At 45.7% G+C, this 288,358-nt stretch overlaps 1 protein-coding gene across 4 annotated transcripts; it reads right to left on the reverse strand.

Annotated features, from left to right (window-relative positions):
* Positions 1-15,252: 15,252 nt before the first annotated feature.
* On the reverse strand, positions 15,253-232,414 carry Srgap3 (SLIT-ROBO Rho GTPase activating protein 3). Of its 4 annotated transcripts, XM_040738194.1 has the most exons (23): positions 231,555-232,414; positions 118,454-118,646; positions 106,843-107,005; positions 85,679-85,741; positions 72,578-72,763; positions 68,510-68,638; positions 66,981-67,202; positions 64,216-64,317; positions 62,554-62,751; positions 59,371-59,455; positions 55,317-55,344; positions 53,118-53,201; positions 47,095-47,125; positions 46,010-46,070; positions 43,876-43,953; positions 39,673-39,807; positions 36,672-36,777; positions 36,239-36,466; positions 32,695-32,774; positions 28,209-28,389; positions 26,865-27,014; positions 24,583-24,910; positions 15,253-20,484 (listed from the first exon to the last, which is right to left on the reverse strand). In XM_040738194.1, the coding sequence occupies exons 1-23, from the start codon at positions 231,619-231,621 to the stop codon at positions 20,071-20,073; spliced, it is 3,312 nt and encodes a 1,103-aa protein (XP_040594128.1). In that variant the 5' UTR covers positions 231,622-232,414; the 3' UTR covers positions 15,253-20,070. The 4 variants fall into 4 exon arrangements, with proteins under 4 accessions (XP_040594128.1, XP_005066217.1, XP_005066216.1 ...); XM_005066160.4 differs by lacking the exon at positions 53,118-53,201; XM_005066159.4 differs by lacking the exons at positions 47,095-47,125; positions 53,118-53,201 and adding an exon at positions 50,499-50,601.
* Between the last annotated feature and the right edge of the window lie 55,944 nt (positions 232,415-288,358).

The raw sequence follows: 288,358 nt of genomic DNA on the forward strand, positions 1-288,358 counted from the left end.
GTCAGGAACCAAATGAAGTCTTAAGCCTTGATAGATCTTTCAAAGTCTAGGCTCTTGTCTTCCCCACAGGTTGTACTGTCTTGTTATTGAGATCTGTCCTGCTCCTTGCAAACATCTAAAGTTACACTTCTGTCTCAACTCCGCTTTCTGTGAGAGATGGTGGCATCCACCAGAGCCACATGATCTAAATAGGAACTCTTGCTTTTTTAAGTCGGGGGACTGGGGGGGGGGACACGTCAAAAACAGTCTTATCCTCACTAAGCACGCGCTCTACCACTTACCTACCTACCTACACACACACACACACCTCTAAAATTTTAATTTAAAATTACTACTATTCTTCAGAAATAACCACTGTTAATACTGACAGTTCACAGATGTTTCCCATGCAGACTGACAAAGAGCTTCTCCTTGACCAAACTTAAGTTCGGCTCTTGAACCATCTCCTAGCCAATGTTCCTCATAAGGCCCAGTTTTGGCAAAGAGTAACTCAGTCAGTTTAGCAGGAACCTACATTCCTCATATCAAATCACTCCCGCTATGTGCTTGGTTCCTCATCCTCGTCCATCTCCTAGGTGATGCCTTCTCACCCTGACCTGTCTCCAGCAAGAATCCTCTTAGGCTGCTTTAACCAGAGCCCCATTCATCATCTAGATGTGGAATGGGACCAGCACATGACCAGCCTGACTGCTCAGCTCAGTATTCATCCTCTGCCTTCCTTGGGCCTCCTCTTCACTAAGTCTCAGGGGCCACAAGTTAGTCCGGCTGCCACCCAAGACAGAACCCTGCAGCTTGCTGTGTCACTGACACCCATGTTGCCCATGCATTCACTCGTGTAACATGTTTGTCTTGAAGGCTTACAATGGGCCAGACATGTGAGGTCTCCTGGGAAATAGGCAGAGGTTGTCATAAACACTTTACGAATGTGAAAACCGAGGCCCGACAGGTCAGGGCTCCGTTCTTTTGAGTTTTCTTCATCAAGGGACCTCTGCACTCTGAGCCAACAGATTTTTCTTAGCCTACACTCACATATGGATTGTGCAATGATGACATGAACAGCATTTAGACAATAGACTTTTATGTCTGTATTGCAGGTAAGTAGAAGCAGGGTTTGAACTCAGGCTGCCTGGCTTTTGAAAATATACCGACTACTACATCTTGTAAAAATCCAGTCAAAGCAGTTCTTCTCACTGACAGATATAAGAACAGAGTAACAGAACAGCAAAGTGATTCATCAACGTCACGTAATTTTGCCAGTGTCAACGCTCAGGCTTGATCCAGATTTTTAACTTAAACCCAAAGAGATTACCAGAGACACTTTATTGAGCAGACAAGCGCACACAGAGCAGCGTCAAGTCTGAGAATCCTAGACACTGGATAACAAGCCAGCACACAGAGAATAAGCGAGGTTTAAGTGCCTGGTGCATTTGTGCCATCCAACCAGAGAAGAGTGTTCAAATAAACTCTAGGTTGAGTTGAATGCTGTTGGATAGTTGTGGGTGCATCAGGAGCAGGTATCTGTGCAAAGGCAGGGCCATATGCTAAAACCAGTGTGCAGCAGTTATTCCTTTAGAGTCCTCGTTGGACACTGGGTAATTAAGCTGACAAATAGCTGGGGAATTAAAAAAAACGAGAAAAGAGGTAAGAATGGGGAAGGGAGGGAGGGAGATGGAGGAAGGAAGTGGGGAGGGGAGGGGTGAGGTGGCACTCCCTTCCCTGCAGAGCCTCAAGGCCAGGCCCTATGCCATTCATCTCTGAGGCCTTACTACCAGCCACTTGGTGAGATGGGATGAATCACCAGGGAGCTCACTTTCTTATGCTGTCTTTTCTTCCTGAGCTGAATGTTTCTCTCCTGTCCTCTTTAGCCGCAACCAGGAGCTAAACACTACTCCAGGTCACCTCTGGACCTGGGGAGGAAAGTTCAGGGTACAAGCAGGTTCCAGAAGGCCACCACGAGCTCCGAACCATCCACTGATGCCTCCAGCTTCCCTTTCCTTAAGCCTCAAGATCCATTCTTCTGTACCACGCTGCCATCTGCCTCTGAGAAGTCTGTCCTTCTTTTAGATCAATGAAGAGTTTGTTCTTCTTCATTAAGGAGCAAAAACAAAATGTTCTGAATTTACAAAGCAGACTAGAGTCAGCAGGATCTCCCTCAACACTTAGCACCAAGTGAAGAGCCAGGATAGAATAGCTCCATAAAAAACAGGTGCCCACTAAACTTGAATTTCAGATACACAGCAGATAACTTTGAAGTATAGTATTTCATAAACATTGCACACAACATACTTACACTTTTAAAAGCATTTCATGTTTATCTGAAGCTAATTTGTAACCTGTGTAACCTGGTCATCCTGTGCTTTTATTTGTCAAATCTGACGATTCTAATCAGAGCAAAGTCTTCCTAGCCAAGTGGGGGCCTGTCTTGGACTCACCCACTCACCCTTGATGTTTCATGGCCCTGGGCACCTGCCAAAAGCATCCTCGAATCTTGCATTCCTCTCTGCCCTCCATCCCCTCTCCTTCTAGGACCTGCTTCACTCTCTTAAAGGGCTAACCCTTCCTTCCTGTCTTCTTTCTCTCTCCCTTCCTTTCTTCCACTCTTGTTTTTATTGCTGTTTGTCTGTTTGTTTGCAGTACTAGTGATCAAACCCAAGGCCTTGAGTGAACTAGACAAGCACTTTACCACAGTGCTACATCCTCAGTCCCTCCACCCTCTCCCCCAACACACACACACACACACACACACACACACACACACACACACACACACACACACACACACACGCACACTTGAAGGTTTGGTTATTTTGCATCTGAGTGTCTGTCTGTGAACCACTTGAATGTCTGGTGTTTACAGAGGCTGAAAGAGGGCGCTGAACCCCATGGATCTGGAATTATAGACGGTTGTAAACTACCATAAAGATGCTGGAATTTGAATCTGGGTCCTCTGGAAGAGCAGTAAGTTCTCTTAACCACTGAGTCACCTTGTCTTGTTTTTAAGACAAGGTCTGGCTATGACACCCAGAGTATCTGCTTTTACTTCTCAAGTGCCAATGCTCCAAGCTGTTGGGCACTACAAGACCCAACCCCTCTATTCATTTTACTAAATGTTTCCAGCTCTGCCCCCCCTGCATCTTTGCCAGGGCATGAACTACAGAAGAGAACAAATCAGATGTGATCCCTAATCTTGAGGACCAGGGAATGAGAGTGGACAAGGATTACCAAAAAATAAAATAAAATAAAAAATAAAAAATAAAGTGAATGAACACGAATTTCCTAACATGGAAAATGGGTGTCAATACAATAAAAGCTGATGGTCCAATGGAAGATACCATGAATTAGATGACCTGAAAAGTCTCCTATAGAAGATAACACGTGCATAGTGACCCATTTTGGAAAAGACATAGCAGTCATATTAAAACCTAGGATGAGAAGTTCCTGGCCTTGGCAAGGTGCCTGGATTTCAGTGCATGCTCACTTGAGCAAATAGTTGAGCCTCTCTATGCCTCAGTTTTCTCTTTGTAAAATGAGTGGATCATAGAATTTGCTTGAATGGGACTTTTAAGATTTATGCTAATGAATTGCAATGGTATTTGGAATTCAAATGCAAATAGAACACAGAAAACATACATTATTTTATAATCTGAGTGATAGATATAACTAATTAACTACATTACTCCCTGCATTATTCTAAATTTTTGAAAATTTCCATCAAAATTACTAGTTACTGTCTGTCATTTTACAAGTGGCCACATGGGGGCAACAGAGTACTATGCAAGAGCAGTACTCAAACAGGCTGAAACAGATGGCCATTTATCCATAATTCATTTATATATTGTCTTTTCATTTAATTGATTTTAACGAGTTCTGAGTAAGTCCTGGGTCCTTTTTTGAACCTATAGAAGAAAAAGAATCAGGGCGTGGTGAGAACCACCTTTAATCCCATCCCTCAGGAAGCAGAAGCAGGCAGATCTCCAGGAGTTCAAGGCCAGCCACTGCTACATAATGAGACCCTGTCAAGAAAGCATAAAAAAGGAGAGGGGGGAAAAAGAAGGGAAAGAAGGATCCCCCTTCCTCATGCCTGCCTTCCTGAGGTCATGTGTGTAGTTTCTGGAAGACAGGAAGGGGGCTGTTACTAGGAGGTTTGGCCTGGATTTGCTCAAGTACTGGTGTAATAGAGATGTGGCCAGGCATTTTGGAGAGAAACAGATTATTCTGAGAAGCAGAGACAGCTGGTCACTTGTCCTGTGAGTGGACCTCCTGATGTCCAAGCATGGTTTCAGGAAAGTTACCCTGCCTCTCTGAACCTGGGGTTAAAAGTAGTTTGACTTTATAGCTTTCCTGCTGGGTGAGAACAAGACAGTCTGTGAGACTCTTTTAGAACAGTGCCTGCAGAATCTGGAGATATGGCCCAGGTTCAGTCCACAGCACCATGTGATGAGGTCTTACAACTCTCAGTAACTCCAGTCCCGGGTGATCTGATGCCCTTCTCTGGCCTCTGAGGGTACAAGACATTAACAAAATGCACTTACATACGTGCCGGCAATAAAATAAAAATTAACAAATAAATGAATAAAATTTTAAGTACCTGGTATTGTGGAGTCATCTTTTTGTATACTGTGAAGATGTGTCATCCTGATTGGTTTAATACAAAGCTTAACGACCAATAGCTAGGCAGGATTTCCAGGCACAGAGAATGCTGGGAAGAAGGGCGGAGTGGAAGGGAGACACCAGGGGTACAGAGCAAGCAGCATGGGCATTACAAATGAGAAGTAACCAAACCATGTAAAAGAATATAAATTAAAAGGTATGGGCTAATTTAAGTTCTAAGAGCTGGGTAGAAACAAGCCTGAGCTATAGGCTGAGCTTTCATAATCGATAGTAAATTTCCATGTGATTATTTGGGAGCCCGTTGGCAGGACAGAGAAAGACTCTACAGCCTGGCTCAGTTCTGTTGGTGGAGTGCCTATGCAGCATGCACAAAGCCCAGATCTTAAACTCTAGCACTATAACACTAGGCATGGCGGCACAAGCCTATAATCCCAGCACTCAGGAAGCAGAGGCAGGAGGATGAAAAGTTCATACCAGCATGGTGAGTCTAGATCCAATCTCAAACAAGGAACCAAACCAAACAAACAAACCCACCATCTTGGAGCAGTGTCTGACCAGATGTTGTTAGGATTCAGGCATTCTGCTGGCCTGCCTCCTGTCACCTGACAGGATGCATTCAAGCAGTACCTTGGCCAGCCCAGGATCCTATGGCTGCTACTATGCATGCAGGTGCAAAGAACCCTTTAAGAGAAATCTCCACCTACTTCCATTCTCTTTTCCGCTGTTCCTCTGAAGGGGCAGACAGGGCTTTTCCTGTCTCCTCTTCCTCTTCCTCCTCTTCCTCCTCTTCCTCCTCTTCCTCCTCCTTTTCCTCCTCCTCCTCCTCTTTCTCCTCCTCCTCTTTCTCCTCCTCCTCCTCTTTCTCTTCCTCCTCTTCCTCTTCCTCCTCTTCCTCCTCCTCCTCCTCCTTTCTCCTCTTCCTCTTCCTCCTCCTTCTCTCTCTCTCTCTCTCTCTCTCTCTCTCTCTCTCTCTCTCTCTCTCTCTCTTGTTCTCTCGCTCTTTCTCCCTCCCTTTCCCTTCTCACCCCTCTCCCTTCCATTTCTCCCAATAAAACTTCCTCCCATTTAAGCTCTGTCTGCCTGGTGTGTTTGTCCCTCGCCTGCCATCCTGCCATGGAATCCGCCAAGGTCCCCCACGTGCCTTATAACGGGTGTAGCTTCTTCCTGAGAAACATTTACATTTCTGAATGTCCCCACTTAGAGCTATGGAACAGAAGCAGGCCACAAAAGACCCCATGTCTTTAAGAGTGGGACCCTAGAATTAAGCCTCTTTAAAGGCATAATTGTAACTGTTGTATTCATTGAGGGTTTTCTCTGTGTCACCACTAACCTAATAACAAGCCTATAAGGGACTGTTGCCGTCCCTCCTTAAGGGATGAGGATTCTGGGAAATTAAAGTCCTTTCCTTGTTGGAGGTTATTCCTGAAGAGAGGCTAGGAGTATAAGAGCCAGAGATTGGGGATGATTGGAGCAAAACAGTCTTCTGGAGAGGATATGTCTACTGCTCTCAGGAATGCACTGCACACGATCAAGACGGTCAACCTTCCAGCATGGAGGGGCTTGGGCTTACTCCGGAGTGAGGAGCTGTAGACAGTTGACAGCGCTGACAGGAGGGACAGTCAGTCTTATTTATGGGTGTAGCCTCTGGTGGGTCAATCAGCCTCAGGGGATGGCCTCACCCATGAGTACAGCACAAGCTGTACTTGGCAGGTTCTTTTAAAAAGAGAGAGAGGGCAGGAAGCTGGAAGGGGATAGGGAAGTGGGGAATGGATCTGGGAAGAGTAGGGGGAGGATTGAGGGTATGAATACGATTAAAATACGCTGCATGCATGAAATTCTTAAAGAACAAAAATTCTGATTTTTTTTTAAGACTTCCTTAGCCGGGCGTTGGTGGCGCACGCCTTTAATCCCAGCACTCGGGAGGCAGAGGCAGTCGGATCTCTGAGTTCGAGGCCAGCCTGGTTGACCGAGCGAGTTCCAGGACAGGCTCCAAAATACAGAGAAACTCTGTTTCGAGAAAAAAAAAAAAAAAAACTTCCCTGTGGCTTCCCGGGAATCTGGGACCTAAATACAAGCGTACAAGCAGCCAGGGCTCAGAGAACCTCTCTGGTGACTACCCCACTGCTGCACCAGCATGGGCTGGGGTGTGCACCGCTGTGATGAGCAAGGATGCAGTAAAGAGATGAGCTGCTGGAGGGTGTGAAGGGGCCGGTCCTGCAAAACCAAAGCTGCAGGACCTCCATGACACAGGACAGCTGAGAGTAATCTTGGTGAGGGTCCAGTATTGACAGTGAAGCAGAAGCCACAGGCCTCAAACCAGAGCCAGGAAGATGGATAGAGAGAAACACAGGAAGGAAAGAAAGATTCTGAAGACTTTTGGGTTTGGGACCAGTGGAGAGAAGCTCTCTTGCTGGGTCTCCGGCCAAAAAGGAAGGTCAGCTGGTTGCTTTTCAGCTTCTCTGATGTAGCAGATTTTCACCCCGATATCTGACTCCTGAGTCTTTATTGGTAACTAGAACAATTTAGATAAAAACAACACAGTCCTTTGTCCCGCCAGGGCAAATATCCCTTCCCCTTCTCCCTTGGTCCTTTTCCCTCCTGGTTCATTCTCTGTCTCCTGTGTTTGTCTCTGATACCTTGTCCTTGGTCCCTCTGGGGCAAACAAGGCTCCTTTGTGTTGAGATCTTGGTCTTGGTGTGTCCTGTGCCAGCTCCAGTACTTTCAGTGAACCATTGACCTCCAGAGTGAGGAGTGTGAATCGGTCCCTTGGAGGGCAAGATACATCTACAGTCATCAGAAGATAACTTCCGTGTGTGTGTGTGTGTGTGTGTGTGTGTGTGTGTGTGTGTGTGTGTGTGGTAGGTATATGCTATTCTTGATTATTGGTTGTCAGTTGGTTAACTGTGTGAGACAGGGTCTCTCTCAGCAGTTTAGGCATGAATAGAGCACTGGCCTTGAGCTTGAGAGAATCCTCTCCCTCCCTCTGTCTCTCAAGTACTCAGATTTCAAGTGTGAGTTAGCACACCTGGATACTCCCTTCTTCATACTTCAGGTAAGAAACAGCTCTTCCTTTGTAATACAGGACCCAAGACTATATCAAAGCCTCATGCTACACCCAAATCCCGAGCAACATACCTTCCACTTCTGAAGATTAGCTGAGGTCTATAAGGTGGGTTTTTTGTTTGCTTGTTTGGTTGGTTGGTTTTGGTGTTTTGAGACAAGGTCACTATGTAGACCAGGCTGCCCTTGAACTTGAGACCTCCTGACACACCCAACCTTAGCAATATGTTTTTACTTTTAGTTTTTTTTTTCAATTTTGTATGTGTGAGTATTTTGCCTGTATGTATGGACATATACTACCTGCATTCCCGGGACCCACAGAGGTGAGAAGAAGGTGAGTGTCTGGAACTGAAGTTACAGGTGACTGTGAATCACCATGTGGATGCTCGGAACCAAACTCAGGTCCTCTTTGAGAGCAACAGGTGCTCTTAACTGCTGAGCCATCTCTCCAGCACCTACCAATAATGTTTTAACAACAATAAAGAGGATAAATACTCCGACTATAACCTTCCAAGGGCTTCTCACTCTCAGAATAATTTCACGATCCCTACCCTGGCTTGAAAGCCACGAGCACTCCCTTCCCCCCCCCCACTTCTAAGTCTGTTTCATATTTTTGCCTCTGCTCTAGGCTCTTTGGCTTTTTCCATTCTTCCCACACAGCAGGATTTTTCAACATTCACTTGCCTGTGCATCCCTCCAGTGGCCTCATCCATCTTAAGATTCCTCTTCTCTGGCCAGGCGGTAGTAGGGCACACCTTTTATCCAAGCACTCAGGAGGCAGAGGCAGGCCGATCTCTGGGAGTTCAAGGCCAGCCTGGTCTATAGTGAGAGTACCAGGACAGCTAGGGCTGTTTCACAGAGAAACCCTGTCTTGAAAAACCAAAGAAGAACAAGAGGAAGAGGGAAGAGGAAGAGGAGGAGGAGGAGGAGGAGGAGGAGGAGGAGGAGGAGGAGAAGAAGAAGAAGAAGAAGAAGAAGAAGAAGAAGAAGAAGAAGAAGAAGAAGAAGAAGAAGAAGAAGACTCCTCTTCTCAAAGTGGCAGTCTCAACCTCTCAGTTTAGAGCTGAACTCAGTATTTGCCCATTCTCTTACACCTTTGGTGTTTCTTGATGATGGTACCGTTTGATCTCCAGCAGTTGACCCAGTGGATAGGCATTTTGGTCCACTTTGCTCATTGCTGTGTTTCCCAACCCACAGCATACCTGGCACATGTGGTGGTTAATATTATCAACATGACAAGATCTTGAATCACCAGATGAACCTCTGGGTACACCTGTGAGGGATTACTTAGTCCATTAACTTGGGGCAGCACCATCCTATAGAGTTGGATCTTGGGACAATAAAAAGTTGACAACTTGCTGAGCATTACAGCTCATCACTGTCTACCCCCTGACTATGGAGGCAATGTGACTTCAAACTGTTGTCACCATGATTTCTCTGCCATGATTGACTATATCCTTCAACTGTGAGCTAAGATAAACCCTCAATAGACCTTTGTGGGGCATTGTATCACAGCAACAAGGAAGGAAAACTAACCTGGCATACAATGGGCTCTCAGGAAATATCTGTGAAACCTGTGATTGATAGTAACAACTACGACTCCATTCAAAAACAGCATTTGGTCCCTCACTGTGGACAGACACTCATTTCATCCCTCAGCATTTATTAAGCCTCTCCTATGTGCTGGGCACCAGATTTCTTGTTCAGGATATTTGTTGACCCTGTGTGAAGATGTGTCTGTGTTTTGTCTCACCTGCCTAAGGCACCTGATTGGTTTAATAAAGAGCTGAATGTTCAATAGCTAGGCAGGAGAAAATAAGTGGGACTTCTGGGCAGAGAGAGAACTCAGGGTTAGAATCTGGCATGGCAAGAGATGCCAGGATGCCAGTGAGACACTGAAAAAGTCAGACATACAGAAAAAAGCCACATAGATTAATAGAACACACAGTAATAGAAATAGGTTAATTTAAGATATAAGCCTAAGTTAAAAGCCAAGCATTCATAATTAATAATAAATCTCCATGCCATTATTTAGGGACTGGTGGTCCAAAAAAAAAGCCCAACAAGAAAGTCCTACTATGGAGCTGGAAAGATGGCTCAGTGGTTAAAAGCACTGGCTGCCCTTCTAGAGGACCTAAGTTCAATTCCCAGCACCCGCATGGCAGCTCACAGCTGTCTGTAACTCCAGTTCCAGCAGAGCTGGCATCCTCACACAGACATATATACAAGCAAAACATCAATGCACAGAAAAATAAATAAATTAAAAAATAAAGAAAGTCCTACTACAGATTTCTACCTGGAGACAGTGTGGAGAAAACAAACAAAACCCCAGACTCTCTAGAACTTAGCTTCTAGGTTGGAGGAAGCAACAATACAAACACAATAATTCTGATGGTAACTGTGAGAAAGAGAATAGAGTCTGTCACCTAGTGGTGACTGGGGAAGGGCCCTCTCTAGGCAAAGTAGTCAGCTGAGGCTATCTGAGTCAATTACTAGAGGCTGAAGGAAGGGGGAGGCAGGCAGAGAGCCTGGGAAAGAGTGTTCCAGACCAAGGACTGAGCCAGGACAGAGGCTGTCTGAGCTCAGAGGGACAAAGACTTACGTAGCCAAGGGAGTGAAGAATGGCTGGGAAATGCAGAGAGGTTGAAAAAAAAACAGGCTGTTTTGATTAGGGTTTCTATTGCAGTGATAAATGCCATAACCAAAAGCAACTTGGAGAGGAAATAGTTTATTTCATTTACACTCTCTGATCATCGCTGAGGGAAGTCAAGTCAGGAACTAATGGCAAGAACCTAGAGGCTGAACCTGATGCAGAGACCATGGAAGCATGCTGCTGACTAGCTTTCTCCCTGTGGCTTGCTCATCCTGCTTTATTACATCACCCAGGACCATCAATCAGCCCAGGAATAGAACTGCCCATATCAATCATTAATCAAGAAAATGCACCACAGGCTTGTCCACAGGTCAGTCTGGTGGGGGCATTTTCTCAATTGGGTCCCTCTTTCCAAATGAGACTATTGTGTGTCAAATTGACATAAAACTATCCAGCACATGTATCTTTGGTCCAAGAAGCAAAACTGGGAGTTGTGCCCTCGGCTACGTTCTGATTACATGACCCTGTTTGGTCCTCAGCATTGAGGGAGAAGGGCAAAGACTGGGTTACAGGGTGATGCTCTGAATCAGCCCCAACCCTGTGCTTCTTAGCAGTGGTCCTACTGCAGACCTCCCAACCTCTCCAGGCTGTTTATTCATTGACTGGATAGACAAGAGGACTAAAAGAACACATTAAGGCTCAGAATCTCAGCTATAACCATTGACTTCCTTTTTTTTTTCCTTTTCCATTTTAATTATTACTTAATTATTTATTGGGGTGTGGCTTGGTGCGCCACAGTGTATACCTAGATGTCAAAGGACAACTTTGGGGAGTCCTGATTTTCTTTTTCTGCCATGTGGGTCCTGTGGATCAAAATCAAGTAGTTGGGCTTGGATGCCAGCATCTTCATCTGATGAGCCATTGTGCTGGATCCCTTCTTGGTCCTCCCAATTACAAGATAACAGAAACTACTCAAGTTATACTGAGAAAAGGGGAGGGGGAAGCCTCTCAGTGATTTCATGGCAGTGGAGACACACAGGTTATTCTGATGTCAGGTCCATAGGACTTTGCTCTTGGAGGCTCTGGCCTCCTTCATGGCCTTCCTGCAACCAACCATTAGCTGTGTTCACTCCATCTCACCCTCATAACTTCAGTCTCCTGTTGTCCATAAGTACCGCTTCTCTCTACATCTGACCTTGTCAGTGTGGCCTTTTGTCTTTTGCTCCTCCCACTAACCAACCACCCAGCATTTTGCAACTTCTGCTCAAACTTCCTGGAAAAAAAAAGAGAGGCATCTATTGGCTCAAGGAACAGAGTTACTACTATCCAATTGACAAACTTCCTGTTGGGTCATCAGTGGCCATCTATGCCTCAGTCCATTGGAACCAGGAAGTTGATACCAAAAGTGTTTTCTGAAGTCATCAGGCATCAGGCTACTTCCGGCTACTTCCTTTAACAAGCATGGTGAGCAGAGCAGGGATGATTGACAGTCCCCCTGTGATTCTGCAGCCTCTGACCATACAGCAAGTAGGCACGCAGAGCAGGAAGAAATAATATCAGCTTCCCCAGCTCCTTGTCTTAGACATAGGAGACAGCTAGCCTGGGAAAGAAACTTCCTCCAGTTAGTGGCCAGTAAATGGTAGAATTTGAACTAAAGCTTTTCCCTTGAAGCTATTTTGACGCAGCCAGTCATTAGAAACCCAGCAGCTTGCTCTTCCTTTCCACAGAGCACAGAGATGAAGCAGGTGACAGTGTCACCAGGGCCTGTGGCCACAGGACTTGGGTGGTCTATGTGTGTGCTACAGATAGTCCTTTCCAAACTATTGTGTTGAGACACAGCCTCTTCTTAGCCACATGTATCCTAACAAAGGGAGGTTCCATGGGTTGTGACACTTGCCAAGGTCATTTATTGATGTCAATCAAAGGTGAGATCTACAGACCCCAGAGCCTTTGCATACATACTCATGACGGAAGCTTGCCAACACTGAAAGCAGGAGCTGTGTAAGACTGGAGTGGGAAAGCTCGGTGTGTGGAAGAGTGGTGAGGGGCGGGGAGCAAGGCCTTGTCAGGATGACCAGAGGCCTCATTTCTCCCTGCTCCGGGTAGCTTTTTGTTTGTTTGTTTTGGTCAACTTTTGTCAGCATATGCTGTTATTTGGGAAGAGGGAAGTCAACTGAGGTGGCCTATAAGCAAGTCTGTGAGGTATTTTTCTTTTCTTTCCTTTTTTCTTTTTGATTGGTGGGATCATCTGAAGTGGCCTGTAGGTAAGTCTGTGAAGCATTTTTTTTTTATTGGTGGTTGACGTAGGAGGGCCCAGGGCACTGTGGGAGATGTGGTCCCAGGTTATAGAAGAAGGTAGTTGTGCTAGGCCACTTCCTTCATCTGAACTAGAGACTTGGGTCTGAAACCTCTCCTGTCTTCAGCTTCCCCTCTCATTTTTCAACAATCTATCTAATGCAAACCCATATGGTCTGTGAGGAGCTAAAGTGGAAAAAGAGAGAGAACAGAAAGTGTTCTTATAATAGTAAAGACCAACAAGGTATAAATGCAGAGAATCAATCAAAATTACCCCTAATATCAGCATTTAAAGGAAATTAATAAAGGATTGATTTATTCCCCCAGAAGAAGCTGGAGCACACTTAACTCATTAAGTGGTTCTGAGAGCAACCCAGCCTCCCAACAATCGGGCACTTGGTGACCACAGAATCCTGGGAACTGTGTCCTACAGCAAGCAAGGTAGCAGAAACGACACTGTGGAGTCCTAGTTGTGAGTTTCAGTTTCCTCAGTTGTAAAGCAGGGAAACAGAACTTACCTCCATTAGTGCTTGTATGGTTGCAGGGAGGGAAGGCATGTGTGTTGCTTTGAAAGAAAATGACCCCAAAGGGAGTGGCACTATTACAAGGTGTGACCCTGTTGGAGGAGGTGTGTCACTGTGGAGGCCTTACATATGCTCAAGCCACATTCAGTGCCAGACTACTTCCTGTTATCTTATGATCAAGATGTAGCCAGCACCATGTCTGCCTGCACGCTGTCATGCTCCCCACCACAATAATGGACTGAACCTCTGAAACTGTAAGCAAAGTGCCCCAATTCTGTTTTCCTTTCTAAGAGTTGCCATGGTCATGGTGTCTCTTCACAGCAATAGAAACCCTAACCACGCCAGCATGTGAAACACTCTGCATAGAGCACAAACTTGATGGATGTCATCAGTGGTAAATGGAAAACTTTAGTGCATTTGATTGAGCATTTTGTAATGTATCAGTTAGTCTAACTACCACCCTAAAACTGAGTGGGGCTGAAAACCATTGCTGTTTCTTATTACTCTTGCGCCTACAGAATAAGGCAGCCCTCGGGATCTCCTGTGGGAGGCTATTCTATGCTGATAGAGGTGACAGTACCCTTGTATCTAGGGGACTGTCTACTCCTACTTACAGTTGTCTATTCCCACTCTTGAGTTACTTTAGGAGTGGGCCTGTGGCTCAGTTCTAAGCACGGAGAATCAGGCCCAAGATGTTTGTTCTCCTGAGGCTGAGGAGGTGCAGGTAGTAGAAGCTTTTAGCATCATTGAGTAGGCACCATATGAGACAGGCTGTGGTGGGCTAATGAGAGAAATAGCCCAAGAAGGTGCCCATTTCATCCTTGCCTCCTCTCAAACTTTAAGACAGCTCTAGTCTGCCGTGTCTAATGTGGTAGCCAATTCCCTCTTGCTTGGGGTCACTTAGGTTGGGGAGTTTGTCATTCATAAACCAAAAATTCTTAAACAGATCTGAGCAGGAAGCAAACAGTTCAGCTCCCGATCGTGTGTACTTGCAGCAAAGCAGCCGGACAACTAAAATTTGCCCTTTGTGCAAATTCTGTGTCTCAGAGTTAGAGGCACAGTTCTGCGAATTGTTGAGTCCGAGTTGATTGGGGTGATTGTTTTGTGCAATCTCAAGCTGTGAGCAGCTTGAGAGCTGGAGGGTAGAAACCGGGTCTCATCCATCTGTGTCCCTGACAGCTAACTTAGGGCCAGGCACATAAAAAGATACTCGACGGATGAAAGGCTTCTGATTTGGGGCTCCTGGATGAGCACCGTTGCTATGACAAGTAAACGGACTGTGGAATGCATTAGATGTGTTCCATAGCCAAAGAGTCTGGCTTAGCAAGAGGTCACCATAGAACGTGGGATATGCATGGGTATGGTAGGCTCTGGGAATGTGAAAAACACCCATTCTCTTTGGTTTGGAGACTGTTACATGAAGATCCACGGGCAGGGGCAGCTTCCAGCCCTGAAGTCTTCCTTGACTGCAGCAGGTGGCTACAAGACACTTTCTAAGAATCCTGGACCCAGTTTGGGGTCATGAATACATAGAGGCAGCACAGGGCTTGGTCAACAGATGGTTCAAATCTTTGCTCCCACATTTTCTATGCGAATCTTGGCTAGGCAAGCCAGTTAGCCTCCAGGAGCCTCTGCTTCACCTCTTGTAGGCCTGAGTCTGATAGCAACTACCTGCAATGGCTGTTTTGAAAATTAAATGAGAAATTTCCGGGGGGGGGAGGTGTAATCTAGTACTTTGGGACAGAAATCACTGGTTAATGGCACACATATATGCACAATCCACACCTATGCCTATCTTAAAGATCCAAGAGGCTGTTTTATGCTTAGACTACAAATGCTGAAATTTTGCATATGCCTTATACTAGACATCAGCGCTCTGTGGCTCCGGAAGTATGTCCTTAAATTTTTAGGATACTTGTTAGAATATCAAACAGCTCCTGCTTCCCTTGGTCTTAGTTATTCACTGCCCTGTCCTGTTTCTAGTCATATTCTTAACTCTCCACACGTGAAGCAGTCAACTTCTTGCAACTTTGGCTTTCAGCTAAAGTGTATTTTCAGGATGGCTGATGGAGGTAGCATACAAACAGAGTGGACTGAAGGGTAGGAATGCCACGCTGGGCCCTCTACCCACACTGGTCAAGTTACCCTTGCAAACAACCACAGAGTACGTTTGAGAAAAGAAGTTAAGCTGTTTTATTTCACAGGATAGCTCCACATCAAACCAGCAGGCACCATCAGAATACGCAACAGAGGATCCAATCAGACACTCTATAGGACGGGCATTTGGTCATAAGGTAGAGAAATGATACCCAGAAGAGGGCAACACAGCATCACATGGGGACAGGTAACCAGCAATTTCTTGGGGTGGTTTCAGTTTTTTTTCCTGTCACAATTTGAGGGGAGAAGAAAAGCAAAGAAAACAAAATAGACCAGCCACTCTGAAGCAATCAGAAGCAAACCTATTGCCAAACCATGTAAACAGTCACACTGCCTGGAATGAGGGCCTGGACAGCAGAGCTAGCCTCGACCCACTTCCATCTAGGGAAGGAAAGTGCACTCTGGCGGTTCCACTTCAAGGAACAGCTTTGTGATTTGCCTGGGACAGTTCACACAGAAAGGAGGTGTCAACAAGGGGCAGCAATGGCCGCTTGGCCAGTCCCAGATGATGGGACAATAGAATGCTGGCAGATCAACCTCAGAGAGGCCAGGAGGTCTCAGACTGACAGTGGAGTCCTTCTGGCAGTTTCCCTGGGCAGCTTTGAGTACGTGGAACTCTCCACTTGCAATCCAGCTCAGTGGAGAAGAGACCCCAGAGAACCGGGGAAGTTGACCTACACTGTCCGCATTAACACAGGAGAAAATCAGCTAAGCGACGTCTCAGCTCACCCCTTCCTGCTTTTCTCCCTGTCACTCCTTTCCCTTCCAGCCCAGTAGGACTCATTATCACAGCTAGAAGCACCAGCCCCCTCCACTCCTTTCTGGGTTTCTCAAGAGAACGAGGCCTTTGCTCTAGTGTGGAGCCATCTGGAAGATAAGAAGTTGGACATAGAGAGGCTTAAGAGGGAGGTCATTGTGTGAGTCCTCAGGGTTTTCCATCAATTGTTTCGAATGTATGTGCACTGGCCACTCAACGATGACCAGGTACCAGGTCACGAGATGTCCTCTGCATCCATGACTCCTGAATAAGAAAGGAATGCACCCAACAAGGCACTCCAGAAGGTGCCAAAGAAGGGAGCCCCGTGTACAGGTTTCTCTCCCACCAGCTCCCCCTCCTTGTGTACCACAAGTGTTTTAAGTGTTTATAAGGCAGATCTCTGAACTGCTGGTTCCAGCCAGTAGCCAATGGATGGCTCCATTTCCCTGTGTCTCTTCCCACTCCAATTTGATTTCTTCTCTAGACATAAACCTTTCTGTTCCTTGGGAATCCATTTCTCTCCTGACCCCTGGTTTAGTGACTTCAGAGAAAAGACTCTCTAGTCTTAACTCCCAAGCCCACAATTCCCTCCAGCTGTGTGCTCTGTCCGGGGTTCAAAAGGCGCTTCAAGGTGAAAAGTTAGCACTGAAAACAAGGAAAGACGACAGTTGTTCACAGGATCCACAGCTCAGAGCAGCTCGACGAGGAAAAGAGAAGGGAGGGCAGGGAGGGCGAGTGGGGTCGGAAGCACAGCTTGTTCTCAAATTGATCGGAGAAAGGTCTTTAGTGGCAGCTGGGCCACACAGTGCCCAGGAAACTAGACCAGGAATTAATGGTCTTTGGTCAGTTTTAATTAAATGAACATCTTGCTGGTTCATTCCTAAAACAGACTGAACACCGGTTATACATAAAGACAAAAGGCTTGATCTCGGATGAGTTGGAAGTTAAGAAATCATTCTGTGAAGCCAAAATAATTTTTTTAAATGCCCGTTATCAACTAACTGATCAGCACAGCTTTCAATAATGGTGATGAACATTGGTAGACACCACTTCCCCTCGTACGCTTGGCTATATTGAGGACTACTAACTATGTTACTACACCCCCCACCCCAATCACTGTACAATTAGGTTTCTGGTATTTGTTTTTACATTGATCTATCTACTAGGTGCAAAGATTTGGTGAGTGGCATTGGCTATAATAATGTAATTGTAGCCTTCTTTAAAAAAATTACAGTTTCACATTTTAACAGTTACTTTCCAGCATTTAACAAATACAGCGATATATAGTGGACTAAAAACAGGCAGGAGTTGGAAGGGAGATGCTCACACTCGATAGACACGGATGGGACTGAGTTGGGGCCTGGGGGTGGCTGAGACATGCAGGGGACCAGATGAAGTGTGAGTTGGGAATGGGGGTGGACAGTGTTTTTCCATTTGTTCTGCATCAAAGCTCAGATTGGGGGTTGGAGGGGTTGGGGACTCGACTGCCATCTGTGCATGCTCTTCCCTAAATGTGAACTCATCAGCCACTTGCCGATGGGGAAAAAATAGATGCTTAAGGAAAACAGCTGAGGCTCTGCTCTTGGGACATTTGGGGAGAGGCAGCAAGGAAAACTGAAATAAGTCAACGCAGAGACAGATCTGCATAGCCTAACTGGTGTTAGGTGTGTCAGGGAATGGATTTGTAAACTCAATTTTGCTTGTATCCAGTATTCAGGCAGCGGATGTTGCATTTTGCCTGGGAGGTAAGTAGAATTAAAAATCTGGGGATAGCTAGCCCTGGGATACAAAAGAGACATCTTATCTCCTGGGTGCATAGCAGAGATAGCAGACACTTGGAAATGAGGGCTTCCAGAACCTGACCTGATGTAGCCCACTAGGCCATCTGCCATATCTTGCACAGGTTCCAGCCCACTCCCCAGGCCTTACTCTCTTCAACTATAAAATGGAGATTTATGAGCTCAAAGACAGAGGGCCCATTATAGCAATGGTTGAGAGGGAAGAAGGCATGGTGGCTCGGCCTCTCCCTGACATTCTCATTTTGTGCCCATTCTTGATTCCACATTCTACCCAGCCCTGATCCTACAGGCAAAGCAGAAAGTGATCCTTCCCACACCCAAGTACCAGTGCCACACCAGGTTCCCTCCCTGGGAAGAGGGAAGTTTCCTTTTAATGGAGGACCAAAGAGATGGTGGAAGCAAGCCCAATGGGAAGAAAAGCCAAGGATGGCATTTCAAAGTGTCTGTAGGTAACAGGAGTGCTGTATCCAAGGGTCACACAGATCCTATCTGGTGGGAGCTGTTACTCAAATTCTGAGTTTTGTACCGTAAAACTCAGAGGCAGGCAGAGAGCCAGCCAGAAGGTGTGTGTGTGTGTGTGTGTGTGAGAGAGAGAGAGAGAGAGAGAGAGAGAGAGAGAGAGAGAGAGAGAGAGAGAGAGAGAGAGAGAGAGAGAGAGAGAGAGAGAACAGGGAGATTCTTTGTTTGGCATAAGGAGGGAGAGCAGAAATGGTCCCATCAGGATTAGATTTGCCCGTGACACATTGCCAGAAAATCTGGAAGTATCTGGAAAATGGAGACAGCAAAAGTGCAGGTAAAATGGAACCAAAGAGCCATGCGGAAGGCTTTCGTCCTATTGCGATCACGAGCTTCGTTTCTACCACCATGTTTTGTCTACATTAACTGCTTTAGAAGAAAGGGAGGAAGAGGGAGGGAGGGTGGGGAGCACTCCCACTTCCATAAAACCCTGCCCTGTGGTGTTTCCTAGCACAGCGCTCCTAGGACGGAGGTAAAGGGCTGCCTGGGCACTGGAGGCTCCGGTGGGGAAGCACAGTGTGCTGTGGCCTAATTTCAAAAGAAATGGTGTGACTCGACACCTCCTTGCCCATTTCCTTCCAAATCTGACATAGCATAATTAGTAGAAAAAGAAGAAAACCATTAAATATTGTGAAGATAAGAGAAGTAAACTTCTATAGTCACCACAGATTTGTCCCTACAGCATGTCTAGGGTGTGAAATATTCCATACTACTGTTTGGTTTTTGTAGGGTTTTTGTTCATTTTTCCCTAACCACAGGTAATGCTGTGCTATGATGGGGCATAGCATCTCACCACCCGGATTCTGTGCTATGATGGGGCATAGCATCTTACCACCCGGATTCTGTGCTATGGTGGGGCATAGCATCTCACCACCCGGATTCTGCATACAAACCCAAGGGTCTTCACACCAACCTCCTCTGTGCCTTTTAGGGTGCAGTTGACCTTTGGCCTCCGGGTGGCAGGGCAGGGTCTCTGGGGTGGATGAAGGGTTTTCTATGAAGGGTCCCCCACCTTTAGGAGCAGCCTGCTTGGGGGTACCGCCTGCCCCACCCTTCCTTGAGGGGCAGACTGTTCTGAAAGGCCACGACTTCTGGAGACAGCTGGAGACTGTTTCTGGTTTTGTGTCTCTGCAGGTTAGTGGTATATTGCTTCGTTCGCAGTTACTGTGGGGCCTCTAAGTTCTCCCAGATAAGTCCCTGCAAATCCCACCGAGTAACAGTGGGAGATGTTTGGTGGCATGGGTCTGAGGTAAATCTAAGTTTCATAAAAAGAAAAAAAGGAGCGTCTATATACAGTTAGCATGTGTGTATGTCCAGCTCTCTAGTATATGTATATAGATGCATAAATATATATACACACACACCTACAGACACATACGTACACATATGCGTATATATGCACGTATTTATATACACACACATATATACGTATGTAGAGAATATCGAGAGAATAATTTTCCAGTGACAATATTTGAGCTGGTAAGCATCTGCCTCAATGTTAGGAAACACTGTCCTTGGGACTGATCTTGCTCCAGCATTCCTCGGCATGTCTATTTGCCCACAAGAGGTCTGTGGCATTCACATGGCTGAGTAGGAGGTGTAGCTAACACCTGGGCCTCTGCTCTCCACAGACAGGCTGACCTTCTAGGATCTGCCTCCAAGGCCAGGAGATTCCTGGAAAGCAAGTGGAAGCCACCAAGGCCACCCTAGGCCATGGTGTGCAGCAGTAGGCCATGGCGGTATCACCGGTCCTGCAGGTCACATAGTGCCAGACTTGTCTGAGGAGCTATTGGGGAACATCTTCTCGGTAGGTGTCACAGCTGGGCTGCCCACGCCCGAGCTGCTGCTGCTGGAGGATCGGTGCTGGACCACGGGTCTGACTGGACGCATTGGGGGTGGACGCAGCTGGGCACCAGCCAAGCGAGCCGACAGGGCAGGCTTGAAAGTGGTCATCATCTCGGTGGATGAGCTGCTGCTGCGGCGCATGGCAGCGTCAGGGTCTCGGATGACAATGGTGTGCAGGGGGCTAGCAGGCTCCGAGCTGATAGGGCCTGGTGGATTCTTCAGGGGCTCCAGGGTGTCCAGCACCACATCTGGCGCCTGCTTGACTGTGTTCTGTCTCTCAAGTTCCCGCAACTCATGCAAAGCTGTGCTCATGGTCTTCTCGATGTCCTGGGAACAGAGAGGGCTCTGGTCAACACAGGGGCTTCAGAGCTGCTAACTAGTTCAAGGCCTTCCAGAGATGTTTCCTGGGAGCCCCATTTCCCAGAGGGAGACCAGACCCCGACGTTATTTTGTAACCAACACGGGAATCAACATGAGCATCCCCTGTTCCTGTCCTGTACAAGAAGTCACCATCATAAGGGTAGGTCACCTTGTGTCAGACAGCTATTCGTTCAAAAACTGACTATGCTCTTCCTTGCTATTGAACTGCATGTACCTCTCCAAGCCTGAGAATTCTCACTGCTAAGCTGCAGACACTTATAATACTTACCTCAGAGGGTTGATGAAGGCACACAATGATCATATCCATGCAAAGAGATTGGCATGGCACCTGCCACTCAAAAACAGTAGTAATGATCCCCATAACAATGGTACTTAATGTTGAGCACTGATCCAAAGCTTTTAATAAACTGAAGCTCAGACTAGTCAAATACCTTGCTCAGGGTCACACAGCTAAATAATAACACAGTCCAACCCAGGTGGTCTAGCTCCAGGGTCTCTGCCTAGCCATGGTTTTTGTTTTCTTAAAAGTCCTTCATTTTAGGGGTAGAGAGATGGGTTGGTGGTTAAAAGCACTGGCTAATTTTCCAAAGGACCCAGGTTCAATTCCCAGCACCCACACAGTGGCTTTATAAAAGGCTATACCTCCAGTCCCTGGGATCTGTCACCCTCGTCTGCCTCTGCAGGCACTGCACACATGTGGTACACGTATGCATGCAGGCAAAACACACATACATGAAATCAAATGGAAAACAATGTCCTTCATCTTAACACACACAGATATTGAGAGACTTCACACTCCATCCTATATAATCATGTAGCTATATGGCAGTTTCAAAAATTAAGAGAAAAACCAAAAAAAAAAAAAAGCAGGGCGTTGGTGGTGCATGCCTTTAATCCCAGCATTCAGGAGGCAGAGGCAGGTGGATCTCTGAGAATTCGAGACCAGCCTGGTCTACAGAGCAAGTTCCAGGACAGCCTCCAAAACAATATAGAGAAACCAAAAAAAAAAAAAAATAAGGGAAATCTTTACCCATAGAGAAATGACTAACTACAGAACATGTGGAATGCATCCTAGAGTGTCAGGAAGACCACTTTCCTCTCAGCATTATGATATAAAGGCTCATTTCTTGTTTTAAAAAGTGGGAAAAAATTAAATGGCACACAGGACATCATATCTGCAGGCTCATCAGAAAGAGGAATACCTCAGGAGACAGATGTGAGGCACATCAGGCCAGCCTGAGTTCCTTGTATCCCCAATCCAGGACAGGGCTGTGGCTGGAAGGTAGCACTGATCTGGAAGCTGGGGGAACTGGGCTAGCACCGGCCACTCTGAGCTGCATTGTATCCATCGGTTGAAAGCCCGCATTTGCTGTGAAGATGTGGCCAAAGGATGGACACGAAAACTATGCCACACAGTGGTCATCCAACTCCTCAGAGCACAGAAGACCTTGTTCATGGGCACTTTAAGGGGCTGCCTCCACGAGTATGAGTGGCTGCTCAGACTAAGCATATCCAGAACCCATGGAGGGTACAACAAGGAACCTGGCTTAAAACCTTCACTTGCAGGCACCATGCCCAATCTAAGCAACAGTGGCTCTAAGGGATGCTTGCTCTACAGCAGTATGAGGCCAGTTCTGGAAGAAATGCATGGCTCCTAGGGGACAGATGGGGCTGGAGCCTAGAGCTACTGTAGAGGCCTCTATCCATCCGAGCCTTCATCCTCTCCTTCCTGGATCTGCAGGCAGACTCCAGTACGCCCAGGGCATGTCCCCACACAGCCTCTTGCTCATCCCACTATCCCAGTCTATCCCATTTGCTTTCTATGCCCTGCTAATGACTAATACCAGCATTTATGCTCCCCCACCGTGTTTAACCCTTTGCCCACCATGCTGGCAGTTTTAAGAAGGGGCCTTCAGGAGAGTCTTTATCCAGAGGCTCAGTTACAGGTGACTCTGCAGGAAGGGCTCTTCTGTCTATTGTATACTCACAGGGTCACCAAAGCTTCCACCATTGTTCTGGGATTTAGTCTCCTATTGCCCCCCACTCACCCATTTGCTCCCATCCAAAGGGAGCTGAAGGTAAAAATGTCAATAGCTAAAATGTAATTTTCTCATCTCCCCCATCCCTGGTAGAGTGTGAATGGGAAAGACAGAAAGCTCAGAGAAAGGTGGGCTGAGGAGTTTAGGCTGCAGCCTTGCATTAGTCTGATGAGGGATGCGTAAGTCTGCCAGGTGAAGGTGCAGGGAGGCACTGGGGACTGGGACGCGGCTGGGAAGCTACTTGTTTCTCCCCTCCTCCCCAATGTGACAGTATTGCACATCTCCAAAACAGCCTCTTTACCTGGGCTTCAAATCTACTTTGTTGAAGACATTTGAAGACCAGAGGATCTAGGGTGACTCCATCTACTGTTTGGGGTTCTCCACACCACCTCCCCCCTTTGACTCCAACAAAGTCAAGGGCTCCTCAGAGACGAAGCTGAGCAAGTGGGTGGCTGTCCCGTGTCTTCTTGACTGCTTTTCCTGAGCTTCAGTTTCACTTCCATCCACGAAACTATCCACTTAGAGTGGGAGTGTATACTGATAACACACTTAGTATTGCTAAGTGTATTTCCTGAGTCAGGCTAACAAATGCTCCTCAGATAAAAACTCCAGAAGTCTGGAGATGGGATATACCCTGTTCTTGCTAAGATCCACAGTGCAAAGCAAACTATTTCAAGGTTCTAAAATGCCTGTAAATACGTCTTTCTACTTGGTCAGAGTGCCACAGCATAAATGATGCTCTGAGTTCACTGGCATCTCACAGTAGTCCAAGATGCATTAGGCACAGTGCCCCTGACTGTGTTTGCTTGCCCATGTAAAGGACCGAGAGCCAGCCTCAGGAAGCCCCTGCCTTGTTGTGATGGCACTCTTTAAGTATGAGGGTGATGGTTCTCAAGAGGAGAGCCTTCAAGGATGGAAGGTCAGATTGGCTGTCTCCTCTGCTTGGTCCATGCAAAGCACTAACCCCAAGGACTCCCTGGAAATGGACATAAGGATGTGAGGTAAAGGCCTTGTGTGGAGTTCCAACTGGCACTGCATTGCTTCTAGCCAGGGTATTCTGTGAGGATCTTCCCTTGAGTCTTGTAAGGACATGCAAAGAGGCTGATACAGTCACCTCATCCCCCTCCAAATGGTATTGGTAAAGGCCATCTGCACAGCAGATTCCCCCAGCCTATGGGATCTGCTCGGCCCTGTCTGCTATCATCTCTTAAATGAGAGACAACATTGAGGGAGGTGCATAATGGACCCTTGCCCAAAATGACAGCTAGTGTAATAACAAGGGAAACTTCTGGAAATATGATGTCAAAACCAGACACGACCAGTGATGCTATGTGGTTTGCAAACAAACTGGTTCTGTTCATCTGGCCAATGGGGGAAAAATCATCCAAACAGAAAACACTCTGGAAGAGCCTGGAATATTGTCCATTGTGCTTCAGCTGTCTAGTCCTGCCCTCCTTGGCCTGGGCCTTACCCTCCGGGGGAATTATTTCCAAACGATAGACTCTCAAAATGTGATATTAACTCCTTGCTTATCAAAGACACCCATCCCAGCTGCCATTTCGGGTTGGCAGTTCTCCTTAACTATAAACTCTTGTAGCATGGCCAAAGGACATCCAGTCTCCACTGTACGACACTGTGCATGGTGAGTGTCACATAACAGATGCCTAGGCAAGACTCATCAATAAATGAATAAGTAATGAATGAAAGATGGATGGAGGCATGCATTGGTGGATACATGGACTCAATCATAGCATCTTGTGTGGAGAGGACTGCCATTGCCTCATTCCCTTAATCACAGCTACCCCCTCTCCAGCCGGAACCCTGTGGGGTCTTCAAGTCTTTATAGGAGCTCTAGCTAGTGGCATAGAAAGGAAGTCAATTCACTGTCTTGTTGTCTGGCTCAGTCTCAAGTTCCACCAAGGCCACTGTGGTTGCCCACTCAGTAGTTCCCACCCCTGTCCCACTGGGTGTCTCACTGGCCTGACTGGCTTCGTGGGGCCCTTACTTCTGCCAGGGCCTCAGCCTCCAGGGACTTGTGGTCCCCTAGGCTGCTGTGCCGGGTGGAGCCGCAAGTTGACCTCATGGAGAGCCCTTCTGCCAGCGCCTTCTTGTCAGGATAGTTGATGCTGCCAGCGCTCCCGAATGTCGCCATCCTCCTCTTCTCAGGGCTCTCAATCCGTCCCCGGCTGAGGGGGATTTTGTGGGGACTGCTGGGACAGGCAGCAGCACGGGGTGGTGTGTCTATGCTGGGACCCAAGCCCCGGGGTGGGCTGTGTGTGTCGCCCCCGCTTCGGCGCCTGGGGATGGCCGCTCCGTCAGACCGTAGTCGCACTCTGCAAAGGAGCCAGGGGCAGGGAGCATGGGGCAGAAGTCAACCCTAGCCAGTCTCAGAATGGGCCAGCCAACCCCCATGTCATAACTGCTTGCTAATCTAGAGGAGCTAGCTAGCACAGTGAAGCCTCATTCAGTCAGACTGTACACTTTGGTAATGAAAGGGCCAGCTCAGACCCGTGACATTAAAGAGGCAAAGTAACTTGGCCCAGGGAGGAAAGCTTAAGAGTGGGAGCCAGGCTGGCTGCACTGCAAACCAAATTCTAAGTCAGGTCCTGGCAGGAAGATTCCAAACTGGAAATGCTGTGGCTAGCTGTGGTCATATATAGTCTGAAGCCATTCAGACTCCAGCTGGTTTGAAACACTAAGGCTTGATTTTACCAAAAGGCCACAGTAAGCACAGGAGGGGACCCCTGGGAATGAAACACCTGCTCACCATTGTCACCCACCAACCTCCCAAGAGCAGGCTTCTATACGGCGTTCCCAGATCTTGGAAAACAACTCATTGAAGAGTGAACACCTCTTCACCCTGTGTCTGTGGTACCTCCTCCACCTCCAGGGCTTTACTGGTACAAAAGCGCCTGAGCTGCTTATTAGTAGGACAAGTCTTTGACTCACGTCTGCCACAAGCTTTCCTGTATTCTCCCAAATCCATTCTGTGAATCCGCTACAATGATGGCCTATCCCTCATCTGCCCAAATTTGAAAGGTTTTGAGAACAACTTCAAGACTGCTGTGTCATATGGAGGTCACCCAAGGTACAGAGGCCTTCATGAGGGGAGGAAAGGCTGGATGCGGATGAGGGTAGGGAGGGATGGTGGCTGGGAATGGACCAAGTTCCATGGGATTGGTGGCGATTCAAACCCTTGCAAAGCTAAGCAAGCCTGTGGATGTCCCAACAGGATCAAAGCATAGGTGTTGGGGAGGAAAGAGGCTTTGAGAAAGAAAAGAAAAGGTTGAGAGAGGGAAAACGGGGAGGGGGAGGAGAGAGGCAGGAGATGGTATGGTCCTCCTAGGAGCTGGGGACCATGCCATTCTCATCCATGGACCTAGCCTTTGACTTCCCCTCCCCTGGATTCTATCATCTTGCTGTGTCCAAAGCTGAATTAAGTAGAAGTCACTAAATAGAGGCCTCAGGACCTCAAGTAACATACATTCTTAAGTATGCTCCCATTGTATGCTGCCATGGGCATCTCTTGCTCTTTCTGAAAAGATTGGGTTGATCACACGACCCTTCAGGCTACAATGGAGGGGGGAGGGGACAGACTTTGACATTCTAAGAGGACAAGGAGTTGGGGGTGAAGCAGAGCGAGACTGTTAGCTTTTTCTGTGTTCCTGTTCCCAGGATGACTTGCACAGCTCCTTGCTGGCATATGGGTCACGTGACACAGCCAGTCTCTGTGAAGAAACTGGTATATCTGCTCCCCACAAACAGGCGGGTGGAGTCGGGTATCAGCTTTCACAGAAGAAGGTGTGAACTCTCTGTTTAAGTGGTGTGTTCCAGGCATGGGGGGCTGTGGGAGCTTTACATCTAAAAACTGTTGTGTAACAACAGAAAGCTGGGAGGAGGTGCAGGAGCTGGGGAGAGAAAGAAAAGTACTTGCCAAGTTTTCTCTCGCGTGTTTGTGTCTCTATTATTACATTAAAATTTTAAGACAGTCTCACTATGTAGCCCAGTCTGGCCTATGATTATTTAAAATAAAAAGTTCTGCGATGCCAGCATATGTCTTCCTCTTCTCTAATAGAGCCCTACTCAAAGCTGAGTCTGTTCACACTGGAGTCCTTGGGTCACTCTGGCCAGCCCACCAAGACGTACTCAGGGTGCTCAGGGCTTGCAGAATCAAGGTGCTGTACGAATCTCCTCGTCCCCTCCTGCCCTCTTACTTTTCCCAGTTCATACACACACAAACTAACAAAGGGGGCACTAGCAGGACAAAAATGAACCCACATTTCCTACCGGCCCATCACCCCCCCAAAGCCGTAATCAGAGATGTGCTCTGTGGGGGACTGGAGGTCATTCTTGGAGGAGGCCTTGTCATCGAGCAGTGGCCCACTGCTGGCCTCACTGTCAGCCTTTTGGCTCAGGCTGTCGGAGAAGGCATCGTCCCTGGAGAGAAGAGAGACATGAATTGGAGATAGTCCCTGTCCTCTGGAGGAAGGCCCCGGGTGCCCAGAGCTCCTCCAAAGCTGTCTGCACACACCTATGGCCACCTGTACCAGCAGCCCAGTCTGAACACCTTCTCCCCACAAATGCCTACCACAGTGCTCCAATAGCCAGGCTTTCTTGTGGGTGGTTCCCTTGTATCCATCCCTGTTCCACTGCTTCTTTCCCCTTTTCTAGCTGTTCTCTCTCCTAGACCCTCTCAGTAATGGAGACAGGGTGGAGAAACGGGGGTTGGAGTCTGCAAGCTGAGCACAGGGTGCTGAGTGCTAAGTCTCCTAGCACAGGGTGCTGTATGCTGAGTTTCCTATGGTTCCATGAGAAGTGGTTCAGAGCCGAGCAAGCAGGGAAGAGCTACCCCCATCCGTTCCATCCCTATCTGGAGAGCGGGATACTTGTGAGGTGGCCCTCTATTACAGCATCCCCTTTCTCATATGCTTGGCCTTGGTCTTTGCTCAAGCTCCAACTTTCTCTCCTGCATCGTAACATAGGCTCAGGGTTCCCTTCCTGTGGAGCTCAGTGCTATGGCTGCTTCTAGGACAAGTCAGCTCTGCTGAGTCAATCCAAGCTGGAAGGGAATGAGAGCCCAGGAAAAAACCTCACACCAAGTGCTGACTTCTTGAACATTCTGAAAGGGCCAGCTATTGGGAGGTGTGGCAGTTTTAGCTTCTTAAATCATTAAAAATGACACCTGGTTAAATGAAACCAGGAAGTTGTGTTTCTCCATCCTCTGAGAAGGTCACATCTGCAGTGGAGGGTTACAGGCATTAAGGGGTGGTGAGCTGGTCACTGGCTACAGGGAAAGCTCAGGATAGTGGAGGGATATAAAAATCTATGGGATGCTAGTGACCATGGTGGATGGTGAGTGCCCTGATTGTGACTCATGGGTCTTGATGGTGGCCCTGGACTTAATACTATCTCTGAATGGTCTGAAGGATGAGCAATGTGCATATTTCTTCTGTGGATATTTCCACGTAAAGTTAGAAAAAAGAGCCCATTCTTAGAGATCATCAAGATTTGATACTGATCCCAGGAGAACAAATTGCCAGCATACAGCCCAGTATTCCCCTTCTACTGCCCATTGCAGACATCACTAATCTATTACCTCATTCTTCACAGAAGGCCCCAGTTCTCACTCACATGTCCTGTACAACTATGTACTGATGAGGGATGAGTCCATCCACACCATTGTGACGGCCCTCCCACCAGTCCTCTGAGGCACGGTGGTACAGGAGCAATGAGGCCCCTTTTTTGAAGGACAGCTCACGAGGGGACCGCCCCACATAGTCAAACTTGGCGATGGCCTCGATCTGCTCCACTTCTGAAAGAAAATCAGGAGAAGGAGCATCTATGAGGTCAGAGACGTGGTCCAAGACTTAGATAGCCTGGGCTTCAGTGAGGATGATGGGCAGCAGGTTTGATGAGCACATGTGGAATGGTGATTGGGACCCCAGCACTTTAATTTCAGACTCCTCCCCACTGCTTGATCTTAGGCAATCCATGTAACTTCTCAGAATGTCCAGTGAGTACCAGGCTCAGTAGTGTAGACATGGAATCTCAGCATTCTGAACCGTAGGGCAGGACAACTATGAATTGGTAATTAGGCTATAAAACAATAGCAATCTCTTAAAAATTAAATAAACCATGAAGTATAAAATGTCCACAGGGAGCTGGCATGCCAGACCCTCATTTTCCATTGCATGATTATTGAAGCCAGTTTGGCTAGGTGTGGCAATACATACCTATAATCCAAGTACTTGGGAGGTGGAGGCAGGATAACAGGAGTTTGAGGCTAGCCTGAGCTACATAACCATGTATCAAATGTGTATGTGTGCATTTGAAGAAATTTCTTTCCTTCTACACCTCAGCATACATTCTACACCCACTTTCCCATGAGCCCTTTTCTTTCTTGTCCAGTTACACGTAAGTATCACATAATGCCTGCAGGACTAGATTTCCATTTCTGTTCACTCACAACACTTTCAGGGGATCTTCAGCTTCCAAATGGTGAATGGAAATAAGGACACAGCCCAGCCAAAACTCATGGCTGCAGCTACAGCTTAGGTAGAAATTTAGAGTTGCAAATGATTGTGCTAAGAAAAATCCTAAATCAGTAACTGCCACCCTCACCTTAAAAAAAAAAGGAAGAGCAGGGCTGGAGAGATGGCTCAGTGGTTAAGAGGAGGCTTCTCTTCCAGAGGACCTGGGTTTGATTCCCAGCACCTACAAGTCAGCTCCGATTCCAAAGGCTCTAATGCTCTCTTCTGACCTCCAAGCACACTGCATGCACACAAGCATACATGCACCTCATACACATAAACTAAAACAAATGTAAATCATAAAAAGTTAAAGACATTAGAAGTGCAAGCTAAAGCTACAGCAAGTAGAGAGTGGGGAGTAATACAGATTAGGTAGAATTAAATGAGATAAAGACTAGGGAAACAGACGAGGTCCAAGCTGCTTCTTTGAAAAAGATCAATGAAATTAACAAATGTTTAGCTAAATAAACTAATAAGATAATAATCACATTAATAAGATGTAAAATCAGGAATGAAAGGGATACATTAATATGATTACTTTGAAGGAAAAGAGGTATCATAAAGAAATATTACCAACAATTACATGCCAACAAATTAGATAAGTTGGATGAAACAGGCACATTGCTTTAAAATGTAGACTACTGAAACAGATTTGAGAAATAGAATATCTGGGGCCAATGGGGTGGCTCAGCAGGACATGGTACTTGCCACCAAGCCCAACAATGTGTTCGATCCCTGAGTCCTGGATGGTAGAAGGAAGGAACCAACTCCTGCATGTTTTCCTCCAACCTCAGATGTACAAATCACAGTATAAGCACCCCTCCCACAATACACAAATCTAAAAAGCAAAAAGTAGAACATCTGGGGCCAGTAAGATGGCTTGTGGGTAAAAGTGCTTGTTGTGCAAGTCTAATGACCTCAGTTCTCTTATTAAGCCATATAGAAAAATAAAAAGCTGGATACAGTGGTCCACATCTATAATCCAGCACCCTTGTGGTGAGATGGGAAGAAGAGACAAGAGAATCACCCAGAAGCACACAGGCCAAATATCCTGCAGCATGCAGTGGCAGAAACAAGAGAAGCCCTATCACAACAAGATGAAGGAGAAAGCTGTCCTCTGACTTCTATGTGCATGCCACATCATGCATATACCTGCCAGTCATCATGCACATGTATACACTACAAAATAGGACATTCTGTAAAAAGAAATAGGAAACCTAAATGAGTCTCCAAGAATGTGAGCCGACCACCAAAGCACTACTCAGAAAAAAAAAAGCCCAGTCCCATAAGTTTTCCCTGTTGAATTCCAACAAACACAGTAATAATTACTCACCGAGTCTTCCAAAAAAAGCACAAGAGGAGGAAACATTTAGCAACACATTTCATGAGGCAAGTATTATCTAACACAAAACCTGGAATATATCACCAGAAAACTGCAGACTGACATCTTTTATGAATATAGATGAATTTTTTTCTCTACAAAATATTAGCAAACTGGATGTAGGGGTATGTAAAAGAAATTGTTGTCCATACCTGAGAAGAATTTATCCCAGGAATGTAAAACTTGTTTACTATCTAAAAATTCAACAAATCTTATCAGAAAAATAAAAAGAAAAAAAGGACCCAACCATCTCAACAGATGATGAAAAGCATTTGGCAAACATTAACATCTTTTCCAAACAAAACACTCCACCTCACTGCTGGGTGGGAGAGATGGCTTAGCCTTTAAGAGCACTTGCTGTACTCTCGTGAGGACTTGAGTTCAGATCCCAGTATCCATGGGACAAGTCAGGCATCAGGCACACTCTTGAGAACTCAACTCTGAGATAGGTGGAGACAGAGGTCCCTGAGGCTTACTTGGCTTCTAGGTCAGCAGAAAATATGTAAGTCCAGGTTCAGAATTTTACCTTAAAGAAATAGTCTTATGTGTGTGCCAGGCATGAGTACACATGCACAAATATGCATGGAAACACACTCTCACAGACACTTATGGAAAAAAAGAAAACAAAAACCTTGACAGCTAATATTGTATCTTTTAGTAAAATGCTGGCTGCTTTCTCTGTGTGGTGGTTTGAAATGAGAACGGCCTCCATAAGTTTGTATGTTTGAATATTTGGTCCCTAGTTAGTGGAACTGTTTGGGAAGAAATATGATGAGTGGCCTTGTTGGAGAAGGTGTATCACTAGGGGTTGGCTTTGGAGTCTAACTTTCTGACACTGTAAACCCCAAAATAAACTTTTTCTTTTATTAAGTTGCCTTGACCATGATGTCTTATCACAGTAATTTAAAGTAACTAAGACACCTCGAAAGAAAGAAGGCAAGGCAAGGGCCTTCATGAATATAGTCAAAACAACAAAAATAAAACTGGATAAATTGGACTCAATCAAAATTAAAACCTTTTGTGCATCAAAGGACAACATTTGGAAAGCAATAAGCAAGTCTCATAATAGAAGAAAACACTGGAAAATCATGTCTGAGATAAGAAACTTATATTTAGAATATGTAAACAGCCGTTACAACTCAATACTAAAAAGACAAATTTAAAATGGGCAACAGGCATAAAGGTAGAATATTTATTGCTGCGTTTCCAGGAGACAGAAGTTTAGTGTTGTCCCTCAGCACCCTGGGTCCTCAGGTATTGAAGGGCAGCTGTGCTGGTTGGAGAGCTGTGGGTCTGTGGGAACTGGCCCTGTGGCTGACTCCAATAGGCATGAGAGCCCCCTGTGAGATTTTTTACCTAGTCTCTGCCTACTATGACTTAGTAGGTAAGGAGGCCTGAGCCCATTTTACTCAGATTGTCATCTGTGTGGTCTGATTTCCATGGAAACCAGCATGACTCACTGTTCCTCATCTGGCAAGAGTAGAGGAATCAGCTAGATGGTCCCTTCCTCTAAAGACACAGACACACACACACACAGACACACACACAGACACACACAGACACACACAGACACACACACACACACACACACACACACACACACACACACACACACACACACTTCTGTTTCTCTCCATGCTCCTAATTATTGGAGCAATTCTCAGGTGCCCCTACACCAGAAATGTCCCTTTAATCTCACATTGTCAGTTGGTTCCTAAGGAGCTGCTTCCAATCTGTTGAGGTCTGCTGCGAGATCAATCAGGAACTCCCTGAGGACCTACCTCATTCATCACCAGGTCCCAGGTCCCAGGCCCCAGGTCCCAGCAAAGACCTGGTGTAGAGTAGATCCTTGAGCTGGGGCCAGGAGCAGTGGAGGGATGGGAATGCTTTCCTATTAGACACTTGTCTCTGAGGATTTGCACTGATCCAAGCAGGACACACAGAGGATGCCATGGGCAAGGAGTGGTATGCAGTAAACACACAGCACACACCAGGACCTTCTCTATGCTGGGACCTTGATACAAGGCATGTATTAAGGCTTTTCTGGGTCCCTCTCATGCTGAAGGGCAGCTGTGCTACTTGGAGAGCTGTGTGGCTATGGGGACTGGCCCTGTGGCTGGCTTGAGTAAGCATGAGAGCCCCTGTGAGGTTTTTTTGTTTTGTTTTTTGTTTGTTTGTTTTTAGCCTAGATGCTCCCCCTACTCACCTTCATCACTGGTGTGAGGCTCTGTGCCATTGTCATGATCAACTTCATCAATGGTCCCTGGCTCACTGTGTGGGCTGTCACTGCAATCAAACATAGGAAGAGGACTTGTTGGGGACTTTCCTGAATACTCCCTTAGTGACCCCTAGCTCTGGAATTGACTAGATTGTCAAAGGCTTGAGTATGTGGCCCACGTGTATTAGAAACATCACCCCCCAACACCATGGTGTTGGGAGGTTCAATCTAAGCACAGGTAACTAGGCCACAAGGGCTGTGTTGTCAGAAACGGATCAGTGTTGATCAAGGTTAGTTATTTGAGAGCAGACTTACTGTGCTAGCCCCACCCTTTGGGGCTATCTTGCTTGTTCTCACACGTTCTTTCCCTCTGCCTTCCACCATGGGTATACCTCATGTGGTATACCTCTTAGTTTTCAGAACCTTGAGCTACAGAGATGTCAGTTCATTATAGATGACACAGTCTCAAGTACAGTAGCAGATATGAGCTGAAATGATATGAGTTCAATGAGATTCAGATGGCAGAGGGAAACTGCAAGCATCTGGAGGCCAGGGGTGTGTGTGTGTGTGTGTGTGTGTGTGTGTGTGTGTGTGTGTGTGTGTGTGTGTGTGTGTGTGTGTTTCATCACAATACTAGGTTCTAATATACACCACTGTATTAAGTAGGGAGGATTCAATGACAAATCAAGTAGACCAGGTCCCTGACCTCACTGCTCACATTCTAGGGAGAGAAAACAGCCCAGGTAATGAGGCCAGTGCATAAAACAGTTGCAAGATGAAACAATGATTTATAAGAGAGAAACAGGCTGAGATAAGAGTAGCAGACAGGACCAACATGGAGTGATCTGGATAGTTTTTAAGAGGAGGTGACATTTATGATGTCATTAAAAAAATAGAGAGCTCTAGGCAGCTCAGCTGGCAGTGTCTAGAGTGTACAAAGGCCTGCCTTCTCTCCCTGGCACCACACAAACCTGGCCTGGCAGTGCATGTCTGTAATTCCAGCTCTCAGTGGGTAAATGCAGGAGGATGAGAGGCTCAAGTGAGCTTTGGCTATATAATGAGTTTGGGGCCAGTCTGGGCTCCACGAGACTGTTTTAAAAAGAACAAACTAGAAATAGAGACTACATTGGAAAATTCCCCGTTGCCACCAGGATTAGATCCAAATCAAGGCTGCCAGAACCCACCTCCAGCCGACCTGTGTAGCCTGGTACCTCAGCGCCCTCCTGTCACACACCCCACCTCAACAAGCTGAGCCTCTTTTCACTCTTTTCTAACGTTCTTGGCCCAGACCTCTGTGAACTGGCCCCAGTTTAAGCTGCTGGTTTGAATCTTTCTTTACCTCCTTGGGAAGCCTTTTCCGGTGGCTTGTGGTTGGCTCAGGGGCCCCTTCTGAAACAGTTTGCTTCAGTCCTCTTAACACTCCCCCCTCCTCACTGAAGCTAATCTTGCTCTGGCACCACCCCTGCCACCTGGAGACCTGGAGACCCAGTCCCCAGAGGACTGCGTGGTGGAGGTGGGGATTGGACTGTTGAATGAGTGGATTTTGTCCACTGTACTGAGACCCTCAGCTTCATCTCCCTTTTTAGTTTTGAAAATACCTTCAAAATGGCCATGTAATTGCTAATTTTCCAGTCTCATGGGATATGAAGAAAAGTATTAAGAGTTGAGGGTATATTGTAAATTTGTAATTTGGGTGTTTATCTTCTCTTTGTGCTGAAATTGTGCTTTCTAGCTAAGTAAGGGCCCTGTACGGTGTTAGGACAGGGAACTGTGACCAGATGCCACTGTGACCAGACACCCTTGTGGCCCTTCATGTCTATTTGGAGAAGAATTTGCAGAGACAGAGGAGCCTCTTTGAAGCAGTTGCCCAGTAAACCTAGAGAACAGAGGCAATTGAAGCATCAAGGCATACTATAACCAAAAGCCAAATTCCCACTGGGCATGGTAGATCAAGTCTATGATTCCAGCACTTACTGAGGTAGGATCAGACTGGGCTAAATGGTGAAACTCTGTTTCAAAACACCAGGCTGAAATGCCTAAGTTCCCTGCAGGCTTCTGGCAGAAGGACTTAAGTGTATTTCTGTGTTGACCTGGAGTGGGGACAATATGACAGCTAGAACATTTAACTAGTCTCAAGCAGTGTGCTTAATTTTCTCTTCTCTGCACCCCCCATTACTAAAAATGTAATTGGTAGAAAAGGCATACAAATTACACATTTGTGGGGTACCACGTGATCATTCAATATATGCACACATCGTGTGATGTTTAAATTGGAGTGAACATGTCCATTTCCTTAAATGCTTACTTTAAAAATATTTATCTTATTTTAAAAGTTAGTTGTATGTGGGGGGTGGCATGAGGGGATATGTGTATGTATGAGTGCAGGTGCCTGTGGAGGGCAGAAGAGGGCATCAGATCACCTGGAGCTGGAGTTACAGACAGCTGTGAGCTGCCTGGCACGTGCTGGGAACTGAGCCAGGATCCTCTGTAAAAGCAATGCATACTCTTAACTGCTGAGCCGTCACTCCAGCCCCAGTACTGATCTTTTTTATTTTGTTTTTGTGATAAGGATCCCATGCAGTAAGTATATGGCTAACCACTGAACTATACATCCCGAGTTTCTCTAACACTTTTTCCATGTGAAAACTTTCCTTCATTCTAGTTTCTGGAAACATCTAGTATGATGGCACTGCCTACAGTCACTCTTTCATTACAATTTAAACACACATCCATCTTCACTCTTCCAGGCTTAGCTTGGGGGAAGGTAGCCAGGCCTGGTTCCTAAAAATTCTTAACTAGTTCTCCTAATACAGGAGTCATAACAGCTGAGAGAGCTACCCAACTAATGCTCATTGACCTGAGGTGGGACATTCAAAGATATGAAGCTCTGGAAGAGAGAACTCCTGGGTGAGAGAGGTTGGTGACAGGGGTGTCACTTTCAGCTGTTGAGGTTCATGTGGGGATACCCTCTCCTCTGCTTCCTGAGATAGGCCTCACATCTGGCCAGCCACGACATTATGAGAGCTCCTCAGGCTCAAATGGAGCCCTGAAACAACGCCTGGAAACATCCTATTGGAACATCTGGAAAGAGAAGCTCTGTTTTGGTTGGGCTGCAGCAAACAGGTGATGAAGCCGGAGCTGCTTGCTGGCTGCCTTCTAACAGCCACCAAGAGAAAGGCTGCCTGAGGCCGAAGCCAGCGCAGAAGTAAGCAAAGCCAGGGTGGAGACCGCAGGGCCGGGCCCTGCTGACAACAGCTGAGCCGCTGGACCCAGCCACACCTGGAGACACAGCCTTCAATATTTCAGTTAAGTAAACTGCAAATGCACATTTGGAGTAGGCTATCTGGAGGTGAGTTTTATTCCTTATAACTTACACAATCTTGGCTGATGTATGTGTCACTCAGATGGGACTGCTGTCAAACTATGTATGATGCAGGGACCCTACTGTAATGAGAAAACTGGAAGGCTTCTGACTGCTCTTAACCATGTTAGGATGGTGCTAACAGTAACATCAAGAGGAAGGGTGCCTTACCAGTACTCTTCCCCTCCAGCCATGCATTTTTCGTACACAGGTCCCTCTAGCTCCCGCGGGCTGGGGAAGATGGCTTCATGGTGGATGATGATGGTTTTGATGACTTCATTGACATGCGCCTGGCAGGATACAGGGTCCTGCCCATCAGGGATGTGCATGAGGGTGGGCCCGAAGCAGATGGCCAAGTTGTAGGGATCCATCATGTTCTCATCACTGTACTGGGAAAGGCTAGGAGAGAGCAGGTATCCACCATTCACCCAAAAGGCAAATCCTCCCCCACAATGGTTTCTTTCTTTTTGGGGGGAAGGATGGACTCGACTCAAATGCAGGAAGGTTCTATAGTCCAATTTATGACAGTAGCATTCATAAGAGCCTTGGGACTCCCCTCCCAGAGGACGCCAGTCACAGAGGGCTTCCCAGCCCAGGTACTCACTGATTGAGGAAAGCAAAGAGGTATCTCATGACCACGATGACCACGCGGGGCAGGGTGATGAGGATCTGCTGGATTGGGTGCACCCTGTCAGCTGGGTTCTCCAGTTCTGTAAGGCACAGGGGGTTCAGGGTGTCTGTTACCCTGAGAGCAAGGCAGCAGACATCTCCAGGCCCCACCTCTCCCTTCAGCTACAGGGACCAGTCAACATGGCTGTACTCCCAGTTGAGATTTGAGTGAGAGCCTGGCAAGAGCCAATCAGAATAAGACAGGTTGGTTGGGGGTTAGCATGTTCAGAACCTCTTGAAGCTGGTCTGGAGGACTGTGGAGAAACCTGCCTGGAACTTGACTAGCAGAAAATCTGGAGCAGCCAGGGACTTACTTCTAGGAAAGAGCATCCTGTCTGGGGATCAAAGGAGTGACACAAATCCCAGAGTGGACATGTGAAGTCCAAAATGGATAGGTCTAAAGTTTTCCAGTAGAGGAATTGACATAATTTGTTGTATGGACTCAGATAGTTTAAGTTTCTGTCACTGTCAACCTTGGAGTTCTGATGACACAGGCAAGGATGGTGGTTTAGTAAAATGACAGGCACCAGCCACAGCACAGGCCTGGCCCACGGCAGTCACTCAGAAAATAAAAGTGCAAACATTGGCTCCTCTTGAGTGACCTACTGACTAGATGGCTTGGCACATGCCCAGGATCTCATCTGGGATCTGTTCTCAGATGAACCCTAGAGAGTCAAATGCTGGTATTATGGCCTGGAAAGACACAGCAGTACCTATGGACTTGGCAACCTAGAACTATAAGAAGTGAGGTCCCGGTGCTGTGTACAGGGCTGACATGCCACATGTTGTCAGTGATGTTTTCCTCACAGAACCCCAGCTTCCTAAAGCCCTCGTTCTCCCAGCAGTCAATATGACGGAGCTACAGACACTCTTGCTTGCTTCCCCAGAGTCTGCAGATTGTCTAGAGCCAAGCTTCTCCATGAAGTGCTATGCCAAAGCTGGGGTTCTTGCTTCCTGACAAGGCATTGTGTGGGGGTGCACAGCAAATGGAAGTTCATTCTGGAATCAGAACCCACATGCCCTGACTGTGGAGGGCACACAAATAGATGTTGCCTGCCTTAAATTTCAATCCATCCCTCTAACTCACCTTCAAGACCTGGCTAGAGGAAGCCTCACCCAAGTCAGACCACAGTCAAGTTTTTATGCATAAACAAATTCCACTGTCCCTCTACAAATCCTCTGGGCCCTCCTGTCAATCACCTACGCCAGGTACCCCTCTATGACTACTAACTACATTGTAGTTCTTAATGACATTTTTTAAAATGATGTATTTATTATGCATACAGTGTTCTGCCTACATGCATGCCTGCAGGCCAGAAGAGGGCACTAGATCTCATTATAGATGGTTGTGAGCCACCACGTTGTTACTGGGAATTGAACTCAGGACTTCTGGAAGGCCAGGCGGTGGTGGGAATGCCTTTAATCCCAGCACTCGAGAGGCAGAGGCAGATGGATCTCTGTGAGTTCAAGACCAGCCTGGACAGCCTCCAAAGCCACAGAGAAACTCTGTCTCAAAAAACCAAATAAGTAAATAAAAGGACTCTGAAAGAACAACCAGTGCTCTTAACTTCTGAGTCATCTCTCCAGCCCTTAAAGATTATTTTTTAAAAAAGAACTTATATTACTCAGTTATGAGAAAAAAGGAGAAACTCTTGTTGCAATTAGGAGGTAACATACAAATATGTAACAGTTGGGATATGTTTTAAGATATGCTGAAGGCAAGGACAATGTCAGACCCTGTCTGCATTATATCCCTTTAGCATATATACGTTTGATAAATGTTACCTCATGAAATAGACATGGGTAGATACTAACAATTAATAATGAAAGGTAACAGTTATAGCAGTACACCAGATAAAGGTCACTTAAAACTTAGGCATTATTTCTAGGGTTTCCTGTTCAAAACCCCCACACTGCAGCCAACTGGGGGGTAAAAGCAACTCTGGAAATCAAAAGCACAGAGGGGGCTATTGTTCAATAAACACAAGGGGGCGCCACTAACAAACAGGCAGACTCTGTTTACAAAGGCTTCTGAAGATGGCCCTGGCCATTGTGTTTGGAGGGAGGTTTATGTGTTTAGGTTTCTCTGTAATATACCCATAACCCTGGACAGAACACAGGAGGCCCTCTCACCAGGTGACTCTGGCCAGACACTGTCACAGCCCATGCTGGGATTGTCCTCCTTATCCACTCATTGCCCTGTACAGGACCTGAATTATGGGGATTTGTTCTAATGATGCTGGCTAAGCCAGTGACATGGGGCCCAGACAGGATGGAGCCTTTGTGGTCTGGGATTTAGAGAGTGTCTTAGAGTTTGGCATAGATCTTAAAAGATGAGCAGGAAGGAAACACTGAGGAAGCTGATGGTAAGCATGCCCTTTCTTCTGTCCTACCCCTGGAACACACCCTGACTGCCAGTGTCCCCTCTGTTGGTCAAGTACTCTCATGGCTAGCAGTGTAAAGATAATCTCTCAGTCAGTTAACTATCACCATTTCTCTTGTCTGCTGACCTGATCCCCAAACCTTCCATGCATCCCTACCACCCAACAGACAAAGTTGTGGGGTCCTTCAAAGACATTCAGATCTACTTCTCTCGCTACATCGGACTGCACCAACCTCTTACACCAAGTGGTCCACTGTCCCCAACCCTTCCAGGCTTCCCTGTGTCCCCCTCTCTTGGCAGGCCTGCTCACATCCCTCCTCCAGGTCTATTCTGACCCCAGGTTCCCTATGCTTCTCCCCTTAGCTCTGTCGCACCTAGGGAGTGCACCATGTCTATTAGTCTGTTATGCCATCTATCAGCTGGGTCTTTAAGCTCTCTGAGGACCCTTTCTCTCACAGTTTCCCTCTCCTGTGCCAGACAGGATAAAGAGCCAGCCCGTCACTACCTACAAAGACCTGTGGAGCAATGGGCTTTCCATCTGGAAAATACTTACTAATAGTAGATATCAAATCTTGAAACCTTTCCTTAGGAAAGAGTGGGTTTTCCAGTCCTCGGAAATACAGTTTTAAAACACCAGCGACTGAATTGATATCTCGCTCATTTTGGTCGTCCACAAGGGGGTCTTCACCTGTGTGGAGATAAAGTTTTAGGCCGGTGAGGAAAGAGAATCTATCTCAGATATTAGAAGATAATTTGTTCTCAGATGGAATAGGAAACGACCTGGCCAGCCTGGATGGGAGAAAAAGAGGATGGGATGAGCCCGAGAACCTATGACCCTCAGTCTCCGCATGTTTTAAATTTCCTATTAGAAAATGTTCAAATCCTCCGAAAAGGGGTAAGCATCCAATCATGAATGTCCAACGCCCTTTACTCGCCCCTCTCCTAAGTCTTCTCTTTATTATATACACCGTGGCTCAAAGATTTGAGAACTTTTGACATCATAACACATTCTTCTCAAGAATCAATTCTCAGATAACAATGATAACTTTATCTAACCCAAGAAAGAGACAATCCCTCCAAAAATAACATTGCACACAGCCCACATTCAAAGTCCACCCACTACGTCTGCCATGGAATTTTGTTCTCAACATAATAAGCACTATTTTGAGTTCCCACAATTCATTTGGTAGTTGGCAGTTGTTCCATTTGTTTGTTTGTTTGTTTGTTTATTTGAGACATGGTCTCCGTGTATCCCTGGATGGCTGGAACTTGGGACAATCCTGCTTTGGCTCCCAAATGCTGAGGTTTCAGGCATGTGCTGGGATGCCTGGCTTGATGGCTGCTGCTTTGGTTTTATAAGTATAAAATAAACTTCAATTTTTTTTTGAGTGCTAAGTTTGTATTTGATGATGTAGTCCTTTCCGTCTTGTAGAAGACAGAACTGCCTCATATTCTGGCTTTCTCTCATTTTCCTCATGACTCAATTCAGGGTGACTGCTTTGGACAAGAATACAGAGATACATATGCCACATGTACCCTGCTACTGGTGACACAGAACACTGGGTTAAGGTGGTAACCTTTTTTTCTTCTTTAAACATCACAAAAGTATTTCCTTTTATGTTTTGTTTTGTTTTGAGACAGGGTTTCTCTGTGTAGCCCTAGCTGACCTGGAACTAGTTCTGTAGACCAGGCTGGTCTCGAACTCACAAAGATCCACCTGCCTCTGCCTCCTGAGTGCTGGAATTAAAGGCATGCACCACTACTTCCCAGAGGTATTTCCGTTTTGTAACAAACAGGAAACCTGTGAAGTGAGATTAGAAGTCCTGGCACTTTAAGCCTGCCTATGAGTCGCTGTGGTCAGCATGACACACCCCCATGGAGTCAGTCTCCAGTGATAGCTCTTGTCTTGTTACCCTAGGAGCTCACTGCTTCAGTTAGCCTGGCTGGCCTGTGAGCTCCAGATAGCCACTTGTCTGGGTTCCCCAACACTGGGGATTCAGAAACCTGCTACTGCTCCTGGCTTCTGCATGGATGCTGGGCATCTGAACTCGGGCCCCCAAAACCAGATTTAAAGTTTCTCAGAGAGAAGGCTCATTTTTACCCTTTCCTTCCCATCTTACGCATCACCATTTTCTTTAGTCTGACTTGTCTGCTGTGTCTCCTTCTACAGCAGACACATGTACAGTCATCCCTACTCACAAGTTGCACATCCATGGGTTCAACAAAAGCTAATGAAAATATTTTAAAGAAAAGATTGCCTCTGGGGGCTAGGGAGATGGATCACTGGGTGGCTTGCTGCACAGCATGAGCTCCTGACTTTGATCTGTAGCATCCATATAAAAAGACAGATGTGGTAGTGTGTGTGACCCAGCACTGAGGAGAGGCAGATAGGAGAATCCGTACAACTCATAGGCCAGTCAGTTTAGGCAATCGCCACACTAAAGAGATTGCCTGCACTGAACTCATGCAAGCTTTTTTTTTGGGTCTCTCTTCCCTAAACAATTTAACCACCACTTATATGATGTTTCCATTGTGTTGAGCATCGTGAGTCATCTGCAGAGGATGGGTGGACGTGCCCGCTGTGGGGGGGGCAATAAGAATGCCACATTTCTGAAATGCACTTGAGCACTGCTGTATTGTCTTCTAGGGTGCTTCTTGAGCCAGCACTCTAAAGATGGGAACAGCTGTCTGTGTTCTTTACTGACCCTTACTTCTTACACAGAATGGCATTCACTCCTACATAACCTTGTTCCTTAGCTTCAACAACAAATCCTGGAAATCTCTCCACATTACTTCCCAGAAGTCTTCTCTCTTTCTCATGGTGGTGAAGAACCATGTCACACAGGGAGACCACACTTCATTCACTTGGCCTCTTACAGGTCTACACTGAACTTAACTTTTAAAGTATAATTGTTTATTTAGTTATCTGTATGTCTATAACAGGGCACACACCCTGAGGTCAGAGGACACCTTGCAGAAGTCGATTCTCTCTTCCATAAGGGACCCAGCAGTCAAACTTAGAAACAAGTGCCTTTCTCTATTGAGCCATGTCACCAGCCCCACATTTGACTTCTTTCAGTCTTTTGCTGTGATAAACACAGCCATGGTGAATGCCCTGCATGTGTGCATTTGTATCTGTGAGGGCAGGTCTCCCTTATGTTCCTGAAAATGGGCACAGTTTCTCACCTATATTCAAAGCCCTCTCTCATTGGGGGTCGCATCTTTGTACTCCTGCTAGTGACATCCTCTTGAGGAAGCTGTCTTCTCCAGCTCTGCCCATGGCAGTCTTTTGAATTTTGTTAGTCGGATGGGGAAATAGGGCATTCAGAGGAGTGGCTCTCTGCAGTGGAACTGGGGCTGCTAAACTGGTAACAACTGGGAATTTTCCAGGGGAAGGTGAAAGGAAGCAGAGAGTTACATGGGGAGAGGAACCTAAACCTTAATTAGTGACTAATGTGGAAAGGCCCAGCCGATTGTGGGCGATGTGACCCCTGGTAGGTGGTCCTGGGTTGAATAAGAAATCAGGCTGAGCCAGGAGGACTCAGCAGGATTTCCATCTCCAGGTTCCTGCCCTGACTTCTCCCAGTGATGGAGTGTGACCTGAGAGCAGTAAGCCAAAATAAACCCTTTCCTCCTCAAGTTGCTTTTGGTTATAGTACTTTATCATAGCAATAAAAACCCTAACTAAGATAACAGGGTATGGGAAGCCCAGGCTCATGATAATCTACCTGAGACTGTCTCAAAACACAATGAAAGACAGGCTGGAGACACAACTTAGTTGATAAAGTTCTTGCCATATATAATAAGGACTTGAGTTTGATCCCCTAAATCCATCTGTGTAAAAAATAAAGTAAAAAAAGTACAAACAAAAATACAAAAAAACAAACAACAAAATCAACCAAACAAACAAACCAAAAACTGGTTGAGCTCTGGGCCAGTGAGAGATACCTTGACTCAAAAAACACAGCGGCAGCACCTGTGGGAGGACACCTTTGACCTCCACAAACAGTATGCGTTGCACATTCAAACACCACAGACACACACACATTCACAAGTGCATATGTATACCTATATATACACGTACACTCACACAATCATGTAACCACACACAGTTCATGGAAAGTCAGGCATGATAACTCACACCTGTAATCTCAGCAGTTGGAAAGTAGAGACAGGAGTATCAGCAAGAGTTTAAGGGTAGTCTAGACACTATTCCCAAAAATAAAATAAAGCAATAAAACATATCAAACACTAAAATGGGTAGGGCCAGAAGCTTTGGAATTTTAGAATTTTGGTGTCTTGGGGTAAGTTCAAATATCTACATAAAAATTCACCTGAATTGCACACACAGCCTGATGGTAATCTGACAAGGTATCATTTGTGTAGCTGCATCTGTCTCTTGAAGTATGGAGCTTTCCAGTAGTGTGTTACTTCAACACTCAAATGTTTGGATGTAGAACATGGGATTAGGAATGCTCAGCACGCAATAAAAGGGAAAGGGGGAAGAACTGGATGCTTAGAAGAAAACTTTAAAAAAATATCTTGGGGTTTGCCAATTTCTGTGATGTAAACACTCCCAATATGGCTGATTTCCAGGGACCATCACAGTGTTATAGAATACAAAGTTAAGAAGAGTATGAGCATACAGCTCTTGAAAGCCACTGGGCCAAGAGCCCCTGTGAACTACTGGCTCTGAGGCCTATGCTACCCCTGGCTTTTCCTTCCCACAAGCTTGAGATGGCCAGTCCACACTCACCTCTCTCAAAGGAATTCTTGATGTCATTGACTTCAACCTGAGACCCTGGAACTCTGAATATCCCCTGCTGCTGGAGTCCTACAAAAGAAATAACAAACAAGCAAACAGCAAGTGTAAATAACACGAGCCTAGAGTTCACCTGGCTATTGGATGTTTGGTGATTCTCTCCCATGCTTACCTCTTTCTCCTTCCATCTTTTATAGTAAGCATTCCTGGTGACAAGCTCCTAGCTGAAACCCCAAATGGGCCTTGACAATGGACTACAGCTGGACCAAATACTCAGACACATGCAGAGTCTCATGTCTGTGAACTTACTCCTGGGTCTAAAGGAAGATGCTATCAACTTTTCCTTCCCTCTCCCACTTGGGTAACTTCTTGCCTTAAGAAAATCTAAACTTCCAAGTACATCCTGGCCTGATTGGGGAAGTCAGAAAGTTCGAGGCATATCTCAGTGGCAAAGTGCTTTGTCTTGTGGACACTAGGCCCTGGGTTAGGTCCCCAGCACCAAAAATGATTAAATACAATAAGCTGGTTGGCTGGGCAGAATTGCTCATATTATAATCCCAGTATTTTCAAGGCTGAAATTGAGGCAGGAGGATTTTGCAGAGTTCAAGGTCAGCCGGGGCTACAGATGAAAGAGTGGGGACTCAATAGAGCCACACTATCCCCCCCAAAGAAAAACAAAACAAAAAAATTAGTTTCCATGAGACAATAGCAAAGTGGAACCCTTGACACCTTGTAGCTCTGAGGACCTAACACAATTGCAGAAATCAAAGGATCTGCCTCTTTCAAATGAAAATTATTATAGACACTGGGTACCTTTTCCTGTCTCAGTAGTTTTGGGTAGAACAATTCTTCATGCTACAGTTTCTTGTTTCCCTTAAAAGTAAGGGTTTGGTGGACATTTAGCATGGACATGCTATGTGCTTTGGTTGTTTTTTGTCCAGCCTTTTCCACTAGATGGCCAGGGGCTGACACAACAGCTTCTAAAACATCTTCATGTGTCATGTTCACTGTTAAATAAGGTATGCACCTGGATATTTGTGACGTGATGTGCCCAAGCTGACCTCCAACTTACTAGGTAGCCTAGGTCAGCCTCCAATTCTTGGTGACCCAATGCTGAGATGACAGGCATATACAACCATGAGTGTAGCTTGCTTAGCATTTCTACTACCCACAGTCTTCTCTCACTCTTCTGGGCCATTATCCCCAACCACCATACTGCCCTTCCTTCCACCTACCACTCCCCATCCTCCCCACCCCAGTTGCATGGCCGCTTTCCTTGGGGCTCTTCCCACTCTTTAGTCAAAGCCTGGCCCCAAAGTCACTATCTACCCTCCTTTTAATTAGTTTCATGGCGGTGTCACTATGAGAAATTATATTACAGTCTACTATATTCATGAGCTACTATATTTAGTGACTCAACTAACAGTTACATCTGTACTACACGTGTAGATTACTGTTTTACTATTCCCCAAACAATATGATTATTTCCATAGCATTTACATAGGATTTCATCCTATCTGTCTCTCTAGTGGATTACTGTCTATGGGAAGATTACATGGGTGATGTGTAAAAACCACAGCATTTACACAATGAATCTTGGAGTCTGCTGATCTGGAGGTCTGCAGTGATCCTAGATCTAATCCCTAGAGAAGCTAACGGGCGTCTACAATTCTTCTCCTGCTGTTGACTTCCTTGTTCTTCTGAGAATGTAGCCCTGCAGGAGTAATATGGTGATTGCCTCTATTGCTCCTGAATTCTTCACAGCCAAAAGTGAGCCTGTTACAGTTTGAGGTGACTGAGTAGTTAAACATGACCCCATTCCCTTTGTGGAGCTTACAGCCTATCAACCCGAGTGACTCTGAGTGAAGACAGAGCTGGAGTAGTCCTTCTGTCCATGCTATAGCTGCTCCCCCATGAACTGAAGTTCTGGGTCCCCCAAACAACCTTCTTTCTTTCACCCTGGGCACAGACATGCAGACTCCATGTCTTAGCTCTGAGTAACAGCCAGAGCTGGAGCAGAGCAAGGACAGGAAGTCTTTCAAGATGACTGAGAATATCACTTTCTCCCAGAAAAGTCCAGCACCTATTCCACAGTGAACTGAACACTTTGAGCTGAGATGGCGCTTACCATATAAATTGATGAAGCGGATACAGCTCTCCACTACAAGTGGTATAGCTTGTCCTGAATCCTTAAGAAAGAAAACAATGTGAGTTTTATCAGGTTTGGCATCCAACCATAGGCAAAAGACATCGCAAACATGATAACCCAGTCAAGCCAGGAGATTAGTACCACGTGATTAGTAGGAAAACAAGCAAGGAACTGCTAACTCTAGACTCCAGGAATAGTTAACAGCCTTCGGTTAAGTGCAGAAGAAGGCATAGCTAGGATGAATTCAAAGAAATGCTCTCTCTTCTTACCCAGCTGGCAAGGAACTGGGCTGAGCTTGATAGGCACACTGGGGGCAGGAGAGGTGGAAGCCAGTGTGTGGAGGTGGCTGGAGTCTGACCTTCAAGGATGACCTGCCTTCTCCCAACCCCACTTTGCCCAAACTCAGCATCTTTCCCCAGGACTTGGGGATGAAGAGATGGGATCAATGCCTCTCCCTATTACTGAGGTATCTCATGTCAGAACACATTGTGGGCGAAGAAGGTCTGGCCCTTACAAGCCCTGTGAGGTTCTAAGAAGGGAATGAATCTTATTCATAATGTCTCAATTTAAATACTCCGGTAAATATTTTGCTTAACAATAAGCATGGTACATGGGGACTTCTAAAAAATGCTAATATCAGACATTGGCCATCTGGTGACTAGTCTCAATTAAAAGGGCCGAATAGAATGTAATTTAAATAGTTGTACCTGGGATGGGAAAGGACATTCAATCATACTTTTCTAGATTAGTCTACAGTTCCTAGTGGTTGGGCAAGGGTCAATTTTCTTTCAGGATTCTGAAACTGGGTGACCTGTTGTTACTTCAGGTCATGTCATGAGTACCATTTACAAGACAAAACAAACCTTTCTTTTTAAGGCCATATTAAACCACTAGCCTCCCCAGAAGGCTAGTAACTTGGTGGGCTCTTGGGTTTGCCACACCCCCCACCTGCTGATGGAGAGGATAGGAAACAGGCCCACCAAGCAACAGGGAACAAGGACCCTGCTCGAGAAGGCATTGGATCTACTAGTTGCATGGGGCTTGTGGGCCTAGCTAGTAAATACCTGGTTCCTGGTTCGAGCATTTCTTCTTCCTCTGATAACAAAAAAAGAAACAGGCAGCAAAGCAGGAGAAAAAGAAAAGATTATGCAGGAGTAAGATCAGTTAGAGTGTGCAGATCCTTCAGAGTCCGTGAATGCCAAAACGCAATGGCAGCCAGCAATGGTCCTGGGGCATTTGCCCAATAGCCTGCCCATGGGGAGGGGCCTCAGCCTTGGGGCCTCCTAGGACTTCTGGAGCAGTCCCCAGCCAGCCTTCCAATAGGCTGCCTAGCCTCTTTCCCAGATATCAGTGATGGAAGGGCCTCTTTCATTCCTTGTTAATATGTAGGAAATGTGTATCAACAGCATTCCTGGATCTGTGTCTAGTTGCTCTTAAACATCAGGGATTCACCAGTGAGCAAGAGTACACTGAAGATCTACAAGGTTAGCCCATCTGCTCACAGAAGGGATCCTTCATGAATATTATAAGCTGCTCCTAGAATTAATCTCTGGAATCCTCATTCTTGGACAGATGCTCTACTTCACAAGATCTCCTTAGACAGGATCCCAGCAGGTAGTAACAGATTCCAGACTCTAAACATACCCAACACCTTGATAATCTTCTCTGTGTGGAAGCGTGGCTCTGCTCCCTTCCCAACCTCTTACTGTCACCCTGGCACTGAGACCCTCTAGGAACATAGAAGCTGGGAAAGATGATGATGAGGGAAAGAGTAAGTTGGAACAACTTTGTGACCTTGAGGGTGCACTGAAATTTTGTCCCCATGTTGAGAGAGCCTGCCTGATTTTTCTGATCACGTGGGCAGTGACTCAAGAGTCTAAGTGGTAACTGAGTCTCATTCTCACCCAAGTTCAGTGAAGAAGCCAAGATGACTAAGAGAAATGTGCCTCCCTGGGGCACAAAATGCCCAATCTGCCATCTCAACGATTGGGATCTGAGTTGCTATGATGTCAGTTAAGCCCACATGGATTCTTGAGCTCAGCAATAGCCTGGTCCAAGGAACTCTTGAGATGGCGTCCTAAAATTATTAACAGGCTTAAACAATGCCAGGAGTGTTCTAGATACATACATGGAGTAGCTCACTCTATGCTCTCCTAAACTCACAGGGCAGAAGATTGCTCTCATTTTATAATAATATAAATGGAGTCTCCTTAAGTTTGAGAGGAGAAAAACACCAAGTTTTTGGTTTCTTTATAAGAAGAGTCAGGGAGGTTCCTAAGTCTCAATCCACAAATACTTCTTTATAATAAACTTGGAGCTTCTCTCTTTGTCCTGCTGAGGCATCATAATCACAGCAACATAGTGGGATTGTTTGACCAAAAATCCTTTCCTAGGCCTGGATTTTCAAAGCTGGGGACTCTGTTGTAGATTCAGACATGTGAGAATTGGCATAGACTTCAGTTCTACTCTTGGCAGCTGAAGGAGTAACTACAGATGCTGTCTTTCATTCTCTGGACTCTGGAATCCTTTAGAATAAGTCTGTGTCATACAGAACTAATGTCCTCATGCTTGCATGACATGCTTTGTAATTATCATGTCATTACCTCAGCCCTGTGGAGGTTTTAATTCTGGTGGACCAAAGTATCCATTCTAACAAGAAGTTCTGGCACCAATGATAAAGGCTATGCAACAGGTTCTAACGAAGATTAGCCAAAATACCATTGGGGGCTTGGTGATGTAGCAGAATAGTAAGAAGGCTTCCCAAAGTAAGCACCTGAAGAGGCAAACAAACACTCATGGAGTTGAACAAGGTCTAAAGTGTTTGTCAGGTGTACAGTCAAGTTGCTTTATAGTCACACGAGGAAGATACTCAGTTCCCACTTTCAAATAGTGTCAAATGAGGGCCAGTTTCTTCCATGTATGCTAACTGATCTCCCGTTTCCCAAGATCAGAGAGACTCAGGGGGTCCCCATCTCAGATCTCATTGCATCTTTCACTCCTTCGGGGACTCTTGTCCTGCTCCTCCCTCATCCCTCCCCATCCTTCCAAGTCCCTGGCAAGGCCACCTGGGCCCCAGCTCACAGCTCTTCTTGCTCTGAATTGCAACAGCATGCTCCTGTAGGACTTCCCATGTGCCCCGCCCCCTGCACTCTTGGCCCCATGCTAGGCTCTGTAAAGATGGAACATGATCAGCCAGCTCCTTTGCAGCTCAGCTGGGACAAGGGTGAGTGAGAAGGAAGTACAGGAGAAGACAGAGGGGTGATGAAGAAACGAGGCACTCTTTGACATAGCCCCTGCCTGCCATGACCTACTGAGTGGCTCTCAACGAGTCACACAGTTCCTGAGGGACCTCTGACTTGGGGCCTTCAGTCCTATGAAGCATCCTAAGGCATCCCCCACTGTCCTTGCTTGGGGGAAATTGCTCTTTCTCTATCTCTAGCTCTTTTGTTTTGTTCTGAGGATTCAGTCTATAGAGGTGTCCTTTGACCTAGGATGGTCCTGCCTACCTGACCTATCCCCGAGGCTGGTCATCTGCATGTCTGTAGCCCTTCCCTGTACTCCAGGTCTGGTAGGAGCCTGCCAGAAGATAGAGAGCTGGACCATGGGACAGCCAAAACCATTACTGATGCCACAAGACTCTATCCTTCCCATGACCTATGCCAATCCTCTTTTCTGCAGGAATTGTCCTCATTGGCTGGTGGTGGGCTTTCAAATAACTGCTGAAGACCTCCCCTTCTCTTTCCACAAGAACACATCTTGATTCTAGCACCATCTTTGCCTTGTTCAGTTTGATTCTGGATGTCTTGATTTTATACACACTGGAGGTGGGGGACAGGAAAAATTAGCTTACTTAGCTAAAACACTTAAATTTTTAACTTAAGCTCAACGTCAAGGGTTAACCTGACATTTAGAAGGACTACTTCAACTCTACTCCCACATTTCAAGTCAACCACCAAAAGTCAAATTAAGTGGAAGGAACTCTTTTTTATGAAAACTCTGTGGCTTCCCATGCTAGTAGACACTTAGCTAACAAAGTGTAGTTGCCTTTATAGAAACCCACAAGGGCTATCTTTGTGCTGTTCTCAGTCTCCTATTGCAGGAGGAGGGGGTGAAGCTGAGTAATAGGATTTCCTCAACTGCCCTTCAGGAGTTAGGACGGCAGCTCCTGCATCAACGAGGTCAGCTGGCTGGGATCCCTGTGCTGATGGCCCACCACTTTTCTGCTTGAGTGATCAGATCCTGACCCATATGGCTGAGAATGATGAGTGGCCACTTAGGGGCCACTAGTCAAAAGCAGAATTCTCCAATGGAATAACTCACTGAAGCCAAGAATAGACTGCAGTGACAAGCTAGCTCTGTGGGACCTGACTATGAAGTTGACGGGGCTGTTAGCTGGAAGGGACAGGGAGAAGAGAGGCTGCCATTACTTTGGACTCATTCGCGGACTCCACGGCTCCCCAGCAAGTACCTTAATGAATGCTTCCATACTGCCGTTAAAGAGTTTATGGCTATACACTGAAAGAGGCCTAGGTCTCCTCATTTTCTGTGGTTTAGGGGGAAGACAGGGGGGCCTAGGGGAAAATGGAACAAAAGAAATCAAGAAAGCAACCAACATAAACATACCACTGGGAGAGATGTTCTTCAAACCCATAACTGGAGGAAAATACAAAACACAGGGGGGGATCCTGTGGCCCCCAACACACTGGTTTCCCATGTTCCACCTGAAGGCCTCTGGATGTTTTAGATCTTAGTTTACCCACAATGCCAAGCAGGAGCAACCCTCACAAAACACAAATGCATTCTACATTATGGGGGATGGGATGAATCCAAGAAGGCCCTGCAATGCCAATCTGAGGTTGGCATCCTGCAGACCAGATGGAGGGTGTGGCTCAGGAGAGGGAGGTGTCATCTGTAGCCCAAGAAAGCAAGAGACTTTCAAACATAACCAAGAGAGTTAATTTTCATAATTTTGGCTTAAGCCTTTCATCAATACCCAACTCCCAATGTACTGGGGGCACTGTCTTCCTAATGCCTCTTGGCATTTCAAAGACATATGACTCATGTTTATTGCATAGATCTGAGATCCAGACAGCTGGATGCCAGGAGGCAAGCCGCAGCTTCTTTAGGATCTGTAGGTGGTCTGGGATGCTATTATCCCACTCATCAAACAAGTACATTTTTGATTGGAGCACTGTCAAATCCATTATCACACTTAACCCAGTATCTTCCCATTACATATGGTTCTGTTTTACAGAAACTAGAGCCCAGAGAGATTACCAGTCAGACCCACCTCTATCCCCCTTCCTCTTCAAGTCCAGGTTTTGTTGTTTTTTAGAGGGGGTATTTTTGTTTCATTTTTTAATTTCAAGTCATAGGCATGGTACTGGGACATCTTGTCATTTTAAACTGAGACTCATTTGCCCCATCAGTCCTTGTCACAGAGGTCAAGTTGAAAGTATCTTGCTTTGCTTTCAGATCTCCATTCCCTGTGTTCTGCTGTTATCCACAGGGAGGGGAAACCTTATACCACCAGGAACAATGAAATGGCCACAGACACTAGACCCGTGTCCATAGTTGCTCGCCATGCATAAGCCTGGGTTGGCTTATTTGCTCATTTCACTACATACACTGGCCTGATTCAATGCTGCTGGCCTTTAGGGAAAAGTTAGGAGGAAGCACCCTTACCAAACAAAGCAGTTCATTCTCAAATGGTTTGATTCAAACTTTGGGAGCAACAGTACATACTGAGTCAGGCAGATAATGGTTATAAGGAGAAGCAAAGACTTGCCCCTTCCCCAAGTCTTGATTTATTTCTGTATATGGGCAAGAATCTTGTTTGTTTGTTTCTGAGACAGGGTCTCATGTAGTCCAGGGTGGCTTCTAACTTGTAATGTACCTGAGTTTGACCTCATACTCCTGATCCTCCTGCCTCGGGGCTGGGATTCCAGGCATGCACCTCCACACTGGGTTTTATGTGGTGCTAACAATTGAACTCAGGGCCTCATGCATGCTAAGCAAGCATTCTGTCAACTAAGGCACATCCCCAGCCCACAGGCAAGATTCCTATGGGCTGTGGAAGCAATCAAAATGAACAAGGGTTGCCCTGCCTCTCTCCCACGGGTTTATTGTACTCAGGTCCTTTAACAGTCCAGCCATGCAGGACACTTTAGCCAAGTCCTCCTGGATGGTTAAGTATTGAGCAAAGGCTGCAAACTCCAGGACATGCATGGGCAAAGACACAGTTGAGTCCAAATAGCATGCCACCCAGTCAAGAAAAAAACCAAAAGAACAGCACGACCAAAACTTTGAAGAGAAACAACAAGCAAGATTATCTTCAGCCCATCTTGGAGCTGTGTGAATTTGGTTAGCTAAGTCCATGTCATTTCCATTAAAAATATACTACATCTTTTTTGAGGATGTGTGAAAACAGGGAGGGGGAATCTCATACAGGGGATCTGCTTTTGAGTTTTCAAATGTAAAAGCCAAAAAAAAAAATATTGTAAAAAAATGTGACACAAAGCCATAGAATGAAATTTAGGGATTAAGGACAAGGAGGATAGCAATGTCGCCATTTGCTTTTGTAGTATTTTGGACTCCATGGCCATTGTTTTTAATCTTACATCGCATGTTTAACCTCCTCATGAGCTTGGGAGGCAAAGGAGCCCATGAGAGATTTTGTCCAAGGCCACACAAATAGGATCCATCAGGAGCTGGGAGTTGGTGAATGCAGTTCCCCCTACCAGAGGCTCCAGCATAAGTACAAAGGTGAGGGAGTGATCTTGTGGCCGGCCAGAGTGAGGATCTTGGCACAGGTACTAAAGATACAGAACCAAAGCCCTAGGGCACTCAGTTGGGGAGTTTTCATAAAAGAACGCATAGGGTTTCTGGGTTTCGTTTGTTAATTTTTTGCAGAGTAAAATAAAAGGGAGGAAGCGTGGAGTACGCTTCCCCGTTTTCCCTGCCAAATCCAGAGTGTAAAAGAAAAGTCCTTATGTCCCCCCATGGTGCACTGGGCACTGCCTGGAGTCTCTGACAAGGAAACATAGCTATCCCAACTTTGAACGACATCAAATCTGTATCAACTTACGGGAATGCTGGGTGGGGCACAAAGTGGGGAGCAGGGGGACAGCTCAGCCAAGGAAAGTGGGGCAGCCTAAGCCTTCCATCTCTTCTGCCGCTCAGATGCAGAGCAAAAAAAAAAAAAAAAAAAAGGGAAGAAAGAGAGAAGCCGGGAAGACAGGAACAGAGAAGGCCACAGAGGGGAGGGAAAGGAAGCCAGAGACCAATGTCCCCTTTCTGCCTTTCAGCTAGGATGAAAATTTTAGCATACGCTGGCCTTGGAATCAGTCTGTGACCAAAAGCAAGCGATTAAGAATTTCCCTAAACATCCCAACAGATGTGGGTGCCACACTAATATTCAAGGGCAGGTGGGCTCTTGGAAGCTGGGGTTGGATATGCCCTGAGCTGCATCTGATGGGTCATGGAATCAACTAGTTCCCCTCTAATCAGGACTAGAGCCTCTTGTCAACCTGGTTAAGGAGGCCAACCCCTCTTCAAATCACAATTAACAACTACTGCTTACACTCATTTTACCATTTTTAACAATTCTTCAAAATACATGAGCACATCTGATCAGCCTACGTCCCAGCTCTATGTGAATTGAGGCCATTCAAAAGTACAATGCTTAAATGTGAGAAAAGGGCCATTTGGACAAGGGCAAGAGCAACTTGGCTGAGGGAATCTGCTCTAACGATGGTCCCAGATGACTCAACTGTGTGTGAGAATCTACAGTTGGCACAGCCAAGATGCAGAGACATCACCCATGGTCTCTGAGACTCATTTTAAAACCACTTTCAGGCTGACAATGAGGTCCATAAGTTCAATAATGAGCCAGAAAGTATCTTTCTAGGTCTGAAATTTAGGACAGGATGCCTAAGTGAGAGGTCTAGCAACCTGAACTTGGATTTTCCAGAACCTAGGCCAAAGCAGGTGAGGAAGACACTATTTCAGAGGTGTTTATTAAAAAAAGGAGGGGGCAGCGAGCCATGGCCCAGTTCATCTCACTTTGGTGTCAAACAGGGCTTTTGCCCTCTTAGGACGATAGTAACATTCTCCTACCAGAAAAAAAAAAAAACCAGTAACAACTTTGTGTTCTTCAAAAGTGACCTGCACATCTGCTGTTCTACATGTGGGAGAGTCCTTGCCTGTGAGTCATCTCTAAGTTCCCAAACTGCCTGGGCTCAGATAACAGCTGGATTCCTGGAAAGCCCTATATCTCCAGATCCACCATATTAAAATCCAAAGCTTCCTAAGCCATTGCCCGCCTACTCACTTCCCCAAGAGAGTTGAAGGGTCATCTTCACTCTTGCCAAGTAGGACAGCTTTTCAGGATTCTGAGCCATTGGAAAGAATTGATTTGGAAGGAAAGAATGTCACTGGGTCACTGAGCCCCACTGAGTGAGGTAAAAAGTAGCTCCCAACTAAAAACTAGCCACATGTGACAGAGGGCAGACCTCTGGGTCACTGCTAGACTCATGGTGAAAACTCAGACACCAGGGCAGTGCTGGCTGCTTAGGCATCTAAAGCCTACGGAAGGCTGAAAGCTGCTGAGTGAAAGTGTTCACTGGCTCTGGTGTGCTCAGGGAAAGCACAAAGGGAGATGCGGAAGGAGCTAGAAGGAAGCATGAGTTGCCTATATGACTGGCCTCTCCAGTCCATCCAAGTTCCCACTGAACTTCAAGCCAAAGTATGATGGGCAATGCAGGGGGGAGCAGGTAATCTGGGCACACGTCCACGTGTATGCGGCATGCACCTGGCCATCTGTGCACAATACCAGCCAACCCCCAAAAGCCTTAGCAACTGAGGATCCAGGCTGAACCTGGATCACCTAGAGGGCAGTTTGGGCAGTGACCATATAACAGATTCAAGAGAAGAAAACAACCATCCTATAGCCTGTGGCGTCTGCTAGCACTGTTGGCCACCCTAGAATCAACTACCCTCCCACTGAACAGGCCGTGTCCCACTGTCCTGAAGCAGCTATGAAAGCTCCCTCCCTATGGCCAGAATGCCAGAGAGTGGCTTCTCCAGTCTAAAGCAAAAACAAGCAACGCCACCTCAGTAGCCACTGTGCCCTCCCCAATCACTCTGAAGCCCCCAGAGGTGGTGAAAACCATCCAGCTTCTCTAGTTCCCAAGAGACTATCTTCATCCTACACATCTGCCCACCCACCACATCCTCTCAGACTTCAGGCAGCCAGTACAGGGACACAAGATTCTCCAACTCTCACCTGGTTGTGCCGCACTCTGCTCTCTCCCCTGGAGAAAGAAAACAAAATTGTATGTTGATGTTTAGTTGGCTTTGGCTGTTATCTTACCCAGAGAACGTTCTTTCCCTTAAAACAACAACACTATCAGAAAGACCTGATGTGCTCATCCAAAGTCATTCTCTATTCCTGCCTCCTTCCCTGTCTCTGCAGGTTTGATAGGCATTTCCTAAAAAGAGAATCACTCTCTGTGTGGTTTCTCTCCTGAATCTTATCATAATTTTTCTGCAGTTCATCCGAGATCACAATTCAGTAGTTCATTTATTTTTATTTACCTACTTGTCAGTAACTACCTGTTGTATAATAGGCTCTCTTAGCTTGAAGCATTCCATTCTTCAGAGAAGCTCCTTCACCAGGAAGGTAAACAATTGTAAGTAGCTTCAGGAAGTGCCTGAAACTGAGCAGATTCCCTAGGCTTTCCCTACCAGAGTAAATATAAAAGCTGAGAATCCCTCTTAGATTGGAAGCCAACCTACAAAGAAGACTTGATTGAGATCATACCAACTGCCTTGAAGAAGCAGAAACCAACCATAGATCCATGGAAGAGGTTTAGACCAAATGAGATACCTGGAAAGGACACTCTAACTTGTTGAGCAGACTTAAGGCTGTACACATGCTCCAGGTTCCCAGCTTAGTGACCTGTTACCCAAGCTGGGGTGGGCGTTGGTGATGCAGCTGTCTGTGAGTAATTTCTGCTTCTGTAAGTAACCCCTCACCCATATTCCTGTTAGTAACCCCAGTAAAACTCACGGTTCACCAAGTTGGACTTTGGTCTGCCATGGTAGCCCTATATGGTTTGAGTCATACAACACTGCCCCTCAAAGATCTCATACTTTAAATATTCCCCCAAATGCTTTTCCCATGCCCCCAAACTATCCTGTCCAAGTCTTTAACATTTCTGCAAGTGGACCACCACCTGGCCACTTCAGTTGAAAATCAGAAAATGGCTCTTCAGAGCTATCTGTCCTTCTCAATTTCAATGGCCCACTTCCCTCCATCCCAGCCCACTTCCCTCCATCCCAGTCCATTCCCTCCATCCCAGTCCATTCCCTCCATCTCAGTCCACTTCCCTCCATCCCAGTCCATTCCCTCCATCCCAGCCCACTTCCCTCCATCCCAGCCCACTTCCCTCCATCCCAGCCCACTTCCCTCCATCCCAGTCCATTCCCTCCATCCCAGTCCATTCCCTCCATCCCAGCCCATTCCCTCCATCTCAGTCCACTTCCCTCCATCCCAGTCCATTCCCTCCATCCCAGCCCACTTCCCTCCATCCCAGCCCACTTCCCTCCATCCCAGTCCATTCCCTCCATCTCAGTCTACTTCCCTGCATCTCAGCCCACTTCCCTGCATTACACTTGGGCCTGACAAGGCTATGTTCCATCTCTGTTACAGATAATAAACACTTGAAGATCTTCAGTAAAATGGAAATGGGTGAGCACCTCAGGTAGTAACACTGGAACTTCCAGAACACCCACACCCAGAATGACAGGAAAGTCACAGGAAAAAGACACAGGGACAACAACAAACTGAATTCTCGAGGCAATGAAATGACTACCACACAGCCAGTGTCAGACTGGGAGTATGTGCTCCAAGAACGGCAACGCCAATCTGTTGGGTACCTAGCAGCTTTTTTAAAAGTTCTCTTGTAAACGAAAGTGACCTGTGCTGCTTTTAACTGACAGGCTCCTTGAGTCACACTGTCAAAGGACTGCTTTGAAGAAACAGAGGCATGTGATACCATTAAAACAAAACAAAACTGCAACCAACCAGCCAAACAAACAAACAAAAAACCCAGCTTAAATCCTTTTGAATATTCCCTGGGGACCGTATTTCTCATTTGTTTTTAACGTTTTCATGCCATTTCTCTCAACTTGAAATGGCTCTCTGATGACAGGAGAGGACCAATGATGAGACACAACCACACACGAAGCCTGCACTTATTCAGTGACCTACTGAGTGAAGATCAAACTGTCCAGGTGGGGGTAAGGTGAGGCCAGCATTAAAATTTAGAAGGATAGGCCTGACATGGTGGCACACACCTTTAATTCCAGTACTAGGGAGGCAGAGGTAGGTGGATCTGTGAGTTCAAGGCCAGCCTGATCTACACAGCAAGCTCCAGGCCATCCAGAGCTATATAGTGACATCCTGTCTCAACAAAAAACAAAAGAAAAACTTAGAAGAGTGGGTTTGATAATGTTCTGAGTTCTGGCTGCCCTGTTTGGCTCAAATTCTCTTGGTTGTTTCATGTGATGCCCTAAGAATCTACAATATGCCTATGGTAGGTCAAAGATATGTGAAATAAACAGAGATTTGGTGTAAACTTACTCAGGTTCTCTGTTTTTGGTAATTCAGTGCCTTATTAACTTTAGTCTATATTAGTGTACCAAACACAGGCACAGTGGCACAGGCTTGTAGTCCCAGCACTGAGGAAGCAGAAGAATCAAGAATTCAGGCTTATCCTTGAATTCAAGGCTACATTTCAAATTTGAGGCTAGCCTGGTCTACATAAGACCCTGTCTCAAAAAACCAAAATAATGTATTTATATTCACTAATTGTGGCATACATACTGATATAAGATATTAATAAAGGGGAGTTGAGGATGGACTGTCTGAGAACTTTACAATTTTTCAACTTTCCTGTAAATTAAAACCCATTCTAAACCAGACATTCACTTAGAAGAAGAGTATCTTCCCTAGAACTGTCCCCACTGTCAATGGAAGCACACTGGGCTTTCTGTGTCTGACACACTAGAAAACACCCGCTGCAGCTTCCAGGTGCCTCTAGCTGCTCCTCCACTTCAGAAGCAACATTTTCCCAGAGGTATTCTTGCCATCTGATCAAAACTCAGAAGGCAGACTTCAGAGTTCACATCTCAGAGTTGATAAAACCCAGAAGAACAAATGGACCAGGAGCCATGTCTGCCAAAACGTTATGATCGAACTAAGGCCATGCAGACAAGGTCAGTAACAGGTTAGCACTCAGAGGGGACAGGGAAGAGAAGCCGCACTACCCCACAGGCCAAGGATCCAACCAGGATTTTAAAAAGTACTTAGGTTCTAAACCTGGGAAATCTAATTCCAAAACACCAGTGGCCACCAAATCACAATGGACCCACCCCTCTCAATACTGGCCCAATACTGAGATGTCAGGGTGGGCAGAACTTAACAGATGCAGGGAAGGCTCCCTGCAGCAAACTCCTCCATATCTGCAATCCTAGCACTTTGCAGGCCTGAGGTAGGAGGATTATAAAGTTAAAGTCATGATGGTCTATATAGTCAGAATCTAGGAAAGCAAAGGGGGAGGGGTGGGCATGAAGGCGAGGACGAGGCTGTGTGTGTGTGTGTGTGTGTGTGTGTGTGTGTGTGTGTGTTTAGGAATCAGATCAGTGGTTTGCTTGGGACAGAGAATGGAAGGACTGACTACAAAAGGGACATGAGGACTTCTTGAGGCTAATGGAAATGTTTTATATCCCAAGCCAGGAGATGTTTCCATATGGAGATTCAAAGACAACCGAAATAAACCGAAAATTTTAAAAGGCCCAGGCATGCCTAGCCTGGCTGGAGCACACTAAGGGAGGGGAGGATATTGGACAGGGCCAGAGAAGAGACAGAGGGCCTGTGTGCTCTTCATAGCTGGGGTTTTACTCCAGTGCCATTGGAAGCTTCTGGATGGCTTCAAGCCTAGTTTTCTGGTCTCTTAAAGACTGAATCCTACCATGTATATATTTTTCTTCTCTGGACCTACAACCTTGGTGATGTGTGCTGAGAACACTGGTCACTGTGTCCTTGAATTCCCACCTCCTACACATGGGGATCCATCCACCACTTGACCTTGCCCCTTCTTGCAGGACCGACGTCAGCCCCTGTACCAAAGTGGTTTTCCAGGCCTTCCTAGTGAAGGCACCAGGGTCCAGCATCAGGTCTTTCCCTGCCCAGTGCTGGGTGTCTTGACCGGAAGTGGCTCAGCAGCTCTGGGCCACACAGCAGTCCCCCTTGAATTCCCTCCCACCTGACTCACCTTCACCCAGTGTCTGCTTGAGTAAGTCATGCTTGGCTTGTAACTTGGTGATGAGGTTACTGCCATTCACATATTCTTTAAATTTCTGTAAAACACACAAGCATAAGGAAATTAAAGGGCACACAACCAAGTGATAAGAGAGTCTCTAATTTCACCCCCCCCCACACCTAGCAGGGAAATCAAATAGATGTCAGGCTATCCAGGACCTGATAATGGGGACAGGCAGGACTTTGTACCTGCTCTGAGCTATTCCAAGTGGCTGTCTAATTCTTGGGGATCCCCTGGCCATACAGGTTGGGTTGGACACGCAGAGGCAGGAGAGTGCGGCAGTAGTGGAGGCTGCTTCTGCAGTGAGGATGTGGGCAGCACTAGACAAAGGGTCCTTTGGTCACCAAATCTTTACTATGCTTCTGGGACCAAAGCAATAAGGAAGAGAGCCATGCAGATCCCTGCAGGCAAGGCCAAGAGCTACCAGAGCAGAGCTAAAGATGAGCCTTTCTTCCAAGTGAGGAAGAGCTCTGCAGGCCACTGAGAAACCTTCCATCAATAGGTTTATCGCTGCACTGGGGGACATGGTTTCCTAGTTGGATGAGATAAAGAGGGGTGTACATAAAGTACTTTGTCCCAAGTGTGTGTGTGTGTGTGTGTATGTGTGTGTGTGTGAGAGAGAGAGAGAGAGAGAGAGAGAGAGAGAGAGAGAGAGAGAGAGAGAGAGAGAGAGAGAGAGAGAGAGGAGCTCTCCATGATCTTGGTGGGCTAATGGGAAAAGCTTGATCATAGGTATTCTAAGGAAACAGAAACCCAGAGTTAGGCTCATTGCTGTGCAGCCTGGAGTAGAGCTCCGCCCATTTCTAGCCCCTCATTAGCTCCTTGAGGTAAGCTGACAGTAGACTTTGGATATCTCTCCAAATGTGGAGCAGAAGACCAGCAGCCTCGTCACGGGTTGGGAAGACTGTTAACACGCAAATTTCCTTTTCATGTTACCTCAAATCTAACCCTTCATTTCTCACTTGGGGAGGAATCACAGGGGCCTTAAGCTTCCAAGTTTCAGAGCCATGCTGAGGAAGATAGGAAATGAAGCGCTTGAATTTTAGCTGAGTTCCTGGCTCTGGGTAACACACACCTTGGCTTCAGTCAGTAAGTACTGGCTTACCGGCTGGCAGAGGAGGCTTCTAACAACACCATCCTCTGACTTCATCACCTGTCTAAGAATTAATAAAAGCCAGAGGTGAGGTGTGCACACAAAAGGTCGGTCATGCCTGAAGTTGCTTTCTGGCCTCTGGAAGACAGACAATTGCACACACGCAGACACACACACACACACTTGCATGTACACATATCAATGTGCATATAAATATATGCATACACAAAAGAAAAAACATAACATCTTCTTATCCTTGGTCAAAGACACTAGATTTCTTTAAATATAAGCGGGCTGTGTCCCTTCCTCTGCTTCTGCTTCCCAGATTTTGTTATACTGCTGAAGTGACTTTCTATTTATCCCCATCTGCACTCCCTGCCCCTTTAAGGCAATAACTTCTCCTTGTCAACACAGTAAGGCCTCTAACAGAAGTAGTAGATGCCAAGAGTCATGAAGACTAGCTTTATTTTCTTTCTTGACAAGGTCAAAGAATATTGAAGTATATGTCAACTATTGTATTGTAGCAGGGTTTTGATTACAGCTTATCAATTATAGCATTGGATACCAGAACTGGGTTGACTTGTGACACATTCTGTGAGTATAATCCAGTCAACATCAGCCTAGCTGTGTGTCTGTAGTGACCTGATTGTCAGCCTTGGCAGTAGCCCAGCATAGCTATCATATTTTCTTACTAGCAAACTTTAAGGTGATGAACGCCATGCTTCCTGAGTCTGCATATCATATAAGATCTGAAAAGGGCATGGGGGTCAATTAGGTTAGGATGCTGACAATCTGGACCTGTGTCATGACTCCATCAAGAGGACAGCTCAGAGAGACCTTCCTACATTTTTACCTACGGGGCCTTTAAGAGGAGGTAGACCTGGCTGTATACAGAGGAGAATTAGCTAAGAATTATTTTTAAGCTAAGGACACCACCTTAGCTAAAAAATAAAATAACAAGGGCCAGGTGTGGTAATGCATGTCTTCAGGGAGTTTTGTTGTAGACATTCAAAGAGAAAGTATTCAGGAGGGAGTTACTAGGGTGCTGAGGCTGCTTGGAACCAAAGTTTACAAGGTAGGGCTAGAAGAATCAGGGCATTCAGCACGGAGGAAGGAAACCCCAGAATTCTAAAGGCAGGGAAGGACCATCAGGTAACATCAGCTTCACTCTGGTCACCAAAGAAAACAGCATCAAGACCAATGGCCAGGAATCCTAGGGTGGTAGATTTCCCAAAGATAACAAAGAAAAGCTCCAGCCACAACTCCAGCAGGAGAACTACTGGGTGGAAGAGAGCTTTTCACAGTGGGCATTTGAGCAGAGTCCCTATGAGTTTTTTGTGGGATGTACACCAGATGAAAGGTAAGTCCCTTACAGCCCCAATCTCCATGTTCAACAAGCCCAATTTTAACTAAAGCCTCAATTCCCCTTCCACACTTTCCTCCTGACCCCTGGCCAAAATGGAGGTCTGTAACCTGGGATTTTACAGGATGGACTAGCAACTCCTGAATAGCTTACTTGCAATGTTGAGGTCCTCATTTTCAAAGCTTAGTCACCAATTTAAGACAATAGCATACACATAACTCTAGGTTGTCCATGTTCTTTTAACCCAGCAGTTTTTAACCTTCCTAATTCTGTGACCCTTTAATACAATTCCTCATGTTGTGGTGACCTCCAACTGTAAAATATTTCCATTGATACTTCATAACTGTAATTTTGCTATTGTTATGAATCATAATGTAAGTATCTGATATGCAGGATGACTTTAGGAGACCCCTGTAAACCACTGCTCTAACCCAACTGAATAGAACTCTTTCTTTGGTTTTTTCCAAAAGCATTAGTGACCATCACTCAAGAGTAACATGAAATCACCCACTAGTGAGTCACTTTCTCCTCTTCAGAAAACCAAGCCAAGCAACCTTATGTTAAAGACCATTAGGAGATTCATGTCATATAATTCTGTTGACCCTCTCATTTGTTCAGACTGCTTCCAAAGCCACAGGCAGGGGTCAACAGTGGGCTCTGGGTCCCAGATGCCACTTACTGTGAAATAAAACATTTCTGTTTCCTGCTGGTTGGCTCTCCTTTTGGCTATGTTGATTTTACTCATGTAGGTCTCAGATGCAGCCGACTTGACAGACTCTGTAGAGCGGCTGTGTTGGAAGGCGTCAGAGACATCAAAGTCCTCCACGGTCAGCATGTCCTGTAAGGTCTGCATAGTGGCATCTAGGGTTTTCCTAACCTAGGGAAAATTAGCACAAACACCTTTATTCTCATAAAGCCTCTGTTGCACTAAGTCCTCTTCCTGACAGAGGCTTTGTTCTTATCATTGTCACTCCAAGTCTCTTTTACTGTTCCAGCTGAAATATCATGTCATAATGGTGTCAGGCCCCCTAGCACGTGCCATTCATGGTCTAGTGTTTTTGCATATGCAGTCACTTATTGGTTTTCATGTTTCAATTTCGGGTGTTTTCTCATCAGAAAGAGGAAAAACACTATGACACTGTGTTCCTTTGATTTATTCTCTATCTAGGATAATGTTTAGCATGTATTATGTGAATAAATATTACAAATAAATACTTGTTGAATAAATAAGTGAATAACTCAAAATCAATTCTTTTTTCCAACACAGACTAGTGGAAGTTGATTCAAGGATACAATTATCCAAGCCCATCCACAGCCCACAGAGACGACTGTGTGCCTCATTCTCCTCCCTGTGGCTCTGATTTCCATTTAAATTCCATTAATGGCATTATACATGTGAACCATTTAAAATCCTTTGGGGGAAGACAGAAGATAAACAGAAAGTAAGTCAGCATTCTGCCTCACTCCTTCCTGTCTCTCTCTTGCCAGGTTTAAAAGACCAGTCAGTTTGTCTTCTTATGACCTTCCTTAGATCTGCTTTGATTTACGTCAACGTAGCTCTGTCCTGGCTCTGCCCTTTGCAGGGATACCAGGCACAACTGTCCCTATTGTCCTGGACAGCCTGAATGAGATTTGAAGACAGTGGCCATGCCTTCTCACCTTCCACCATGACTGTACTTCTTGGGGAGAAGTTTGTCACACAGTCTTGAGTAGCACTGCCCAGATCCTGAGGTTCTTTCCCCAGGGCTGGAGGGTTGGCTGACACTCCTCCTCTGGGTGGGGTATCTAGGTCTTAGTAGTACACTCTCTACCTGACCTCTTCAGTTCATGTTACAATGGCCCAACCCAATGTGATGCTGTACCACTAGGCAATATGGGAGGAACACTGGGCTGGTGAGATTGACCCATTCCCTGGGGCTTAAAATCCACAATACATTAGGGCAGCCTGGGATATCTATTTCCAGTGATTGTGAATACTTACTCTGATGATACAACATCTTCCTGCAGAGAATGAGGCAGGAAAGCACCAAGTCAGTAGTAACCACCAATCACTCTTAGAGCTGAGACACAGCCAAGGTTCACATTTTGAAACATTTTTCCTGCAGGCCTTTCTCTATGCCTGCAAATCTGCAATCACTCTAAACAGAGAGTCCCACTTCCTCTTGTTTCCCATTCATCTGAGCTCTTGTAAGCATCCTTCAGGCCATTAAAGATTCTTAGCACAGATAGGTTGTGTAGTTGTATAGTCTCTCACCGATGAACCATTGTTTCCTATATAGTCCAGGGCACGAGACCCCCAGCAGCTTACTAGGGACTAGACCGAGAGCAGCAGCTCACTCACCTCTTCATTCTCGATCTTGAGAGTGGCCAGCCTGGACTGCAGCTGGTGGTACCGCATAAGCAGCTCCGTTTGGACGGGTTGCTGGGCACTGACCTGGCACACCTGTAGAAAGAAACCAGATCATTGCAGCTGCATGGAGCCTATCATTAATATTCCATCTGGAGCCCAGGGAACAGGTCCAGCAAGGCAGAGTGACCTACCCCAGGTCACCCATGTTGAATACAGCAAAGGCAGTACCAGATGGAAACTAGGGTCCTCTTACTCCAGAGTCTACCCTCTTGCTGTGGCCAGTGCGGCTTTCCAGTCACAATCTTCCATGTTTGCACAGTAATTGTGGGCTTACAGAGACCTTCAGCATAATCTTGGCAAACCAAACTAATTAATTGCAAGGCAGGAAGTTGTGGGATGAAAGCAACTACTTGAACAGCCAGTAGCAAGTATAATGAACCAGAAGCAGTTGACAAGTGATCCTGTCACCACAGGGATGCATAAAGATATATCAGAAAGACAACTTTGATGATTACACTGTTGGTCCTCTATGTCCACAAGTTTCCTGTCCACAAATTCAGTCAACCAGGGACAGAAAGCATATATAGGGAGAAACTAAAAAAAAAAAAACCAAACCCCTAGACTGAATGCAGGCAGGCATTTTCTTCTTATCATCCCTCAAAGTGTAGAGTACAACTATGGAAACATTTGCATAGTGTTAGGTATGTGAAGTAATGCAGAGATGATTTCAAGTACGGAGGAGGATTGCATAGGTTCTTTGTAACCACTGTGCCGTTTTGTATAAGGTGCTCAGTACCTTTGGATTTATACACTACAGCGCCGCTGCCAGCCCCCCCCCCCCCCCCCAAGTCCTGGAAGCAGTTTCCCACAGATACCAAGAGCAGCTGTGCTATTCTTCTGGAGTCTTCCTTTCAAAAGGTGTTAACACCTGTGGGCAGGGCTACTTGGTATACTGTGGTTTCTCACCCCTTCTAGGAACACAGCTAAGATCATGAAGGATAATAAGGCTGTTTAGTGAGCTAGCTATTCACTGCTAACTGCTAACTAGGTAGCCAAGCTTCAAGTAAACAGTTAGCCCCAGAATCTTCAGGTATAGGTGACATGCCAAATGGCAGACCTGGGACAGCGGGACACCCCAGAAAGAGTGGTGTCACCTTGTACAAGTCCTCTCTTGTGCAAATGAAGGAAGTGGGCAGAGCCATGTAGACGGTGCAGCTGTGGTCATCTTCTAAGCTGTTCCCCGTCCCTCCCTAAAAGCAGATGCTACACGTAACCCAGCTGAGCTCCTCCTTAGCTTCCGAGGCTGACTGGTTTTACTCTCCTGTGGTTCTGCACCCACCTGCCTCCCAACTCCCAGAGTGAAAATGATCCAGGAAAGTACAGGGAGCTACCTTCTACGTGGGGAACAGAAGATAGTGTCAAGAGCCTTCTGCACACTCCTTGTTCGTTTTCCAGACCTCAGCAAGGGTCTGGGCAGCACAAGCATGGAAGGAAAGTCAGTTGTCTGGTGTTTCAAAGGCTCACAGTGCTGTAGAGGGCACCTAAGACCTAAGGAGATAGGAGACTATTCCTAGGCAGACTGGAGCATCTTTGAGGACATCTAAGAGAGAGTCTAAGGAAAGCCAAAGTCCCACAGTTCTGTAGGTGGGGACGTTAGCCAACAAGACAAGATCATCTGAGAGTTGATCCTAGGCCTCTGCATATGTACTCAAGGTTTTTTTTTTCCTCCTCCCACAATGCTCTAGGAGCATGGCAGAGAACAGAAGCAGTAGCTATGATGCTAATACGCCCTACTCCCAAATTTGAAGCATGGGAAGCTTATTCTCAAAATCACGTACAAACAGCATTTGGAGGTGGGGCTGCTGGGCAGTGATTAGGATGAGATGAGGTGGTGAGGGTAAGGCCACCATGATAGCATTTATGGCTCATCAGAAGTAGACAAAAGACAGACTTGAGCTACACGCTTGCTCTGCCTTGCTGTGTGGCAGCCATGCCATGTAGCAGTATGGCCCTCATGAGATGCCAAGTAGATGCTGGCACCTACTTTTAGACTTCCTAGCTTTCCTCCCTATGAGCTGAAGAGCCTCTATTCCAGTGGTGCTCAACCCTCCTAATGCTGCAACTTAACAGAGCTCCTCATGTTGTGGTGACCCCTAACCATAAAGTTATTTTTTAAGATTTATTTATTTAGTATGCAGTGTTCTGTCTGCATGTGTCTCTGCAGGCCAGAAGAGGGCATCAGATCTCATTAGATAGTTGTGAGCTATCATGTGGTTATGGGGAATTGAACTCAGGACCTCTGGAAGAGCAGCCAGTGCTCTTAACTTCTGAGCCATCTCTCCAGCCCAAGTTATTTTTTTTAAATAATGTTTCTGTTCTGTTTTAGTTTGGTTTGGTTTTTTGAGACAGGGTTTCTCTGTATTGTTTTGGAGGAGGCTGTCCTGGAATTCCCTCTGTAGACCAGGCTGGCCTCGAACTCACAGAGATCCTCCTGCCTCTGCCTCCCGAGTGCTGGGATTAAAGGTGTGCACCACCAACGCCCGGCATAAAGTTATTTTCGATGCTACTTCATAACTGTAATTTTGCTATTGTAATGTAAATATTTTTGGAGATAGATGGTTGCCAAAGGGGTTGCAACCCACAGAATGAGAACCACTGCTCTATTCTGAGTTATTCAGACTTAGGTACTTTCATATGGTAGTGGAAACTAGACTCATACAGCTGCCCCCCAAGCAGGGTTCTGGCAGGAAGCCTACCTCATCCCCCATGTGGGGCTGGAACTCAAACTTGAGTGGCGGGCAGAAGACCTGGCTGCACATGTCCATGACCGTGTGCTTGTCACTCCGGGAGTCCAGGTTGTCCACTGCATTCTCTATGACGTCCAGGCCCTCATGTCGAGAGGTTTCCAGGTTATATTCTGCTGAGAGGTAGGTCCGAAAGGTGCGGGCCAGACTGGCATGAAAGCCCAAATCACAGCACTTGGGGAAAGGCAAGGACAGAAAGGTACCAATGAGAGCTGGGGTGCTGACCTATGGTCACCTTTCACAGCACTAGGGAGGCCTGAACAAGCCATATCACACCCCTCGGAGAGCTGAGAGCCGAAATGTGGGTACCGACAGAGTTTTTTTCAGCTCCTCAGGCCCCACCACAGTCTCATCTCCAGGTTTTCTCCATCTACTCTCTCTGCCTAGATGGTTTCCATCTGCCATTTAGTTTACAGGCTGTTTCCTTCTAGAAGTTTCCCTTGATATTCTCCATACCGAGTTTTGGGCAGAGATCCACATGCCTCCCTCACTGTGACCCTTGCTACTGGACACCATAATTGTCTATTAACGTGCCCTAGGCAGGTGTGCTCCATGGGCCTGCTGGCTCTTGCCCACCACTGAGCCTCAAGTCCTAGCCCATGGTAAGGTGCCCGGTAAACATTTGGCAAACAAATAGACACAAAGGCTAAAAGGTGAAAGGGGAGCTGAGAGCAAGGAAAGAGGGGTGGCTTTAAGCCATTGAAGACTGAGTAGGCTGCCCCCCACTCCCACCCCCACGCCCTGACTTCCAGAAAAGGATATACAGGGTTAGAGGAAAAGAATCCAGCAACCAATACCAAACCTCTACGGAGCACCTATAGGAATGGATCCCCCATTTATCATGGAAGGGGAGAAAGAGAAACAGTCCCAGCTATAATGTAGGTGACTGTCCCCCATTACTGCCACTCACAGTGTCCTTCTTTAAGCCTGGTGTTCTCCAGGGAACCCTGCACAGTCAGCTCCCCAGAGTCAGTGTTCTGCTCTTCAGTGATCAAACTCATCCTTCCCAGGAGAATTCCCCCACAGCAAAAGATTCTGTGCCATTCTCTCTCTCCAGTGACTTTCCCATGGTGTACACCTGGTTGGCGGGACCCTGGGGTTCTGAATGAATGGCTCCCTCTCCTCTTCCACACCAGCAGCCCCTAAGGGTGTGAACTGTATATAGTTCTCCCCTGTGTCCTCACACCCATCAGAGGCCCTGGTGCACACGAGATGACTTTGGAAGTGGCTATTGGTTATCTAACTAATGAAGCTATGGGGTGGGGGGTTGTCAACCAGAACTTACTCTATCCATGGAAAGTATGACCATGCATTATTTCATACCACAGCAACAAACACTTACAGTCCTTCTGCTCTAACAGGGTCACAAAAGCTTGGCCGGCTCACATGCCAACTGAGGACCATGGTCAACCCCATCTTCCCCTAGCTCATGAGATGTTTCAGCCTGCATGTAGCCCCACCCAGCAACCCAGGTTGCTCACATCAATGAGATCAGAAACATCGTGGATGTAGTATTTGCTGATAGCTGCGTTGGTGGCTGCCAGATTCAGCAGGTAGTCATTGCGAGCCTTCGTGCACTTGAGCTTGTTCTCCGAGTATTTGGCCTGCCTCTGGAGGGAGAAGAGGTAAACATCAGAGCCAAGCAGCTGGAGGGAGGATCTATGATCTCCATGGGAACTGTCTGACCGTGAGTCCCACCTCCCAACTATGGGATACTTCTGTGTCATGGGAGCTCTATTGGACCCTGAACTCAGCAATACACCTTATGTAGCACAGGTGCAGGCAGCAATGATGTCATTTGTTACACAGCAGCTTTCAGGTGGTCTCTACCAGGTGGGTTAGAGATAAGATACCCTACCTTCAGTACCCTCCATGGGCTTCCCAAAATGCTTTCAATTAGCAACCACCCCAGGCCACCATCCCAGCCCCATCTTTCTGTGTCCTCCCCTTCTCTCGCCCAACCTCTTTTGTCCATTTTCAAGAGACCAAGTTCGATTCTGTGTTGAGTCCTTCTTATAGTCACATCCTGGACCTCTGTGTGGTCTGTTCCTTGATGTCACCCAAGTGATAGCCACACAGTCACTGGTGGTGGCTTTGTCTGATATGTATCTCTTGCATCTCTACTCCTCTCCCCTTGCCCTGTTCTGTTTTCATAAGCTCTTTGTTTATTTGTTGGAGACTGGTCCTCCCACAAGAAAGTGAACTCCATGAAGTCAGTGCCATAACTTGCCTCGCTTGTGGGTGGTGGATCTGTAGCACCCAAACAGACCAACTAAGGTAAGTCTTGGGCCATTTTTAAAAGGGAAAAGTGGAGGGAGAAGAGAAGAAGAAAAAAGAGGAGCAAGTCTGGGACTAAGTGGCAGGAGGAGTAGGGCAGAGTACCCAGAATTTTGGCAAAGCAGGTTTTGTCCTGGGTCAAACCAAAAGGGAGGAGTACAGGAGGCACAATGGACAACTGCCCCTGCCCTTTCAGAGGGATGAGTCTTGGCACTGGGTCTCTTTAAAGAAACCATGCCAGCAGGTGATGGTGGTGCACGCATTTAATCCCAGCACTTGGGAGGCAGAGGCAGGAAGATCTCCATGAGTTCAAGGCCAGCCTGGTCTACAGAGCAAGTTCCAGGACAGGCTCCAAAGCTACACAGAGAAACTCTGTCTCGAAAAAACAAAAACAAAGAAAAGAAGCCATGCCTCTTAGTTCAGCTAGATGTTCTTTCCATTTCCCATTCCATGTGAGATCTAGCTTTGGATTAGACCAGTCCCACCATCAACCTTTCAGTGTCCGCAGGCATCTTAGGTTTTCTTACTCTGGGACCACTCAGCAGGTGTCTCCTGGAACTCATATCCTATGCCATCCAGGCACCTATCCACAGAAGGTCTGAACACTCCTGACCCTACCTAGGAGCTCATTATGGTCCTGAGACTGTTTATCTGGATCAGCTTCATTTTACAATTGAAGAGGACAATCATGGCATCTTAGCTGAACTCATCTATTTATAGGTAGGAGATGAGAGCTGAAGAAGAAAAGTGGCTTGTCCGTGAGCCAAGCAGCTAATTAGCACATGGCTGCACCAAGAATGAGCCTCTAGAATCCCAGCCAGTATCTTTCCACCACAGCATTTCCTCTGGAGAGAAACCTTGCACCAACGAGCAGCCATTGTCATCCCCCTCTCCCTCAGATCCAGAATACCAACAATCTACTTTCTGTGTCCATGGGAGTGTGTATTCTGGACATTTTACAAAAATTAATCTGTACAGTTTATGCCTTTTGTGCCTGGCTTCTTTCACTTAGCATAATGTCTTTGGGGTTCATCCACATTGTGGCATGTATCAGGACCTCATTCCTTTTCATGGCTGGGTTATATTTGTCAGTAGCTGAATGTTCGAGTTGTTTCCATCTTTTGACTACTGTGAATATTCACATACAAATTTTTTGCAAATATGTTTTCATACCTCTGGGGCAGATACTCAGTGGCACAAACTAAGTCACATAGTAGCCTGGTCCATGTATATCCAACACTTGAAGAGCTGCCAGATGACTTTCCACAGTGACAGAATCACTCACATACACAGCCTGCCCCTGACAGCAGTGAAAGATTTCCTAATTCCCATATCTTTGTCCCTGCTTCTTCCCCCAACCTTTTTATCCTGGTCCTTCGGGTAGTTGTGAAGCACTATTGTATTGTGGTTTTCATTTGCATTTGCCTCTTTGATAATGATGCTGAGCAGATTGCTCTGTATCTATTAGCCACTTAGAGATTCTTAGGAATTCACTATTCTAAGAGATGGCTCAGCAGTGAAGAGTGCTGGCTCTTCTTCTAGAGGACACAGGTTCAATTCCCATCACCCACATGATGGCTCACAACTGTCTGTAACTCCAGTTGCAGGGGATCCAACACCCTCTTCTAGTCTCTGAGGGCACCAGGTATAAAAGTGGGACATTTACATACATGCTGAACAAAACACCCATAAATAAAACAATTTAAAAAAGAAATGTCTATTTAAATTCCTTGCCCGTTTTGGTATAAAGTCTTTGACTGGATTTTATATTTTCCTCACTTTCAAAAATTATACCAGGATACACACACACACACACACACACACACACACACACACACACTTTTATATGCTTTCCAGTTTACCCAGGTTCTGTTACACTTTGTTCCCACCAGTCTATAATTTCTAGAGCTAAAGAACCCTGTAATCATAGAATTAGACCCATGGAAGAACAGATAAACATCTGATGCAATGGCTTGCAGATAGAAGAACTCTGCAAATGTTTCCTGGTTGTGGAGAGTAGATGGATATGGAGAATTCAGGAAGAAGATGATAGCCTTTGAAGAAAAAAGGAGAGCTGGAAGTCACAGATGGGTCCCACACTTCAAAACTCCCTGGCTATAGCAGACATCATTAAGTGATCTTAGCACCTTTTCAACTAAGCCTTGATAAAGCTTTGGAATCCTCAACAGAGCACTCTGGGCAGCCACTATCAATATATCAGAGCCAACATGAGCAATAAGATTTATTTATCAGACTTGAAAACTGAAGCTCAGGGAGAGGTGTTAATGTAGCATGTAAAACCCCCAGCTGAGGTGCTGGGGGGAGGGCTCAAGGGTAAAGTGGTTGCTGTGTGCATGAAGACCTGCTTGGATCCCTAGCTCCATGTGAAAACTGAACTCAGGTCTGTAACCCCAGAGCTGGGGGAGAGATAGGAGACTCCTTGGGCTTGATGGCCAGCTGATCTAGCCAATCAGTGCACTACAGGTTCAGAGACAGACCATGCCTCAAAGAGTAAGGCAGAGAGAGCAACAGAGGAAGACACTTGATCTCAACCTCTGGCCTCTACATACACGGATGAGGAGCACACCTGCATACAAATGTGTACACACTTGCATACAACATACATAAGTAAACAAGCAAACTAACCCCAGGCTATCAGACTCGGAATCTTGAGCTCTGTCCACCACACCTACAAAAAGGCTTTGTAGCTCCCATACACAGTGAGTCAGAAGCTATGGTCTTTGACAAGGCTGCGACAATTTCACAACGGGCCTGTGATGGCTTTAAATGTCAACCTGACACAACCTAGAAAATTACCTGGGAAGAGAGCTTCAATGAGGAATTGTCTACATTGGGTTGCACTCTGGGCATACCTGTAGGAGACTGTCTTAATTGAGTGAAATAAAATGAGAGGATCCACCCTGAATGTGTGTGACAGTATTTCATTGGTTGGGTCCAGAACTTTTTGTTAAGTGAATAAAGCTAGCTTAGCATAAGCAAGTGATGGAGTCTGCTCTGGACTCTGGATGTGATATGACTAGCCATTTTCAGTGCCTGCCACTTGGATGTCCCTGCTGTCATGGGCTGTAACTGGAACTGTGAGCTGAAGTAAACTGTTTCTCCCTTAAGTTGCTTTCTGTCAGACTATTTTATCACAGCAGCACAAATGGAACCAGGACAGGGCTCTTTCTCTTTCCCACAAAGGGGAAGGCAATTCTGCATCTGAGCGTTTGGCTCTCCTCTTCATGCCTTGTCCCTTTTCTCCCACTCACCTTCTCCTTCATCTTCTCAATCTTCTTCACAGAGCTGCGGCGCTGGGGCCGGTCCTCATGCCGGAGCAGGTTCATGCTGAGGTCTCCTGACTTGTTGAACTGTTTCTCCTCCTGCTTCTCAGCCTCCTTCAGCTTGCTTTCTGCACTGATGCTCTCTGCGTGGTACATGTGGTAGGTTTTCATGACCTGGGGACACATTTGTACAAGAAACCAGCAGCCTGTTAGGGATCAGCATGGTACATCCTGTTCCTGGCCCTGCCCCAAGTTCTACATAACTTTCTTCCTCCCCATTACACATTCATCTTAGTTTCTTTACTTCTGCTTAGACTCCCCGAGGACTGGAAATGAAGTTCCTCAGGTGTGCTGACTTTATCATGAGTGACATCATCATCACCCTTTTCTTCATTATCATCATCAATATCATTGAGGCCCTACAAGCATGAGCTAGTAAACGGGAAATTAAGAAGAGCCACCACAACCCACAGGTGGAATGGCAAGCTGGGCCCTTGTTGGCTGTCCTCTCTAGTCCTGCTAGCTGTGACCCTTATATCCTTCCTCTTCATCTCTACCCCCAAGTCAATGGGAAAGCCCTTAAAAAGGGCTTTTGCAAACTGCCCTGTTATATAACTTAATAGATACTCTGTGGTCCCTGGAATACATTCAACCTCAGCTATACAAAGAATTCCAACAAAGCAAATTGCACTCTGCTACTCATCTCCTATAACAAAACAGGATATGATTATAACAGGGGGAATTCTGCGCCCAAAGTTTCATCCTGAAACCTTTCCAAACTTGCAAAGTGACCTATGAATGAGACATGAAGTCAGCATTTCCTCTCAGATCTTAATGGAGACTTTTCTGCAGCCCACCCACGTGGCTCACTTCCAGTTTCCCCCAAAGCCACGAGAACCCACTTCTCACAGATTTCATCCATTCCAGTATGCCAGTTCCAATAAACACTTGCAAACCCTCACAGCCCATAAAGAGTCCCTGCTGGTACATGCTTGACATCTAGTGGCCAGAAGGAATGACTGCAAGCTTAGCAGGTGAGCAAAGAGGTCCTATTATCCCCAAGGGTCTTTAGGCCATAGTTGACAGAAAGATCATGTGGTCAAGCAATGGAAGCATCTACTGGTCTTCTTGGGGTGCCTACCTTCCCCTATGATGCTCCCCCATCCCTCTGTGCTCAGAGGCACTCAGTTCTGGGCTTTGATGTCATGTTGTTAATGCTCTTTGGATCTAGACACATACCCCTCCTGGGTTTAGTGACGATTGCTACATCAAATCTTCTTCTTCAGTTTTCCAGGTCTGCACATCTCAGCAGCAACCTATCATCTGTACTGGGCCGTTCCCACTGGTGCGGGAAGCATTTCGATGTGTGTCTAGATCGTGACCCCTTTGGTTGAACAACCCTTTCACGGGATTCACCCAAGGCCACCAGAAAACACAGATATATTTACAATATGATTCATAGAACTATCAAGAATACAGTTCAGATGTAGTATCGAAAACAATTTTATGGTTGGGGGTCACGGCAACATGAGGAACTATATTAAAAGGTCACAGCATTGGGAAGGTTGAGAACCACTGTCTAAATCAGTCATTCAACTGTGCATCTGTTTAAACGAACCAAGGTGGCATCCCAGCAGGGTGTCCTCACTTTCCACGATTTCACCTGCCTTGGTCTCTTTCACCTCCACATTGCATCATTTTCTTTCACTCCTCTTAAGTCACAGCGTTCTTTCCATGTCCTTCAAGCTAAACTTCCAGGACTGTCCTAAAATCCCCATACATGAACAATAGAGCCCCCAGAACATAGGCCCCAACTGCCTGTGATCCCACTGGATCCTGATCCCAAAGATAGTAGGGAATTCAATTGTACAGGGTGACATGCCAGACAGCTGCCACTGAAGAGCTTGTTTGCAGACCACTCTGAAATGAGTTTATTTATACCGGAACCCTCAAGTGTTGCCTTTATTTAATTACAGTTATCCTTTGATATTCACGAAGGACTGGTTCTCAGCATTCCCCATGGATGCCAAAATCTGCAAATGCTCATCTCTTATATAAAACTGTATAAAGCCTGAGTATGTCCTTCTGAAGACCTTAAGTCATCTTCAGATCATTTGCAATAAATGGTATATAATAGATGCTATACTATGCTGAGAATAATTATAAGGAGAAAGTCTGCCCACATTCAGTATGGACATTTTTTTCTGAATATTTCCTGAAGTTTCCTGACTATTTCCACAAATACAGAACTGGCAGATACCCAGAGCTAACCGGACCGGAAACACAGGCTTCAGCAGGGAAAGACTTCAATTCAATAGCCTAGAAAAATCTGTATGCTGTTGCCAATTCAGGATGTGTGAAGTCGTATTTAAGCTTATCCGGTACTTCAGAGTTTACAAACATCTTCAGTTATCTGCTTCTACTGAAGGAGCGTTTCAAACCACCCTTAGCGAGTGTGATATCAATTAAAATGGCAATAGCGGCTAAGACTGACTGAGCACCTCCTATGAGTCTTCACCTATGCTCCACATACGCCACACTATTGATTTCTCACTCACTCACACACACACACACACACACACACCCATGGCAAAGGCATCTGCGATCTCTGATTTACAGGTGAGGACCTAAAACCAGTTCAGTCTGCTTCCTTGAGGTCAAAATGCTAGCACAGGTGGAGGGAGACAAGGTTCAAAGCCAAGCTGGCTGACCCCCTGGGGGAGTCTAATGGGCTCATATCTGTAGCTCCCTCTTGGTCCACCTTCCTCTACCATGCAAAGGGATGACAGGGTCCTAAAGCTCACTAGGCTTCAGAAGAACTTGGAGTCTCAACCATCCTACTAAATCCTAGGTGTCTATGGAGAGGATGTGTGTCTTCATGCCCTCCTGGTGATGTTCAGACAGGGGCAGACATAGACATTTTAGAAACAGGGTGTGCATTTGCACACTAGGATAGGGCATGTGTGTGTGTGTGTGGTCCAGAGGACCCCAAACCACATGATATCGATATCTAGCATTGAGGGTCTAGGGAACAACCTCAAAGGGACACAGAAGTTGGGACACTGTCTTGGACTTGTGTGTTCTCAGAATGTAAGAGCCAGGAGGTCCTCAAGAAATCTTGTTTAATAATTCTTCATTCAAAGAAACTGAGGCTGGAAGCTGGGTCTTTGGCCCCCAGGCTTGGCCTTTTCTTTTGTTGTATTCACCTGCCTTTCACAGCTTCCCAAACGCCAGATCCGGAATGAGGGAAGTGGAGGAGAACTTTTAGACCCTCATTTAAATGCAAAAGGTAACAGATAACTTGGAAGTTAATAGCATCCATAAGGAGGCATGCTTTATAGGACTTCAAGAGGATCAGCTGCCAGGAAACAATTTCTCAAACTTGTGCTTTGATCCTCGGGTAGGGCCAACCCAAGGCACAGTGACTTCTGTCTGCAGCGTTTGAGTGTGGGTGAACTCCTGGGCCAAGCTGTTACAAAGACATCCAAGAAAGAGGGGAAGTTCCACAGTTTGTTTGATCACCCACTGAAGTGACTTAGGATATCTACAGAACTTGATATCTATTTTCACTTTCTCATTTTTCATGTCTAGAGACTATCTTGTCCCAATGCCCTGAGGTAGGGCCCTGCCTCATTTACTAGAGCATGGACAGGTGTCACTGTACATCTGTATGCATGCATGAATGTGTAGATGTAGATGGTTGATGGTAGATGGATGGGTAGGTGGAAGGGTGAATGGAAGGCTGCATGGATGGGAGGTAAGGGAAAGGGACGAAAGGGAGAGGAAAGTAGGGGAGGAAGGTAAAATGCCAAAGATACAGTTAATTCTACTGCTTTTGATCTGATGACACTATGTGAGGATGAGAAGTTACATCCTTCATCATTAAATACCGATTAAATACTTCTTATGTAGCCAGTACTATACCAGGAAATACTACAAAGAATAAGACATATGGAATCTAATAGAATGTACACTGTGGTAGCAACATCAGCAATGATACCAGCTACTATCACAGGATGTGGTAAGAGATGTGATGTGAGGAGTGCAGGCACTACAGGAAAGCTTCTAGGACATGATAGCTAAACCAAGCCTTGAGGAAGGGGTTGCTGTTATCTGTACGAGCAGGGCTCACGACACAGGTGGGTGTCTTAGACAAAGAGACATTAGCCCAAGAGAAGCAAGAGCTGAACAGGACTGAGGAATAGCTGATGCATAGAAAAGTATCAGGACACTGGTCATCAGAGCCACTGCCTTATCCTTCCCCTCCTTCCCCTGCTGTCCCCTCGGTGCACATCTGTTGTTTTTCCTCTGCCTGGGATCATCTAGTCCCCCTCCAACAACAGCTTCCTGATTTTATTTGAGGAAACCCCCAAAATTCCCCTCCATTATTCTCATTCAGTCCATGGAGTTCGTGGGAAACTGACACGACCTCCAATCCTGGCAGTGGCCATGATTGGCCTGGCCAATTGACAAACATCATTTCAATCTGGTCATAATGATGGGGGCCAATGATCTATAATAGCCCACTTAGATGGTACCTTGTGGACCTTATTTGAAATACTGAGAGTGGCACTGTGGTATTAGGAGGAGGGTAGGAGATCGAGAGGGCAAATGTGATAGGAGACACTCACACAGAGGAAAACTAAATCAAAAGGAGCTACATGCTGGTTTCCAAATAAGAACGGAAGGAAGGAATGATAGATGAATAGATAAATGGGTAGGTAGATGGACGCATAATGAATGGGTGGATTACAAAGGATCAAAGGATGGATGGATGGATGGATGGGTGGATGGATGGATGGATGGATGGGAGAGAGACAATAGAGAAGGAGAGGAAGAAAGGAAAGAAGGAGCAAAAGGATTGAGGCAAAGCTCTCCCTCCTTAGAGCTAGTGAGTATATTGGAAGTGTGGGAGAGCTACACTTCACTATGCTTAAATATTTATCAAACAGCTGTGTGCCAGGATCATACCTGATGTCCTCAAAATATTATAGTACAGATGGCAGACAGAGTCTCTGTCCTCAAAGAACACACTGTATTGTTGAGATGGACCATGATATGATAGACAAGTCTCTGGGTCCAGATATGCCTGAGCCACCAGGCATGTTCACATAACTGGTGCTGTGATGTGAATGGATCCTCCAAAGTTCCCCAGTGTGATTATGTTGAGAGGTGATTAATGTGGCCATTGCTAGAGTGGGCTGGTTATTGCAAATGAACTTAATGTGCTATAAAACAGATCCAGACTCCTTCTCACTATCTGTGGTGGCCCTTTCTGGGCCTCCGTTTTCTGCCACAGATGGCACAGTATGAGGCACTCACCAGGTGCCAGCGTCATGCTCACGGACCTCCCAGATTCCAGAGCCTTATACCAAATAGCATCTATTTTCAAATATTTTCACCTACCTAGCCTTAGATACTAAAACCACCACTAAAACTGAAACAGCCCCTGTCTGCGCTGGAGTCCTGTCTCTTGCCAAATTCCTAAAGGCAGATTTCCTCCCCTTCTAGCTTCCCAGATACCCACATCAGTCCTGATCTCAACTCATCAAGCTTAAGACAGGCTCCTCCCACATGCCAGCAGCTGCCTCCCTGCTGTTTCTTGTGGCCACTGCCCCTCCTCCTCATGCTCTGTCAAATGCCATCTCATCCCTGTTGACTTTCTACTCAAAGATTTCATCAGGCCACCCCACTTCTCACATTCCCTCACACCGTGTCACATGCCCACGGAGGAGTTCTCTTCAGTGTCTAGCCACATCTCATCATCCACACACAGATAAGCAGCAACGGGTGCATCTGTGTCTGAACAAGCATCTCACAGGACAGCTGCAAGAAGCCAGAAGGCCACCCAGAGAGAGACCTTACCTCGGGTGAAAGTACACCCATACCCCAGTTGGCAGGTGGTGGCCTGACAGAGCGACATCCCTCTGAGTCTAGACTCACTCATCACATGTTCCCACATGGGCAGGGTGGCATAAAGGCAGAAGTACAAACAAACAAACAAAAGCCCTCCATGTGCCCAAACCCCAGTACTTCAATCCTCCAAATGGGACGTACGAGAACCCAGGCTAGTTGACTGTGTATGGTCAGGGTTTCCGCACATGCGGTGGAGAAGTTACTCATGTAAACAAGGTGATTCTCAGTGTCCCTAGTGTGTTTTGAACCCCCTTCAATGCTCTTGGGACCCTTTTGGTGCAGGTGGGAAGGCCACATGGGAATTAAGCCTCACACTGATGCATCTTTAGTGCTTGTTTCTGAATGCAGCCATCCAACTACTAGGTGAGGCTAAGATTCATGGCTGGTGCAGAATGCTTCTTGTATAGCATTCTGCTGCTTGGGTGAACTATATTGTCTCCTTCTGAAGTCCGTCTATGGAAGTCCAGTGGCCTTCATGGTCAATCCACTGCAGATTAAAAATAATCAGAAACTGTTTGCATTCCTACTCAGCATGGACATTTGTCTTCCTTTTGGTTATCCCCTAAATAATAGAGCATAACAACTGTTTGTATAGTGTTTACTTACATTGAACATTATACATAAGCAAGTGTATCTAAAGGATACGGAGGGTTTGTGTAGGTTCTATGCAAATACTGCTGTTTCATGTAAGGAACCGTGTTCTCAGATTTTGATATCTGTGAGGGTCCTGGAACAAGTCCCCTATAATTACTTGGGGACAACTGTAGTTAGCATATATTTATATAATCAAGTAATATATTTCCTTAAGACATTCAGGGATGGGTGCTTTTGAGCCTTAGCGACTCTGGCACAGGCTCAGCCACTCCCCAGCTGGGTGACCCTGGGTTTGCTGCCTGACTCTTCTATGCCTCAGACCCATAATATTGTGTATACCTTCTCTTTCTAAAGGTCACGGTGAGAACAAAACTGAATCAGTACAACAGGAGCATTCAGACCAGCACCTAGCCTGTGCCCAGCACCTAGCCTGTGCCCAGCACCATATGTGGGAAAACAAAAAACAATGACCATAGGAAGAGTATACGGGAACAGTGGCTCCCACTCATGTGCACTCGGTGTGTGAGGCATGTTAGACATGTGCACTGGCTTGGAAAAAATAGCTCTGGAAGGAGACCCCACTAACAAGACTCTAGTAGCCTAGCAACTGAGGTGGTGTGGGGGCAGGGAGAGAGAGCCAGGCAATGCAATGAGAGACTTCCTACTATGCCTCTTTCTGTAGCAGTTTAATTATTGTTGTTTCCATTGTTTATGGAGAATCTATATTAGTCTATTTCTAAACTTTTAAGAAATGAAGCCTTTTTTCCATTTGAATGTGTGGTGTGCATGTATGTATATACATATTTGCATATAAGAGCCTGAGGTTGATATTAGCAATCATCCTCCAACACTCTCTCACTTATTCAATGAGGCAGGGAGTCTCAATCAAACCCAGAGCTCTCTGATAGCCACTGAGCTCCTCATCCATCTCCAGAAGAGGAGCTGGAAATAACCTTCCTGGAAATGTGTTCCCAGGAAGAAGAATCAGGGGCTCTCCTGTTGGGGCTTATAAAGTCTGTTTGCCAATGTACAAGGCTGCTTTTCTACTAATTAATTAGGACAGGGAGGATTTAAGGAAGAAGGGGGCTGGATTTGGACAATTTAAAGAAAAGCATTAAATGAGTTGGAGGGCCCGATGGCATGTCGAAATGATGAGGGTTGTATTTAAATGTCATTCTAGAAGATGCAAGGGCTCTCTGGCCAGCCAGCCCAGTCTCCTCTGTAAACTCCTCAAAAAAAAAAAAAAAGGTGGACTGTGCCTGGGGAATGACATCTGCAGTTGTTTTCTGTCCTCTGCATGTGTGCACACACATGTACACGCACATACATGTGTACTGTCATACAAACACACATACATAGATATACACATGTAAAATAAAAAGAAAGACACACAGAGGGCCTGGGTAGAGTTGGGACTAGAACTCAGGTTCAGGGCCCCTTAGTGTGAGGCCCTCTACCCTACCCCATCAGGAAAGAGACAATATTACAAATGGTTTACTGGAGGCCCAGAGTGGATTTCATACCCTCACCTGACACACAACCAAATCAAGCTTGACTCTGTATAAATATAGCCTTTTCATTACTCCAGTTAGTATCCTCAGTCACTAGCCGCTGCTTCGTGAGGACACCTGACGCCCTCTCCATTTTGCTCTCAACGACGAAACAGGGTTCCTCCTGCAGCCAGAGTAGAGCTACTGAGCACAAGGGAGGGGCTGAAGAGTCCTGCCCAGGGTACCAGTCAGTTACCAAAACAACAGCTGTATCTCATGACCTAGAAATATAATGAAAACCTAGACATAGTTTTAGCTGAAGTTTGTTGTTTTGGTTTGTTTTTGTTCCTTTGGAAGGATTGCACCATGATCCACAATTTCACTCTGTGTTCTTCTTTTCTTCCAGGTCAATATGTGATCAAAGACTATAATACGGAGGGCTGATGGGAGCTGGGAGAAGGGAGGGGCTGACTAACAGATGATGGAATTATCACCATCATCATTACCCTCAGCAGGGCCCCTACACAGACAACTTCTTCCACAGAACATTGAGAAGGAAAAGAATGAGGCTGAATGCATAGCTCTTCTCTACCTCATTCATTCCTTAGTTACTATGCCTGTGAGACCAGGGCCCAGAAACAAAGGGAGCTGGGAAGGTGTGAACCAGGATGTTAAGTAGAAACTTCTAGCAGTGAAGTCCAGGAAGTCCCAGAAGCTGGGTGGCTGAGGGAGAGCCATACATTGCTTAGGCATGACTTTAGCATGTGACTGCAGAAAAACAGGGAATCTATTTTTCTATCTCATGACTTGAGGCTTGACTGTTACTTGCTTTGTCTATTAGCAAAAGTGGTTACTAGCAGAAGTTTGTATACTGGACTCTACTCACTTTGGGTTCCTTTTCTTAATCATCCAGAAAACCGCCACCACATGACTGGTTACAATTGAGCCCAGCTCAAGCTGCCAACCCAGAGACTCGAGCAAATAACATGGTAGGTTTGAAGCCATCGAGTTTGGAGGCTATGTTTTAAAGAAGCAGTTGAGCAAGCAGCACACTCGGCTTCACGTTCCGTCACCAGTACATGCCCTTTATTCTTGCCGGTATGCTCAAATCTAACACTCCTGGCAGCAAAACCCATGACCGTCACTGTCCATGCACCACTTCCTCATTCCTTTGCTCCAATCAGCACCACGGGAGCATCAAGGATGGGGAAGATGCTGATAGAGACCAACTCTAAAATGTTCCCAGTTCCCCGACAGCAAAGAGTCTGTGCTGCCACAGTGGAAGGCCCTGAACATAGGGATTTCTAAGTAACCGTGGTCATCCCTCAGTAGCTATGGTGATGGTTTCAGGATACTCGTTCATATACATCCAGATACCAAATTCCACGGGTGTTCAAATCCCTTATATAAAACAGCACAATGATTATAAAGAACCTACACACCTCCTCCCTACTTCGGATCACCTTGAGAGTCCTCATAACTAACACAATGTTTTGCTGTATAAATGGGCCTCATACTGTTCTGCAGTGCTTAGAAAATAACAAAATATCTGCATGTGTTTATTAAGATACTATATTTATAAAAAACATTTTTGACCCAAGGTTGGTTGGACCTATGTATGTTAATTATCTTTTTGTCACTGTGGAAATGCTAGAGAGAAATTAAAGGAAGAAAAATTAACTTTGGTCCATGGTTTCAGAAATTCCTCTGTTGTAAGCTTGTGGTGACACAGAACATCATGGGTCAAGAATGTGGGCCAAGGCAAAGTGGCTCACTTCATAGCAATCAGGAAGCAGAGAGACAGGAAGGGGTCAGGAACAAGACACCTTTTAAGGGCATGTCCTCAGTGACCTTCTTCCTGCAATCAGGCCCCACCTTCCCATGTTGTCATCAAATAAAGCTGCACCAAACCTTTAGCATGTGAGCTTTGGGAGTATTTCAAACTCACTGGTGCGGGACCTATGGACACAGAGGGCCACGGTTAGCAATATGGAATATTTATAGTTGGTACCTGAAGCCCCTTCTCCTTCACACACAATGAAAGAAGAGAGAGCTGGGAGGCACTAGACCCTTCCTCTCTACCAGCTCCTAGAGTACCACCAGCAGGCCACCATGAGCATAGCATGGCAGCAAGAGCCTTGTCATGGGATAAGTCAGTCACCTATGTGCATGTCTGATGCCAATAGTGTTTCTTCCCTAACCTGTGGACAGAATGGGCAGTTATATCCACAGAACCTGCTGGGTTCAGGGCACCAGTACCTTGAGGGACAGGAGATGGCATTATCCTTTCGATCTTTGACACCACCTAGCACTATTGAGTTTACAAACCCCAGTTTTCACAAACAAAACTGAAGTAATGTTGTCAGTGCCACACAGTCTTTGAGTATTTAGTGCTGTGCCACTCATCAGCCAAGACCTGACTCCAGAGAGGTCACTCTACATCAAAGGAACAGGTGCAGACAACGAAGACACAAGGTTTTTATATGACGACAATAGGACTCAAAGTCCAGAGCTGGCATTTTTCTAAAGGTGGACAAAGTTGGACAAACGAGTATGAGTCAGATGAACAAGGGATAAAAGCACACAGGCCACAATAGGCAAGGACAACTGCAGGGGTGAAGAAGCAGAGGAGAAGATACTAGGGTAAGTATAGCCAGTTTCCTGGTTAGTTTGGTTGTCAATTAACCATAACCTAGAGTACCTGGGAAGAGGGAACCTCAACTGAAGAGATGCCTCAGTCAGATTGTCATGTGGGTTTTTCTGTGAGAGTATCTTGCTTGATGATTGACATAGGAGGGCCCAGCCCACTGTAGGTAGCACCATCCCCTAGGCATGTGGGCCTGGGACAGCAAGCTGAGTATGAGCAAGCAAGTGATCTGCAGAACAAGGCAGTAAACAGTAGTTCTCTATAGTTTCCATTCAAGCTCCTACCTTTAGTTTCTGCCCTGAATGCCCGCAGTGATGGCTTGTGACCTGGAAGCCTAAGTCAAATAAACTGTTTTCTCCCCAAGTTGTTTTTGGTCAAGTTGTTTTATCACAGCAACAGAAAGCAAACAAGAACAGCCAGACAAAATGAGGTTCCCAGCTGGAGGCTGGAGGGAAGGCTAGAGACCCAGGCAGAAACAGTGAGGCCCTGTGCCTAGAGCTATGGCGCAGGACAGCTGTGGAGAAAGCATCATTCACAGAGGAACTGAAGGAACATAGGAAAGCCACAGCCTGTAATGACAGTGCGGGGAAATTCTCTACAGAATCCTAAGCTAGACAATCAATTCATTCACTAACTTTACACACTCATCACTGACCCCACCCCTATGAGTACAGACGACAGCCTATCACATTCATTGAGGGTGACATAATAATGACAGTCATGATTAATGGCACACAGACTCTCTGTCACATTATATACGCTTTTGTACGAGCAATGCTTTATGTGTGGCCCCTTCGGTGCAGTTGGTCCTCTATAGCTGTGTACTACACATCGATGGAGTCAACCAACTGCAGGTTGAAAATATTTGGGGAAGAAATACCAAGCATGAACAGACTTTTTCTCATCACTAAACAACACAGCGTAACAACTGTCTTCATCATACTGATACTGTATTAGCTATAGTAAACAATTTAGGGATGGCTTAAAGTACCTGGGAGGATGTGTGACATGACACCACTTTATACAGAGACCTGAGCATCCGCAGAGTCCCTGTGTCCATGAGGCTTTCAAGAACCAATCCCTACAGAGCTGTGGGAGGATTTCACTGTTCTTTCCAGTTGAAAATTAGATTTGACCCAGATTCTGACTTCAGAGTGTCTGCCTTCTCTTCACCTCTTTTCTCTGTGGTATTGGAGTGAGCCGAAGGCCCTGAGCATACTGGGTAAGAGCTCTTATCACTCATCTATAAACCCAGACCTATCTTTATTTTTGCATTATTATATTTTATATGTTTTAGTACATGTATTATTATATATTATATATTATAGGGTAAGGTCTCACTAAGTTTCCCAGGCTTTGCCTATACTCTGTAGCCTGAGCTAACCTCTAACTTGTAATCCTCCTGCCTCAGCTTCCTAAATAGATTGGTATCACAGGTCTGTCTGTCTGTCTATCTATCTATCTGTCTGTCTGTCTGTCTGTCTGTCTATTCTGAAGCAAAGTTGGAACACACTCTCCCTATTTGAGATCATTAAAACAAAAGTCTTACCCTAGGTCCCACAGCTGTTGGGGCCTACACTGGGCCTTCCACCTGAAATATAGACCCTGGACCCAGGCTCTCAGCCCCTGATGAACCCATTGCTACTGCCATGGGTGTAAATATAGAAAGACAGTAATAACAAAGAGAAAGGGCTCCATGCAGCCTGCGCTTATTTACATGTTAAATCAGGACTGGTATAAGGAACCCCTGCATAATAAAATATAACAGTTCTATCTGGCACTTTACCTGTTGGGCCTTCCCTACACTGTACCCAGGGCTATCTATGGGGCTCTCCATTACTCTTATCAAGGAAGCCAAAGTATATTCTTGCCCTACAGCCTAGGCAGTGTGCTCTCTACCCCACTGCCTGCCTCGGTTCTAAAGCCCATCTCAAGTGTGGCGAGGCCTTGGCTCGAAAGCAGGTAGCAAGGTCAGCTATGGGCTAAACTGTGATGTTCTCCACTGGAAACAGTCAGTCATGCTCACTATTTCACTCCAAGTTATTCCCAGAGCAGGGTTCCGTTCTACAGACAATGACAAAGGGGTCTAGGCAAGCTCCGAGCCTGTCTAAAATCACAGTCACTAAGGAGCACTCTGTCTGGAGCCTGTGACAGCTGACACCCTCTGGGGACTTCACACCCATGTGTTCTTCCATCCTCCAGGACCTGTGTGCTCATGAGTAACACATCCTATATCTGGAAGATCATGTTACTCTCTCACATACGTGAACTTACTAAACATGTCCAGGACCCATTCCAAACATAAGGAATCAGGAGCTGGGGTCATGAGTCATTACATGCCTTCATGATGACCCACTGTCACTCCAAATTCTTCCCTGCCTCCCTCCAGACATGGGTGCTGAAGAGACCCAAACAACTAGCAATGGTCCTGGCAGAACTTACTGTGTAGAGCTCATTGGTCACCTTCAGCAGCTCCTCGTGCATCTGCAGGCCAATCTCTTTGCTCTGGAATATGAAAGAACAAATGTCAACATACAGAAATGGTCTGATTGCCCCTTCAAAGTCAAACTGCCCAAATAGTAACACACATACTCCCAGTCCCTTGATTTTGAAGTAGGAGATAACATCTTCCAAGAAACTTTAGAGTTACCTCATAGACTTTTTATTATCCCTTCTCCTCAATTCAGTCTGTCACCATGTCCTACCTACAAACTGCCCAATCCTTTACACTTCATAGCAGGAACTGGGGGTTCAATCCCATCACCTATCTCCACTCTTCCTAATTCCTAGTAGAACCATGCAGATGGTCTGCATTTCTCCTTCAAGCCCAGTTCTTCCAGGGAACTTCATCCTAACTCCACATGGTGAATTGCTCTTTGTGCTGATATAGTCCTGGGCTGACTTAACTAGACAGAGAAGCGGAATTTTCTGCAAGTGCAAGCAAAACTCCACACAGCCCAGTTGGTACCAGCAGGCATATAAAAACAGAAAGAGGTGCTGCCTTAGGAAGGCAGAGTAAAACCTGCTTCCTTTCATTACTATCTGAGCACTGATTGAGTCCCTAGTCTCCATCTACTTCTGTGGCTTAAGACATGTTCATTTACATTCTCCTGCTACTGTAGCTAGGGCATCCTAATACACACTCTCATCTTCCATCACCAGTTCCTAGAATAAGACATCCTTACTATAGGCCCAGGGTTCTAAAGCTGCCTTCTTTGCCTAGACTGGGGTTATATCACAGAGGCTGGTAAGGCTCTGGCTTCATTCAGAGCAGAACTGAGACCCACTGAAGGCTTTTGAGTGGGAGAATAGGACGCTCAAGGTTGTACATCAGGACAAGGAACATGCACAGAGCATGGACAATGGGGTGGGGAATGACGTGGCGCTGGAGGCATGTCCTTGTATTTCCTCAAGAGAACTATAGACCACCACATGGAACCTGCTGAGTCTCAGCTTGTCACCTCCTGGGAACCTCCCTGGAGCAGCCAGAAAGTTGATGCTTGGTAGGCAACTCTTGAAGCATCTTTATTATTGTTATTATTATTATTATTTTTAGCTGGAGTTGGTTAGGGAAGGAAAATATTCCTTTTCCTTTTTACAGTTCCAAATACTACTGAGTAAAGAGCCCAAACCAAACATTCCACCAGGGACAGGAGGCCAAAACCAAGACAATCTTCAATAAGCCACCACACCCAAACCTTGGGGACTCAAGTGACAACATATTGGGCCTTGCTGACCACATTTCTTTTTGCATTATTTTCATGCCTACAAAGGACATTGGATGGAAGGCACTTCCTTCACATACAAGGTTGAGCCAGAGAAGGCTCAATCAGCCCAGACTCACCTTTCTGACAAACTGACAGAAAACAGGGTAGCCAGTCACAAGGGCCAGCCATCAGGAAGCAGGTGTTCCCAGACTCTTTCTCCTCAAAAGTTAATCCTAGCTAAACTTCCTTAGGGACAACTAACTCTTTGTCTGGGACACATTCCTAAGAATGGATGACAAGATGATGGGCAGCCTGCCTGACTCTTCCTAGGAGCAATTCATACCTTTAGCCTGAAGTTGTGACCACCACAATCATTTCTAGACATTGCCAAAAGTCCTGGGCAGCTAAAACCATCTCTCAGCAAAATACTGTCTAAGGCAAGGCCTCCAAGCAGCAGCTTTTCTGGCCCGCAGACATATTTTGTTTGGCCACTTGGAGCTTCTAGGAAATCTGAACATTTTTTCAGCATTTAACAATCAATATATTTCCCTCATAAGCCCAAATTTTCAGCTACTCTAGGAAGACAAGATGGCTTAGTATTCCAAGCCCTGTGTCAACTACAGCAGTCTCATGCTATCCAGATGACCATGGGACCCAGGACCTCTGTTCACCAGGCCATGACCTCAGCTTGGCCCACAGAGGTGTTTCAACTTATGATTCAGAAAGCAGAAGTCATTTCAGAAAGGAGTGGCCATCTGCTCCTCCAGGTGCTCACCAGGATGACAGCTGCAGCGCCAGGACATCTGAGGTGTGAGCGGATCTTTCACCGCCAGCATTCATCCCACTCTCGGGTGCATCCAACCCACAGTCCATGGGCTGCCTACACTCCAGGGGAGCTGTGAATCTAACCCAGCAAAAACTACAAACGTGCTCAACACATTAGGACATTTCTTTTTGGAACTGGTTTCTTTCTGTAACTCAACTGGGTAGATCTCAATCCTGAATTTTGTATACAGCCACAATGTGTGGCAGTGTCAAAAAGTGGGACACTCCTAGGAGCTTCTGACTGTGTGGTCGCTGAAAACACACTCTTGTGACTCTGCAGTGGACCCCAGCACCATGAGCCATGTGGATTCACAGTACACTGAAACCCTGCGTGAGCCTGTGGCATCTCTTCTAGTCCTGCCCTCGCTCCAGGTCCCTTCGCACATGCATGGAGCTTCTAGCAGAGAGCAGCCTCTACCATGCACTGCAGACAAAGCTGAGCAGGAAAGCCCTGCTTCCTTTTTTCTTTTTTCTTTTTTCTTTTTGGTTTTTCAAGACAGGATTCTCTGTATTGTTTTGGAGACTGTCCTGGAACTCGCTCTGTAGACCAGGCTGGCCTCGAACTCACAGAGATTCGCCTGCCTCTGCCTCCCGAGTGCTGGGATTAAAGATGTGCTCCGCCAATGCCCAGCAGGAAAGCCCAGCTTTCAAGCAGTATCTAGCAACAGCATTCATGGACATCTTCCATTTGCTTGATACTATTCGGAGTCCCTAACAAGCATTGTCTAATTTAAACCTTTAAGGTAGCTACTACTATCGTTCTCTTTGACACATGGGAAGAGCTAGAGGTTCAGAAAGGCTGCGTACCTTGCCCAAGATGGCACAACTGGAAAAAGGCAGAGCCCAGAATCAGCTTTTGGTTGGTATGGCTCAAAAGCCTGGTCTATTTCTTCAGGACTTGGGGTGCCATGAGAAGACACAGGTAAAAAGCAGCCACTGCAAAGATGCAATGGATACAAGTCCAGGCCTCAGGCAGGTGGGAGGGAGGCCAAACCCACGGGACACTGCCTATGTCTCTGATGTACCCTCTCTGTCCACTCAGGTATTGCCTCGAAGGCCATGTCCATAACGCTCAAAGCAAGTCTGGTTCCTTTTGCTCTGCTCGGGACACATCAGCATCAATGACTATCATTTGCTTCTCTATTCCTCCAAGAGATGTGGGTGGGACTGGCCTGTGTCTGGCTGCTCCACCAGACATGGGCTGGCTGTGACAGGGTCAACTGGAAACTTGTCTCAGGGATTGGATCACAGAAAGAATTGTGGCTCAGGCTAAACCAAGAAGCTTTATCCTTAGGGGCATTTTCTGTGACATGTTGAGCACAAAGACTTGTATACAAGAGAAACTCTATAAATGCCCTCACATACTCTCATGGATACAATTTAAAGTTAGAGAGAATTTTTACCCTTCTTCATCAAAACAAGCAAACATCAATTTACATCAACATGAGGTGAAATGACAAAATTTCTCTTGCAATGACACAGTTCCTAAGTGAAATCAATTCCATTGCTATGAAAATCTTGCCATGTGTGACTTGATTTAGTTTTTAATGCAGGGCTCATTATGTTTTTGAGGGGAAACCCTTACAACTTTATTATAGAACTGAGATGTAGCTCAGAAGTTGAATGAGTGCTTAGTATGCAGAGGATCTGGGTTCAGTCTCCAGTACCACACCTCAAAACAATACCCCCAAAATAGGTCTGCCTTAATAAACACCCTAGGACTTTATAAGTTGCATTTGAAAAGCTCTGGGGGTTTTTTGTTTGTTTTTTGAAACAGGGTTTCTCTGTATTGTTTTAGAGGCTGTCCTGGAACTCGCTCTGTAGACCAGGCTGGCGTCGAACTCACAGAGATCTGCCTGCCTCTGCCTCCAGAGTGCTGGGATTAAAGGTGTGTGCCACCAACACCCAATGAAAAGTTCTGTTCTTAAGGCGTCCATCCATATCCCCATCTAACTAAGTCAAAGGTGGGCCATTTCTAACACTAATGTCATCTATGCTTCTATCCCCACCCAAACCCATGCAGAAACCCAAGCTCAAAGCCATGTGGTAATAATATTGAAGGTAGTTAGGATTAGTCAAGGTTAGCAGGATGAGGTCCCCCATAACAGGATTAGTGCCTTTGCACAAGAAGAAAGAGATCCCAGGTGGCACCGCCTACTCCGCCTTGCCATGTGACCTTTGCACAACCTTGGGGTTCTGAAAAGTTCCCATCAACAAGAAGGCCTTCATGAGTTACAGCCCTCCAACCTTGGGCTTCCAGCCTTCATAACTGTGAGCAGAGCAAACCTCAACTCTTTGTAAATTACCTACTCTATATGTCTTTCTGATATAGTAACACAAAACAGACTAGGAAGATATCTAAAAACAGCACTAATTATGTTGAGTAAGGTCTCACCTAGGTCAAAAAGCCAACAACCACATGTTCTCTCTCATATGCAGATCCTAACTTTGAATCTTTTTGTTTTGTGTGTTTAACCTGCAGGTGGAAGCCAGGAAACAGGCTACTAGATATGAGTGGATGCTTGGAGAGGGAATCGTAAAACACAGGTAAAATAGAGTAAGAAGTAGAGACCCTGGGAGGTTTAAGGAAAGATCCAAGTGTGAGGGGATGGGAGGGTGAGGGGATGGTTAAGCTGAGGGCTTAACCAAAATGAAGGGCGTATGAGAAAAAGGAATGTGGAAACCTACAATCTTATGACACAAGAAAACATTTCAATTAGTGTAGAAAACACAAGAGTCATGAAAAGAGCCAGGAGAAACACCCTGAGTGGAGAAAGGGGGGTTGAGGAGAGGGGAGCATAGAGGATAGTCAAGCCAAGGATCCATGAAAAATCCCTAATAAGCATTTGTTAAAAGAGTTTGAACACAAGCACCCTACATGGGTGGACAATGATGCTAGTAAAATATATGGCGTATTAATGAAAATCTCAGTGCCAAGCATGGGCTACCTCTCTATGAGTTATTAGTCAGGAAGGCCCCAAAGGCCTCCAAAACAACACAGGCTGTTACCATTGCTCTTGTTTGTTCACCATAACTGCATGGGAAGATCATACTGCTGAAGACATACTCACTGCAGAAGCCAGACATAGAGAAATCAACCTGACCAGGAAACTCTCCCTGCTGACTAATTTGCATAGTAATAGAAGGTGCCTTGTAGGTTGGGGAGCAGGGAGAGGGTAGCAGGGTAGTAGAAGGAGTTGGAGGACGGTGGTGTTGTACTGTATAAATGTAGAAAATTTTCAAAGAAAAGTATTTTTAAAAATACAAATTCATACTGTCTAAAAATGTTGGATTGGGAGATAGAGAGATGGCTCAGAAGGTAAAACCACAAAGCCTGGCAACCTTAGCTGTCACCTGTAATCCACATGTGGGACAAGAGAACTAATTCCTGCTAGTTGTCCTCTGATCTCCACATGTGTGCTATCATACATGTGCGTGTATGCATGCATACACACACACACCAATCAACCAAACAATTACATTTTTTAAATGTTGACCTAAATAATAAGACTCATCCCTTCATTTCTCGAAGGAGACCATTGTAAATGGTTCTTTAGTACATCCTTGGTCAGGAACAATTTCAGTTGACGCTGTCATCTCTGGGGGTCTCTCCTCTGTCTGACCAATCCTCTCTGCAGTTAGGTCTGTCTCTCTTTCCTTGCCTTTGCTTGAGTAGATGTTCTCATGCTAGGCCACCTCCAGGGCCATTCTAGAATCTTCCTCATTCTGGAGTTCCAAATAAACAAAAGTGAACTAATACAACAGTCCTAAACCCCAACATATCCTTCTACTGTCTTCCATCCTCTGAGTTGCTTGCCCATCAAATCACAAACTTAAGACTTAAAGGCATGTCCCAGAGGGTGTAGGTATCCCGCTTGTCCTGGAAGGTCAGGGTACCCCTGAACACTGCTTTCTAGATGGGTCTTAAGTCACCAATAGCAAGGCTTTGTGTGTTGTTACCTCATCCCCCTCAGAACACATTCCTAAGTCTGGTTCCCACCCAGACCCTAAATGACATTTTTTTAATTTTAATTTTAAATAGCTTGTTTTACATGTCAATCCCAGTTCCCTCTCCCTCCCCTCCTCCCGCACCCCCCCCCAGCCTCCCACCCTATTGCCAATTCCTTCCACATAGGGGATATCTAGAGTCTGTCATTTCACTCAGGGTAGGGTCCAGGCACTCCCCTAAGAGTCCAGGCTGAGAGAGCATCCCTCTTTGTGCTATGGGCACATGATGTCTGTCTTACTCCTGCCAGAATGGCTAAAATCAAAAACACCAAAGACAATTTATGCTGGAGAGGATGTGGAGAGAGGGGAACACTCCTCCACTGCGGGTGGGAGTGCCAACTCGTACAGCCTAAATGACATTTTTAAGTCATTTTATTTATTATGTATACCGTGTTCTACCTGCGTGTATCCCCACAGGCCAGAAAAGACACCAGATCTCATTACAGATGGTTCTGAGTCATCATGTGGTTGCTGGGAATTGAACTCATGACCTCTGGAAGTCCAGCCAGTACTCTTAACCTCTGAGCCATCTCTCCAGCCCCAGACCTTAGATAATCTTCTACCTACCCTGTTCTTGAGCACCCTTAGAGTTCATCTTTTCTCAGCAGGAACGTGTGTTTCCTGCTGCTGTAGCTCCAAATAGGATCATTTCTGTTTGCACAGCAGACCTGGACTCAAGTCTCCCCCCACCCCCACCTCCTTCTTCTCTTCCTCCAACTCAGCAGTGCTCCTCAGTATCTCCTGGGGACATCTTCGACCATGAAAGTTTCCATTTCAGAACTGCTGAAATAGCTGGTCCCTTACAGCTGTGCTTTGAATGTACAAAGGCCTTCTAGGCTCCTGCAGTTGAGCTTGTTTCCTAGCTGGTGACACTGTTGGGTTGTGAAGCCTGAGAAGGTAGAGCCTTGCTAGAGGATGTGGGTCATCAGAAGTGGGTCTTAAAATACTATAAATTAACCCTACTGCCTGTCCTCTCTCTGCTCCCTAAGTCTGGTACAAGGTTAGCAACTGTTTTATACTCCTGCCGCCATGCCTTCTGCACCACAACAGACTGCATTCCATCTCCAGCTGCACCTACAGGAAACCCCTCTCTTAAGAGCCTTCTTGGTGGGTATTTGGCCACAGGGATGAGAAAGTAACTAACATAGCTATGAAACAGTGACTGACAGGTCAGTATAGAAGTTTCTGGATCTTGAGTACTGCTACTATACTATTGATCACAATACCTGCTATCACCACTCATAACAGTGTTTAGTGCTATTACTAGGAATGGTACTTATATTTGTAGATAATGACATTACTAGCCATGTTTCTGGGTCGCCTGTGTTATGCTGAGCACGACGCTAACTGCTTTTCTTAGGTGATGCCTGTGTGAGCCTAGATCAGTCCTTTTTGGGAGGCACTGATACAGACCCCTAGGATACTAGAATGTATAGGTTATCAGACTACTACAATATATAGGTTATTACATTAAAATCTCAGTGCCAAACATGGGCCCTCGAGTTAGTCAGGAGACCCCAAAGGCCTCTAGAACAAGACAGGCTGTTGCCACTGTCAACCATAACTACATGGTAAGATCATACTGCTGGAGACATTTTCACTGCTGAAGCCAGACAGAAAGCAACCTCACTCTGAAGATGAGGATGCAGAGTCTCAATAAAGGGACATGATTTGCCTATTGTACTGGAATAGTAAGTGTGCCATTCTCAGATGTTCCATTCTATTGCCTCAGTAAGAAAGCTTTTTTTCTTTTCTGTTTGCTTGTTGGCTGTTTTTTGGAAATATTCAAAAATAATCATAGCACATGGATGTCTCTCTGCCTTGGTCTAGAAAGCACACCAATCCAGTCCTCAGTGCCATCTTGTAAAATCATTGTCATTGGTAAACAAGTCCCTGACCAACCTCTGACTTTCCTGCAAGCAGAGATGGTGTAGAATGCTGGGCTGTATCTCTGTGGGCATAGAACTTGCCAGAAGTAATGTTTTTTGGTTATGTCCTGATGGTGGCTGACAATCTTCCATTTTCTTTTCTGTTTTTATGCTAGAATCTCTTACAGATGAGAAACTAATATCTGAGAGTGGGAGAGCTTCCTGTCCTGGGAGTAGGCAAGACCAATTTCTTATGAAAACCTTTAGCTCCTCAGTTGAGTCTGATGTTTTCTCCCTCTCAGTGCTAGCTTCAAGCCTATGGATGCTCTTGGGTTTATTTGTTCCATTCAAAACACTGTCCATCATCTATTACCAATAAGTTGCTGACCTAAGTTGCTTTAACTCCCCATCACTTTACAACATGATCTTCTATTTGTTCGCATTGTTTGTAGACAGAAGAATGAGAATTTCATTGGCATTTCAAAAATGCCTTTACACATGTGTTTCACCCATCCATCCATCCATCCACTTATCTATACATGGTTATTCACCCCACCCACCCATTCATCCATGCCCCCACCCATCCATCCATCCATCCATCGTCCATCCATCCACCCACCCACTTATCTGAGAATATTCTGCCACTACTGTGCATGTAAGAAAATACATGTAGCAACATGTAACTCTCCCCCTTTGGCTCAGCATTTCTATCTCCAAAGATATAAAATGTACATGTCAAATTAGTCACCCTTTAGCGTGACTGAGCACTTCGCTAGTGAAATAGAATCCTTGAATGAGTAACACCCCGTCAACAATTTCTAGTGGGTCTCTGATGTCTAGAAAACACACCCTGACTTCAGTCTGTCTGACTCTAAAGAGCCTTCTGGACCCAGCCTGCTTTACTGATTTCCACTCTCACTTTAAATTCCCCAATGCTTAAAACATGCAGAAAGCAGAGAACACACTACTTGAGTTTAACCATTATGAAGATGTGGGTAATTTTTCCTTTCCTTTTCTCTATAAAAAGTGAAATTTTATAGAGACAGTTGAAGTCTTTGGGTCTTTCCCAAGACAAGAGAAGCCCTTGGGTCTGTCCTCCCTCGTCATTCCTCAATGACTGTTCTATGGCCTGTGTGTGTTCTTACAGGTTCTTAGCCTCCTGGCCTTATTCCAGAGAGGTCTAATAACATGAACAATATAAATTTTTTATCCAGGCTCTATATTGTACTAAACTGCTGCTCTATATTTGAGGGAGACAGTTGAGAGCTCTCTAGCTCGCACTGACTTCAAACTCAAAATCCCTTGTGTGTAATTCTCTCAAGTGCTGGGATTATATCTGCACCGCAATGCCAGGAAAAATATAATACTTGACCCTTCTTTTCCCACTTAACATCATATTTTAAGTTTTATCCAAATGGATATTAGCAGATGTAGATTTATGCTGTTCTAGAATTTGACTGCCTATAGCTTATTCAATTAACCATTCACTTACTGGGCACTGAGCCACCTTGCAGATGCTGTGCAAGAGTAGCCAGTGCTCTTAACCTCAGAGCCATCTCTCCAGCCCACACAGCAGAGGCTCAACAAGGAATGATCTAAATCAAGGTGAATAGTGGGTATGTTTGTGAGGCATTGTCCTGATTGGTCATTGCCCCAGGGCCCTGTGGGCAGCACATTTCCTAGGCAGGGGCCTAAATTGAATAAGAGTGAAGGATAAGCCAGGATAAGTAAGCCGGCAGCATGGATCCCCACCTTCTCTCTGTTCTTGACTGTGATGGGACTGCGGAGATTCCTGCCTTGATTTCCCTGAAATGACTATAACCTACAATTGTAAGCCCAATATTAAACTAGTTATAGAAAACATCTCCATAAAAAGTCGCATGTGTGCAAATGGCTTAGGACATCTTCATAGTATACTTAAAAGTGGAACTGCTTGTTTGCAGACCCTGTAATTCTTCCTCTATTGATACTAGATTTATATCCTCCATTGATAATAGACAATTCATAATCCTATGACAATCCCTAGCACTTTACATACTGTTCCCCATCAGGGACTGCTTTGTCAATCCACCAAGCAGCAAGTTGTGTCTTAACCATCTTGTGATTACCAGTATGAGCATCTTTTCTCATTTTTTAGTATTGCAGTTACATCTTCTGTGACCTGCACAGTTGTATCTCTTACCCACATTCCTACTGAGATGTTTGCTCTTTTCTTATATACTTGTAAAAGCTGATTTTATTTTTCTGGATATTAAAATTTTAATAAGTCTGTGAAAACCAAATATCTTCTCCCCTTGTCTCAAACGTATCTTATCTATCAATCTATTAATTTGTATTTGTTGCTGTATGGACAGCTCTAAAAATTATATAATAGAATTTAGTAATATTTTTCTTTTGGAGTATATATTAATTTTTTTTTAATTTAGGGTGTTGGGGAGATGGCTCAGCAGTTAAGAGCACATACTGCTCTTGCAGAGAACCCAAGTTTCATTCCCAGCATCCACAATTCCCTGTAAACTCAGATCCAGGGGATCTGATGCCCTTTTCGACTCCACAGGCATTGGCACTTAATGTGTATGTACCACAAATCAATCTCTCTCTCTCTCTCTCTCTCTCTCTCTCTCTCTCTCTCTCTCTCTCTCTCTCTCGTGAGCACACACACACACACACACACACACACAATCTCCCAATCTCCAAAATTTTTTTCCAATCAAGTTTTTTCTATTTATCTTTAGCATTCTAATTTATTTGAAAGACACTTTGGGGAAATAACATACAGGATTTGGGGGTGGTATATAAAAATGTAGGCATGCCCGTGCATGTGTGTGTGTGTATGATATGCAGTGTGCGTGCAGAATCTGTTTCTATAACTAAAAAGAAAAAAGACAGCAGCCAGTTGGTGCTACTCATCTGCTAAACTGTCTTCCTTTCTCTTCCCTTTGTCATACTGCTGCCATGTACCAGGTTCCCTGAAAGCCTGTTTGCTCTAAGCTCTGTTCTGTCCCTTTCACTTTTCTAGTCAGGCTCTAGGGCTATTGACTATCCCTTTAGAGGAACTATCAATATTTGATAAGCCCAATACCCCACAAGCACCTAAATTTCTTTTTTTAACTATAGATAATCTTTAAGAGTCATTTATTTTATGTATATGAGTGTTTTGCCTGCTGTATATATGGATGTGCACCCCATGCATGCCTGATACCCTCAGAGATGTGAAGAGGGTGTTGGATTCTCTGAAACTGGAGTCATTGAAGGTCATGAGCCACTGTGTGGGTGCTAGGAACTGAACCCATATCCTCTGTAAGAACAGGAAATGTTCCTAACTGCTGAGCCATATCTCCAGTCCAAACTCACAATAAAGCTAGAAATTTAAAATAATACATAAAAGTAAAAATATTTGAGATGTCCAGGCATGGTGGCTTATAAGTTTAATCCCAACACTTGGGAGGTAGAGCCAGACAGATTTCTGTGAGTTCAAAGCCAGCCTACTCTGCATATCAAGCTCTGGGCCAGCTAGGGATACACAGTGAGACCCTGCCTCGAAAACAAAACAAAAATATTTGAAATGAGGAGAGAAAGCCCATAATTTTAAACAACTCATGAGAAATGAAGAAATTACAATGGGAACTATGAGCTATTTATATCTGAATGGCAATGACAGCCCCATATACCAAAACTCTTGGGATGTAGCTAATTTGTGCATCAACAGCATTAATCTGCAATCATTCTTCTCTTTCCATGTATGAATTTTAATAGCACTTCCTAACTGAATAGGATTGATACCCAGGAGCATTATTAACTTGTGCATATTAATCACATGAGCAGACATGAAGCAAGAAGCATGATTTTCTGGTGGTACCCCCTTCATTCGGCTGTGGGTGATCTTAAGTGGGTCCAGTTTTCCCAACCTTTTTCTTAAATGGTAAGAAGTTAGAAGCATGTTGTACAGGCTAGATAGAGGTGCTGGTCAAACTAATAAAGCAAGAAAAAGAAATGAGGTTAGAGAAGAAGAGACAAACCTGTCATCTTTTAGAAGTTACTGGTGAGCATCTTCCCAAGATTTGCTTATCCTGTGGACCACAAATAAAACCTTACCAGCATCCCTCCCATCTCCAGTCTTGCCTCGCTTAATTCCTTCTCAAAGACCTACAAACAATCCTATTAGCCACTATCATGTATTGGCTATTGTGTGCTAGCTGGGCATTTCATAGCATCCTTTAATCTTGTACCAGCCATTGGAAGGAGATTTCCATTAGCTGCATTCTGAAAACTGACAAAACAGAGTGGAAGGGATCAAGCTGTACTCATGTGGCTGAAGGCCGCAGAGACTGGGGTGGAGTCGCTAAGCTCAGCCATGGTACTAGGCGACCACAGCACTGGTCCGCCTTTCCTACCCATTCAACTTTGCCTCTCTCTCTCTCTCTCTCTCTCTCTCTCTCTCTCTCTCTCTCTCTCTCTCTCTCTCTCTCTCTCTCTCTCTCTCTCTCTCTCTCTTTTTGGGGGGTTTTTCGAGACAGGGTTTCTCTGCATTGTTTTGGAGGCTGTCCTGGAACTTGCTCTGTAGACCAGGCTGGCCTCGAACTCTCAGAGATCCGCCTGCCGACACCAACTCCCAGCTCAACTTCGTCCTAGGAAATGCTACCCATAGACACCATGGTTGGAGGAGCAACCTGACTAAGCATGTGCAACCCCCTTCTAGAGACAACCCACAAGTACGAGGGTAAAAGGCCCAACCTCTAGGCACAACTCTGCAGGCCCATCTCAGTTTCTTTGACTCCACCACACACTGGACCCCTTGATGCCTCCTGCTTTCCGTCCCTTTTCTCCTGCAGGTGGGACCACAACCCAACCTGCACTGTATCTCCATGAGAGTCAGCTTCCCACGGAAGCCATGCTGAGATCGACTCTAACCATCAAGATTCACAGTAGCACTGAATCCTCAACATCATGCCTTCCTTGACCCTCCCTTGGAATAAATTTGGGTAGGGATGACTACCCCTCCCCGCTGCATCCAAACAAATCATTTCCTTGTATCTACTTCAATGTCTATACTGCTCAATAACTCCCCAGGGAAGAGCATTGTGTTTAAATTGTTTCTCTGTTTTACTCATCACCTGGCTCGACCACTGAGTTGGATACGTCTGAAGTACAACCACAGCCTCTACCTGTTTGACTTTGCTTACCTGTAAAGTGGGATAATGACCGTATGGTCCTCTCAGACTTGAAAAATTCAGTACATACAGAGCGCTTACGGCCTTGGACAGAATAAGCACTCACTGATTGTTTCTTTGCTACAGTTGCTTATCTGCCACACACCAGCACCGGCACATGGGTACTGAACGAGTGGGAAAGCCTGCTGAGGCCCACTTCACAGGCTGTCTCCCTGGGAGACAGCGGAGACGGGCTAAGGTCCCTCATCTCTTTGTTCTCCCTGCCCCAGAGCAGACTGCACCGCTGGACCCTCCAGCGTGCAAACCCTCACTTTCTCCTGCAAGAAAAAAAAATGAAAAATAAACTTGGCTTTGAATCCAAGGCCACGGCTGCTTTTGATCTCTGTTACAAAGCAAAGCAATTATTGGACACAAAAGCCCTGATTTATTTATGAAATGCGATGGACATCTTCGAGGCGGGGACGAGAAAACTCACTGAAGACCAAGTCCTTGTTGCCACACAGTGAATGGCTGCTTTCAAACACAGGCCCCCCAAATGCCCTCTCGTCTAGGCTGAGAGTCTCTCCTCATTAGCGTGTCTTCCAGAATGCTGCAGCTTCCAACAATCAAATTCACATCACGGCCAGGGCAAGTAATTAAATTCTACAGGCATCGGAGTGCAGAATAATGGATGGCTATTGTGAAGGGAGCCGAAGAAAACAGAATGAGGCTGCAAATGGGATGGGCTTCAATACCTAGTCTTAGAAACAGCCAGGGGTAAAGAGGAGTGAGTGTGACACACAGTGACCCTCCCAGCTGGTGTGGTGAATAGCGTTGGATTCAGAGCTGGCTCAAATACCTGGGTTTGGGGAATGCTATTTCCTTAGCAGACACGGGCCTCAGTTTCCTTGATGGTAAAACAAGGAGGCTACACTGGAAGTTTCCACGATAAGCTGAGAATTTGTTAGAAATACAGATTCTCGTGCCACACTCTAGAGATCTACTGGCTTGGCAAATGTGACTGCGGAGCCCAGCAATCTGCTCCTAACACATCTCCAGGGGACTCCAACCCAGGCTAGACTATGACACCCACTGGCAGGTGATGTCTAAGGGGGAGGCCACAAACTCAAAGGCAGGAAAGGCATCAATACATCATACTGGACAACACTAGGGAGGCCGGGCAATAGAGGGCTGTTTTGTTTGGTTTTGTGAGAGTGCCTCAAGTAGCTAGGCTTGTCGAAAATTCACTATGTAGCTAAGGCTGGCCTTGAACTCCTGATTCTCCGGCCCCCATCTCCCAAGTGCTAGAATTATAAGCAAGTGCCACCACACCTGGTATGAAACCTCCAAGTTTTAAAATGTTTTATCTTAATGTAGTAGTTCTCCACCTGTCGGTCGTGATCCCTTTTGGGTCAAACAACACTTTCATTCACAGGGCCACCTGAGACTATCAGAAAACAGATATTTATATTACAATTCATAACAGTAGCAAAATATAGTTAGGAAGTAGAAATGAAAAATTTTATGGTTGGGGGTCACAGCCACCACAACATGAGGAAATGTATTAAAGGGTCACACACAGCATTAGGAAGGGCAAGAACCACTGTCTTAACGTAATGATGAAGCAGATTATGTTTAAGAGCTGAATTCAGCTTAGACTGCTGTCTGTACCCTCAGTTCTGGTGTACCTTTGACCTCCATCATGATCTATCTGTTCTGCCTCCTGAGCTCTCCCAACCCCCTTCTCTCACTTTTACCCTTCAACACCCTCACTGTTAACTCATTCTCAAGTCTCAGACCCATTTTTGACATCCCAACAGAGCAGACTGAAACACAGAGGCAACAAATTGCCAATAAAAGGAGTACAGGTTACTTTTCTATTGCCGTGGTAACACCAGGACTTATAGAGGAAGGGTTTAATTGGGCTTATGGTTCCAGTGAGTTAGAGGCTGTGACGGCAGAGTGAGGGCTTGGGGGCAGAAACGGCTAAGAGCTCACATCTCCAACCACACACAGGAGGCAGAGAAAAGAGGTCTCTTGAAACCTCAGACCCTGACCCCAGGCACATCCTTCCTCCAGCAAGGCCACACTTTCAAATCCTTTTCAAGCAGCTACCAGATGGGAACCAGTGCTCAAGGCTTGTGGTGTAACAGGACTCCAGACCTTAGCACAACTGACTCCATGATGGAAGTACCATTCAGGCTGTAAAACTCAGCACCTAGACAGCACCACCTGCCAAAACTACAACAAAGGCCTAATCCACCATAGTTCATAGCTCTGGGAAAGTCTCTAACGGTACTAACCTTGTTTTTTTAGCTTCTGACTGTAGTTCTGCTTCTGGCTAACTGTTCTTGCTAACTGAAGTATGTCAACCTAGAACATGGGTTTTTGTACTTAGAAACTTACCCTAAGAAGGGCTCAGTGCTACACTGGGATCCTGAATGCCCAGTGTATTCTTGGGCTGGCTAATAAAGATTCTGGCTTAAACCCATGTCCAAGCAGTCTTCTCTGGTAAATACCCCACAACAAGGGGAGACATCTTGTTCATCTCACCACAGAAAGGAAGACATGTAAGGATGACATGAATCTGATAAGATGAAGTGTTTTTGTTTTTGTTTTTGTTTTACGAGACAGGGTTTCTCTGTATTGTTTTGGAGGCTATTGGTCCAGCCCGGCCTCAAACTCACAGAGATCTGCCTGCCTCTGCCTCCCAAGTGCTGGGATTAAAGGCGTGCGCCACCACCGCCGGGCTTAGGATGAAGTTTTAAAGAGACAAACATGGGGGGTGGCAATTCAGGCCAGATTTAAAATGCTGATGCAAAACTATCTGGAGATTTCAGCTGAGACCTAAGTGTCAATCATGAATTGAGACAGCCACCAGAAAGGCAAGCATTTTCTTTCTTGGTGGTGTTAGAGTTGAAGTGTTGATATAGCCCTCTCTATTCCAAGCTGGCCAATCCTTTCTCCTGAATGCTTCTCACCACACACTACTACAGGTCAGAGAAAACTCAGCAAGATTCATGGTGAGCAGCTTCTGGGGAGACCACAAGCAAACTACAGAGAAGATCTGAGTGAACTGCAATGCTCATTTCTAAGCAGCAAAGACCTGAGAAGACCATTTTGATTTCTGTGTCCAAGCCACGAACAGGTTTCTGCACTTATTGGATATTTGTGGCCCTCAAGGACCCAAGAGCAAAAAACATGTAATATGTTCTGCATTGAAGGACTGTATATTGATCACAGCTGTTCCCAGACAGGGTGGGCAGTCCTGAGAGGTAAGGTGCATCCTTTGTTGAGGGACAACACCTAGCTCAATACGATAAAAGGGCTGGAGTAGAGAGCCCAATGGACATCTATTACCTCTTATCACAAGGACATCCCAACCAAGTTGCCTTGGTCCTGATGTTTTATCGAAGTTCCTGGGGAGCCACCCTCACTCATCCTCAGCCCTGTGGATTAGCAGAGCTGAGCACCTCTTGCTCCAGAGGTAGGCATCTTTCCTACACTTAGTCAGATGCAGTGGCAAGGGAGATCACATGTCTGTGCTGGACCAATCAGTGCTTAGAAGATCTAATGCTAGATAAAAAAACAGATAAGATTCAAGCCGGGGGCTGCTGGGAGCCACCTGGTCATCAAAGTGGGACAAACTAAGAAAAAGGCTCTTCATCAAAACTCTGCCCTGAAAATTGAGAAACAGACACCAGAGCTGCATGGCAGAAAAATTTTCTGAAAATAATTTTTGTATCCTTAGAAGAACCCCCAAGCCTGAAGCCAAGGTCATCTTGAAAAAGCTGAAAAGCCCTTTCCCCACTTCAAGCAGGTTGAACTATATTTCTGTTGCCAACAGGCACAGGTCCTGACCATTCCAGATCGCCTCTAAGATCTTATTCAGTCCTGCTTTGCTCTGTCTGAGCCGGACCCCTCCCCTTACAGCCAGACACCTCCACCAGCTTCCAGAGTGCCTTTCCTAGTGCTGGGGACTGAATGCTGGGCTAGTCATGCATGCTAGTCAAGTGCCCAGTCTCTGAGCTACATCTCGAGCCTTCTGCTGTCAAACTGGGAGCAGGGGTATAGCAATCTGTGCCCAAGTCAGGTCCAGCAACCTGCCCTCAATAACCCAAGAAGAGCCAATTGAAAAGTGGAAAGTCAAAAAAGGAGAGATTTATTCAATGCCACACCGAGAAGAAGGACAAAGAGTTACAGAAAAACCCTCAAGTCCATCTTTGGGGTTCTGAAGTGAGATGGAAGTTTAAATAGAGGGCCAAAGATGTACACATCTAACATGTCCCAGTCAAGGTGTGGTCCCACCCACTGACTCATCTTTGTCTGGAATTCAGTCTCATTCTGAAAGGCATTCTGACAAGTTGTTATTACTGTGTGAAGTATCATTCAAGGAGACAAGTACACACATACACATATACACACACACGCACACAGCCATACATGCACTCAAGCACACACACTCCCAAACACATAAGCAAGCACTCATGCATGCACACACACACACACACACACACACTCATGCACTTGTGCTCACACACACACACATTTTCCTTCTGCTACATGAAATTCCTGGGGAAATCCCTATTTCTTTGGGGTCCATTGTTTCAGTGATTTGATAGTCAGATTGAAAGACACAAGTGTCTCTTTAGAATATCTTCATTTCTGACAAGATCGGGTATGTTCAGGGTGATATGGCCGTAGACGAATATCTTCATTTCTGACAAGCCAGTTATACTCCTTTGTGTTTTTGAGACAGGGTCTCATTAAGTTGACCAGGTTAGTCTTGAATTCACTCTGTAGCCTGAGCTGGCCTTGAATTTATAGATGAACTCATGATTACTCAGTCACCTGAGCAGCTAGATGACAGATCTGCACCTCTAAGTGACATAAGTTTCTGGAGTTTATAATGCTACTACTCCTTAGAACAGAGTCTCCATGGGCTAGGGAGTGGCTCAGTAGTTAAGAGCACATTCTGCTCTTGCTGAGGACCCAGGTTCAGTTCCCAGCACCCACGCTACTCTCACAACAGCTTGTAGCTCCCATTCCAGAGGATCCAGTGCCCTCTTCTGTTCTCCATAGGCACTGCATGCACACGACAGACAACACACATGTAGACTAAACATTTATGCACATAAAATAAAACATTTTTAAAATGACCAAATCAAATCAAGACAAACAAATAAATAAAAGCCAGACTCTATGAAAGAGAGAGCAGAGAATGGGAAAGCGTGAGAGTAAAGTGAGGTGGCATAATGTTCTGTGAGAAGATGGCAGGCAGGGCAACTATTTGACGCCCATAGCAACCACTCCTGGCCTCCTGCAGCTTGACCAACAGAGCAAGGTTGGGTGGGTGGTGAGAAAGACCCCGCCAAGCACTAGCACCCCACACTGGCCACACACTTCCACTCCATTATCAAGCTTCCGTTTCTTGAGTATGTTCTGAGCGCCACACCCTATGTTGGCACTTGACCTGCCTCTGCTCTTCCAAGTGGTCCCCAGTGTGGTCATTGTTCCAGACCTACTTCCTAGATGAGAAAATTGTGGGTTAAAAACATTGGCCAGGGTGCTCAGTGACAAACTCTAAAAACCCTGTCTCACTGATGGTAAGGAGCTAAAGCCACATTGATGCTCTCTTTGAAGCTGCCCAAGGCTTTCTCCCATCTCTATAAAATAGGGTGTGCACCCCGCATTTCCCCAGGACTTAGTCCTGGAGTGGTTGAGATAGATATAAGAATTCTCCCTATATAAGAAGCGCGGGACTTAGCTCTGAGCTATATATACTGTGGACAAAACAAAAGGGCCTCACTGGGCTAAATGAGCCAGGCACACTTGTTCCCAGCACTCTCCCAGCCCACAGGGGCCAGGTCAGTTCCTTTGTTCTACAGGACAGGCCTGGTAACAAGGCAGCCAGGAGCTCAGCTGTGGACATTTTTCATTATTTTCCACCCTGTTAACCTCCATCACAAGTCAGGCTGCTGTCAGGCTAAATGAGAACTGCAAAGATTTATCTCACTTGTCCCAGGGCTCAGCTCAGGAAAAAACAGCCTTCGTTTCCTAAAGGCCTTGACGACCCTTTCTCTCTGAGTCATTCCCACCCAGGAAAAGGCTGTGACAGCGGCAGGCAAGGGCCATCCCAGGATCAGGACTCCAAAGCAGCAGACATCTAAAGCTTGTCGCCTGGCCTCTGTGAAGCACTGTGGGATGATTTTTTTTGGCTCTGTATTTACCTTTCTAATTATGTTTGCTTATGCAAATATTAAACTCAGACCACATGTCATAAACACAGCATCAAGAAGAAACCAGAAGTGTATTGTGCAGCAGGAGGCCATGAGGCAACAAGCACAGTTCTTCTGCAGAAATCATCCTCAAAGCGGGCAATGCAAGCACAGACCTTAAGAGATGATGCGACTTTAAGTCAGCAGCCTGTCCCCTTCCTTGAGTGTCTAGCCCCCCTGGGTCACCAGATCACTAAATTGGTACCTGGGAAGAAGAGCTAAGCTGTACTGAGTAACAGTCACTGCTGTCCTAGGACCACAGCCAGCTTTCACAGAGCAAGGCCAGGGTAGCCTATGCTGCCAATGCCCCTCAGGGTGTTTCTACCCATTTCACAAGTGAGAAAACCGAGGCACAGGAAATTTAAGTCATCAGCCCAGAGATACATAGATCACACGAGAATGACATATCCCATCTAACACCAGCTGGGATGGTCTGTGAGCATTTCACAAATGAGGAAACCAGGGTGCAGGCTTAAGTCACAAGCCTGAAGATATACAGGACACATGGGTTTTTAAAGGAATAGCACCAGGATTATTTTCTTTCTAAAATACTAAGGACTCTAGTTTTCTGCTATGGTCCATCCCCACAGGACAGCACGTCTGACCTTCACACGGGGCCCCCAAAAGCAGCCAATTTCAGCCTCACTCAACAGACTAAGAGAAGGCTAAATGACACACCCATTTTACAGAAAATTGAATTCTTCACACATTCACATAGAGCCTCCATTGTGACAGGCATTGTTTAAGATGCTTTGGATAAGCTGGGTGGTGGTAGCACACGCCTTTAATCCCAGCACTCGGGAGGCAGAGGCAGGCAGATCTCTGTGAGTTCGAGGCCAGGCTGGACCGACAGCCTCCAAAACAATACAGAGAACCCCTGTCTTGTAAAACCAAAAAAAAAAAAAAAAGAAGCTTTGGACAAAGGCTTCAGGGGACATAAAAAGTGATGACTCTTTTCACCCTTGGCTACTGGATATTTCCCTGGGTAAAACCTTTCTTTTAGCAATGGAGTATTCCACTAACACCTTAAAAGTAAACCAACTTTTGAGCCTATGGTTCCCATTGTGAAAACCGATCCTAAGTAACAACCAGTGTGGGGGAAAGCTCATAGTGGGGCTCTTTGTAACATAAAATCATGGCATTTATCAAAGTATTCAACAGAAAGAGATGAGGCACATAGGTCAGGGTAGGTCAATATAACAAAATGCTGTGCAGTCATTCAAAACAGAAGTAAATTTTCAATGTGGGAAATTTTTGACAGAGAGCATTACCTAAGTTTGTCAGGTGACAAAAGTAGGCAGTAATATCAACTATACAGTATGATCTTACACAGGGGGAAATGTGTATACATTCTAGAATATGCACAAATTATAGGCACTCACAGGAAATATATCGATACAGGTATACACAGAGAAATTCTTAGAATTTCCAAGTGATTGACTGGTAAAATTTCTGTTGATTTAAATTTCTGGGCCCATGTCCACTTCCATTTTTCCAGATTGCCTATGATACACGTATACTACACATTTAGCCATGTAAAGGTTCTTACTCTTGTGTACATAGGTGCTAAAGTGACTGAGTACACACAGTCTCTCAAAGGCAAATACAGAGGTCAAATTTGGACTGGAGAGTATAGTGTGGCCCTCAGCCCCCTGTATCATTCAACACCTGCCTTTCTGGTCCCTTATCCCCAAATACATCTCACCATGTTGATAGAATATTGTCATGGCCAGTCTAGGACAGAGACCTAGGGCAGAATAGGCAGCTGACCTTTTTGAAGAGTCTGATGACATCCTCACTGATCTGGGAAAGGCGGACGATGACATTGTTCATGAAGATGTCATTGAGGGTGGCATGGTCTCGGCTCTCCCGCCGGGTCTGATGCAGTACCAGATACCAGCAGTTCACTGGCGAGAGGAGATATTGATCCTTCCTGTGGGAACCAAGATGGCTCAAGTCAGCTTCATGTCAGTTCCCATGGTCACTCAATTTTACTCTCACAGCCACCTTCAAAGTCAATCTTATTACACTTTGTACAACTATGGAAACAGGCCAGAGAACCAAAGTGATACTCCATGGTTATAGAGTAGCTCTAGAGCTAGACCTTGGGCATTGACTCTGTCTCTATCCTGGGCCATCTACATTCCCTTTGACTGCGGCACTTGTCATGTTCCCTTCCCTCTTCTAGAAACAATCTATCTTAATGGGGCAGAGAAATACTAAATAGATTGTTCCGAACTATTTCATGGTTTCTAGCTCTATGCAGTGGAAAAACAAGAAGATACTTCCTCTCCGCTAACCTGTCTCCAATAACCCACAGAGTCCCCCGGGCTCTTGACACCTTTGTCCTTCCCTAGGGAGCTCCTGACATCCTAGAAACCAGTATGACAATAATGATGCTTGAAAGAGCTGGTGAGCATCGGCCTGAAGGGGTCAGGTTCTGCATGTGGAAAGAGAGGCAAAGGAAGATACACGTACTTACGGGACAAATAAGCCTTTGTCCTATAGCGATTGATGGGTTCTCAGACTGACTCTAGCTGGACACGGGGCTAAAATGGGATGTCACACTGTGATCCCCTGAAAACATCAGAAATGCACGTTCCAGCCTTGCAGAATCAGAACACTGGGGTTGGGCCCAGCAGTCTGGGTTTGAGAAGCTTGCCTGGGCACTCTGATATGAGCTGAAGTCTGTGTATCTCTGTGTATCACTGCTTCCCAAGCTAATGAAACAATAGACAAGTCACTGTCTTGACTCTGCTTTCCCAAAGACCCCCTCTTGTCAGGCTCAGGAAAAAGTATACATGCTCTTCTGTAAGAAAAAAGGCAAATAAAATCCTAAACACAGACGCAATCGATGACCCCATCTTGACACACAGCATACCTGAGCTGGGTTCTCCTTCTACAAGCCCCAATCTTTCTCTTACCATGCTTTCTAGTGCAGAAAGAAAAATCAGAAGCAAAGCCCAGCCCTTTTCTCTTCAGAAATTGACTCTCATGGAATCCCTCATGGTTACAGAAGGCTGCCCGATAATATTCTGCCCACCTCTACCTTCCTGGGAGCCCCTAGAGAGCAGGTACTGTTTCTCTTGTACTCACTGTGCTCAGGGCCCAGCAAGGTGGCAACCACAGAGTGGATGCTGTGGTAGAGTGACCCTTGAGAAAAGATCTCATTTGTACTGGGCTTTTGAAGGATGAATATGGGGTTTCCAATCACAAGTGCATGTGCCCACACGCGTGTGTGCGTGCTTGTGTGTGTGTGAGAGAGAGTGAGAGAGACAGAGACAGAGACAGAGAGAGACTGAATAACAAATTATCTAAGGAAACCCTGAATTCTGAGAATAGTACTGAAAGCATGTTGGTCATGAGGCTGGGAAACAGGATAGAGGCTTGACTGCAGCAGGTATGGAATGTAAGGCCAAAGTAGTTGGGATTCTGCCATCTAGGCTATGTTTGAGTCCGTTGTAACACTGTAGAATAGCCTCAGGAACTTATAACAGGACAAAGTGAGTTTGATGCTCTAGGGTTGAACCTGCTATTAGTATTTTAAAAAACATTCTTCAAAAGATTTTACTCTGTAATCAGAATTCAGAATTTCTCTTCCAAGATATGGGAAGTCACAGAGGTTATACAAGTATAACTAGTGTGTGTTTCCGAAAAAAATCAGTGAGGGGAAATTGGAGGGACAGTAGGATGGATTCATACAATGGACAGATGGATGGGTAGATGAATGAGTTGGATAGATATGTAGGTAGATAGCTGGAGTGGATGGATGGATGGATAATGGATGGATGGGTGGATATGGATGAACAATGGATAGATGGATAGACAGACAGACAGACAGACAGACAGACAGACAGACAGAGGTTAGATGTGTGGGTAGGTAGATGGATAGAAGATATGGATGATGAATGCATAGATGGATGAGCAGGTGGGTAAGTACAGACATAAATGTGAGGCTAGAGATAGGAGTACCACTCATGAAGGAATCTCAGTTCAGGCAAAGGGAGTTGGTAAATGCTGGGTGTAGCACAGGGATTACCGAAGTCTAGACAAGCACTCCTCAGTGGGGTACATCTCATCTTGAAGAGTTGCTGGAAATAGGAGTGGGAGTAGAAGGAGAGAGTGGTGATTCTGAGATTTGGCTTTCAGGCGACTGGGAGGAAGCCAATGGCACAGACTAAGAGGAGCTGCAGGGAAAGAAGCAGGTTTGGACAGAGAACATCCCATCTCACTTTCTACTGCTTCCTGGGTGGTGAAGGGAATCAAAGGATTAAAGGAGAGCTGCCATAATTGAGCTGTTACTGAAATTGCTTCAGGGGCTTAGCTCAATCTGGGATGCAAGAATTGAACAGCATCTGGGGAATTAAATGTGTAAAATTATGGATGTTTAAGAGGAAAGCAAAAAGACAAGTGATTTTGAAACAACTCGGAAGTGCTAGATTGACTTAATGATGGCCTTTAATTAGGTTGCCCGGCCAGAGGAAAATGGTAGCAGACAGACAGAAAGGACAGATCTGTGGGCCAGGAGGTGGCACAGCCCAAGAATGGGATGAGGAAGAGGGTAGGAGGGAGGAGGGGGGAGGACAGGAAGAGGAGGAAAAGGAAGAGGGACAGGAGGAGGGGAAAGAGAAGGAAGGGAGATACAGCAGCAGCTAACTTGTGTTAAAGAGAGGTCTGGGGTTCCTTCGGGCTTTCATTCATTGTCTCTCTGTGGGTGCATGCACTCACACGTATTCACATGTGTGGGTACATGTGTTTGCATGTGTTCACATGCACTAGTTCACCCAGGTGCTGTGTGTGTGAAGCTCATATTCTCTGGCGAGTCTCTACCTGGCCTTCTACTTAAGTAAGAGGGATGCAAGAGAGACAGGAGATGATGCTGTAGCCTCACTAGTGTATCCATAGGATGGAGACCGCAGAGCCTCCCCATAGCAGACCCAGAAGTAAGGTGGTCTGTGCTGTCTTCCTTCAGATAGCACTTTCTAGACTGAGGATCGAGGGCTGAAGTGGACATTCCCAGAGCAGAACCTGCTGGGTGGAGAACTATTGCCAAAGAATGGGCCGGCAAGAAGGAGAAACATGCCAGTGAGCTGAAGGGCAGGTTAGGGGCCTCACCCAAAGCTCTGGGTGAGACCCAGGGTGACAAATGTGGCTGGGGAATATGGTGGAATATGGGGAATAAAAAAGGGTCTTTAAGTGCCATCTGAGAGTTTGTTCTTCATCCTGAATCATCAGGGAGCGATAGAAGGATCCAGGGCAGTGATTCTCAGCCTTCACCCTTTAAAACAGTCCTCATGTTGTGGTGAACCACAACCATAAAGTTATTTTCACTGCTTCTTCATAACTGTAATTTAGCTACTGTTATTAATCATAATGTAAATATCTGTGTTTTCTGATGGTCTTAGGTGGCCCCTGTGAAATGGTCATTCAACTGGTGACCCGCATTGAGAAGCACTGATCTAGAGCAAAGGAGTACAGGGGTCAAAGTGTCTCTTCACTTTATAGTGGGACCCTAGGAGGACGCGGGGTGATATCCAGGGGCCGGGTTGAAGGATTCAGTGCCTGGGTGTTGACTGAATTTGGGGGCCAACTGAGAAGGTGGGGATGGGGAGGGAGACTCCTGGATGACACTCATTTTCTGGTTGTGCCCCCAGGGAAGTAGAAGTGGCCTTCGAGGAATGAAGCAAAGGTTAGAGGTATGGCTGGAGGGAGACAACCCCACCCCCTGAGAGTTTGACAAGGCTGCACTCAGAGAGAGGCAACTCTCTTGACTCCCATGACTAGGAACAAGGAAGGGACAGGCAAAGACAGAGAGCCGTATCTGCCTGCACAAGCAACATGCCCACTCTGAAGCCCTGCCTAGCATGGGAAACAGCTGGCCCTGCCTTCCCATCTCATCCCTGCCCTGTTTCCACTCAGATGTTTGGGGCCCAGCTCACACAAACAAAAAGCTAGGCATGGTGGTTTGAATGAGAAATGTCCCCCATCGCTCCTCTGTCTGAACACCTGGTCCCTGGTTGGGTGCTGTCCGGGGAGGTGCAGCCTTGCTGGATGAAGTGCATCACTGGGGACAGGTTTGGGGAGTTTGTAATCTCACCCCACTTACAGTGCTTACTCTTTGCCTTGTGTTTGTGGTTGAAGATGCGATTGCTCAGCTTTCTGCTATGGTCGTCTGCTGCCATGCCTTCTCAGACATGGCCTCCCTCTCAGAACCATAAGCCAACAAAGCAAACTTCTTCCATAGGTTGCCTTTGGTCATGGTGTTTATCACAGCAACCAAAAGCAGCTAACATGCCAGGTGGGCCATCCACAGTCAGGAAAGTTAGAGCTGGCCCTTCTGTAGAAGGCTGGCATCTGTGACCTCAGCGACAATGGTACTAGACCATTACTACCTCACTGGGCCATCAATAAGAGCCACTAAGGTGAAACAGAAAGAAAGACTCTTGGACCTGGGGGTCTTGAGGCCTGACTTTGAGGCTCACTGAAGTGTCTATGAGAAAGGAGTAGGTAAGGTAGGGTGGTACTCTCCTATGTCTACTTTCTAGCAGTATGACACTACATAGATCACCTATGCGTGTGGGCCTAGCTACTCAAACCATGCCACTTAACGCCAGCAAAGAGATCCCTGGTCATTGTTCACTAGCGCATCTGTGCAGTGCCTTTATGGTGTGCATTCTGTAGGGTCAGGCCCCAAGATGAGCTTGAGCACATGTTCTCCACATAGTAGACAGTGTACTGGGGGAAGACAGAATCACTGGGGGCATCTAAGGTGTGTGTAGAATCAGATTGGGAGAAAGTGCTAGAGTAAAGGGGCATACCGTACCACAAGAGCCCAGAGCAAGGGTCTTGAGGCCTGGCTTTGAGGTTCACTGAAGTGTCTATGAGGAAAGAGAGGGTAAGGCAGGCTTCTAAGAAGAATTAGAGGGGATTAAGGGGAAAAAGCGTGGCCTCCCTTAGGGGCAGGGAATTTGGTGCATGAATTTAAGGGACAAGGTAAAGACCAGCGTGGATGAGCATAAGCATCAAGATGGTTAGGATAAGAGTGGTGCATGGTGAGGCTGGAAGCCTGCAGGGCTGCTGGGCCCTGGGGTGCCTGCGGCCTCATCCCATGCACCATCCGCATTGCATGGGTTGCAGAAAGCAATATCTGGATTACAGGTGACAGATCAGGAAGACGGTCCTCAAGAACCTCTGCTTCCACTCTCCTTTCCCTGGGGTCCCCTGTTCCTTTCCCTGGGGTCCCCTGGGCCTAATACCTAGCTTCCTCAGCTACCTTCACTTGCTGTAATCCCCTTTTTAAAAGACAACAAAATGAAGTGAGCCGGCCTTCCCTCTCTCAGGCCCACTGTGAGTGACTCTTTTGCTTTTCCCGTCTTGTATCCAAGCCTCTCTTCGGCAGGCAGAAGCTGCTGAGCTAGGACATAAGGGCAGAACTTCCGCAGATGTACATATTTTTCCTTTTTTATGGCTAGAAGCTAGCAATGAACATTTCTGGTGAGTCACAGCTTGCTTGCTTTCTTTGGCTAAGAAAGGTGGGAATTAGGTTCCAAGAGACTGAAGCTGGAGAGGCCAAGCTTTGCCAAGCTGGTAAGTTAGGAAAATGAAATTAGCAGCAAGCTATCTCTGCCAGCTTCCCGGTTGGGGGCTGGAAAATTCCGCTTAGCAAACAGAACCCAGATTCAAGCCTGCAGAATCCCAGAGGCGCGTAGCTCTAAATCCTGTGTCCTGGGATCTTGGGATTTAGAGAGCAGAAGTACCTGCAGTTGACACCATCTTCACGCACCAGAGTTCCATCTTTGGTCAAGTACTAAAATAAAAATCCCTGCTCCATTAGAAAACACCTGGGCAATCTCTTTCCCTGCAAGCCTCTGTGCCTCAGTTTATCTAACAGAAAAATGGATGTGACATATGGTTTATATAGAACCAAACAGAGGAAGAGCCTACCCAAGGCTCATCTGGCCAGTTATTTCATCCTTCAACTGTGGGTCCTGAGTTAGGACCCACCGTGCCTAGCCTCCAAGTCCCTTGTCTGTCCAAGAGGGGTGATGACACCTCCTCTGACTCTCTGTGTTCCACCAGAATTCTTAGAAGGATATGTGAGCTAAAGGTTTGGGAATGAATTTGCAAAGTAAGGGTCCTATATAGTCCTTAAAATCCGCTATTATCCTACCTACCTAAAGAATGGAGAAAAAACTAAACTCCTACATGTATCATGCCCTTTAAATCTACTCATCATTCTTAATACATAAGTAGGGTGCTGTTGATGCCCATGTGATATATACATATGTGTGTACACACACAAATAAGTCCCAACCTGGTTAAGAGTGTGTGATTCACTGATTATGATCTGAGGAGTCCAGGGAACGCGTGTGGGAGCAGTGAAAACCAGAAGGAAAACTAAGAAGAGGAGAAGAGGCTGCAGCCATCATGAAGAGCACATTGCAAGGTGAGCTTCAAGAGCCCTGCCACGGACCCGGCCAGGGAAACTGGTGCTAATGAAAGGGAGAATACGGGAGGTGGGAGATGGTGAAAGGTGGGAGGCAGAGGATGGCGGGAGGTGGAGGATGGGAGGCGGGAGGTAGGAATTAGAAGTGACTGAAGGTATCAAGTGGAAAACAGATGCTCGAGATACAGGTGATGACATCTGGAGCTGACGGATGTGGAGGACGGATGATGTAAATGACAGAAGATGGATTTTAAAGGTAGAATACAGAGAGTGGAGATGGCGAAGGGTGGAAGAAGGTGGAGATGGCAAAAAGAGAGGACGAAGGTGAAGACGGAAGGGGGCGGTGACACGTAGTGGAGATGACAGAAGGGGCAGGATAGAAGGTGGAAATGACAGAAGCGGGAAGAGTGATGTTGGAGGTGAGGGAGGGTGGGCATTCTGTTTCTACATTTGAGCTGATAGAAGCTGCGGGATGAAGTTAGAGGTGAGGGAAGGTGATAATTTTTCTACAAGGGACTAGAAATGGCCCCCAGTGTGAGCTTTTTGCTAACACCAGGATTATCACATTCCAAAACCCAGGCTCAGTATCTCCCTTTCATTTTAAGTGTGTGCCTGCGTGAGTGAGTGTGCGTGTGGTGTGCACACAGAGGACACAGGTATCCTACCCTACCCCTCTACATTTCATCCCCTTGGAGCAAGGCCTCCCGCTGAACTTAGAGACAGGTTGGCACCCAGCCTGGGTAGTCCTCCTGATTCCTCCCTCTCTGAAGTGCTGCCCTAGGCATGTGTAAGCACACCTGGTCGTTATGTGGGTTTTGTGAATTTGAACTCGGCTCTCCACGCTCAGATACAGAATGTTCTTACCTATGGAGCCATTTCTCCACTATTGTTGTCTTTTTCTAAAGACATTTACAAAGAATTTTCCCTAGTCATAGATTTCTTTTTTAAGATGCTTGCCATAAATAGAAGGTACCTGAGAAAGTAACTTTAAAGGAAACAAACAGTGTAATGCATTCTCAGGCAGGTGCTGAAGCCTGAAGATTGCTGAAAGATTAGAGAGGCGTTATCAACACAGTAACATCAAGGAGGCTTTCTCCTCAAGGCTGAATGAGAATTGGACAGTTATGACTCAGGGAGCACCAGTGAGCTTTCCTTTATTCTGAGGAGCACTGATCAGTTCTATATTGTTCTATAACAGAGAAATAGACAAAGGGGCAGAGATAGACAAAGAGACAGAGACAGAGAGATTAGAAATGCCCCCTTTGCTTTCAAATGCTTAGCAGGATGAAGGTGGCATGCCAGATCTACAAACTGTTTGGTTCCTTGCTAATCTGACCTGAACTTTGTGAGACCCGAGACTAGCCAAGCCATAACAGAGGCTTTTCATAAGAGCCTTTCCCAGATCCCTGATGCTCACACAGGTCTGGTTAGATGATGACTCTCAGCAAGCATTAACCTATGCAGAGAGGCAAGGAAACAGACAGAGGCTGTGAGGGAACCTAGAAAATGCAACAACTTATTGGTGTGATTCGGGCCATGGGAGCAATTATAACTATCAGTAGAGACACAAGCCCCACATGAAGAAGGCTTCCTGCATCCCTACCTCTCCTGCCCAGACCTCTCCACCCCAGGTCCTCGGCACACCAACTTTAAATTACACATTGCAAAAATGCTTTTCTGACAAGCAATAGCCTGGAAGGCTAAATCTCAATTCTACTATCATTTTAAGACACACTGCAGCTGTGAAAACTGTGGCACTTCTTCCCCAGGAAAAGTGTTTTCATGGAAATGAAGCCAGTTGGGATCCTCCCTCTAACTGCTCTGTGAAGCTGGAAGACAACTCCCAACTGTGCTGGCACTGAATATCTGCATAGCCAAGCACCACCCAGCTCTTCCCAAACTCTGACTTTCCCCCCAAATATTTCTAATGTGTTTGAACAAAACTTTGTGGGCCACAGAGCAGTCAGCATCACTTAACCCTGGACAGGGAATTGTCATGAGGCATAGTCCCCTGAAAGGTAAGAACTACCAACAACCAAAGGAATCAGAATAAAGGGGCCCTGTCACCCCAAATACAGAGCACTATTTGAGTGGAACGTCACTACACTATGGGGTTTGTGTAGAACAGAGTTTTGCAAATGGGGCCCCAGGGAGCACTAGTTTGTAAAGTATAACTATTTATCCTGGGGAGGGGAAGTTCTATGGTCATATATAGCTTTCAGAAAGAAGACAGCAGGCTTAGTACAAACCTCTCAGAGCCTTGCACACGCTGTGCTGGGAACATCTTAGGGACTCATTAAGAGTAGTCAATGGGCTCGGCACAGCAATGCGCACCTTTAGTCCCAGCACTCAAGAGGCAGAGATGGGTAGATCTCTGTGAGTTCAAGGCCAGTCTGGTCTACACAGTGAGTTCCAGAATAGTCAGTGATTTCCAAATATAGAATTCATTTTATTTTTTCATTTTTGTTTTTCTTCCCCCACCAAGTGTCCCAAAGTATTGGTGTTTTAGAATATACAGCTCTTGGGAAGAGCCTTGGTCACAGGAAACCTCTGCCTCTGCAGACCTAGCCAGCTTGTTTGGACCAGACCACCCATCCTCCTGAGAAGCAGGGCAGGGCACCTATGTGCTGACCTTCATGGCATCTTCCTGCCCAGGGTACCTCTGGTTCCAGACCATCAGAAGGAAATGTGAGGCTCCTCTAGGCCTGCTTCCCAAAGGGCAAGAATGTGACTATTATGCTGGTGACAAGGAAGGCAGCTCAGCATAGCCCACAAAAAAGACTGAAACAATTTGCCATCTAGAAAACCACCTAAGTGATTGGTCACCAGAACTCCCAGAAAGGCTTACTGATGCCCCAGAGCTTCTGATGCCGGAGACTGGGGACTCTGCATTTTGGAAAAGCCTCTACTTGACCAACCTCCACTCTCCAACCAGAAGGCTACTGTCAAGGTCACTCTGTCCTCACAGCAATGTAGCACCAAATGCCAGGTGGGAAGCACTTTGCTCAAATGGTTTTCACCAATGTAATGAAGTCAAAATACAAACTGCCCACTAGAGCAACTCTAATTACCAGTGAATATTTACTCAAGAAACATTTGTACCAACCACGGATCAATCCTTTTACTAGGTTTTAGAAACCCTTGTTCACTGGCCATCTTCTCTTTCAGACTTTGAAACCCAGTGCTCATCCACAGAGGACAGACAAAGCCTCAGTCCAGGATGCTGGCTCTGCCTCATTCCCATCATAAACCCTCCCCATCCTGAGTCAGTGAACAATGACAATCTGGATCCCCCTCCTTCTCTACAATGTCCAAACTCCCCCAGGGGAACCCAGGAACCAGCAGCAAGCCTGTGGACATAGGGGACAAGAAATCAGTTCTCTCTTTCTGCCATATGGGTTCTGGGGATGGAACACAAGTTGCCAGACCCTTAAGCTGTTGAGCTGCCATGATAGCCCCTAGGCTTTTCTTTAAAACATGTGCCACATGGAACTGGACCCAGCTAGGTCTGGCCCTAAATTTAGCACCTTCCACAACTGTAAACATCCCCAGAGCCCAGGCAGATTGGGAAAAACTTGGGCCTTAGGGAGAAGTACCCACAGGACAAAAGAAAACACCCTGACCTAGAGCAGAAGGACCTGGGTTTCTGTCCCAATTCTGTTCCCCACTTGCTGCGGCATCTTCAGAAAATCAATTCTCTCTCTGAGCCAAGTCTCTCAACTCAAGTAAACTGTGCGAACCAAGAATTAATAAGTTCCCTCCTCCCAGGAGCTCCTTCCCTGTTCTTTCCTTTCCCTCCCCCTCTTCCCTTCCTCAGCTGGCTCACTGCAGTGACGATAAAACAAGCCCTAGGCCTCTCCTCCAGTCCCGAGAAGCAACCTGGCACTTTGGGCACCCTGAAGTGAAGAATCTATGAGACAGCCTGGCTTCTCGGGACGTCTAGGCTAACGGACCAGAGCACAGCACAGACCCTGTAATCGGAAGCGGCAGCCAGGTCACTGGACATCCTGGAGTCAAAGGTGAATTAGCCTTCCTGGAAAACTCAACTTCCAAAAGCCATCAGGCTGGACCATCACATTAGCATCATGCAGAGGGTCTACCCCAGCTGCACTGGCCTGGGTGACCCCCTAATTAGACTTTCATAGTGAGACAAGAAGCCCACTTGGTCCGACTGACAGCTGGGGCTCCCATCCGTCTGGTGGATGAGTTAATGAACCCATGAGGGGCTAGTGAGGCTCATTACAGACAAGGTGAGGGAATAAGGGACCCCTGTGTCCTCAAGGCCTGTCCTCCCCCACCCCTCCATGCTCTCACTTAGGATATGAGGGGAGCTGGTTTCAAATCAAGAGGAAGGAGGGGCAGGTGATGAGACCCCAGCTGTGCACCCCCGCTGTGGGTAGCTCCAGCAGCAATTTAGGGTAACTGGAGGCCTTCAGAACCTGCCTGGTCAGTTAGCTTGGGGTGTGAGCAGTTAGGATATCGGAGGGTCTGTGTGTCATAATTAAGAAGGTAGGAAAGTGTTTGGCTACTGAGGTCCGGAGCAGCAAGGAAGAGGGATGCTCTGTGGACCCAGTCTATTCGACGACATTCTAAGGAAATAGAAGCTGAGCTGGTACCCAATTAAAACCCAACCAGTTAAAGTCAGAACGTGCTGAAATGAGATACAAGTCTCAGCTGTGCGTAAATGAAGGCAGCTCCATGCCACCCATCTACTCCCTACAGCATGGAAGTCATTTCCATCTTCACTTGGTGCGTGAGAACAATTAGCTCCTGGAAGCTGCAGTACCCCACCTTGCAGGACCTTGCAGGACCTTCCAGGTCAAGGTCCAGTCCTGGCTCCTCATCCACTCTTGGCCTCCTTTGTTCATGGCCTCTGCCAACAGCCCTCCTGCCCAGCACCACCTCCCATCCCAGGACCCACAGCCAACTTCTCACTTGAACTGGTGTTCCCGGGAGCTGCGGATCTTGGAGGAGAAGCGCTCGGCCAGCTTCTCCAGGCTGCGGGAATACTCCAACTCGATCTCAGCTTTCCTGCGGAAGAACTCCTGCAGGTCTTGCAGCAGCTGCAGCCGCGACTCTGACTGCTGCTCCAGGCATTTGAACTGCTCCACCAGCTGCATGCGGATCTCTGCAGGAGGCAAGGAGCTGAGCATCAGGCTGTGGCTGGAGACAGCAGTGGACCCATACTCCAGAACCCAGACAGAGCCCTGGCTTTGCTATGCAGAGATTTGGCAAGGGCCCCTTTCAGTCTAACCTACTGTTTCCGTGACTTCAGTTAGTCCATGTTGCCATCAAGGTTTCTAACTGATGTACAGGCCACTGGCTACATTGTTACTCCCCATGATTAGCAAATTGATTAACTTTTCTCGCAGGAATGAATTTGCTTAAACTAAAAGGCTATATATATCCATCACCCCAGAAAAGGGGGAGCCCTTACAGCCTGAGATATCAGAAATGAGTTCTGTGAAAATAACATTTTTAAGTCCTATTTACACACCACGACTAGGGCTTGCAAAAGGACCAGAGGCCTTACCCAAGAGGCTTATTCTTTGTCAACAAAATGGAAGTGGCCCAGGGAGAAGGGGTAAGATTTTTCTCATTAGTGCAGGCAGGACCCAGAGGGCATCAGAAGTTATCTGGAGCTCCAGTGCTCTCTGAGTCCTGCCTATACTGCTTTCAATTACCCTAAGCTCCTAACATCTCAAGTACCACTAGAAGAATCTAGTCCACGCTTGGACAAGCATCAACTGATGGAGCTGGGTCTGGGCAACCAGGAAGAATGTTCAAAAGCTGGGAGTCAAGGAAAAAACAAAACAAAACAAAAAACCTCACCTCAGTCCTTAAAACTCTTAACAACCTCAACACATCCTGGTGTCCTAACGGTGACAGCCCAACATTTTGTCAAGTCCTAACACTGTCACTGCCAAGGTTCAGGTGCAGCAACCCCTTCCTGGGTCCTCAATAGATCCAGCTCTTCAAGATGACCCATTTGCTCTTCACTGACAACCTCAAAAATACTCCAGGTTCCCCTCTGCCTAAGGGTTACATTCACCTCTTTAGCATGGGTTCCCTCCCCTTCCAAACCCATGAATCACTCAGGCCCACCCTTGAATGGCCCAGTGTTCCTTTCCTATCAGCATCATCTAAGAGCAGGTGTGCAAACCGGCACAGAGCCACCGGGGACATAGCAGGACTTCCCAATGGGTTTGCAGACAGGTGTACGGAAAATCAACATGAGGGCCTCATTCCCATAGCTATGCTCTCCAGCTGTGCCTGGGAATGCCACCCCCTTCCCACCTCACCCTTCACAATGGTTCTGTTCCCTATTTTCCAGAAGAAAAACCAATGCTTCATTCACCCAGAGTCTAACTATGATGGAAGACCCCAAAATAGCAAAAATGTCTGGGTGTCCCAAAAAGAGCAATTTCAAATATTAGTGCTAGAATCCCTTCCTTGAGTCAAGGGACCACAAACCCTCTGTGCTCTGATTAATTAGCAAATTAAATGTAACTTTAAAATCAAAATGTCTATTTTAATTGTATATATTAAAAAGAAATACAATAATCAATTTATAGTTTTAAGCATAAATCTATATTAAGATAAAATGTTGTGGAGAAAATTGAAGGGAAATATGAATTCAAAAAGATAAGAAATTATGTAAAAAGTTTTATACCTTTGGGTTCTCTCTTGGATGGACAGTGGAGAATACTGATGAATTGCAAAATTCTTCCTATGACCTGGCAATTCCACTCAGACAAATACCCAAAAGAAGTCAGTCCACCCAAAAATATGTTCAAGAATCAGAGCTGTTAGCTGGGCGTTGGTGGCACACGCCTTTAATCCCAGCACTTGGGAGGCAGAGGCAGGTGGATCTCTGTGAGTTCGAAGCCAGCCTGGTCTACAGGGTGAGTTCCAGAACAGCCTCCAAAGCCACAGAGAAACCCTGTCTTGAAAAACCAAAAAAAAAAAAAAAAAAGAATCAGAGCTTTTTTAAAAAGATTTATTTATTATGTATGCAGTGTTCTGTCTGCATGTATCCCTGCAGGTCAGAAGCAGACACCAGATCTCATTACAGATGGTTGTGCGTCACCATGTGGTTGCTGGGAATTGAACTCAGGACCTCTGGGAGAGCAGTCAGTGCTCTTAACCTCTGAGCCATCTCTCCAGCCCCTGTAAGAGCTTTTTAACCAAGTATTAGAAGTAGTCACCTTCAGGGGCATATTGACTCCGAGGAAGAAAAGTTTGCCTTCTGGGGTTCTGGGCATGCCTGGGCAGAACATGGGCCAGATGAATGGAATTGCACCCTAGATGTGTATTTTTCTGGATTATGTAACACTTCAGGAGAAGACAACTGAAATTGAGTGTTATTGAGTTTAGTTTAATTTACTTTTAAGAAAATGGTGCAATGTTATTCTAAAATGCCAATATTTAAAACATGACAGAAATATATCCATTTTAAATGTTAGCTAGAACTGTGGGACAGCAGAGATTTTTGAGCTCATCCTGAGGGCAGACAGCAGGAGCCCCACACTGCTGCTTTGCAGCCCTGGCAGGAGGGCCTCCTTCCAGCAAGACCTGGTGGCCCCACGGGTCCACCACCAACCCCAGCACAATGTAGGACTCCTGGCATCACAGACAGATGATGGCTGTTTTCATTCATGCAAACCCTATGTGACGTCTCCACATGTGAAATCCAAGCTCTGAGTGTGGATTCTCCCAGAGCAAAATAGATCCATCAGAACACAGTACCTGTCCAACAAATTGCTACTAATGCTTATCACATTCCTCTGCCCAGCCCACAAAGCAGCTAACTGTGAGCACCTCACTTGACACACAAACACACACTCATGTCAACACAAAGTTCATGCACAGAACATAGTACATGCCACATACATAGCATTAACCATACACTACTTACCAAACCCTCAGCAAGGCACACTTAGACAAAAGTCACATTCCAACACATGCCATACATGTACACATACCTATACACACACACACACCACATTCACACACACAGCATGTATATACATGTCACACATACATTCACACACACATATATGCACACACATATACACACCACGTACATAAACATATGCATACGCACATACACCACATGCACACACAAATACATACATATACACATGTACATACACCACACACACTTGGTATGGCTCTCGCTCACTATCAGTTTTTACATACAAGCACAGAGTGTGACTCTGGCTCATCAGTTTCTACAGAAGAAGAACAAAGGCTTTGTGCAAACTAGGCTCGGAGGCTTGGCAAAGATCACATCATGAACTATCACCAGCTGCACAGGCATGTGATTTCATAGGCCCATGTGTATAAACGGATGGAAATGCTGTCACTTGTAAGACCCGGCTGCTGTATCAATACACAGCTGTGACATCCTGTTCAGATATCCTCCTTCCAACTTTCAGACCCTCCACTGTTAGAACCATCTCGATGATGCTAGTGTTTCAAGGCACTTCTCATGTAAACCACGGGGCATCCTAGGAGGAGGGTACTACTAATGTCCCCAACTTTACCTCTGTAGGTGAGGGGGTAGTAGCTCAGAAGAAACCATCAGGTCATAGTCCCAAATGCTAGTGCAAAGCCGAACTAAGAATTAAACTCATCCCTCAGAAGGTGACAATAAAGCTTTGGATACTATGATAGACTGAGATCCACTAAGAGCTTGGTGTTTTCCATGTTAAAACAAAACAAAGCACAGCCCACTGTGAATTCCCCCTCTTCTGCCCCTAGCATCCTGTGCATAACAAGAAGATGTCATTTATTAGACCACTACAGGGCAGCATCAACAGCCAGTGTTCTCATGTTTTGAAGGAAAAGCTCATAAATCATACTGCAGTGACAGGAGACAGTTTGGAAGAGGCAGAGATGCCTCCCCTAATGTACACAGCCAGCTAGAGCCTCTAAAGGGGCATGCAGAGAACCTCCTCCCATCCCCTTCTGCAGCCTATCCCCCTCTGTAACCCCAAGGGAGTTACTTCCCAGTCTCCTCATCTCCCCTCCATGAGGTTGCTAGGGGCAGGCTAGCCCTTAGCTTTCCTCCTTGAAGACTTCAAAGAAAGAAAAACCAAATCAAATCAAAAGGAGCTGCTCCCCAGGCATAGCCTTGTGCAGTAGATGCCCCGCCCCAAGGGGGAGGCATCCAACCAAAGCATGGCACAGTGAGACAGAAAAATCAAGGGGGTGGGGCAGGGAGAGGGAGGGGTTGGGAAGTTGGGCCAGGCTTTGGCCTCAGCCCCTCCAGGCTGAAGACAACTTCCCTGACTCCTGGGTACAGCCTTCTAATTCTTCAGATGGGGGGGGGGGAGCTGGGCGAGGGGACCCAGGCCTCCTGAAGCATCCGTCTCCCCATGTCACTGTCTTGGTGTATTTCTCAGTAGCCACACACCCCCCCAGTTGCTTATAGGGTAAAGGCCACATGTCTCTGGCATTCGAACCCTGTGAATCTACAGCTTGCCCACCTAGTCACATTCCAGCTCACTCTCCAGGCCACGGTCTCACCAAGGCTGCCACCCACAGCAATAGGCAGGGCCATGCACTGTGCTTCACAGCCACAGCCTCCCAGGCAGAAGATCCATGGAATTAGGAATTGGAACTTTTCTTTCCTTTGTTTCTTTTTCCTTTTGTGTTTTGTTTTGTTTGTTTGTTTTCCGAGACAGGGTCTCTCTGAGTAGCCTTGGCTGTCCTGAAACTCACTTTATAGACCAGGCCAGCCTCTAACTCACAGAGATTCACCTATCTCTGCCTCCCGAGCGCTGGGATTAAAGGTGTGCGCCACCACGGGCAGCTCAAGCTTTTCTTACTGAAAAAACTACATCGGGCAAATTCAGGTTTGCCCAGACCCTGGCAGGCGGTGCAGGGAGCGCCCATGGACTCCACCCGCCGCAGCTTCTCTTCTCATTTTGATTTTTAAAGTTACATTTAATTTGCTAATTAATCAGAGCACAGAGGATTTGTGGTCCCTTGACTCAAGGAAGGTCTTCTAGCACCAATATTTGAAATTGCTCTTTTTGGGACACCCAGACATTTTTGCCATTTTGGGGTCTTCCATCATAGTTAGACTCTGGGTGAATGAAGTATTGGTTTTTCTTCTGGAAAATAGGGAACAGAACCATTGTGAAGGGTGAGGCATTTTTACTGGCACACTACATTTGTTCCACTGAAGAACTAGCCTAAATACGCTCTCATTTTGAGCCTTATTTTATCTCGGTGCTCTGTCTTCTGAAGAGTTTAGACTGTAGTTTTTAATTGACAAGTGACACCATTATCACCCCATGCCACACAGCTAGTTTCACTGCCCTCGAGTGAGCTGTGGTGTGCCTCGTCACCCTTTCTGTAACCCCTTCCTGTGCCCACCCTATCCCCTCACCACCCATGTGTTTTCCTGTATCCCTCAGTCTTACATGCCCCAGCACACCTAGAGCTTGACCCTTTCAGCGGACAGACTTCCTGACCAGCTGTTTCTCAGCAACGTGCATTTAGAATGTTCCTATATCATTCTGTAACTTGACGATTCATTTCTTTTTATCATAGAATAATATTCCAATGTACGGGTGACTGTTCCGTTTGTTTATTTGTTTATGTACTGAAGGGCATGTTGAGTGCTTCCTAGTGTAGGCAACAATGAACGAGCTGTCACAGTGATCCAGATGAAGGTGTTTGAATAAACATATATCTTCAACTCATCCGGGCAAAAGACCCTTTCAAAAGACAAGGTTCGTGGTGGTGCACACCTTTGATCTCAGCACTCAGGAGACAAAGGCAGGCAGATCTCTATGGGTCTGAGGCCAGTTTGATCTGTGCAGCAAGTTCCAGGCCACCTAGGACTACACAGTGAGACTCTGTCTCAAAACAACAAAAACTCGGGGGGGGGGGGTTCAATTTTTGAGAATTTTTTAGGTTTATGGAAAAAAAAGGATTGCACTTTTCTAAAATTTTGGGTTAATTAGTTTCATATGTATGAGTGCTTTGCCTGCATTTACATGTGTTCACCATGTATGTGCATACCAGCTACCTGTCCACAGAAGTCAGGAGACAGGGCTGGATCCCCTGGAACTGGAGCTACAGATTCTGGTAGTGAGCCAAACCCCGGTCCTCTGCAAAAGCAGTAAGCGCTGTGCACCACTGAGCCTCTTCAGCCCAAAGAATTGTACTGTTCCGTAGAAAAATATGTGGCAATTTTATAAATGTTTAACATGGTCATCTTCAGTTGTACTAACTGTCTACAGTTGAAAGCATTCTCATCCTGCTTTCAGTCCCATAAATTCCAGCACAGAACTTCCAAGCCAAGCCGAAGAAAGGGCTCAGCAGATAAAGGCGCTTGCCACCAAGCCTGATAACCTGAATTCAATCCCTGGAACCCGCTAACCTGCAAGTCGCCCTCTGACCTGCTCGATCGCGCACAGGCACCTACGAATGCACATGCGCGTTGGGCTGCTTAGATTTGCTTCCTCATAACCCTAGGCTGCGGGGCGGAGGATGGAAGTTTGCAGTCAAGCAGAGCTGGCCCCAGCTGAAGTTTAGCTGTTGTGGAAGATGTGCGGGTGGCAGAGCAAGTGATAGGGCTCGCCTTGCTCTTGTTATTGGTTGGTTGTGCTCATCTTGCTCTTGTTTTTGGTTGGTTGTGGTTATTTCCCACAAGAAAGGGAAGGAAAATAGCAACCCAACCTGAAACTTGATGCCAAGCTGAGTTCTGGGGAACAGGTCTGGCGAGTGAGACCTGCCAGCTTGCCTGAAGGCCCCTGGCGCCAGCCTGCAGATCGCCTCTTGGGTTACGAACAAGCCTACCAGCTAAAAAAACGACATACCAGCTAAAAGAGCATTTTAAATGCAGCTCCCAGCTCCTGCCTGATCTGCTCTGTGAGACCTGTCTTAGGAATTCAGGGGTCATCCTGTAACCCTAGCACTGAAAGGTCTTTCACGGTTTGAACATCTCAAAAAGCAAGATAGTCTGCCCTCACCCAATCTCAGTTTCCCAGACCTTATCAGGATGGCAAGCTAATGGGGCCTTGCCTCCGTGTGTAACTCTCCTGGTTGTCATGATCTTTTTGCAAGACTGTTGGTATTGTCTCCCCACTCTGTAGATTAATCAACTAAGTCTTGGGAGGAGAAGACATTTGCCCAGAGCCACCTAGAAAGTGGCAGAACCAGCTCTCAAAGGGATCAAGGGACCGACAAGATCAGGACTCGTCCCTCACAGGATCTTGCCCCACTTCCTGTCTCCACCCCACCTAGGTGTGTGTGAGCACAGGGCCTGGGCCTGACTGTCCATCCCAAAGCATTCTGACTTTGAAGGACAGACCCTCCTGTGGCGAAGGTCCTCAGCTCTGTGGGACAGCAAAACAGGCTTTGGGGACCTGTTCATGTGTTCAGCATTGAGCTGGAGCAGGTTTCCTTTGTGAAATGGAGATAATACAATCAGCCCTGTATTGTTGCTACAACAACAACAAATAATAATAATAATAACTTAGAGACGTCTCCTGGCTCTGTGTTTGACATTTGTTAACACCATGTTACCTGACTAACTCAGTAGCCACTAGCCATGGATGGCTGTTGAAATTTTATTTCACTTTTACATGCATGTGTGATGTATGTGTGTGTCCACATATATGGGGTGCGTGTGAAGACACAAGGTTGATGTTGAGTGTCTTCCTTCATTGCTCTCCACCTTATTTACTGAGGCAGGATCTCTCACTGAACTCAGAACTACCCATTCCAGCTAATCTGGTCTGCTAATCTGCTCCAGGGGCACACACCTCCTACACACTAAGACTGTAGGTAAGCCACTATACCTACCCAGCGTTTATATCGGTCCTAAGATCCAAACTATGGTCCTCACACTTGCATGGCAAGCACTTCACTGGCTGACTCATGCCCCCAGTTCTAACTTTTATTAAAACTAAGATCATTCTGCCACCACACGGACCTCATCTCACGCTCTCAGACTCACACGTGGCAAGTATACTGCAGACTGCTTCCATGGGAGAGCGCTGATGTAAGACTCAACAGAATTTACTCATTGTACCCATTTCCTTGCACAGCAGCAGAAACCCTGAGACAGCAGGATAGCACTGGATCCCATCACTCACATGTGTATACATCTGCTCCAATGAGAGCAGGTAGTGAGGTCCACAAACTCCCAGAATATCAGGGTGAAGAAGACCTTCATTGCCCAGCCCCAAACCAAGCATCCTGACAGGGCCCCTGCCCTCTCATTCCAACCCCAGAGGAAATGGTGTGGCCAGTCAAATCATCCATCCAGTGTCACTGAAAATTACCTTACCTATCCTCACCTATCCTATCACCACTCTAAAGCCTGGGTGTCCAGTTACTGAAGAGGGTAGGTGACTCTACCTGTCCTGCAGTGTTGATGCCACATTGGACTAGAAATAACATGCCAGGCACCTAAGGGACTCTAGGCACATTGCATCTGACAGGTTCTGGGGACAGCCAGCCTGCTTTCTAAATCTGCTTGCCAATGGTGAGAACTGGTACGTGCATAAAGCATTTCACACGGTACCTGGCACACAGTAGGGATGCAGTGAAGGAAACATCACCGCTGTCATCATGTACCAAGAGCACCAAAGGCTCTGGTCACAGAGCTATCCCCCAGAGTCCACTTCTGTTTCAGCTGCCCACAGCCCCACAAGGAAGGCTATGTGATCCCACCAACATCCTTTCTCCAGCCTCCCTTACATGGAGAAGCAGCTTTCCCTTGGCAGCCCCCTGACCAACTCTGTGGCCTCCTGGCAACCAAGGGCCTCAGCTGCAAGGTCCCAGGCAGCTGCTGCAGCAGTTACCCTGGCAACCTGGGTCCAGGCCCAGATGCATTTGCTTTGTCTTTGAGCAGCAGGGAGCAGCCCAAGAGACCAGGAGACTGCCCCTCTATGAGTGGGTCCCTTCGGATCCTTCTCTGCCCAGGCTAGCCAGTCCCTGGCAATTTATACTGTCTCCTCTCCCTCCTTCCTCTGTCCAAGGGTCTCTACTTTCCGTCGTTAGCTTTTACCAAGCTAGGCAGGTTAGCAGCCACCAGCACTCTGGCCATGGAAGAGGTAGTTATCACAGCATTCCATAGGTGAAAAAACTGAGCAAAACAAAGCGAAGAATTCACAGGATACAAACCAGACTGACCCGGAACCACTGGAGGCTCTGCCAGGTACAGCCAGGGTTTAGCAGGGCTCCCCAAGGGAATCAGCCCCAAGATGAAGCTGTCTCTCTAGCCCGGATAAATGGGTGCTATAGTGGCCAAAGACAGGTATGGCATCAAACTTGGCTGCACTCAGAGCTTGGCCTGGACACTATCAAGTCATGTGACCTTGAGCAAGCCACTGCATCTCTGGCCTGTGGTTTTCTCGTTTGCAAACGGGAGGGAATTAAAAGCAGGCATTTGTGGAATTTAGTATTTTCCATGGATCTCGGCTACAGCCTTGGGAGACAGCTTTCCATTTCACAGAGGAGAAAGGGGCACAGACAGGAGGTGGCTTGACTAGCTTCACCTGACACTGAATCTTTGGGCTGCCTGTCTTATATCGTGTGCCAGAGATCTTCCCCGAACACGTCAGATGTGCTACCCATCAGCCTGCTGATGCGTCGTCATTACTCCTTGGGGAAGCAGAGAATCAAAGCCTAGCAACTCCAGGGGCTTTGTTGAAGCAAATCCTATCTGCTTGCAGCTTTCTGAGCAGGTGGGTCCGCACACGCTGGGAAGGAGCTGAGTGACATAATTTGCACTTATTGCTCCACTTCTCACCCCCACCCACAAAAGACCATGGTCTGCGGGATAGCACTTTAAAAGGTAAGAGTTCTTTTGTAATGATGCTGGTGCGGGATAGCACTTTAAAAGGCAAGAGTTCTTTTGTAATGACGCTGGAGACGCTAACCAGGAAGATCTTCCTCATGTAAGAGGAAGGCGTGCGTTCCCCAGAGCCCCCCCCCTCAATAATTAGCATCTCATATACATATCTGTGGCCAGGAGATGGGGACAGGAGAGTCACACTTCGTACAACCATCCAAACAGGGAGATTCAGTTCTGCAGTTCCTGCAAGCAGGAAGCCATCTGCAAAAAGATGCCATCGAAATCTGATGAAGTGGGAGAGAGAATTTCCCCTAACATCTGCACTGTGTCCAAATAATAGCCAGTCCCTGCCTTGAAGTAAGACTTCTCTGCATTCCAGATGTTCAGTGAAAGGCAAAGGACAGGCAGGGCAAAGCCAGACCTCCTCCTACCCAAGTCCCTGAGTTAAAGTCGGCTGCGATCAATCTCAACACCAGATTAATATTCACAACTCTGATGCCCAGTGGTCCCTAAAGGATCAGATGCACTGAAATGAGAAAAAATGAGAAGTCATTAAGGCTGAGAGCATCCAGCTGTGGCCTCTGACTCACGATGCCTCGCTTTAAGTGGAAGAAGCAGAGAGCGAATTGTCAGTCTGGAGGTTTCTGAGTGGATCACAGACCTCATATGCTCAGTAGGTGATCTCTTCAGGAATAACTTGTCCTAAGCTTACTCAACTCATGGTGGTTTTGTTTGTTTCGTTTTGTGGGAGGTTTCAATACAGGTTCTCTCTGTGTGGCTGTGGCTGTCCTGAAACTTATGTATACCAGACTGGCCTTGAACTCACAGATCTCCATCTGCCTCTGCCTACCAAGTGCTGGGATTAAAGGTGTGTGCTACTATGCCTGGCTTGATTCATATTTTCTAAATCATTACCCTTTCATCTTATCTTTCAGTACCAAGAACTGAACCTAGGGCTTCTCAAACGCCAGGCAAATACTCTACCACTGAGCCCTATCTCCAAATCATCTTCTTGTTTTTATGGGATGCTCTACGGTACTGCCATCAGTGGCAGAAAGGGGGTAGCTGTAAAAATAAATACAGCAAACATAAAATAGGGTTAGTAAGTTCTCTAGGATTCTACAGCCTGTGATCTGCTTCCTTTTTTGATTAAAGAGGTTTGGCAAGGGTGAGAAGTGTTGAAGACACGCTGGAGGCAAGCAGAGACTCTGTCGGGTAAACAGAGAGGTAGAGAGCAAACGGAAAAGGGAAAAACTGTCCCTGTGTGTGAGTCAGTGAGGCCGCTGTGTCTTGGCGGGCCACCTGAGGTCATCCTACAAAATGCCATCCTACGACTTGACCTTCACCTCAGTTAACAGTGACTGGTTGCACCGTTAGTTCACAATAGGGAAAAGCAAATTTATCATCTAAACCGAGGTAGCATAAGAGCTTGGGTACCCATGAGTCTCAGTGTACAAAGTCTATGTTTGGCTCTCTTACCCAAGCCCTTTTTGCATCATTGTTACAAAAGTCAGTTAGCACAGACCCAGAACCAGCTTGTGTTGTTTTTTGAGATAGGGTCTTGTTCTTGAAGTGCCAAATAGACTAAAAGTGTACACCACCACACTCAGCCTCATACATATTTCCAAACGAATAAAAAATGATGCCCTGGTAGGATAACAATGATCCCCTAAAGATACTTAGTTTCTAATTCTGTGACACCCAAATGGTACCTTTAGGGGCAATAAAGGATATTGCAGATGTGACTAGACTAATAATGTCCAAATGGACCCTTAATGCAATGACATATGTCTTTACTAGACAGAGGAAGAGAGAGATTTGGCACAGAAGAGAAGGTCGTGCAACCATGAAACATCCCTGATGAGGCTACAAGCCAAGGAATGCCAGTAGCCAACAAGAAGAGACAAGGAAGAGATTCTCACCCTGAGTCTCTAGTGGAAGCAAACTCTGCTAACATACAGATTTTCACTAGTGAGATGGATTGGGATTCCTGGCTTCCAGATCTAGCAAAGAATAAATGTGTATTTTAAGTCAGCAGAACTAACAACAACAGCCATTGGAAACATAATAGGCATTGAACAATCTTGAAAACCTCCATAAATTATCAGCATGTAGTCTAAGAAATGAGAGTAGAAAACATGCCACCAAACATTTAATAACTGCTTGCTACATCTGTACAAGAGAGAGAAAGAGCAAAGACACAACCATGCATACAACAAGAAATGCCCAACTGGCTAGGCATGATGGTATATGTCTATAACCTCAGCATTTGGAAGGGGGAAGCAGGAAGACCAGGAGGTTAAACTTATCCTCCGCTATGCAGTGAGTTTAAGAGAAGCCTGGCCTAGATGAGATCCATTTTTAAAAAATTAAACAACAGAAGAACCCAGACAAACACAGAAAGTCCCTATGTGATAGAAAGACAAGAAATACCTAATTAAAATAAAGTACTAATGATTTAAAATGGAATAATCTCTCACCTGGGTTCAGACACATTATAAACATACACACAAATAAACAATGTATATATGAGGATATTTATCAGAATTGTCTATAAAAGGTAAAAATGGACTACAACATAATTATACAGAACTGCTTCAATAATCCTGTTACACATATATAATATTCTCCTATGAGAAGAGTCTGTGCACTAAAACATACCCCGCATATATATGTATATATATGTATATATATATATATATAAGTAACAAAAGAAGGGTACAGAAATGGGATTATGGTTAAATGCTGCTTAAACAAGAAGGGAAGACTGAAGAGCCCATCTTGGAAAATCAACCATGATCATCTTTCAGCACAGTCATAGATCAGACCATTCCCTCAGTAGATATTTCCTAGGAATTTATGTGATTTACTGGGATTTGGCAAACTTCCTCCAGAAGTCAGAGAACACATATTTTAGGCTTTGCAGACTCAGCTTATATAGCAACTGCTTGATACAGCCTTTGTGGGATAATAGTAGCAGCAGACAATAAAGAAATGAATGTACATGTCTGTTTCAATAAAACTTTATTTTAAAAAGTGGGCAACTGGTCAGACTCACGTTGAGGGCCAGAGGATGCCAACTCCTATTCCATTTGCTGTTTTGTTTTGCTTTCATTTTCCAAAGCTTCTTCACAATAGACATTATTCCTGATATAAAGAGAGGCATCAAAGTTTGCAAAATATCAATGGGAGCTGGGAATCCACTCCTACCACTATAGGACAGCATCTCCTCTGGGGGTGAAATCTCCAAACATCCCCCTGGAGACACCAGTGTAAAATAGTGTGAAGAGCACACTTTTGAACAGAATATGTGCAAACATGTTTAGTATATGGGAGTCTTCAGTTTATAACTTTAGGAAAGCAGAGCAGAGTGTCTCCCTACTTCGGACAGCTGTCTCCAGGTCGCCTCCAGCCAGTGTGCATTCACCTGACAGTATTGGCACAAAGGATGAATTTCCTTGACCTTCTGATGAAAATGCCACTCAGAAGGCTATCCACACTCATGGTGAAGGGCAAATACTCTATGCACATTGTGGCTACTGCTCGTAGAGGCTCGCTCGCCATGGCTGGAAAGCTGTTCCAGCAGGCTGCATGATTTATGCTTCTGAGAGCCACATGAATTATGATCCATGACCTCATTCTCTCATTCTGACAACTGTGCACTTTCTTCCCAATTGGTTTTTAGAAAGGAAAGGAGAAACAAGAAGGATCTTGTTTCGTGTGTGTGTGTGTGTGTGTGTGTGTGTGTGTGTGTGTGTGTGTGTGCGCGCGCGCACTTTCTCTTTATTTAGCATTGTAAAAGTCTGCAATGATTCTCAAAGGGGACCTCAATTCATTCCATAACAGGACTACATGTTAGATTCTGAGGTCAGCAAATGGTGCCTGATTACCTGAGTGGGTCTAGCTTACTGTTTACATCAATCAAGCTCATTCACCCACCATTACCAAATCTTATCACCCATCACTGAACCCTCAAAGTGAACTCTTCAGGGGATCCTCTCTACCTTTGGGAATAGACAGAATAAAGTAAAATGTAATGAAAGGGATTCGAATAAGTGTGTCCTCAAACTCCAACTTCAGCAACTTTAAGGATAAGCCTGGCGGGAAGGAATGACAAAATCATCACAGTCTAGCAGCTTCCTAATGTGTGAAAAGCTTCAGGGCAGAGAATAGACTATCCCCCAGTGCCACAGTCTGGAAAGGCTTGGTGTTGCTCAGCTTGTTGTTACTGTAACAAATATCCCAGATAAATCAACTTAAGAAGAGGGAAGGTTTACTTCAGCACTGGTTTTTGAGGTGTCATTGGGTAGTCACCAGGGGCGAGGCATCAGGGGATATGTAGGAGAGGAAACTTCTCCAAGACATGTGACATCAAGGAAGGAAAAGAGAAACAGAAAATATGCAGAGGCCTAATATCCTAGTCAAGGACATACTTTAATGACACCTATCTAAGAATTGTGGTAAAGATTTAAATTGGGGTTTCTATGTATACGAGCATATGGTGTGTGTGTGTGTGTGTGTGTGTGTGTGTGTGTGTGTACCTACACATATATGAAAGAGTGCCTTAAATAGTAAAAGATAGACAAATGAATTTAATTCTTTTGGTATGTTTATTATTTGTTGCACAGGACTATAGTTCAAACTGTCACCATTATCATGACTTCAGCTGGGCACACTTGCAAAAGATCATCACAGTTGGGTTTGTTGACAGTTGATGTCCCCTCTTAGGAGGGGTGGGGAGGGCTGTGGGCCCCTCACCTGAGTGTCCAGCCACTCCTCTCAACCAGTTGTTCGCAATTCTGTCCTAACTACATCTGACCTCTGGGAGAGGCTGGAATATACAAGCTGAGAAGGACTAGGGGAGGGGTCTCCATCTATGCAACCATGGCGCAGCCATTATCCGTGCTGGGTGCAGACCTTCCAGCGAGACCGCCCTTAGGCCGCCCATGTGCCTGCCATAACCCCTCACCCACTGCACTGTGGGAGGCCTAATAAACATCTGTTCCCCAGAGTGAACTTTGGTGGAATCCACATCAGCTTATTGTTGGGACCGGGGAAGGAAGGGTGACTTTGTTCACTCCCTCAGTGAGGCATTTCAGCAATGTTACTACTTTATTTGACACCCCTCCCCCTGGGGATGCAGCTCAGCTGGTAAAGTGCCTCTCCAGCATGCACAAGGTACTGGCTCTAATCCCCAGCCCCATATAAACCAGGTCAGGTGGTACTCTGTAATCCCAGTGCTTTGGAAGGTAAAGACAGGGCTGATCAGAAGTTCAAGGTCATCCTTAACTCCATAACAAGTTTGAGGCCAGTATGAACCACCTGAGACCTTGTTTCTAAACAAAACAAAAGCATACCGCCTTCAGATTAGCATAAATTATGTTTGCATATTAAGTAACTATGATCGTGACCCAAGATCCATCATCAAAGAAGAGTTTATAGCTCTCTTCTAGACATCTCTCTCAGTATTGTAGCAAATTAGAATGGTCAGACTGAAGTCCAGCCATTAACTGTGGCACTCAGGGTAAGATCTAACCACCCCCACTTAAATCCATTTGTCCTTTTCACACAATATGGAATTCTTTGCCAAGCACCAATATTTCAGGTCCTGGGTCCTGAACCACAGTAGAGGCAATCTCGCTCCAGAGTGTCATCTTGTCACTTGACAGCACTGTGCCTGGGCAGTCACCCTTCAGAAGACTTCAGGCAGATGGCTTTACTGCTCTAAGTCAGAAAGTGGGATTCCTCAGAAGGTGGGAAAGTCCACCCCCACTAAGAACCAAGTGAGCAGTCCCTCAACACACCTGTGTGCAGCACTTGTGTCCAAATCGGGTAAGATGCACTGCAGCCTGCAGAATCACCGCCAGCCAGGAGCCTCCCACCTGCACTTATACATGGCCACGAGTGCCTACCTACCTGGCCTCGCTTCCCTCTCCCTGGCCTCTACTCATTTCTCCCCAGCACCAGTGTGGGTTTCCCGGTACAGACTGCTCTAGCAGGAGCTCAGTGACAGATCCTAACTTCTGCTGTACTGCATGTTCCCTTCTGTCTGCCTGTCTTACATTTGCCCTTCTGAATGAGAGAGATTGTTGGGGGTTGACTTAGTGGGGGAAATGAATGGATGATATGCTACTAAAGCCTTCTGCTCTCTAAAGAGACTTCAGAATAGGAAATACATATGGTTAACAAATAAAAATAGCAGAGTCACAAAAGTCAGCGACACCTGATGTTTGCTGGGGTCTGTTGAAAGTTCAAGGGACACTGAGAAAAATTCTGATCATTATTGGGCTCTAAGCCCACCTTTCCCCCAGAAAAAGGACATAAGATGCCCAGACAAGCCACTGATCGAAGAGAGGTGAGCTAGGCAGAGGGATCACAAGTTCTTAAACCAACCTAGGCTACCTAGAGAGACTCTGTACACGGAGGGAAGGAAGAGGGAGGGCTGAAGTGGAGAGAGAAAGGAGAAAGGGAGAAAGGGAGGGAGGGAGGGAGGGAGGGAGGGAGGGAGGGAGGGAGGGAGGGAGGGAGGGAGGAACCAAATGAATTCTAGGGACCCCAGTGACTCTCAAAGTCAGAATTTCCTTCTAGGAAGTTACATAAAAGCCTGCATTTGTGAGCTAGCCTCACCCATTCCTACCCTAGACCCTTCTCCACCCTACACCCACTCCCTAGCTGAGGAAAATGCACCTCAGCTCCCCTGTGAGTGCCCAGTACCCACAGGCGATAAGACCAGAGGTGTATGGGCTGTGACTTTAACCCAGCCAGACCCTGTTTATGTTATTTCTAAGTTTCCATATCACAAAGAAAATACAACTCCCATTTCCAAGATGAACCTGAAGTTCAGAAATTAAATAATTTGTGAAGGACACACCCTCACTTTGGCTCTCCACCCACCCAATCTCTAACCAGATGTAAATATACACAATTAATTAATTAATCAGTTTAATTAAATAGAACACCCTGGCCAGATGTGGAGGCACATGCCTTTAATCCCAGCACTCCAGAAGCAGAGGCAAACAGATCTGTGTGAGTCTGAGGCCAGCCTGGTCTACACTGAGAATTGCAGGGCTCTAGGGCTGTACAGTGAAAGCCTGCCCAAAACAACAAAAACAAAAAACCCTTTCTAGAGGCTGGCCCCTGCTGTCTGTTTGACTTCCTCTTCCAGAGAAATGAGCAAGATGGGGGGGGGGGTGTCAGGACAGCCACCAGGGACTAGGGTAGGGAGTCATAAGGGTAAAAGCTAATGGCCAGTCCATTCCCAAGCCCATCTGCAGGGCAGTTCATACATCTCACGCCTTTAAAGTGACCATGAACCCTAAAGAACTTATGGCTAAACAAAGTGCGGAGTTCTGAGCTCTAAAATTCTACAATGTTGCAGCCGCATTCTGAGTGAGCCCAGGGCTATATTTCCCCAACCCCCTTGAAGTCTCAGTTGCTGTGTCTGGTGGGTGAGGCAGATTCCCTGACTGTGGGGACAGGATCAATTATCCAGTTGAACCCTCGCTGGGAAGATGCCAGGCAAAATGATTCATGAAAGAGGGAAGAGAAAAATAATAATACGCTCTCGGTGAGAAGCACTCAGGCGCTTCCTTTCACGCTGCGGGAACTGGCCACATTTGGGCCCAGGTGCTTCCACAAGGTCATCCAAGGGCCAGCCTCTGGAGATATGTGATGGCTTGTGGAGAAAAGAATGCAGCCTTGGATGACACGGGGATGACAGTGGCCCAGACCCTGAGAACACATAACCCAGATCACCACACAAGGCTTTTGCTCCCATCCTGAAAGGTCTTTGAAAATGCCTTTTCTGTGCCTGGGGGAAGAGGCCTCAAACACTGCCTTCCGCCCCCAAGCCAGAATGGGTTTTCAGAATTACTAGCTTTGTCCTCCAAAGCCAATGACAAAAATGCCTATGGGTCCAGTTTAGGCCCAGGGTCCACCCGAATCTCTTGTTTCCACTGCAGAGAAGTCATTGCTCATCATCAAAGGTCATAACTTTTCAGGAGGGGAGAAATGCCTGCCTCACCAGCATCCCTGGAAGGAGAAACTACTCCTGAGAAATGATCAAGTCCAACATTTCTATACCCTGGGTAGATGACCCTGGAAGAACACAGGGTATAATCACAGATATTGCATATAGAGTCATCCCCACCCTCCCAGGGTTTACGCAGAAAAAAAAAGAACACTCAGGGCATCTTCCTTATCCTTTTCTTGGACAGCAAGAATATCTTTTCAAGCCAGTTTGTCCCCCAACTTTTCATCTGAACAAAGGAAGTGTCAACGGGTGAAGCCTACTCTGGCCAAGGTGGTACCCATCCCCACTAATACCTTATAACCACACAATATGTGACGCTTTTCAAAACTCATTACATCCATTATTTATGAGAGCCCACAGGGCTTCCCATTACCAGGGAACTCAGCTGTCGGAAGCCTGGGTTGCCGCCGGGCCAGTGGGCATGTTTTTGGTCTCACCACACACCCTCTGTCCACTACCCCACATCCTTGCTAGTGCTGTCGGCCAATCTAGCAGGCAATCTAGCTAGTCTGTCATAGCACTTAATCGTTTGCAACCCTTCCCCAGTCTGAGAGGATGCTAGAGAAAGAGTAAACAGAAACTACTTAATGACATGAGAAAAGTGAATTGTGGTGATGTCTTGTTTATATTCTAACAAATAATGCTTGCCTAAAGATTAGAGGGAGGAGCTAGCCACTAGTTAACCATAGAGGTCTGGAGGTCTGTACTGATAGACAGGAAGTGATATGGCTGGGTGGAGAGAGGAAGTAATAAGGTGGGAGGAGGCTGGAGCTCACTCCCTGTTCGACTGGTAAGTTGAGTAGGTAAAGTGGCTGAGGTTTTGCTCCTTTGTCTCTGATCTCTCAGCATTCTCCCCCATATATGAATCTGGGCTTTTATTATTAAGACCTATTAAAACTCATGTTATAGCGAATGGCACTCAGGAGCCCAGCAGACAGCTTCGATACCTAAAGGCTCCAGGAGTAAACTCCAGCCCAGCCTTTTGATGCTTTGGTAAAAGGGTACTTCCAGAATGGCTGACTCCTTCCACCCCTCCTTGTAACCCACCTTCATCATGTGAGATCTACTCTTTGCCCTTGGATCTGAGCTGACCTTTGTTACAGAGAATGTAGTGTGACTATTCCTACCCAGGCCCCCAAGAGGACATGCGTCCACTTATCCTTGGCCATCACCGGAAGTTTTCTCAACGTAAGCTGTGGAGCAATATTGCTCTGCTCACCTTAGCGAAAAGAACCAAGCTCAACATGCAAGCCAGCGCAACCGAGATCAACAGAGCTGCCTAGCTGAACCCCCGAAGAATGCCAGAAGAACAAGAAATAAACAACTGTGACCAAATGCCACTGGGGTTCTGCAGCTGTCAAACACAGTTCTGTGGCAGGTGCTGAACCATACATACCACTTAGCGTCTGCGTCACCTACCACCCACCAGTTCCTGCACCACCCACACCTCAATGCTTTCATGGGGTACATGTGTGCTAAGTGCTTGTCATGTGTCCAGCATGGTGCAGACATTGGGGAGACAAGCAGACCTTGGGGGAAGACAGGGAGTGGAAGCCCGGGGTAGGGCAAGCATAGTGTCACTGGGACCCTGGGATGGGAACCTAATAAAATGAGGTCAGAAGAGGTTCCTGAAAGATATGACAGCTAATCTGAAGTCTAAAGTCCCAAGAGGACCTGGATTGTGATACTTGGAGAGAGATGTTGGAGAGAATATTCCAGAAACAGTCTGACAACCCAGGTACCTCTGAAATACTCACACCAGTCTTCCATATCTACAGGTCCCTATATTCAGACAACTGCAGACCAAAGATACAGTTAGGCATGTTCTGGCAGTGTCTACATTAAACAAGTGTACACTTCATTTTTCATCATTCCCCAAGAAACAGCAGCTATTGGCACAGTTCTTGAATTGTGCTGGGTAGTATATGTTATCTATAGATGATTTACACTATACCAAAAGATGAACCTATGTTGTCTGCAAATCCTACCCCATACTTGATATAGCATGGCTTGAGCATCCATAGTGAGGCAGGGAGAAGTGTACGTCTGAGCACCAGTCCCTGGAGAATGCTGAGCTCTGACAGGAGCAGCCTTCTGAAGGTTCAACTCAAGATAGTGGTCCAGCCTTAGGGGCATCTGCAGATCTGCTGTTTCTCACATGGGGCCTGCGACAGGAAATGAAGAAGTGCTGGAATCTTCAATGCTGTTTTAAAGCAACCAGTCAACCAGAAGGTAAAGCTATACTTCACCTTCATGGAGCAAAAGAGACTCGCAAGGAAAGCTGCACACTGGCACTCACCATTCACTCAGCATCTGGCTCCAAAGCAGTCTCTAGCTGGCCACGGTTTTGCAAGCCTTCCATTGCATGCTATGAAGGACTTAAAGATGACTGGGACCCCCAATTAGAAGAAACCAAGGCAACTCCAGATGCTCAGTGCAGGGCGGTACTTGTTTGAAGCAGACATTGGGGAATCTGTCTTGAAGCTGGTGGAGAACAGGAAGGTTCTACTTTCAACTTGGTTTTGTATTTACCTGGGATGGCTTGGCAAGGGCAGACTGGAGTTGCCCCCTACCCAGGCCACCTGTAGATCAACGTGTAGCAAGGAGTAGCTAGCAAATGGTAAAGTGCAGAGAGAGGTTCAGAGGGAGCTGGAGGACCTCAGAGGAGGAAGACAAAGTGGACCACACCAGGCTAAGACAATCAGAAAGATGGGTCAAGCCTTGAGGAGAATGGAAGAAGAAAAATGGGATGTGGTTCTGGATAGACACGAAAGGCATAAAGCCTGGATGTCACAACTCGTTCTGAATCCTTTAGTGCAGCCATTAAGGACATGGAAACATGAGCTGAAAGCGATGGCTCAGCACTTAGGAGCACTGGATACTCTTGCAGTGGAGCCTGGTTCAATTCCCAGTAACCACATGGCAGATCACAACCTTCTAAAACTCCAGTCCAAGGAGGTCCATCAACCAATTCTGACTTCCCAGGGTACCAGGCACACTAGTGCTGCATCAAGCTTAACACCCATAAACAATTTTTTTGTTTGTTTCTCAAGACAGGGTTTCTCTAAATCGCTTTGGAGGTTGTCCTGAAACTCACTCTGTAGACCAGGCTGGCCTCGAACTCACAGAGATTCACCCGCCTCTGCCTCCCGAGTGCTGGGATTTAAGGCGTGCGCCACCAATGCCCGGCTCCCATAAGCAATTTTTAAATTAAAAGAATATGGAAACCGTGGAAAGGCAGCTGGAGAGGAAAGGGGAAGCCAGCCCAGGGACGTTCTGAGATGCCAGGAGAAGGAGGGGACATTCTGCCCAGAAGGTAATAGTGAATGCAGGACAGGACATCAGGGTGCATTTCAGGAATATTAATCTGGCTGACTAATGAGATAGGTTGGAAAGGAGAAAGTAAAGCCAGGAGGAACCATGCCAGTTCTGTGAAAAGCAGACAGATGTGGGCAGACAGAACCAGATTCGCACAACTGGACAGCGGCTGGATGGAAAAACAGCCAAACATCCCAAGGTTTTCTGTCTATGAGGACAGCTGTGAAGTTCACTGTAACAGAAAACCAAGAGGGGGCATGATGCTGCCAGCTGTGGTGAGACTGTCTGGGCGGCAGTCAGCAAACTGCTAAATGCAGGCCAGAGATACGGAAAGGCAGGGGACCCCAGGATGGGGCTAGAGACTGCGGAGGGAAGGACAGGGTCAGGAGGGAGATTATTGAAGCCGCACAGAGAGAGGAGACAAGGAGAGGTCAGGTCCTAGGGGAAGCTCTCCTGTTGCTCCGAAGTGGTCCCACCTCTGTTTTGATTACGTCCTGTGGAGAATGTGCCCTGCTGAGCGCAGGGCTTATTACCTGTTAGACTCTCTAGCACATCGTAAGTGCGTGGTGAGCCCTTGTTTTGCAGTGCATGTGTAGTGATATCCACCTCCACACCAGGGGCAGACATGACCGGTGGTAAGGATTAGGTTTGGGGTTTGGGAGCTCTCTTACTTCCTGCTCGGGTCTCGGAGAGAATCCGGGTGGCATGGTCGGCATCCTTGGAGTGGGAACCACGGCAGTCATCTGTTTCCTGTGTAAGCACATTCTCCCTGAATAAATTTCACATCACCTGTACTGAGTCTAGTGGATCCTGCTTCCCACGCCCATATTTGGGTGTGGCCAGTGCTACAGGTGCGGAGGTGGATACCACTACAGGCATGAGCTGACAAACCCCTGGAAAGGGGAGGTTATGGGATTCCTGCTGCCATCCTTCCAGTGATGAGGCCTGGAGTAGGGGGTGGGTGGCAATCCAAATTAGGGACAGGGTATCCACAGCCTGATTGTGTCTTCCCCTCTCCACCCTAGCCCCAGCCCATTAAAACATGAGTTGAAATCAACTGTGACGGGCACTAAAGCCTGGACTGGTGGCCACATACCAAACAGTTAGAAGGAGTCAGTACAGAGACTGAGGACAGAAAAATGGGCAGACAGAAGCAGAGACAAAACACACACAGGCCCCAAGACATGAGGAGAGCGACTTCCCTTCCTAACCTTCCAGGTTCTTCACAGGAACAGGCTAAGCTTTGTTCTCAGAGCTTGAAGGTCGTGGTGGACACCATCATGGCTAGAAAACTATTTGACCTACCAACCTTCTATGGAAACTGTCTTCCAGTGGCCACCCATATCCATGGCCCACCATGACTTAGTGTATGCGATACAACACAGGAACATTTACATATACATAGTGAATACCTTAATACATTGCGGAGTTACATGCAGAGAGACAATTATGTAAATTACCTCTTCATTGCCCTTTTTTCCCCCAAGTGTCTATTCGATGTTTGTATAAGACACATTATGAATAAAGGCTCAGGACTCCTGCTCCAACTCAAGACAACAGAGTGCTCCATGGCAACTCAAGCTGGCTGAGCCCTTGATTGGGCCAGAGCTTAACCTCCCACTCCTACCGCCCATGCCTGGCTTTCACAGATTACAAACCCATATTCAACCCAGGCAACTCCTCCTGCAGTCCTGAGCGCTTGCTGCAACACTTAGCCAATAGTAACAAAAGCAGTCATAATTTGTAACATTTACTGGGCAAATCTTATATACCAGGTATTATGCTCTTGATCTTCAAGTGCCCCTCTCTCTGTAAGGCAGATGTCATCATTCACAAGAGAAAAAAGTCCCCTTTGCCAGTGTCACATGGCACCCACCCAGCACAGAACCTGTGTCCTTACCAAATTCCATCTTGCCTCTTGTGATGCTGACAGTGATTCAGAGACATTAAATTGCCAGTTGCCAATCAATTGCTAATGTCATTTTACTTCACAGAGCTCCAAGGAAATTATTTTCTTTTAATGCTCAAGGTCATAAAATGAAGCAGCAGCATAAACATCCAAGTATTTAAATTATATGTAATCAAAATATGCATGTGGTAAACATGAACGAAACAAAAGTCGGAAGAACACGATGAACTTGCTGCAGGCACTCTGTGGGACGTGCGCACACAGTCTGTATCCCTGTGTTAGTCCTGGACACCCTGCGTCATTCTGAAGGCAGTTTCAGGGATTGGGGGCTGACGTGCTGACCTTGGAATCTGATCTTCCAGAGAGGCAGATCCCGCCTCTGGGGAAACCTATAGCAAGAGCAGAGTGACAACCTGAGGCTCTTGACTGGCCCTCCAGTCTCCCTCAGTCACTCCTACTCACATCGCCACCACCTGTGCATCAGCTTTGATTTCAAAGAGACTGAGCCCTGCTGTTTAGAGAGAGCCAGAGCCTGAGCCAGAGTTTTCGAGAAATTCCTGTGAATTACCACACTGTCACCACACTGTGGACAGCACTGTTTCCAATTACAGGGCTGGACACATGACGCAGCCCCTTGGGAAGCGGCCCACACCATCTCCTGAGTGTCCCTGGCTGTCTCCCTTTCTTACCCTCATCCTCACCTCTGTTACCCAATAGTGTTCATATCTTCCCCACACACCTGCTAGGGAATGAGCAAAGTCACTAAACAGCAGAACTTAGAACGGCCCAGCTTCCAGCTTGCATGCACTCAATTTGACATGAGTGCAGTCATCTTGAGTTGCTACGGCTGTGACTGCTCCTGACTGGGTTTTCCGGCGGTTTCCCAGCAAACTACGGTCAGACTGGTGTGTGCAGCTAGGCCTCCCTCAGGTTGCATCTAACACATAGCAGTTTAAGAAAACCAAGTCCTTCCCAACTTGCACTAACACCTTTGTCCTGACCTCCCCCATCCCACCCAAATTACAGAGATCTAACTGGCCCTGCTGCCGCCCAAGGCCACAGTCTGCCCTTCCCTCAGCAAGTCTCTCAATACATTGCATTCTGTGCAACGCTAGATCCGCTTGCCTCTCTTCACCTCAGAGACAGTCCTTAGACAATAAGATGGGTTTATCTGGCACACAGCTCTTAAGGAGAAAAGGCATGAAAAATACTGAGGACAATATTCAAATGTCTCCAGGACAACCCATCCCACCCCCAGCAAATATGGTTCCTCCTAAGAGGTTCCTGGGCGGTTCCTACCTACAGGTCTGACAGCCCACCCCCTCTCTACTTACTCAAATTCCTTCCTGCCATTCCTAGAGCAAGCACCAGCTCCCCTTTGAAGACTTTCCTGCTCATGGGACAGACACTGGAGAGCTGAGGTGACACTAAATGTCACTTTCTGTAGGGCAAAGAGTTGTCTTAAGTTCTATTTAACCTACAAGGTGTTGAAGAGCTTGGTATGCTAAATATTTTTGCTGCAAGCTCTCAAAAGTCAGGAAACGTCACATAAAAGTCCTGGCTTTCTGGGTTGTCTTAAAGAACCAAGATCTGGAAACACCAGGCTTCCTTCCTAAGGAAGGCAACAATCGGATGAAAGCCCTGCCCGCTGCTTTTTAGAACTCGTTTGTTTTTGTAAACAAAGTTTCACTTTTTCTTTTTCTTTTTCTTTTTTTTTAAGACAGCCAGTAGTCATGTAACTTTTTGCACCAGTACCTAGACTAAAGGTTTGATTTATTGATTGATTGATTGACTGATTTTTTGAGTCAGGGTCTCATGTAACCCAGGCTGCCCCTGACTCACTATGTCACTAAGGACAACCTTAGACTTTCAATCCTCCTGCTGGGATTACAGACAGGGTCTCCACTAGTTCATGAAGACTAGGAAAGACCCTGGGCTTCCAGCATGCTAGACAACTACTCTACCAACTGAGCTACATCCCCAGCCCCAGCAACATGCCTAGGTTTTTATTTTAATTTCATCCTTTTAGCCTTAATATTCTTTAACTGTCTAGATATTTTACTATAAGTCCCTTTTCTATTGCTTTAACAAAACACTGGAGGCTGAGCACTTGCTAATAGGAAGTACAAGATAGAGAGCCTCCTGCATTCAGTCACCATGGAGGAAACCTGGGCTGCATCACAGTGTGATCAATGACATCACAAGACAGCATGCAAGAGGAAGAAACCACACAAGGGGAAGAGGGATTCAGGCTCAGCTTGCTCTTTCATAGTAACTCACTCTCATAGACACCCACCCTGGTCCTGGAAAAACTACATTTTCCTTTTCTGAGGCTGGCTCTTCTCCTAGGTCTCACCCCTTAAAAGCCCAACCTACATGCCGACACTGAGGACCAAACTTCCTAGTCATGACCCATAGGGACACAGTCAAACCCTATCCAACCCCAGCCATCCTGCAGTGTTTCTCTGAGCTGTGTCACTGCATATTGAATGCTCTTCCTTTTGTAGCATTGAAAATGCTCTGACTGCAGCCCTGGGGCTGTGTGCCAGCAGAACTGAGCATGGACTCGACAGCTGAGTTTCCTCTGTGTGAACTTTCAAGGTTCCTCCGGGACCGTCAGCACTTGCTCCTGCTGTCAGTCCAGGTGTCTTTCTTTGGAGGAGTGCTACTAAGAAAGTGTTTTTGAGGTTCTGAAGTGGCAGTTGATATGTTTGTTATTTATTTATTTATTCACTCATTCATTCATTTGGAACAGGGTATCACTGTGTAGACCAGGCAGACCTGGAACTCATACAGATCCACCTGCCTCTGACTCCCCAGCACAAGGATTAAAGGCGTGCACCAACATGCCTCTGCCCATGGAGATTTGTTTTTTGTATGTCACTCAGGGCGCTTTTGAAATCATAGGACTAACGCTTTTCCTTGGTCATAAAAAAGATTTATCTTTGGTAGCTTATCAAATACTGATTCTTATGCATTCTCTCTTCTCTCTTCACCCCCCACTGAAGAACACTGGACCTTGCAGAGACTCTCCATGTCTCTTAACTGCTCTTTCATTCTTTCATGCTGTCCCTCTGGGTTATATCCCTCAGAATTGACTTCCAATTCAATAATTTTTTCTTCAGTTATGTCAGATTGAGCTGACTCCATCTTTTGAAGTATTTTTATTTTATTTTTAAAAGTGTATTTTTCGGGACTGGAGAGATGGCTCAGAGGTTAAGAGCACTGACTGCTCTTCAAGAGGACCTGGGTTCAATTCCTAGCACCCACATGGCAGCTCACAACTGTCTGTAACACCAAGATCTGACACCCTCACACAGACATACATTCAGGCAAAACATCAATGTGCATAAAATAAGAATAAATAATTTTTTAAAAGTTTATTTTTCATTTTACATACCAACTCCAGTTCCTCCTCCCTCACCTTCTCCTACCCCGCCTCCTCATCTATTTAAGTTTTATTAATGAATCCAAAATGATATTCTATACTTACTGATTTCTAGTTGATTCTTTTTAGATCTTGTGTTCTTGTTTCATTTCTACCTGTTCTCTCTTTCATTATTTCTTAACATTTTATAGATGCTATTCTTTCCCTTAGCTCTTTGGGGATTCTTGACCTACACATTTGAGGTTATGATTTTTTTTTACTTGTCTCTTATAGCCTGAGGTGACTCTGTCTGCCTACCGTTGATCATGCTAGTTAGTCAATGCATTCATTTTCCTTAGTAACAGTTTTCCTCACAAATGGTTTTCATTTGGAATGGCTATCATATGAGTGGGAGGTTTGCTGGGTGGCTAGGCCAGGGATTGTCCACAGGGCACACTTGAATTTGCCACAGCCTTCAGAAGCAATCAAAAGAAGAGTTTTAGAAACTCCCATCCCAGATGAGAAAACCCACTCCAACCAGATATCAAGCCATGAGCCTGGATGCAGTGTCCCACTTCTCGTGGGGTACTCTGAGACCTGATTCCCTGCCACGATGTATTGCAAACAAGGCTACCACTTGGTCTTGTCACCAAAGCACTGAGTTCTCGTCAGCTTAGAACAGGAAAGAATTGCACTGGTCAGGCACTAAGATCAGGTGACATACTTCCCCAGGGATTTGGGTTATTTCTGGGAAAGTGAAGGCAGGGGGGATATACTTCAGAATATGTTTCAACAAGCAGGGTACATGTGAGTAAAGAAAGACCTGACCCCTCAAAGGGTACCTCTCACTTCTTCATTTCCAAGTGGATAAAAATATTAATATCCTACTTGGTTTAAAAAAAACTAAAACATTTTCTGTTAAGTTTGAGTGTATCCCTCAAATTTTTATGCACTGGGACCCTAATTCCTCAGTGACAGTGGTAGATGGTGACACCTAGTGAGAGGTGCCTGGGTCATAAAGGTGACCCCTTCAAATGGATCGATGCCTTCTCACAAGAGTGAACTCTTGATCTCTTGAGTCTTGATTAGTTATCAAGGGGGCCGGTTGTTACAAAGTAAGGCTGTTCCTGGGTTCTTTGTTGCCTGCCATCACCTATATGGTCCTCCACTGTGTGCTATGTGCTGAAACAGCGTGAGGCTCCCACCTGCAGCTAAGCAGAAGTGGCACTTTGCCCTTAGGTTTCTCCACCTCCAAAGCTATTTGTCAAAATAGGCTTCTTTCCTTATAGATTATCAAGCTTCAGTTAGTGTATTGCAGCAACAGAAATGGACTAAGACAGGATCCGTGGGCTTATCTGAACTCTTCAAGATGTTTTGGGTTGGGGAATAAATTTGGGGGTTGGCATTACATTTCATAAATGCCACTTGAACAATGACAAGTGGTATTTCTTGAGTGTTCACTACGCTTTAGACTTCAGAGCCATCTAAGCACTCTGTGTATAACAGCAGCTCTGAGCCTCAAAATAACCTTGTGAGACAGATACTTTGTTATCCTCATTTCATAGAAGGAAACAGAAGCTTGCCTATGGCCCATCACCAATAATGATGGAGTCTGTTCCCAGGGCTCCACCAGTTGGAGTGATGCTGCAAGGTTGAGCTCTCTGAATCATATTAGCGGACAGTAAAAATTAAAGTAAGAGAATCCCAAAAGCCAATGAAACCCAGGCCCAGGGCCTGAAGACAACTTATACATCTCTGACCCACATGTATGTGGGAACCACACAGATGAAGCATAAACTGCTTCAGGCAAAAGGGAAAACTAAAGATATAACACAGGAAGTTACCCGGAGAAGTGATCCTGGAATATTATCTTTCCACTCGAGGGAAGGTTCTTCAAGGGGAAAGAGACTCAGAGGATGTTCTCTTGTTAGTCAATGAGTAATAGCCGGCGTTATTTGCACCTGGTCCTTATAGTGTCTCTATATAAGTCCAGCCAATGACTGACAGGTCTGGGGATATGGTTCATGGGCCCTAAGCATATGCCAGGTCCTCCATTTAATCCAAATCATACACACACACTTGTGTGCATACACTCTCTCTTTTATTAATTAATTTTTACATTCCAATCCCAGTTCCCCCTCCCTTTTCTCCTCCTGCTCCCCCTACTCCCACCCCCCACCTCTTATCTGCTCCTCAGAGAGGGTAAGGCCTCTCCTAGGAAGTCTACTAAGATATTCTGTCTCTCTTAGGCACACGAGTGTGTGTGTGTGTGTAAGAAACAATCCTGTCAGGCATTATCTGTTGTGACAGCAGTGAGGCTGGGCCCCCAAGGGCAGCTCAAGGCTCTATTGAAACCACAAGAACAAGGCCCATTTCTAGCTAGGATGGATGGGAAACCACAGTTCCTTCAGGCTCTCACATCCACCCCAGCCTCCAAAGGCTCTATACAACCCTTTCATAGACCACACCAGCCTTTTACAAAGAGTTGGGGGAGGGGAGAGGCTGCTGGAAAACTAAAGGTTTTCTTCACCAGGTTTCCCCCTGAGGTTTTACTCAAGAGCTATGCAGGACCAAGAAGCCTGTCATTACGCAGCTATCCTGCCAGTATGACTTACGAAGGTCACGGTGTAAGGAGGCATCCTTCGGCTGTCACCAGCTTTCAGTTCTCACTGGGTAAAATCTATTTTGCAGTCACATTCCCTGGGGTTCACATAGAACTTGTCTGTATGAACAATTATATTCACATGTGTGATTGAAATGATCACCTAAAAACCCCAGGAGGTGGGTATTAATTATCCCCGTGTCCCAAACGGGGAATTGCCCTGTGCCATCTGCCTAAGGTCCCACAAGCAAGAAGTGGCAAAGAGAGCTCAGCTGGCTACCTTGAGCTACATCTGTAGAGAATGTTAGGAGCTCTCCCACGTGTTAGCACGGGGGCAAAGCCTAGAACTGTAGCCTGGCTTCTACAGCAGTTGTCTCACTGGCGGGCCAGGCCTGGGTTTCTACCGAGATAGTTAACCCTGAATACCCCTTGACAGCAGGTTAGCCCAAACTCTCTAGTCCCTGTTATTCTCAGCTGACTGCAACACAGCCAGGTCCAAAACACAAGCTGATGGAGAGATCTGAGTCAGAACTACTCAGAGAAGCTAGCTTGTTCTTGATTCCTGATCTATAAAGGATGTGTGGCACCATGTTTGTGGTTTTAACCTGCTCTGTATTGCTATGACCTTGCAACAATAAATAGCCATTTCCTGTGTGAAGCCATGGTGTAAGTAAAGCATGAACAGAGACACCAGTGCCCGACACATAGAAAGTACTCAGTTACTCTATGTCAAAATCACACTGAGTAGAGTTCCCAATTTTAAAAATGTAGAAGGGGACTGGCGAGATGGCTCAGTGTGTAAAGCACATGCTGTGCAACTGTGGGAACCTGAGTTTGAATCCCTGGAACCCACATAAGAAAGCTGGGAGAGGGGGCTGGAGAGATGGCTCAGAGGTCTCAAATTCAGTTCCCAGCACCCCACGTGATGGACTACAACCGTCTATAATTCCAGTTTTAGGAGATCTGACACCCTTTGGCCAGGTAGGGATAGCCTTTAATCCCAGCACTTAGGAGGCAGAGGCAAGTGGATCTCTGAGTTTGAGGCCAGCCTGGTCTACAAGATGAGTTCTAGGACAGCCAATGCTACATAGAGAAACCTTGTCCCAAAAAAAAAAAAAAACGAAAGAAAAAGATCTGGGAGTGGTGGCACACATCTGCAAGCCCAGCGCTCCTACAGTCAGATGGAGGCAGAGACAGGAGAATGCCCAGAAGCTTTCAGGCCAGCCAGCCTGGCCTCCACAGCAGTGAACAACAAAAGAGAGACCCTGCCTCAAACAAGGTGCGAAGCAAGGACCAACAACTGAGCTTATCCTCTACACATACATGTCATGGCACATGTGTGCCCACATTCACACATGATCATGCATATACATGCACACACATCATACACCAAAAAAAAAAAAAAAACACTGAAGAGGTGATATGATCACAAAATCACAGTTCAACAAAGCTCAGGGCCCAAACTAGAGAATGAAAGTTCGACTCAGAAGAGAATGTTCTAAAGGAGTTCCCACAAAATTCGTACTAAATACTAATTAATGACTAAGAATAAATACTTGCTAATTAAGTTTATAGTGGAGAAACCTAGCAGAACCTATCTAAATCAACGATAAATGTACATACCACCAGAAATGGGGTAAATTTGCTCCTCGTATCACTCACTGAGAAGAACATACAGCCACTGTTCACCTCAATATGCTCAGTAGTTGGTCTAGTGGCAGCCCTGAGTCCACCCAGACAGTGGAGTATCACCAGCTGTCACAAGGAAGGAAACTCTAACACCAGCAACCGTGTGGAGAAATTGAACAGACACAAAAGGATAGTCATTTGAGGTCTTTAAAGTGCTCAAATTCACAAATGAAGCCAGGTGGTGGTGGTGCACGCCTTTAATCCCAGCACTCAGGAGGCTGAGGAAGGCAGGTCTCTGTGAGTTCGAGACCAGCCTAGTCTACAAGAGCTAGTTCCAGCACAGCCTCCAAAGCCACTGAGAAACCCTGTCTTGAGACACCAAAAAAAAAAAAAATCACAAATGAAGAACTAGATGGTGGTTGGCAGAGCTGGGAAGAGGAGATGGGGGGTGGTCGATGTATTTAATGGAGACAGGGTTTCTGTCTGAGAAGATGAAAAAGCTCTGGGCAGGGATAATTGTCATGGTAGTGCAGTGCTGGCATGCACTCAATGCCACTGAGCATGGTGGCTTAGTGTGGCTGAGATGACAAATTTAATGGTACGTATTTTAATTGTGTATGTATCTATATACACATACATATCACACACACACACACACACACACATGTGCATGCCATAACACACGCACACCTGCACTCACACACACATACACACACACACACACACACACCATACACACAATAAACAAACACATAGATGTTTATCTCCGCAATGAAACAAACAACCCATTAAATGTGATGAGGCAAAACAAGGAGAATCAAGTATTAAAATGCCCTTTAATTTCCACCAAGGTGACTGTCAAGATTCCTCATTGCCAAAGGGCATGTGGACTATTTTGGGCCTAGCGTTTGAGGACCTGAGAGCCATGTCTGCTTGTGGGGCTTTACTGACACAAGTTTGAATCTTGAGAAGCCCCTGTGCCCTCTGTTTCACTTGCAGGCCACTGTGATAAAGCACCCAAGATGAACTACAGTGAGGACAACACTTCCAGGCCCCAGACAGGTGGCTGAGATGATCTGAGAGGACATACACATGGAGGTGGACATGGCTAAGAAGCATGAGCCCACAGCCTCGCAGGCAACACGGCCGACCTCATCATTCCGCAGGGTCCTCTCCAGACCCTGGGTGAGGAGTCAGCCTCTGTGAGCCTTGGTTCTGCAGTTACACAATGGCATCAGTCAGAACTTCTACCTCCTAGTGTGCTGAGGCTCCAGACGGTGTGTGTAAAAACATCTGATGTGTAAAACTGTCTGCTTCCAAACACCACTGTAACAGAGGCAGTACCTGTGTGGTGAATGGACAGGCCTCACCAGCAGTCTCAGCTTATTTTATGAGCCACTGTGTGATTTTGAAAACAGTCTCCATCCTGCCTGGGTTTCATTTTCCTCACTTCTAAAAAAGGATGTGGAGACCTCCCCTTCTCCTTCGGCTGTTAAGAGTAAGAGAATCCACACAGGTAACTAACAGGAGCTCTGTCGACAAGTCTACACCAGGCCTCCATCTGACCAGGCTCCCTAGAGCAGCAGCCCTACTGAGACAAAAATGGCCAGAGCCCTCATGACGGGCTGAGCTGTGTGAGTCAAACCCAGGGCAGACCCAGCCAAACCAAACAGCGGCCACAGGGGTGCTCCCACCACCCAGCGCCCACTCCCAGGGGATAGACCACTTCCGACTGGCCACTCTCCAGGGCAGTTCAACCAAGGGAGATGAAGGAGAAGGAAATAAGATTGTTTGCCAGGCCTCCCTCAAAAACAAGCTGAGGGCGTAGGCCCTTTGCCGGGCTAACGTTTGCTGCACTTATGGTCTGGACCATAGGTATTTTGAAAATGTAGAACCCATTGGCTTTCCCCTTGGTCTTTTCCTGTGGCTCACCACTAAAGCCAGAGGACTAAATTTAGGTCACTCAGCTGCCAGACCCAGCTGGAAGGCTGCCATTATCAAAGCAGAGGGGGAGGCCAGGTGGGCCCATAGGGACAGACATATAGAGCCTAAAGACCTTCCGGACATACAGATCCTGGTCACCAGCCTGACCTGACCTATGCAGGACTGTCCCCTCCGTGCCCCTGCCTGTAACAGGTGGGGACGCCTGTGTAGTGAGGGCTAAGTGAGTCAAAGACCCCAGGATGGCACCAGTGAGAAACACTAGTAGGAAACCCTGATTCTCACTGGGGAAATCTTTGTCATTGTCACCACCAGGACAGACTCAGCTCACAATTTTGCAGATGAGGAAGTTGGGGTTAACTGCTTTGCTTCCACTGACCCCATACCCATTTCATATAAGGCACTGCACAATGCACCATCATGACATCTTCCAAGTGATGCCTTCAGCATCCCCAGAAGCTGTGAGCATTTCTGTGTTGTCATTACAGGCCACACAGCGAGTAAATCACACAGCAGGGTTTGACACTCGCTGGCCTTTTGTAGGACCCTGTGCATTTAGACACTGTAATCGGCCACATACACTGGGAACCCAGCAGCTAAAGGTCACCCAGCAACTGCTGTTGGTGCTAAGCTTGGACCCCGACTTCCGGACACCAGACTGTTACTGTGCACACTCACACCTGCACACAGGAGGAACCTGCTTCTGCAGGCAGGAAAACAATGCAGTCCACACTTAGCAATCCGCACACGGGTCTTCTGGGGCTGCGGGGAGTGCCCAGCCCCATCTGATGTACCAGGAAGTTGCAGTCACTAGTCCCACTGAATGTACAGCCTGCTACTCCCGGTACTGGATGAAGAGCTTCACATGGGGCATCATTCTATCACCCCTCCCTTGCCCTGTCGGTGTGCCTCCGGGTGAGTGAAGTTTCACAAACCCACTGTGTGTTTTTGAGCCAGTGTCTGCCTTTGGTTTCCCACTGGTTCACAGACAAGCTGGCATGAGTAGGGTAGAAGACCAAGCCCTTGTTTGGCTGGGGAGGACTCTGTGTTCCTGGGTCCTCCCTTGTGCTATGCTCAGAGGGATAGAGGGGCCTCCTCCTGGGAAGGGAGGGTCACACCGGCTGACTTTGAGAAGGGACTCATGCTGAGTAAACCACTGTGTCAGTGTTTTCCATCACTGTAAGGAAACACCGGAGAGTCGACTTAAAGAAAGGAGGTTATCTCTGCTCAGTCTCAGCTCATGGTCGCTTGGCTCTGCGGGCCTTCATGACAGGAGCGTGTGGTAAAGGAAATCTGTTCACCACATGGTAATCAAGAAGCAAAGACAGGGAAAGAGAAACCGGGGTCCCAGTCTGCCATTCATGGACATGCCCCCAATGACTAAAGACTTCCCATCAAGCCGCATATCTAGAGGCCCCAACATCTCCCAACAGCTCTTCAAGCCTATGATAGATGCATGGGACTCTAGGAGACACGTCCAGGTCATTGTGGGCACCTCCCATGATAGCCATTAAATCAGGCACCTGGGGAGCCCTCCCAGGGAAGGCCTCATGTCCAGCTGCACATCCCAGCTCCGTGGAAGCCAGGGTGAACGAGCCCTTCTCCAGCCATTCCTCTGCTCCTTGCCTCCTCCCCCATCATCCTTGTGAGCCACAAAGGCCACCCAGTGAGTCATCTCTGCATCCTTCCTGACCCCTTCTGTCTTCTGTTTGCCTCTCATGCATCGCCCTTGCCAGGGCCCTGATCATGTTTCCTGTCTCCATAGAACCTATCTATGGATGGTTCTTTCCTTTCTAGTTTTGTATCGCATTTGTTTGTTTGCTTGGAAGGAGCATGACATGGCTCACATGTAAGGTCTGTTACTGGTGTCTGTTCTCTTCTTCTACCAAGTGGGTTTTGGAGATGGAACTAAGGTCATCAGCCTTGGAGACAGGTACCACTAAGCCGTTTCTCCAGCCCTGTTACCCTGGTTCTTAAGAAAAAGGCTCAAATCCTTAACAGAGCCATCAAATTCCTATGTGTACTTGCCTCTGACTAAATTCTTCTGTTTTGAATGGGAAATGTCACCACAGGCTCATAAGGTCGAACACTTGGTCTCCATCTAACGGCACTGTTGTGGGAGGTTACAGAACCTTTGTGGAGGTGGGTCTAGCTGGAAGAGGTGGGTTGCTACAAGATGGGCCTATGGGTTAGGATTTGGCTTGGGTTTTACTGAAGGTCTCTCCTCCTCCTGGATGTCTTTACAACGATGTAACCACCTGCCTCATGCTCCCTTATATTCCTGCTACTGTTCACTGCCATGCCTTCCTTGCCAGGAAACTGGAGTCAAACCCTTCCTATCTTAGGTTCTTTTTATTGGGCATTCTGTCCCAGCAATAATGTAAATGGCTAATGCACCTTCCAGTGTCTCTCCCGCCAGCCATCACCACCCTGCTCCCACCACCAGGCTGCTCCTCAGTCCTTCTCAGCACCTGCTGTTCTTTCTCTCTGGAGCAAATACTTTTTTTCAAGGCTACTGACTCCTCCCCTCTTCCTCTCTCTCTTTCCTTCTTCTACTCCTCTTTCTTCTCCTCTACTTTTTTAGAGAGTGTCTCTCTAGGCAACCCTGGCTAAGCTAAAAGTCACACCCTACCTGCTTCTACTTCCTGGGTCCCAGGTTAACAGGCTCCCTTCATTTTTCAGATGCTCATTTGCTGGTCTCCACACCCTCAGTGTGGGTCAGATGCCCTTTTAAATGCACTCACAAAACTGGGTACCACTCCTTCAAAGCCTTATCTCTAATTGTAATTGTTCACACCGTATGTGTGATTATCTCAATTACAAGAAAGAAAGCCCAATTAGGGAGAAAAAACCTCACGAGAAGGGACATTACTCCATTATTCCAAATCCTCCCATCCAAAAATGTTTGCTATGATGTGAACACAAGTCAACCCTATGATACCTCCATTCCTGTCCCAGCCCTCATCTCTGACAGTTTCTGTTCTCAGAGTTGAGTCTACAGCCTTCTCTGATGACCATGACATTCAGCTGACCCTCTCTACTAACCAGCCATGAGCACCATGTCTGTCTCCTGTAATTCAGATACATAATATAGTATTCAGTAATTCTTGCTGGATGGGTACCTTCCATCCTTTATGCTATTTTAACCAGACTGCAGGACTTCTCCCCATTTCTCCTCATCTTCATCCACAGAGAAAGAAATTGGGCCCATCACTCCACCCAGAGAAAACTCCCTAAGTCTTCTCTACAGCCAAGGGTGACCATATGAGTATTTTCCAGAAGAACATGAATAAATGAAATGGTGATGACCCCAAACTCATGGATAGGTGAATGCAATCCCTTAGAACATAGAAAAGGAGCAATGTGGAAGGAAACCAAGGCCCTCGGTGACCTTCTGGAGCCTGAAATTCCTTGATGGCTTCATCACACCCACTGAACTATGGATGAGGGAAAAAAATCAACTTCTGATTTAGTCGAGCATAGTACATCAGCTGTTCACTCCTTAATGTCCCATTATTTATAGATACTCTGCCACCACCACTATTACCACTCAGGAACACATATGTCAGCTGTGCTGACACAGTCTCCCTCATGACATACATTCTGGCCACTGTCTGGCGCCATTTTATAGCCACACTGACAGTCAGTTACCATCCTGACTTCATCTCACCTCACTAACCTGAGTGTCTTCTAGTCCATATCCCCTCCAAAGCTACCTATGCTCTTCAGCCTCCTGGGAATGGCAGCCCTGGCATCTTACTCCTTTCTGAACCAACAGCAATGAGAGCCTTGACCTATCCCCCAGCAGCTGTAAACCTATATAGCAGGAGGAGATCTCTGAGGGGCATGTTGCCCTCTAATGGGCACTGTCCATGTCCCTTCTGCCTGCCTTCATCTTGGCCTTGCCCCAACCACTGATCTCTCCCATGAGTCCAATTCTGGTCAAAATACAAGAGCTCTGATAGATATATCTTGCTGGTGATCTCTCTAATTCTCTGTCTCTCTCTCTCTGTCTCTCTCTGTGTGTCTCTGTCTCTGTCTGTCTCTCTCTCCATTATGAATTCCCACTTACATATTTGACACTTGGCATTCTCCAACATCCATCTCACATCCTTCTACTAAGTTCCAAGGCCTAGATACCCCACTGTCTCCAGGACAGCTGCCAGACACCCTGCATTACACCCAAACAAAGCCTACCCCCGCTGCTCTCCAGTGAGCCTTCTCCAGATTCCAGGCCTTGGGCAATGGCAGTCCCTACGTACTTGTGGACTGGTTGAAGGTGTGCATCGTTCTGAGGACTGGTTTGACTTGGATATCATGGGAAGTGTGTACTGGGTAGAGCGAGAGTGAAAGGGAGAGTTGGAGTCGATGCAGCTGATAGATTTCAAAGACCAGCCGAGAAGGAGTGGGAAGCTGGACCTGTATCCTTTGCCAAGTCCTTAGCTTTGGGTTGGCTGTGTCCTTGGAAAGTGCTGATTTTGAGGAACATCCCCAGACATCACAGATACAACTCATGGAAAGAGAAGGCAACTGTGAACTCTCCCTCCATTTCCCAACAAGAACACAACTCAGAAATCTTCCAGCCCTCAGACTGCCTGGCTGCCCAGCCCCCCAACCTCACTCCTCCCTTCATACCACCCCCAGGCATACTCAGCAGATGCAGCCTGGAGCAAAATGCCTCCAGGGATGACCAAGAAACCTCCTAATGACAAACCATGGCAGTTACAGCGTGGGCAGTCCTTCCCAGGCCACAATGTGCTTTCTTCACAAACATCTGCTCACTGTCTCCCGGCCACCAGCCTAGGCAGGAGGTGACATTCTCTCCCTTCTTCGGGGGGGACTAAACAGAAGCTCAGAGGGGTGAAGAGACCCATGGGTGGTTGCAAAGGGAGTCAGAAGTGAGCACCAAAATGCATGCTTCCCTTCTCAGCTAGAGAGCCAGTGAGAACACTGGCCTGACTTCCCCAGCACTTTGCTCAGAACCACACAGACTCAGACATTTCATCCCAAAGCCCTATTGTGCCTGTATCCCAAACCTAACTATCACTTGGCTGCCCTGAGTAAGGAGCGGACGGTGACTGGCTGGGCAGTGGCCACCCACCCCAACTCAGGCCTTGCTGGGAGGAACCCTGCTGGAGAACCCAGAGCTCACACAGAACCATAGCCAATGTGAGCACATGACTCAGAAGGCACAATTCCCAAAGCTGATTTCAAAATGAACTCCTTGTTTCAGATCAGCTGAGCTTCTGAATACTCCTCGGACAACTTTCCAAGGTTCAGAGGTGGCAGAATAGGAATTGCTGGATATAACAGACTCTGTAACTGTTAGAGTGCCACACGAAGAGACCAGAGATCATCCTGGGTTTTTGCTGTTTCTTTGTTTCTGTGTACCTGGTACAAGGCCACCAACTGTTAAGAAGCAATTCTTGTACCAAGTAGCCTGTGAAGTGAACTATTAGTCTTGCCCACATGCATAAAGACTAGAAGAAGAAAAAGAGAATGACTATTGTCTTATAATCTCCCATTCATTCATTTTTGGGGTTTTCTGCCCCGTGCTAGATACTGGTGATACAAATATACATATTTATATTCTGCTATGTTGCAATGGTTCAGAACAGCACCCTGACATCAAGCCTCATGGTGGTTGTGTATGAGTCAGAAAAAAGAATGCATTTTCACAGTTCCACAGCAAGGTGATAAAATTTTAGCCTCAGGTGACCCCTCCCACCCGATTCACCCCATGCAGTCACAGCCAGATGTCAGTCTGGGGCTTCAGTCCAGATTCTGCTTCCTATTACACAAGCCCAGGCAAATTCTATGCCTCACTGTGAGTTGAGGACAACAATAGTTAGCATCTCTGAAGGCCGTGGAGGATAGAATTAAATAAATCATAGAAGTGACAAACACAACGGCTTACTGCAAAGAGGCCTGTACAGGTGATGAGGTGGCATCCCCCAAAGCCACTGTGAACGGAAACTATGATATATTACACATTCACATTACACCTAAGCCACCAAACATCTATTAGACACACAGACAATAGTGTTAACCTACACTAGATGAGCAAAGTCATCTAATGCAAAGCCTGTTCCATAATAAAGCATTGAGCATCTCATGTAATTCACTGACTTCTGTACTAGAAGTGACAAACAGAATGGCTCTACAGGCACACTTGATACCACTGCATAGTCAAAAGAACTCATGTTGAACTGCCTTGAGTGAGGCACTAACTAAACCATTCTAGCAATCCCACATAAGATGCAACTCCTGCCCTCAGGGGATGTGCCGTCTAGTGGGAAGGGCATATTGCAATAATAGTATATGTTTATGTGCAGAATTGTAGGCAGATGTGACAGGACAAAGATCAGAAAACTGAGGGTTTTTTGTTGTTGTTGTTATCAATTTGTTCATAAGACTTAGTTTTATTTTATGTGCATGAGTGTTTTGTCTGCATGTATGTATATGCACCACTAATATGCAGAACCTGGAGAGGACAGAGATGGTGTGAAACATCCTGTAACTGGGATTATAGACAACTGTGAAACACCATGTGGGTGCTGGGAATTAAACCTGGGTCCTCTGCAAAAGCTGTCAGTGTTCCTAACCACTAAGCCATCTATCTCTCCAGGCCCAGGACACTGTTCTTGAAAAATAAATCGCACAGAAGAGGCCATTACAAATGCCCTGCTGTGTCCTCTCCTCACAGCTCTGTTCACTGAAGCAGAGGCTCTTGTGGGGTCATGCTCACAAGTGTAGGGCCTGAGGCTCAGAGAGGGGGAGGAACTCCCCTGGGTTCCACACAGCACAGGCTCACACTTTGCCTCCGACTCTATCCTACCCAGGCGTCTGTCTCCCTCAGCCTTTCATGTGGGGGGAGAGGAGTGAGGTTTTTGCAGCTCCAAAGAACACTGTGAATGCCTCTGGACAACATGCTGCTATCCTGAGACTCAGCTCTATCCTGCCCCTCATCAGGAGACAGTTCACAAGCCTGAAGATGCCAATCTCACCCCTGAGCAGCCGACTCCTACTTCCTGTGTCTATAATCTCAAAGTCCTACAGCAGGTTACTGTGGAATGTTCTCACCAGGAACCTCTGAGGCCCCCACTGGCCTCCACAAAGTCACCAAGAAGCCCTTGATAGGTCCTGACAGGTAGATGTCCCCTCTTCCTCGATTCCAAGGAAAGATCAGGGAATGTCCCCTTCATTCTCCAGACAAAGGTTCAGTAACCGTTATACCATCAGATCTACTCCACGTTCAAGTCCACCTGTGAGTTCATGGCCAGGATGTGAGGCTGAGTAACGTAAGCCTTTAGATTTACCACTGCCACATCTGTGATGCTAGAGCACAGTGACAGGGTCACCCTACACATCCCACAGGGTAATGAAGGATGGGTTTTTTTGCATGTAAAATCAAACACCTTCCAATAACACATATGACATTGAGGTTCTCATTGCTGAACTGGAAGGATATGGAAACATTTTTGTTGGGATATTATTAAAACTCTTATTATTCTTCGAAAAGGGATATTATTTTATTATTATTATTATTATTATTATTATTACACTCTATGCTTAGATGCTTCAAAACAGTCCCCATGTCAAAATTCAACATGACATGTGCTGACCCACAACCAGATGGTAGGAGGGCTGGGTGCCCCAGTGCTATACTCATTTTCTTGGCTACCCCACCAAGGCATAGTAGACCATGTGACCTCAGCACCAGAGATGTATGGCCTTTGTTCTGGGAGCTGAATGTCTGAGATGATGCCACGGGCAGGGTTGGTTTCTTCCAGGTATGTGAGAGAAAGCCTGTTCTAGACCCTTCTCCCTGCTCCCTGTGGGTCTACCAGCAATGTGAACATTTCTGGGCTTCTGCACTGCCACCTTCATCCCTGACTTCCAGTTCTCCCCAGCCGTGGCTGACTGGCTGGCTCAATGACCCCCTCTCAGAAGGACCCCAAGCCTTTTGCAGTAGAGCACACCCTAATGAGATCTTTATCCTTTGTTTGTCTCTGTAAAGATGCCGTATCCAAATATGGTCATATTCATGGCTACTGGTCATGGGACTTGAAGGAGAAAATCTTTAGGTGGGTTATAATGCAAGAACACGTAACAGACATTCTCCCTCGATTCCAGACCCACATCCCAGCTCACATTCACCTCTCCATGTCTCTGCCTCGCCTGTTTCCAGTCAAGCTCTGGGTTGGCACTGTACAGTGTTTGTCCCATAACTTCAAGTCCTACTGGTCTCTGACCCTGGCAACATCCTTCCCCGTCACTAGGTGGAAAAACCAAAGCTACAAGGCCAGAGGTTTAGAAGGACCAAGCACTCGACTCTCCACTCACATGGTGGAGAGAGCTGGGTGTGGAAGTTACGCACACAGAGTAGAAGGGCCCCCCCAGGACTGGCAACACTCTGGAAGAACCCCAGGAAGGCTTCGTTGCAGAATTTGGGTCTAATGCAGACTAGACTAAAGATGGTAACACCCCAAGCAGGGAGGCCAGGGGGAGGGATAAACACAGGCAGACTGCAAGTTATCAAGAACACCTTGAATGTTGGCAGAGTGTGGCTCACGGACACAACTGCCAGAGAGCTGGGCTGGGAAGACTAGTCGGCTGGCTGGAGTGTGGGTGTGAGGGTTAATGCTGGAGGCTTGGCCACGGGAAGCCCACTGTGAGCGGGGAGGCGGGGTCCCCACACTCCTACGGAGCAGAGATGCTTCAGTCAACCACACAGGCAGCATGGCACCATGGCAGGTCACATGTGTCTGTGTACTGCGGTCTGACACAGAGAACATGCTCTGTGATGATGTGAAAGTCCTCATGCTTGTTCCAAGCACAACCCTGAGTCCCCAGATGCCAGAGGCCCTGTCTCTCCCTGTTTTGATGGTCTCAGGCATTTATACGGAAAAGGCTGACCTTTGACCTCCTTGAGAAGATGCAGCTTGAGTGTGAAGGACCCCTACGAAGATACTTGAGGTTGGGCTGAAATGAACACAAAACAGTTCCTGTACTCTGGCAGCTCTCTGGCTCGTGGGAAAGACAGACAGTCAAAGGGAAAGTTAGGACTGACTGGAACAAGAGCCAGGGCAAAGAGCAGGTAAGGGAAAACAATCCCTGGGCTCCCTTTAGCAAGAGGCTCCCTGCAGGAGTTCACAATGAAATGGTCGCCTACGGGCCAGCTTCATCAAGTCTCTCCAACTCCCTCCAATTCACAGTAGCTTCACACGAGTGACTCCTTAGCTCCTTCTACTTGACCCCTCCCCATCGTGTCTCCTCTCTCCATCCTTCTGGCTGGAAACTGCCCTTTGCCTTCACAGAACAGAACCAATCTCATGCACTGGACAAGTGCATAAACAAAAATGATGTCCTGCAGAGCAAAATACTATTGAGGCTCGGAAGTGCTGACCCTTACCACAACACGGATAACCCTTAAGGACATTGTGCTAGCTGAAGAAAGCCAGTCACAAAGGACAGATGCTGTATAATTGCACCTGTGTGAGGATCCTAAATGAGTCACATTCACAGACAGAAAGAGATTCTAACGGGATTGCTAGAGGCTGGCAGAGGTGGGAAAGGGGAATTAGAACTTTCTGAGGACACAAACCACTGCTCAGCTACTCGAGACGAAAAGTTCCTGGACATGGATGGTGGGGGCACTGACTCAGTGTGAGCTGAATGCCCTGTACATCTAAGAATAGTTAGGGTGAAGGCTGGAGAGATGGCTCAGTGGTTAGGAATAGTTAAGGTGCTAACTTAAGGCTGTATGGGGTGAACCACAGCTAAAATCATTTTTAAATGAGGGTAGTGTTTGTCAAACGATTAAATAAGGAAGTAAGAGTGTCAAGGAGGGAGACAGGAGGAGAGAAGGGGAGGGGAGGGAGCAAAGTGAAGTAGGAAGTAGGGGGGGGGACTGCAGGCAGAGGAGCAGGATCACAGGAGACAGGGGTATCCCTGCCACTTCATTCACCCTTATTTTGCAGCAAGCCCCACACAAAAGTCTTCATACTGTGGATCTTAGCTACTTTTCCTATTGTTGTGATAAAATAGTTTGGCAGAAGTAACTTCAGGGAGAAAGGGTTAATTTTGGCTCACAGTTTGCAGCTCCAGTCTCAGCAGCAGAAGCTTGAAGCAGGTGGTCACTCTACATCCACAGTTCAGAAGCCATAGAGAGAGATGCGTGTGTGCTCAGCTCACTTTCCCCTTTTCATACAGTCCAAGATCCCAGCCCAGGCAGGGGAACGGTGCTACCCACAGTTGATAGGTCGCCCCACTTCAATCAGCCCAGTTAAGATAATGCCCCCAAGAAATGTGGACAGGCCCATTTCAGGTGACTCTAGATGGCATCAACTTGACAACTGACACCAGCCATCACACTAAGCACGACATGTAACGAACCAGCAAAGGCCCAGAAACAAGAGCCACAGAGCATACCAGGAACCAAGAAAGAATCCCCACCTGACCGGAATTTGCCTGTGTGTACCAGAAGGGCACAGAGGTCAAGGAGGCCATTGTCTTCTACTTCCCCAGTGGAACTCTTTTGGGTCCCTGGCAAGGCAAGAACAGTCCAGGACATCTATGAAGGTCCACTGCACATTTGACCCTCCCACACGCTTTAGGAAGAACAATCATGATGCCATTTGAAAGGGAAGAAACTGAGGCCAGTGAAACTCAAGCATGGGCTGATCCTTGAGGCTCCTGTGTAAGCCCAAGACATGAAGAGGACCCCCATGGGCAGAGTGGGTGATGTGAAGGGGTAAGAACAGATGGGCATTGACTAACTGGCTGGCACTAGCCAAGGAAACCCTCAGAGCCAGCCCCCCTCAACCTCACACAAACCCCACAATTCCCTGGAATGCTTAGGAACATCAAACTGTCCTCTCCCCTGTCCGCCAAACATCCAGGAGGCTGGTAAATGGCTGGCCCACTATCCAGATGTTCTTGCAATATTTAGGCAGAAGCTTAAATCCCAAACCAAAATTAGTTTTGTTAATTAAAGAGAGAAAAAGAAATCCTTCCCATCTCTGGCCTCCCATGGCAGGTTGGTTTATCTCTCTAATGAAGGCACCCCATGGCCACCTTCTGCTTTTATTATTATGGCTTTGTATGACTAGTACTGTCTCCTGGCCAAGTGACGGGCATGGAGGAAAAAGAGGTCACAGTTTTTCTTTCCTTTTTTTGTACTCAATTCATATTCCAGGGCCAGAGGCCACAGAAAGTTCCCCATAAACATTTACAGAGTTAACTTGCATTTCACGCTGAACTAACTCCTGAAAGGGATGGGGAGCAGCACTCCAGGGGGAGGGAAGACACAGCGGGATGTCTGAGAAGAGCTGGTGAAATGTGAACGCCACAGGTGGTTGGGGCAGCCTAGGTCTGACAATGAGATGCACTTCCTGTCCTTGTTTCTGGCGCTCTAAGCACCATGCCTGGTACAGGAGACGCTCAGAAAATATTTGTGGAATTGGGGCCATGCCAGACCTACATTCTTCTGATATTGGTCCTGGGCAGTATAAACCCAGCCCTTTGCCAGCACGTCCCAAAGTAGGTGTGACCCTTAAGATGCTCTGTGCATTTGGAGAGAGACAAAGATAAGTTAAACAGAGGCCAGCTGGTCCCACTGTAGGATGGGTCACATTTTCAGTGACTAAAGAGTTTGGACACATACCAGATCTACTGCTGCCTACTCAGTAGTTGGAGATTCATAACCTTCCAAGGGTTGTTTCCCTTCACCTGGTGTTTGCTGCACACAGTCATTATGGAATGACACGGGACAATAACATGTGACTGTAGTTTAGATCTGGAATGCTACACAAGAACCGATTGGTATTTTTGGGAGGTAGTTGTACATTTACAAGGCAGGGTCTCCTAATGAGAGGCCTTAAACTGTCAGAGGTATGCCCCAAATGTGGATTATGGAACCCTAATTCCTTATTCTTTCTGATTGCTTCTTGGTGCAGGGATCGATTCTACCCCCATCAGGCATGCTGCCCTGATATGCTGCCACAGGCCTAAATGCTCACAGCTGGAAACCTCCAAATTGTAAGTCAAAACAAACCTCCTTCTAATTTGCTTTATCTTGGGTTGTTGAGAAGACAGAAAACACCGGTACCCAGGACACAGATCCCCCAATAAATGTTAGTGACAGTCACAATCATTGCAAATACATGTGATTATTAACATAAACAGTGGCTCTCTTAGAGAAGGGTGTATTAGGTTACACATTCTTTCTCATATTTATCTGAACATGGATTTTCACACACAGCCAATCACGGAGGAGCCTCCACTAAGGACACATCAGGATGAGTCTGTGGTTGTTAGCTTATGTCTGGGAGGTCCTTGCTTTCCTAGACCTGCTGCGGGAAAGCTGTCTAACGTTTTGCTGTAGTTAGTTACTTTCTCATCACTGTGACAAAAATTCCTAACAAAAGCAATGTAAGCAAGACCCAGATAGTTTACATAAGCTCAGAGTTTGGGGTGTATCCTAGCATGTCAGGGAAGGCAGGGTAGCTGGCCACATGGTATCCATGGTCGGGAAGCAGAGAGACATGAATGTTGGTTACTCAACACTGTCTTCTTTTTATTTGGTCAAAGCCCTGGCCCACTTGCTGGGCAAGTGCAATATTACTAAGTTATACTCCAGCCCATGTTCTGAGATTCTTTTGTTTTGTTTGGTTTGGTTTTTTGAGACAGGTTTCTCTATGTAGCTCTGGCTATCCTAGAATTCTCTGTAGACCTGGCTGGCCTCAGACTCAGAGACCCATCCACCTGTCTCTGCCTCCTGAGTGCTAGGATTAAAGTTGTGCGCCATCACCACACAGCCTATTGTGAGATTCTTAACATGAAGTTCAGAGACTGACTCTAGGGAGACATGCCACTAAGCGTCTAGAGAAACTGAGAGCATGTACTTCCCTCTTTACTCTTAGGCAGCCAGCTGTCTGTCCAATGCTCTATCAAGTCTTGTGCATACCAAAGGCAAGCCCACCCTTCCCTTTACAGAGTCCCCATTAGGCGGGAGACAGTGGCACCAACCAGTCATATAAAATATAACTTTTAAACTCATCACTATTTTAGCTGTACAAATTCATGAGCCATAGTAAATGATAATCTGATTCAGTGTATAATGGTCATGTCAGAGAAGAAATCATTTCTAACTTCCTAAACATTTTAACATATTCGATAATACATAGAAATTGTATATATTTGTGAGAGGGTGTGATGTTCTAATACACTGAGTATGGAATTGTCAAGTCAGATGATTAACATGTCCTTCTTTTATCATTACCATGTGATCAGAGTCCTCCAGTTACTCCTCTAAGAATTCATAAAATATATATTAGGCTATGTGTGTATTAAAATTTAAAGCTGCAGTTGAAATAAGTTTGGGGAAAGGTTCAAAGAGCCAAAAAGACACGAATGGGAGGCATCAACCAGGTGAGGGAACATCAAGTTCCGTGCCCTCTCAGGTTTGAGGAGGAGCCAGCCGACTGAAGTAAGTAACCGTGAGGCCGCTGGGGCAGTCTGGGAGCTCAGAGGCCTCGCTTAGGAATCTGAAGTGTGTCTTTCTAGGGAAGAGGTTTTCACTGTATTCTCCAGGGGCTCCATGACTCCAGCTGAGCTTCAAGGAGCCCATTGTCAAAGGCTCGTTGCAGATTCCCAGGTCATTGGCTTCTTTCATGAACTGACCTTACCAAATATCCACATCCCTTTTCTTACCCCACCCCATACTTAGGCCTTATTGTTGCTGGGAAACTAACTCTACTTTTAACTCTAGGAAAGATCATGTGGCCCTAGACTGGCCAGTAAGAGAAATGCAACCCTACTCTGAGATAGACCTGTGACCAAGCAGGACCAATGGACTCAGTGCTGGAGGAACTCCTAAACCAAGCTCTCCTGGATATTTTGAGGTTAGTAGACATCAAGCCTGAAGCAGTTAGAAGTCACCTTGAGAGCTCCAAGGGTAAAGGCTGCCTGTAACAGAAGTCCTCAAACCTGGAGGGGGAGCCTCCCCTGACAACACAAGTGAATCATCAGATTCAGACTGCCCATAATCAGAACGCTCCCTTTTCAAACACACGAGTCACAGAGTGTCTCTTTCCAGCACTTCTGAATTATATTTCTACAGCCAATGTTTCTTACTGATACATCTCAGCTTTAAAGGAATAGATACTGAAATTCACAGCCATGTAGATGCATAGCACTGGGCCCCTCTCGGGCCAGGCTTGCTCCCTGGGCTGAACTCCATTCTGCTCCCTCCTCCTCTCAGACTTTAGGGAGAAGCAGGCCTGTGGCCTCTTCTTTCCTAAGCTCATAGACCTAGAAAGAGAAACAAGTAGGGGTATGATGTTTGTTCCCCTTACAGTCCGGGGAGATGGCCCCAGGGACAGGTTTCCTTCTGTGGCTGGGACAGGAACAGCCTGGCAAACCCTCAGGCCACAGCTGAAATGGCTGCTTGAACCAACGTCAGCTCCCTGAGCACGGCCCATCGTCTCTCTCATGACTCACCAGTCACAGCTTCTCCTGCCAGGTTCCTCGTCCATATCAGCCTCTGCCTTTCTCTTCTCTTTCCTTTTTTCAAATTGTAATTCTCACAACCTTTTACTTAGCTAAACAATGCATTGACTGACATAGTCAATTGCCCAAGGTTTAACAAATGCCCTTAAAACCCACTCTCCACAATCAGTTAAGTGATTTCAGAAATCAAAAGAGATCTGCAAATATTTCACACTTTCTCTCAACTTAATTTCCTAACTTTATTGGGCTAAGCAAGTCCCTACCTGGCCTGAACCTAGGTTCTTCTATCTCCCCTGACAGGAAAGTCACCTCTTCCTGACCCTGAGATCTCAGTTGTCTGGTCACTCCTCTTGTAGGGGCCTAACTACTGCCAGTCTGCCTGGCCTCCCCACTGCTTTCTGAATGCTTTTATGGCTATCCCAGGTAGGAGGGATGAACTGCCCAACTACATAAGCAAGTAACACTCTGGAGCCGGACATACCTGAGTTGGATTCCTAGAAAAGTGGCCTGGCAGAGTTACTCATCCCAGCTAAGTCTCAAGTATCGCATCTGGGAGGTGAGAATAATCAAAGGCATAAAATGGCTGGGTGTTGATTGTTGATACTGTTGTTAAAGATGTCACCCAAGATAGTCACTGATGGGCTCCTAGTAGGTGCAGCCACAGCATAAAATGAGTCTATAAACAAGAAGCTGGACACTGAGTTCCTGAACTCCCTCTGTCTTCACTTTTTCACTATACAATGGGCTGTGTCTGTCTCAGAGGCCAAGAGAGATGACCAATGAGAGAACAGAGCTACACCAACCCGTAGAGTGTTGCAGGCTCTCCAGTGCCATCCATGTCCTATAAGACAAGGCTGTGAAGTGAAGGGCACAGGGATACACAACTAGCAAGTGATCAGAAAGTCTGGTCCAGGACACAAAGTCAAGAAATACTTCATCTCCCTCTACATGCCATGCTACCCCCAGGGTGAGGGCTGCCAGGCCAACATTTCAGAGTATCTGTCTCATTTCTTGACACAGTGAAGAGAAGATGATGTGTCAAAAAGACTCTCAAAGAGAACAATGCTTCAGGATACATGGGAGATTACAGTTAGTAGAGTGCTTACCTATCAGGCATGAAGCACAGACTTGGTTCCCTAACACTCCATAAACTGAGTGTGCCTATATGCCTATGATCCCAGCACTTACAATAAGGTAGAAGCAGGAGGGTCAAGGTCATCCCTAGGTACAGGGTGAGTTTGAGGCCAACCTAGGCTAAACAAGAGCCTTTCTTTAAGGGGGGGGGGCATGGCAATGAAGTCTCCTCTACTGACCTTCATAACCCCAAAAGCAGGCTAGCTTGAGGAAGATAAAGACAAAGGAAGGGACACCCAAATACAAGAAGTGGTAAATACTAGGGAACCTTTGATGGCAGAACTCTATCTTTAAAACATAGGCTTCTGGGTTTCCACCCACAGAAAGACAAGTTAAAGAGGGCTAAGGGTGAGATAAGCTGGCAACCACAGGAAGTGAGGCGAAGTGTGAAGTTCTGGGTCTGTGTATTCCCCTTGTCCCTCTTCTCTCTCCCCACACTCCGTCTAGACAACAGAAGCTGGCGATCACACTCTGTATCCTCGTCACCATGAAAGATGCAGGTTGAAGGTGTCAGGATAGTCCCAGACACTGTGAGGTACATGAACTTCAGGTCTGAACCCCTGCCTGTGGACAAGTGTCATCAAAGTGACTAGAGTAAGAAGGCATGGGCAAAAAAGCATACCCTATAATCACACCAGAAACCCAAAGCCAGCAAGCTTCCCAAAGTCCAACCAATTCTTCAGAGCCTTGCTGAGTCCAGACTACTCTGTGAAGTTACCCTGGCTCATGAAGTTGCCAGAGAATGTCCCCTGTGAGAAGGAAACACAAAGTATCCTCCTACCCTGAGATGAACAGACCAATGGGGTACCCGCGGTACCCGCCACACATTCCCTTTGCAGGGTGAAGAGGTTTTTCTCAGTGACCCAAGTAAACTGCCCAGTGGCTCCTGTACCAGAAAGTGTCAGCTGTACTGGGTGAGTGACATCATTCAAAGATTCAGAACAGTAGACATGAAGCCCCAAGAAGTTCCTAGTACTTGGGTTTAAGGGATAGAAAGGCCAACCAAAGGGGGAAAGTATCTATGTTCATTTTCTGTTCCTCCTGGAACAAAGTTGCACAGACTTGCAACTTAATAGGACCCAAATGTATTGTCTCACAGCTCCATGGGCCATTAGTCCAGACAGAGCCCAGTTTTCAGTAAGAGTCTTACAAGGCTGAAATCAAGGTGCTAGCTACCTAAACTCTTGTTGGAAGGTTCTGGAAGACTTATCTGGGTGGATTATGGTTGCTGAAGAATCTACTTCCTTGCAGTTACAGAGAGGCTCTCCATTTCCTGATGAGCTGCCAGCTTGGGGAAGACACCCTTAGCTCTTCAGACCTCTCTCCATTCCTGTATCTCATAGCCAAGGATGGAAATACAGAGCCTGCTAATTGCAATCCTTCCTCCCGATTTCTCTCTTCCTTCCAGTCCACCTCCTTCTCAGTTTGGTTTGGTTTGGTTTGGTTTGATTGATTGAGGTGGTCCTATACAGCCCAGGTTGGCCCCCAACTCAAAATCCTCCTACCTCATCATCCCAAGTCCTGCTACAAGTATGGGCCACCTCACCCAGCTGGTATCCTCTGCTTCTAGCCAGAGAAAATTCTCAGCTTTCAAGGGTGATCCAGGATGACCTTTATAGTTTCAAACTCTTTAAGGGTACCCTGAGTCCCCCACAAAGGTAGACTGAAGTTCTGATTTCCAAGGTCTCTAAATGTGATCATTAATCATAAGGTCTTACAGAGGTGATCAAAATATAATGAAGCCATCCAGACAGGTCCTGATCCAATATGACTCATACCCTCAGATACCACAGAAGAGAGATGGCACGAAGTCACAGGAAGAAGATGGCCATGAACTAGAAGGAGGCAGCTGCAAGCCAACAGCTCCAAGGATTGCTGGCATGTACCCAAGGCTGGAAGAGGCAAGGAAGTATTCTCTCCTAGAGCCGTCAGCAAGACCATGCTTCCAGACTTCTAGTCTCCAGGACAGAGAAGCAAGGCATTTCAATTGGTTTTAGGCCAAGCAGTCTGGATGTCTGTCTCACTGCAGCAAGTACCTTCCTCAGTAGTTCTTCTGCTCTTACTGGGTCTTAACCATTCTCTAAGAACCATGTGTTTACAACTTTGATCCCCACGGTGGTGTTACTTGGAAGTGGTGGGACCTTCAGGAGGTCCTCGCATCATTTTCCACATGTATGATGGGATTATGGGACTGCAGGCCCTTCCTCTTTCTTTTATTTCCTAGGTGTGGGGTGTCTGTGTCTGCTCTGCCAAGATTCCTGCCATGCTGTACCTTCTGAAAAACAATAAGGACAACCCACCAGGTACTAAAACCTCAGAAACTGTGAGGTGAAATAACCCTTTTCTCTCTATAAATTAACTATCCAGAGCATCTGCTATAGTAACAGAAATATGACTAACATACTTCCCCAGGAAAGGCCACTGCACGTAAACTACTGTACACAAACATGTACAAACCCAAGCCTGAGAGAGCATATTCTAAGATGGTAAGTGAGCATCTGAGACAGGTAACATGGGCTTTCCATTTATATGCCTCTAGAATATCTGAACATTTATAGCAAGCATGTACTGTTTTTACAATCTTAAACTATTCTTAATTCAAGCACATACCTCCCCCAGAGACAGTTGAGCATGTCCTTCTACACCCACATGGTTATGCTATCATGTTAAAACACAAATTTGCTATCACAGATGCACACTGCAACACTTGCCTGAAGACCTCCTCACCAGCATCAGCCCTAACCCCCACCTCCCAGCCCAGCCCCTGCAGCCCCTCCAGCTGTACCCAGAGCTGAAACCCAATCCTCTGTGGCTTGTCTCTTTTGTACAGCCAGACGCAGTACTGACTCCAGCCCCTCTCGGTTCTCAGCTTGCTAGTTCCTGCCTCCTCTAGGAGCTGCGTTCTGAAAGGCTCTTTGTTGCCAGGCAGAATGCTTTTTGGGGCAGTCTGAAAAACACTCTGCAGACATTTCCATCTGCTCTCAGGAGGCTCCTCTCCAAAGAGGTTGAAGGAAGAAAAGGAACTTCACCAGTGCCCCCTCCCCCCAACCCTGTGCCCCCACCCCACCCCCACGGCCCCATGCTGCCTGCATCCACCACCTCCTCCCCGCTCAAGCCATCAATTCATTCATCTACAGAGGGATGGAACAAGGTGGTGCCAGAGGCCGTGGTGAGAAGCATGACAATGCGCCTCCTCTCAGTCAAGGCCTTTACACTAGTTTCCAGGGACTGAAATGACCGGTTCACAGCAAAGCACAGGGTTAAAAGTGGGGCTTTGTAGTAGGGCAAAGGTGATAGGTGGCTTCAATCCTAGCACCTGCCTAGTAGAGGCAGTCAGACGGGTAGCACAAGACCAGCCTGGCTACAAGGGATCCTGTCTCAAAGCATCAAAAATAAATAAATACACTGACTTTGCATCTGCCTTGATGCAAATCTAGGTGGCAGTGGGTACCAGCTGTGGGATCTTCGGGCTCGGGTGTTAGGTTTTGTGAGCCTCAGTTTCTTCCAACAGAAAAGAATAGAACTCAGGCTCCATGTGAGGCCTGAGGTGACTGCTCTCAGCAGATGCTCACCGCTCTCAGGAATGCTATTATTGTCATCAGATATGCAGCCACAGGTCCTGCCCTGCAGGCGGCTATGGTCCGGAATGGGAGCCAGGCAGTCACTGTGTAAAAGGCATTATATGGAAGCTAAGATCCAGTGGATGATTAAGAGATCATTTACAGCTTTATAGGAAATGTTGGAAGAGGTGATCCAACCAGCCCGGGTCCTCATGCTGGCACCGCTTCTCAAGAGCCTCCTCCCCACCTCCAAAACCTGCCCCTAAGCAAGAAGGTCTAAAAGAGCCCCAGCCCTGCCCTGCGTCTTCCACAGCAAACAGCCAGGCTCCCTCCTGAGTTCTTGTCTGCTGGTTGAACATGTAACTTGTCATCATCTCCAGACCACAGTCTTCCCCTTTGATTCCCAAGAGTTCCTGGCCCCGACTCATCCTGTGCTGTGTTCTGTTAACATACTGCACCTACTAACACCTACATCTGCCTGCACGTCCAGCTCTCTAGCAGCTGAGAACCCTTGAATACCATATACCTTTTCCACCAAGCGGAGCTTCTCCATCCCCCCATCTACTTGGTCTCAGCCATTTCCAATCCCTGTCATTAGACGTCCTGGGCTCCAGAAAAGGGAAGAGGGGATGGAGGATGGAGTGGTCCAGGAAGAAAGCTCAGAGGAATCATCTGTGAATGAGACTCAGTAAAGAAGAGGCGGGTGCATCATGGCTTTCCACTTATAAGGGGGTTGCTGGGCATATGTTGAGAAGTTTTGATGCATGAGATGAGAAGAATAAAGAACAGAAACTGGGGCTGGAGAGATGTCCCAGCAGTTAAAAGCATTGACTGCTCTTTCAGAGGACCTAGGTTTAATTCCTAGCAATCGCATAGCAGCTCACAATCATCTATAACTCCAATCCCAAGAGATCTGATCAGCTCTTCTGGCTTCTGAAGGCAGCAGGCATTCACATGATGTACACGCAGAGGAATCACTCATATAGAGTAACTAAATAAATAATTTTAAAAAGAAGAATACAAACAGACTAAGAAGAGCTTGGGTATGGACTGGCAAGATGGCTAAGTGGATAAGGGTGCTTATAACCAAATTTGATGACCTGAGTTCAATCCCTGGGACCCACATGGTAGTAGGAAAGAACCAGCTCCCAAATTCATCTTCTGATTTCAAGCTTGCTCCCTTCCAGAAGGCTCCCAGGGGCACTGCGTGGAGGGGCAGGCAGTGAGCAGATGGTGCTGTGCCTGGTTAACCTGTACTCCTACGCTCCACGGACTGCCTGACAACTCAGCATTGCTCAGCCACACTGCTCTTTACAAACTCCGGGGCACCTACAAATAATCACCAACTCCTACTTGACCAAGGCTGTGCCCTACCATTCCCATCACCTCAAAGAATAACAAACTGTCAGAACCCCATGACCTATAGACTTGCAGTCTCCCATGCCTCCCTCTTCTAAGAGTCCTCTAAGGGAGCCTGGCCTGCCTCTTCCAGAGAGATTCTGTCTTTTCTCCTTATCTGTGGTCTCATGGTATCCTAAGTTCCCTCCATTACCTTTGCCACACTGCCTTGCGATTACTTCCTGAGGACAGTCCTCCCTCTCCCCTGTTTCTCCCTCCCTCCCTCCTTCTCTCTCTCTCTCTGTCTCTCTCTCTCTCTGTCTGTCTCTCTCTGTCTCTGTCTCTCTGCCTTTCTGCCTCTCTCTCTCTGTCTGTCTCTGTCTCTGTCTCTCTGTCTCTCTGTCTCTCTCTCTCTCTCTCTCTCTCTCTCACACACACACACACACACCAAAATCCATGGCTGTGCAAGTTCCTTATAGGAAATGTAGGAAATGGCACATATGTGAATAGAATCTATACACTTAACCCTCCCGTGGACTTCCAGTTTCCTGTTGATTATTTATGTCTAATACAAGTAAATAAGATGTCAGCAATCACTGCATCATAATGTTTCAGGGATGCTGACAAGGAAAGCAGTCTGTTCTTGACCAGTATGGATGTTTTTGTTTTGTTTTTAAAATATATTTGAAAGATCAGTTGAGTTTGTAAGTACAAAAACCTGTATATAAGGGAGGTTTTTTGTATTAGTCTTCCTTACCAAATTGGTAATGCCTCCAGCACAAGGATGCTATGCTATTCATTCTGAACACTCCATAAGTGCTTGATGGCCATATTCTTCATTTTTATTTATTCCTTTTGGGGGGATGCAGATTTTGTGATAGGGTTTCTCTGTGTAACAGTTCTGGCTGTTCTGGAACTCACTTTGTAGACCAGGTTGGCCTCAGACTTTTTTTTTTTTTGAGGATTACATTCCTAATGCCAACTTGTGCTAAATGTATGTCTTGGAGGTTAACTACCACTGTCTTCATGAGATCAGATGTGCCTACTTGTTAAAGTTCATCAGCATCTGGCCCATGGACTGTTAGCATTCCCTCAGAGGAGGCCTAGGGAGGGAGGGCCATTGGACCCTCACCTGATATTCCAACCTCTCTTTCCAGCCATTTGCCTGCAGGTTTGCCTTAATTTCATGTAGCTTTGGGGCCTTGGGGATGTGCTAGAGTATATAGACTGGGGAAGACTAAGGGAAAAGGGGTCATTTTGTGTAACTATGGGGAAGCCATCATCTATGCAGCTGCTCTGTAAGTAAGCCCAATGAACTCATTGGTTCATTGGGGCACTCTGTGGTGGAGCTGGGCTTTGTTTTGTTGGTAGGACCTTAGGAGAAGAGGGTAGATGCTGTTTACATCTCCCCCAAGGTAGGAATGTTGGCAGCAGCACTAAGCACAAGATAAACACCACACTTAGGCCTTATATAAGATCACTTACCCCATTTTACAGGTACAGAGCTCAGCTAAAAGTGAGACAAAAGAACAAAACAAGATAAACTCAAACCCGAGCTGCCTATCTGGCCCTGGGAACAATCACCCTGCATCCTTAGGTGGCCCTGAGTAGACACTTTATTTACAGTTACTGAAATCTACAAAATTTGGGTCAGCCCAGTCAATAAGCTCCATTTGAATAAACACTGGGGGGCAGGCAGTGTGCTCTACAGAGGAGCAGCTTGCTATTCTGACAACCCATAGCAAGGTTAATTAGCCCTTCCTATCGCCAATGAACACTGAATTCTCCCTATACCTTATTTTTTTCTTAGGCAAACACAGTTTTCATAGCAATCTTTTTGTAGCATAGCAATGTACCTTTGAGATTAAAAGTCCCAGAGAGACAGGAAACTGGGTAGATTAGCTGAGGGAAGGGTAGGGGATAGGGTTTAATCATCGTCACTTTGAGAGTAGATGGACAGTAATTAAGGGGGAACCACACCAACGTAGGCACAAACCCCTATGCTGTGTGCCTAGCATTCATCCTGTCCACCTGTCATTTTTCCTGTAACTCTGGAGCCAGGGCAGTCTCTACCACCCTCCTCATCACCAACCCACTCCAGCAGCCAGCACACATATCTTTCTGTCCCTGCCCTCGGCCCCCTCGGCCTTCATATTCCAAACTGCTGCCCCTTCCTCTTGTCACTCTGTAATGATGGAGTATGTTCCCTGTCACTTTTTTTTTCTGCCAATCTCTTTGATCTCTTTGGCCTTCTCTTCAGCCTCCTCGTGTCTCCTGGCCATGTGCTCCCCAGGAGATCTCATGCAAGCCACATAAGATGTGGCTTATATCATCCATGACATCCTCTGAGCACCTTCATATCTCAAGAGTCACCAAAAACAGGAACAGAACTCAGATCCATAGGCAAACCTTGCACTCACCCAGCAAACTGCCCCCTTTCCAGAAGCCTATGGAGGCAACAGACCCGACCCAGGACCCTTTCTGTGGCCATCCCACATCAGAAGGAAGTAGAGGAAGGAAAGAAGGTGGTCCTAAACTACCAAGCACAGGCAGCAGGGTGTGGCAGCACACACCTGTGAAGCAGATATTTGGAAAGTTATAAACGTAATCGGAGTTCAAGGTCATCCTCGGGTACCTAACTAATAGGAGGCCAGCCTGGGCTCCATGAGAGCATTTCAAAACACAACAAACAAGAGACTGCAAGCAGCAGCCTGCACAGATAAACAGTTTCCTGTATGTATCTTATACTTCAATAACAGTCACAAAAAAGCACACGGCTTGGATTAGTACTGCACAACTGTAGCAGAATAGAGAAATAAAAATGTTAATTCGCTTTTCTAGTCCTAATAATGTCCTAGGGAAGCCTGCACAAGGGAACTGTATGGACTATGAGCAGGTAATTGCCTCCATTTGTGATGATATACAATCATCTGTCTTCAAAAAAACCTGGCAGAGTGGAAGGCCTAAAGGGAGGGGCACAAAAGATCATCTGAGCTACCTTTCCCTTGTCCAAAGGAGGAGGCTCAGCAAAAGGAGTCTGGCTCAGTTCAGCATCCTCTGCCCCTCCCCCTCTTCCTTTTCTTCTATTCCAGTGCTGACAAAGGGTGAGGTTACCAAGGCGGCGAAGGGCTGGGGGAGCTCAGAAAGACCTTCCCATGGTTCCTGGGTAGCCTAACAAGGCCAGTTACAGCACAGCACATTTTTCTCCCTTTGATGTATGATCACTTAATTCCCTCCTTGATTGCTTTTCAAAAGCAACGTAAATTAATGCGAGCCCACACTGGGAGCCCACAAAGGGCAAGGCTCTCTGCGAATCATTAGTACATGATAATAAATGCAAATAGGGAAAGATGCAAAAGATGGCCCCAAATCTAGCACCTCCTTATCCCAGGCCACCCTCTTCTCACTGGGAATTCTCTCTGCACCACTCAAGAAAAGGTTTCCAAGAAACTTGAACACAGTGATTCTTGACTAGGCAGCTGGGCTCACTGAAAAAAAAAAAATGACAAGAGAAGGAAAACCAGATGCTGAGAGCATCAAGTGACTGCTACAAGGTTGTAGTGGTTAACCTTCACTGCCAGTCACCATGGAAACACATTCTGGGCGCGCATGAAGGTGAGCCATGCATTGGGTTGGGTTCCCAGACTGAGTAAAAAGGATGGAGCAGGCTGAATGTCTGCATTCCTCTCTTTGCTTCCTGACTGTAGTTGCAATGTGACCAACTGCCTTTCACTCCCTGCCATGATGGTCTGCACCTCACCCTGGAGCCAAAATAAACCCTTCCTTCCTTCTTTCCTAAGCTGCTTCCTCCGGTTTTTGTAACAGCAACAAAGGGAACTACTGCTTGTCTAGATGTGCGTCACTTAAAGGACGTACTGTCACAGTCAAGGACTCACCATAACTTTGTCCCATTTTCCCTATAAACCCTAGTACTGCCAATCTTGTCCACTTTCTCTTCTTGGCCAAGGCCAAATGGTTTCTGCCTTGGTAGGCCTGCATGTAGTTTGAGCACGCTGTCCCGCCTCTCACCCCCACCCCCACCCCAAAGGTTTGTGTTTAAAAGCTTGGTCCTTAGTGTGCCAATGTTAAAAGATCTAGGAGCATCAGAAGGTGGGTCTAGCGGGAGGTTCTAGGTAATTAGGAACATTCCCTCAGAAGGGATTAATACAGTTCTCAGGGGATCCTGAGTTACCTCTCTCAAGAGTAAGTTAGCAAAACAGAGCCCCCCTCTTTACTCTGGTGCTCTGTGTGGTAATGTGGCCCTTCCTCCTGCACCTGTCATTGGGGTGCCATTCACTCACCATGAATACCTCACAAAGTCAAACTGGTCCTACAGAACTGTGACCTTGGGGCCACCTCTTTTGCCTTGTGACGTTTTTGTTATGGTAGCAGTAAACAGACTACTGTAGACCTCCCTATTCTTCCTGTCTAGTGCGCCTTCCCTCTTGCTCTCTAACATGGTCAAATCCTATACCCTTTTCACAGCTTTCTGAAACCTCTTGAGAGTCTTCTCAATATCTCAACTTTTCAGAGGAGTCTCCTGTTATTTTAGTGTGTGTAGCAGAAATTGCTAGAGCCCACCACTGTTTGCATTTCTGTCTTTTTCACACACTTGGGCTGCATTTCCTAGCCTTCTTTGCAGCCAGATGTGATCATGGGCCTGAGCTCTGGACAATGATATCATAACATAGTAGGGAACATCTCTTCAGGGCCCACCCCACATAGAATTCTCAGGTGTTACTCTTTCTCTGGAAATTCTTCAGGCTTTGAAGTACAGTCCAGCCACATGCTGGAAGAAGCTTGGGTCTCTAAATGACTACATGGAGTCGATCTTTCCCCACCAATTTAAAATGGGTTTGCCATAAACTTTTTTGTTGTTTGTTTCTCAAGGTTTTAATAATGATTTGTTAGAGCACATGTTTGGCATATCTTAGTACATGACAGCACACTGATTTTGTTTCATCTGTCGTTCTTGACTATGGCCATGACTACCATGTTGGGGATTGTTAGGTAACAACTGAGCTATCAACAAAAGACTGTTATATCTGCCGGGGGCAAAATTTTTTTAAATTTATTTTTAAGTTTAAATTTAGATTAGAAACAAGGTTGCTTCACAAGTCAGTTCCGGGGGCAAAAATTAACCTGAAAAAAAAAAGGGTAAAGAAAGCCAGGTATGTTGAGAAATCCAGATGACACAAGACCATGTCTCAAACTCTCTGCATAGCTGAGCTCTGCCTTAAACTCCTGATCCTCCTGCCTCCACCTCCTAAGTGCTGGGATTACAGGCACACACCACCATACCTGGTTTGCTTCAATTTTCAGTGGCTCCTTGATGGTTGTGTTCATAAGATCCTGTCTATCTGGGTCCAGCAGGAAAAAAGTGACAATGTCTGGGCAGGAGGCATCCTTTACTGTTTCTTGTCTCTGAACTAACCCTCCTATCAGTTTATTCTGACCAAGCTAAGATGGAAGAGGAGAAGTTGACTTTAGTATCCCAGATAAATTTCTAGAAAACCTAGGGTTCTTACCCAGCTCTCCCAGCACCTCCCTCACACTGTTCTGTAGTGGAAAGAAAGGAGTTAAATCCAACAGAACAACCATAACCCTCATAACCATTTCTAAATGTTTACACGCCTGTGAAACAAGGATGTCCTCATTCAATATTAACAGAACACCAAGAAAGGTACTATGATAACCCTACTTCACAGCTAGTGTGGAGGGTGAGTAACCTCCAGTGCCAGGATGTGGCAGGCTGAATTTAAACACAGTAAGAAGGAAGGTATTAGGAAACAGACTTGGATTTAGAAGCATCCTGGAAGATGCTGGAAATTTCACCAGAACAAAGCCACATTGAACAAAATGCCCCACTGAGGCTTGGCGAACAGGAATAAAATGTCCTAGTTGCCATATCAGCAGTGAAGGAAGGATTGGGCAGGAAGAGGGTACAGGCTTCACTATGATGTCAACTGAGACAAGCTGGCCTCCAAAAGTCGAATTTGCTCAAATGATGCCCTAGAAGGACAACTGTGGCACAATGGAATATCACAGGCTGGCTCCTGGCCCCGGGGCTTGCTGCTTCAGAAGAGAGAGCAACCCATCCATGTATTTATAGGCCTCAGGCTGGCACGAACCAAAGCCACCTGGGGTCACTTGACATCTGCGTTAGTGCACATTTCCCTGTGTTTTTGTTTGTGTCGTTTGGCTTTAATCAGCCTGCTATTTGGAGCCTCACTTAGAATTTCACACATATCCAGATCCAAATGACCAAGAATCTTAAAGATGCCTCATAACCAAAACAGAACTTGAGACAAGAGGTTCAGCAAGGTCAGCCCCAACTTAGGATCAAAGAGGAGTCCAGTAACATGTTACATTTGGAGGTAGGAGTCTTGGGGACAGGGGAGCACACCACATCAGCTTCCACCAGCCATCTCTTTTGTCCTACAACCTCACCCTAGAAAGTTGCCTTTTAGTCTTTGAGCAAAATCCTAAATTCTTCCAAGGTCTAGCCTAAGAATCCACACATTTGGAAAGACTTCTTGGAGCTTGTGCCTACACCGTCTCCACGTCCTGCAGAGAGGAAGAAGATGAGTTCTTTACTTCCTCTATACTCTGGCCACTCACACACACAGAAGTGGGCACACGTGTGGAGCTTCCCTGGTTCCCAGCCTCAGAGAGATTTAGTTGACAACCAGCAAGACACGGAGGCAGAGCTAGGACCACACCCCATGGTCACCATGACTACGCACTGAGGAGACAAGCCTGAAATTGAATGTGCTGTTCGTATTCCTCCATCACAAGCAAGCACTGCTTTTATAAGTACAAAACCAATCTTTTCTAATGAACCACGTGTTCCCCACACTAAACAAGTTCACGGTGTATTCCACTGCATGGGAAACAGACATGCAACCTATTCACAGAACATGAAATGACCTGCTGATGGCAAGAGACATAGACAGAGTGCTTTGGGCACACAGGAAGTGAGGAAGTATGCCTGCAGGGGTCAGGAAAGGTTTCACAATTATTTCCCTGCGGACTTAGGGGATGACTAAAAGTTCTTTCCTAGTCTACGAAGAGGAAGGTGGAAGAAAATGCTGGGCAGACATGAATCAGAGTGTAGGTTAAACGATATGGCTAGAATGTCAGGAACTGTGTAAGAGAGACCACTGGATGTGAGACTGGAAAGTATGGAAGGAAGGGATTATCCACAGGCTTCAGGGTGGTCATCAAATTCTGCACATTCCAAAGAAGGGTTCTGGACCAGAACCCTTAGTCCTGCATACCTCTGCAACTGTCCCCAAAAAGAAATCCTGGATACTGGGGCACAGGAGCGTTTCTGTAGCTACAATACTTTTCAGGTAATGTCTTACATAGGTGCTGGGTCACACCATGTGTGGGACCACCCAGAAGAAACTTTTCAAAAACTTTTATCATTTCTAGACTTGGAGCTATGCACTTTTGTCCTTGGCTGACTTCAATGCATCTTTTGTTGCAATAAACTATAACACAAGAACAGCTTTTCTGAGTTTCGTTGAGTCCTATATTATCATCAAACATGAGGAGGGATCTTAGAGGTCCCCGCTCTGGAGGATCAGTGAGAGATAGGGTGAGAGGCACTTTGCCTAAAAGGTCTGAATTTACCCTGAGTTAGCTGGGATGGAACTGAAGGTCTGAGCCCTGGGCTGGCATGTCCAAGTCAAATGTACATTTTCAGAATATTCTTCAGGCTACAAGTAGAAATGGGTGGATGGGAGGGGCAGGACTAAAGCAGGGAGGCCAAGACTAGGGGTGAGATGGATGAGCCAGTCCAGGAGAGAGCTGATAAGCCCTTCATACAGACAGGAGCTGCAGAAGAGAGCTGAGCTCACGGCATGCTGCAAGAGATAACTAGTTACACTCTGTGGGGAGTGCCACCAAGCTGGGACGACTCACAGACCACTGACAGATGATGAACCAAGAACTGAAGTGGAGCTGAGGCTTGGGGGGGTATACCCTACCACCCAGGTCTAGCCTGATGTCTTTCACAGTATTCATCCTCCAGACCAGAGCACAGCAGGGCACTTCATCTATACTTTTTTCTCTCCTGGAAGTCGTCTCTCCAGTCCTCTGCCCTTAATGGTCACCAGCTTCATTCGCGCTCCCTTAAAAGTCTCTCAGAAGAGAAGCACTTGGCCAGTCTCTCTGACCTTGATTTTCTTGCTGGAAGAATCACAAGAAAGGCATCAGAAGCTCCATGAAATAGCGGTGAGGGCAGTGGACTACAGACATATCAGCAGATTTCAGACATCAAGATGGGAACCTGGGTGTGATACCAGGGAGGGGAGACTGTGATCCCTGGGATCCTGGAGTAGGATACATTGGGGAGCTAAGTAGTGAGAAAGAAGAGTTCTCTGGTCTATGTAGAAACTGTCCACTTGGCTAGGGCTTAGTGGAACCATCTGAATCCCCATAAAAGACTCCATGAGAGCTGTGGTCCATCCAGTATCACATGTGCCACACTTTCAGGATTAATTTGCTCCAACTTGTCACCAAGTCCAGAAATGAGTCCATAACTCCTGGCATTTCTGGAATGGCTCCAACAGTCCCCACAAGCAATGTAGAGGTCTCTTAGAGGCAGCCCTTAGGGAGTGCTCATTCCAGGCCTTCTTTGTTCTCTGTGCTGTCCCATCTGCCCTCCAAACAACACACTGAACACACAGTTAGCTTTGGTCCTCCTGGCCTTCTTCCTTCCTTTGCTTACTCTACAGTGACAAGGCTACAAAGGGAATGACAGCCTATTCTACCCAAAGGAGGGCCGAGAAGGAGCAAGGCAGAACAGGTGAAACGAGGGATGGGGCCCACCAGTCTCTGGATCTCAAATGGAAACCTTGAAAAGAGCCTCTTACATAGTTTTAAGTGAGGCAGTAGAGTAGATGGTCGAAAGCAGAGGCTCTGGAATGGAGACATCATGGACTGGGATCCAAGCAGGCAATGCAGCTGTGGACCAGGCAAATCACTATGCATTTCTGACTCTCAGTTTTCTCATCTGTACAATATGGAGCAAAGCCTGCTTCTCAGGTAGACCATGGATTTAGTGAGCTGAAGCCTAAAGCACATTGCTTACACTATGGGTTCGGTGAACAGCATTTGTTTTTATTGTTGACTCACTAAGCCTGGGGGTTTGAGTAGAGACTTCTGAGCTTCAAGGTCTACGGGTCCCACAGGGAGGCAGGCTCTGTACTGGTATTTCTTAGTCAGGCAGAATGGTTAAGGGCACACAGTCTCAGCCCAGCACAGCTGGAAACTTCTGGAGAGGTTCTGTGATCCCCACTTTGACAGGTGAGTAAACAGCCTGGAAAGAGGTATTTGGACAGAGGACTAATACTGTCCTCTATAGCCACCATGTACCATTTGTCCACACTCTGACTTGAGGCACCCCAGTCTTCTTGTTTTAATGAGTTTCCCTGGAGAGAAACAGACAACGAAATAAAGTTCCTTAGCCTAGAATTCTGGTCTGGGCTTTGTCATTGCTTAGCGATATAGTCTGAGAACTAGTCTACATCTCCATGTCACCCCTCCAGGGTTTTCTGGAAGGATGCTCTTCAATAGAGGACAATACCCAGGACCTAGGAAGAACAACTTCCAGAAAGACAGCAGAAAAGACCACCATGGTTTTGTGTGGATGATGGGATGCTTCTAAAGGAGGCAGGCTCCCAAGAGTGAGTGGGCTTTAGGACTGGAAAGAAAGGTAGGAGGGTACTCCAGGCATGGGAGCAGGTTAACCCAACTCAAACCAACAATGGTGCATTTGATGGATCTGTCTATCAGAATCACAGCACCTCCTAGAAATAAGAACCCTGGACTACCCATGAGGATGTCACCAAAATAGGAGGAGGGCACATTTCCATGGCTATAATGTGACAAAAAAAAAGTTAGATTATGGTCTACCAAGATGTATGGCACCCTGGGGGATGTGGCATATGCCTTTAAGTCCTAACACTTGGGAAGTAGAGGCTGGAGGATAATAAGGTCCAGGACTGCTTAGGATACATAAAAAAGTTCTGACACACACAGGCCACATAATAAGACTCCATCTCTAAGAGACTTATTTATTGTTGGAAGTTCTTTTGGTTTGGTTTTGTTTTTAGATTTATTTTGTGTATATGATTGTTTGGCCTGCATATATGCATGTGTATAACGTGTATACCTGGTACCTATGAAGGCCAGAAGAAGACACTGGATCCCCTGGAATGGGGATGACTGTGAACTACCATGTGAGTGCCCAGGAATGAAACCTTCCGAAAGAGCAGCAACTGTTCTAACTGCACTGCAGACCCATCTCTCGTGTCCTGTTTTTGGTTTTGATTTTTGTTTGTTTGTTTGTTTTGTTTTTTTGTTTTTGACATGGGCTCAAGTAACCTAGCCTAGTCAGGAACTCAACATGTAGCCAAAGCTGACCTTGAACTTCTGGTTCTCCTGTCTCTACTTCCCAAGTGTTCAACTGCAAGCACTTACTTCCATGCCCAGTTCCTTAAAAAAATTGCAAATTAAAAAAAAAAAAAAGCATGGCTTTTTGGCAAGGTCTTTTTTTTTTTTTTTTTTTTTTTTTTGGTTTTTTTCAAGACAGGGTTTCTCTGTATTGTTTTGGAGCCTGTCCTGGAACTCGCTCAGTAGACCAGGCTTTGTCTCGAACTCACAAAGATCCGCCTACCTCTGCCTCTCGAGTGCTGGGATTAAAGGCGTGCGCCATCAACGCCCAGCTGGCAAGGTCTTTAAGGTGCCATTTGTACTGAAGCATCTTCTGTACCAGAAGCTCTGGGACTCGAAGGTCCTTTCTGGTTATCTATCACACTGACAAACCAGAGTTTTGAGGTAGGGAAATGTTTTGGGATATTTGTACATTGTGTGGGACTTTCAGGTAGAGAGAGGAAGAGGAGATAATTGAGGCACCCTGGAGATGCCATCTAGACACAGAACAAGTAGGACACACAAAATGGAAAAAGAGGTAAAAGCCACATGGTAGAATGTAAATTAATAAGAATATGAGTTAATTTAAGTTATAGGAGCTAGTGGGAGAAGCCTAAGCTAGAGCCAAGCTTTCATAATTAATAATAAGTCTATGTGTTATTATTTGGGAGCTGGCTGGTGGGACAGAGGAAGCTTTGTTACAGGGAAAGTGTCAACACTATTTCTTTTCTAACAGTGCTGCGTTGCTCTTTTTCATTTGTTTGTTTGTTTGATTGGTTTTAAATTTTTAGTTGCAGAATATATACACCAGGAACAATCCTTTCTTTGGTACTTTTCCAGAGGCCTTAAACTACAGCAAGAAGTCTATAATGTTTCCTCTTAAAATGACAGGTAGAAAGTGAGTGAGAGACAATGCAGGTGCTACAGAAAGACACAGGAACCTTCAGCTTTCAAAGCTAGCACCATCTATACTCTAGTCTTAATGGCCACACAGTCCAGAGAGGGAGGGAGCCACCAAAGGCCACACATCAATTACAGACACGAGATTAGAATTTGGGTCGTATCATTCCTGGTTGTACTCTTCCACTTTTGCCTTGCTCCCCCAGAAGGGAGGCAAAGAAACTGTGTGTTCTTCTCTAGGACACATGCCTGCCCTCCTCTGGAAGACACATAGCAGACAACCCAGCAGGCTCCTTCTCATTGTGACTGAAGAAGCCATCTTTCCTTTTACATCAGCCTCAGAGATGCTCTCCTAGGGGAAAGGAGGGTTCAGATGTCAGAGAGTGCAGCCTGGAGAGGACACAAATTCTGGAGAAATCTGTCACTCCCGAATTCATCGTTCTGTAAACATCACTTATCAATGCCGGGAAGGAAAGGGAAGTTGGCATTTTGATGCCAGTGTCAGCCTCTAGCTATTGCCCAGGCCTTGTCAAAGGAGTGGCCTGTTTTTCAAACAAGCATGTACAAGCAGAATTGGCTCAAAACTTGTGAGACCAATTTGGGCCTCATCATCACGCTGAGATTATAAACCAGGAGATTGGCTTGGATGCTAGATGGCTATGGGACCCCAGACATCCTTCTGAGACTCTCAAGGCCTCAGTGCACCCACCTTCAAATAAAGAATAATTCCAGGTAGTTTTGATATTTCAAAAGTCACCAGTTTATGATTCTTGGACTAGACCACACACATAATATATAATATAAACATACATATTACATGTTAAAGAGAAAGAGTTATCACTGATTTCTAGTGTGGTATTAGCTTTGAACCACACTGTTGTTAAAAAGCTGAGTTTCCTTACTGACATGGAGCCCTACAGGTGAACCCCGAGAGGGAGTGCATGCAAATAGAATATGAATGTGAACCCTTTCCAAACTGATCTATCAAATCAGTCTACAGAGACAGAAACTGACTCCAGCATAAAATCCAGAGGGTGTTTCAGGCATGAAACTACCTATCCTGGTGACCCTGGTGTCATCACTGCTTTAGGTTGAGCTGTCCATTGTTCTCTAGAAGCAGGTGACTGCCCTCCCTAAGAAGGCCCATCTTGCAGGCCTGGAAGTATTAAACTGATCATTGTACTTCTTCCAGGAGTGAATCTCTGCATGGCACCGCCTCTCAGCATCATCTACTATGTGCTGGTGCTTTCAGAGTGGTTGAACAGTTGTAAAAGTCCTCATAGCCTCCTCTGTATGTGTCCATCGATATTTAGATATGTTCCTTTTCATCTGGGGTCTATTCCTTTTTGGCCCACTGAGTCAAGAAAGAAACTTTCCTTTTATTCCTACATGCAGCAAAAAGGAAGGTGGACGGAATAAGGAGAGAAAAACTCACTCTCTTTATACAAAGTCCCCTCAAAAAGACATTTCCAGGCCATGTGACACGTGCAGCCACCTAGCTCCTAGCACTGTCTAAAAATTCCACTTGTGAACGGGGAGTTGCAGAGTTTCTTGGTTTTTTTTCCGAGTCCTGCACATCATGTAGCAGGATTCAAACGACCATGGTTAATAGTACACTCCCGGAAAGATCACACGTCCACCTCCAGTGTTGCCTCTAGCACGAGAAAGTACAAACTGTGTACAGAGAGAATCCTCCCGAGCAAGGCGAGGCCGCAGAGGCAGGGCCTTCCTCTTTGCTCTGAACATTCCCATGTCACCATGCAAGGAGAAACACTCACATGTGAGCTGGAGGAACAGGCCAGCACACATTAAAACTCAGCCTGTAGAAAGGCAAGGAAAAGAAAGACAGGGAGCAGGCAGGTGTACTGTCCTCTCCATAAACAACGGGACATTCTCCAGCACTTCTCCAAGCAATTTCAGCAAAGAACCTTAGCTGGAATCTGATACGTTTTCCTTCCTGTCCCCATCCAATATCTGCCCACCCCCTCCTTTCCTTCCTAAGCCAGCTATCTCCCATCCCCAGCACCTCTCAGCTGCTAAAAGCCTGAAAGGCTTAATCTCCAAGAAGGATGCTCAGGGGCCCTGCTATCAGGCCTGCTTAATTCTGCCTTTGCCAGCTGCTTAATCATCTGCATCAGACCGCACTCGTGACTCAGCCACTCACACTCAGTTTAAAGGAGCAGGGCCGAGCTTTGTTACAGCTTCCTCAGCCCCTCAACACACTCATCAGCACAAAAGCAGACTGGCAAGGCTGGAGGCAGGTGCAGTTTTGTCTTGTTTGTCAATAACCGTAAGGTTCCAGACGGCTGATTGAATTTTTTTAATGCCATGGCATTTCATCTCTCCACCGTCAATCAAATGGTTTCAAAGACCTGTGCTTCTTTGTTCATTTTGTGTCATGGTTATGATGGTTCTCTCTGAGCTGCCACATAACCTTCACAGGTCTCATTCCTAATGGCTTCAGCATATTCCCTGAAATGGCTGCGGCTGTGCAACGTGTAACCAGTCCCCTCATCTGGGCATTATTACATACATTCTGCTTCTCTTCATTTTTTTTAAGGGACACATAAAATAAGTGCATACTAGTGGACATGACAATCACAATTTCCCAGTACTAGGACATGTTAGGGTGTCAGGTAACTGCAGTCTATGCCCAGTGAGAAAAGCAGCTGTTTTGTTAGTGCTTGTACCCAAGAGGCAGTGCAGATGGCCCTTGGGAACAGCAAATGCTTTGCCTATGGTTTATCATTCTACAGAGTCCATGGTTCCAAGTGCAAGGGTCCAGACAGCTTTAGCTTCTCCTCCATTCTTCAGTGACACACTGATGACTATTCTAACCAGTTAGACAGATACCCAGCCCCGGGAGTCAACATGGCTGTCAGTGTCAATCACTTGTTTGGAGACTCAAAGGCTAGCATGGCTATGGCCTATGGAAGCTAAATTGTATGCTACGAGAAGGACATGGTGCCCAGGAGTAGCACCATTTTGCACCTGTGAACAAACTCTGTAGGGAGAGATGTTACGTATCCAGTACCCATGGCGCTGACCACGCCTGTTTGGGCGTGGTCCAGGTACATGGGGGGGGGTAAAAGAGCTGGGGGTAAGGAGACACTCTCTCTTTGGGTTCCAGTTGTGTCCTGGAGAGCAGCATGCAGACCTTTGGTTCTCAACTTTTCTTGGCTTCTCATGTAGGTGACTTCTTCCTCAATAAAATAATCATAGGTCATCCCTACTTTGTGTAGCTTAATATTTCCATGATAAAAAATCAAGTATTGTTTCACTGTGGACATAGACGTGACCAACAAGTTGGGGCTACCAGTCTCCCCTCCACTCATTAGAACTTGGAAGTACAGTTGTGACATGCCCTTACAGCAAGACCTCTGGGCCCCCATGTAGTCCTTACTATCTAAATTTTGGGGCTGGGAAGGCACTGGAAATTCAGAAAAGGCTCTCCCTGCCAGGCATACACCTATGTGCAAGACAGTGCTGGTGTAGATGGTGCTGGAGACGTTGGACTTGCTTCTGTGCCTGTCCCTGGCCACTGCACACAGTGACTGAGTGCCTTGAACCTGCTGACTTACAGCAGCTGTACAGATACATGGAGATGAGCCTCAGTGTGTCCATGGGGATGCTGTTCAGCAGCGAAGGCTATGACAAGGACCTGGCCTGGATACAGTCTCGAGTATGTACTTTATTGTGCGTTCTTCATGAACTGCAGTGCGGGCATGGGGTCCTCAGTCCCTCAACAGTGTCTCTAACTCTACCTGACTCTGGGAGCTGTCATCTTCCTGCCCTTCCTCAGATACTGGCTAACCTTCCACCTGACCTGGTGACCTCTTCGTCGTGGGTGGCACTGATTTCTCCATACATTGAAGATTTGGTTTCCTTGGGAATTAAAAAAGAAAGGTATATGCTATGGGCAACCATGTGATATCTTGATACCTAGGTACAATGTAATATCCAAGACAGGGTAAGGTTATCTGTCTAACATCTGTCATTTCTTTGTGGTAAGAGCTTTCAAATCTTTCCACCTAGTTTTTCTGAAATATATGGTATGTTATCATTCAGTATAGTCACCTTGCTGGACAAAAGACCCTGGTTTGGATTTTGGCAATGTTATTACTTTTGGGAGTCTGGAATTCAAGTTTTGGCTGTGTGTCTTACTGGCTAGTGAGACCCTAAGGAGAAGCAGGGTGACTCATAGCATGGTGGACAGAAAGTATCTTATGGGTTACATAAACATTCTACAAGTATTTGTTGTCTCCTAATTTATCGGACCCTGCTCTAAAGGAATCCCTAACACTTGCTCCTGCCCCCTGAAAGCCTGACATCAAAATTAAGCAGAAAGCTTAAAAACAAAAACCCATTTTGAGTTAAGTGTCCTCATTAAACAAGTGGAGTTTTCAGAAGGGCTTTATGAGTCACAAGGTACAGTACCATGCTGGGGATTGGCTAGTAATCAATAAAATCACATTTAAAGGCAATCTGACAAGAGTAGAGCAGACATTGTAGAAGTTGTACACATGGTTTATGGACTTAGAAGGAGGAACATCTACTATCAGGAAGAAAAACTACATCCCTTAGGGTTAGCATCACAAGCTGTGGAAAGACAATGTATGTATCCTTTAAATACAACCAATGTAGTTTGTTTTTATGATAAATAAGCTATATTACAGAAAGTAAATTGCCTTATTTGAATAGACTTTAGAAAGACCCCCTATACTCTGAACTATATTACATGGGAGGAAGTTGGCAAGGATCCTTCTGCTCAGCCCATGAATGATTGGCACCTATGATAGGCTCTTCACTTAATCCTGGGATAAATAGAAAGATAAATGGCCCATCCCCCAAGATTATTCCCTTGACTAGCTGAATATCATGTAGGGGTCCAGCAATCAGCAACTTACTAGGGTCACTGTCACATAGACTGAAATATGAAAACCATCAATACCAGTGACGGCATGGTACTTTCCTGATGCAACCCAAGCCAAACCTGTAGCCTGAGATCACTGGCTATAGGTGATTTGACAATATACAGTGCAGGCTGTGAAGTAAGTGTAATGTGAGCCTGGTGTACCTCCTTCAAGCCAAGTCTGAGACCCCCACCCTCTGCCTTAGAGAGACAGCCAATGCTGGTCCAGATGGATAGATTGCCTAATCTGGCACACACCATTTTCATATCTTAAAATTGGGTTTCTAACAGGAATAGTCAGTAACATCAGATCAACAGGAAGGACAATGACAGAAGCCAGCTGTGCCCACTGTTGCCATCTTTCAACCACTGCTTCTACCTCGCTCAGCTCAAGCTAGCAGACCCCTAAGATCTGGACAAGCAGGCAGTGTGGGCTCCTCTGAACCCATGGATGATGAAACCTGTGTTGATGCTCAGGTGACAGGAAAAACCTTGAAGCCAAGACAGATGCTCAACCAAATGAAGCAGCTCTAGGAGAAAATGAAAGCTTGCCCACTAAGACATCTGCTGTTCATTAACCTCCTAAGCAGAACTACAGCAGAGCCATCTGCTGGAACAGACTCCAGAGGCAGACTTCCCCACCCCTGGGTATCTCTGTAAGCTCCCAGAAAAGGCCTGGCCTCGAGCAGAAAGAGAAAGAACAATTCCATTTGTTCTCAAAGCTCTCTGACTCCTTCCCAAGTTGGGAGCTGCCAAAACTATGGTCAGGCGACATCTCACAGAAATGCCATCACCAAACTATGGTCAGGCGACATCTCACAGAAATGCCATCACAAAACTATGGTCAGGCGACATCTCACAGAAATGCCATCACAAAACTATGGTCAGGCGACATCTCACAGAAATGCCATCACAAAACTTGATGTTTGCCATGAGGCAAGCAACCTGACACGAAGGAAGAGTTTATTCCACGACAAGCACATGTGATACTCAAGGAGACAAGGAATGAAGAGGAAGGGTGATGTTGGGACAAAGTGACTCCTAAGAGGCCCAACTAACAGAGAAGAGGAAAACCATCATGTCTTGAGATTCCCCCATAGGCCAGGCAATGGGCTAGGCTGTTTCAGAATGATTTTGTCAGTTTTGTATTCATAAATCTATGTCCTAAGGTTTATTACTTGCCTTTTACAAATGACTGAGCAGGGTTTCAAACTCACCAACTTCCATAAAAAGCAGCTGGCTTCTTTCACTTGTGATTGTGCCACCAAAGCCACTGTCTTTGGTTTGGGAGGATGGGTGGGAAGGGTGGGAAGAACCTACAACAAAAGCTATTTATGGGGCTCTAACAAAAGATTATGCATGGATGGGGCTCAGTGCTTTTGATGCTTTTCAAGATGGCCAGACGGAGGCTTGAAATGTATCCATGGAAACAGCCATGGTTAGGAAACAGCCGAATCAGTTCCCCCTGAGGCAGTTGGGATAGGGAACCCTGGAAACTTCCTGGGTGAAGAGAAAGACTGGTGGCAGCTCCCACTTTATTGCTAGGTTTAGCCTTCCCTGTCCCCATAGCTGAGACACTTGAAGAGCAACCAATGCAGACACCAGGCTTTCTATTATTTCAAGCCTTTATCTCCCTTTAAGATCCCCAGTTCCAGGGAGCCCAAAGACCCCTTAAAGTGGTCCCAGGATAATCTCTCTAGTTTGCTCTGCTCTAGCAAGACCAGGTCCTAATCATGATCTCTCCTCTAGAGTAGAGGTTCCCGCCCCCAACCTCTAGTCCCCTTGTACCTCATTCATATGCCTCCTCCTGCATTCTGACCCACTGTGCCTCACCCCCGGAAGCTTCATTTCCAAGATCGTCTCAAAGTAACACCGGGCCAAATCTCCACAGAGCCTGCAGTCCATGCACTTGGCACCTTGCAGCCTGGCCTCTACTGATCTTTCTGGTGAGAGTTCACCCCCTTTCAGGGCAGGAGTATCATGTCCCTAGCCTCCACAGTGGGGAATAGTTAGTTAATGGCTCCCCGTTGAGCCTTTCTCCAGATATGCTGCCCTATGCAGAAGAGCCGCCTCTCTTCAGGTTACAGGCCTTGGAAGAAATGTTGACTGTAAAGTACAGAGCTGAGCCACATCTATCCATTCAGTCCATCTCTGAAGGTCATACTCATCTCAGCTGCCCCTGAGACTACATCAGAGTCCTGCCTCTTCTCCTGTCCAGTCTTGCCACCTTCCCTACTTGTGCAGATTTTCATCTCCAGTGAACTTGCCTAGAAGTCTAAAATCACAGACTGGTCCCCAGAGAACCCAGTGCTGGACACCCTGAGGAATTACTTAACCTCTCTGAACCAGTTTCTTAGCTATAAACTGTTCACTGAATACTGGAATGGTTGCCCTGGCAGCTCATAGCAATTTAAATTATATTACTCATTTGTCATTTACTGAAAACCTGCAATCTAGCCTAAATGCCACTGCTTCCCAGAAGCCCTCCCCAGCCCTAACACTAGAACAGGTAACTTCGTTTTACATTCCTGCAGTGCCTGGCCATACCACACTATCGCTCTTACTTACTACATTTTAATAATCTGATTTTTGCCAAGGAGCTCCAGGAGGAAATGTGGCTATGCACTCGGTGTCCCGTTGTGTCAAGCTCAGAGTCTGGCACATGCTGGTACTTCAAAAATATCTGGCTGGATAGAAGGCTCAGCAGACAAAAAGCCCTTGCTTCACACATAAGGACTAGAACTCAGATGTGTAGAACCATGTAAATGCCTGGCAGGTGTAATATGCCTAGCACTCAGCAGCCAGACACAGTGGATCATGGGAGCAAGCTGGCTAACTAGACTACCCATACCTGCAAGCTCTGGGTTCAGTTGAAAGACCTCAGTAAACATGGTGGAGAGTGACTGAGGAAAATTCTTGATGTCAGCTTTGGGCCTCTACACACACACACACACACACACACACACACACACACAAATACACACACACACACCTGCATGTACCCACATAGGCAAACGCACATCCACACATGCATACACATCACACATGCCACACATGGCTTACTAAGCAATGAAGCAAGAGAACCCTGGCATCGACTCAACCCTTTACAAATGATTTTCATAGGTCAAGACTGCATTTGTATTCCATGGCAACCTTGTACCCCTTCTGGCTGATGAAGACTCAAAGAGCACACCCGGATGGAGTCAGATAGGCACAGGGCTTCCTCCCCTTCCCCCACTGCAGACCAGTCTCTGCCAGCTGGCCCACTCCTGCTTCATCTGGAGATCACCACCCTAGCAGTGAGTGAGTGAAGAGACTATGGGAGAGCTGGAATTTGGAAGCCACTTAAACCCCAAGTCAGAATACTTCATGTGTCAAAATCCCAGCCAACAGGATCTTGTGACAGCTGGGGCAGGCAGAGAGCCTAATGGAAAAGCCAGAGGCACAAAATCCTGGGACTCACACACACACACACACACACACACACACACGCACACGCACACGCACACGCACACGCACACGCACACACAGCTTTGGGTTGAGCACTAACAGGCAGCCTCAACAGCAACATCAGAATGGGGGAGCTCAGTCCTCTTCCCCAGTGTATACACCCCCACCTTCCATTACGGCTGCCACCCAGCTCCCTCCTGGACCTGAACTAGATGTGTTTTGTCATCCGGTGGCTTCAGCTCTGAACTTAGCTGTTTCTGTGTTGAACATAGCTGTCTCCACTCCCTGAATACCCTATCAGTCAAGAGATAAAATGGGAGGAAAAGGAGGGGCTGGCACACAAAAGCCCTTTTCCAGCTTCAAAATAAAAATCTTCTCTCGTCTGCCCCATGGGAGGGGGGCAATTCTACACCCAAAAGGCGGTACCAAGCAGATCTTAACTCTCCCTAAGGTCTCTTTTTTTTTTCAAGTGCTAATCGAATGCATGATTTTCCCCTAAAGAAACTGTGATAATACAATTAGTGATACACAGAGACCTAAGCTGGGAAAGACTGGTCCTCCCCACCCCCAGCCTCAGCAGCCATAGGAGTGAGGCTTTGAAATGAAGAATTCTATTGTCTCTGGGAAGCTAAGTCACAAATCCCAGCAGAGTGGGGATGCTGGGAAGCTCCCTTTGTAGAAGGCAGCCAAGGGCTGTGCAGTACAGGCTTCAGAGGCAGTCGCGCCCAGGCTTATTCTCCCGGTGACTTGTTTAAGCTTCCCCCGGCCATAAATATTGACCCCCATTCGGAATATAAGGCCTTAGCAGTGTAAACTATTTGTGGGTTTGAACTACCAGGGAAGACTCTCCTTTCAGACCCCAGAATGGGGAAGGAACACCCAGGCATGGCTGATTCTCATCCAACGATATATGGGGAACTCCAGACAGGGTACCACCCCATTGATAACACCAAGTAAGTCATACTTGTCATTTCCATTCAGATGCTCCAGTAGCCACATTACCAAAAAAAAAAGAGTTGAGATTCATGTTAATGTTAATGCTACATTCTTTACCCTGAATAGTCAAATTGTTACTACTTACATAGGTAATAAGTATAAACATTTTATATTCGTGTGTGTGTGTGTGTGTGTGTGTATACATGTGTGTGACCACATGTGGAAGCCAGAGGTCAACCTCCACTCTCATTCCTTAGACACTGTCCACCTCGTTTTTCGAGACAGAATCTCTTACTGACCTGGAGCTTGCTACTAGTCCGGGCTGGTTAGCCAGTGACCCCCCAGAGATCCACCTGCCTCTGCCTCCCAGGAGAAGGAAGAAAAGCACACAGCACAACACCCAGCTTTTCGACATGGATTCTGGAGTCTAAACTCAGGTGTCCAGGTTGGTGCAGTAACTGCTTTCCCACACGAACTGACTCCCCGGTCCCCATTCTTTGTATTCTGTATTTAGCATACAAATTTGTTCCATATTTTATGACTTATAACCATGTCTACCAGCTCTTGTCTACTTACCAATCCCTTATGGCTGATGGCTACTAAACTGAACAAAACTTTGAAGTCTTATTAAAGCTGGTATCTAATTTGACTTTTGTAACTGGCCCTTGAATTAGGCATTAGCATCTCCATTTCAGAGATGAGAGAATCTAGGCTCTAAAAAATAAATGAGCTGGTATCAAAACAATGCACCATCTACACCACCTGCTTCCTAGTCCTACATGCTTGCCATTTCCCTGCACTCAAGCACAGCAGAATAAAAATAATAATAGCAATAATATATCCAGTGTGAATAAAATACAGGTGTCGTATGTCTGCCAAAGGATGGAAGCAACCAAAATGTCATTATCATATCAATGGGTAAAGAAAACATGGCCTATCCCTACAACAGACCTTTAGTTTTAAACAGGAGAGGGATTCTAACACACACTACCAAGAGTTGGACCTTGAGGATATTAAGCAAAGTGAAAGGAGTCAGAGACAAAAATAATTCTACCTGCGGCGCTCATCCTCTGAATTCTGCCTGGCCAGCTCCTCCTGCCTTTCAGACCTGTACTCCAGGAGTCTGGTTTTTCCTCCTTCAGAACAGGACACACTTTTGGTCCTCAGCCCAACACCCATCCCCCCATTCTCTTCATTCTTCACACTATCTATCATTGCTTGGTGGTGTAGTGTGCTCTGCTTCTCTGTTTCATGACACTGAAGCTCCTCTGCTAGAAGGTATCTTGAATATCTGCTTTTTGTGACAAGAGCAGCTAAAATTTACTTAGCAAAAATGACTAGAATTCCTTTATGGTGAGAAGCCTCTTGGTGGGCGCAATTCTATTAATTACCGTGCCCATGTTGTACACCAAACCTCGCACTTTTCCTCCTCCACACGTTATTTTCTGTTCTCTGCCCAGCTCCCATACCACCCCATTCCTAGTCACCACTCTCTTATTCTCCACCTTTGTACTATGGGCTTTTAAAGGATTTCACATGTGACTTTTATTCCCTGTCTCAGTGTTCTTAATTTTCTTTTGTTTCATATATTTTTACTTTTAATATTTCATGTTTTTATTCCCTAGCTCTATTTTTTTACCTTATAAATAAGATCAGGTAATATTCTGCTTTCTGTATCTATCTTATTTCATCAACATGATGTTCCCCAGATCCTTCTTTGTTGCAGCAAATGCAGGATCTGAACCTATTTCTACCACTAAACAGCATTTCAGTGTATATGTGTCTGTACATAGACAGATATTTATGTGTAAGTTCTTTTCTATCCCCATCATCAGAAACTTAGCTTATCTCTATATCTCTGATACTTACGATTATGCTCTACAAGCACAAGCTCACAGTACAGGCACACTCTCAAGGTGGGGGTCTCATCTCTTCAGAGTCTATGCACAGGGATCCAACAAGCTACTTTTATGACTCCATAGAAAGGCTGTGCTTCTGGCTAACCCAGATTCAGAAAATATAGAACCACCCCAGGCCAAGACTCTGTGGTGAGAATGGGCTCAGATCATCTCTGTACTGTGGACTGTCTGGGAAGCAGGCCCCGAGATGGAGACCCCATGCCCGAAGTGGGTTAGCATGAGCTTTCAGCTTCAAACTCTATGGAAAGGTAGAGAAGTAAGAGGGATCAGGCAGCGTGAGAAGCCTGACTATGGAACAGAACCAGTGAGGCCTCAGAAGACTCACAAAGGAAGCCTGAGCCTGGAATGACACCACACAGCTGGTCCAGGCTGGGGTGAAGGGGCCAGGACTCTGAGAAGGGGCATGTTCTTGAGTGACTTTGTTTTCACCCATGTGGTGGGGATTACAGGTGGGCGCTATCACACCTGGCCAGACCTCCACATCTGTTACAAGTAGCACAGACAGTGAGTGCCCAACCAATAATGTGTTAAGTCTCGGCTGCACTCTAGGCTCCCTCTGTTCTCCCTCAGTCCTTTGTCTGAGCCTCTCCTGTCAACTCTGCTCGCAGTGGAATAGCTTCTGAATGGATCCCATCTTTCCAACAGATAGTAAGCTCCACATCTGACTCACTTTGGTCCCTCCCACAGACGCATAAGGCACACTTCGCTTGCTGGGCACTTTCTAAATGAAGTGCCTCTCTTCTCCCAGATCTCTGAGACTCCTGTGGATTTTGACTATGGTCTTCCTAAGCCCTCCTTATCACCACTGCTGCTCAGCTTAGCATTCACACCCACAGCATGCCCCGTAGCCAAACTGTACCCAGGAAAAGCAATGCTCACCTAGAAACCTCTAGGCTCTGCAGCTGAGGCTTGACCCTCCCTACCATCCATTTTCTTTTGTTACTCCATCCTCTCTCCATAGGGCAGTGTCAAACTCCATTTGCCAACAGACAGACAGGGTCAGAAAACCCAAAGTGTCTAAGGGACTTGTCCCTTCTCCTGTGGTTACAGCAATCTGGGCTAATATCATGGGATTTCTATTTTCTTTACAAGGAGAGAAAAGGGAGGGTTAGGATTACAACCCAGATATCCTGCCAGTCAAGCTTCAATTAGCCACTTTCTCACTACAGCGCCTTCCTCGGGATCTTGGTCCTTCTCACAAGCCCTGATGTTGGAGGACATGAGGCCAGTTCATCCAACGCTTTTTGGTGGAAGAGGAGGAGGGTGAGAATACAGTGTGCTGTCAGCCAGACCTGTGTCAAAATTCCAGCAAACATTTGCTACAAAGCTTATAGCAAGTCACTTCTGTCTGTTCTGTGAGAAGGAGAGGGACCTCTCTTACAGTTACCTCAAGGATTGAATAGACAAACAGCACACAGTGTGCCTTCAGTTCACACACAGTGTGCCTTCAATTCCTGTTGACTGCCAGCACTGTAACCAGCAAGGGGCTGGAAGGCAACAAATACACAAATGCCTTTCTCTGATTTCACAATGATACGTGGAGGCTGTGTTTATGTGACACCAAAACAACTAAAAAACAAAACAAACAAAAAACCCCCCCCACACACAAAGTTAGCAAAGTTCTCTCCATCATCCAGATGCTTGTCGGATGGAGTCATAAAGCGTTCCTCAGCTTTCTCCTCATCACTATTTTACCTTCTCAGTTCCTCCAGAGGGTATCATTGCTAATCACTAAGTGGTACTGTATGACATGGCCAAGGTTCTTTTCCTGATGTATCTGATGACTTTAAGATGTAGGACATCCACACAGATGACTACCATGAACAGAGTGGGGGGTTGTGGACAAACAGATAACTAATGTCAGAATCTTACAGTGGGTTTTCAAGGATTACAGCCAACCTCTCAGAACACTTCTCTCTTTTTTTAAGATGTATTTATTTATTACATATACAGTGTTCTGCCTACATGTCAGAAGAGGGCACCAGATTGAATTGTAGATGGTTGTGAGCCACCATGTGGTTGCTAGGAATTGAACTCAGGACCTCTGGAAGAACAGTCAGTGCTCTTAATCTCTGAGCCCATCTAACTAGCCCAGAACACTTCTCTTGTTACTGTTTTTTTATTTTGTTTTGTTTTTGTTTTTGTTTGGTTTTTTATTTTTTTCAAGACAGAGTTTCTCTATTTAAAGCCCAGGCTGTCTCGGAACTTGCTCTGTAGACCAGGCTGGCCTGGAACTCAATAGAGATCCACCTGCCTCTGCCTCCCAAGTGTTGGGATTAAAGGCTGCGCCACCACCTCCCGGCCCTAAAGATCCACTTGCTTTTTATTCATGTTTATGTACGTCTGTCTTCATGAGTGTATACACATATACACTCAGTGCCTTTCGAGCATGAGATTCCCTAGGGGTAGACTTATAGACAATTGTGGACCATCCAAGGTCGGTGTTGGGAACTGAACTCAGGTTCTCTGATAGAGCAACAAGCATTCTTAATGGTGAGCCAACTCTCCACTCCATTTTCTTCCTTCCATAGCCTCCTCCCTCTCCTCTTTTTCTTACACCCCTCTTGTTTCACCTCCCTAGTGCTCAGATTACTGGCCTGAATGCTGGGTAAGCATGCTACAGCTGAGCTATATCCCAGAGCCCCACCCCTCCTTTTGATTTTTAAAATTTTTGAGACAGGGTTACCAAGACTGTTCTTCAACTCACTCTGAAGCCCAGATATGTCCTGAACTTCCTATATCCTTGCTTCAGCCTCCCAAACAGATAGAATTATGCACCTGATCCACCAGGCCCAGGCCCAGCTTGATTTCTTGGCTATATGTTAGAGCATTTTGTCAACAAAATGTTATGAGAAGAAGTAGTATTACTTTTATAATCTAAAATGGACACCCAGGTGTCGGAGGTGTAGCATAGAGCTAGTGCTTTGCTCTTAACACACACATGGGCCTAGATTCGAACCTCCGCACTGAGCATGCACACACACACAGAGACACAGACAGACAGAAAGACAGAAAGACAGACACGCACGCGTGTGTGCGCACACACACACACTAAAATAAACAGGTAAATGAAAAGGGGTTGTTGAAAGCTGACTGCTCTGATAGTGCCTGGTCTCGAGCTAAAGATAGCCCATCTGGTCACAAGCTGTATGGAATCCCTAATTCTCCAGCCCTCACCACAGTCTGGAAAAGGAAGTCTGAAAACCACCCAGCTTGTCTTTCTCTCACTCCAAGATCCCTAGACAAAGTATGACTAATTCTGCTTCCCAGCCACCTTGAAGCTGGAGAGAATGAGCAAGCCCTTAGTGCAGTGGTCCTCAAGCCTTCCTAATGCTATGACCCTATAATACAGTTCCTCATGTTGTGGTGACCCCTAACCATAGAATGATTTTCATTGCTACTTCATAACCATAATTTTGCTATTGTTATGAATATAATATAAATATCTATGTCTTCTGAGGCAACCCCTGTGAAAGATCATTCAACACCCTCATCAAGGGGTCTTGACCCACAGGTTGAAAACCACTGTCTTAGAGAGGTTTGTCACCAGCACATACCATCTTGGGATAGCATAGTTTACAAAGCAACACCTTGTGGAGTCCTCAAAGGCTGGTAGAATGAGCTAATTACTCGCAGCCAAGACAAGGGATGCCAGGAAGTCATGATGGATATGGTCAAGCCATCGCTCTGTCTGGCAAGAAATATGGTTTATACTGATGTGAACTCAGTGCCTGGTGCATAGTAGACACTTGATAAATGTCTTGATGTTGGGGGGAAGTCCTATGTATATGTCAATAAAGCACTGCTGGCCAATAGGAATCTAGATAGGTGGGACTAGGAGTCCAGGAGGACTCTGGGAACGAGAAACACAAGAGAGTCAAGATGTAACGCCATGGGGTAGGAAGCCCGGAAACTTCTCCAGTAAGAGATATACTTAGATTAACAATTATGGGGTAATTACTTAAGTCAGAGCTAGCCAGTAAGAAACAAGCAAGGCCAACAGCTTCATAATTAATATAGCCTCCTGTGTGTTTATTTGGGACTGATGTGGCTCTAGAACCAGGCTGGCGGGAAGGCTTCTCTCAAGGAAAAGGCCTCCCTTTACAAATGGTGTCAGGAGTGGGATAAAAATAAATGTTTTGGGGCCAGAAGAGGGAAGTTGAAGGCAGAACATCCAGGAGAGCCAGTCCACAAGGCAGAAATCCCAGGGCTTGGGAAGGGATGGTGCTAACTCAAACGGGTCTTAAAGGCAATAGGAAGGCACTCACTTCTCCTAGGTCATGCGACTCCATACCAGATCAAGCTCCTTGGTGAGCAGCATCTCAGCTGGAGTAGAGGGCTGGTGCCCTTCCATAGGGGACAACCTGCTCAGCCAAGTCAGTGTCCTGTATTATGTTACTTCTTTCCTTTGAGGCCATTTGCAAATGCCCACGGTCCTTGCCAGGCTTCTGGCTCAGTTTGTCCACCCAGAAGTAAAAACCAAAGTCCTGGAAAGATATCCTTTTAGTCAACAGACATTTACCAATGAAAGATAGAAACCTAAAGCCCCAAATTTTGTACCTCTGAAAAGGAATGCAGAATTCACCACTGCCCACCTCCTCAGCTCTCCACTGTGCTTCTCAAACAAAAACCACTATTTATGTTTCACACCTGTATACACTGAGGACATTGCATCTCTACTCTTGTGTCCCCTCCAACAACCCCTGGCTGGCCTTTCTTCATCTACTCACCTACCGACAGCCTACATCCACATTCTAAAAGGGATCCTTCCAAAGCAGAAATTTGATCATGTCACCGCTCTGCTCAGAACCTCAGTGGCTGTCTATCCCTAATCTGTTCAGTGCTGAACAAAGAGGATATGGGATATGGTGTGAGGACCTCACCCCTGCCAGGGTTGAGCTGCATCCAACCCCGCCTTTACCACTGACTCACCAGAGGAACTTAGAAAACTCTCCTCCCTTCTCTGGGCCTCCTGGGTCACAAGAGGGCTTTGGAGAAGGTGGCTCCAGGGTTTGAAGGCAAAGTGGCTTAGATTTCAGTGAGACCAAAGAAGAGCGGCTGCCTCCCTCCCATGCTAGGGTTGAAGATGAAATCTAATAGGGAAGCAGGAGCTGGAAAGGCTAACCTGCTCCCTCCCCCCAGGTCTTTTACTTTGATTGTTTAGATGCAAAATGAGGACACATGATAACCCTGAAAACATACATAATGAGTTACAAGCAGAAAGGACATGAGTTTGCCTCCTGACTACCCAGCTCTCCAGCTCATCCCTCAGAAATATTAGATCCTCATTTTCTTTGAGCCAGGCTGGGGGTGGGGCAGTTTTAAACACGTCTTGGTTTTTTTTTTTTTATTCCAATTAACTTGTGGACTGAAGGATGAGAAACCCAATTCTCTTGCAGTGTGTGGTGAGTTTCCTACAATGAATCCTCCTCATTAGTCATACATAGGTCTTTTCTGCATCTCGTGGTTGGAGACACAGTCCATTTCCCTCTCTCTTCAGTCTCTGCTCTGAGTTCTCTGGCCTTCTCTGGAATGGGGGATTCCACAAGCACAGATGAAAACTGAGATATATCTGCATGCCCAACCGAGGGGCTTGTTAGTGGGTTTGGTGGTTTCTGAACTGATCTCAAAGCTGTGTGCTTCCTTTTGCCTTGGTGATTAATATAATTCTGTACGTAACACTGTTCTTCAGACTGTATTAGGAAGGTTTTTGTAGGGAAACTTGTATGGGAAACTTGGTCAGATGTTAGCAGTCAACCAAGGGGAAGAGCTCAGGATTCCGAGACAGAAACCCAGATTTGTGTGCAAAGCAAGTGTCTTTCCGGACTACGACATCAAAACTGCTCCACTGGGCAGATTCTCCAGGAGCTGTGACAGTGTTCTCCTGGGATCTCAGGCATTGAGTTGAGAAGGATCTCTTCCCGGCTTCTCTGCTTCTGATTCCTTCAGGCTTGTACTGAGTATCGATGGCAACTTCCCTGGTTCTCCAGCTTGCACACAACCTAGTATGGGATTTCTCTGCCTCTGCTGTCACATGAGCAAATTCCCCAAGTAAATGCTTCCTAGAACGTGTGTCCGGTAGTTCTGTCTAGCCAGAGAACATTGCCCAACACCATCACTCAGAAGTCCTGAACACCAACTGATAGATATGCTTTAAAACAGTGGGTCTCAACCTTCCTAAATGCTGTGACCTCTTAATATAGTTCCTCATGTTATAGTGACACCCTCCCAACCATAAAATTATTTTCATTGCTACTTCATAACTGTGATTTTGATACTATTGTGAATCATCATATAAACATGTTTTCTGATGGTTTTAGGTGACCCCCGTGAAAAGATTATTCTCCCACCAGGTTGAAAACTGCTATTTTATAAGTATCCACCCTCAACAGCCTCTTCCCTTAGCCTTTTCTTTCCCTTACTATATCTGCTTATTGACTCCACCCTAGAAACAGATAGCCTCTGTTGCTTAACTGGAGGCCGGGCCAGTCCCGGCCCCAAGAGAATAGAGACTGTGTGGGGTATGTTTGAGGCTGCAACAATGGCAAGAGATGGGCCAGGAGGATACTAAATAACCCCCACTGAAGTGGAAGTTTACCCTGTCCCAAAGCCTCTCTGTAATGCCACCTCCATCATCACCTCTCCTTGGCTTCTCAGAATCCTCTCCCACCTGCTTCCTATGCCGCAGGCTGGCAGAGCTGAACATCTAGAGTAGCTGCTGATGCAGATAACTGAGTGCATTCTGCAAGAATGACACTAATGAGCAAAATCTGATGGAGTTCTGACACTCCATACTGTCACAGCAATCCTAGCAACCATCCAAGGAAAAGCATGCCTTCTGACTTAATGGATGACTAAATGAAGGTACACAGAAGCTAGACACTTGTCAAAGCCATAGCTAAACACTGACAAGACCACCTCCTCATTCCCAATCGCCTAAATGGGAAAGTGATTCAAGAACTTTCTGACACACAAATGGACATTCAAAGTGTGGTGTATCCATGGAATATCACTCAGCCTTGTAAAGGAAGGGATTTCACACATGCTGCCAGATAGATGGACTTTGAAGAACTATATCAAGTGATGTCAGAATTACGGTTTGTTGCTTTTTTTAAACATGTAACATCCTTATTTATTGCTTGTAAGTATATGTGGATATGCATGTGAGTGTGGAGGTTGGATGACAACTTACAGGAGTTGGTTCTCTCCTTCCACCGTGTGGGTCCCAGGGATCAAACTCGGGTCATCAGGTTTGGTGGCAAGCACATGTCCCTACTGAGCCATCTCATCTGCCCCCAGAGTGATTGAGGCTTTCACAGGAGGTGTGTAGCATTCTCATGCCCTTACCTGGGACAAAACTATGGGTTTCAAACCACATTTCACAGTTCAATAAAATTCTAATTTCCTCTAAAATGGGAGATGTAGTAATAAAATAATTTTATGACCGGGGGTCACCACAACCTGAGGAACTGTATCAAAGGGTTGCAGCATTAGGAAGGTTGAGAAGCACTGGTCTAAGGAGTATGGGAATGAACAAGGGAAAAAGAGCAGAGGTGGAAAAATGAGCCACATAACTCATGGTGATAGAGTTTAAGCCTGAGAAAGCTTAGCAGGGAAAAATTGCCTATTCCACTGCAATGCCCTGAGTTCAGAGCCCATAGGACAGTCTTTCCTGTAAACCATGAACACAGCCTGAGAATCCTTCTCAACATAGCACTGGTGACTGCTACATGCACATCTCACTAGGCATATCAGATATGAACTACAAGTCCATAAGAGTTGCCTTCAATGATGGAAAGATCCATCATAGTCCAGCAGCTTAGACTGTTTTTGGATTGTTCTAGCAGACAGAGGCATCTTGCAGTTCTATTCAGGAAGACCTTTCTACCCACCTACCTACAAGAAGTCAGCCTGATTTTGAAGTAGTGAGTCCCTTGCAACCATTAATAGATCTTCTAACCATGAACTACATGGCTGTCAAGGGTCCTACATTAGCCAGGCACCCAGGTAAACACTGTGAGGCAAATAAGGACTCACGGTTCAGACACAGCACAGACTGAGCACCTATGGTGCAGTGGGCATGGCCACTGGGTTATTGCGGTGGCTATTACTGTTTCCGTTTGTAGAATAGGACATGGAAAAACTTCACAGCTCCAGGGCCTTCACCCTTTCTGCCTGCCTCTATGAGAGGCTAAAGACATCATAAATGGCCTCCCAGAAGCTAACCATCCTCAATGGCGTCTATACTAGTTGTTCTTTCATCACTGAAGATGCTGCCCAGAGTGTGAGGCCATGACCCAACAGCTGCTGTTTTAAATACATTCAGGGGTAGGGTTTGCCTCCCTCACTGCTGGTCAGCAGGCATCTTGTTTGATCACTACAACCCCAAACAAGAGCTCACTTCACACAGGAGCACAGATGGCACCTTGACACTTGGCTTAGCGTCTGTATCCTAAAATCCCAAGCACTATCCTGTTGTGTCAAGGCATTCCAGGCATTTGTGCCAAAGCAAAGGTCACTAAATTGGTACAGAATCTCAAGCCACACCAACTACAGACTCTTGAGACAATCAACTAAGCTAGGCTGTGAGTCCTAAGCCACTGGGCCAGACAATAGGAAGGTTCCCTCAAGAGGAAAGATGGCTAGAAAAAAAGAGAAAGGCAGTGACTACGTTTTCCTTGCTAGCCTGTTGCTACCCCGTGGTCTACTACTGATTCCCAGGGGAATCTTACTCTGCAGCCCCCCTTCTTTCAAACTCCACCTTGCACTACTCTGAAGGCAATGTGTGTCCTTTTGTCCCCAGTATCTGAGTCTTGTCCCTGAAATTCCCCAGCTCCACGGTCACGCCAGCTTGGATTTTCTTTTGCATGTACACAGAGCTAGTAGTCTAGAAGATCCTCTGTTACTGTTAACAAATAACTGTGGCCTGAGTCTTTTGCCACAGTGTCTACTTTCCTGGGTGTATTTCTCATTGCCTTCTAGAGTTAGTTAACAACACTTAGCTCTGGCCAAGGACCCTTCCAACTTAGTCCTTTTGTCTAGAGTCCACCTGCATGTACTATTAGGGGTTTATCCTTGCTGACCTCCCTTGTCAAAACTCTGCTTCCTGATGCCTTTGAGAATGAATACTTGCTGCAGAAAGCCTTCCTTGGGTACACAATTGTATAAGACTATGCTTGGACCCACATTGCCATCTTGTTCAGGAGTTCTGCAGAGCCTACAGTCAAAAGATCATTACAGCGGGCCTGTTGGCTGTTTACCTTCCCTCATAGAAGGAAGGGATGTGGAGAGTCAAGGGACCCTCCCTGAGTATTTAGACCACCTCCCAACCAATTGTATGTAATTCTGCCTTACTTGCACATGGTCTTGGGTGGGGCTAGAAGATACAGATGTGGAAGGATGAGGGAATGGTGCTCCATCTATGCAGCCCTGGGGAAGCCATCATCCCTGTGGGGTGCAGACCTTCTAGTGTGGCTACTTCAAGGTCACCTATGCTCCTGCCTGTAACCCCTCATCCATTGCTCTGTAACGAAGCCTAATGAGTGTATTGCTTCCCCTGGGCGAAATCTGATAGACTTGCATCTTAGGAAGAGGGATAGACATTGCCTAATTCTCTCACAGAAAAGGAATTTTAGCAACAACATCTAAAGGGAGTGAACTCATCATGTTGAAGAGATACCCTCACTATTCACACCAGTCAAGATAAATCCTCTAGCTACCCATTAGTAGATGAGAAGATAAGGGAAATGGGGGTGGTACATATTCACAATGGAATGCTGTGTTGCAACAAAAAATACTGCAGTCCTATTATTTACAGCAAGGTAGGTGAACCTGGAAGGCAATGTGTTAAGTGAAATATGCTAGGCAAAGAAAGACAAATACAGAGGGTTTTCATTTTGTGTGTGTGTGTGGAATCTGACAATATTGTTCTTGGAGAAAGAAAACAGTGGCTACCAGAGGCTGGGAGGGGAGGCTGAATAAAGGATAAAGAGAGATTGGTAAAGTCATCGTCTCCACTGTCGAGTGAAATGCTCTAGAACATCTGACAGCATTATTACTCCTAGGTGTTTGTTTTATTCCCACTAGTCTATAAAACTAGAACGAATAAAAGAATTCCACTTGGCTTTGCATCTACTCTGTGGGCCTTCCTCTAAATTGCCTGCCCCACCAGTGAGTAGGATAGGATTCTGGCTGACACAGTTCTGTCATTAATCTCAAGTCAGCAACAGGTTCAGGGTTGACTTAAGTTGAGCCAATGAAAATTCCCTTCACTGCAAATGCTGAAGTTGAGGAGAGGAAAAGTCAGGATAAAGAGGAAGAGGGAAGGAGAAAGAGAGAAAGGATAGGGAGGACAGTTTTAGAGTCAGTGGGTAAACACTGTCTACCATACATGGGGTCTAAATATAAAGCTGGTTTCCTCAGGAAGAATGAAGCAGATGTGTAGATAAAAGAAAGAAACTAGAGCAAACATAGTTACTGTTATCTGGAACATGCCAGGGTTCCCCAGCACCCCAGTTCCTGGTGGTAGGCCATCCCAGGACCATCTGCATTTTGTTATCTGAGTTTCCCGGGGCAACCCACATCCCTGTAGCTAATTCTCTTTGCACTACCACCAGACCCTGCTGTATTCTGCTGCTTTCAGCCTGAGTTCTGAGCAAAGGCTCACACTAAGTGCTCTGTGTGAACTCTAGTACACTGGCTGACTGTGTTCCCGATTCATCACACAGATTGAGATCCCACCAGGCCCAGGGAGGCTTCTGTCTACTGTCTTCCACTAAGTGTTTTGAAATAAAGACCTCTAACTAGGTGATGTCCCTGTTGTCACCTTCATGCTTAATGACACAAATACCAGCCACACAGATGCCAGCTTCCATACAACACCTTCATGCACCTATGCACACATCACCACTGTGTGAAGCAAACAATATAAGCATCTTGCTCCCACCCCACCTGTCTTTTGCTCCAAAGGAGCTACAAATGAAAAAGAATTATGATTCATAGTCATGAGCCCAGAGACATACAAATCTGTGACAACCATTAATAGCCACATACCCTGAACAAGGCATTTGACCTCTGCTGTGCTCATCCAGGAAAGACACTGTCACCCAGACCAACTGATCTGAGGGTAGAGCACCTAGTTAGTTCCCGTCTAGGACCCTCTGCCATTTAGAGCAGCAGGAATGTACTGAGGAATGTTCTGGAATGGAGATGAGGATGGCAAACACAGTTCATGAGTCAAATCTGGCCCCCAGCTTGTTTTATAAATCAAGTTTTATGGAACACAACCTCATCCACTCATTTCTCTATCGTCCATGGATGTTTCTGTGTGTAGAGGAATTATGACCAAAACTATATATTCCACAAAACCTCAAATATTTACTCTCTGGTGTTTTCCAGAAGTTTGTGTGTCTAGAGGACGCTAACAGGCACATCATAAAGACAAAATAGCTAGCATATAAGCTAACAAATACAAGAAATAACTAACTAGATTTCTTTTAAATTCATTCATATATATATATATATATATATATATATATATATATATATATATACACACACACATATAGTGCAGGAGCTGAAGGACAACTTGGGAGAGAGGTTCTCTCCTCCTTCAATGTGGGTTCTAGGGACCAAACCTGGGTCATAAACAAGAGCTTTTGCTCACTAGCTAACTCTCTGGCCCTAAGTTCTTTTCCTATATAGGACTTATCAGTACCTTTAAGAGATAAATAAAAGCTAGTAACCTCAAGAAGAAACTCACCTGAGTGTTGCCTACACTCATCTGAACAGAGAGTCCTTTTCTCAGTGACCTCTCAAGGGGTCAGTGACCCAAAGTCTGAGGAGGTCCTCATCTGTCAACCGGAGACAAAGTCGCCCCCAGATGCTGTTGGAAAAACCAAGTGCATGGGCAGGGGTGTGCCCTGCAGTCCACAGGGCCTGTGGCAGCCGTCCCTCCCCTCCCCTGGCTCCCTATCAGCTGCTGCAAAGACAGACTGTCTCCTCTCACCAGTAGCCGCTGAGGACAGACTCAGGCTTCAAGGAGTCACCTGTCTGTCTCCAAGACCCTGCTGATTGTGAAGTGCCCCTTGGCCCTCATAGAAAAGTGCCTGATAGAGAGTATAGCAGGTGCAGCTGCAGTTTTACCCCTTCTGTGAGAGAACATCACTTTCCCATTACAGAATACCTGGGTGGCAGACAGGCTTCTCTCCCGGGGTCACTAGCTCCCCACACTGCCCAGGAGTGAAATGGGTGAACTCAAAGTTTCCCTGCGCAAAGTCATTTCACAAGCTTCGGGGCTCTGAAAGGGTCAGGTGCTTCTGCCAAAGTGCCAGACCACTTCCTCAGTCACCCTACAACAGACCCCTCTTCGTGTGTTCTCAGGGCTCTTCCACATAATACCTGCAGCAAAGGTGGGGCATTGTCACCAAGTGTCACCCAACCCAATTCATACAACAACTCATTTAGAAACAAGCTGTCTCTACTTTCTGACAGAGACCTGCAGGCATACCTAGGGAAGACAGAGACAAGAGGTCAGGGAAAAATGACCAAGACTCTAAAACAAGCAGGATGTTAGTGTTAAGATGCCATGCCATTTACAAGTGGAGGGGCAGGCCAACTCCAGATGGCCCTGGGCTAGTTCTTCTGAATAAATCCTGGAGAAGTGTGAGAGCTGGGCTGGAGAGAAGAAAGCAAGGAGTAGGAAGACGCGGAGATCACAGTCCACTCTGCCACAGTCCCGCCAACTGAGCTCTCTCCAGGCAGATTGGATGGTACTGTCTATCTCCACCCTCCCTCCCCCAAAACCCCAGCATCTTCCAGATGCCAAGTAATCATGGGGTGCCCAGCTAGTCCCAAGAGGTAATACCTTCCTGAAAACTACCACGGTTCACAGAACCCTTCATGTCATGGAAGAAGCATCTTCAGTAGTACAAATCCTTGAAAACAAAGGTGAGTCTGGGGCTGGAGGCATGGCTCACTGATTAGATGCACTGGCTGCTCTTGCAGAAGACCAGGGTTGGGTTCCCAGCACCCACAAGGCAGCTCACAACCGTCTGTCACTGCAGTTCCAGAGGATCCAATGCCCTCTTCTGGCTTCTAGGGGTGCTGCATGCATGTGATGCACACCCCTCCCTGCCCTGCATTTGGGCAAACTGCCCATACACATAAAATTAGATAGATAGATAGACTGATAGATAGATAGAAAGAACTTTTTTTTAAACATCAGGGAAAGAAAAAAGGGAATTGAGACTCAAATGATGACTCACTAAAAGAAAATGCTACTGATCAAGACCCCCTGAATCTGGGTGTCAGTGATGAGGCCTAGGTAATCTATTGAGCCTTGGGCAGCGGATCAGTACCCATCCCAAGTATACACACGGACTTTGGACTCCCATAGAACAATGTGAGGTGCACTCTCACCCTGAACTCTTGGGGAAGGGTCTAGGCCCTGCCCTATATGAAATGACAGACTATGGACACCCCCATGGAGGGCCTCACCCTCCCTGGGGGAATGAGGGGATAACGGGGGAGGGGGGGTTGGGGGGAGGGCACGGGAGGAGGGGAGGGAAAGGGAGAGGGACCTGGAACTGACTTGTGAAGCAACCTTGTTTCTTATCTAAATTTAAACTGGAAAATAAAATAAAATATAAAAAAAAGAAAATGCTGAGATAATTGCAATAAAAAAATCCAAAATCAGCCAGGTGGTGGTGGTGCATGCCTTTAATCCTAGCACTTGGGAGGCAGAAGCAGGCAGATCTCTGTGAGTTCGAGGCTAACCTGGTCTACAGAGTGAGTTCCAGGACAGGTTCCAAAGTTATGAAGAAACCCTGTTTCAAAAAACAAACAAAACAAAAATCCAAAATGGCCACCAGATAGCTATACTGGAGAGAACCAGACAAGTAGGCCCTGTGTCTAAACTAAACAATCAGAGCAGCAGGACATTTCCTAAGTGACAAGCCTGAAAGCCTAGCAAGGACTAGCTATACCAGGCAATGTTAGAAGGTATCCCAAGAACTTCAAAGTCCCAAGTTGAACAATGTTTGTCTGAGAACTCAAGAGCAAAGAGACAGACACAGAAGAGTAGAAGTCCAGCCAAATCCATCATGGAGCAGGGAAGCTGACCATCAAGGCTGAGGGAGGCCTTGACCCCTGGACTCCTGCTTTGGATTAAGTTTCTGTGATTGCTGCCACCAAATCCAAACTTTCCCAGCTAGAGTCAGCTCTTCTCTGGCCCCTCCTAGACCCCAGCAGCCAGAAGACACGCTCTGAGCCGAAAAATGGGCAGCTCTTAGAGAGGGTGGTGGGTGCTTGAGTAGAAACCCCATCTCAGGTCTTCCCACTCTGTCATACTTGAGACACCAGATGTGGGAAAAGAGGTGTCCTATGTGTCAATCTCACAAGCAATTCCCATTCGACTCAACTCACAGCACACACACACACACACACACACACACACACACACACACACACACACACACACACACACACACCTGGAGATAGCCTTAGGTCCCCATCACCCATGCTAATCATAAGCTCCACGTTGTTTCTCCTGTGTTTCTGCCTATAAATCAGGGTTCCCTCAACCCGCTCCTACACCCCGTTAATTCGCCACAGTGTCTGACAGAACTAGGAGACACTTGTGCCCAGTGGTACACCATGAACCCTAGCCACCAGAGCTCAGAAGAGAGGCAGAAGGCGAGGAATGTGTATGAGGCATGCCATCCTCCTGGAGCCTTCCTTTGGCCTTCAAGGAAACTTCATGATGGAGGTATTACAATTGTGTCACTGGCCATTGGTAAGCCACTCTATTCCTCTTCCTCTTTGGAACTGGAGGTAGGGCGGAGCTGAAAGTCTCAACCCTCTAACCCTGCCTGGGTTAAGATGTCTATACAAGACTCCTTTGGAAACCAGCAGCCAGCCTACCTAAACCTACAGAAAGGCTGCCAGCCACCAAACAGCTCATTAGCATACAAAAATCCTTTGAAAATTCCAAGGAATTTAGAAGTTGTAAGTCAGGAAAGAGACAAAGGCCAAATACATATGTCTCACTACCACAGCGCTCCATGTGAAACCTGGGGCCTGTGAGCGGAAGCCTAGCTAAGGGTCTGCCTGAGAGCAACTATGCCAGGCCTTGTAGCCCCTCCTTCCTACATTCCCTCAGAACAAGGACAGTCAGCCAGCTCCCCAAATGGAAGATCAACATCTATGTGCGAACAGCTAAAGGGATTTGCTGCAGAAAAGGTGGCCAGCCCCCACTATAGAAGTCCGGAGTATGAAGATTTGGGCCAATCCAGGGATAAACACTGGGTGCCTCGGATCCAATCAAAGGATACATGGGGTCATTTTCTGGGAATTGGTTGTGTAGAAACCATAGGGACTGTTTGTGCCCTCCCCAGTGGACTCCCAACTGCCCACACCACTGAGCAGGTGAGCAGGCGGGGTCAAGGATGGTTCCCTAAGGAAGTCCCCAACACCCCCCAAAATAACCATGATGCTAAGGTCATTAACTGTAATCCGTACAGTGGCTACCACATAGAGCCCAACAGGTCACATAAGCAGGTGGAGAACAATGGCCAAGGGAGAGCTCAAGTCATTCGGCACTCAACCTCAGCTGAAGCTGCCACGCAGGAACGCCAGGCCAGCAGGAACGCCAGGCCAGTGCTGCCAGCCCCTCTGACTCTTTGCAAAGGTGCCGGGAGGCCAGATTTTATGTGAAATCTTCTCATTTTTACATGTTGGCATCAAATTCGCATTTTTAAAAGACACGGTCTAGGCCAAATAAAACATCTGAGTCTGTACTTGGCCCACATGCTGTCTGACTAAAAGCTGGCCTAGGAGTCCAGTTTGTAAAAATTACCAGTAATGTATATAACAGCTCCTGTCCCCTGCATCTCCAAGGAGTCAGGCAAGCAGCCAGAGGGTAAAGCAGGGGCAGGAGGACGGACAGTGACCTCCGCTGTCCAAATTACTTGGTGAGAAACAGTCCTTCATATTCCCATTTTGAGCACGCAGCTGCACCCAGTCAGCCTCTGCGATGCATGCTGCTTTCTTCTCCTCCTGAAAGCAAGTCGTGCCCATTTGTCACAGGAAGCATTCTCCTCTGCTGGGCTGCTCAGGGTTGACAGCAACCTTCCATGTCACCTATAACAAATCTTCTGAAGCCTCAATCCCCCACTGTGACAATCTTGGGCAAAGACACCTCACTAAGCCTCAAACACCTCCTACCCGGGAGAGATCAAGGCTTCCTGAGGCCTCCTGCCTGTCTCTTCAAAACCGTTCTGTTAGAAAGATCTTCCAGACACTAGACTTCTATAAACATAGCCCTAGATCAGATTAGGTTTGCTGGCAGCTGTCCTAGTGACTCACATTGAAAGTCACCGTCAAGGCGAACCTAAGTCTTTTTCACAAGGGCTGTCGTTGAGCACACCGCTAACAACCTGCACTTGGTACAGGGATTTTTAGCCACAAGGGTAAGACTTTACACTTTTTCCCTATTTAATTTCAGCCCACCTACATGTTGCAATTGAGTGGGCTCTCACTCATAGATACAAATCGAACCCCTTTTAAAAGGACCAAGCCCCTGCTTCCACCCTGTAGATTGTTGAGGCCAACGGCTCTGCATTTCGTGATTCTTTTAATCGATAATACAGATGGCACAGTGGACCCCTGCCAGTAAATGCAACCTTCACTCTACTTCTCCCAAGCCATCTGCAGGAGATCATATTTATAGAGTGCTGACTCCAGGTTGATCCATTCCTCCAAGATCAAAGATCTCAGATGCCCCAATGAGCCAAGCAGACAGCGGGGAGTGAAACAGGCCCATGGACACTAGAACAAGTGTGAACCCCTGTCCCTGGGAAGAGGACAGCCATTATGCTTCCCTCTAAGAATGATCATCCTATTTTGTGAGAAATGCCAAAAATCTGGACTTTTATGTGAACACTCCTGTTTTTTCTCTTTTTAAAGAAACCCTCTTGGTTTTTAAATGTTGGAAATGAATCCGTTTCTGTAAGTGCTACAGAGCCAAAGAAAATATGCTAGTGAGTCTAACTTGCCTGCAAGCTGCCATGGTTGCTGTAACTGTTCTAAATTTCATTCTTGGATCCAATTAAAACCTGAAAATCTGGGTACGAACAATAACAGAGTATTCACATCGAGTGCAGCCCACCCTGCAGACACTGGAGAAGAACGGAGCCTGGACCCTGTTACCTAATCCTCACAAGAGTCCAGTGAGGTAACCAGGAAGGAGAAACTGAGGCAATGATAGAAAATGGGCTTGCCGGAAGCCAAGAAAGTACTATCTGCTGAATGTGGTCTCTGACTTTGACAGTCCAGTCAGAGTTCTTGGGCCAGGCTGGACAGAATCCTTCTTTGTTGAGTATGCAATGGTATTAAAATTGTCACCTTAGATTAAAGGAATTTTAATTACCAAAGACATATCATGGAGGTTATGAGGTAGTTGTCATTATAATGCTTGCCACACAGCATGAGTTCAATTCTGAATGCCTATGTAAGCCAGGCATGGTAACACGTACCTGTAATCTTATTTCCAGGGAGGCAGAGACAAGAGGATCCCTAGGGCTTATTGGTCACACATCTAGCCAAAAGAGTGAGCTGAAGATTCAGTAAGAGACTCTGCCTCAAAAATTAGGTAGAGAGCACTGATTGATTAAAGATACTCCACATCTACCTCTGGCTTCCACATACATACATATATACATACATACATACACAAAAAGACATATTATGATAATGATTACATGAATTATTAAGGACACCATCCACCACATCACTAGGTCTTCAGTGGCCTCCAGCAGCTTCAAGTTTATCCCCAATCCTCCTCAGTCTTTGACCAACAGCATCCTGCTCTTGACCCCAACTTCAAACTCATCCTCAAGAGACATACAGTTTTGCACCATTTGTTGATGAGGAGACACGTGGAGAAATGAACACTTACTGGACAGTCTCACTGTGCAAACATTAATTCCACTGTGTAAATATTATTGGACAATCTCACTGTGAAAACATCAGAGTATGAACTTACACAAACGAAGATGGCTATAAAACCACCAGGTAGTGTCACATGGGACAAAGTTGTATATGTGGTCTGTTGGTTGAAACCTCGTTCTTTGGCAAATGACAATAATGATGACATTTCTGCTGTGAAATTTTGAAAGATAATGGCAACTTGGAGGCATTCTCTTATCAAAGACATGGAATTGTGCGGTACAGTGGCACGCTATGCTCATTTTACAAGCCAATCTAGAGAAGCTCTTTTGAGATAGAAAAGAAAGTAGAATGTCTTAGCCTGACCCAGAAGTGGAAAATCATAGGTCTAGAGAAACTAGACAGCGTCGGTGAATATATGAAGCAGCAGGTGTGAGATAAGGGATTATGGGCACCGTCATGGCTAATCTTGATTGGCAACCTGATTTGATGTAGAATCACCATGGAAACACACCTAAGAGATTTAACTGAGGAGGGGAGAGCCATTGTGCATGTGGATAGCCTTGGCTCCTCGCTAGGAGCTGTGTTTCTTGACTGTGGGCTGCCCCATGCTCTTGTTGCCATGCCTTCCCCACCATGATGGGCTGTCCCCTTAAAACCACAAGTCCAAGTCAATTCTTCCTTGTTTAAGTTGCTTTTGTCACAGAAATGAAAAAATTAACAAATACAGGGAGGGAACCACTCCTGGCCAAGAAAATGACAGCATCCTATGAACTGGTGGCAACTGGTCACCTCCGACCTGATCTCCCGATCTGAAAGAGTCAGAGGTGTGTGCATGTATATGAAGTTGACACCTCTGTTAGCATCTCAACAGCACAAGTCACTAGCCCACAGACCATCTCTTGCTTGGTGCTCGGTGTCAGTTTGGGGCAGCAGTGGGGTGGGAGTGGAATCAATTCTTTTTATTTTTTTTTCCTCCTGGTGCAGTGGTTCTCAACCTTCCTAATATTATGGTCTTTTAATACAGTTCCTCATGTTGTGGTGACCCCCAACCATAAAGCTATTTTCGTTGCTACTTTATAACTGTAACTTTGCTACTGTTATGAATTGTAGTGTAAATACCTGTCTTTTCTGATGGTCTCAGGTGACCCCTGTGCAAGGGTTGTGGGGTTGCCTTTTGGTTAAGAACCACTGTCCTATTGGATCATTTCAAGAACATGAAGAGAGCCAGAAATGTCCAAGAGGCACTGTTTAATCTTTAAGGGCTACATGACCCAGCTGTTGGCTTCAAGGCACAGGCCAGACCTTCCTGAGAGCTCAGCCTAGGCTAAGCTGTGAAATTCTCAGGACCAGTAGAAGATCAGTGAGATTGGAACAGGAGAGGAAGAGGGGTCCTGAACTCCAGTGAGCTCAAGGCCAGTTCTATTTGCTCCTTTGCCAATTAAGGTCATAGAAAGCTATTCACTGAGTTGGATGTGGTGGCACAGGCCTGTAAGCACAGCACTCAGAAGACAGAAACTGATAGATCACCACGAGCTCAAGGCCAGTCTGGTTTACATAGCAAGACTCTGCCTCTAACAATAATAGTAGTAATAATAATAATAATAATAATAATAATAATAATAATAATAAATCTACCCACAGGAAGGAAAGATTAGATCTATGGACCAGCTAGTTCATAAGATAGCTTTATGAACCAAAATCCTGGGGAGTGTGTTTTCAAGGGGGTCAAAGGTAAAACCTGGATAGTCCAGACCCTCTCCGTTTTTTTCTGTGGCTGGTTGAGTCTGGTAAAGTTTTGGAAAGAGGAATAAGTGTCCACGCTGGTTCCTACAGGAAGGGATCAGGCTCTCCAGATTTCCACATGAACTCACAGACTCCAGACCTGTTTTAGTTACCCTAGAATAACAGAGCAATGACTCAAGCATGTTTGGAATGGGGGGCACTTGGTGCCCACCCTACCCACAGCCAAGGAGTTCTCCATGTGAAGAGCAGTGCACTGGTGTCCCTCTCCCCGTCTCTTCTGGTTTGAATGGAAAAGGACTTGGTGGTTCTCTAAATAGCTGCTCAATACTGTGTGTTAAGCATCTCCCACATGTCTGTTCTGCCTGATGCTCTACAGTGATGCCCAAGTGTATTTGCATCACGGTCCCTCTTGAAAAGCAAGAAACTGAGCCTCGGAGAGACAGAGCTTTCCCATTATCTAATAAAAGGTAGAACTGTTATTTGAGCCCAGATCTTTTAGACTTCAGAGGCTGCATTTTTGTAATTATTAGTAAAAATGGGTAGCATCGTTTGAGTCTTTACAGTGTGCAAGGCACCATGCTAGAGATTTTGTGTATTACATCATTTCAGCTAGGCAGATTGTTGTCTTCACCTAACAGACAAGGGCACTGAGGCTCAAAAGGTGGCAAGACTCCCAAGACACACAGCCAGAAGCTAGCAGTCCTGAGCCACGACCATCTTCACTTCAACATCAGCAATCATGTCTCTGAATGGGATGATTTGTTTTTAACTTGACAATGGTGTGAACACAGCAGAAAACTGTACATCTAATTTTGAATTTTATCTTTCCCAAGGTTAGAAATGTGTGGTGACAATACTGAGTTGTTTGTTTGTTTGTTTGAGGCAGGTTTTCTCTGTGTAACTGCTCTGGCTGTCCTGGAACTCACTCTGTAGAACGGGCTGGCCTCAAAGTCACAGAGATCCAACTGTCTCTTCCTCCTGAGTTTTTCAATGCTGGGCAACCGCAGCAAGCCACAGCTCCCAAGATCACCAGAAAAAAACAACGCTCCAATGTAGAGGCTTCTACATACCAGCATCCAACAAATTCTATGAGATGCTAAGTACTCTGTTACAACCTAGGCTTTGTGCTAGATAATTTTGCCAACTGTAGGCCGCTGTAGGTGTTCAGAGCATATTCAAGGTAGGCGGGACATGGCTGCAATGTTAGTAGGTTTAACTTAACCATATTTTTAACTTATCGTGAGTTTATCAAGACACTGAGCCTCTGTGCCAAGCCTGCCTTCATTGGCCCCTTGCCACTCAAACCAGATAGGCATGCTAACACCCTTATCCAAGCATCCAATTAAAATCCCAAGCAATATAGAGCCTTTTGGCAGCTACGATAGGCTTCACCTAGGCGAACTGCAGTCCGTATAAAACAGGCATGTATCTAAGCAACCATGAACTTGTCTGATGGTGCTCAGTCCGGCCTGTACTGAGACAACTGGTAAGGGAAAACAGGAAAAAGTGCAGGTTGGGCATTACATGGACAAGGACGCAAGTATCAAAGTCTGGCTTGGGCCTCTTTGCTAACAGCAGGACTGCCCCCCAGGGACTCTAGTGGATTTGCACTGGTGACCTCACTTGCCATTATGGACAACAATTATCAGGATCTTGGAAACAATAGAGTCCCCCCTCAGTCAGGGTACACAGAATCCTTCCAACTTCGTCAGGCAACTGGAATTTGTCCCACTTGTGGGGGACATGTTTTTACCACCAAAGTCTGGAGTAAAGGCCAAGGAGGGCCTTTGTCTGAGGATCCCTGAGAAGGCTTTCTCCGGCCTCCGACAGACAATGAGAGAAACTGGGGACTGTGTGTGTAGGTGGGGGGGGGGATGGATTCCTGTTTCTTGGGAGATCACTCTCCAGAAGGAGCAGGATTTGCTTTTCATAGACTCTTTTCATGCACTCCGCTCCCCTTGGAAACTGCACATGCATTTGATTGGTTGGGGAGGGGGGCACTGCTATCTCTTTACAAAACTGGCCTCATTTTCCATGCTGGAGTTCCTGCTTCTTCTCTCCTAGCAATAACACTTCTGCTTAGGGTTTAGGCTGATCTTTTAAATTCTTTTAAAGGCGTGAAAGGTAACGTTTCCTAGAAAACAGTCTTAACATTTTCATGGGATTATGCTGAATTATTTGCTCTTCCTTCTCGTTTGTTTGTTTGTTTGTTTGTTTTGCTTTTGATAGTCCAAAACTTTTGAATGTCTCCCAAGTGGCAGGCTCTAAGCCCAAGGATTCGAGAATGAATAAAACGAGGCCCCTGTATTCAATGAACTCACAGGGAAATGGACATGTAAACAAGGCCACTGTGCAGCAACCATGTCCCTGGGAGGAGCCAGACAAAAAATAGAAATAATAAGCATTGTGTCGCCCAGTGGAGTTCTCACATGCCACCTCATCTCACCGCAACTACGATTTGGGCCAGACAAGCCCTCTGTTAGCAGCCAGTGGGGCCGGATAGAGAACAGAGGTGTAGCTTATCCAAAAGACAGACCAGGAAAAGACAACTAGGTCTTAGGACTGTCCTCCCCTGCTCTGGCCCACAGCACTTTTCACGTTCCCTGACTTAAGTCAGAGTTAAAAGATCTGATGTGAGCTTTTACTCCTATATCTATCTATCATTTAGGAGTCTGAAAAAAGTGTGTGGATGGGGGAAAATGTTCTCCCGACATGGAATCTCAATTTGCTACTCAGTCCTCCCAAGTGGTCCAGAAACCATGCTAGAGAAGGCAAAGTAAACAGTAAGCTACCCACCACTTACCAGAACTTGCTTTTGTCAGAAACCCCTGCTGGGAACTTTTGGTACTTTATCTACTTTACAACAGCTCAGGTTCACAGTCCAGGGTGTGGAATGCTGGCACCCGACCTGAATTAGTTAACATTTTCATGGTTTTCAAATGCCACTGTGTACCAAGGATTGTGCTGGAAATTATGATGTGTCATGTTAATTGACACACGCACACACCCATGTGTGTGCACACACACAAACACACACACACACACACACACACTGTGAGGTATTGTGACCCTCCTTTCTCAAGTGGAAAAACCAATGCACAGAAAATCTAATGCCTTTTCATCTGTTGTGAACTTCTCCTTGGTCTGACTGGCCAGGAGCTACAATTCAAGCCGTGCAGAGCATGGTGTGTGCATCGTTAACACAGTCTTCTACATTTTAGAATCTATCACACATCCAGTGTGGCTTTTGCTTAATTCTACACAGCCACAGTGCTTTTCACGTCTTTGGTCGATTCACAGCCTTTTCACCTTAGAAGCACCTACTCCGTGACTGTACTCACCACCATGAGAACGGCTATCAGATTGTCCTCTTTCTTAGAAGCACCTACTCCGTGACTGTATTCACCACCATGAATCAGAGTGTCCTCTTTCTGAAACTATTTTGATCGTTCACACCTGCAGTTGTGTTTTTCTCTTGGAAGCACTTAGACCTACTTACCGATCCCTTAAATACTTGGATGACCTCTGACCCTTTTCTAAATGGAAGGATGATTCTGTCTGGATCTCAAGGAGCACTGGAAATAATTGCAGTGATATAGGTTTGCCCAGTAAGATCCAGCCGTACAGATCAATATCAGAAAATCGCCAACAGCACTTGCAACCATTTAGATCTGCCTGTTACAGGTTCTCCCTGTATTCTGCACAGCCCCTTACATAACATTCAGCACTTTAGTAATTACAAGTTACAAGGTGTATTCCCCATAGAATGATATAAAGTCTATGAACGCAAACACAGCAGGCGCTCAATAAATACTTGTTAAACTAAATCAACTGCGGTGGGCCGCCACACTCTCAGCATTTCCCTCACACTAATTCCAGTACCATAATTCTGTGTTTCTGGCAGAGAGTACTCAGGCCTCTGCCACTTTTGAAACAGAGTTTCAGTGGAAATACTATACCAAACAGAAGCAAAAGACGCAGAGATGCTCGGCGTGAGGCCTGAACTACGAGGACCAGGCAGGGACAGAGTCCCAGAGGAGGGCAAGGGACAAGAGCCCAGATGGCAAGGGCAAGAGAGCAATCCTTTATCAGACATCTGGGGCCAGGGACTAAGTGTTGGTCTGCCTCAGTTTCCCCAAGGTGGCACATCATGAGAGACCCATAGCACCCTATCTAAAGAAGCCACTGATCAAAGTAAAGGCAATGCTATTGGCCAACAATACTAATGACTGCATCTCTGACCAAAACACCTGGCAGAATCACCTTAATGGAAAGAGGGGTCATTCTGACTGACACTTTTAGAGAGATTCCAGTCCATCATGGCCAGGAAGGCACACCAGCAGGAGTGTGAGTGGCAGCTATTCCCACTGTGTAGACAGGAAGCAGACTGTACCAGAGGCAAATCAAACCTTCAAAGGCCTGCCCCTAGAGACTACCACCACCAGTTGGACCCCACCTCCTAAAAAGCTCCATAGTCTTCAAGACAGCGTTTCCAACTGGGACCAAGCTCTCATTGGTGGCCTGTGGGGGACTTGACACATTCAAACCATAACACTAACTCTGCCTGAAAATGTCTTGGTGGAAAAAGGATAGCAAGTTGCAACCTCTTAGAGCTGTCTTTAAAAATTTTTTTTAATATTTTATTAATTTATTGTGTATACAGCCTTCTGCCTGCATGCCAGCAGAGGGTACCAGATCTCATTCAAGGTGGTTGTGAGCTACCCTGTGGTTGCTGGGAACTGAACTCAGGACCTCTGGAAGAACAGTCAGTGTAGAGCTGTCTTATATTGCTTTCTATTGCTTTGATAAACACCATGACCAAAAGAAAGGAAGAAAGGGTTTATTTCAACACACAGTTTACAATCTGTCATGATGGGAAGTCAGGGTAGGAACTAAAGGCAGACCCTGAAGACAGGAACTAAAGCAGAGGCCATGGAGAAACACTACTTTCTTTTTTCTTTAAAGAGGCACTCTTATCCCTAACCCTCCCATCCCCCTGTGCTCCCCACCGACCCCCCAACCCACCCCCACCCACTCTCCAAGGATAGTGAGGCCCTCCACAGAGACCATCAAAGTTCGTCACATCATTTGGGGGAGGGCCTAGGCCCTCTTTCTTGTATCTGGGTTGCAATAGTATCCCTCCATAGAGAATGGGCTCCCAAAGTCCATTTGTGCCCTAGGGATAAACACTGGCTCCACTGTTAGAGCTTCCACCTGGCCTCCTTAGCTGACACCCACATTCAGAGGGCTTGGTTGGGTCAAATGCTGGTTCCCCAGCTTTACAACTAGGATTTTCGTGCTCTCACTAGGTCAGGTCAGATGTTTGTGTGGGTTTCTCCAGCACAGTCTTGGCTCCTGAGGAACACTACTTTCTGACTTGCCAGCATGCTGTCTCTTACCTCCTGGGATCAGCACACCCAATATGCTGAGCCCTCCCACACCAATCATTGGTCAGGAAAACACACAAACTTATCTATAAGCCAATTTGATGAAGACTTTTTCTCAGTTGAGGTTCCCTCATCCCAGATGACTCTAGCTTGCGTGAAGCTGATAAACCCTAACCAGTACAGGAGCTATGAGGCCATCAGCAGTGAGTAGAGGAGCCACAGATGGGTGCAACAGGAAAGGAATGGTGTTCCACAGAAAGGCAGTCAGTGGTGAAGGTGAGCGGCCGTGGAGCACGGCCATTTTCCTCAGGCGAAGCTCCCCTTTGAAAACTCCCTGCTGGAAACAGGAACTGTCTCTGGGGCCAGGAGGGGAGTGAGACTGGAAAAGGCGAGGACGGGACATTCAAGCTGGAAGCAGCCACAGTAGCTGTGGGCATGGCTCTTAATGAGAAAGCTTGGTTTTACATACATTTTGTTTGTTTTTAAAGTCTGCAGAGAGCTGGGCCAGAAATGGTCAAGAGAAGCCATATACCTAATAGAACAAGCCCCAGCATCCTTCTGACACTCCCTAAAAGACCCATCCAAATGCACAAGCCCCTCCCTCACCTGGATGGTTGATTGGTCACCGTTAGGCTGTGCTTTATAAGCCCTAGGCCTGTATCCCTGTCTATTAGATTTATTTTTATAAGTTTGCATCAAAGATCCTTGGTCTTGTTCTTGCTACATACAGATATAAAACAGATTTGAGAGAGGAGAGACACGTGAGATCTAAAAAGAATTACACTTAGTTCATGTAGTAGTTACCTCAAGAGTGGCTTCTAGATTTTTCTCCTTTCTATATTTTTCTTTATTTTCAACGATTTGAAATAATGAATGTGTAACACACCCATAACCAAAAGTGAAGTGGCTTTTGTGATCAAACACGTTGTTTAAAACAGCAGTAACCAGCCCAGCGGTGGTGGCACATGCCTTTAATCCCAGTACTCGAGAGGCAGAGGCAGGTGGATCTCTGTGAGTTCCAGGCCAGGATGGTCTACAAAGCTACACAGAAAAACCCTGTCTCAAAAAAACAAAAAGTAAAACAGACCAGCAGTATCCATAATATTTAAAACATAGGAAGTACCCACTGTCTAAAACAAGTGCAGTATCCACTGACAAACACACTGATAAACAAAATGTCATCTGCCTGCACCATGGAAAGATAACTAGCTTTTAAAAGTAGAAAACCTCGGCAGGTAAAGGTGCTGTCGCCAAGAACCCCCAAGACAGAGGAACTCACAGCAGTTGTCCTCTGACCTCCCATGCTCACATGGCACACACCACCGCGCATACATTGATACATGCGTGCATACATATATAAATGGAATTTGAATTTTTTAAATAAAAATGTTAAAGCAGGAAAATTCTGATAACGACATAGATGAGTTTCCACATTGGGGAAATAGGCTAAACTCATCTTTCATTGCACCTTCTGCACTGTCAAAGTGTCAGAGGACTTCAGTCTCTCCAAGACAGACTCCATTCTCTTTCACCCACTCTGGGTTTCACACATCAAACACCTCAGCATTTCCCAAGTACCCAGGCCCTTTTGTGATCTCTAAGCCCTGGGTACATTTTATTCTCGATTCACAAAATGCCTTCCACAACCTGGAGAGCTTCTTACCCTCCAAAATCCTACCCCAAAAGTCTTGCTTCTATAATAACTTCTCCAGTCTTCCTAGGCATCAACTTAACTTCATGTCTGAATTTCCACAAGGCTCTGATACTCTTAGCATAGTTTATCTCATTGTTTTGTCCCTTTGTAGAGCCATCGTTCTAGAAAACTATGAGTTTGTGAAAGAAGGGCATGAGGAATACACTTTGTACTTTCCATGCTCCAATCTCACATATATTAAGAATTCAACTAATAGACTGTATTCAGTTCCCTGAAGCATTCCTACAAGTAACCACCTAAGTCATGTATTAGTTAGGTGGCTCTGCATGGGCGCAAGAGGCCCATCTCAACTCTCCGTCTTATCTCACAGCTGCGCTGAGGGAAGCCTGGGTCTGCTTCACTCTGGCCACTCAATCTACACAATCACAAAATCCATCACCAGGGTACCTACACTCAAGCAGTCGACAAACATCAGAAGCACCTGTTAGACACCAGGAGAAGCTTTGCATGCTAGAAACACACAAACAAGAGACATCAAAGTCCTGATTTTGTTTGCCTCCAATTTGCCAAACCCCTGATTCAACCTTTTGAGGCTGGAAAGACAAGTATGAGCCACTACAGGCAGCCTTCAGCTTCATTCTTGGAGCTTTAGCTCTAGAAAAGAGAATAAATAAACACAGGAGGGAAATCACTGTGTAGTCCAAGTGCTAGAGAATTCAAGTCAGCTGATCAATGAATAGCTACTGCATGGCTGTGCTGTTGGATAGTCTGGAGGTGACACATAAGCAGAGTTGAGTACCAAAGAGCCAAGCATGTGGCTATCCAGAGAAAGAGCATTCTGGAAAGAGGGGAAATTGGAGAAGTCGAGGAATCAGCAGAGACCAAGAGAACAGGAAGTGAAGACAAAAGAGAATAGACAGCCAAGACCATGGCTTTGTAAATACAGTCCAGGGTCCCTAATGAGAGACTCCATGGGACACTACTGAGGGGTTTAAACAGAGGTCATCAGACATCAACTATAAGGACATCCGCTAGATGCCCTAGGGAAAACAGGCCATGGGGACAACAGGAGAAGTAGGGAGACCAATTAAAGTATAGCTCTCAACTGGGGTAAGTTTGTCCTTTGGAAGTAAGTCATTTGGTAAGAGCTGGAGAAATGTTTGGTTGTCACAAATTGGGGCAGGTTGGCCACTGATATCTAGCAGGCAGAAGCCACATTGTACAGCTAAGCTCCCTTAACCAAGAAAGTCCCAGGTCACACATCCATAAGAATCCATGAATTTGGAAGTTGTTGCCTCGTCCCAGCAAGAGCTAATCGATGTCACACCACAGCAGTGAAGATGGAGAAGGAAGGAAAGTGCCACATGCTGGAATAGTCAAAGGTTTCTCTCATACATCCTTAGGCCACTCTGGTCCTTCTCAATCCAGAGTACATTCCATGCTCAGGGATAGTATGCAGAGAGTCACTTCTAGCCTTTGGGCTTTCAAATGCTTAGTCCTTGGGAAGAGGAGAAAGAATGTGGACTGGCCAGAGATGTAACTCAGCATTTGCCTAGCATACATGAGGCCCTAGGTCCAACAAGGTCAAGCATATATGACACCCTGTCTTAGACAAAACAAAACATGAAGAGGTCTGGAGAGACCTCTAGATGTAGTGGTTAAGAGTGCTTACAACTCTTGCACAGGAACCAAGTTCAGTTCCCAGCACTCATATCAGGTAGCTCACAAATGCCTGTACTCAAGCTACAGGGGATCTGTGACCCTCTTCTGAACTCCTCAGACACCTGCACTCACACATACACATGCACACACATACACACATACACATACATACACACATACATATACACACATAGGTACACACACACGTATATATACACACATGCACACAAAAATAAATCTTTAAAAAAGGAAATCTGAGCCGGGCGTTGGTGGTGCACGCCTTTAATCCCAGCACTCGGGAGGCAGAGGCAGGCGGATCTCTGTGAGTTCGAGGCCAGCCTGGTCTACAGAGCGAGTTCCAGGACAGCCTCCAAAGCCACAGAGAAACCCTGTCTCGAAAAAAAAAAAAAAAAGGAAATCTGATCTCATGACATGAGGATATCACCTTTTCCTCTTGTTTTATGCTATGTACGTACACCCATGAATACATGCATGCATGTACAAGTATGCACACATATGCAAATAAAGATTCCCTATACCAAAGAAGAAAGTAAGTAAAATAATATGACTGTACTTGTCACAGGTTTATAAGGAAAAAAAATTCTGTTCTCTGCTCCACGCCTCACAAGGGAGGGAAGGTGTAGTAGTTACCAAACAGATTCATGGGAACTGAAAAGAAACAAGATTTCTGTTAAAGCAAAGATCAAGGCTCATAGGGACAACCAAGATGGGCCACGGACAATAGTCCAGAGTCAGCATGGGTGTAAATGACATGATGCCTCCCCCATTCCTGTGCAATGTGGTAGTGTGAATGTAATTGGCCCTCATAAGAACTGGCACTGTGAGGAGATATAGCTTTCTTGGAGTAGGTATGGCCTTGTTGGAGGAAGTGTGTCACTGAGGGGGTAGGTTTTGAGGTCTCATATATACGCCCAAGCCACACCTAGAGCCTAAGTCTACTTCCTGTTGCCTTCTGATAAAGATGTAGCGAGTACCATGTCTGTCTGCACACGGCCATGCTCCCCGCCATCATGATAATGAGCTAAACCTGTGAATCTGTAAGCTGCCATCTTAATTAAATGTTTTCCTTTCCAACAGTTGCTGTAGTCATGATGTCACTTCACAGCAATAGAAACTCTAACTAAAGACAGAAGTTGAGATTTTCTCTGGCAAAAAGAAAATGCCTCCCAAACGGAGTGGCAGTATTAGGAAGTATGGCATTGTTGAAGTAGGTGTGCCTTGTTGAAGCAAGTGTGTCACTGTGGGAACATGCTTTGAGGTCTCCTTTGCTCAAGTTACTGCCAGTGAGACAGTTCATTTCCTGCTGCCTTCTGATCAAGATGTAGTCAGCACCATGTCTGCCTGCATGCCACCATGTTCCCCGCCATGTTGACAATGAATTGAACTCCTAAAACTGTAAGCAACCCACCCCATTTAAATGTTTTACTTTATAAGAGTTGCTGTGGTCATGTTGTCTCTTCACAGCAATAGAAACTCTAAGACAGTTACCAAACAGATTTGTGGGAACTGAAAAGAGACAAGATTTCTGTTACAACAGAAATCAAGGCTCATAGGAACAACCAAGATGGGCCAGGGACAATCGTCCAGAGTCAGCATGGGTGTAAATGACATGATGCCCCCCAATCCCTGCATATTACATACAAGAGGATGAGGAAAGAGGGCACACAAGGAACAAAGAACAACTGACCAATGAAAACCCAATAGGAAAAATGACACCCCAGCTCTGTAGTCGCCAAACTCGACTGACAGTAAATTACAACCAGTGGTTTACAATCTCACTGGCACTGCCCAAGTTCCTCTGGATCTTAGATCATGATCCCGAACAGTAGAGAGGTCTCAAATTGGCTCAGATGTATCTCTGTCACCACCCAGAAAAACAGAGATATGAAATGGAAACCAAGTGACAGAAAAAAAGAAAGGGTATTTCCTGTGCCTCAGGTTGTGGCCAAGGTTGGCTCATTCAGAGCTGCAGGAGCCATTGACTCTCCAGTTTTTATCTGCACTGTTGTCACTAGGCACAAACCAGACAATTCCAGGACCAGTGCAAAGTCCACTCAAGGCACCTTGACCATCCCCCCATCACCATGCTCACACACCCCACTGTCATACACAGACAAACACACCACGCACAGCAGCACATGCTGATCAGAACATGGCTGTCTCCAAATTGCCACATAAATCAGTAGTTGAGCACTGTGGTGTTGAAAATGGCAAAACTCACGTGGTCTAAGTGACCACAAGGCAGCACGTTGACATTACTTAGCAGATGTGGGCGTGCATTTGTTTCCCTGCGCCCATCTCCAAACCGTCTCCAGAGAAAAGCACTGAAGGGATCGGGGAATGTGTAATGAACAAAGTTTGGGAAGACTGTCCTGACTCTACAGTTCTTTCCCAGCACTGCCAAGACTGTCTGAAGCCCTGAGGGAAACAGGCCACTTTCAGCTAGTTTATCTTAGAATTTTCAAGACCTATTGGAGCATACAACTATTTCCTCTCACCCAACGCCTCTTACATCCAATTTCATTTGATACACTTCAGGAAACATTACCCCAGACACAAGCTGGTAGGATGAGTCAACAAATTAGAACATACCCAAAGTCCAGTTCCTGGCCAGCCAAGGTACTCTTCAAAAACCAGTGAGCTACCCAGAACGAGCTACTTCCCAGTGAATGCAAGGCTGGGACACCACGTCCTGGGTACTGTCTGAGGTCACAGGTTGGTTTTTGTTTTTTTTTTTTTTTTAGCTCAGTACCTTAAACACAACAACCCTGTCCCCTTCCCAGCAGCTACCCAGGGAAGGACTCAACTTTAGGAACCCCAATCTCTCCAATCACCCCCATCCTACACATCCCCCCATGCCTTGCAGCTCTGCCACCCCAAGTACCCACCTCCCACCAGGGCGATGCCCCCACTGAAGTGTGCTCGGTTGTCCCTGAGATGGCAGGCACTAACTAGGCCACAGCACCAAGCCATGGTCACTGTGCCCAGCCTCTCGATGAAGGAACCCTGGATTGCAACACCATGTTGCCTTCAGGCACATTTCGTCTTCCTGTGCCAACAGAAGTTGGAAAGATTCCTTTTTGAACCTAGCTTTGCTGTGGCTCCCTGAGAAATCTAATGCAAATTATTCTATTTCTCTAAACTTCAGCTCTTCATCTAGAAAAGGGATGAATGTCTTACAGAGGCAGAGGGATCACAAAACAAGTGAAAAATACAAATTGCCTCCGTCTGCTAAAAAAAAAAAAAAGCTATATAACCCAAAGCAACTCTGATGGGGAAACAAACTCAGGAAATGACCAATGTGGACCCTCAGATCCACTGAAGGGTGGCCAGAAGGAAAGCCAACTAGACTGCACCCCATCAGAACTTGTTGAAGACCCACTGACTTCGAGCGCATCGTTCACCAAATCTCCACAGTAACAAGCACCAGAGGCAAAGTAGTAAACCCAGCAAAGCAGGAGTGCTTCTTTGCACAGGAAAGCGCCTCCTCTCGGTGGAACGGGAAGAATGATACTCAAGACCAAGTGTTTGTGGCCTCCACAAAGCATGTGTGAACCCCATCCCTACCCCTGAGAGGTGAGGGGCAGATTATGGGCCCCTCCAGGTGTGACTGTACCCTTCCAAGAAGAAGTTTCACCTCTGTGAGCCCGGTGCTCTGAAGAGTGGCCAGCGAGGGCACAACAGGAGCTGTCTATGAGCCAGGAAGTGGCCTCTCACAGAAACCTAATTCGCTGGCACCTTGATCTTGGAATTGCCAGTCTCCTGAGGGAAAAGCCACGCAGCTGGTGTGTTTCACTGAGCCAGTCCAGGCTAAGGGAGGGGGCAAAGGAAACACTTCCAGTCACTCTCAACTACCTGTGCACTAAGCACACCGAAGACACAAAGATGGCTACACCCATTTTTGCTCTTAGGCCATCGATGAGGGCCTAAACACTAGATTTTGATGAAGAGTAACAACGCTAAGGGTAGTGAGGCAGATAGAGGGAACTGTTAGTTCTGCCTAGGAGAGCTGGGAAGGCATCATATGTGGAGGATGGTCACCTGAGTAGACTTTGAAGGAGGGCGGGGGTTAGTGGAAGCGTTGGAAGGAGGGCAAAGGCAGGCATAAGAAGAGGTTAGTGGGTTTCAGTTCAGCTGTCCTCCCAACAGCAGGAGAACTGCCCATCGTGGGCTCGAATTCCAGCCAGGCAATGACAAGCTGGAGTACACCGCACTTGTCCCTCTAGAACTGCCCTTTTGACCATAGTCCCCACCACTCCCCACGGTTCCCCCATCCAGGGCGCTTTCCTTCTCTTATCCTGATGAAATGCCTGTGCATCCTAAGGAGGCTCCAGGCCTCCTAAGGAGCATGTAGGAAGCTCTCTGCAAGACTGAGCTCATTCTAGCACTCAATTGCAAGGTTGTATTGTGGGGCTCTTCAGTTTCCTTATTTTACTATAATTTGCCAAGGAAGGTCTTGGAAGATAAATAGTGTAATGTATGGATATAGATATACATATATATTTGAATGAATACATGAACAAGTAAGTAATATACATTCTTGCATGTTTATCCCCAAACCAGCTCTTCTTTCCACCATTTTTTTCACTTTTACTATTAAAAAGTTCTCCTAAGATGAATATGAGTATTCCTAAAGTCAATCACAGTGCTTCTGTTTCACACTTCTATTGGGTTGAAATGGAAACAGGAACGCCATCGTGAATGTGGAACACACCATTATGTCTGGCAGTGAGATCAATTAGAGCTCAGGGTATGAGAATGCAACAGATAAGATCCCCAAATGCTATCAGTGCTCTCCGAGGACACTGTGGAGGACAGGAGAGGCGCCAAGAAGCATTGAGACAGGCAAATGTTCTGATTTTCAAAACGGGAACCGAGTGACAGCCTGCCAGTTTCCCAATGGCAGAATGTAATTTCACTCTCAGGCAAGGTTCGCAAGCAGATTGTAAAGGGACACTGAGAAGCCTCTAAGACAGGAAGTAATGTCTGTTTGGAGCCAGCGTGAGGGAACCAAGAACAAGTCAAGGCAGATTCATTGTGTTGCTAACAAGACCCCTAGACTAGGAGAGCAGAGATACCCGACAGGCATGCACGGTGTAAGTAATGAGCAGTGCAAAGCCCTAATGGAACACCTTACAGGCAGCATTAAAGGAGAGGACATTGATGGCTTTCTTCCTCCATATTGACAAAGTATTGAGAGTCAAATCTTCGGGTGTCTTTTTGGCAAAACTTCTTTGAAAACATGAAGCTTTCCTGCAGGTTACTGATATCTATGGAAAAATTAAGAGATGTAGGTGGGCTTAAAAATGGCAACAAATGCCTGGTAGTGGCGCATGCCTTTAGTCACAGCACTCGGGAGGCAGAAGCAGGCGGATCTCTGTGAGTTCGAGGTCAGCCTGTTCTACAGAGCAAGTTCCAGGACAGGTTCTAAAGCTACAGAGAAACCCTGTCTTGGAAAACAAAAAACAAAACAAACAAACAAAAAAGTGGCAACAAATGGTTACACTCAAGTATGACTGCATTTGGACAGGATGTGTGCCCTCAAATCTGTCATAACTGTCATCACCCCTTCTACTGCTGTCAGTAAGGTGTGCCACCTGCCACAAACCATCTTCATTCTACCCTCCAAGCACTCAACACATTACAGCAAGTCCTGGGTTTAATCCCCAACATAGCTTATATAAACCCAGCATGGTGATAAGTACTGTAACCACAGTACTTAGGAGGCAGGAGCATCAGGAGTTCAAAGTCATCCATGGCTAAATAGTACAAGACTATCCTGGGGCACATGAGAAACTCCCCACAATCCTCAAATAGACAAGTGAAACAATGAAGACAGTAAATGGTAGTGGGCCTTGTTACCAAAGCAAATAAGGCTAACTACAGTCAGGGGTACATTCAGAGGCTCCCAACACCCAAATGTATAGGCAGTCACAGAAAAGTGTCTATCCTGTTCCAAGAAGTCCCCAAGAAGAAGAAATTATAGAACCAATGGGTAGATGATGCCATCTAAGAAAAAATCCTATGAGTCACAGCTGTCCAAACTTAAAGTATGTAGGCCTGGAGGACACTGAGTTTTTCGTCCCTGGAATACACAAACACAAGTATATAGTCAAGAGATTGATTCAGGTATCTGGGGAGGCAAGAGAAGACTCGAATCTAACAATGTTTATAATAGAAATGCTATATGAAAGTATGCGTCCTTTGTTAAGTCAGTAAATGCCTTAATTAGAGACAAGAAGGAGAAAGCCAACAGAGAACTCAACACTGTTTTGAAAAATCCTAAGTTGCCCTCACAAAATTTGCAATCTATGAGACCTGTTTAATGAAGTAGGCTGGTTGCACCAACCTGACCAAATGCCAGGAAGAAAGTAATTGGCACAGAGCTTTATTTTGCTCAGTTGGTCAAACATCCCTCAGAGACAAGCCACAAAGGCAGAGGGAAGAAAATGAGAGGGGAAACAATGGGACACCATCAAGAGGCTGCCAGTCAGTCCCCAGCACAACGCTGCCATCTGGTACTGACATCAATCCTTCAAGGGGCTGTGTCAGCCAAACAATGTACCAGGGACACCAAGCCTGGGAAGATAACGGCCTTGCGACCTTGGGTAAGTCACTGAACACTGCCAGAGCTCGGCTCCTTATCTCTGAACTGGGTTCATACTAACCCTTTTGCATACTATGCAGGCCAAGAGCAGTGATGTCTGGGAGTGAGTCCCAGAAGCTAGAGGTCCCTGGGTACATCAATCCTAACGCCAGTGATTAACAAACAAGGCTGTGGATGGAAGCCCTGGAGCATGCTAGGCCAGTGCTCCACCACCGAGCTACACACAGGGTCAATAAATAAAACACTGAAAGAAAAGGTTTCAAAGGGCTTCAGGTACAACGATCCTACAATCTAAGTCTTAAAGATACAACTACAGAGGGGGGGAAATTAACCAAATTTAAACCAAAGAGACCAGATCTTTTGAACCAATTTCCTGAAGAAATTCATTACCATGGCCTGGTATTTGTTGGTTAGTTGTTAAAATAAAGGTGAAAGGTGAATAGGAAGTGAATTAGCTGGAGCACCTGATGCTCTGAGGATCCCCAGGAGAGGCTGACTGGCTTGGTGGTGGCAACATTCTTTAAAGAGGAGATAAGCAGATTTCCTATCGGGACCACTGTCCAAACATCCCCTTCTCTTCTCTGTCGTAATGTTTTTATGGGACTCTCAGTAAAAAAAAAAAAAAAAAAAAAAAAAAGCAGTCAATATAGTCTCAAAAAATATATAAACTCCTTAAAAAGTAGATATACAAAATGGAAAATCAGCTTTTGTTCTGAGCAGTTGTGTGAATCCCAATATCTGGCAGCTGAAGGATTTGTTTCTAAATTGTCAGCAAGGCTGATACATCTCAGGCACTGTTTCTGACACTGAATTAAAAACTAAGGAGGAGGTCAAGGAAGTGAAGAGATTTCTCTTCCTTTCACCTTGGGACCCACCCAGGGGCCATCAGCATGCTGCCCTGGCCCAAAACTAAAAGACAAGGAAAACACAACCCCCCACCCCATTCTGCATGCCTGCTCCCTCACAAAGCTTCCCCCCCCCCAATATCTGAAGGTTGAAAGCCACAGGGACAAGCCAGCAGGCTGCCTGAGGCCACTGACTTCCTGGGGCGTGGAGCCCTCAGGCAGCACTAGTAAGTAACAGGCGTGGCCTCCTCAGGTCACTAGAACCTCAAAGCAGCTCGACGCTACACAGCCTCAAAGCAGCTCGCCCTACACTGCCTCAAAGCCAGGCCTCCACACCCACTGAAGATGCATTTTGCCCACTCCATATGAAAGCACAACACACCCTGTGTCGCAGCAAGGAGAACCAAGGACCAAAAAGAAAACGGGTGCTTGGAGCCACAGCTGGGACCTCTCTGAGGGCACAGGCTCTGCAAAGGGGAAGCAGGGCAAGGTGCCTTCAGATCTCCCTGCCGATGCTGTGCTTAGAAAGCCCACCATCTGGCCTGAGGGCGGATGCTGCTTGCCTGCATTTAGCTGTACAACCGCAGCCCTTCTCTTCCTCAGCTAGCATGGATTTAGGGAGCGGCTTCTGCAAGAAGTGTGGGTTCTATGCCACCAAATCTGGAACCAGCACCCAAAGGTCATCTTGCTCTCCCAGCAGGCAGACTTTCTCCAGAACCATGGGAGCCACGCAGCACCTACCAGTCCAGGTATTGGCTTTGAACCAAAGCCAATGACCCGAAACAACCATGTACAGAAAGACCAGCACATAATACATTTTGTACACGGAACTCTCTCTTTATGCCTAAATGCCTGCATTGGTCTAGATCAATATGTCCCGTAACAGTTAATCCATGGCAACTCAGACCAGGCAAGAGATGCTACTGACAAAGAAGGGCTGCTTAAGGACGCTGTGCCCCCCACAGCCCATACTCGTGCATTTGAATTTCAGCCCAGGGAAAGCAGCAGAGGCAGAAATAACCACCCACAAAAGCCAAAAGAAGGGGTGGGGGAGTGGGTCAGAAAATATATACATAAATAGCAAAGGGCTTTCACATCGGCAGTGAAGGGAGGAGGCCTTGACTATCAAAATGGCCTTAGAGTGACATATCACCGCCAAGATGATGGAGTACCAGTGACACTCCTAAAGTCAGGCGTAGGATCCTCCTCACACACCTGCAATGCAGAGATTTCTGCCCTTTCTGTAATTCACGCTCCCAGCCCAGGCGCTATCTGCAGTGGGAGCCAGTCTGGACTTGTGCAGCCGCCGCTGCTCCTCCTTACAATAAGATTATTGCTGCATAGCAACTTCTCACCAAGGCAAGGAGGCAAAGGAGACAGCAGAGGGAGAGACAAGGGAAGGGAGAGAAGGCAAAGTCCCTCAGCCCCACAGCTCACCTTTTATTTGGGCTTCATATTCGGCGATGATCTCTTTGTCTTTCTTGAACTTAGTTTGAGATGACATCTTCCGACGTGGCAAAAAGAACTGACAGGCTGTTTGATTTATTTCTCCTTTTCTTTCCAAGTCCTCTCCCAAGCCTGGGTAATCACACAGCGATAGTCGATTTCACAGGTTTCAAGGCTAAGCTCTTTCACTTGGCTACAGAGCTGGGCAGAAATCCTTCTTCTGGGAGGAAAATGCTCTCTGCTGGCAGGGAAATGGCTCTGGTAGCTTCCTCCGGTCAGCTCCTCTTGCAAAAGGAGAAATCACCCTGGGAGTACCATAACCTGCCCCAGTTTTCCAGGATTTTTCTTCCAAAATAATAATAATAATAGCAGCCAAGAGCACGAGCACACACACAAACACACTCACAAGTGCACCCTCACCCGGACACGCTTACACGCAATTGTGCTGTGCACACACCCATCCGCACCACAAGCACTCACATACACACACGCATGCACACACTCACTCACACACACACACTCCCTCACACACCCTCACTCACTCACACATGCACACACCCGCTTTCTCACTCATACACACACATCCACAAGAGGCGCGGCGCCTCCTGGGTCGTGTGGCCAGCCTCCGGTTCTCTTTGGAAGGCTCTGCTGAGGAGATGGTCAGGTTGCCAAAGGACCGGTCATCTCTCATCCTCCCTCAGGTCGGTCGGCGCCTGGAGTCTGCTGTCCGGTGAGGATCAAAGCCAGGAGAGGGAGATGGAAGTTTTCTGGCTGTAGCGTCTTAGCTCCTCCGGACCCAGGGATGGACTGTTCACCCCGCAGGGCTGGTGGAGCTCTCCCCCACTGCCCTCGTCACTAGACTCCGCCTCCCGGATTTTATAACAACTGACACATTGTAGCCTACAGGAGAGCTGAACTGGCTGCAAGCAAAAAGGGGAAGAAACGTTTCACAAAAGGAAGGCGGCAGGAGGGGAGAAAATCAGGTTGGGAAGGCCTGGGAGGCTCCCGCAAACTCCAGCTAGTAGTAGCTGGGCTAGAAATTTTTCTAACAAACACTGGAAGATTCTTTTTCATCGCATGGTGAAAATCAATTCAAGCCCTTAAACCATCGGCTGTATGACAAGTTGTTACTCTGCCAAGACTAGCAGAGGGCCTGATACACGCGGTGAAGAGCACTAATATTTTTGGAGGAATAATTTGATCAGAGGGGCAATGCCAGTTTTGTAAGGGGTGGCGCGGGGGGGGCGAGGGCCGGCTGCAAACAGGTTCAGAGAGGGTGGGACAGTACAATTCTACCTCCCTGTGCCTCGTTTCCTTTACCAGTAAAATGGGCTCTGTTTGGAGGCTCTTTTATACACACTTTCAACAGATATATACCAAAGCCTACTCAAGGGCCCACTAGAGTTTACAAGGTGAGAGGCTCCGTACAATGGCAAGGCAAGAATTGAGCTACATGAGTGAATAACAGAAGGTGGTAGAAAATGTCAAGTGCTAAGGAGAATTAAAAACATTGCAGAGCACCGTGAATGTAAAGGGCTTTGGAGCAATTGAGTAAGAACAGAAACTTAGCTTGGCCCAGTACCTGGATACGTAAGCCCCCTATAAATATTGGCAATTATGGTTAACACAACATCCTAGGGGGTACATCCCATATAAGCACCAAAGTAAGTGTTCTCTCACAGGTAAAAGAGTGCAGATCTACATGATGGGAAATTACTTACCCAGGGTCCCCAGGGTTCCAACCCAGACAACAGAATCCACCAGTATTATATGCTCCATAGGCGTCTTCAGCATTTAAAAAGCCCAGTTATGTGTCAAACTATAGGATCGCTCACCACTGGAATTCCACAGTAAGGCTGTCATAAGAGTGTCTTGACCCTAAAAGTTCCCTGAAGAAAACATCTATCACTTTCTCAAAATAAGTATCATCTTCCACTTGTCTTTCTGGAGTGATCCAGTGTGTCCTTTGGCTTGGACTTAGACATGGACAGGCTATCCACACCAGCTCCTAAGAGCTCCCCAAGGGAGAGCCCAACTAGAATGGGCCTGGAGAGGTAGGTGAAGTGAGACGGGGTCTTCCTACTGAATGAGCAGGGAGTGAGCACCGAGAGTTGCCTGAGCAGAAGTCCACCTGGTGAATCATCAGGCTTATTATAGCTCTGGACCTAGAGACAAGAGGTCACAAAGTTCATAAACAGATGCCACAGCCCACATCCTCCTGCCTCACCCGTCCCAGGGACATGCTAGGGCCCTCGTAGTGTCATTAGAGGAAGATATACTCAGAGATTAGCCTCTCTGCCTCAAGCCTAAATCATCAAAGAAAAATGGAGTTAGTGTCCTATGCCCTGGAATGTGAATAAGCAACTAACCGAATTCCTTCCTGTCTCTTCTATGAGCCTGGAGCCTATAGGGCTGGATAAGGTGACTCTGACTGCTCTCTGCACCTACTGGGGGCAGGAACCCAGTAAATGGCAGTTTTAGCCATGAGGACAATTTTAAAACCACACATGTGTATCAGAGACTCACACAGGGCACTGAGCCATGGGAATGTCCCAAGAAGCCATATGACAATGAAGCAAACTGTGTCAGAAAACCCCTGTTGAACAGCAAGGGATGGGTCTCTGTGCAAGAAGGATGGTGACATACAGTCTGTGTAGGGGCTGTAAGTGGCCTCCATGCCTTCTCAGAACTTCAGCGTCCTCTTCTATCAAATGGCAGTCCCATGGGGACCCCACCAAGGGGACCAAGCATCAGATCTTGGGGCTTCCCAGAGAGAGGGAAGGAAAAGAAAGGCTTATAAGCCATAGCCACAAAGATGTCCCCATGCATAATGAAGCTATATTGTCTCAAATCTTCTGTCCCTGGGAAGTGGTGAGTGGCCTAGGCACTGTGACCTCATCTTGTCTCTTCTAACCTTCCTCACAACTAATTGGAGTCTGGGGTCACTCAAATGCCCTTCTACAACAAGCTCTTCCAAATGGCCATTGTTCTTTGTTGAATAGGGACCAGTTGCTACTGTCAATGTTTACTCTTCACAGGACAGTAATAGAAACCAGATTCTCAACCCCACACCCCCCTCCCAGATAAATTTGTAACTGAAAAGGGGCAGTAGAATGTGATTTCATCTGTGCCCCATCCCCACCCCAACCAAGTATTAAAATACCCCTGGAAATATCCTATTTCCCACAGGCTCATTTTCTGAAGCATACTGAATTATTTTAGTGTGTGTGTGTGTGTGTGTGTGTGTGTGTGTGTGTGTGTGTGTGTGCATGACTGCCTGCCTATTGCCCAAGGAGGCCTAACGAGAGTGTCAATTCTCTAGAACTGGAGCTGTGGGCCACCAGGTGGGTACCAGGAACCAAACCTGGGTTTTCTATGAAAACAGCCAGCATTCTGAATCACTGTGTCAACCCTCTAGCCTCCAAAGTTACTTTTTAAAACATGATTTTATTTATTCTTATTTTATGTGCATTGGTATTTCACCTACATGTATATCTGTGTGGGGTGTCAGAGTCTCAGAGAGTTGTAAGCCACCATCTGGGGGCTGAGACTTGAACCCAGGTCCGTGGAAGAGCAATCAGTGCTCTTAACCACTGTACAGGGGAGAGCCCAAGCACTCCATATAGATTTTATAGAGATGGGTCCTTACCAAGACCCATTAGGTCTGGTAATACAAACGTTCTTGTTTTCAAGGAATTAACCAAAAGAGGAATCATGATCGCAATAATGGCTATCAATTCTTTACACAGCTTTTTCATTCTATGATTGTGTTTGTCTTAACCATTTCCAGTGAAAGTTTTCCACTAACCAAATTGGAGGTTAAAAATATAAGGAAAGCATCACAAATGACCATCGGTGTGACTTAAACTACAATCACCACAAAATAACACAAAACTAACCCAACCGGTTTTCTTTTCCTGGTAGAAAAAAAAAAAAGGAAAGGGGGGGAGGTGTGTGGCATTTGAAGGAAGAGTGACCAGAATAGTTTTTGGTTTAAGGCAATTATATTTTTCTGGTCAACTAGAAACACTCCCTGCCCCCGGCTCAAGATGACTAATTCTGTAACATTTTTCCACACTGCTTCCAGCTCATGCATCTACAAACAGTTCAGAGAATTCTGGGCCTCAATCTTGACTCTGCAAAATGGAAGCAGCAACATAACTCAGCCAGCTGGTGATAATGAACTGTGGATGTAGCCCATTGATAGAGTGCTCTGCCTAGCCCTGGGTTCAGTCCCCAGCAACACACACACACACACACACACACACACACACACACACCAGCATGCCTTGTGTGTATACACTGCCTATTATTCTAGAAAGTTCTTTGACTTTGTGCCTTACTTGGTCCTGCAGGTCCCTGAGAGCAAAGAGGACTCTTTCACATCTCTTTCCTTCTGTTAGAAAGTTAGTAGGTAGGTAGAAACTTTGGTGAAGGAATTATTCCATAGCCCAAATATGAGATTGGCCTCTTTAACTGTCTCAAGAGCCAGAAAAGTCTAACAAACTCAATTCTGGAACAAATTGCTTCAAGATTCTGCCTGGAAAAACTACCATAAGCCCCGGCAAGCCTCAGGAGCAGCCCAGACAGAGCAGTATAGCCAGAGGATGAGAAGGAGTGCCGGGAAATGCTGCTTTGGGGACTGACTAGGAAGTCACACTCAGGTCCACAAAGCAGTTGGTGTCACCTGCACAAGGCCTGCACAAGGTAAACCGCCCCAAATGCTGACCCAGGTGGCTCAGACGATCTCCAGGCTCTGCTCTTACTGAAGAAGTGTGTGCTGTTGATAGCTGTGAGGAAGAAGGGGGACCTTCCTTCCTTCCTTTCTTCCTTCCTTCCTTTCTTCCTTCCTTCCTTCCTTCCTTTCTTTCTTCCTTCCTTTCTTTTTCTTTCTGTTGTTTTGTTTGAGACAGGGTTTCTCTGCATAGCCCTGGCTGTCCTGGAACGCCCTCTATAGACCAGGTTGACCTTGAACTCAGAGATCCACCTGCCTCTGCCTTCTGAGTCCTGGGATTAAAGATGTGCACCACCACTCATCAGATCTTTTTATATGAAATATAGAAGGTTGGGTTTCTATACAGAAATATTGGGTTTCTTGGCAATGACACATTTTGGAAGTAAACAGAGGTGATGGCTACCATTCAATGAATGTGCTAAATGCTTTTTTTATTTCATACTTCAATATAGTTATTTTTAATTTTAATTTTAATTTTATGTATGTGGTGTTTTGCCTACATGTATTTCTGTTTACTGTGTGTGTACTTGCTGCCCATAGAGGCCATATTAGGATGTCAGCTCAGATCCCTTGGAATTGGGTTACAGATGGTCATGAGCCATTGTGTGGGTGCTGGGAACTAGACTTAGGTCCTCTGCAAGAGCACCCAGTGCTCTTAACCTGTAAGCTAGCTCTCCAGGGTCTGTGGTTAATTTTCCATATTACATATTCATTTATTTAGGTTTTCTGAAACAGGGTTTCTCTGTATGTAGCCCCTCGCTGTCCTGGAACTCTCTCTGTCAACCAGGCCAACCTCGAACTCAGAGATCCACCTGCCTCTGCCTCTCGAGTGCTGTGATTAAAGGCATGCGCCACCATCTGGCTATATTATGTATATGATCATAATTCAAGTGTATGAGAAAAACACCCACAGCCTAGAGGGAAAGTCAGTGAAGGCTGTGATTGACAGTCCACAGAAAGAACTACACACTTCATTCATGATCAGTATCTATCAGACATGGGTAGATTCAGGGGCTTTAACTGGGTCAGCGTGACACTAACTCTCCATCTTGTGGGGTGTCAGGTTTTCCCCATACAATGGTAAAGGTGACACTACCCCCTCACCTTCCCCCACCCCTACCCCTACCCCCCACCACCACCCCTCCCCCACCAGCAGCTCTAAGTTCTCTCAGCCTGGCATTCCCAGGAAGGAAGATAAAGTTCTCCCCCAGAAATTCCTGTAAACAACCTGGGAATGGTCAATTAGCCCAGGCTAGCCCTAAACCATGGCTAGCATGGCCAAGGGGTTGGAATGTTCTACATAGTGAACCCCAAGAACATAGAATAAACTGTCCCAAATAATCAACTTGGCCCCAGAGGTGGGGTGAAGTCCCCAAAAAGTTTTGACCAAGGTGCCATTCCAGAAGGAAAAGAATTTGTAAAAATCAACATCTTGTCTGCTAAGAGCTACTATGGGACATGGAAGATAGACCTGTAACGGAAGTGACACATGTGGCATGGCATCATCTAACTTTGATGTTTCTGAAGCACCTTCTCATCCAAAGACACAACCTTACCAGGTCTGTAGATTAGACTACTCCCACTTTACAGATGAGGAATTTAGGGGTCAGATATTCCATAGGTAATAAAGGGGAGATCCAGGCAAGAAATCAGCACATCTGACTCTACACTGATTTCCGACCCACCCCCACCCCCAACCCCACCCCACGTGCACGTGCACACACACACACACACACACACACACACACACACACACACACACACATTCCAGGCATCTGCTGAAAGACACCTGGATACATACTTGGCCATCAGGACCTGACACTGAGAGAATAGGGAATGCTGCAGAAGTCCTGTGCCTTTCCAGAAAGACCATGTTTCAGAGATCACAAGTAAACAATCAATTATACCTCAACTAAATGGAAAGTTCAGGGTGACACAGGGTCTCACAGTAAGACCATTTGAGGGCTGACTCAGTGGAAATAGTACTTACCTAGCCTGCAGTAACTCCTAGGTTGGAGCCCCAGTGACAAATAAAACTGGGTGTCGTAATGCACACCTATAACCCCAGTTCTAGAAAGGTGGAAGAGGGTCAGAAGTTCAAGATCAACTTGAGCCTGTCTTCAAAATAATAAAGACCAAGATGGACATGGTAATGCACACCTTTAATCCCAGCATTGAGAAGAGGCAAGTGGATCTTGGTGAGTTCAAGGCCAGCCTGATGTACAGAGCAAGTTCCAGGACAACATAGTAAGACCCTGAGAGAGAGGGAAAGACAGAGGGAGAGGGAGACAGAAAACAGCACTTCATAGTACACAGGTCTTTAATCCCAGCACTCAGGAAGCAGAGAGAGGTGGATCTCAACGAATTCCAGGCCAACCTGGTCTATAGAGCAAGTTCCAGGACAACCATAGCTACACAGAGAAACCCTACCTCAAAAAAAAAAGCAAAAAAATGGGGTACAAAAGGAAGGAAGGAAGGCAGAAAGAAAGAAAGAAGGAAGGAAGGAAAGAAAGAAAGAAACGATAGAAAGAACCTAAGTCAGATAAGATGTGTGGGTTGCACTGAAAGGGTGGGGCTTTGGAAGCACTGCCTTGCTGTCTCCCTGTGCCACATCAATGATGTCATCCTCTATGTGCTACTGATGTCTTTTTTTTTTTTTCTTTTCAGAAACTGCCTCAGGAACATGGCCTCCCTCTGGACTTAGCTGCTTCCTCTTTGTCTTTGGATGCCAAGACCTCCACATCTATCACAGAGAACCTTCAATAGCTCCCTACTGGCTCATCTTCCTCCATTCTTGCCTCCCTACTAACGGTTTAATCCAGGAGCCAGACTAGTATTGCAGCAAATCATTTCTCTTGTGGCCTCCACTTAGAATTGAACACATACTCTTCCCCCTTGGCCCTCATGGCTGGGCCTGTGACCCCATCTCATACCTTTCTTTCCTGCTCCCTGAGTATTGGCTTCTCAAGTAGATGTTCCTGAGACCTTTGCTGGTGTCCTCTTCTCAGAAAGCTGTGTCCACACTTCTTTCCAAATGGCAACTCTAGTATACCATTGTGTTTGCCTTTTTTCACTGCATGATAATATCTAGTTTATTACTGCTATATTTGCTCACATAATGACTGTTTCCAGACTCTCCATCTCATGTCCCCACCAGGCCAGCATGTCTAAGATAATTTTGTGTGATGATGGAAATGTCCTATACCTGTGCTATCCTCTGTGATATGATTTGAGATGTCTACTGAGTACTCCAAACACAACAGAATTGACCACAGAATGAACTTTCATCTGGGTTTTACTTTAAGGACATGAAATGTAAAGAGTTGTATGTGGCCAAGGGTTAATGTCTGTGGTGGTTTGAAAGAAAATGCCCACCCCCACCCCCACCCCTACAGGCTCATAGGGAGTGGCACTATCAGGAGGTATGACCTTGTTGAAGTAGGTGTGGCCTTGTTAAAGGAAGAATGTTACTGGGAGTGGGCTGTGAGGTTTCAAATGCTCAAGCCAGGCCCAGTGTTACTCTCTCTTCCTGCTGCCCAAAGATCCAGATGTAGAACTCTCAGCTCCTTCTCCAGCAACATGTCTGTCTACATGCTGCCATGATTCCCACCATAATAATGAACTAAACCTCTGAACTGTAAGCTAGTCCCAATTAAATGTTTTCTTTTATAAAAGTTGCCATGGTGGTGGTCTCTTCACAGCAATAAAAACCCTAACTAAGACAGTGCCCTAGCAGAATCACTGTAAGATGTAAGGAAGCAGGAGCAATGTCTGGTTGTCTCCCCTACAACAGTACCTGACATGTACCGTTTGGTTAAAAAACATGTCCACACTGCACGAATATAGACAAATGAAAACCCATGGGACTTTTACTTGGTTCTCTTTCCCACTGTAACTAAAGGCTCTGCACCCCCATATCACCATCAACCCCCAGAGTTTCTTTGCTGCACTGACCTTAGGTATTTGGCAGAAGCACCAGGTGCCAGGGCAGCAGAGTCAATTACTTCCTCCAATGCACTCCATTTGGAGCCCAACGCCCCCTGTGAGGAGGTGGGTGGTAATGGGGCCTTACCAGGCTCCAGTAAATACTGCAGCTGCTTCCTATCTAGTCATCTGGGCTTTATGGAATGTGGAAATGGCTGGGCCTATAAATCCGTGTGAATAGTTCTATTCGTCTACTCCTCCTGCTCCTCTGTGTAATGTTGGAAGACAGGAGGAGGCAGAATAAGTCAGTGTCAGGTCAAGAGGCTGAATTTAATTAAAATGGTCTTTGGACTCAATTGCTTTAGGAAATGAAATCAGCATCAGGCTGAATAATATATTTTTTTGCAAGTTAGGGTCCCTCCTGGGTTCTCTTTAAGCAGAAAGATAATTCAGAACAGACATTAAATCCAGTTTAAAGTCTACTCTGTGAGGATTAGGCCACCTACATTATCCCACAGTGCTAAGACCAAATTCCCTGGCACCACCACCCCTCCAACCCTGAGTGATGACTGAGAAAGAGTCAACACCAAAGGCTTCTAGAAAGGCTTATGAAACTGTGCCCAGGGCTATATAGGAAAAGGGTAGACACAGACACTTCAAGGTATCAACCAGAATGGAGAATCCCACAGAGTGTTGAGGCAACTGGTTAAGAGACAGGACAAACTGAGCTCAACTCCACAAAAATGGCTCAAAAGTTGTGCTTCACAGAGAAGCTTCGTCTTGTGGCAGGTAATGAGCAGCTGAAGGGGCTCTGTGCTCAGGATGGGAAGGGAACTCCTGGGCCTGTCCCAAGAGGCTGCAGTGCTCTTCTGGGGAAGTTATAGCAGTTAAACGTGACTACTCTGTTTTCTGTGGTACAGCTCTGAAAATTGCCTGTGCTGTGATCTAGGGTCCCACAGCAAAACAGTTCTCTCTCGGGGATGAATTTTTACCTGGGTCTTATTTTAAGGCTTGAGACGTAAAGAGTTGTGGGGAGCCGCCCCCACATTCTCCGTTACAAGATGGCGCCGACATCCATTGTCAGTTGGAGTAAACAACCTTGGTGCGCATGTGCCTGCTACTTTTCCATCCCTTACTCTCTGCCTCTCCGGTGGCGTCATATGGGCTGACGAGCAGGAGCCAGTCAGGAGATGACACGTCCGAGGTGGGGACTGCTGAGCTATATAAGGGTTGGGCTTTTCGCTCCCCAGGTCTCCACTCTGTAAGCTTATGCTCTCCCTCTCAAGACGCATTAAAGCTGTTCTGCAGAAGGATCCTAAATGTGCCGCGTCGTTCTTGCTGGCGAGACGGTAGCGCGGGACAAAGAGTCACATGTGGCCTAGGGTTGGCACACTGGACAGAGCCACTGCACCACTGAAAGGAGGCAGGGACCAGTGCTGTGGTTATCCCCCCCTACAACAGTGCCTGATGTGTAGCAGGCTACAAATTAGCATTTGGACAGGGAAGTGTTGGTGATGCGGTGGAATGGTGATCCTGGGTATCAGGTGCACTGAAATGTATAAAGTGGCTTTTAGGAAGCTACGACCATGTGAAAGCTTGCATACCCAGTCATTTTCAACATAATCTCAGGGAATCCCACAACAATTCTAAGATAACTATAATTTCTCCATTTCACAGATTAGGAAGGGGGCTCTGAGAGGTGATGTCACATGCCGCACTGGAGAGACTAGTGGAAAGCTGAAGCAAGGACCTGAAGCCCTCATTCCAACAGTCTATAAGAAGTGTGTCCTGTTGAAAAACCATAGACGTCATCTTAGGAGGGAACTGGCCATAGACTGAACTGTGTCCCCACAAACCAAATCCATGTATGGCTATGATGATGTTTGGAGAGGTACAGGGTCTCAGGATGGGATTAGTGTCCTTAGAGAACCAAAATGAAAAGATGGGTCTCAAATACTGATATATCAAAAAATTGCAGGGCTTTTTAACCTTTTTCTGAACACCATAATGCTGTTTAAGAGTCCTGGGAAGGGGCTGGAAATTTTATATACCTAGGTTCTGCTGAAGTTGCCAGTTTTGATACCAGACTTTGAGAACTGCTGCAAAAAACCAAGCAAACAAGACAAAACAAAAACCAAGAGGGTTAGAAAGGTAGATTAGTGAGTTCATTCCTTGCCATGCATGTACAGGACAGGAATCTGAGATAGAATCCCCAGAACCCATGTAAAGCCATGTATGGGAGTACACTCTTGGAGTCTGAGGACTCCTGTCATGAGATGAGAGGCAAGAGCAGAATTCCTGTAAGCTTGAGAGCCAGCTACTCTGGTAAGCACAACAGTGAACAAATAATGTAGACAATGAGGACTGACTCGGACCTTGTCCTTTGACCTCCACATGAACTCTGGGGTACTGTGAGATACTTGATTATACTGTGTAAAGATATGTCACTGTGGTTGGTTTAGTAAGACGCTAAATGGCAATAGCTAGGCAGGGACTTCTGAACAGAGAGAGCTCTGAGAAGAGGAATGGCAGGATAGGTAGTACAGAATAAAGGTAACTGAGACACATAAAAGAATGTAGATTAAGGGCGTTGGTGGTGCTCTTCTTTAATCCCAGCACTGGGAGGCAGAGACAGGCAGATCTCGGTGAGTCAAGGCCAGTTCCAGGGTTTCTCTGTGGCTTTCCAAAGCCACAGAGAAACCCTGTCTTGAAACCCACCCCCCAAAAAAGGCACAAGAAACTGACATAGGTGCAAAGACCTACTCATTTGCACACTCAGGAATCCCATAAAAACACTAAACTAAAATATATTATATATATGCAAAGGAACTGTAGGGTAAAGGGAGAGAAAAAATAAAAAATATAAATAAAATTCATGGTCTCTTTTTCGTTATTATTGTTACATACAAATATGCATGTATGTATAGGTACATACATATAGATTCCCAAATACAATCTGTTCAGTATGTATAACATTACTTGTAGGTATGTTTTAGGAATGACTTGTAGGTATGTTTAGGTATTTGGTACTAAATAACCAACTGGTATGCTCTTTGCTGGGTAAGATTATTTCTCCCCATCTCAATCTTCCTAAGTTGCCTTAGTTTCATATGTATGGTTGAGGCCTCCTAGGATTTCCCCAATTACTTCAGAATTTCTATTGTTGTTGTCTTTGTTCAGCTCATGTTTAGACAGTCATGCTAGTGAGGCTTTCTGGGCATAGACAGCCAGAGCGATATAGAGAGAACCTGTCCACCTTCCCCGATACACACACACACACACACACACACACACACACACACACACACACACACACACACAAAGTGCATGTATATTTTAATCAATTTAAAGCACACGAGTATAGGGCTGGAGAGATGGCTCAGACATTAAGAGCACTGGTGGCTCTTCCAGAGGTCTGAGTTCAATTCCCAGCACCCACATGGTGCTTCATAACCGTCTGTAGTGGGATCTGATGCCCTCTTCTGGCATAAAGTTGATAGAGCACTCACATACATAAAATAAATAAAGACTTTTTTAAAGTATAGGTAAAAAAACATGAGTATTATTACAGAAGTAAAAGTTAATCCTTAGATACATATGTATCAAAGTCAGTCCTATTGCATGTAAAATTAAAATTCAGACAAAACTAATCCATAGTGATCAAAATCAAACATGACTGCTATGGAGATAGAAGGCTCTATCAGAAACTGTCATAGGGAATAATGAATAAGAGAAATACTTACCTTGATAGGCATAGTATAATAGTCCCTCAGATATACATACATATGTATATATATATATATATATATATACATACATAGAGAGAGAGAGAGAGAGAGAATCTAATCAAATTGTATAAGCTCTACACAATTTTCTATGTGAAATTTAACTCATTAGAAAAACCGCTATGGGGCCAGGCATTGGTGGGGCACGCCTTTAATCCCAGCACTCGGGATGCAGAGGCAGGCGGATCTCTGTGAGTTCAAGACCAGCCTGGACTACCAAGGGAGTTCCAGGACAGCCTCCAAAGCCATAGAGAAACCCTGTCTTGAAAAAACCAAAAAAAGGAAAAAAAAAAAGAAAAACCGCTGTGACCAGCAAAAGTGTCACATATGTGGAGCATAGATATCACAGTCCATACATCTGCCTGACAGCTACAGTTATGAGTAAGCACAATTGACACATACGTAAGAGTGCTGACCAGAGCCGGGCGTTGGTGGCACACACCTTTAATCCCAGCACTGGGGAGACAGAGGCAGGCGGATCTCTGTGAGTTCAAGGCCAGCCTGGCCTACAGAGCTAGTTCCAGGACAGCCTCCAAAACAATATAGAGAAACCCTGTCTGGAAAAAAAAAAAAAAAGACTGCTGACCAGATGATAGAAGGGAGGCTTATAGTCTAATAAAACTTCATTTCTGTTTTTGTTGATACAGTATCATTTGAGCACTGATTTTTGTGTGATTTTTTAAAAATTCAGCTCCTTTTTGTTAATGCTGCTGGTGTTTTGTGCTACTGTTCCAGGAAACTTTACACTTTTGACATCAAAAATTGCAGAAAACAAAAGAAAGGATTGGCAGAGTGAGTGTAAGAGGGTGTCCTTTGTCTGGGTTTTTTATGATTGTTGTTGATGCTGGTGCATTTGGACTAAAACCCTCACTTTCCCAATGTCTCAACTGAGGCTGTCAGGAGTAGCCAACTCCAGCTCCCCGAAACTCAAACATGGGCCTGAATCTGTCCTGAGGGATAGAACCTCCCTCAGCAGGCTTTTTCAAATGACACCCAAACAGAAGACTCATACCTGGCTTTGGGTAATGCTGAAGGACCACTCCAGTGTCAGAAATTCCTGTGGGACGAGCAGTCAGCTGAGAGAAGTCCCTTGAACCTACACACATCTCTAATAATATGGAGATGGGACTCTAGTTTGGACGTTTGGCCATTTCTTGGGGGCTGGGTCTCTGTTCCACGACTGGTCTGGCTAACAAGGTGAAAAAATGCTGAAGCAAAAGCATGATGTCTAAGGAGAAAAGACACAGAGTAGCAGGACATTGCAATGTATGGGTGGTTTTATTCTTCTGTCCTGCCTCCTGGAACTTTGGCCCATAGAGGATGAGTTAAGAAAGACTAGACTGGCTCTGAAGAGATGGGTGGCTCAGCACTGGCTGTTCTTCCAATGGATCTGGCTTCAATTGCCAGCACTCACACAGCAGCTCACAACTATCCAAAACTCCAGTCCCACGGGGTGTGATACGTTCTTCTAGCCTCTGTGGTACTCCACGCACATGGAGCACACGCATGCAGGCAAAACACCCACACACATACAAAATAATAAAATAATATTTTTTAAAAGAAAAGCTGTACTTGAGTATTTCTATTATTACCACAGAAGTTTCCCTGAGCTTACGGAGTTCCTGAAAACATGGGAGGAAGACACAGCACTCTTTTCTGCGCATGAAGCCACTGCTGATGTCACTTTGCCACAATGGCTACATGCCATTGATGAGTATCCTTCCCTTCCTTTGAGAGAACAAAAAGAAGATGCCATGTGTGTATCTTTCAAACTGGAGGGGAAAATACGTCCTGAGAGTAGCCAATATTATACTAAACAGAGAAAACCTGAAAGTGTTTTGTCTAAAATCTGGAAAAGACAGTTTTTCTATTGCCATCATTCCTTTTTTCTTTTTTAATTTATTTTTATTTTACACGTATGAGTGTTTTTTCTGCATGTATATATGTGTACCACATGAATGCAGTATCCATGGAGGTCAGAAAAGGTCACCAGGTCCCCTGGAACTGGATTTACAGACCCTTAAGAGCTGCTGTGTCGGTGCTGGAACACTGAGCTGTCTCTCCAGCCCTATTCCCCCCACTTTTATATTTATTTGTTTGTTTGTTTGTTTTTTGGTTTTTAGAGACAGGGTTTCTCTGTGTAGCTTTGGAATCTGTCCTAGAACTCTCTTTGTAGACCAGGCTGGCCTCGAACTCAGAGATCTGCTTGCCTTTTCCTCACAAGTGCTGGGATTAAAGGCATGCACCACCACTTCCCAGCCCCTCCACTTTTATTCAACATTGTACTAGAAGTCTTGGTTACAGTGCTAAGACACAAGAAAGAAAGAAATGCAATATAAATTTTTAGAGAAGTCAAATTGTCCCTACTGTTATATAAATATCAAATGTTGACAAACGTGCCATTGGAGCTTGGAGAAATTATTTGTATTTTCAGATGACATAAGCCTACACTTAAAAGAACTGTAAGAGTCCACCAGAAATTCTTAGATTTTACAAACTCAGCAAAGAAGTAAGACACAAAATCACAGCTTTTTCACATATCCATATCAAACTAACCACAAAAGAAACCAGGAGCAGGGAATCCCATTCACAATAGTTTCAAAGGGAATAAAATCCTGAGGAATAATCTTGACCTCTACAATGAAAACTTTAAGGCACTGAAGAAAGCTCTGAAGAAGTCTCTAGAAGCTGGAAAGATCCCCATGTTTATGGACTGGCAGAATTAACATTGTGAAAAATGCCAATACATTATCAAGAGCAATCTACAATGTACAAAGATTAATTCAAAATATATCAAAGACCTTAATGTCAGCAAGGTGGTGGTGGCACATATCTTTAATCCTTGGAGGCAGAGATAGGTGGATCTCCCTGAGTTCGAGGCCAGCCTGGTCTACAGAGTGAGTTCTAGGGCAGGCTCCAAAGCTACAGAGAAACCCTGTATTGAAAGCCACAAAAAAAAAAAAAAAAAAAAAAAAAAAGACCTTAAAGTGAGACCTGAAACTCAAAGCACAGGAAATAACCACAAGAGTTGGTAAGTGATACTATACGAACTAAGAAAAAAACCTTCTGCATGGCAAGGTAAGTGATCACCTGAGTGCACAGTCTATGCAATGTGAGAAAATTCCTGCAGACCAAGTATTAGTAGGGCATTAATATCTAAAATTAATATTGATAACTAATATCTATAACTCAAAGATTAAGCACCCCAAACCAAATCACCCAATCAATAAATGGCTAGGGCTGTTGAGATAGCTCAGCTGGTACAGGTGCTTGCCAACAAGCCTTAAAACATAAGTTTGATCCCTGGGGCCAACATGACAGAAGACAGAAACAACTTCTATGTTGCCCCTCTGACTATATCATGTATATACACACAAAATAGATATTTATTAACAAATAAATAATAAAATGAACTGAATAGACAGTTCACAGAGAAGTAGAAATAGCCAATTAACACTTGAAAAAGTTCTCAACTTCCTTAGTCATCAGAGAAATGCTCATCAAAACTGATCTGAGGGGCTAGGGAGATAGGAAGATGGCTGTGGCAATGGTAGGCACTGGTTCCTCTTCCAGAGGATGTGGGTTCAAGCCCCGGCACCCACATGGTGGCTCACAACTGTCTGTAACTGTTTCCAAGGGATCTGACACCCTCTTCTGGCCTCCAGGGGCACCAGGCAAGCACATGTTGCATAGACATACACGCAGGTGAAGCAATCGTTCAGATAAAATAAAAATAATTATTTTAAAAATACATAAATAAATATAACTGCTTTGAGATGTCATTTCAACAGAGATGAACGACATAAAAATAATAAATGGCACTGAATGCTGGCAAGGATCTGGAAAAAAGGGGAGCCCTTACTCATTGCTGGTAGGAATATAAACTTGGGTAGCCATTATAGAAATCTGAAAACAGAACTATCAGGTGACTCAGCTGCTCCACTCCTGCATATAAGAAAAGGGCTTCCAGTCAACAGAGCACAGAGACATTGTTGTGCCACTCACAACAGCCAGGAAGTAGAGACAGAGCAGATGCCCATCAGCAGCTGAAAAGAAAAACAAAGTCATAACATATGCAGGGAAATCAGTATGTTAAAGGGAATAAGGCTCAGGAAAGAAGATGTCACGTTTTCCCTCATATATGTGTGAGCGTGCCTGTGTGTATGTATGTGTTTATAAACATGAGTGTTTGGGAGTCACAAAAACTAGGAAGGGGCCATAAGAGGGCTAGGAGGAAATTTTTGGGAGAGGAGGAAGATGGTAACAGATAAGAAAGCAGAAAGAGACTAGCCAGAGGGTGGCAGGAAGTGGGGGGGGGGGCAATGAGAAAGGGGAACAAGTGACAAAAGAAGTATAGTGAGTGCATGAAAACACTGTAATGAAACCTGTTACTTCCTATGCTAATCAAAACGATTGGGGGGGGCAGAGGAGGGGGTGGTTTCGAGACAGGGTTTCTCTGTGGTTTTGGAGGCTGTCCTGGAACTAGCTCTTGTAGACCAGGTTGGTCTCAACAATTTTTTTTTTTTGAAACAGGACCTCACTATGTAGCTCTGCCTGACCTAAAACTGGTTTTTTAAACCAAGGGGATCTTGAACTCATCAGATCCTCCTGCCTCTGCCTCCTAAGCACTAATATTAGTAGGACATTTTAGAACCACCACACCTGGCTCTAAAGCAGAAAAACAAAGATGGGCTGGAGAGAGCCAAGTCAGTAAAGTATTTGCTGCACTAGCACCAGGACCTGAGTTTGAACCCCCAGAACTCACATTTAAAAATAAAAACTAGGTGTGGTTGCATATGAGTCTAATCCTAGCTTTGCAGAGCAGCCTGGCTCACTGTGGCTCACTGGCCAGCCAGTCTATATTGATTAGTGAGTCTAGGCCACAAGGGACCCTATCTCAAAACAAAAACAAACAAGCAAACAAACAAAACGGATGGCTTGAGGAACAAACCAGACTTGACCTCTGGTCTCCACACTTACACACCCACACATATGCATGCTCAAGCTCGTGCGAGAACACACCCACACCCAGGTATACATACACACAACAAATAAACAAATACATACATACCCTACGTCTATCTCTATCTTTTATATTTCTTACATTTACATCAAAGGTATGGGTGAGTTCTACAGTTTAGCTATCTTAATGTCAAGTGACTGCGATGAGCTGGGTGTACCAGGAGACCCTTTCCTCTCAGGGCTTCAGAGCCTGAAGCAGAGAAATGAGGTGTTTGAGTTTAGTCTGAGAGACACAGCAAGTTCCAGCCCAGCTTGAGCTATCCAGGAGACCCCATCTCAGGAAAAACAAGCAAACAAAAATTTAAAGGTCTATTTTTATTATTCTTAATTCTGTATTTGTGTGTGTGTGTGTGTGTGTGTCTGTCTGTCTGTCTGTATGTACATGAATGCAATTGTCTGAGGAGGCCAGAAAAACATCTCAGATGCTCTGGAGATAGAGTTGCAGGCAGTTGTGAGCTGCCAGACGTGGTTCTAGGCAACTGGACTCAAGAGCAGAGTATGGGTTCTTTTTTTTTTTTTTTTTTTTTTTGGTTTTTGAGACAGGGTTTCTCTGTACTGTTTTGGAGGCTGTCCTGGAACTAGGTCTTGTAGACCAGGCTGGCCTCGAACTCACAGAGATCCGCCTGCCTCTGCCTCCCAAGTGCTGGGATTAAAGGCATGTGCCACCAACACCCAGCAGAGTATGGGTTCTTAACAGTGGAAAGCCATCTCTCCAGCTGCCCCTTGCTCTTTTTTTGTTTTTTAATCTAGTTGTGTGTTACTGATTTCCATCACTATAACAAGCACTTGAGACAAGAAGAGAAAAGGGTTGTTTTGGTCACAGTTTTAGAGGGTTCCACCCATGGTTGTTCAGCCCTGTTTCTTTAGGCCTATGTAAGTACTGAATAGCTCACCTAAGGGCCCTAGGAAGGAAAAAAGAAAGAAGACAAAGTCCCACGAGTCCCCCAGTGACCTCCCACTAGGCTCTCACCTTAAAGTTTTTCCACCTCTCAGCAGCACCAAGCTGGGGACCAACATGGACACTTAAAATCCTAACTACAGCAAGCTGGTTTGTTACTTCTGGGCCACAGAAACACTTGCTATAGCCTGGTTACTAACCCTCTTTCAGACACAGCATTGGCAAGCACTGTCTCCTACAGCACGGGATGTATTGCATTTCAAGTTCTGGTGTTACCTAACTTGCCTGTTCTGTTATTTTTGTCTCTGTTCTTAGTGTCATTGCCAAGAAATAATTACCAAATCAACTGACCAGATGTCAAATATCACAGATTTCCTTCATGTATTTCCATGCTTTTCTGCTTCTGAGACAGGGTCTCAGTAGGTCATCCAGATGGAGAGGAGTTTGCTATGTGGTCCTGACTGCTGTGAACTCACAATTGTCCTGCCCCCACCTCCCGAGTGCTGAGATTATGGGTGTGTACCACCGCAACTGGTCCCCTTATGTTCTCTCTAAAAGCGTAAATTTTAACTCTTACACGTGGGAGCTAACTTTTGTCTAAGGTGCAATACAAAGACACGATTTCCCTCTTTTGATTCTAGATACCTATTTTTCCCAAAAACTGTTTCTTGGAAAGACCATCTTTTCTCCACCCAGTGGTTTCTTGGTCCTTTGTTGAATAGTAAGGGGCCTTCATTTTTTTGTGTGTTGGTTTATCTGTTTTCCTATATGCAGGTGATCACTTTTAATATCCTTTCAGAATGATTCTGATTAGGGCTGGAGATGTAGCTCAGTTGGTAGAATGCTTGCCTACCATAGTCAAACACTGAGGCTCACATAGCAGCACCACACAAACCAGGCACAGTGCACACGTCTGCAATCCCAGCATTCAAACAGTGGAGGCAGGAGGATCAGATGTTCACTTCAAGCCTATGAGATTGCTCAGCAGGTAAAAAGCCTGATGACATGAGTTAAGAGTCTCAGGACCTATGGTGGAAGAAGAAACTTAACTTACAAGATGTTCTTTGACCTCAAAGTGCATGCTACAGCACATGTGTGCACATACACACATACAAAACACGAAGCACACACACACATACACAAATAATAAATAATAGGAAGTTCAAAAATCATACTGAGACAAGGCAAGACAGTGCAGAGCTTCTCCCATCCTGTATTCTTGCTGAGGCCATTTCAGGTTTCACTAGAATTTGATCTCCTTGATAGAGAATCCCATGGAAAATTACCTAACATTATTCTAGGAACCCAAGGTCATGATGCCCTAGCTAACTTAGCTTCTGTTAAACTGCCTGCTTACTTGAACCTCCCCCTCCAGCTAACTGCTTATGTTAGTTTCTGTCAAACCACTTGCTTGCTCAAAGCCCCTGCAACTGCCAAGGGAGATGCCAGGATGTGCTTTCTGCCTTTAAAACCCCTGTGTTCTGAACACTCAGTGCTACACTTCAGTCCTGAATACTTGAGTGTAGTCCCAGGGGGCTGAATAAAGACTTCGATTGACTATAAACGGTGTCTGAGTGGTCAACTCTAGTGGGCTCTTCATAACAATACTTAGCAACATAGCAAGTTTGAGGCCAGCCTGGGACACATAAAGCCCTTTCAGAAAGAAGAGGAGGAAGAAAAGGAAGGAAGAACAAATGTTCTGTTCAGCCTCCTGCAACAAAGGTTTTTCTACTCTTACCCATTCCTGTACGACTGGGCAAAAAACAAGCAAACAAACAAACAAAAAAACACAACAACTTTGTTGCCTTGGGGCCTAATGAGTATGTGGTACACAATAGGAGGGATACTTTAATGTCAACTTGTGGCATGCGCGGGCTTCTGCTTTTTTTAAAAAATATTTTATTTATTGTATATACAGCCTTCTGCCTGCATACCAGCAGAGGGCACCAGATCTCATTCAAGGTGGTTGTGAGCCACCATGTGGTTGCTGGGAATTGAACTCAGGACCTCTGGAAGAATAGTCAGTGTTGTTAACCGCTGAGCCATCTCCCTAGCCCGCGAGCTTCCACTTTTAAGTGAGCAACTTCACGTGGTTGCTCTCTCCACACTCTTACTTCTGTTGTGCCCAAATTTTGAACCCCAAAATCACCAAGAGGCCCATTTCAATGCCAAGAGGCCCATTTCGATGCAAAAGCAAAGAGTCTTTTATTGTAGATGTTTAACGAGCTAACCCATTAGCTGGGGCCCTTCACCTCACCACCATGGTGAATGGCTGGAGAAAGACCCCAAGCAACCTCGAGGCAGGGATCTTAAAGGGCAGCATAAGGGGAGTGTCTAGGGGGTATGAAACAGTCTCAGGATTGGTGGGCTTCTAAGTTTGTGTTGATTGGTCAACTGGTTGTTATGGCCCATAGGCCCTCCCAGGGCAGTTGCTATGTTCTGCACATCACTACTGTGTACTTGTCCATAAAGCACAACCAGAGCCGTAAAGCACAGCCCCGCCAGCTAACTTCTGATTGGTTCCTTGCCATGAGGAGGGCATCTGACCTTAGTGACCAGGACAGGAGCTGCAAGGTCATGCAAGCACATGGTAGCCTGTCATGGCTGCTAAGACGGCTGGTCACTGCCCTTCTCTCTTCCCTCTTGTTCTCTGCTCTCCCCTCTTGCTTCCTTCCTCTCTTGCCCTTCGCCTCCACCCTCTTCTCCCCCTCTCACTCGCTCTCCTGCCACTGGAATAAACTATGGCTGATGTACTCTCTATGGCTCGTGTTCCATCGCCCCTCTTCTAATTTTAACTTAAGCAAAAGAACAACAAGTGTGGGAAGGTCCATCCTGATGGGGGGACACCTCCTGGTGGAAGCCCAGATACAAAGGCTTCAGAAGGATATTTTCCTGTCTTTTGTGGCTTGGCCTCCCTCTTGTTGAAGAGTTGATTTACCCCATTGTTGCTGCTGTTGCTGAGTCCCTCACTGACAGGAGAAACAGTATTTCCAAGCTTGCATCATGGAATAGGGACCAGTGGCTCTCAGGAAATTTTCCAAGTGCCCAGAGCCAGATTGGGACTGCTGAAACATGCTGTCTTGTGACACAAACACATTATGGACTATAAACTGTAAAGTGAAGTAAACTCTTTCCTCTCTAAGTTTCTTTTGATCATGGTGTTTTATGACAGCAATAGAAATCAAACTGAGACAAGTGGTTAAGGTAGGGAAGAGTCTATTGCTGTGAAAATATGATTCTTCTCCATGTGGTTTATAAAGATGTGTGGAATGAATGAATGAGCCAAGAGTGTCAGCATCAAACATTAGTCAGTGTCAAGACACTATGCCTGCCAGAAGCTATAGCTCCCCTAATCCCAACCTCTTCTCCTCCCAAGTCAGCCACTCCTTAACGGGTCCTCAGTTTAGCAGAAACCACAGTAGAGCCATGGGTCTGATTAAAATGCCTGCTGCATCTCGGAGGCATTCCTTAGTTTGCTTCCCCCTGCGTGCAGGCCTGATTTCTGAGCAGCCTGTCTCTCTAAAACCTGTGTCAATATCCAGCCCTCACCCACACCCCTGTCTGCTGGTCTCTGGTCCACGGGAATCTGCACCTCTTCAGTATGGTCTCCATCCCCAAGGATCTATGCTCATGTTTCCATTCTCTCCTGACCACTGGATTCTATAGGAAGACAGAGATTCAGTTGAGTGTTACCTGACCTTGGTTCTCTTTCACAATACTATGATTAACAGCTTTCAGCCAGCATATTTGGGGGGAATACTACACTGCCACCCACAAACATCAACCTGAACAAGTCACTTGATTTGTCTGTGTCTCAGCTTTCTCGGGGGAAAACAATAGTATTATACTCACTGGCCTGAGGTTGAGTTAATACAGTCAGTGCTCCGTTCCCGTGAGCTGTTACTATTATAATATTCATGCCTGTATTGCAGCTCATGCATGCTCCTCACTTAGTTTTCACGAAAACCTCCCAATCTGAGTACTGCTCTCCCTGACAGAGAGGAAACTAGATTCAGAGAAAGTGAGTAATCTGCCCATTCTGAGCCTTTGTCCCTCCTACTCCATTCGTATGTTGAATTTGTAGCCCCAAAACAATAATACTAGGAGGTGGGGTCTTTAGGAGGTAACTAATCCTCCACCAACAGGATTAGTGCCTTTGTTACTGAGAACACAGAAAACTGCTGTTATTTTGCTAAATGAGCATGTCGCCAAACTGGTCAGAGAAGCTTCTTTTTTGAGCTGCAGCCAATGCAGAGACTCAAAAGCAGTCACAGTGCTGAGATTAAGTGACCACTGAGTGTTCCACCCTACCTCACCCCTAGGCTCAGGGAACAACAGGGAAGAAGGGGTGAAAAGAACAGAAAAGCTGGAGAACGCAGAGAAGGGCTGTGAAGCGCTGTCTTCTGGGACCAAGGCCATTGCACTCACAAGAAGCCAATCAAAAATTCCATCACTAGGCTCCACCTCTTTCTGAGGAGCTATTGACAACTGATGGCTGCTGGGAGATAGGGAGGGGTTTTCCTGCAAGGGTATGATCATTGGTATGTTGCCCTATCAACAAGTCAGAAAGAAAGGGAGGGAAGAGGTACATGAAGATAGAAGGGGAAAGGAGAAAGTATTTGGGAATTGGAAGAAGTGGGAGGGGCATTTGGATTGAATATGAGATACATTGCATATTTGTCCTGGTTAGTTTTTTTGTCAGCTTGACATAAACTATCTGGAAAGAGTCTCAGTTGAGAAAATGCGTCCATCAGATTGCCTGCAAGCAAGTCTGTTGAGCACTTTCTTGATTAGTGACCAGTGTGGGAAGAAACACCCTGGACTGAGTGGTATAACAAAGATGGCTAAGCAAAACAGGAGGAGCCAGCCAGTAAACACTCCTTCGTGGCTCAGCTTCAGTTCCTGCCTTGAGTTCCTGCCCTGCCTTCCCTCAGAAATGAACTGTGACTAGGCCATGTAAGCCAAATAAACCCTTTCCTCCCCAAGTTGCTTGGTCATGGCATTTTTAGCACAAAAACAGAAAGAAAACATACGTACATGTCAAAGAACAAATTTAAAATACTCTAGGAGACCACAGAGAAATGCCTTGTCTCTCCTACCCTCTGAGGATGTGTATTCCATGCCATAAGCAGGGCAGCTAGCCCTCAACAGACAGATAATCTGCTAGTGTCTTAGACTTCCAGCCTTTACAACAGTGAGAAACCCCTGCTATTTATAAGCTACCCATGGCATGACATTTAGGGACTTAAGGTTTTCAGCAACCTAAATGACTAAGACCAGTACAGAGGCAGTACATGTAAAACCAAGGTTTAAGTTAGGATCTGTTTGTGCAGCAAAAAGTCTTTTTCATTGTGTCAGGTTTCTGCCAAAGCCAATTATCTCCAAGGTATGCAGTGGACAAGACTTCCTTGGGGGAAAAGCTAGGCAAAAGAGGCCTCCAGCTGGGGCAATTACTAATTCTTTATGGCATACCTAGGAAGTCGTGTAGCGAAACAAAATGAATATTAAAGCAGACTTGAACTATACAGTCCTGCTTTGCCACTCACAAGCTACATGCAGACACAGCCAGTTTCAGTGCCTTCATCCCAGGAAGAGGCTGCTAATGCCATGTTTATAATAAGAATGCTACACTGCAATCCCGTGGTGGGAGAGCACAAACTGGCAGAGTGGGGAAGTTGTGGGAAGATGCCAGAGGCCCTAAAAGTTACCAGAGTGCAGGGCTGCCCTTTAAAGTTGGCATAGTGAAGGGCACACTGTCACTGCAGTCTAGGGAAACAGGGTCAAATTAGAGCACTGTGCATCCCTGGCAGGCAAGCCCACTCATTTCCGGTGTCACTGTGATGGGGCTGGATCAGACTCCTTCAGATGCCAGTGACAGGAAACTAATTCAAATAGTCATCTGTGTTAAAAGGAGGATTTCTTCAGGCCTAGAATCTGGACTCCAATGAAAGCACACATGGGCTCTGATATCACTTGTCTTCTCTGTGTTGTTGCCTTCTTTAAATAGCAGCCCTACCTACAGCTGCACATTGGGATTCCATCTGACCAACCCCACTAAAGAACCACAGGATTGCAGTACTTTCTCACCAGGACCACCAGTCTGCAAAAAATGACATAGGGACTAATTGTTAATTATGAAAGTTTGGCCTTTAGCTTAGGCTTGTCCACAAGTATCTCTTATAACTTAAATTAACCTGCTTCTATTAATCTATGTTATGCCATGTGGCTCAGTTACCTCTGCTCTGTACAGTATGTTCAACCTCTTCAGAGTCTCACTGGCCTCTTTCTGACATAATCTGTGAGCTTAGATTTCTCTCTTCTTCCTCTCTTTCCCCAGAAATCCCACCTATCTCTTCTGTCTAGTTATTGGCCATTCAGCTCTTCATTAAACCAACCACAATGACACATCTTCACATAGCGAAAAGAAATGACCACAGAGCAAGGGACTTGGTCATGAACACTCTAGGAATCATTCTTTGTCAGCTGGTCTCATGTGTCCATGTCTGGACCACCATGAGAGTTGGAGGACAAAAATCCTAACTAGCTAACCCCTGAGTGAGACGGATGGGAGGAGCTCCATCAGACCCCTGTAAACTGTGTTGGATGTGTCAGGGAGGTACATCTGGAAAACACAGGTGCTGTTACCTGGAATCGGGGAATGGATGCTGGACCAGCAGCAAAAGATATCCATGCCAGAGTGGCAGGGTACTAGGGTCAGCCCTGGTGTAAATGTGTCTTGAATATGACTAGGTAAACGTGATGAGAAAGGAGGTTAGACTTCTGCAAAGCACATTAGAGCTATTGAGAAGTCAGTGCAATGGCAAACAACATGAGTATCGCAACTGAGACAAACACAGTGGACGAAGGACTGTGGCAAACACTACATGGGACTAATCCAGGGCCAAGACTTTTCTCCCTCAAGGTCAGCTTCTTGAGGGAGAAAAGTATGGGGCTCAGGCCAGGAAGGTAGCTTGATATAATTGAGGACATAGCCAAAAGGCCTGTGCTGATGGAGCTGGTGCCTCTGGCTTTGGTTGAGTGGACAGCTTGTCCCTCTTCAAGGGCCAGGCCCAGCAGGCTAAAGAAACCATAGCAACCACAAGTTAAGAAAGACAGATGAAAAGCTTGTAAACACAGCTTCCAGCCATGTGGCATAGCTTTGGGCTCCTAGGAGACAGCCACATAAAAACCAGTCTAGCTCATGGCGACCAGGCAGAGGGTACTATTTCTGGGCACCACTGTGGGCCAACTCAGAGCCTGCAAAGCCCCCAGTCAAACAGGCAGCATAAACACATGGGTCTCCGTGGGTTGCAAATCTAGTTATTCACAAATGCTGAATGGCCAAGTTTGCTCCCTCGGCTACTGGTGATGCTATAGCTACTGTGCTGTTAAGCTACACACACCCTGGGGCACCCACCTCCCCCACCCCACCTCCTTGCAAACATCTGCTCCACCCTTCAGCCAGTGAGGAAAGTTACCCTCAGCTCAGAGTGGTAGCACCCGGGAAACCTGCTGACCAGTTCTGTGTAGCTGCATCATAAATAACCAGCTGCCTCATGCAATTTCCTGAGCTGCACAACTGGCAATGACAACCTGTGTTTCCATCCATCATGCACAGTGATGGTGGGGCCTCAGTGGGATGCTGATAACTCCATTTTTCAAGGCCATGGCCAAGCCCATTTTTCACTGCTGGAGAGTTAACTGTTTCTCTGTAGGGCTTTGTACAACAATGCCTGCTGAAAACACCATTGAGAAGGACACAAAGTCTACTTTCTCTCATTCTGATTTTCCAAAGGCAGAGCACACACATGCACGTGCATGCGCCCGTGCGCACGCGCGCACACACACACACAGAGAGAGAGAGAGAGAGAGAGAGAGAGAGAGAGAGAGAGAGAGAGAGAGAGAACTCTTTTCGTCTAATAAATACTTGAAATTTTAAGTACATCAAACCCAAATAGTAACTATGGCAACACAAATCACTCCAATAAGACTACAAGGATTATTTCAAACACAATAGCCTGGCTTGTGCTCCAAAAGCAGAGGTAATGTTGGCTGAAAGCAATTCCTGAATTGGGGTTTTAAAAAGAATCTACTAGCATTTGAAGCTTTTACACTTAGGATTCTACTTCCAGGCCCTAGGACTAGATGGCAAGATGAATTCACTACTGGATCTCTATCTTGCCTCTCCAAGAAAATGAGTGAGTCGCTTATCTCTCTTTAGTCATTCTCCAGCCTCAAGGTCATCTAAACCTCGGGAATTGAAGGAATGACACTTAGAACGCAGCTTGGGAAAAATCATAAAACCAGGCATCTTAACAGGCCCTTTGGGACCGTGCCCCTGGGAACTCGGAGGGCAAAAGGATATGCCGGAGACCTGGCCCATGGTTGAGGAAGACAGACATCTAACATCATTTGTTTCTCAGATTAGGAAACTGAGACCAACGAAGACTAGGATGCTTGGCTATGGTCACTCAGAATCAGATGGCCATACGGACTCATGCTTAAAGCCACTAGCTGTGGAGGAAAACAAGATGGCATTTGACACCATATCAAAGCTCAGAGTGGGCAAAAGCACTTGCTGAGCATGCCTGACAGCTTGAGTTTGATCTCTGGAACCTGAGGTAGAAGGAGCCACCAAGCTCCCAAAAGATCTTTTCTAGCTTCCATGTTGTACAGTGGTAAGCATACTCTCACACTCGCTTTCAGTGGACTTTGGAATTTGTTGGGCTTTCTGGCTCTGGGGGTGGAACCCTGGGCCTTGTGCACACTTAGGATGTACTCTTCCATTGAGCTACGTCCCCAGTCTCTCAGTGACCTTTTCATACTCTATTACACTACCTACCTATTAGCCACTTTATATAGACATATTTATTTATGTACCATGTGAGACAGCACATATCCATTCGTCATCACTTGGTGAAAACTTGCTCACTGAGTTACGTAGATCATCCAAATAATGCCACATTTCATTATACAAAATCATATTTAACTAAGTTAATTACTAATCTTATAAGATGGGTCTTTAAAGATTGGGATGATGTCTAGCTCACTGGAGGCAGAGATTCTAATTTTCACTTGATAACTGTAATGGAATCTTTATGACAAATACTATCAGCCATTTTCTTTGCCAGGTCCATGTTAACTGTTTCTTGGAAATTCTCTTCTAAATGCCCAATCTAAAGAACTATACCTTTCTCAAGGATAATTTTTACTGGTAAAATTATTTACTATTGTCTCTCATGATAATATAAAGCAAACACACATTAAGAAGTTAACTTGTGGCTGGGCAGTGGTGGCACAAGCCTTTAATCCCAGCATTCAGGAGGCGGATCTCTGAGTTCGAGGCCAGTTTGGTCTACAAGGCCAGTTCCAGAACAGCCAGGACTACACAAAGAAACCCAGTCTCAAAAAACCGAGAGAGAGAGAGAGAGAGAGAGAGAGAGAGAGAGAGAGAGAGAGAGAGAGAGAGAGAAAGTTAACTCAACAATTCAACAATTAAGGAACTAAGAAGATGTGTTTACAGGTTCAAAGAACAAGTTAAAAAGGTACACCTAGGGCTAGTGAAGAGACTCAGGGAGTAGGCTTGCCAGTAAGCCTGATGACCTGAGTTTGATCCCAGGGACCCACACAGAGGAAAGAGAGAACTGACTCCAGCAAGTTGTCCTTTAACCTTAGCATGTGTTCTCTCTCTCTCCCTCTCCTCTCCTCTTCCTCTCCCTCTTTCTCTATCTGTGTGTGTGTGTGTGTGTGTGTGTGTGTGTGTGTTTCTCAATGGATTTTTAATAATTTAAGGGACAACTTTATAAAGAACAGAAGAATGTTAAAGGAAAGTGTAAATGGGTAGAAAACTGGCTGTCTTCATTGGATGAGAAAAGATAACCTTGCACTAGGCAGAATTCACTTGCATATCCATAAGCAAGATAGTTTTGTTTTATTTTTAAGCCAAGGTCTTGTGTATCTCAGGCTAATGTTAAATTTTCATTGCGTAGCCATGGATGGCCTTGAACATCCTAATCCTTCTGCCCCAACTCCAGAGTGTTGAGATTACAGGCATGTGCCACCATGCCCAGTCTATATGGTGCTAGGGATCGAACCCAGGGCTTTATTTGTGCTAGTGAAGTTCTATACTACCGAGCTACACCCCAGTCAACAAGATTATTTTACATTGCTACAACTGACAGAGTTGTAAAATCTAAATCAGATTTTACACAGAATCAGAATCAGCTAAGCAGTGTGCACCAAACAATACCATGATTTGCTTTGAAGCATAAATATACCCTACAGTTTTATGCCACTCACTTTTCATGCATTGCACACACACACACACACACACATCACTTCAGTATGCCACACAGGTCCTTTATATGCACTTCCCATTTAATAAAACAGATATTGAAACAATGTGTACACATGAAGGCTGACATTAATTGAATTAATCATTTGTACTGCCTGATCAAAGACACTCAAATGAAACAAGATTTGCACTTGGATTGGTTTGATTTTATCACATTTGGCAAAGAAGAACATACTGGCTGCAGCCTTCATTTCAGGGGTTCCACACCCATGGATTCAACCCATGGGAGATGGAAAATATGTGAAGAAAAAATCCTTACATCTGTACTGAATAGACAAAGGCGTTTTCTTTGTCACTACTACCCAAATACAGAAGAACAACTGTTTACAAAACATTTGCATTGTGTTCGGATTTATATGGATCTAGATTTAGAGTCAAATGTAAACACCATGCCATTCACCTTGAGGGGTTTGAGTAGCCACATATTTGGTGGGGGAAGGGGTAACTAAAACCAACTCCTTGGGGACAGATAACAGGATGACTGCAGTCTGGTGCTACTGCTGGCTTCTGTTGTAGGGACAACTTTAACAAAAGCCTACACAGTGGGGGCCAAAAGGATGCTCAGCAGTTAAGAATGCTACTGCTCTTTCAGAGGACCAGGGTTTGGTTCCCAGCACCAATGTGGCAGCTCACAGCCAGCTGCAGCTCCAGCTCCAGGGACTCTGACACCCTCTTCTGACCTGTGCACGTCCCGGCGTGCATGTGGTGTGCAGACACACACTTGGGTACATTCACATACGCACAAAATAAAATTAGCTAAGGTTTTTAAAAAGCCAGTACCGTGAAATGGGGTCACATCACTAAATGTGAGGTCGTGAAAATTTTGCCAATAGTAAAACATATCTGAACACATGACAAACCCAATTAATTTGAAATCAAACATAGAAGGAACCTGGGGTTTCCGGAAGTTCTTGTCCAGGACACACTATACTGATTTATGGTTTTGAACACAGCATGGCTCTTCATGCTTTGCATGCCCTCGCACAGTGTGGCCACCATGAATGCCGCCCGAAGCACCTGGGTACTGGGTATCAAGTTGTTTATTTCTAGAATCTTTGGCTTTATTTCTTTACTTTTGCTTTGTTTTTTTTGTTTTGTTTTGCTTTGGAGGCTGTCCTGGAACTAGCTCTTATAGACCAGGCTGGCCTCTGAACTGACAAAGATCTGCCTGCCTCTGCCTCCCGAGTGTTGGGATTAAAGGCGTGCACCACCACGGCCCGCTGTTTTGATTTTTTGAGAAAACAGTCACACTGTTTTGCAGTGGATGACCTAGAACTCGCCCTATGAACCAGGCCGGCCTCAAACTGGAAGAAATTCATCTGTCTCTGCCTCCTGAGTCACTGGGATTAAAAGCATGTGCCACCATGCCCAGCTAGATTATCTGATTTTAAAAGTTAGTTTTAATTTCTGTCTCAAGCTTTATAAAAAAAATGGCTCAGAGAATTTTATTTTGGGACTAGGACAGAATTTCTAACAAAAACTAAATGCCCCTAAGCATGCTTGTGCCATTTTGTACTGCACATCTCTACAAAGATACTGTGTTCTCAGCATCAGTGACTATAAAATCAAAACATCAATCAGCTCTGAAGAATGTTGAAGATGCCCTTCGTCCTGCAGCATCAAATACTCAGCCAAGATCTAATTCCTCATGTAAAATAAGAACATCATCTCATTAGTATGCATATTTGTTTTCGTCTTTAATAAATGGTTAGATGCTACATACACCAAAGAATTGCTCTAAAATAAACTTCATGATCTATAAATGTTTGATTTTTTACCCATTTAATTAATCTATATATCCAGGGTCACATAAAAATTTCTCAGGAAGAATGGGCTATGAGGGGAGCATGAAGGAAAGGCAACTCAAACCATCATCTTACTCCAGATAGAATAGCCATTATCAAAGGCAAACACAAATGCTGGTGAGGATGCGAAGGAAAACTCATTTGTGGTTGGCAGAAATGTACAGCCATGAGGGAAAACAAAACAAAAGCTGCTAATAATCAGAGCTGCCAGGGAGCTCATGGGAGTGAGGTCACCATACGTGAAGCCTGAGTTCAAGTGTCCGTAAAATGGAACTGTGGTATCATCTAGCACTTCCACTGCAGGGTGTACTTACAGAAGGAAGGAAATTGGAATGTTCAAGAGATATTTACACTTCTACTTTTATCTACTCCAAAGCTATTCATAAAAGCCAAGACAAAAACTCAACCTAGGTGTCCATGAACAGACAAAAGTATGAGGAAAATGTAATACACTGCACACAGAATATCATTTTTTAAATTTAACTTCCTTATTGATTCTTTGGAAGTTTCACATCATGCACCCCAATTCCACTTACCTCCTGATCTCCCATATCCTCCCCTTACCCCTGCAGTGTCCCCCACAAAGAAAAGAAAGTAAGCAACCAAAAATAAGAACAACAACAAAATCTCAAAAAAAAAAAAACCATCAAAAACCTCTTTGTTTCTCTTTTTCTGCCTCTCCAACACCTCTTCATTTGTCCTGACGGTGTTGAGGACCTGGATTTGTCATATAGTGTACCCTTTTGTCCCATCAGCTTTGTTAGCAAATGTTCATTGTAATGAGTCACTCACTGGTCTGGTTCAAGGCCTCTGGTTTCTGGTACACCAACCTTACTGGATCCTCACCAGAACGCCCTGGAACATCCTGTTACCACTCTGAGTCTTGAAGATCCTGTGGGTATTGCTCCACAGGACCAGTTCCTTTATAAACTCCAGCTCATCCTAGATGGGGTAAATGCTAACATGGGCCACAGATATCAACACAGACCCCAGAGGCAGCTGGACCACAGACCCAGACATGGCTCTTGGTGGCAGCTTGGGCTCAGATGTCCTAGCTCTGGGTGGAAGAAATGACTGTCAGGAATCTCCAGTGTCACTCCCCCATTCCAAACCCAGCCCAGATGTTTAGCTAGGAGCTCTGCTCTGGCCCCACCTCTGTCTCTCTCCAGACTCCCCCTTTAGAAAGCCAGCAAGGACTGGAAAGATGGCTCAGTGGTTAAGAGAACTGACTGGTCTTCAGGACCACATGGAGTTCAATTCCTAGTACCCGCATGACAACTCACAATTGTCTAACTCCAGCTCCAGCGGATCCGACACCCATGACAAAACACCCATGCACATAATATTAAGTAGATAGATAGATAGATAGATAGATAGATAGATAGATAGATAGATAGAAAATCTGCAAAGCAGTGGCTCCTCCCCCTGAGATGCTCAGGACCATGCCTACAGGGTATTTAAGAAGGGGTCCCTGGACTTGCTGTGTGATTTCCCTCTTGCTCTCCCCCTCTCCCCATTACCTGGGAGTTGTTTTGCTCTGTTTGGGCTGGATTTGGTTGATTGCATCTGAGGAGAAACCCACAACTGGGGATTTTCAAAATATTTATCACCTGCTACTCAGGTTGGGATGGTTCTGGCAGCAGCACAGCCGCAGGATACCACCAAGGCCTCAGGCTGTGGCCCCATCCCTGGGCTTCTATGTGACCTTTGGTGGCAACATGGGACTCAGACTTCAGCACAGACCCCAGCTGTCGTAGGACCACAGACTCAGACGTGGTCCTCAGCAGTAGCTGGATCTGGATGTCACCACGGCCCCAGGTGGCAGTGCAGACCACTCAGATCAGCACAGGCCCCAGTGGTAGTATGGCCCTCAGACACCAGCATGGCCCTCAATCTCGGGTGTCTACACAGCCTTGGACGGTAACAGGAGACTCAGACATCAGCACAGACAGAATGTTAGTTAGATCTAAAGAATGAATGTCTGCCATGATGAGTCTAGAGAACACTATTGTTAAGGACATATAAGGTCCTTATATGTTTTCAGAGTTAAGCTTAAAACAAATAACTAGAAACAAAGTCTGTCTGCTCAAATATACCTAATAGAGAGACAGTCCTCAAATGCTCGGAGATCTGCAGAATATATCATTTAAATATTTTAATTTAAAATGTTTAATTAAAAAGCTTTTCATAAAGGAGAGACATGCCAGCTCCTGGAAGCACCCGTACTTCTTCCAAAGAAGGTAGATGGGCAGAGTAGAACTCCCCACCCGGAACTTGCTTCAAGGTTGGCAACACCAGTCACTGAGCAAAACCTGACTTTCACCTCAACTGCTGCCAAGACCCTCTTCAGGCGTGGCCAACGGGACACTGGGGAATCAACTGCCCCAACTTGCCTAAGGCAAAGGTAAGCTGGCTATCCCACAAGTTCTTAGTGTACAATAAGTCTGTTAGACCTTCTGGGGCCTAGCAGGCCTAGACCTAACAGCAGAAAACCGATGTTGCCCTCAGCGATCATGGAGGAACCTGGGATAGCTGTCTAGGTAGCCAGCAGGTATATCTCTATTATTTTCAATAACTAACTCAGGTAAAATGTATCCTTCTCAGAACTCTGATGCTATCTGACAACTAGGCTAGAGGAAGCTTTGTCAATTTAACAGCAGCAACCAAAGCTTCAGCTGCCTTCTCAGTTCTCTGTGTAAAATTCAGGTACAGGCCTCACTTTCTTAGAGCTGATACTAAGTCTAGACACAATCTACCTCGTTACCAGATTCAGAAAAGAGATAAACTCACAAAGCATATTTCAGTGCAGCTTTTACTATTCTTTTGTTTAAAGGAATTCGCTTTCAGTGACTGCTCTCAGTGGTTAGCCACCTGCATCTCCTGGTGAATTAAGATAAAAAGTGCTTTTCATTGTGCTGAAAACATCTGTCACATTTTTCCGGATGGAAGAAAGAGTGTTAATGCTTTCAACCAAAATCAGTTCTGGCATGAGTATACTGCCATTTCTACAATGTAAATTTTAGTATAGATTACAGTAGGAATGCTAATATGCCTAAAACCCTTTCCACAAACTCAAAGAATTCTTGTAAGTTCCAGAAAGTTGACTTGGATTCACCTCAAACAGGTCACTCCTCAAATTAAATACTATCAAACAGTCTAAGCCTTCCCACCCTTCCCTGGTCTTCACACACACACACACACACACACACACACACACACACACACACACACACACACACACACACCCTCAATTACCAGGACCTAAGAAAACATTTTTTCCTCAACTTAACTTTGTCCTCTGGTCTGCCAGCATCTCACCAGGTCCAAGAGACACCGGATGGTTCCACAGAGCCTGGACAGTGGTGAGGCAACTAGCAACCCCAGGACGTGGCCAGCTCCCCAGTTTTCTCAGGTCTCCCAAGATGCCAATGTCCCCAGATCATCAGGAAGTAGTCTTGATAACTTGGTGCCATCATTCCCTTATCTTGCCACGCCCCTAACTTCTCATCTTTTTAATAAACAAAAAGGGAGAAATGTTGACTTTCAGACACACCTGGTCCACACTTGGAGACCTGGCAGGCTGTGTCACCCACACACACATGCCTGGCCAGTACTAAGGCAGTACTCTGAGCTGCTCAGGGTCTTGACAACATATTCAGCTATGTAGCTACAGCTATGCCCCCTTTAAGAAGGTAGAACCCTGCCTGTTCTCTCTTCTTCTTCCTCCCTCCCCCCCCACCATACTCCATGCTCCTTTTCTCTCTCCCGCTCTCCTGTGGTGATATATTATTTTATGATTTATTAAAGCTTGCCTGAGGGTTCAGAATGCAAAGCTATCCACAAGCCATAGAGGCCAGGCAATGGTGATACACACCTTTAATCCCAGAAGCCATACTAGCAGGCCATAGAGCCAGGCAGTGGTGGCACACACCTTTAATCTGAGACAGGCAGATGGATCTCACTGAGTTCAAGGCCGCCCTGGCCTATACAAGAGTGAAGAGTCACAGAGCTCATGCCTTTGATCCCAGCACTTGGGATCACATGCCTTTAATCCCAGCACTGGGGAGGTGGAGGCAGGAGTGATATGGCTGGGCAGAAAAAGGAATATAAGGAGGGGGAGAGAGGAACTTAGTGATTTTGCCTCTGAGGATTCATGGAGACAGGATTGCTATTTCAGCTTGGCATAGGTAAGATCTACTTGCTTGGATGCTTTGCTTCTCTGATCTTCAGCTTTAAGCTTGAAGCTCAATATTTGTCTCTGGGGCTTTTATTATTCATGTTACATTCTCCCTTCCCCCTTCTCTCAATAAAACTTCCCACATGAGCTCTGCATGGTGTGTCTGTCTGTCATTCGCTGTAGGGCTCCTTGGACCCAGCCTACCAAGGCCCCTCTCATGCCATATCATGACACAGCTCAGTGGTAAAAAGCTCTGGGTTCAGTCACCAGGATTAAACAATAAAGGAAAGGAAAAATATAGATAGAAAAAAGATAAACCAGGCGCTGGCAGAGGGATAGAGAAAAGTTAAATAATGGGAAATATTGAAAGAGATAGGAGACATAAACTCTAGTGTTCTAGAACACAGCAGAATGAATATAGTTAACCCCAGTTCAGTGTGTGGAAAAAAACTCTTCCGTTTTTCTGAAAAGAGCCTCACTTGAGAGCAATATTTCCTATTCCCTGCAACTGGAACCAAAGGAACATCTTTTTCTCTGAAGGCACAGAGATCTGGAGAAGTTGAGGGAACAGGTCTGGCTCAGTTCCCACCTCGCCTCTGATCCTGGCCCTCCACCAACCTCATAGATGCGATTCTTATTTTCCACTGTCTTCAAACCCAAGTCTAAAACACACAGGGTTAGCTGTCTCTTGGTCTTGGTTTCTCAAGACTCTTGTGTCAGATAACATTATATTAAGTAAGTTTGTACGCTCTGTCTTTTTTGGAGGGCCTCACCCATAAGCCTAGGGTTGGATAGGAAAAGAGTTCTTTCCTCTTTTCCTGTTCCCCACACAATATCTTAGCAATATTGACATATATATATATCATATTCAAAATGGATCAACATCTTAATCATCTTCCACCTCAAAAAAAAAAAACAGAAAAGATTAGCTGGAGGAGGTAGAAACAGAGGCTCAGGAATTTAAAGTCATCCTTGGCTACATAGTAAGCTCAAGCTTGGCCTAGGCTACATGAGACGTTGTCTCAAAAATAAATAAGTAAATATTAAAATCCATAAAAATAAAAAAATAGAGACTATAAGTTCTGAATTTTAATTATTTCCTTGTTGCTTTTCTGTCAGCTTAGGTGTGATCCACCTGAATCTACTGACATACTGATTTTTAAAGTATAGTCAAAACCCTCCTCCTCCCCAGACCTTGGTCTGGTGGGATTTCTGGTCCCACTGCACTGACTCAGCCAAGTCCACCAAATGTAGGTTTTAACTAAGTCTCTATTGTTCTAACTACCAATAAAGCCTCAGGAGTCAGATGTTGGGGTGAAAAATCTGATAGATCAGAGAAGCCAAGAAGCTACCAACATTTCTTTTTGACAAAAGACCCAGCAAAAGAAGCATCTCTCCACTGGTCACAAACCACAAAGACCACATATCTCTAAGTTCTGTACATCTCTCTATCTGGATTCCTGGATCTTTCGTACTGTTTATGGCTAATTTCTGTCAACTAGTCACTGACACTGCCCCCTGATCCAAGATTAATTTTATCAACACAGTCTTGGAGTTTCACAGTGTGATCAAATATCCCACAACACTTCCTCTCCCAAATTCCAAATTGTTGTTTTCATATATTTTCATTCTTATCCTTTCAATCCCTCAAGACACAGGTATTGCCTTCTGGTGTGTTTTCTCTATTCATGTACGAAAACTTTCTTTGGTCCTCGCTCCTCCCACTGCAGTCCCTCCTTCTATATAAGGTCCAGTTTCATTGATAGGAAACAGGAAATGTGATTCGTTAATCAAGAGCACTTGCTGCTGTTCCAGAAGACAGTAGCTTAGTTCTCAACACCTGCACATCAGACAAATCACAACCACCTGTAACTCCAGCTTCAGGGGAGCCAAAGCCCTCTTCTGGTCACCATGGAGATGTGCATGCATGCACACACACACATACATACACACTTTTTTCAATCAGAATTTCACTGGTTATGCACTCTCTCAAACTTTGCTTATAAATACCTTCATTTCCTCCTCCTTCTGAAAAAGATTTTACTGCATAGGCAATCCCAAGAGTTTTCTTTTCTTTTGGCACATTTAAGATTTTTAGTTGTTTCAACTCTTGCTGACACAAAGAAAAGGTGTGTGTGGGGTGGTCACCATTCTCGAAAGATCTTTGTCTTCCCCTGGTCTTCAGCTTCACTTGGGATATGTGCAGGGATGCTTTTTTGTTTCTCTTATGTGAGATTCACTGGGTTCTCTGAGTATGAAGATATTTTTCATCAATACTGAAAAATTCTCAGTCACTACTTATGTTAGATCCTTTCATTCTGTCTTCCACACCTCCCAAACTCTTTTTTTTTTGCTTTCTATCTCTGTCTCTGTCTTATATTCTAATTTTTTCAGAATTCACCCCATTACCAGTTGTCTCCTCAGCTACATCTAATTAACTGTTGAATCTATATTTCTGTTTTTTAAAACTTATTTTATTCACATTGTTTTTGTTTGCACATATGTCTGTGTGAGGATATCAGATTCCCTGGAACTGGGGTTACAGAAATTGTGAGCTGCCGTGTGGGTGCTGGGAACTGAACCATCACTCCAGCCCCTATATTTCATTTCCAGAAATTATTTTTCTAAAATCAACGCCGTCATTTTCAAAGTCTCTTTACTTTCAACCATATCTCCTGTATTCTGGTGACTGATAAGTTTACAATTTGTCATCTCTGTGAGTCTCAGCCTGCTGCTTCAATGCTCCTGCTGTCTTGTTGTTTTATGTATTGTTATTCTTTTTCATCATGAGCTAACATTTCTTAAACCTCTATCAGGACAAACTCCTGTAAGCCTGAAGGAGACCAGTGAATTTGATTTTGTTGCACTTCCTTGGATTGCTACCCATCTAACAGCACCTTGTATGAATTTATGTCTTGGGTCATCAAGAGATTTGACTGACCTGTGGTTACAATTCTAATCCGCAGTTATTGCCCTTATAACCTAACTGTTTAAAATGGGCAATAATTTTCCACAGACAGAATTCTCAGTCATCCTTACAGTAAGCTACCTTTCCCCCAAAGCATGGTCATTTGAGATCAAAACGGTGAGATAGGTCATATTAGCTCCTTCCCTTGAGCAGACTCCAAGATTTGGTCTGCTGTCCCCCATGACTGAAGTCATTAAAATTCAAGGTCAAAACCCACTAAATTAAGAAAGTGTCTAAGCTTTACTTTTCTTAGTTTTTTTTTAACTTTAGAGGACTCCTTAATTTGCTGGCTCATATGTATGTATGTATGTATGTATGTATCTATCTATCTATCTATCTATCTATCTATCTATTTGGTTTTTTGATACAGAGTTTCTCTGTGTATCCCTGGCAGTCCTGGAATTCACTCTATAGACCAGACTGGCCTTGAACTCAGAGATCAAGGCATGTGCTACCACAATCTGGCTCATGTGTATTTTTTAAATAGGGGTGGTATTTTGTTTGTTTTGTGCGTGAGAGAGAGGTGTACACACATGTGTGTGCTTGTACACACATCTGTTCATGTGCAGAGAACAAAGGAGGGAGTCTGGCATCTTCCTCTATAGCTCTCCACCTATTCCTTTGAGGCAGAGTCTCTCCTGAATCTGGAGCTCCTACCCCTTTTTTTTCCCGGCTAGGCTGGCAGCTATCAAGCCCCAGCGATCATTCTGCCCCTCCCCACACTCAGTGCTGGGGTCCTCATGCTTGAGCAGCTGCTGTCTAGCTTAGCTGCTGAGCCATCTCTCCACCCCTAAACACGGCTGTTAAATATGAGCCAGCGTGTTTAGTTGCTTGCAGAGGGAGATCAGTGGAGGAACCTGTTCTGGCATGCTGCCAGAACAAAAATCCACACACCATGTGAATAATAAAGGGATTGGCATGGCGTTATTACGCACAACAGGACAAGGGGAGGGCCGTGAGACTGCACCTATACCTCTAAGTTGGGGACACACCTGAGCAGCTCTGCAGGGCCTGTGCTGTGAGGAGCACTGACTGCCATTCTTCATTTGAACTTTATCCAGCAAGTGATGAAGGAGCTTCCAGTGTTGGAGAATGATTCATAGTTTTTCACATTACATTTAGTATTTTTTCCTTTTCCCATTCCCATGTGGGTATAGTGTGTATGTTTGCATATAGATACTTTTGCACATGTATGCACATGAAAAGCCCAAGGTTGAAATCAAGAATCATCCTCTATCACTCTTCCTCCCTAGTCATTGAGGGAGGATCTCTCATTCAAACTTGGAGCTCACGATCTGGCTAATCTTGTGAGACAGCTTGCTCTGGGAGTCCCTGTCTCTGTCTTTGGAAGCTAGAATATAGGCAGATGGCATACCTGCCCAGAATTTACATGAGTTTGAGGAATTTGAACCCCAATTCTCATGCTTGCCACCTGCCCCCCATCCTGGGTTTTCCCTTTAAATAGTGTATTTCTCAAAATGTGGTCCAAGCTCTGCCGATATCAAAAACTTCTAGGTCACCCATCAAAACCTGAAGATTCAAGCCATAGGCTCCACCAAACTGGTATCCCCACAGAGAGAAATAGGAAGAAAAAAATTTCAGAATGTAGGAATTTGAATTTTAACCAGCTTTTAAGCAAACATTCTTCACTTCTTAGAACCTATGAGTCAGAGTGAAGCTTTCCAAACAGTTGAGACCATTTAGTGGGTTGGGAAATCCATTTTTATGAATTAGAGTAGAGTCAAAACTCTGAAGGATGAAGACAGCCTAAATAAGTGTGTGTGTGTGTGTACATGTGCAAATATGTATGTGCATGTGTATGCACGTGTTCATGTGTGTGTGCACGTGCATTCTAAGCTGTGTTTTCTGTACTGAGTTTTAAAAAGTTAGTGTGCCCTAGAGGACGTCTCTCCATTATTTCAATAAGATTCTACACATAACCTAAAAAATGGGGGAAAGGGATCCAGTGTAACTTCCCTCTGAATGACTCTGTCTACAGCACATCTATGTGTGTACATGTACCAATTCATCCTGGAACATCCTGACTCCAAGTAAAGTGAGCAAATGGAGCATCCATCTGAATGTGGTGTGTCTGGGAACATGTTGTTAATTGCCACTTTCCTAGGGAGGTTTCCTTGTTTTTGTCAAGACAGCACAAAGCCCATGTTCCAGCTCTCGTTACATCTCAGCAGCTTTGTACTAGAGGAAAAGGAGGACCACAAAGTTCTGACAAGATACTGTGTGCAAGATTCTGTCATACTGAGCTTGGCTCCCACAAGTAGGTTGCGGGTTACCACTGGAGCACTTTGGCTGTGTGGGAATCTTCCTTCCTTGTTCTGTTTGTTTTGATGCTTGCTACAGTCAAATGCTTCTGCAGCCTTTTCTAAAAATAAAAAAAATAAAAAGAAGGAAAGACAAACAGATCTACTCAGTCAAACATCAATACCAAATATATATGCAAACACACACCATAGACATGAAAATACATAGACACACGTGTGTATGCATACACACACATAGACACATATGCATAGGCACACACACAGAAATGCACACATAATAGACACACATGCATACACACACATACACACATATCAAACATACAAACACTTGTTTTCTTTAATATATCTCACAAGTTTTAATCATTCATTTCATGTTTGTATTTCTCATTCCCACAAACTTCTGATACAATTCTTTATCTTTTTCAAATTGTATTTATTATTAGTGTGTGTGTGTGTGTGTGTGTGTGTGTGTGTGTGTGTGTGTGTGTGAATGTGCCTGTATCATGTCATGTGCATAGAGGCCAGAGGACAACTTTGTGAAGTGGGTTCTCTCCTTCCACATTAACATAGGTTCTTGGACTCAGAATCAGTTGTCAGGTTTATGCAGCAAGTGACTTTACCAACTAAATTGTTTTCCCAGCCCATTTACCTATTTCCCATAAGTTGAGTGATATAAATAAGGTCTTCAAAAAGAATACTTTGTGCCATCCCTATAAATTGAAAACTAATATCACTTATCGAAAAAACAAAAAACAAAAAAAGGGAAGGGGCAACTGGGAAATCAATGTGAGGAGAGAGAAACATGATCACACTCAGGCTCAATTCTGTTCCTGCCTGAGCCTCTGAAATTGAGTGAAATGTGCTCTCATTGTTCCAAAATACACAGACAGAGAAAGCTTAGGTGTTTCTTCTTAAAGCCCAGTTGGCTCCAGCTGAGTCTGAGAGTGTCAGCAGATGGGAACTTGGGGAAGAAAGCATTTATCCACAGCAACCTACTCTTCTCCTTCACATCTTCAACTGACCAGGTACCTCTATGAATTACTGACTTTCATGTTAGCATCTCAGACTTGAGGAGACAATGGTAGAAACCCACATGAGCATGCCAGCCCCCTCCAAGGCCTCTTACAATCCAGATAGCTGTGCCTTGTCCCCAGAGTGGCTGATTCAGTAGGTGAAGCCTGAGAGTCTGTGTTTCCATCAAATTCCCATAAGGAACTGGGGCTGTTGGTTCATACCACTCTCTAAGAGCCACTGATTAAATAAATCCTGTCTGCCTCCCAGACCCTGCTCAGGCAAGTCTCACCTGCTTCACTCCCCATGCAGTGCCCTTCTTAACTGTCTCATCTAGTAAGGACACCTCTCTCACTGTGTCCATCCAAATAGAACATCTTCTTTTTCTCACTTCACAAAGACCATATTTTGAAATACTTTCTATCGAACAAAATACACTTATTAACTGATAAGGAATTCATTTTCTCATATTTTATTAATCAAAGGCTGCCAATCAGAGCTTCCAGTCAGCATGGGGTAACTGGTGTTTCTATACTGAGTTGATACAATTCTAGCCCCAAGCAAAGAAACCCCATGTTTTGGTTTAATTAGCCAGAGCATGTTATCGCTGGTAAATAGGCACTTCTGGGTTTAGTCTTTTTTGAAGCCTGGAAATAGCTCATAGGTCTTCACTCCTCCTCTTCCCCATCACTGCTCTCTGAGACCCTCGGGAGCCTAAGGTGCTCAGACTGGGACCACCTGATACATATCACTCCTGTAGTAATTAATCACTCGCCTTCTGTCACTTCTACTATTGTCCCTAAAGTGGAGCCATATCTGACCTTGGCTTGTAAATTGTATAATGCTTCACTTGGGGCTATAGAATAGCAACAGCCAAAAAAATTACCAAGGCAAGACAAAACAACTGATTTAAATTATATATTTGATTATAGGACATTTGTATCCAGGGAAGAACAATTCAATTAAAGGTCCTCTGCTGTAAAACAGTCCTGCACTGTAGATAGGAAAGTAAATCTCCAGTCAGCAAAAACCATGGGCCTTCTACGATTGGTACAGACTTGAAAATAACCGCTTGCCTGGGAAATAATCAGGATGTAATTCCAGTTGACAACCGTGCTGGGTACCTTCTAGAAGGATGGTAAAGGAAAACAATTGAAATGAGCCCAACTTATTCAGAAGCAAACAGCCTTTGGATGATGGGAAGATATTATTGAATCTAATATTCCTTCCTCAAGGGAATGACTTCTTCTCCAATTCTGTTTAAAAATCCTGTGCTGGTTTGAATGAAGAAGTTTTCACACAGGCTCAAGCATTTAACCCTTGGTCCCCAATTGCTGACACTGCTTGGGAAGGCCATATATAGGAAGGTGCAGCCTTGCTGGAGGACGTGTGTCACCAGGGGCAGGCTTTGAGAGTTTAAAGCCTCATCCCACTTCCAGTTCCCTCTCTGCCTCATGCTTATGTCTAAAGACATGAGTTCTCAGCTGTGTGTTCCTGCAGCCAGGCCTATAGCTTGCTATCCTGCTTCCCTGCCAAGGTAAACTTTTTTTTCATAGATTTTATTTAAATTAGAAACAATCATATTTTATATACCAATCCCAGTTCCCTCTCCCTCCCATCCTCCCATGCCCCCCAACCAACCTTCCCATCCCATCCCCCATCCACTCCCCAGGGAGGGTGAGGCCTTCCATGAGGGATCATCAAAATGTGTCAAGTCATTTGGGGCAGGACTAAGGCCCTCCCCTGTGTATCTAGGCTAAGAGAGTATCCCTCCAGGGGAAATGGGCTCCCAATGTTGGTTGGCACATTAAGGATACATCCTGGTTCCACTGCCAGAAGCCCCATATACTACCCAGTGCTCCTAGCTGACACCCAGACTGGGGCCCATGAGTTCCCACTTGCTCAGGTCAGCTGTTTCTGTGGGTTTTACTAGCGTGGTCTTGACCCCTCTGTTTGTCACTCCTCCCTCTCTGGAACTGGATTCCAGCAGTTTGGCTCAGTGCTTGGCTGTAGGTGTCTGCTTCTGCTTTCATCAGCTACTGGATAAAGGCTCTAGGATGGCATTTAAGGTAGTCATCAATCTCATTATAGGGGAAGGATATTTAAGGTAGCCTCTCCTCTATTGTTTAGGGTCCTAGTTGGGGTCATTGTTTTGGATCTCTGTATAATTCCCTAGTGCCAGATTTCTCTTTAAACCTATAGTGACTCCCTCTATTGATGTGTCTCTTTTCTTGTTCTCCTCTATTCCTCTCCCCGCTCAATCTTCCTGATTCCTCATGTTCTCCCCCCCTCTCTTCTCCCCTCCTCTTTCTCCTACCTCCCTTCCCCTCTCCCCATGCTCCCCATTTGTTCAGGGGCTCTTGTCCCTTTCTGCTTCACTGGGGAACCATGTATGCCTCTCTCCCTCAGGAATTACAAGCCAAAATAAACTCTTTCTTCCAGAAGTTGTTTTTGGTCATGATATTTTATCACAGCACCAAAAAAGCAGCTAACTTCTGCCTTCCAAAAACCAAGAAGTGATTGTCATCACACAAACCTGCTTGATTCTAGCCACACTTTCCCCTAGATCCCCTAGCAAATAATGCATGGCATTGCTATTGAAACTTCAAAGTTGCTCCCCCCACCCCATGACTGAGTCCTAAGACTTGACTTTTATAGAATAATTTCTTCATATGACAACCTAGCACATAGTAAACATCTTGAAAATTTGAAATGCCAGTAACAGCAGGCTTTTATCTCTCATGAATCTCTTCATGTGTCTTCTTGGTGTGAAGACTCCTTCAATACTATTACTAACTCTGCTTAAAATATTTCATTAAAGAAACCCCAAGAAATTCTTTGACTATCAGTGCTCTGAGGATAAGAAATGCTTTAAAAAGCAAGATTTGTGGGGTTGTTTTACTTGTTCTAAAGAGTTATTAAATTTGACTAACTATGCAGCTTGTCAACATAGATGGTTTTATGGGTGTCATGTGATGGTCTGCCCTATCATTTGTGCTTGATTAAATAATGTAAATTGAACCTGAGAAGCCCTTCTTCTAATTAGGTTCCTACTCTGGCCTGTTGCTACGGCAACTTAGGGCTCCAGTCAAGAAGACAGAAAATGTATTACACATTGCTCTGTGTTCTCTCTTCTTTAATGCCCCCAGAGCTGGTTCGTTTAGAAATACCTTATGCCTGTTACCATCCTTTTTTCCTCCAATATGGAAATCAATTGTATTTATATTTTCTACCCATCATCCCATCCATGTAGCAGGAATTTAAAAAAAAATCTTCTGGGGCTTAGTTACAGTTGGTGGAGGATGGATCCTGCAGATCCGTTCCTTTCTCTTCCTGTGACCCCACTAAAACCATAATCAAAAAAGGAAACCAGGCAGTGGTGGCACACACCTTTAATCTTAACACTCCAGAGGCAGAGGCAGGGAGGCAGGTGGATCTTTGAGTTTGAGCCCAGCCTCGTTTCTAGTGAGTTCCAGGACAGCCAGGGCTACACACAGAAAGCCTGTCTTGAAAAACACAACCAAAACACAGGAAGAGAGATTAAAAAGGGATATGTTCACATCTACCTGGAAAGTGGAAATTATTGTCACAGTGAGCTTAAGATTTTAATTCCCTCCCAATTTTGCTCCTTTCTTATGATATAAATTGTGCATAATACTAAATTTGACATTTTAGGACTGAGGACACAATTTAGTTATAGACTGCTGACCTAGAAAGTGCATGGCCCTTAGGTTTAACCCCGAGGACTTCAGAGGCAGGAAGAGAGGGGACAGGAGAGAGATAGAGGTAGAAAGATAATGAGAGAGAGAGAGAGAGAGAGAGAGAGAGAGAGACTATGAAGTCATTTTTAAATGTTCAGTTCACTGACATGATATACATTCCCATAATGTGCAAGGACCCTTGGCATACCTTCTCAAGAGCTTTCATCGTCCCAAACTGAAAATCTGCCATATTTTGTAGAACTCTGAAGTGTCTGAAGACCACCTGTCTACCTAAAATATATCTGTTTGACCTTGAAAACACACCTAACATGACTACAAGTTCAATTGTAATAGGTGACTAATTACTAACCTGCATTTCCTTATTATACTAAATAGTTGGTAATAATAACTTTCAAGGGCTAAAAATTTGCATTTTGCATTATATTGTTAATTGAGTTGCATAGGTACATTACCTTGAGCGAGATTAGAAATGTATATACAGTATGTTCTAACAAAAATAATCTTCAATTTATATCAATATACAAAAATCCCTATCAATGTAAAATATTTAAAACGAATAGTTGTTATTTTGGTTTAAAAGTAGATTCAATAATCTACCTTTTTATCCTATTTCTATATCCCTCCTTTTTCTTTTCAGAGTAGATTCAATGATCTACCCGTACATCCTATAATATCTATATCCCTTTTTTTCTTTTCAAAACAAGAACTCCAAATCTAATCTCCTTTGTTCAAATTTTTTCCTGACCATTACCAATAACAACTTATAATCAAGCATCCTAAATGATGACAAACATCCATAACCCTTTGAATGACCAACAACCACTTATCCCACCTCTTAGGAATGTGGGTTTCCTGTCTTAAATTTACTTCCTGCTATCTGGGAGTGACAGCATCTTTAGAGGATCCCGAAAAGAAACATTTTAGGTTAAATGTCAAGTCCTGGGAGAGTTAGCTGTATCATTCATTTGTTATCCAGTCTCTTTGTAATGGAAAGTGCCGAGTTTGTCTCAAGTCCTGGCTAAAGTAGTCTGTGAGGTTGGATCATCTCAACTAGTCACCTAGAAACTGTCCCGAGCAGCTTTGGTGCAAAGCTGATCTTTAGTTGATGTTTTTAAGCTTACTGGTGTTATCATAGTTTGATGCCAAGATTCTGGTGCAATTATTGTTACATCCGCATTTGTGTCTACAAGACCTTCAATGACAACATACTTATTCGTATTTTTTAGTGAATTCTTTACATTCCAAATCCCACTTCCCCCTCCCTCCTCTCCTCCCACTCCTCCCACTGCCCCCCACCTCCCATCTGCTCCTTGGAAAGGGTAAGACCTCCCCTAGGAAGTCTACTAAGTCTGTCTCATCATCTCATTGAGCAGGACCAAGGCACCTCTCCATCTCCCACACCCCTGTGTCTAGGCTGAGCAAGGTATCTCTTCATATAGAATGGGCTCCACTAAGTCAGTTAGTGCATTAGAGTCAGATTTTAGACCCACCATTAGTGACCTCATATATTGCCCCAGCCACACCATTGTCACCTATATTAAGGGAATCTAGTTCAGTCTTATGTAGGTTCCCCATTTGTCAGACCTGAGTCAGTGATCTCTCAAGAGCTCAGGTCAGCTGATTCTGTAGGTTCTTCCATCATGGTCTTGACTCTTTTGTTCATATTATTGCTCCTCCCTTACCTTGATTGTACTCCAGGAGTTTGGCCCAATGATTAGCTGTGGGTTTCTGCATATGCTTCCATCTGTTTCTAGAAGAGGGTTCTAGTATCTCTGGAGTTGTGGATTGTAGGTTGGGTATCTTTTGCTTTATGTCTGGTATCCACTTATGAGTGAGTACATACTATATTTGTCTTTCTGAGTCTGGGTTGCCTCACTCAGGATGGCTTTTTCTAGTTCTGTCCATTTGCCTGCAAATTTTAGGATCCCTCTTCAATTGAGGGGCATCTAGGTTGTTTCCAAGTTCTGTCTATTATTTATTCATATCTTTAATTTTGGTATTTGTTTATTTATAGAAGTCTTCCAAGATATTTGTTTTACAGTTTCTCCTGAATTCTTTCTCTCTTCTATAGCTTTTCTATCATCCAGAGCAGTATGATTTTTCACAATAGGAATTAGGTTCTTTAACTGTTCTGGAAAGGAGTTTCCTCCATATTAACAGGAAACAACTAAACCAAATTTGGCATGGGAACCGTTGAGAGGTCCCTCAAGGTGTTTCCTGCTAGCAAAGGGGCTACCTTGAATGTCTCTTGTTGATCTACATTCATTAGTCCAATGCTTGCCCTTGATACACTTTCTTCATAATCCAGAAGGGAGGGCTGTTCTGTTTGGATTATGCTTAGAAAAAGCATTGTTTCTAGGAATGCCCTATTTACAATTCCTTATTAGGTGACCTTGTTTACCACAATTGAAACACTTGACATTTCAATTTTTCTTCAAACCTCTGGAAATCACCTCTCCTATCCAAGCATCATCATGGTCATGAGATTCAATATTGATTGTGTCTTGAATCCATTCCTCCAAGGGTGCTTATCTTGCTTTTAACAGCCTAATTACCCTTTTGCATTGTGCATTAGCATTTTCAAAAGCCAGAGATTCAATTACTATTTGTCTAGATTCTGAATTTCATTTATTAGCCTCATTCTATTTATCGCTGAAGTCAATCTTTGTTAGAAATCCATGAAGGTTTCTTTTGGGTCCTGTATAACTTTAGTAAATGATTTAATCTCCAGACTGAAAAGAGACTAGTTCCTGTCTCCTCCCACCTTATATTCCTCTCTCTGCCCAGCGGATACCACTTCCTGTCTGTCTGTACAGACCTCCAGACCTCTATGGATAACTAGTGTCTAGCTCCACCCTCTGATCTTCAGGAAAGCTTTATTTATTAAAGTATAAACAAGGTATCATCACAGGAGAATCCACCTTAAGTAAGGATGACACCATTCTAAGTGCTAGGGAGCCTGGACTGTACACAGGAAAGGCCTGGACTGTATGGAAGGAGGGACTGGGCTGAGTGTTAGGAACTACCTCCCTTTGCTTCCTGTCTTCAGATGTGAACAACTGCCTCAAACTCCTGCTACTATGACTTCCCCATCATGATGGACCATACCCGGAATTGTAAGCCAAGGGAAACTCTTCCTTCCTTAATCTGCTTTTGTTGGTTTTGTTGTTGTTGTTGTCTTGTCACAGCAATGAGAAGTAACTAATACAACTCCCAACCAGATTTTGTGCTTTACTCTAAAACATAAAGTGATAACTAAAGGTCACCAGATATGTATAAAAAAGTCTCCATTAGAGGAGAGCCCATATGAATACTGCCCCTAAACCAGGAATAAATAGAAAAGGCCACCATTGAAAATTATAATTACTATCACCCACAGAATTTACATATTGCATCTGTTGCTTTATAAAATAAACAAACCCTTGGAAATTTAAAAGTTAATAGACTGTTTGGAAGTTATCAAAAGGCAAAATGATGGGGAAAGTTAGATGTAGCATATGGATACAGAGGTCAGAAGTCAATCCAATTTATTCAGGAAAGAGAGAGGAAAAAAATCACAAAAGAATTAACTTTAGAAAATTTTCCCTGAACCTGAAGGGCACAAGGGTCTGATTGAAAGCACTATGAAGGAGGTGTCAGTGCCAAATTCAACATACCAAGGGTATTGAGAAGAGCCTAGAAGTGTCCAGAAAGATACATCCCATACAATTGAATAAGATTAAAAGCAATATTGGACTCCTAGAAAATGCTCCCAGAACCAAGAACACACTGGGACAATACCTTCAAGGAAAAATAATTTGCAAATAATTTGAATAGAGTTCTATACAGCTGAGCTGAAAAATCAAGACAAGATAGAAACTTCAAAAGCTGTGTCTCTCCAGTACCTTTCTTAGCAAGGCTGAATGAGGTGACGTAGACCGCAGGACCCAGGAACCACAGGGTCCAAGATAAAAGCAAAGCAAAAGTAACTCCCAAAATCACAACTGGGTGAAATGTCTAAAGAAAAATCCATCTCCAGCCCAGATTTATTTATTTGTTATTGTACAGTGTTCTGTCTGCATGTATCACTACAGGCCAGAAGAGGGCACCATATCTCATTACAGATGGTTGTGAGCCACCATGTGGTTGCTGGGAATTGAACTCAGGACCTCTGGAAGAGCAACCAGTGTTCTTAACCTCTGAGCCATCTCTCCAGCCCAGAAAAATCCATCTCTATTGAAGCAGAACACCTTCACAGAAGAAAGGCCTGTATCACAGGCTACAAACTGTATGCAAAAATTATTGATACAGCCTTATAGTCACAGATAAGTGCAGTTCTCACTCCTTACTAAAGGAGATTCTGTTTGCAGCAGAGACCATCACAGAAAGCTGCAACTGGGCAAAGAACAACTGACCATGGGTGCCCAGTCCCAGCTGATACGTAAACAGCACAGCTGTATACCCATAGCTCAAGGATCATCTCAGATGAAAAGATTGTAAGAACACGAGGACCAGGACATCTGTGGTGAGATCACGTCTTCTATAGAAGACAGGGGAAGCTGCGCCCATGAAATCTCAACATTGCGGCTGCATAAATGAGATCTGAACACTGGGTGTCATACCAATGCGGATGAGGGAAATCACACAAGGCTCCACTCCCACATGAAGAACGACAGGCAATTAACGACTGCAGAGAGAGGGAGAATCCGGCTTTCCCAGGGATGAGACTCCTAATAGGCTACCCAGTACCAAGTGGTCAGCCCTAAAAACACATATATACAAGCACTAAATGAACTCAGTAGGTCATATTGATATTGATAGTTTGTTAATGCGCGCGCGCGCGCGCGCGTGTGTGTGTGTGTGTGTGTGTGTGTGTGTGTGTGTGTGTAAAACAATAATAAAAAAGGTCACAAATTTGAAAGGGAGGAGATATGGGAAGTGTTGGAGGGAGGAGAAAGGAAATAATTCAAATATAGTACATGTATATGAATTTTTAAAGTAAATATAAATAAAATCCTTTAGGAATTAAGATTTTAAAGATTGAGAATTTTGAAAAGAAAAACAACTGGTAGGCCCATGGACGTTCTAATGGGACAGAAAAATGACAGATTTAAGGAATAATATTAAAAATGAGAGAAAGAAAACAAGACATTATTTGTTGTTTTATGTTTTACTCTTTTGGATTTTTGAGGGGCCACTACCCAGCTCCCAAATAAAGCACACACTGAAGCTTATTTTTAGTTATGAATGTCTTAGCTTGGCTTGTTTCTAGTCAGCTTTTCTTATCTTAAACTAACCTTTTCCCTCTAGGTGTTTATCTTTCTTACTTCTGTATATCTTATTTTCCTGCGTACTTTGTGGTTGGCTGGGTGGCTGGGGGTTGGGGGGCTGGGGGGGCCTGATGTCCTCTTCTTATTTTCTTGATGCTCCTCTTCCTCCTTTCTCCTTCCATTTATAGTCTCTGCCGGCCAGCCCCACCTATCCTTGCTCCTGCCTCGCTACTGTCCATTCATCTTTTTATTGGGACCACGAGGTGCTTTAGACAGGCACAATAACACAGTTTCACAGAGTTAAGCAAATGCAGCATAAACAAAAGTCACACACCTTAAAATAATATTCTACCACAATTATTGGTAAAACAAAAGGTTATACAAGGAAGGAGATGTAATCACTGCATACTTTCAGATTTTAAGCAGATAATCATTATACAATATTCAATAATATAATTGTGATTGATAAAATATATTGTTCAATAAATGTTCATTTGACTATGATTTGGTCATAGGAATTTGCAAAAAAGGGTAAGAGACAAGTACCACATTTCATCTCAGATTATCAGTAAGTTAAGAGATGATGTCTACACTGACTTATTAAGCAACAGCTTGGTTAGCATTTTCCTTTGGTATGCATCACTATGACAGCAGTTTGAACTTTTAGGCCTAGTGACTTGGATCCTTTTTGTGGAACTGGCATAAACTCATTCTCTACCTGGTTTCCAGGGACAATGTGTAAATAAACAGTTGAGAATACAGGTTTGGAGGCTGGATTGACAGCTCAGTAGGCAAAAACATTCGCCACATAAACTTCACCTGAGTTCAATCATTGGGCCCCACAATGGAAGGAGAGACTTGACTCCTGATAGTTGTCTCTTAACCTGTACATGTATGTGGTATGCTTATTCCTACATTCCCAACATACACATGCATACACACACACACACTCATACACACACATGCGTGCGTGAGTGCAAGCACGCACACACCACCATGACCACCACCATCACCACCATCTCATCATCATTATAAATTTAAAATTTTTTCTTTGTTCATCAAGACAAGGCTTCTTTGTATAGTCTTAGCTGTCCTGGAACTCGCTCTGTAAACCAGGCTGGCCGGGAACTCACAGAGGTCTGTCTGCCTCTGCCTCCTGAGTGCTGGCATTAAAGGCATATGCCACCACCACCCAGGAAACGAAATATTTTTAAAAAGAATACAGGTTTCTAATTTATTTTGGTCACATGTTCAGCTTGGTCTTGCCACTCTTTCATTTAGAGATTTCTTTTGTGTTTTGCCAGCACATGTCTGTGCACCACAGGCATTCAGCACCCAGAGAGGCCCAGAGAGGCCCAGAGAGGCCCAGAGAGGCCCAGAGCCACTGGAACTGGAATTACAGATGGTTTGTAAGCTCCCATACCGGTTCTGAAAACTGAATTCACATCCTCTACAAGAGCTTAAAGTAAGGGCTCTTTACCAATGGGCCATTTCTCCAGCACCAACTTTACAACTCATTGTTTTTTTTGTTTGAGAGCCTCTAAGGATAGCTCAGGCTAACTTTGAACTCATGATCCTCTTGCTGTTCTACCTCCCAAGTGGTAGAATTACAGACACACATCACATCTGCCAGCTCCTGTCACAGTGAATTTTTGCAGTACTTGTCACATATTCTGTGCTCCTTAAATGTAGGCTAGTATGAGTGTTGGCTTAGTGTTAAAATTCAATCACACTGGTCTTCCCAAAATAACAGAATCAAAAGGAAAGTTCATGACCTACTTGGTTGAAATTATCCAAGTTTTTTGCACTGGTTTCACAATTTATCTTCAAGGCTTTTATGGCTAATTTTTATTGTCAGCTTGAAACACCTGGAAATAAGGAAACTCAACTAAGAATTGCCTCCATTAGATTTGCCGGTGGACATGACTGTGGGGCATTCTTTTGTTATTGATGATATGGGAGGGTCCAGTCCACTGTGGGCAATGTCACCACTAAGCAGTTGGTCTTGAGTCGTATTCTAAGGGGGAGCAAGTCAATAAAGTGTCCCTCCATGACCTCCAGGTTTCTCCCTTTAACTCCTGCCCTCATTCCACTGAATGATGGACTCTAATCTGTAAACCAAACAAACCCTTTAGCCACCCAAGTTACTTTTGGTCAGTGTTTTATCACAGCAACAGGAAATAACTGGAACAATATCTTTCTAATCATCCTCTTCAATCCATTGTCTACAAGGCTGCTACAAGTTATTTCTGAAATAAAATTTTAACTGTGATAGCTAGTATCCAAAGACAGCCTCAGTTATTCCCTACCTGTATGCACAACCTATTTCCCCTCTCCCACGACCACTTTGAGCAGCACAGTGCATAGAAAATGAGGTCTGGCCGGGTGTTGGTGGTGCATGCCTTTAATCCCAGCACTCAGGAGGCAGAGGCAGACAGATCTCTGTGAGTTCGAGACCAGCCTGATCTACTGAACGAGCTCCAGGAAAGGCTCCAAAACAATGCAAAGAAACCCTGTCTCGAAAAAAAAAAAAAGAAAGAAAAGAAAAGAAAAGAAAATGAGGTCTGGGAACTTGTGGGTCTAGACATCAGGAAAACCTGGCCACTTCTAAGCCACCAGGAAGAACAGACTGAGAAAAGGGTTACAAGGGAAGACCCGGAATGATGGACAGTCATCGGGGTGCCAGACGTGCCACCCCAACCACATCAATGCCTCCTCACGAGAGACTACAAGCTAAACTAAGAACGGACTCACAAGCCGGGCGTTGGTGGCGCACGCCTTTAATCCCAGCACTCGGGAGGCAGAGGCAGGCGGATCTCTGTGAGTTTGAGGCCAACCTGGTCTACAGAGTGAGTTCCAGGACAGCCTCCAAAACAATACAGAGAAACCTTGTCTCAAAAAAAAAAAAAAAAAAGGAAGGAAGGAAGGAAGGAAGGAAGAAAGAAAGAAAGAAAGAAAGAAAGAAAGAAAGAAAGAAAGAAAGAAAGAAAGAAAGAAGTTGGTACCAGGATGTGGGGTATTGCTGTGGCAGACCTGGCTACGCTGTTTGAGGGAGGACTGTAATAGAATATCTTTGGAACTTTGAGCTAGAAAAGCCATTGAGTATTCAAAGCTTGGTGAGCTGTTGTGAGAAACTCGGAAGATGGCCTTAGAGCAATGCAGAGGATGGAGGCTGGCTTGTTTCAGAGGGAAGCAAAGACTGTCGGGGCCATTTGATATTCTGCATATAGAATCTGTAGTTCTGGTCAGCTGTGGCCAAAGATTCAGCCATGATTAACAAGAGACCAGCACCACTGAAATGAAACAATGACTTTACCAGGACAACTGATGGCTGTTAGTTGGAGCAAAGAAATTAGTGCCTAAAAAGCGAAACTCTAACTAAGACACAAAGAAAGGTCCTTTAATTTTAGTTATGTGTATGTGTGTGCATTTGCGTGTAGATATGTGCACATGTGAGTGCAGGTAACTGTAGAATCCAGAAAGGGAGTTGAATCCCCTGAAGCTAGAATTACAGGCAGTTGTGAGTGGTCCAATATGAATGCTGGTGAATGAACTCAGGTCCTCTGCAAAAGCAGTATCAACCATTTCTCTAGCCCTCAGAAAAATTTTAATACATATTTCAGGAAGGGAATGAGGAAGTAGTTACTTTTACAACAGTGATTCTCAGTAAGAGACAGGAGGGAACAATTCTCTGCCCTAAGAGACATCCAAAATATCTAGAGACATTTGGCTGTTGCATTACTGGGGGATGCCATGCTATCTGGTAGGTAGCAGACAAAGATGATGCTCATATCAGACAATGCAATGGACAAGTCATTACCTTGACATAGTTGGGATCGAGAAGGCTTGTTTAAAAGATCATCACACTCAAAAGACAGAACAGACAGACAGAGAGACAGATAGTAATGAGTGAGAAACAGTTGAATACACATATGCATACTGGCCACCTTCCTTGTGCTCACCCTTCCTTCTTCAGGTCCCATTATCCATTTTCTATACATGGTCCCTCTGGCCCTGCCCAGCACTTTCGAGCCTATGAGAGTAGCATGGTGTCTACTGTTTCTTTCCTTGCTAAAAAGCTGTGGATGCTGCACAGATTCTGTCACATGCCCAGAAGGAAAAATCCCAGAGAGTCTGGTCTGAGTCACAGAATGCTTGTGTTACATCTTGGATGGTTCAATGGACTTCACATGCCCAGGATGCAGGCTGCCTGACTGCCGAAAGAGCTGGCCTGAGGTGCACCAAAAAGTAAGATGGGGGAAGGTGACCCTTGAAGGTTCTAAATATATTCTAGGAGTCCTTGTATTTGTCACTCACAGTAGCTTGGAGAAGCAGAAAAGCATGGAGGAAATCTGCCTTTGTCCCCCAGGTTTGGAGCAGTAAGAAACTTCTCAGCACTTAAGATCACTTGCTGCTCTTCCAGAGGAGCAAAGTTTAGTCCCAACACTCGTTCTCATCAGGTGGCTCACAGCCATCTATAACTCCAGCTCCAAGGGGATCAAACACCTCTTCTGCCTTCCCCCAGGAACCCCACACACAGGTGACACATACATACAAACAATAAAAACAAGAGAAATAAATATGGCCAGGTGTGGCAGCACATGCCTTTAATCCCAGCACAGGGGAAGAAGAGACAAATGGATCTCTGAGATCAAGGCCAGCCTGCTCTAAATAGTGAGTTTCAGCCCACCCATTGCTACACTGAGAGACCCTGTCAATAAATAAATAAATCTTTTTAAATGGGTTCAGAAACATCACCCTACAGATGGGCATTTCTGGGAAGGGTATACTGCAAGAGTATCATGAGCATGGATGATTCCCACACTAAAGATGGATTTCTGTTTATTGTTTTTGCCAATTTCAAAGGAGGCAGTAGAGTGCAGAAGGAAACAGGTTAATCTTTGGCATTAGACAGGCCTGACTGTGAGGCATCCTCCTGTCACTAGGCAATGAGCCTGGAGAGATGACTTTGTGAGAGGTGAGAAAAAACTTAGTACCTACTTCCCTGAATTGGATCACGGGTTCGTTGAAAGCATGAGAGCCTAGATTTAGCACACTGCACAGCATATCCGGAATATGAGGCAGGTATCATAGAAGGATGCTGTGGCAGGAACACAGGTGAGGGGCAGTATGGGCAGCCGAGCATCCTTCCAGAAGCTCCTCTATCCAGGTAGGATGCAGTGAGCCATGCCCATAGCTCCTACCAGGTGCAGTAAGTACTTTACCTGTGTCAGCTTGCCCTCTTGATGACCTTGTGGGATAGTTTATTGCCCCCACTTTATCCATTTGTGAAAAGAGGGAGGGTTTTGAGAAAGGCAGTTGGTTTCAGGGTCCCTGGCCCTAGCCACACACATACTTCCCCTGGATGCCTCCAGTAGGGGACGAAATGACTACAGCCTGTCTACATCCTTTTCCTGCTCCCAAATACCTTCTCCATCCTTAATGGCAGAAACTGGCAAATGCCCAGCAGGGAAGCACTAACTCTGCCCTCCGGGGTCCAGTGTGAAATGATGCCTGCAAGACAAGATCTAGACGTTTCTGTGGAGAGCCATCTAGAGGTAGGAAGCAAATGAGGGTCAGAACTGAAACACTAGGACTCCACCCTAGTACCTCGTCGTGAGGAACACATGAGGCTCTTAACCCAGAGACATGCTGCCTCACCATTTTATTTCTCTGTCTGAAGCAAGGCTTAGACACAATATCCTGGCTAGCTCTACAGTGCTGGACTCTCCTTCTAGGAAAAGGCCACACTGCGTGCTGGGAATAGGGAGGTACCGAGTTTGTCGAAACCTATCTCGGTAAACGAGCGCCACCTGGTGATCATTCTGAGCATATTCCTAGTGGTTGCTCCGACCAGAGCATTGTAACCCAAGGAAGATGCTTGAATATCAGAATTTAAAAGAGTAAAGACATCGGAAGCTGGTGATGATGATAATACCTGCAATCCTTAACCTCCTCCTGCCCACACATTTTCTTACCAGTCTATTTCAAAATGGTAGTGTGTTATGAACAAAGTCAAGAATAAATCTCAGACATGGAATTATTTGTTCTGGACATGTTGATAAGTCACAAAGTCACCTCTACATTTTCCCCTTCACTTTTGTTTCCTTGGATTTTGAATGGATGTTATTATTATTGTTATTGTTTTGAGACAGGGTCCCAGTATATACCCAAGGCTGGCTGTGTAGGTCAGGCTGCCTTCAAACTCACAGAGGTCCTCTGGTCTTAGCCTCCTGAGTGCTGGGATTAAAGTCATGCACCTGTATGTTCAACTGTTTACCTGTTTGTATGTTTATTGGTTTTGGTTTTTTTGAGACAAAGTTTCTATATGTAAAAGCCCTGGCTGCCCTGGAACTCTGTAGGCCAAGCTGACCTTGAACTCAAAGAGATCCACCTGCCTCTGCCTCTGCCTTTGCCTCCTAAGTGCTGGGGTTAGAGGTGGGCACCACAACCATCACCACTCCCACTACTTTTCTCGTGGTGTTGTGCTATGTAGAGGAGGGTGGCACTAACTCTAGACATGACACTATACAGATCTTGAGACCTTACTCATCCTGAGTAACTGAAATCATACACTTATCATTTACTAATGCTGTCTGACTATTGATTATGTGATTAGCCTTGTTGGGAGTGCTTTTATTCTCATGACTTCATTTAGCCCCCTCCCCCCAAGTAACCACGTGAGTAAGGAAGGAACTGGAGGACTATACTGTTCGCTGTGTCAGCACCTAAGACAATGCCAACTTTAAGAGTTCACACTACTAGCATGTGTAATGTGAGTTACACTTGATAAACACGCACTGATTAAAGCCATGTGACGACCACAGGAGAAAGCTGCTGTTCTCACAGTCAGGAAGCTGTAA

The sequence above is a fragment of the Mesocricetus auratus genome, unplaced genomic scaffold, assembly GCF_017639785.1.
Source record: "Mesocricetus auratus isolate SY011 unplaced genomic scaffold, BCM_Maur_2.0 Super-Scaffold_100676, whole genome shotgun sequence".
NCBI lineage: Eukaryota > Metazoa > Chordata > Mammalia > Rodentia > Cricetidae > Mesocricetus > Mesocricetus auratus.

Coding starts and splice junctions, on each gene's coding strand:
- Srgap3 (XM_040738194.1), bottom strand. CDS start 231,621: ATGTCATCTCAAACTAAGTTCAAGAAAGACAAAGAGATCATCGCCGAA. Junction 39,808..43,875: donor CAAGAATTCCTTTGAGAGAG/GTGAGTGTGGAC, acceptor ATCTCCACACAG/GTGAAGACCCCCTTGTGGAC. Junction 36,778..39,672: donor AGATTTGATATCTACTATTA/GTAAGTATTTTC, acceptor TGTGCCTTACAG/AACTGGAGAACCCAGCTGAC.